The 288,358-nt window shown below is 43.5% G+C and overlaps 1 protein-coding gene across 1 annotated transcript; it reads right to left on the bottom strand.

The window, feature by feature from the left end:
• Nucleotides 1-66,803: 66,803 nt before the first annotated feature.
• SHB (SH2 domain containing adaptor protein B) lies at nt 66,804-266,594 on the bottom strand. Its single transcript, XM_077250601.1, has 6 exons — nt 265,723-266,594; nt 208,656-208,773; nt 157,188-157,400; nt 140,681-140,852; nt 140,091-140,210; nt 66,804-68,424 (listed from the first exon to the last, which is right to left on the bottom strand). The coding sequence occupies exons 1-6, from the start codon at nt 266,356-266,358 to the stop codon at nt 68,241-68,243; spliced, it is 1,443 nt and encodes a 480-aa protein (XP_077106716.1). The 5' UTR covers nt 266,359-266,594; the 3' UTR covers nt 66,804-68,240.
• Between the last annotated feature and the right edge of the window lie 21,764 nt (nt 266,595-288,358).

The raw sequence follows: 288,358 nt of genomic DNA, 5'->3' as shown, positions 1-288,358 counted from the left end.
GGGGCAAGACGAAGCTGAAGTTTTCTGCCAAAAATTCCGTAAATGGTCTGTGCTTACTCAGTGGAATGAGTGCGCCTTGGCGGCAACTTTCAGAGAAGGTCTCTCTGATGCCGTTAAGGATGTTATGGTGGGGTTCCCTGTGCCTGCAGGTCTGAATGAGTCCATGACAATGGCTATTCAGATTGATAGGCGTCTGCGGGAGCGCAAACCGGTGCACCATCTGGCGGTGTCTATGGAAAAGACGCCAGAAAGTATGCAGTGTGATAGAATTCTGTCCAGGAGCGAGCGACAGAATTTTAGACGGAAGAATGGATTGTGTTTCTATTGTGGGGATTCTACTCATGTTATATCAGCATGCTCTAGGCGTACAAAGAAGCTTGATAAGTCTGTTTCCATTGGCACCATTCAGTCTAAGTTTATTTTGTCTGTAACCCTGATTTGCTCTTTGTCATCCATTGCCACGGACGCCTATGTTGACTCTGGCGCCGCTCTGAGTCTTATGGATTGGTCCTTTGCCAATCGTTGTGGTTTTGATTTAGAGCCTTTGGAGACTCTTATTCCTCTGAAGGGGATTGACTCCACCCCATTGGCTAATAATAAACCACAATACTGGACACAAGTAACCATGCGTATCAATCCGGATCACCAGGAGATTATTCGTTTCCTGGTGCTGTATAATTTACATGACGATTTGGTACTGGGATTGCCATGGTTGCAGTCTCACAACCCAGTCTTGGACTGGAGAGCAATGTCTGTATTGAGCTGGGGATGTAAGGGTATTCATGGGGACTTACCTTTGGTTTCTATTTCGTCGTCCATTCCCTCTGAAGTCCCTGAGTTCCTCTCTGATTATCAAGACGTCTTTGACGAACCCAAGCTTGGGTCGTTACCTCCGCACCGTGAGTGCGATTGTGCCATAGATTTGATACCGGGTTGTAAATATCCAAAGGGTCGTTTGTTTAATCTGTCTGTGCCGGAACATGCTGCTATGCGGGAATATATAAAGGAGTCTTTGGAAAAGGGACATATTCGTCCATCTTCTTCTCCCTTGGGAGCTGGGTTTTTCTTTGTCTCAAAAAAAGACGGCTCTTTGAGACCATGTATTGATTATCGGCTTCTGAATAAGATCACTGTTAAGTATCAATACCCATTGCCATTGCTTACTGATTTGTTTGCTCGTATAGAGGGTGCTAAGTGGTTCTCTAAAATTGATCTTCGTGGGGCGTATAATTTGGTGCGGATCAGGCAGGGGGATGAGTGGAAGACCGCATTTAATACGCCCGAGGGCCACTTTGAGTATTTGGTCATGCCTTTTGGTCTTTCTAATGCCCCTTCAGTTTTCCAGTCTTTTATGCATGATATTTTCCGCGATTTTCTGGATAAATTTATGATAATATATCTGGATGATATTCTGATTTTTTCTGATGACTGGGACTCTCATGTCCAGCAGGTCAGGAGAGTTTTTCAGGTTCTGCGGTCTAATTCTTTATGTGTGAAGGGGTCTAAGTGCGTTTTTGGGGTCCAGAAAATTTCCTTTTTGGGGTATATTTTTTCTCCCTCTTCCATTGAGATGGATCCCGTCAAGGTGCAAGCTATTTGTGACTGGACTCAGCCCTCCTCTCTTAAGGGTCTTCAGAGATTTTTGGGCTTTGCCAACTTTTACCGCCGATTTATTGCTGGTTTTTCGGATGTCGTTAAACCACTGACTGATTTGACCAGACAAGGCGCTGATGTTGCTAATTGGTCCCCTCATGCTGTAGAGGCCTTTCAGGAGCTTAAGCGCCGTTTTGCCTCTGCCCCTGTGTTGCGTCAGCCTGATGTGAATCTGCCTTTTCAGGTTGAGGTTGACGCTTCGGAGATCGGAGCTGGGGCAGTGTTGTCGCAGAAAGGTTCCGACTGCTCCGTCATTAGGCCTTGTGCCTTCTTTTCTCGCAAATTTTCGCCCGCAGAGCGGAATTATGATGTTGGGAATCGGGAGCTTTTGGCCATGAAGTGGGCGTTTGAGGAGTGGCGCCATTGGCTCGAGGGGGCTAGGCATCAGGTGGTGGTATTGACTGACCACAAAAATTTGATTTATCTTGAGACTGCCAGACGCCTGAATCCTAGACAGGCGCGCTGGTCTTTATTTTTTTCTCGCTTTGATTTTGTGGTGTCATACCTACCGGGTTCTAAGAATGTTAAGGCAGATGCCCTTTCTAGGAGTTTTGACCCGGACTCTCCTGGTAATTCTGAACCCACAGGTATCCTTAGGGAGGGAGTAATTTTGTCGGCCGTTTCTCCTGATCTGCGGCGGTCCTTGCAAGAGTTTCAGGCGGATAGACCGGATCGTTGTCCGCCTGATAGACTGTTTGTTCCGGATGATTGGACCAGCAGAGTCATCTCTGAGGTACATTCTTCTGCATTGGCAGGTCATCCCGGAATTTTTGGTACCAGGGATTTGGTGGCAAGATCCTTCTGGTGGCCTTCCCTGTCACGAGATGTGCGAGTCTTTGTGCAGTCATGTGACGTTTGTGCTCGGGCCAAGTCTTGTAGTTCTCGGGCTAGCGGATTGCTGTTGCCCTTGCCTATTCCTAAGAGGCCTTGGACACACATCTCGATGGATTTTATTTCAGATCTGCCTGTTTCCCAGAAGATGTCTGTCATCTGGGTGGTCTGTGACCGTTTCTCTAAAATGGTCCATTTGGTTCCTCTGCCCAAGTTGCCTTCTTCTTCTGAGTTGGTTCCTCTGTTTTTTCAGAATGTTGTCCGGTTGCACGGTATTCCTGAAAATATTGTTTCTGACAGAGGTACCCAATTTGTGTCTAGATTTTGGCGGGCATTCTGTGCTAGGATGGGCATAGATTTGTCTTTTTCATCTGCTTTTCACCCTCAGACTAATGGCCAGACCGAGCGGACTAATCAGACCCTGGAGACATATCTGAGGTGTTTTGTCTCTGCTGACCAGGATGATTGGGTTGCTTTTTTGCCATTGGCAGAGTTCGCCCTCAATAATCGGGCCAGCTCTTCCACCTTGGTGTCCCCGTTTTTCTGTAATTCGGGGTTTCACCCTCGATTTTCCTCCGGTCAGGTGGAATCCTCGGATTGTCCTGGAGTGGATGCGGTGGTGGAGAGATTGCATCACATCTGGGGGCAGGTTATGGACAATTTGAAGTTGTCCCAGGAGAAGACTCAGCGTTTTGCCAACCGTCATCGTCGTGTTGGTTCTCGGCTTTGTGTTGGAGATTTGGTGTGGTTGTCTTCTCGTTTTGTCCCTATGAGGGTCTCTTCTCCTAAGTTTAAACCTCGGTTCATCGGCCCTTATAGAATATTGGAGATTCTTAATCCTGTTTCTTTCCGTTTGGACCTCCCTGCGTCCTTTTCCATTCATAACGTTTTTCATCGGTCGTTATTGCGCAGGTATGAGGTACCTGTTGTACCTTCAGTTGAGCCTCCTGCTCCGGTGTTGGTTGAGGGTGAGTTGGAGTACGTTGTGGAGAAAATTTTGGACTCTCGTGTTTCCAGACGGAGACTCCAGTATCTGGTCAACTGGAAGGGTTACGGCCAGGAGGATAATTCTTGGGTCAATGCATCTGATGTTCATGCTTCTGATCTTGTTCGTGCCTTCCATAGGGCTCATCCTGGTCGCCCTGGTGGATCTGGTGAGGGTTCGGTGCCCCCTCCTTGAGGGGGGGGTACTGTTGTGAATTTGGATTCTGGGCTCCCCCGGTGGCCGCTTGTGGAATTGGACTTGTCATCCTCTTTCCTGTTTCACCTGGTTCCATCAGTAGTGGGTGTCGCTATTTAAGCTCATTTCTCTGGTGGTTTCTTGCCGGTCAACAATGTTATCTGATGCCTCTCAGTGCTTGTTCCTGCTTCTAGACAACTACTAGATAAGTTGGACTTTTGTCCATGTTTCGTTTTGCCTATTTGTTCCAGTTCACAGCTGAAGTTTTGTTACTGTGTCTGGAAAGCTCTCGTTGATCAGGGATTGCTACTCTGGCGTTATGAGTTAATGCCAGAGTTTAAGGTAATCTCTGGATGGTGTTTTGTTAGTGTTTTTCTGCTGACCATGAAAGTATACTATCTGTCTTCTGCTATCTAGTAAGCGGACCTCAAATTTGCTAAGACTATTTTCCTGCTGCGTTTGTTGTTTCATCTGAACTCACCGTCATTATATGTGGGGGGCTACTGTCTTCTTTTGAATATTTCTCTAGAGGTGAGCCAGGTCTTATATTTCCCTCTGCTAGCTATTTAGGTCTTAGGCCAGAGCTGGGCATCTAGCGATAAATAGGAAATGCTACCTGGCTATTTCTAGTTGCGCGGCAGGCTTAGTTCATGGTCAGTATAGTTCCATCTTCCGAGAGCTTGTCCCTCTATAGGCTTGCTATGATCTCTGCCTGCAGAGATCATGACAGTTTGACCGGCCAATAAAGTGTTAAAGACCCAGGTTGAGAAAGGAGAGTTATAAGAAGTCTGCTGGAAATTTTTTTTTTTTTCCCTCCAGTCTGCCTTGCTGCAGTCTTTTTTCTCTCTCTCCTCCTAATCTCTGTATGGCTCTGTGTGCACCTGACAATAATGGATCTCCAGAGTGTAACTGCGGGTTTGAATAATCTCATCACGAAAGTACAAAATTTACAAGATTTTGTGGTACATGCTCCGGTATCTGACCCGAGAATTCCTTTGCCGGAGTTCTTCACAGGGAATAGAGCTAGCTTCCAGAATTTCCGAAATAATTGTAAGCTTTATTTGTCCCTGAAGTCTCGTTCAGCTGGAGACCCTGCTCAGCAGGTTAGGATTGTGATTTCCTTGCTCAGGGGTGACCCTCAAGATTGGGCCTTCTCATTGCCAGCAGGGGATCCTGCGTTACGCGATGTGGATGCGTTTTTTCTGGCCTTGGGCTTGCTTTATGAGGAACCTCATTTGGAACTTCAGGCAGAAAAAACTTTGATGGCACTATCTCAGGGGCAAGACGAAGCTGAAGTTTTCTGCCAAAAATTCCGTAAATGGTCTGTGCTTACTCAGTGGAATGAGTGCGCCTTGGCGGCAACTTTCAGAGAAGGTCTCTCTGATGCCGTTAAGGATGTTATGGTGGGGTTCCCTGTGCCTGCAGGTCTGAATGAGTCCATGACAATGGCTATTCAGATTGATAGGCGTCTGCGGGAGCGCAAACCGGTGCACCATCTGGCGGTGTCTATGGAAAAGACGCCAGAAAGTATGCAGTGTGATAGAATTCTGTCCAGGAGCGAGCGACAGAATTTTAGACGGAAGAATGGATTGTGTTTCTATTGTGGGGATTCTACTCATGTTATATCAGCATGCTCTAGGCGTACAAAGAAGCTTGATAAGTCTGTTTCCATTGGCACCATTCAGTCTAAGTTTATTTTGTCTGTAACCCTGATTTGCTCTTTGTCATCCATTGCCACGGACGCCTATGTTGACTCTGGCGCCGCTCTGAGTCTTATGGATTGGTCCTTTGCCAATCGTTGTGGTTTTGATTTAGAGCCTTTGGAGACTCTTATTCCTCTGAAGGGGATTGACTCCACCCCATTGGCTAATAATAAACCACAATACTGGACACAAGTAACCATGCGTATCAATCCGGATCACCAGGAGATTATTCGTTTCCTGGTGCTGTATAATTTACATGACGATTTGGTACTGGGATTGCCATGGTTGCAGTCTCACAACCCAGTCTTGGACTGGAGAGCAATGTCTGTATTGAGCTGGGGATGTAAGGGTATTCATGGGGACTTACCTTTGGTTTCTATTTCGTCGTCCATTCCCTCTGAAGTCCCTGAGTTCCTCTCTGATTATCAAGACGTCTTTGACGAACCCAAGCTTGGGTCGTTACCTCCGCACCGTGAGTGCGATTGTGCCATAGATTTGATACCGGGTTGTAAATATCCAAAGGGTCGTTTGTTTAATCTGTCTGTGCCGGAACATGCTGCTATGCGGGAATATATAAAGGAGTCTTTGGAAAAGGGACATATTCGTCCATCTTCTTCTCCCTTGGGAGCTGGGTTTTTCTTTGTCTCAAAAAAAGACGGCTCTTTGAGACCATGTATTGATTATCGGCTTCTGAATAAGATCACTGTTAAGTATCAATACCCATTGCCATTGCTTACTGATTTGTTTGCTCGTATAGAGGGTGCTAAGTGGTTCTCTAAAATTGATCTTCGTGGGGCGTATAATTTGGTGCGGATCAGGCAGGGGGATGAGTGGAAGACCGCATTTAATACGCCCGAGGGCCACTTTGAGTATTTGGTCATGCCTTTTGGTCTTTCTAATGCCCCTTCAGTTTTCCAGTCTTTTATGCATGATATTTTCCGCGATTTTCTGGATAAATTTATGATAATATATCTGGATGATATTCTGATTTTTTCTGATGACTGGGACTCTCATGTCCAGCAGGTCAGGAGAGTTTTTCAGGTTCTGCGGTCTAATTCTTTATGTGTGAAGGGGTCTAAGTGCGTTTTTGGGGTCCAGAAAATTTCCTTTTTGGGGTATATTTTTTCTCCCTCTTCCATTGAGATGGATCCCGTCAAGGTGCAAGCTATTTGTGACTGGACTCAGCCCTCCTCTCTTAAGGGTCTTCAGAGATTTTTGGGCTTTGCCAACTTTTACCGCCGATTTATTGCTGGTTTTTCGGATGTCGTTAAACCACTGACTGATTTGACCAGACAAGGCGCTGATGTTGCTAATTGGTCCCCTCATGCTGTAGAGGCCTTTCAGGAGCTTAAGCGCCGTTTTGCCTCTGCCCCTGTGTTGCGTCAGCCTGATGTGAATCTGCCTTTTCAGGTTGAGGTTGACGCTTCGGAGATCGGAGCTGGGGCAGTGTTGTCGCAGAAAGGTTCCGACTGCTCCGTCATTAGGCCTTGTGCCTTCTTTTCTCGCAAATTTTCGCCCGCAGAGCGGAATTATGATGTTGGGAATCGGGAGCTTTTGGCCATGAAGTGGGCGTTTGAGGAGTGGCGCCATTGGCTCGAGGGGGCTAGGCATCAGGTGGTGGTATTGACTGACCACAAAAATTTGATTTATCTTGAGACTGCCAGACGCCTGAATCCTAGACAGGCGCGCTGGTCTTTATTTTTTTCTCGCTTTGATTTTGTGGTGTCATACCTACCGGGTTCTAAGAATGTTAAGGCAGATGCCCTTTCTAGGAGTTTTGACCCGGACTCTCCTGGTAATTCTGAACCCACAGGTATCCTTAGGGAGGGAGTAATTTTGTCGGCCGTTTCTCCTGATCTGCGGCGGTCCTTGCAAGAGTTTCAGGCGGATAGACCGGATCGTTGTCCGCCTGATAGACTGTTTGTTCCGGATGATTGGACCAGCAGAGTCATCTCTGAGGTACATTCTTCTGCATTGGCAGGTCATCCCGGAATTTTTGGTACCAGGGATTTGGTGGCAAGATCCTTCTGGTGGCCTTCCCTGTCACGAGATGTGCGAGTCTTTGTGCAGTCATGTGACGTTTGTGCTCGGGCCAAGTCTTGTAGTTCTCGGGCTAGCGGATTGCTGTTGCCCTTGCCTATTCCTAAGAGGCCTTGGACACACATCTCGATGGATTTTATTTCAGATCTGCCTGTTTCCCAGAAGATGTCTGTCATCTGGGTGGTCTGTGACCGTTTCTCTAAAATGGTCCATTTGGTTCCTCTGCCCAAGTTGCCTTCTTCTTCTGAGTTGGTTCCTCTGTTTTTTCAGAATGTTGTCCGGTTGCACGGTATTCCTGAAAATATTGTTTCTGACAGAGGTACCCAATTTGTGTCTAGATTTTGGCGGGCATTCTGTGCTAGGATGGGCATAGATTTGTCTTTTTCATCTGCTTTTCACCCTCAGACTAATGGCCAGACCGAGCGGACTAATCAGACCCTGGAGACATATCTGAGGTGTTTTGTCTCTGCTGACCAGGATGATTGGGTTGCTTTTTTGCCATTGGCAGAGTTCGCCCTCAATAATCGGGCCAGCTCTTCCACCTTGGTGTCCCCGTTTTTCTGTAATTCGGGGTTTCACCCTCGATTTTCCTCCGGTCAGGTGGAATCCTCGGATTGTCCTGGAGTGGATGCGGTGGTGGAGAGATTGCATCACATCTGGGGGCAGGTTATGGACAATTTGAAGTTGTCCCAGGAGAAGACTCAGCGTTTTGCCAACCGTCATCGTCGTGTTGGTTCTCGGCTTTGTGTTGGAGATTTGGTGTGGTTGTCTTCTCGTTTTGTCCCTATGAGGGTCTCTTCTCCTAAGTTTAAACCTCGGTTCATCGGCCCTTATAGAATATTGGAGATTCTTAATCCTGTTTCTTTCCGTTTGGACCTCCCTGCGTCCTTTTCCATTCATAACGTTTTTCATCGGTCGTTATTGCGCAGGTATGAGGTACCTGTTGTACCTTCAGTTGAGCCTCCTGCTCCGGTGTTGGTTGAGGGTGAGTTGGAGTACGTTGTGGAGAAAATTTTGGACTCTCGTGTTTCCAGACGGAGACTCCAGTATCTGGTCAACTGGAAGGGTTACGGCCAGGAGGATAATTCTTGGGTCAATGCATCTGATGTTCATGCTTCTGATCTTGTTCGTGCCTTCCATAGGGCTCATCCTGGTCGCCCTGGTGGATCTGGTGAGGGTTCGGTGCCCCCTCCTTGAGGGGGGGGTACTGTTGTGAATTTGGATTCTGGGCTCCCCCGGTGGCCGCTTGTGGAATTGGACTTGTCATCCTCTTTCCTGTTTCACCTGGTTCCATCAGTAGTGGGTGTCGCTATTTAAGCTCATTTCTCTGGTGGTTTCTTGCCGGTCAACAATGTTATCTGATGCCTCTCAGTGCTTGTTCCTGCTTCTAGACAACTACTAGATAAGTTGGACTTTTGTCCATGTTTCGTTTTGCCTATTTGTTCCAGTTCACAGCTGAAGTTTTGTTACTGTGTCTGGAAAGCTCTCGTTGATCAGGGATTGCTACTCTGGCGTTATGAGTTAATGCCAGAGTTTAAGGTAATCTCTGGATGGTGTTTTGTTAGTGTTTTTCTGCTGACCATGAAAGTATACTATCTGTCTTCTGCTATCTAGTAAGCGGACCTCAAATTTGCTAAGACTATTTTCCTGCTGCGTTTGTTGTTTCATCTGAACTCACCGTCATTATATGTGGGGGGCTACTGTCTTCTTTTGAATATTTCTCTAGAGGTGAGCCAGGTCTTATATTTCCCTCTGCTAGCTATTTAGGTCTTAGGCCAGAGCTGGGCATCTAGCGATAAATAGGAAATGCTACCTGGCTATTTCTAGTTGCGCGGCAGGCTTAGTTCATGGTCAGTATAGTTCCATCTTCCGAGAGCTTGTCCCTCTATAGGCTTGCTATGATCTCTGCCTGCAGAGATCATGACATTACCTATAATTACACAATTTCATGCAGGGCACAAAAAATTTATAAATATAGTTAAAAAATACTGGCCCATTCTTCAATGTGATAAAAGCATTGGAGGCCTAATACCCAATAACCCAAGATTTGTGTATACTAAGGCACAAAATCTGGGCCTTCTCTTGGCACCAACAACAAAACCAATTCTTGCCAGGGAAGCGGCACCTGTACAATCATCAGACCCCTTAAGGTGGGGTTTCAGGCCATGCGGCAGATGTTCATGCTGCATACGCACATCTAGGGACAAGGGGGTTCAAACCACATTCACAGACTCCAGTGGTATTACTCAATTTCATATTAAAAACTCCATTACATGTGAATCAATGGGAGTAATCTATATACTACAGTGCCCGTGCAATATGATTTACGTAGGCCGAACCAAGAGACCTCTTAAGGTCAGGATCAAGGAACATCTTGACAACATTCAGAAGGGCTTTAAAGGTCACCCTTTGTCCCGCCATTTTTTAGAGAAACACAACAAATCTTGTGGAGGGATTCGTTTTTTTGGAATCCAGTTGGTCAAGCAAAACCCAAGAGGCGGCGATTTTCTTAAAGCCATGTCTAGGGTCGAGTCTAAATGGATTTATATGCTGGATAGCTTGGCCCCTAGAGGACTGAATCATGAAATTGAGTTATATGCTTTTTAACCTATCTCAATGTGAACCATCTATACTAAGCTATACCCCTATATTGTTTTAGGGTCCCAGGGACGGTTTTACTTTATCTTGGTATTTATATTATATATTCTATTCATTCTTTGAGCTAGGGCTTCTAATCCACACATTCTTTAGGGTTGTTTTATCCCTCCCTTTTAAAACACGGATCTATACGGAGTGGTCTTACCTATTTTAATTAATTTCTTACTCCACAAAAAATTTTGATTGGAGTTTTTATATGTCGTACTAAGTACGGTCTTATTCCATCTAGGCATTTTTACAAAATAATTCATGTGTATTCTTTTGAGTGAAGGTTTCTAATCCATATATTTATATTTTTATTTATTTCTTGAGCCAATTTTAGGGCTGGTTTTTTGCCTTCCTTTTACAATGCTTATTCATATGGTGTGGTGTCACTTGATTTTATTTTATTTTTTCTACTCCACTAATAAATGCCATTGGAGTTTTTATCTATGTCATAGCATTATATTTTTTAGTGTTGTCCTATTAGTTTCAAACTATCACCCTTACTGCATTAATCCCTGTATTTATAATAGTCCTTCATATATATTCTTATGCAGTTGTACTAATCATACAACACATCATATTATTTTTATTCTAATAAATGGATCTCTTAGCATAGCAATCACGCTGCAACCTCTATTACCCTTTGCGATGAACGGTAATCTGGGACGCTGGGCATTTTTTCTCAAGGGGGTGGTACAGCAGAAGCTTTTTAAGAGGCAGGGCTCTATGGGGAACTCCAGCCCTGACGAAGAAGGATCGTATCCTTCGAAACGCGTTGGATTGGTTAATCCACATACGCGCCCGCCCACTAGCTGTGACGTCACACTGCTGCCACGCCCCTTCTCAACGCCGCCACCGCTTCAGCGTTGCTTCCGGCCGGGGCACGCTAGAAGCTGGCAGCTTCCACCTGACTCCCGCGTCCTCTTACCAGACCTGACTCACGTGGAGTGAGTCTAGCTTCTTTGATCTTGCCATCGTGCAGCGGTGAACCGGACTCTCAGCGATCTCACCACCCTGCAGCGGTAAACTGGACTCCCAGTACATGAAAGATTTGCAGCCACGATACTGCATTGGGATCTAGTAAGTACTCATGTACAACCACTGAAAGCCTTTATTTGCCTAATACTATTCTCGGGGGATGATTTAGCTTTTATATACAAGCGCAGGTGATACACTATCGATTTCCCTTTTTTTTTCTCAAGCTCACAGGGTACGCACAGACCCTGTTTTATCACCAGCAGCTATTCCTTACCCCCCGTTCCTCTTTCTCATCTTCCACTCTCCGAGCGCCAGTGTATTCCCCCTTTTTTCTTTTCACTTTCTATTGGAGGAAATATGCACAGTCCAGGTAATGCTAGACTGACGTATGGACCTCCATGGGTTGGCTCCCAATGCCGACACACTAGTAGTACCTTCACTATAGTAGACAGGACTAGATAGACAAAACTGTTTTTTTACCAGCTCACAGGAAGTGTGCGCACTGACTTGAGAGGCTCCTCCTGGCAGTTTGTATGGCAGCTTGTGAGGAAATGTATCACCTAACTTTCATTCACATACTTTGACCAGCAGATGGCAGCAAAGTACAATTTACAATTAACATTTTTGAATCCTCAGTGTATGGACATACAATGTATAACATCTCCTACCTCACAGTGGCCAAAGTAGTTCTGGCAAATCTACTGCCACACAACAACTGTTTCATTCAGCAGCAGTAGACCAGGTGCTGGAATACCACAGTATAGTGACACTAAATAGGAAGAAGGAGATAATTGTGTACATACAGTTTTAAATAATGTGATGTTTCTCTGAAGATATAACTGTTGGACGTTAGTTTAGGGAAAGTTAGAGAGTTGACAGTGTAAGAGCCTTGCTCCCTTGTTTTTTTTACCTAGAAAAGTGTCAAAGTGAATCACCCACCTTTCTGAATGAAATGTCTGACTTGGGGAGCCTTTGATTCACATAAACCCAGAATGTTTGACTGTCCCAACCTTTCAGATAAAGCCAGGTTATTAAAAAGTAAGAGAGCTACTGTTACAAGATAAACCTAAATGAGCTAAATCCCTGTCCAAGAACTTCAACACCTTGCATGTAAGGCTACTTTCACACTTCCGTCGGTACGGGCCCATCGCAATGCGTCGGGCCGACGTACCGACGGAACCTGTGAAATAACTGCAAGACGTGGGCAGCGGATGCAGTTTTACAACACATCCGCTGCCCATTCTGCAGTCCGGGGAGGGGGGGGCGGAGTTTCGGCTGCGCATGTACGGTCGAAAATGGCGGACGCGACACACAAAAAAACATTACATGGAACGTTTTTGTGCCGACAGTCCGCCAAAACATGACGCATCTGTCGCACGACGGATGCGACGTGTGGCAATCCGTCCCAATGCGTCGCTAATGCAAGTCTATGGAGAAAAAACGCATCCTGCGGGCAACTTTGCAGGATGCGTTTTTTCTCCAAAACAACGCATTGCGACGTACGTCACACAACGCAAGTGTGAAAGTAGCCTAACTGGGAGGGAAAATAGTCTACTAGGGCGGTATAGAAGGGGTCAAACAGAATAGAGAGTCCTGGCTTCCCTGTAAGGCTTCCTTTTCAAGTGTTGCCCAATTGCTTATCTTTTTCGGTTAGTTAAGAATTACAGCATGTCAATAGGGACGTCTTATAATTAGTGTTGAGCATTCCGATACCGCAAGTATCGGGTATCGGCCGATACTTGCGGGTATCGGAATTCCGATACCGAGATCCGATACTTTTGTGGTATCGGGTATCGGTATCGAAACAACATTAATGTAAAAATGTGTAAAAGAGAGAATTAAAATAAAAAATATTGCTATACTCACCTCTCCGACGCAGCCTGCACCTTACCGAGGGAAGCGGCAGCGTTCTTTGTTTAAAATTCGCGCTTTTCTTTCCTTTACGTGAAGTCCCGGCTTGTGATTGGTTGCGTCACAGTCACATGGGCGACGCAACCAATCACAGCAAGCCGTGACGTAATTTCAGGTCCTTAAGGATTTTAAAATTACGTCCCGGCTTTGTGATTGGTTGCGTCGCAGTCACATGGGCGACGCAACCAATCACAAGCCGTGACGTCACGGGAGGCTAAACACGCGCGCATTTTAAAATGCGCGCTTGTCCAGCCTCCCGTGACGTCCCGGCTTGTGATTGGTTGCATCGCGGTCAACCAATCACAAGCCGGGAGGCTGGACACGCGCGCATTTTAAAATGCGCGCTTGTCCAGCCTCCCGTGACGTCCCGGCTTGTGATTGGTTGCGTCGCGGTCAACCAATCACAAGCCGGGAGGCTGGACACGCGCGCATTTTAAAATTTTAAAATGCGCGCGTGTCCAGCCTCCCGGCTTGTGATTGGTTGACCGCGACGCAACCAATCACAAGCCGGGACGTCACGGGAGGCTGGACAAGCGCGCATTTTAAAATGCGCGCGTGTCCAGCCTCCCGTGACGTCACGGCTTGTGATTGGTTGCGTCGCCCATGTGACTGCGACGCAACCAATCACAAAGCCGGGACGTAATTTTAAAATCCTTAAGGGCCTGAAATTACGTCACGGCTTGCTGTGATTGGTTGCGTCGCCCATGTGACTGCGACGCAACCAATCACAAAGCCGGGACTTCACGTAAGGAAAGAAAAGCACGAATTTTAAGCAAACAACGCTGCCGGTTCCCTCGGAGAGGTGAGTATAGCAATATTTTTTATTTTAATTCTTTCTTTTACACATTAATATGGTTAACAGGGCCTGAAGGAAAGTTTCCTCTCCTTCAGACCCTGGGAACCATCAGGAATACCGTCCGATACTTGAGTCCCATTGACTTGTATTGGTATCGGGTATCGGTATCGGATTGGATCCGATACTTTGCCGGTATCGGCCGATACTTTCCGATACCAATACTTTCAAGTATCGGACGGTATCGCTCAACACTACTTATAATATAATCCCATCCCTTCGCTGGCCTTAACTTTAAGTATTTATAACCAAGTTCTAGGTTTAGAGCCCACACAAGCCATAATGATAAAAATAACTCTAGTCTTAACTGTATGAAGCAAAACCTGGGTATGTGGATGGGAAGGGCTTGCATCAGATATAGGGCCCTTGGGAGGATATTCAGTGAATGGATTTTTCCAAACCACGACAAGGGACTTGTATTATAAGAACAAAGTTTAGAGAGTTGTGGTGTTTGTCATTTGGTGAGATCCGGGTTCCCAAATGTGTAATAGCCCAAGAGACTCATTTAAAAGGGTCGCCTTTAAGTTATGAGCTATACACTGTACTACATACTAAATAAACTGGTTTAACTCATTGTTATTATTTGGGAAATCTCTTTAAAAACTATTTTTTTTTTCCATTTTCTAGTAGTATAAATCTGAAGCTCTGATTTCAATTTCTGTTTGATAGAATTTTAATTTTTTTTCATTGACTTTAAATTTCTACAAAACCTTTATACCGTATATGGGAAGAATTAGTGAGTGTTGTGATCCGGTTTATTAATGATTACCTTACCCAAGCTTCAGTTTAATGTTCTCACGTTGTGTTTGACTGCGGTCAATTTATCAGTCCGCTCTCCCCTCTGCACACATACTAAAAATGTCACAATGTTTAGAGAAACTAGCGAAAGTAAAACCAGTAGTGGTGTTTATAACAGTCTTTCCTGTTTTCCATCCTATAACATGGATATGAGTGCATTACCGGAAGTGACAAGCCGATTCTGGAATTTTTAGAGATGGAATCTTGTACACATGGCAATGCTGTTATACGTTTGTTCTGTTTGCCAGAGGTCATTGTATCAGGCTGCAGATGACTTGTTATGAAACCAACATGGACAGAAAACAATGCTGATATATTCAATTATTACAGTTATGGTAAAAGGAAAGGAGCTGCAAATAACACTTCACCTCTTGAGAATGTAGGATAATCCTATCCCTGCAAGTGAAGGTGACAGTACAAGGATCTGTTTCTTACCTACTGCTTTACCTTCGAGTCACATTTGTAAAGGTCAGCACCTACAGCTGGATCATGTGGACACCACATGCATCCGAGCACTAAAGGTGGGTGCCGTCAGCATACCTCAGTATCCAAACAATGACAGAACGTGATAAAATATTCAATGGCAAGAATACGTATAACATTAATCTGGAACATATTCAGTGACTGTGCATGTCTCATCAATTCTTACCTAGCAATGATCTTCTAGTTGCCAAATCACGATTACCAATATCATTTATTGAATTAATACATGATGGAGCTCATAACAATTAAAGGGAAGGTGGCACCAGTTTTCTTGTAGTTTGCTTTTTTTGTAAAATTAAACGTAAAATAGTAATTAAAATGTATTAATGCAGTGTTTGCACTGTTTGAAACATTTCTATATGAAAAATATTATATATGTCTTTACAAATATATTTACCACTAGGGGGAGCATTTTCCGTTTTAGACCTCAAGCAGCTATAGTAAGACTTACCAGCTTTACTGTTAGCAGCAAAATTGTGACAGTAACTGCTGACATCACCATTTCCCTCCCCTTTTGAGTGGTCTAGTATCCCTGGGGCAGAATGAAGAGAAGCATCACAGGGCAGTGCCATTTTGTGGGTGACTGCCCTGTGATCTGCTATCACCAGATGTTACTGTCTCTCTCCCATCAGTCTCTCTCACCCAGATTATATGATTCTCTCACTCCTCTCCACAAAATCTGGCCATTCACTTCAGACCTGCAGCTCCTTCTTATCTTACTGAGGGAGGAGTCACAGTTCCTGCCCAGCAGCTGACAGCTCCTGTTCCAATAATGCTAATGGTACACTGTTCCTCCTTGATGTCTCTGCTGTTCTGCCCATACTTTTTTCCTGCATTTTACTCCTGTCAGTCATCAATCTAGGATCTGTTCTGCTGGAAGCAGTACTGCTTATGTTAGCAGATCCGAGTGCTCCATGAACACAGCAGCAGAACACTCCCACTACTGTGAATTGTGCAGCCCACAGAGGCATGCCCAGTTCACAGCAGTGACAGTTCTATTACAATAGTTCGTCTGTAATCTCCTATGACAATGGGGTGCCGTATGATGACACTGATGGTGTCATTCTGCTACTGTGAAAGCAAGATGTCAGCCTCCAGTACCTTCTTTAAACTCCTATAACAGACAAAATATGTTTCAAATGCAATCAAAACTTGGTTGTAACAGCATGTTATGCTACATTACAGTGATTTATTAATGATCTACAAATGCGGTACCTTCCCTTTAATTTGTTTTTGCTTTCCAAAACTAATCAAGCCATGGTGAAATCAATTGATTTGATTTTGCTTGCAAAATATTCAGCCCTTCAGACTAGTACTGCCTAGAACCCCATTTGCTTTATACACTATCCCCTTCATGATATTTCATGTATCTAAACGTCATGGAAGTGATGGACTTCCTGACCAATTAAGTATATATACGTCATGGCGATCGCGTGGGCACAAGAGCTGTGAGTACGTGATCGCTGCCGAGTGTTCAGCTAACATGATAACTGACACCCGGCTCTCACTGCAACAAGTGGTGCCTGCACTGGCCCCAGCAGTTTAACCCCCTAAATGCTGCTTTCTATATTGATTGTAGCATTTAGAAGGCAGTCAGAGAGGGGGGGCTCCCTTTCACTTCAGATGGGCAGCCACACAATGTCCTCAGGAAGGCCTGAATGTTGCCATGGTGACCTGAGGTCGTCAGGACAAGATCTGGGTCAACAGTCTATGGTTAGCCCCTTACACCATGCGTATGGTCTAAGCAGCTTGTTTCAGCACAGCTCCGACAGTTATAAAGCATTGCAATGCTAATGCATTGCAATGCTTTATAAGAGCAATCAGACTGCTGAAAGTGAAAGTTCCTTATAGAGACTAACTAAAAAAGTGAAAAAAAATTGTAACAATATTTTTGTAATAAAATCACAAAATAATAACAAATTATATCTATATATATATATATATATATATATATATATATATATATATATATATATATATATATATATATACTGCTCAAAAAAATAAAGGGAACACTTAAACAACAGAATATAACTCCAAGTAAATCAAACTTCAGTGAAATCAAAATGTGCACTTAGGAAGCAACACTGTTTGACAATCACTTTCACATGCTGTTGTGCAAAGGGAATAGACAACAGATGGAAATTATTGGCAATTATCAAGACACACTCAAAGGAGTGATTCCGCAGGTGGGGACCACAGAGTACATCTCAGTACCAATGCTTTCTGGCTGATGTTTTGGTCACTTTTGAATGTTGGTTGTGCTTTCACCCTCGTGGTAGCATGAGACAGACTCTACAACCCATACAAGTGGCTCAAGTAGTGCAGCTCATCCAGGATGGCACATGAATGCAAGCTGTGGCAAGAAGGTTTGCTGTATCTGTCATCGTAGTGTCCAGAGGCTGGAGGCATTACCAAGAGACAGGCCAGTACACCAGGAGATGTGGAGGGGGCCGTAGGAGGGCAACAACCCAGCAGCAGAACCGCTACCTTAGCCTTTATGCAAGGAGGAACAAGAGGAGCACTGCCAGAGCCCTGCAAAATGACCTCCAGCAGGCCACAAATGTGTATGTTTCTCTGCAAATGGTTAGAAACCGACTCCATGAGGATGGTCTGAGTGCCCGACGTCCACAGATGGGGGTTGTGCTCACAGCCTAACACCATGAAGGACGCTTGGCAATTGCAACAGAACACCTGGATTGGCAAATTCACCACTTGCGCCCTTGTTCTTCACAAATAAAAGCAGGTTCACATGGAGCACATGTGACAGATGTGACAGAGTCTTGAGATGCTGTGGAGAGCAATCTGCTGCCTGTAACATCCTACAGCATGACCGGTTTGGCAGTGGGTCAGTAATGGTGTGGGGTGGCATTTCTTTGGAGGGCTGCACAGCCCTCCATGTGCTCTCCAGAGGTAGCCTGACTGCCATTAGGTACCGAGATGAGATTCTCAGACCCCTTGTGAGACCATATGCTGGTGTGGTTGTCCCTGAGCTCCTCCTAATGCAGGACAATACAAGATCTCATGTGGATGGAGTGTGTCAGCAGATCCTGCAAGATGAAGGCATTGAAGCTATTGACAGGCCTGCCCATTCCCCAGACCTGAATCCGAATGAACACATCTGGGACATCATGTCTTCTCGCACCATCCACCAATGTCACGTTGCACCACAGACTGTCCAGGAGTTGGCGGATGATTTAGTCCAGGTCTGGGAGGGGGGCCCTCAGAAAACCATCTGCCGCCTCATCAGGAGCATGCCCAGGTGTTGTTGGGAGGTCATACATGTACATGGATGCCACACACACTACTGAGCATCATTTCCTTGTCTTGAGGCATTTACACTGAAGTTGGATCAGCCTGTAACTTCATTTTCCACTTTGATTTTGAGCATCATTCCAACTCCAGATCTTCGTGGGATATTAGTTGTGATTTACGTTGATAATTTTTAGGTTTTATTCTCAACACATTCCACTATGTAATGAATAAAGAATTACAACTGGAATATTTCATTCAGTGATATCTAGGATGTGGAATTTTAGTGTTCCCTTAATTTTTTTGAGCAGCGTATATCCTTTGTTGGCAATAAAAAGGTCAAACGTTTTCTGTAAGTCTTCACAAGGTTTGCACACACTGTTGGTGGTATATTAGCCGAGTTGGGATTTGATAGGCAACCTAGTTATGCCCCTCCAGGGCTCCAGAGGGATAGGGCACAGTGGTTCCACCATCTTGCTCGCTACAGTCTACATCTGCTGGGTTAGCTGTAGGGGAAGAGGTGTCGGTCCCCACTATACTAGTTCTACCCTATTGCAATTGATGCCACTTTGTTGGTGTCTGCCACTAATTTTTGTAAATTTGTAGACTTCTGGTTGGGTCTCCTTCATGCGTGTTGCCTGTAGTAGTAGGTCTCCAAGACCATCTGGTTTCTACTTTATTGGAGTCAACTACCCATAATATTATCCTTAGATTTTTCTGACAATAGTAGTCTACGAAACTGATATTTGTGCCACCTAAGTGTGGCTGAGCATGAAAGCAGGTTAAGCTGTTGCATGTGGTATCAGGACTCCCAGCACAGCAGGTCTACACCGATCCCTCACCCACCTCGTCTTACTTTGATGTTCAATTCAAAGCTGTAACTGCTGGCCCAGACCCCGACACCTCATGCATGGCTGATTTCTGCCGTGCCATGCTACAGTTTGTACTGTGGGTGAATTGAGGAAACTTTCCTGGTGTCTCCCCCTTATTTGATGTGTTTTCGCAGCTTTTGGGGCCATTTGAAGGTGTTGTGCATGCATTTGTTTTTGCCTCCCATTGACTTGAATGGATCTATTTGGTGTATATACGATGAATGAATCGGCAAATATCGCAATTCGGCGATCGTAATCCGAACCTAACATTGAATATTCTCTCATCTCTACTGATGTTCACTAAGGATTCTTAAACAAAGATTCACATGTACAAACAGTTTACCAAACCGACAGGCAGCAGGGGCATCCCCCCGAGCGTAAACAACCTCTTTTTCAAGATCGGAGCATATAGATGTTACAACCACCCCTTTTTATAGAATAGATAACGGTTCACAATTTTTTTGTCCCCCAGGAAAACAACGAGATAAGGCATCTCTGCCTTAATGTTTTTGTTCCCAGGCCTATATATAACAAAAAAGTTAAGCCTGGTGAAGAACAATGCCGATCTTGCCTGTCAAGGCGTTAGACGTTTTGTAGATTCTAAATATTCAAGATTCTTATAATCCGTGATAACCATAACTGGATGAACTGCTTCCTCCAATAAATGAAGCCTCTCTTCAAAAGCACACTTGATTGCCAAGAGTTCCCTGTTACCTGTGTCATACATTTTCTTTTTTTTTAGAAAAATATGCACATGGACGCCATTTACCAGGAGACACACCCTGTGACAACACAGCCCCCACTACCACCTCAGACGCATCAACCTCAACGATAAAAGACTGAGTGATGTCAGGCTCTATGATGATCAGTGCAGAGGCAAAACACCTCTTCAAGGTATTAAAAACCTCCCTGGCCAGACTGGACCACTTGGAAAACTCCGTCCCCTTCCTAGTCATATATGTCAGAGGTTTGGCTACAACCGAAAAGTTTTTGATGAACTTACGGTAGTAGTTGGCGAAACTTAAAACTTTTGTAATGCCTTCAAATCATCAGGACGATCCCAATCCAGTACCACCCTGACTTTCACCAGATCCATGTGAAAACTGGTGGTGCCTTTTTGACATGTATCTGCTGTGACTCAGGTGAATAAATTAAGATGTCATAAATATAGATTACCATAAATCTACCTACCAAGTGACTAAAGATGTCATTAACAAAGTGCTGAAAGACGACGGGCGTGTTCGTCAACCATCAGGTTCTCAAAGTGCCCCTCAAGGGTATTGAAAGCTGTTTTCCACTCAACCCCCTATTTAATGTGAATGGGATTATATGCCCCCTGAGGTCCAGTTTTGAAAAAACATTTTGCTCCTACAATCTAATTAAAGAAGTCCAGGATGAGAGGGAGCAGATATGGATCACGGACCATGATCAGATTGAGGTTACAGAAATTTTGGCATGGACATAACCCCCATCTTTCTTCTTTACAAAGAAGAACCCCACAGTAATGGGGGATGAGGATGGTCTGATATGACCCTTTGCTATACTTTCCACGATATAGTGCTTCATGGCTTGCCTCTCTGGACCAGAGATATTATACAGTCTGCTTTTAAGCATGTTGGCCCCAGGAAGAAGATTGACGGTGCAGTCATAAAGAGGATGGTGAGGAAGTTCTTGGCAACCGTGTTCCGAGAACACTTCCCCAAATTCAGAGAGGTATTTAGGCACAGGCTGGGTATCCTCCCTAGCAAGCCAGGTACCAAAGCAGTGTCCTTAACAATACTCACTCAACTTTACCACTTCCTAAGTCTGCCAATCTACCACAGAATGAGTGCATGAGTGCAGAGTGAGCCAAGGAAGTCCAAGAACCACAGGAGAGGGAAGATCTTCTAGCACATAACAGTCTATTACGTCAGAGTGCATGGCCCCTACCTGAAGATGTAAACCTTGGATGACTTGAGTAAAATACCCATGTTTCAAGAGGGTAGAGTCGATGGCGATTATGGGTATGGGTCTGGACAGTGTATATGGATTGAGCCCCGGACATGGACAAACCTAACTTTGATTAAGTTAAACCCCGCCCCACTGTCCAGAAATGCAGACACAACCACCTTAATTTCATCCAGGTGTATCTCAGCTGGCAGAAAAATGTATCCTACCCACAGAGGTGATATACATTCGGGTTGCTAACCTCCCCGCAACGTGGGCCTCTTAGTTTTCCGGCGGCTGTTTACTGTGAGATCAGGAATGGCCCTTTTTACCACAGTAAAAACACACTTACCATTTGCACCAAACAGACTGTTTTCTAACATGAGATGCTGCACCCACCTGCATAGGTTCCTCAGATGACTCAGATCTCCCTTGACCCCGGATCTCCCACACAATGGGGTGTCTCCCTATGTCTCTTGTGAGGACGGTGATCAAACTGGATAGCCAGAGACATGGCCACCTTAAGGGAGAGTGGAGTCTCATAAAGGGCTAAGGCATCCTTGACCATTACTGATAGCCCCTCACAGAACCGGCTACAGAGTGCAGGATCATTCCATTTAGTGTCTGTGGATCGCCTTCAAAACTCAGAGCAATATTCCTCTGTCGGCTGGTCTCCCTGCTGGAGCTGGTGCTGTGCGGATACAGTTGGGTTTGTCATATATAAGGATCAGTGCCATAAAAAATTCCTCCACCGTCTGTAGCGACTGGGATTCAGATGGGAGAGAAAACACCTATGCTTGGGGGTCTCTTTGAAGGAGCGAAGTTATTATCCCCACACGTTGCTCCTCTGTACCTGAGAAACAAAGACGTAAACAAAATAACAGCTTCCCTGAAAACATTGAACTTGTCACACCCCCCAGAGAACCTGTCAGGCAAAGCGATCTTGAGCTCCACTATGGGTTTGCATGGGAGTCATGATTCCCACACCTGATGTTTTAGGGTGCTGCAAAACAACAGTGAATAGATCTGCCACTTTCAGGCTGAGCTGCTGCAATTGCCCTGTCAGAGCAGTAATAGGATCCATAATGGATCAAAAAATGGTTTTGGTCAGAGCTAATGTCATAACTCGAATGTCGGGTGACTCGGGACCAGGATCTCCTTCCCTGTCCCTATCATTCGGGGGTGCGCTAACTCCCCCTGTTCCCCAGGCTACTTCTGATGGTGAAGATGCTGGAGCCACGTACCTTGCCTTATCTCCTGAATCCGCCCTCTGTCTTTTCTCTTCCCCCACCCAGGGAAAAGAGGAGCAGCTGTACACCACAGTACACCAACCAGACAAACAAGGCAACACGAACAGGGGCAACAGAAAATGTTAATTTGTAAATATGAAATGTAAATATTCACTCACATTTAACAGAGGGATGCACTGGGAAATGGAGGATGGGGAAAAACCAAAGTAGAAGAAGGAAATGAAATTATCACACTTAATAACACAAGCAACAGTCACTGATAAACCCACTAAATGCCTTTTCATACAACTATCCTCCCAGCCATATAGCATAAGCTAGCTCTGACGATGTGTGTCAGTCAGGACCCAGATTATATAGGGGATAGGAGCATCTAATAGTGCTCAGCTGAAAGCCCAACATGGCTGATTAACCCCTGTACTGCCAAAATAAATTCACACCATTTTAAAAAGAAGGTGAAGTGCTTCTTTTCAGCACAGGAGCAATCAGCCGCTGCTGTCTTCTGGCTCCTCTCTGTTGTGGTAACTTCATGACAACACCATAAAAAATGAATCTATCAATGAGTCTATGGGAAAAAGCAGCAGCGCGGCTTAAAATTAATAAGGCAATAATCCCTGACTAAAAGTCTGTCATATGCTATACCTACTCCAACACTTTCCCGTAGACAAATTGCAGACAAGAGAGGTATTATTGCATAACATGGAAGAATATGAACCAGCCCGAAAACATATTTTCTTGTACATGGCAGCAGCAAACTCTGGAGCTATGCAATTAGCATTGGCAGCTTTGATGAATTTCTGAGCATAGATCACCGTAAAAAACATGAATCAGTCAATGAGTCCATGGAGAAAAACAGCTGCAAAGCTTAGAATTTATAAGGCAATAATCCCTGACTAGATGCCTGTCGTACATTATACCGTATTTTTCTGACTATAAGATGCACTTTTTTTCCTCCAAATTTGGGAGGAAAGTGTGGGTGCGTCTTATGGTAGGGATGTAGCATGTGGAGAGGGGGCAGCAGCAAGTGGGATGGCACTGTTATCCCACTTCAGGAGGCAAAAAAATGTCCCCACTGCCGGGAATCAGCGCTGGGTAAACCACATGGTCCCGATGATTAAGTGCAGTGAATATTCATTAGCTACTCCCCGCCCACCTATCAGCTGAGCGGTGAGCGGGGAGCAGCAAATGAATACTGCACTTAAGCAGGGACACACATGGTTTCCTCAGCGCTGATTCCTGCAACAGCTGGGGAAATCCGTGTGTCCGGGGGAGGAGGAGGCAGCAGCAGCAGGGGGAGGAGGAAAGGAGATCGCTGCATACCAGCCTGGGCTGGAGCTGAGTGCTGTGCAGTGTGCACAAGGAGGACCTGTGTGATGTCAGAAGTGGGTGGGCTGGAGCATCACATGGCAGCTCAGAGCCCTCCCTCTTCTTGACATCATCACAGGTCCTTCAGACTCCAACACTAGAATCTGCTGGCTTCCATTACCTATGCTGTGGAGAGGCAACAAGAGGGAGGGCTCTGTGTGTGCAGTCATGGGATGCTTTTACCTCACCACAGAGGCTGGCTGGCTACCACAATTAAGAGGTTAGTCTTTACAAAACACAATAAAGCACTCTGCCACTCCTTTAGTGAACTATAACTCCCAGCATGTCATAGGATCTGCAGGACATGCTGGGAGTTATAGTTCTCCCATGGGATTTTAAAGCAGCACTCCAGTATTATTTTGCAGTGCTGGAGTGGTGCTTTCAATATAAGCCCTGTGCCCCTATTCTTATACTCACCCTCCAGCATCTTCATATAGTATTTCACAGACACCACACTGGTCCCGCAGCTTCCAACATAATAACATACTATTATATATAATAACACCACATATAATAGTATGTTATTTATGTTATTAAATATTTTACCACATTTTTTTGCTTCAAATATTTTTTTCCCTATTTTCCACCTCTAAAACCTGGGTGCGCCTTATAGTCCGGTGCGTCTTATAGTCCGAAAAATACGGTACCTACTGCCACACCTCACCCTACATGAATTGCAGATATGAGGCGGTATTTATTGTAGAATATATAAGGAATTTTAATCAGTCATGAACATTTTGTTTTCTTGTATGTGGCAGTAGCAAAGTTTGGAGTAACGCAAGTAACACTGCCAGCTTTGATTAATTTCTGAGTATAGATCACTGTAAAAAACATGAATCGGTCAATAAGTGAGCCTGATTGAGCCTGACTGAACCAGGGCCTGCAATCCTTGGTGTTGGTATCACATATTCCGTCCCAGGGTCCGACTGGGTCCCGGCTTCCACAATGTTCACCCATTCTGCGTTCGGGAAATGTGGTGTCTCTAGCCACAAGCACTTGCCCACATGTCCATGGTTAAGTGCACCTTACCAGTAACAGCGTTGGTCAGGGAATGGCTGATGTTATGGAATACGTGCTTGTGTAAGGCAGGGACGACACACCCAGAGAAATAGTGGAGGCTGGGTACCGAGTACCAAGGGACGGCTGTCACCGTGGGGTTGTGGAAAGGTTAAATTTCCGCAAACCTAAATGACATTTCCAGGGCAAACAGTATGGAAATGTCCCAGTTTAGTATTGTGGCTGTGAGTGGGAGGCTGTGTATTTACGCTTGTGTTCAAAGGACTTGTGGTAGGGACATTTGAATGCTGGGCTGGGATAAGGACGTGGTTGCTGACGTTGTTGCAAGTGTGCAACAACAAGTGCAGGGACAAATCATAGGCGCAGGCCTAAACCATGGACAGGGGATTGGCGTGCATGTAGAACAGGGAAAGAGGCAGTGGTGTCACCCACAGACCCTGGCATTTGGCCCAAGTAATCGGATGCTTTGCTTGCATGTGCCTCAGCATGCTGGTGGTGGTCTAGCTGGTAGTTGTGATGCCCCTGCTGATGCTGGCATGGCAGATGTTGCAAATGGTCTTTTTGGGGTTAACTGGACTGTCTTTAAAAAAAACACCAGACTTGGAAACACATAACCCTTGGCAACTTCAGCCGTGTTGGTGCTCTGGGGAACGGTTTCACGCCTTGTGTCTCTAGCCAGCCCACTGCCAATTCCTGTCTGTTGTGGTGCTGTGGATCCCACTTCAGATAGCCTTCTTTGACTGCAGTATCAATATAGTGATGCTATTGAGATCCAACAAAGTTTGGCTGTATGCTTTTGACGCACAACTGTGGCAGTAACAATGGTAATATTTCCCTGCTCTGAACAATTTTCAGAATTAAGATAAAAAAGAATATTATTCGCTTTGAGAAGGGTTTTGGTATGAGTTGCAGGCTGCAGCATATAGAATGTGCAATTTACCCTATCCTGTCCTACACTATCCTTTCAACACAATCTCTCACTAAGTGCTAATAACAGAAGTATGTATTACTATTGATTGTCATTAGCCCTAAAAGGGCTGTTGTTGCACTTAAAAGAAATGTTAATATGGTTGAATCCTTGGCTAATACGCAGCTACAATACTGCTCCTCTTTGACCAGAACCTCTCCCTGCTCTGCCTCTTTTTAGAGTACAGTGTGACAATCATAACATGTCTTATGTAGACCTGATGAGGCTGTGCGGCCAGCCAATCATAATAATGCCAAAATCAAGATGGCTAAGAAAGTCAGCGGCACATGTGCCCTGCTATATTGACGTTGCAGTACACTACTTCCTTAAAATTGCACAGGAGTCAGCGTGTGCACATACCGCCATCTCAGGTGCCATTTTATTGAAGTACTGTATTATAATATCCACATAGCAGTGCCTACGCGCTGGACATAGTCATAATGGAGATGGCCAGGGTGTGCGTACTGCTATGTTGACGTTGTAGTAGAATTCTTCAATAAGGTTTTGCCGGAATCAGCATGTGCGAGTACCGTGCTATCAGGCTCCATTTTTGTGAAGCCACTGTGTCTGCAAATATGCATATTCAGAGTCTTCAATAAAATAGTGCTGGAGATCGCGGTCTGCGCACTTGCTGATTCCAGTGCCATTTTATTGAAGTAATGAACTACAATATCAATATAGCAGTATACACGCTCCGCCGGCCACAGGGATAATGGTAAATGCCGTCACGTGCGCCTTGCTAGCTTGACAATGTAGTATAGTACAATTCTTATATAAAATGACGCTGGAGTCAACATCTGCGCATCCCACGATATCTGGCGCCATATTGTTGTAGACACTGTCTCTTCAAATTCGCACACACAGTGTCTTCAATAAAATGGTGCCATAGTCCGGTATGTGCACATTCTGATTCCAGCGCCATGCTGCACAAGCGGTGCCTACTCTGGTTTAGGACAGAATAATGCATCCACCATTATATATAAGGTATTATCTCAGAATTTTGCACATTTCCTGTAACAAAAAGATTATATACAAAATAAATGATGCTCGGTGTTTTGCCTTGCTCAGTGTATTTCTGTAATTAGGCATTTCACTCCAGTTTTTTTCTACAGCATATTCACTTGTGGAAAATCTGCTGCATTCTACAGCTCCAGTAAAAAGCGTAAGATTTTAAGAAACGTCATGCACATGCTGCAAAATATATCTGCAGCAAAGACTGATAGGAGCTGCAGGTTTTAGATCCGCAGCATCTCAATTTATGTTGCAGATGTAGGTGCTAGTTTTATCCTGTACAGCTCAAAGAGTGAAGTGTGTGGCTTCTCCGCACCTCTTTCGCAATGATATTTGCCGTGGTATACACCACTGCTGGTATCACTGCAGGACCTACATTTCGAAAGTATGCAGCAAATAAGTTCTGTGGGAAGGGAAACTTGGTGGGAAGGTTTGTGAGGTTATCCAGCCTTTAAAAATTGATTTCTTATCCTGAGAATAAGCATTCAGATATATTAGATTGGCGCACTTGTTTAAGCACCGCAGCCTCTTCAAACCGATCGGAGTTGGTGCCGATAGTCAGACTCCACTAATCTAGTATTGATGAGTTAGCCTGAGGATAACTCATCAATTTTTAAAGGCAGGGCAACTCGCTTAAAGTAGCAGGGCCCGCATGCAAATATTATTTCTTGTCCCTCCAATGTGCATTGTTAATATTATATTATAAATGTAGCAACTCGTCCAATAGAAATGACTGAATAAAACATTAGAAGAGAAAATCTTTCACCTTTAAGACTAGAAAAGGCCGTTTATCAATCAGCATTCTCAAGATGAAAGGCTATTGACTTCAATAATGTGTCCTTCAGGAGTGTTATCTCACAGCCGAGAACTCATTGGTAAGAACGACTTGCAGAATATTGCAGCACCGGGAGGCATGACGTTGTACGGAATCATCTTCTAAATGCAAACTATCTTCCCTCGGGAAATAGCTAATAAAAATGATAATATTCTAGTTTTTCATCCCATATATTATATTTACAGCATGTAGAAAAAGTAATATTCTCTTATTCAAAAACTGGAGCAAGGGAATTGTCTGAGCAAAAGCACAATATCAATAGACCCCAGCCGATAGTAAAAATAAAGGACCTTTGACAAAAAATAATTTCACAATAATAGCAAATTTTATTTGATGCATAGTTTATAGGGATGTGCGAGCGTGCACGGTGATACTTGGATATCACTCGAATATCTGGGTGCTCGGATGGGCTTGGCACTTGACGAGCATTGTCTGGTGCTTAGATGTAACGCTCAAATCCCTGCTACACATGTTTGGTACCTGTTACACAGCCAATAAACATGCGGGGATTGCCTGCCATTCACTGTAATGCCGTAGCCATCTTGGTAGTGGCATTACGGTGATTGCCTAGCCGTATTACCTCATGAGAGGTTATAAAAGGACAGACACCGCTACGCTCGGCACACTGACGTCATCACACAGGTCAGAGACAGTTCTTATTGGAGGGAGAGAGTGCTTGTCCAGGTCTCTGTGTGCACAGTTGAACTTATCAGAGCCCTCTAGCATTAATACTGGTGCTGATTCTGAACCATCATACTAACAGCCCTTCTAAGGGCTAATCCGGTGCGTTGCTGTTTGTATCAGATACATATTTCATTTACTGAACTTATAGAGAAAGATATGCACAAAAAGTTTTTTAAATATAAAACAAAAAGTTTACTGATAATAAATAATTATTTAAAAAGTGCATATAACAAAGGAATGCGTGGTGAAGACAGTGTTAGGTTAGAGAGCAAGGGCACCACAGATGACAGGATAATAAGATGTAACTAATGCAATAAAGATACACAAAATAGAAAAGAATATATCTTTGAGTACATATGTGTAAGAAACTATATCCAATTTAATACTGGTGAGTATTTACTCAAAATACCAGGGGGAGACTAACACATAAGCGTAAAGAAAGTCGAAAAAAACAATAATGAAGATTGTGCAGAGCTTAGATTACCTGAAAGCTGTGGTGCCACCACCCCAACGAGGGTTTCTGGTACAGTGCCTTCTTCTTATGTTTTATATTTAAATGTTTTTTTGTGCATCTCTTTCTCTATAAGTTCAGCTTTGCTATTTTTGCACTATAACCTTTACTCAGTATCCTCACTTGAGACAGGGTCACTTGACTGTTTATGATTCTCCTGTCCCTCTAGCCTACATATATGTTCACATACGGCATTTAGCCTAGGGACAGTTGCGGGAGAGTGGTAGAATAAAGGCTCTAGGCAAAGCTGAGGGCTTCACAATCAGTTGAAAAATATATAGTAGATTTTTTGGGGGTGGGTGAAAACATTTACTATATTGTCACCTATACAGTATTATGTGATTTGTGGTACATTTCTGTGTTATATCGCACTCCAAAAAAGAATAGAACAATTTGTTTGGATTCAATTACTTATCCATAGAGTATTATGTGCTTTCTGTTACATTTTGGTGGTATATAAAACTTCAAAAAAACTTCAAAAACATTTTATGGATGAAGTGATTCATCCATACATTTTAACGCTGTTCTTTTTACGTTAAGCTGGCATCTAAAACAGAAAAAACCTTCCAAAACTTTTTATGGATTCTATGATTACCACATTTTTGGACTATAAGACACACCGGACCGTAAGACACACCTAGGTTTTAGAAGAGGAAATTAGAAATACAAAATTGAAGCAAAAATGTGGTCAATTCTGTTCTAAAATCCCCTATCCTTATATATATCAACCCCATCCTGATGTGCATGGCCACCTCATCCCTATCCTGGTATGCATGGCCCCCTTAACCCTATACTGGTATGCATGGCTCCCATCCCCATCCTTGTATGCATGGCGACCATCCCCATCCTGGTATGCATGGCCCCCTCATCTCTTCCCTGGTATGCATAGCCTCCTCATCCTTATCCTGGTATGCATGGCCTCCTCATCCTTATCCTGGTATGCATGGCCTCCTCATCCCTATCCTGGTATGCATGGCCTCCTCATCCTTATCCTGGTATGCATGGCCTCCTCATCCTTATCCTGGTATGCATGGCCTCCTCATCCCTACCCTAGTATGCATAGCCTCCTCATCCTTATCCTAGTATGCATGGCCTCCTCATTCCTACCCTGGTATGCATGGCCCCCATCAGAAAAATATAAAAAAACCACATAAACCGCTCCTGGCACATAGTGCCGGATGTCAGCTGCGATAGTCACTGACACCCAGCCGGGATCGCATATGACGTACTATCCCGTCGGTGGTCATATGGGCCCACCCCACCTCGACGGGATAGTTCGTCATATGTCAGAAAGGGGTTAACAAGTGATTAAATACTGTGTTCATCCATCATGGTCTCTTTAAATGCTTCCAATTCTTCCTTCTTTTCGGGATTGTTCCCTATTGTGCAGTGAGAATTTAATTAAGCAAAATCTTCCACCCTTGTAGGATATTTTTGTCCTTTAGAACATCCAGCCATTGGACATTTCCTACCCTTTTTCTGAGTGCATTAAAATCCGCTTTTCTGAAGTCCAACCTTAATGTCTGCGTCCTCGCAGATCTTCCTCCTCTTGTAATTGAAAATTCGAGGACAGCATGATCGCTAAATTCTCGGCCACCTTTATTTCCTCAGCTACTGTATTTCCTCCCTGTTGGTAAGAATTAGGTTCAAGATTGCAGATCATCTTGTTCTCTTTTCTACCTTTTGAATGATAAAGCTGTCAGCAAGGGAACATAAAAAATTTCTGGACCTATTACTTTTGCCTGAGAAAGATTCACAACAAATATCTGGATAGTTAAAATCTCTCATGATCACCGTCATACTTTTTTGAGAACAGAGACATCTAATGAAAAAAATTCATCCATAGCTTCAATCTGTCCAGGTGGCCTATGGTAAACACCTACAATAGTATCCTTTTTGTTCTTCTTTCCTTGCATTCTTACCCAAACAGTTTCTACAGAGCTATCAGCATCTGAAGTTTTGATCTCTGTAGAAATATACATTTTCCTAACATCCAATGCAACACCTACTTCTCTCTTGTTAATCCTGTTTCTAATAAATAAGTTGTAGCCTTCAAGGTTTGCATTCCATGTGTTTCATCCCATCAACTTTTAGTGATGCCTCTTCCTCTGTTAGCAGCTCAAATTCCCCATGTTTGTTTCCCATGCTTTGTGCATTTGTATTGACACATTTTAGTTTGTACTTGGTTTCTCTTGCTCCTCTATTTTCATTCAGAATTTGTTGTTTTTGTTCATTATTTCCACTTTTAATAGCAGGGTTCTCATATTAATGCTTTAGCTGCATATTATTTCCTGGCCGCATATATATTTCCCACCCCATATTGCTCTAATTTAAAACTATCACGGTGAGTGTAGAAAAGCGTCTACCAAATGTGTGCTTTCATAAGATGCAATCCATGTCTAGCAAAGAGTCCATCATACAGGTAATTCATTCCATGGTCAAGAAACCGAAAACATTGCTCACGGAAACATCGACAAAGCCAGTTGTTCACCTGTAGAATTCTGTTCAATCCCCTTAGTCCATGTCCATCCACTGAGAGGATGGATGAGAAGTCGACCTGCGCTCCCAGTTCCTTTACTTTACGGCCTTGGTCTTCAAAATCTCTGCATATAGTTTTCAGGTCCTTTTTTGCTGTGTAATTTGTTCCTATGTGTATTAGTGGATGTGGGTGGTCGACTCTAGCACTGAAGAGTCTTGATACCCTATTCAACACATCTTTGATTTTGGCACCTAGAAGCCAGCACACCACTGAATCCAGAGGGAAGAGAGAAAGAAATAAGTAGTGTTGAGCGATACCGTCTGATACTTGAAAGTATCGGTATCGGAAAGTATCGGCCGATACCGGCAAAGTATCGGATCTAATCCGATACCGATACCCGATACCAATACAAGTCAATGGGACTCAAGTATCGGACGGTATCCCTGATGGTTCCCAGGGTCTGAAGGAGAGGAAACTCTCCTTCAGGCCCTGGGATCCATATTAATGTGTAAAAGAAAGAATTAAAATAAAAAATATTGCTATACTCACCTCTCCGACGCAGCCTGGACCTTACCGAGGGAACCGGCAGCGTTCTTTGCTTAAAATGCGCGCGTTTACTGCCTTCTGTGACGTCACGGCTTGTGATTGGTCGCGTGCCGCCCATGTGGCCACGACGCGACCAATCACAGCAAGCCGTGACGTAATTTTCAGGTCCTGAATGCCTAATTCTAGGCATTCAGGATTTGAAAATTACGTTACGGCTTGTGATTGGTCGCGTCGCGGTCACATGGGCGACGCGACCAATCACAAGCCGTGACGTCACGGGAGGCAGGAAACGCGCGCATTTTAAAATTACATCACGGCTTGTGATTGGTTGCGTGCCGCCCATGTGACCGCGACGCGACCAATCACAGCAAGCCGTGACGTAATTTCAGGTCCTAAATGCCTAATTCTGCATTCAGGACCTGAAAATTACGTCACGGCTTGCTGTGATTGGTCGCGTCGCGGCCACATGGGCGGCACGCGACCAATCACAAGCCGTGACGTCACGGAAGGCAGTAAACGCGCGCATTTTAAGCAAAGAACGCTGCCGGTTCCCTCGGTAAGGTCCAGGCTGCGTCGGAGAGGTGAGTATAGCAATATTTTTTATTTTAATTCTTTCTTTTACACATTAATGTTGTTTCGATACCAATACCCGATACCACAAAAGTATCGGATCTCGGTATCGGAATTCCGATACCCGCAAGTATCGGCCGATACCCGATACTTGCGGTATCGGAATGCTCAACACTAGAAATAAGCCATGCAAACAGAGATCACTTAAAATACACTAATATTTTATTTGGTACTACAAGAAGCTGAAGACACATAAAACATTTAAAAGTCATAAAATAACATGAATATTGTACAGATAGCTCACAATAGAGCCACAGCCCTCAATCAAGTGTCATGACATGAACAATTGGTACCAATTCAGATATACATACAAAAATATATATTTAAACCTGTATGGTCAGCACACCAGGGAAAAGACCGAAGATTCAATATCATACAAAATAAAAAAGACAATTCCTACTGTAAGTATGCAATCATGCAAGGAGGTTTATCCAACAGATAAAAAACCCAACTGGATGGTATTAAGACTACAACCTGATCATGTCCCAACCAGTGTTTATACGGTGTAACAAATGAGCACCCTTAAAGGTGAAATAAGAAAATGTGAGATGAGCAACTGCACAATAAGTGCAAATAATGAAGCACAATGAGGGTATTGAAGAACATACACATCAATGTATGAGACACTGGAAGCACACACTCTAATAGTGTGGCACACACAGATGAAAGGGAATGCAGGGGTAAGAAAAGAGGTGCATCAGAAGTAGGAAACTTCACAAGAAATGTGTAGACACATAGTCCTGCCTGAATAACAAAGTCACGAGATGATGGCTGAGAACGTGCGCTACACATCGCCACTAAGAGTGGCTTCATCAGGGGCCAGTAGTTCAGCTCCAAAGTACCAGTACCCATGTATATGCAAGGATGATTAAAGCAAGTGAAAGCCGCTGCGACGCTAACCAGGAGTCTCGTTGGAGACCAAGGCGGAAGTGCGTGCGTCCAACGTGACAAAACCTTAGAGACATAACAACACATCAGTAGCGCATGCGTGAAGAGCAGTGTTGCAATATGTTCCCACCCGCACAGAACAAATGTATATTCATGCACGGTTTGCTAGAATGGAAGACAGTGTAGATGATTATGCACATGCGCAGGAGTATAGCAGAGAATCACAGAAGAGCATGCGTACATGTTGTTAGCACCGATAGGAGAGACATAATAAAGACACCAATGCAAACGCACTGTAACAAATGCGCAGTTAAAGGAGGTATATGACTGCACCTATAGTGGTAATGTAGGCTCCCATAGAAGCCAAAGGGAATACATATCCAAGAGCGTCAATAAGTACAATATTCCAAGCTACGAACTAGCATTGAATTAAGTAACCATTGTTTGAGCATATTATTAATGACCCTAAAATTATGCAAATTATAAAAGCTCATCCAAGTTGAAAATGATTTGTCAAAAAAGGGGGAGTCAGAGGTCTGGATAAATTCAGAAAATTGTGCAAATATACAACGAGCAATTCTGCCCACAAATAATTCCATATCAGAGCTAGAGACTTAGGCTGGGGTCAAACTTAACGTATGAAAAATCGGTCTGAGTCTCTCTGCCGAGAGTCGCATGAGTGTTCTCCGAATGGTTATCAGTTTGTAATACGTTTGCAATGTGATGATGCGATTTCCTATCTGTATGACATCCATATGACATGCATATGGCTTTACATTTTTCATTGCTTTTCACCATTGAATTTAATGGCTCAATGGGCTGAAATGAGGGAAATGTGTGCGCATTTGTCGCAAGTCACACCGATGGTCCATGTGGTGTCCGAGTTTTTCTCGCACCCATAGGCTTGCATTGGCGAGACTTGGACGATATACGAGTACAATCGAGCATGCTTTGATTTTACACGCAAGTCGAATACGCCTGAGAAAAAATACAGTGATGTGAGCTGTCCCATAGATTAACAGTGGTCTGAGTGCTATGCAATGTATTCTCGCATAGCACTCGTCCGTATTCTACGCTATTGTGACCCTGGCCTTAAGGTAAATCACTTGCATTGAAATATAGTCAACGTACTGTAAGTATTCATGGATATATCCAATTTAGAGGTGCAAATGATGAAGTGAGTGCGGGAGGCCGACTGCACATGATGAAGTGAGTGGGGGGAGGGGGACTGCAAAAGATGTAGTCAGGGAGAGAGAAGTACTGCAAATGATGAAGTGAGGGTGGAGGGACAACCACCACCAAATTGTGAAAACTTTGAAAGTGTCCCCAAGTGCAGTGGCAAAAACCATCAAGCGCTACAAAGAAACTGAGAGAAATAAGATGTGGCACTCACCCTAGATACGCTGAACTCAGTGTCCTTTATTCACCTTCAAGCGCTAACAGACATTAGTGGAGAGGCGGCAGGTATACGTGAGGGTGCGGGGAGCAAAGAGAGGACGACGGCCGTTTTGCGCAAATGGGCTTCTACGGGTCCAGGTGATGAAGAGGTCCTGCGTTGACATTGAAACATGTTGACTCTGTAAACCTGCTAAAATAAAGTTTCAAGGAAAATATTTGTTGGTGAAATTTTATCAGCAACACATCAAGTGACACTTCACCCGAATAAGTTCACACACCAGGTACAGCAGAGGCAGGGGTATATTTTCAAAGGCCTGGACCAATTTCAGGAAATCCTCCCAGTGTCCAGGCCCTGATGACCAGGTATTTTTGACAATGAAAGAAAGGTTTTTAAAGATGGTCAAGTAATACATACCTGCGACCTTCATCTATTGGGTCTCAAAGCTGGACATCTGGCATGAGCTGTCCCTCTATTCCTTGGAGGTGTCGTGCTGCCCTGCCACTAGTGTCTTGTCTGAGCGGGTTTTTAGTGCTGCCAAGGGGGGTCATAACAAACAGGTACTTTCACCCATCAACAGAAAGTGCTGAGGCCCGCCAGTTGTTACCTTCAAGGGTCTATGGATGACTGTATTTAACCTTTCTTATCAATTTATCCTGGCTTTGCATTCAGTTTACCTAAATTGTCATAAAAAAAATTGTAAATTGTAAATTTCTGTAAACTTCAATTTCTCATTGATTTTGAATGTTTTATTGTCAATCCTTAAAGTGGAGTAAAAGTTTTGACACCATTGTTCTCGGCAGTGATCTGGAAGTCAAAGACAATGTTAGGTGTCGAGTTCCCACTGCTGGACAGGGGGAATCTCGTACCATGTCTGCTGCGGTCTCCCATTCTCCTCCAGCCGCAGTTGAACCTGCTCAGCGGAGACATCGGTCCCAGCGTCTGGCTCAGCCTGATACTGTGCATACGGTTACAGCTGCCTTTCCAGGCTCTGCCTTTGTAGCCAGCACTGGTCAGCTGCGAGCAGGCTTTTCTGGGACTAAGTCCTGCTTTTCACGTACTGAGCATGCCCACGAGAGGACCTCTCATTGGAGGTTGGGGGTCACATGCTCAGGTCCTGTAGCAGCTCCCATTGGTCCACCAGGAAGGTCCTGAAGAGCCGCAACTATAAAAGGTTCGCATGGCTGCACGGCCATGCGCTAGTATCAAATGTGTTTGGCTTATACCAGTGGATACTATAACACTCTATTCATATGTGGTGTGAGGCTGTAGCTTTGGGACTGTACACTCAGGCAGGCAGCTAGCGTCAGTGGGGGCAATTAGAATTGGCTTAGCATCTGGTTCCTTCATGTGTGCGGTTAACTCAGAAGAGTTCCAGGGCAAGCACAACCCTAGTTAGGGTAATAGTTTTGTGTACAGCGCGACTCTGTGAGGCAACAGAGATCGCTTCCAGTTCACACGGGGGGAAGCTTAACCCACGTGTGATCTCAGAGTTTATCCGCCGTTACTTAGCAGCAGATATCTCTGCACGGTGGACCCCGGGCTGCGAACGCACCTTGTAGTTACCTATCTATACTCGGTGTGTTCTGCTAGCCCTAACAGACACCTCCAGGGATCTTCCCCATGCTGTTCTCCTTCCATTCAGCACTTTTCCCATCCATTTCAACATTTTCACTGCCCCTCAGACCTCCTCGTAGGGTCTGCCGTAAAAATGCTCAGATTTCCCATTGACTCCCATTATACTCGTTACTCGAAATGAGCACTTGAGTTTTAGGGATTGCTTGGTTCGAGTAATGAGCATCTGAGCATTTTAGTGCTCGCTCATCTCGAATAGTTGACATGAAATCATTAAAAATGGGGATGATGTCATTACAAAAGACAAATAATAGGAAACTGACGAGTGTGCCTGAAATTATAGGACATCAGTAAAGTCCATGTAAAGCCAACTAATAACAAGGGGAAACTAAATGCCTACTAAACCACTTTTGTATTGGTGTTAAAGTATATTTGTGTAGTATGGAATGAGGTAGTTATTTCAGGGTTACTATCTCTTATAAAGTGCTTAATGCAAAGTAGTAAATAAAAGCAGTTACCCCACTTCAAAGCAGCATGAGTGCACATTCATGGATGAGTAAGGCTAGTTTCACACTAGCGTTCGGCAGGGCTGCGGACTTCCTCTGTTAAGCCCCGCCTAATGCTGCCCCTCTTCATTCAGCTCCACCTATGGCTGCATGCAGCGTGCGTACCCTATCTTTAGCATTGGGCACGCAGGCCATACGAATGTATGCGTTTGCCTCCGCATGCGTCATTTTGACGGTGCGGCGACCGCACCAAATTGCAACTCATTGCGTTCGGCGCAGGTCACCGGAACGTCAAAATGACGCATGCCGATGCATCCGCATACATCCGCATGACCTGCATACCCAATGTTAAAGATAGGGTACGCACACCGCATGCAGCCGTAGGCGGAGCTGAATGAAGAGGCTTGGCAGTGGGCAGGGCTTCATGGAGGAAGTCCGCAGCCCTGTGCAACCCTGCCGAACGTTAGTGTGAAACTAGCCTGTGAACAGCATTAGCAAGAATACTTTTTCAAGGCATTGTATTATAAAGTATGTCATTATACAGTGGACCGTGATCTGAACACAGCAATGGTGTCACTATATTTGGTAAGTAGTAAACAGGGAAAAATTATGGGTCGTTTCCCATAGGAAAACGAACAGCAAAAAATTATGTTACCAAGCATTGAACCTTCAATACTTTATGTGCCGGAGCTGCTAGCTAATAGAAATCTGGAGGTCAGGCATGTTTTAGGGGAATAAAACGTCTCTAGACAAATTTGGATCTACGAAATACCTAAAAACATTGTTAAAATCGAACACCATGAAAAATTTCTCCAAAATGAGCTCTTGTAGAGATGAGGCCAATTTTGCTGATATCTACAAGAACTGAGAAAAATCAATGTATCTAATCTTGATGTCTGGTTTCTGCCTAAGTAGTACTATCATCTGTCGAACAGAGACAGATTTTTTTTGTTAGCCTGCATTTCAAATAGCTGAGCCTGTTGCAATGCATACACAGTGTGTGAAGCCAAACTTAAAGTCTTCCCATTAATTTTTTTCCCCCTTAAACATGTGTATATGTGCATGTAATGAAGTGTGAGTGTGTTGATGTACTCCCCTACCGCTGCCTTCTCCGGCATCCAGCGCTGTTCTGCTCCTCTTCACAGTGAAGTCACCGCTCTTTAGACTCTCCGGGTCACACTGTGCTCTATGTGTGAGCTGGAAGTCTCTTTTACAGTGTAAGCCTTGTTCTGACGCTCCATAGGCTTACATTGTAAAAGAGGCTTCCAGGTCATACAGAGCACAGTGTGACCCAGAGAAGCTCAAAAGTGGTGACATCACTGAGAAAAGAAGCAGAACTATCGTTAATATACACACACTCGCTACATTATACAGTGGGAAAAAAGTATTTAGTCAGCCACAAATTGTGCAAGTTCTCCCACTTAAAAAGATGAGAGGCCTGTAATTGACATCATAGGTAGACCACAACTATGAGAGTCAAAATGAGAAAAAAAATCCAGAAAATTACCTTGTCTGATTTAGAAAAATTTATTTTGCAAATTATGGTGGAAAATTAGTATTTGGTCATTAACAAAAGTTCACATCAATATTTTGTTATATATCCTTTTTTGGCAATGACAGAGGTCAAACGTTTTCTATAAGTCTTCACAAGGTTGGCACACACTGTTGGTGGTATGTTGGCCCATTCCTCCAAGCAGATCTCTTCTACACTAGTGATGTTTTGGGCCTGTCACTGGGCAACACAGACTTTCAACTCCATCTAAAGGTTTTCTATGGGGTTGAGATCTGGAGACTGGCTAGGCCACTCCAGGACCTTCATATGCTTCTTCGTTTCCCTGGCGAAACTCCTTCATTTCCCAGGTAGCGTGCTTGGAATCATTATCATGCTGAAAGACCCATCCACGTTTCATCTTCACTGCCCTTGCTGATGGAAGGAGGTTTGCACTCAAAATCTCACAATACTTGGCCCCATTCATTCTTTCATGTACATGGGTCAGTCGTCCTGGTCCCTTTGCAGAGAAGCAGCCCCAAAGCATGATGTTACCATACCCATGCTTCACAGTAGGTATGGAGTTCTTTGGATGCAACTCAGCATTCTGTCTACTCCAAACACGATGAGTTTTGTTTCTACCAAACAGTTCTACTTTGGTTTCATCAGACGATATGACATTCTCCCAATATTCTTTTGGATAATCCAAATGCTCTCTAGCAAACTTCAGACAGGCCCGGACATGTACTGGCTTTAGAAAGCAGGGGGACACATCTGGCACTGCAGGATCTGAGTCCCTGGCGGCATAGTGTGTTACTGATGGTAGCCTTTGTTATGGTGGTCCCAGCTCTATGCAGGTCATTCACTAGGTCCCCCCGTGTGGTTCTGGGATTTTTGATCACCGTTCTTGTGATCATTTCGACCCCACGGGGTGAGATCTTGCGTGGAGCCCCAGCTTGAGGGAGATTATCAGTGGTCTAGTATGTCTTCCATTTTCTCATTATTGCTCCCACAGTTGATTTCATCACACCATGCTGCTTGCCTATTGCAGATTCAGTCTTCCCGGTCTGGTTCAGCGCTACAATCTTGTTTCTGGTGTCCTTCGACAACTCTTTGGTCTTCACAATAGTGGAGTTTGGAGTGTGACTATTTGAGGTTGTGGACAGGTGTGTTTTATACTGATAAGTTCAAATAGGTGTCATTACTGCAGGTAATGAGTAGAGAACAGAGGAGCCTCTTAACCCCTTTCTGACATCGGACGTATTATCCCGTCAAGGTGGGGTGGGCCCGTATGACCACCGACGGGATAGTACGTCCAGCGCGATCGGGGGGAGCGCGGCCGATCGGGGCTGGGTGTCAGCTGACTATCGCAGCTGACATCCGGCACTATGTGCCAGGAGCGTTCACGGACTGCCCCCGGCACATTAACCCCCGGCACACTGTGATCAAACATGATCGCTGTGTTCCGGCGGTATAGGGAAGCATCGCGCAGGGAGGGGGCTCCCTGCGGGCTTCTCTAAGACCCCTGGAGCAACGCGATGTAATCGCGTTGCTCCGAGGGTCTCTTACCTCCTCCTCCCTGCAGCAGGCCCAGATCCAAGATGGCCGCGGCATCCGGGTCCTGCAGGGAGGTGGCTTCACTGCGCCCGCTCAGAGCAGGCGCCGGGAAGCCTCCAGGAGTTGTGCACTTCCGATCGCCGATCTTACACTATAACATCATGCCCCCCCGGGGCAATGTTATAGTGTAAAAAAAAAAAAAAATCACGTGTATAAAAAAAAAAAAAAAAAGCAAAAACTATATATATTGTTCCTATAAATACATTTTATTATCTAAATAAAAAAAAACAATAAAAGTACACATATTTAGTATCGCCGCATCCGTAGCGACCCGACCTATAAAACTGTCCCACTAGCTAACCCCTTCAGTGAACAAAAAAAAAACCGAGGCAAAAAACGCTTTATTATCATACCGCCAAATAAAAAGTGGAATAACACACGATCAAAAAGACGGATATAAATAACCGTGGTACCGCTGAAAACGTCATCTTGTCCCACAAAAAACGAGCTGCCACACAGCGTCATCAAAGAAAAAATAAAAAAGTTATAGTCCTCAGAATAAAGCGATGCAAAAATAATTATTTTTTCTATAAAATAGTTTTTATCGTATGAAAGCATCAAAACATAAAAAAATGATATAAATCAGGTATTGCTGTAATCGTACTGACTGTATAAAACTGCTTTATCCATTTTACCAAACGTGGAACAGTATAAATGCCTCCCCCAAAAGAAATTCATGAATAGCTGGTTTTTGGTCATTCTGCCTCACAAAAATCAGAATAAAAAGCGATCAAATAATATCATGTGCCTGAAAATGTTACAAATAAAAATGTCAACTCGTCCCGCAAAAAACAAGACCTCACAACACTGTGTGGACCAAAATATGGACCAATTATAGCTCTCAAAATGTGGTAACGCAAAAAATATTTTTTGCAATAAAAAGCGTCTTTCAGTGTGTGATGGCTGCCAATCATAAAAATCCGCTAAAAAATCAGCTATAAAAGTAAATCAAACCCCCCTTCATCACCCCCTTAGTTAGCGAAAAATTAAAAAATTTAAAAAATGTATTTATTTCCATTTTCCCATTAGGGTTAGGGTTAGGGCTAGGGTTAGGGCTAGGGTTAGGGATAGGGCTAGGGCTAGGGCTAGGGTTAAGGCTATAGTTAGGGTTGAGGCTAAAGTTAGGGTTAGGGTTGGGGCTAAAGTTACGGTTAGGGTTTGGATTACATTTACGGTTGGGATTAGGGTTGGGATTAGAGTTTGGGGTGTGTCAGGGTTAGGGGTGTGGTTAGGGTTACCTTTGGGATTAGGGTTAGGTATGTGTTTGGATTAGGGTTTCAGTTATAATTTGGGGGTTTTCACTGTTTAGGCACATCAGGGGCTCTCCAAACGAGACATGGCGTCCGATCTCAATTCCAGCCAATTCTGCGTTGAAAAAGTAAAACAGTGCTCCTTCCCTTCCGAGCTCTCCCGTGCGCCCAAACAGGGGTTTACCCCAACATATGGGGTATCAGCGTACTCAGGACAAATTGGAAAACAACTTTTGGGGTATAATTTCAACTGTTACCCTTGGAAAAATACAAAACTTGGGGCTAAAAAACAATTTTTGTGGAAAAAAAGATTTTTTATTTTCACGGCTCTGCGTTATAAACTGTAGTGAAACACTTGGGGGTTCAAAGTTCTCACAACACATCTAGATAAGTTCCTTGGGAGGTCTAGTTTCCAATATGGGGTCACTTGTGGGGGGGTTCTACTGTTTAGGTACATTAGGGCTCTGCAAACGCAATGTGACGCCTGCAGACCAATCCATCTAAGTCTGCATTCCAAATGATGCTCCTTCCCTTCCGAGCTCTGCCATGCGCTCAAACGGTGGTTCCGCCCCACATATGGGGTATCAGCGTACTCAGGACAAATTGGACAACAACTTTTGGGGTCTAATTTCAACTGTCACCCTTGGAAAAATACAAAACTGGGGGCTAAAAAAGAATTTTTGTGGAAAAAAAATAATTTTTATTTTCACGGCTCTGCGTTATGAACTGTAGTGAAACACTTGGGGGTTCAAAGCTCTCACAACACATCTAGATGAGTTCCTTAGGGGGTCTACTTTCCAAAATGGTGTCACTTGTTGGGGGTTTCAATGTTTAGGCACATCAGTGGCTCTCCAAACCCAACATGGCGTCCCATCTGAATACCTGTCAATTTTGCATTGAAACGTCAAACGGCGCTCCTTCCCTTCCGAGCTCTCCCATGCGCCCAAACAGTGGTTTACCCCCACATATGGGGTATCAGCGTACTCAGGACAAATTGTACAACAACTTTTGGGGTCCAATTTCTTCTCTTACCCTTGGGAAAATAAAAAATTGGGGGTGAAAAGATCATTTTTGTGAAAAAATATGATTTTTTATTTTTACGGCTCTGCATTATAAACTTCTGTGAATCACTTAATGGGTCAAAGTGCTCACAACACATCTAGATAAGTTCCTTAGGGGGTCTACTTTCCAAAATGGTGTCACTTGTGGGGGTTTCAATGTTTAGGCACATCAGGGGCTCTCCAAACGCAACATGGCGTCCCATCTCAATTTCAGTCAATTTTGCATTGAAAAGTCAAATGGCGCTCCTTCGCTTCCGAGCTCTACCATGCACCCAAACAGTGGTTTACCCCCACATATGGGGTATCGGCGTACTCAGGACAAATTGTACAACAACTTTTGGGGTCCATTTTCTCCTGTTACCCTTGGGAAAATAAAACAAATTGGAGCTGAAATAAATTTTTTGTGAAAAAAAGTTAAATGTTCATTTTTATTTAAACATTCCAAAAATTCCTGTGAAACACCTGAAGGGTTAATAAACTTCTTGAATGTGGTTTTGAGCACCTTGAGGGGTGCAGTTTTTAGAATGGTGTCACACTTGGTTATTTTCTATCATATAGACCCCTCAAAATGACTTCAAATGAGATGTGGTCCCTAAAAAAAAAAAATGGTGTTGTAAAAATGAGAAATTGCTGGTCAACTTTTAACCCTTATAACTCCCTAACAAAAAAAAGTTGGTTCCAAAATTGTGCTGATGTAAAGAAGACATGTGGGAAATGTTACTTATTAAGTATTTTGTGTGACATATCTCTGATTTTATTGCTTTGAAGCATGCACAGTCCTGCTGAAATAGGAAAGGACTTTCCCTTAAAAATATTTTTAAAAGTCTAGAATAACATTACATAGCCTCATTTGTTAGCTCACCCGACAGCAATGCACTTATAGAGGGGAAAATAAGTATTTGATACACTGCCGGTTTTGTAAGTTTTCGCACCTACAAAGAATGGAGAGGTCTGTAATTTTTATCCTAAGTACACTTCAACTGTGAGAGACAGAATCTAAAATAAAAAACAGAAAATCACATTATATAATTTTGAAATAATTAAATTGCATATTATTGCATTAAATAAGTATTTGATCACCTGCCAACCAGCAAGAATTCTCGCTCTCACAGACCTGTTAGTTTTTCTTTAAGAAGTCCTCCTTCTCTGCACTCAATACCTGTATTAATTGCACCTGTTTGAACTTGTTATCTATATAAAAGACACCTCTCTACGCACTCAATCACACTCCAACCTCTCCACCATGGCCAAGACCAAAGAGCTGTCTAAGGAAACCTGGTACAAAATTGTAGAACTGCACGAGGCTGGGATGGGCTACAGGACAATAGGCAGGCAGCTTATTGAGAATGAGACAACTGTTGGTGCAATTATTAGACTATGGAAGCAACACAAGATGACTGTCATTCTTCCTTGGTCTGGGGCTCCATGCAAGATCTCACCATGTGGGATAATGATGATTCTGAGAAAGGTCAGGAATCAGCCCAGAACTTCATGGGAGGACCTGGTCAATGACCTAAAGAGAGCTGGGATCACAGTCTCAAACATTACCGTTAGTAACACACTACACTGTCAGATTAAAATCCTGAAGGTCACGCAAGATCCCCCTGCTCACACCAGCACCAGCATGTCCAGTCTCATTTGAAGTTTGCCAATGACTATCTGGATGATCCAGAGGAGGCATGGGAGAAGGTCATGTGGTCAGATGAGACCAAAATAGAACTTTTTGGTATCAACTCCACTTGCCTTGTTTGGAGGAAGAAGGATGAGTACAACCCCAAGAACACCGTCCCAGCCATGAAGCATGGAGGGGAACCCTCATACTTTGGGGGTGCTTTTTTGCAAAGGGGACAGGACGACTGCAACATATTCAAGGGAGGCTGAATGGGGGTCTCGTATCGTGAGATTTTAACCAATAACCTCCTTACCTCAGTAAGAGTATAGAAGTTGGGTCATGGCTGGGTCTTCCAGCATGACAATGACCCAAAACACACAGCCAGGGCAACTAAGAGGTGGCTCTATAAGAAGTATTTCAAGGTCCTGAAGTGACCAAGCCAGTCTCCAAACCTGAACCCAGAGGAGTAGCTATTGTTTTGTTTCAGGGGGGAGAAGCTTCTGAGTGGGCCCCTAACCTAACCTAATTACCTAACCTTGATTACAACTCGGTGACACACCCTAATAGTGGAGGAGGACCTCAGCAGATGACTGCGCTGTTGCTGAAAATAATCTCTATATAAAGACCAATATTGATTTTACCGCCATTTGGTCAGTGGTAGATAAAAGTCTTGCAGAACATATAAGAGATCACAGCACAGTACAGATAATGACTTACCGCTGATGTTCTTTCTGATGGAATCGTACATTTTTCCCGTCTTTTCCATCTGGCCCAGACCGACATGACAACTTCTTCCAGCCAGGACTCTTCTGCAGAGATTACAACAAAGACATATTTCACTTCTCATATTCCAGCCCCATCACCATCTATTCCCAACCTGCACAAACTCCTCATCCTACTGGTACCCCAATACTGAGCCGTTGCTGCCATACGTGTCCCTATTACTGCACCTGCTTTGTGGTTCTCTGTGCCTTCTAAATTCTAAAGCAACCCTCTATAATATAGTTATGCCGGGTGCCAGTGCCCTAGAAAACAGTGCCTATATTTTGCCCCCTAGAAAGTAATAATGCCCTCTGTGTGCCCCTTTGATAGTCACAGTAACCTGAGCTCCCCTATAACAATAAGTGCCCACTTTACATTTAATAATGTCCTGAATCTCCCCCCTGTACAGCTCCCCTATACACAGTAGGATGCTCTCTTACACATAACCTGATGCCTCCTCACTTTAATGTACCCCCACACAGTATACTGACCCCTTAGTAGCCCCAAACTGTTTGATGCCCCCAACACTGTGTGATGACCCCTTCACTGTAATCCCCACACTGTATGATGGCCCCCTAGATAGCCTCCATATAATATAATGTACCAGATAGTCCTCAATATAGTGTAATGCACTCCCCATAGGCCTGTATAGTACACTGCTCAAAAAAATAAAGGGAACACTTAAACAACAGAATATAACTCCAAGTAAATCAAGCTTCTGTGAAATCAAACTGCACACTTAGGAAGCAACACTGTTTGACAATCAATTTCACATGCTGTTGTGCAAATGGAATAGACAACAGATGGAAATTATAAAGGAGTGGTTCTGCAGGTGGAGACCACAGACCATATCTCAGTATCAGCTTTCTGCCTGATGTTTTGGTCACGTTTGAATGTTGGTTGTATTTCACACTCGTGGTAGCATGAGACGGACTCTACAACCCACACAAGTGGCTCAGGTAGTGCTGCTCCTCCAGGATGGCACATCAATGCGAGCTGTGGCAAGAAGGTTTGCTGTGTCTGTCAGCGTAGTGTCCAGAAGCTCGAGGCGCTACCAGGAGACAGGCCTGTACACTAGGTGATATGGAGGGGGCCATAGGAGGGCAACAACCCAGCAGCAGGACCACTACCTCAGCCTTTGTGCAAGGAGGAACAGGAGGAGCACTACCAGAGCCCTACAAAATGATCAGCAGCAGGCCACAAATGTGCATGTACATGCACAAACGGTTAGAAACCGACTCCATGAGGATGGTCTGAGGGCCAGACGTCCACCGATGGGGGTTGTGCTCACAGCCCAACACCGTGCAGGATGCTTGGCATTTGCCACAGAACACCAGGATTGGCAAATTTGCCACTGGCGCCCTGTGCTCTGCACAGATGAAAGCAGGCTCACACTGAGCATATGGGACAGATGTGAGCCAGTCTGGAGATGCCTTGGAGAGCGATCTGCTGCCTGCAACATCCTTCAGCATGACCGGTTTGGCAGTGGGTCAGTAATGGTGTGGGATGGCATTTCATTGGAGGGCCGCACAGCCCTCCATGTGCTCGCCAGAGGTAGCCTGAGTGCCATTAGGTACCGAGATCCTCAGACCCCTTGTGAGACCATACGCCAGTGCGGTTGGCCTTGGGTTCCTCCTAATGCAGGACAATGCCAGACCTCATGTGGCTGGAGTGTATCAGCAGTTCTTGGAAGATAAAGGCATTGAAGCTATGGACTGGACCGCCCATTCCCCAGACCTGAATCCGATTGAACACATTTGGGACATCATGTCTCGCACCATCCACCAACGTCACGTTGCACCACAGACTGTCCAGGAGTTGGAGGATGCTTTAGTCCAGGTCTGGGAGGAGATTCCTCAGGAGACCATCCGCCGCCTCATCAGGAGCATGCCCATGTGTTGTAGGGAGGTCATACAGGCATGTGGAGGCCACACACACTACTGAGCATCATTTCCTTGTTTTGAGGCATTTCCCTTGACGTTGGATCAGCCAGTATTTTCATTTTCCACTTTGATTTTGAGCATCATTCCAACTCCAGACCTCCGTGGGATATTAGATCTATAACCCTGTATGTAACCCCTTTTCACATGTACAGCACCATGGAATTAATGGCGCTCTATAAATAATAATAATGATAATAATAATATTAGCTGTGATTTACATTGATCATTTTTAGGTTTTATTGTTCTCAAAACATTCCACTATGTAATGAATAAAGATTTACAACTGGAATATTTCATTCAGTGATATCTAGGATGTGGGATTTTAGTGTTCCATTTATTTTTTTGAGCAGTGTATAATGCACTTTTCATAGGCCTGCATCGTCAAATGCATTCCCCATTGGCCTGTATAGTATAATGCATTCCCCATAGGCCTTTATAGTATAATGCATTCCCCATAGGCCTGTATGGTATAATGCATTCCCCATTGGCCTGTATAGTATAATGCACTCCCCATAGGCCAGTATAGCATAATGCACTCCCCATAGGCCTGTATAGTATAATTCACTCCCCATAGGCCTGTGTAGTATAATGCATTCCCCATAGGCCAGTATAGTATAATGCACCCCCATTAGGCAGCCAGTATAGTATAATGCAGCCCCATTAGGCAGCCAATACAGTATAATGCAACCCCATTAGGCAGCCAGTATAGTATAATGCAAACCTATTAGACAGCCAGTACAGTATAATGCACCCCCATTAAGAAGCCAGTATAGTATAATGCACCTCAATAGGCAGCCAGTATAGTATAATGCAGCCCCATTAGGCAGCCAATACAGTATAATGCAACCCCATTAGGCAGCCAGTATAGTATAATGCAAACCTATTAGACAGCCAGTACAGTATAATGCACCCCCATTAAGCAGCCAGTATAGTATAATGCACCTCAATAGGCAGCCAGTATAGTATAATGCAGCCCCATTAGGCAGCCAATACAGTATAATGCACCCCCTTAGGCAGCCAGTATAGTATAACGCAACCATATTGGGCAGTCAGTACAGTATAATGCACCCCCATTAAGCAGCCAGTATAGTATAATGCACCCCCATTAGGTAGCCAGTAAAGTATAATGCACTCCCTTTAGGCATCCAGTATAGTATTATGCTCCCCCATAGGCAGCCAGTAAAATGCAGCCCCATTAAGCAGCCAGCACAGTAAAATGCAGCCCCATTAGGCAGCCAGTATGGTATAATGCACCCCAATTAGGCAGTCTGTATAGTATAATGCACCAACATTAGGCAGCCAGCACAGTATAATGCACCCCCATTAGGCAGCCAGTACAGTATAATGCAGCCTCCAGTAGGCAGCCAGTATAGAATAATGCAGGAATATAAACCAGCTCACCCTTGATGCATAAGCCAAGTTTCGGGAGCACGGACCCGCCGTGTCCAGGCGTGTAGAATCTAAAAAGAAGAAAATGTCCAGCTTCACCGAATCCATGAAAAAAAGTTTTCTTTATTCACAAACTTAAACATGGAGGATACAAACTTCAGCACAAACCATATGGGTAAGAATCTCAACGCGTTTCTGGAGCCTAAGCTCCCTTAATCATGACATGTCAGGGTGGGCCCCCTCAGAGCACGGGACCTGGGGCCTCTGCCCCCCTTGCAGCTGCGCTACTGCTTGAACCCAATAGAATCTTTTTGGAGGGAGCTGAAACTCAGTGTTGCCCAGCAACAGCCCTGACACCTGACAGATCTGGAGAAGATCCGTATGGAGGAGTGGGCTAAAATCTCTGCTGCAGTGTGTGCAAACCTGGTCAAGAACTACAGGAAATGTCTGACCTCTGTAATTGCAAACAGAGATTTCTGTACCAAATGTTACGTTCTGTTTTTCTATTGTACCAAATTCTTATTTTATGCAATAAAATACAAATTAAGTGTGTAAAGATCACACAATGTGATTTTCTGGTTTTTATTTTTAGATCCTGTCTCTCACCGGTGAAGTGTACCTACGATAAAGATTACAGACCTCTCCATTCTTTGTAGGTGGGAAAATGTGCAAAATACTTTCTGAAGACTGATGCCTATAGGAGCGCAGTCTTGAAGAGCTACCTCCAGTCAGAAATGGGTTAGACATGGGGGCCTAATACACTGTAGGATGTTCAAACAAGGAGAAGGCAAAAGGCGGATGATTACTGGTATATTTCTGGGATACTTTAATGCACTTTGATACCATCAGAGCAGTTTCAGACACAGCCTGTCATCTCTGTGCACATAGCTTTCTGAGAAAGACAATTTCACTAACGGCAGGGGGGTGGGAAGTAATATCTCCTCCATGCAGTGTATCAAGAGTGGCAATCAGCAACATCTCTGACCTAGCCACAAGTTTCCACTAAACATGATCGCGATTCGTGACTCTAATATTGATTTGACTATGTGGGTTTCTGGCCTTACATGGATCAGTTTATACACTGAATATACAATGTAACAATACTCTAAGCTGTCATACAGTGCAGACGATGAGTATAAGTTATCCCTGGTCTATAACATAAAAAACTACAATGTAACTTCCTCTAAACAATATTTTGGGTCTGTACTCAAACTTTATAATACAATAGAAAATGTGGATAGCACAGCAGCCTTGCAGCACTTTGGTCCTGGGCTCAAGTCCCACCAAGGACAACATCTGCAATGGGTCTGTATGTTCTCCCCGTGTTTGTGCGAATTTCCTCTGGGTTCTCCGTGAGCCCCAATGGGGACACTGATGATGATGTCTGTAGAGTGCTGTGGAATTAATGGCGCTATATAAGTCAGTAAAATAAATAAATAAAAATGCTGGCTGAATTTCACATTTACGAAGTCTCTGTGCTACTTTTCAGACGCATCAAAATGAGTCTCTTGGAGGGAAAAAAAAGGAGTCAGTCATGTTTAAAAGGGTGCAAAATAATTTATCAGCTGGGAATCCAAGGATTCCTACTTCATCGGCTATGGTTGGATATGATTATTTTAAAATGTGCATATAACAATTTTTTCAGGCAGATGCCACCTGAACAAGCTACAAAAAAATAAAAAAAATGAACATATGAACAGCAAATTGTTTTGATGTTGCTGTTCCCATCTTCTGCCTTTTGTCACTTCATGTGACTGCTTTGAAAGCTGTGAAGTGGCTAAAAGTAGTGAACTGAACATTCTTCTGGAGGCTTCCACTATTTTATAGATGAATTTTAAAAAAATTCAGAAAAGACGCTTCTGGTAATAAAACACTGCCAGCGGTTTCCTGAAGTTCCTTCCGACAAACCCTTACAAGTGTGGGAGCAAACCTAGGTCTCCTGATTATCCCATTCACTAACAATGCTTGTCCTGGCAGGTTTTGACAAAGGTTTGGGTTCATCTCATACAAAGGTTAGATATGTATTTCACATATGATTTTTAACACCAACAAACTGTGCCATTAAGGCTACTTTCACACTAGCATCGTTTTGCCTACGTCGCAATGCGTCGTTTAGGAGAAAAAACGCGTCCTGCAAAGTTGTCTGCAGGATGTTTTTTTTCCCCATAGACTTACATTAGCGACGCGTTGCGACCTATGGCCACATGTCGCATCCATCGTGCAACGGATGCGTCGTGTTTTGGCGGACCGTCGGCACAAAAAAGTTACATGTAACGTTTTTTTGTGCGTCGTGTCCGCCATTTCCAACCACGCATGCGCGGCTGGAACTCCGCCCCCACCTCCCCAGACATTACAATGGGCAGCGGATGCGTTATAAAACTGCATCCGCTGCCCCTGTTGTGCTTTTATTTCACAGCATGCGTCGGTACGTTGGGCCGACACACTGCGACAGGCCCGTACCGACGCTAGTGTGAAAGTAGCCTTAGCCCCTGGCTGCACAATGGCTCGCATGTCCTTCTCTCAATGGCTCCAGCGTCTTAGAGAAAACAAAAAACCCATGAATGGCCTAGATTAGTGGCACTCCCTTAATTAACAAACCAAAGAAGAATATGGGAAGCATATATTTTTTTTGTGGGGTCCATTAATTTATCTCTTGCTCCAATCCTATGGATTGAATTTATATCAATACCTGTATTTAGTTAAGGTGACTTTCTTATAGCGTTTGCGATTATTTTCAGCGTACTTCCTTATTAAGTGGTTATTTAGCATTTATGTCCCCACTTTATTTTATTTTATGTTTCTATTTTGAATTTCTATTCAATTAACTTTCTATGGTATATGCTGGTATATGCCATATTCTTTTTTGGTTTAGAGAAAACAGTTTAAAGATCTGGTTGGAGACTATAGGCAGAGTTGAGACTAGTCTGTCTTCTCCCCGCAGTGATCCAGGTGATTGACAGGTCCTTCCCATGCGAGTGTGTGCATACATTGTAGAGAAGCCATCTAGGGGCGGTGGAGGAGGAATCAGGTTTCTCTCTATGGCCCCCGCCTCAATCTTAAAACTATGACCCCTTTAAAACACTGAAGCATTTCAGAAAAATACATAAATGGCTGCCAGTTGTTTAGACAGCATGAATCAATTGATAGGTTCCCTTTAATGACGCAGCCAATTTTATTTTTTGTGATTTAATTTTTCATTGGTAAAATCATGCAAGGGCTTATTTTTTGTGGGCTGAGTTGTAGTTTTTAGTGATGAGCGAGTGTACTCGTTGCTCGGGTGATCTCCGAGTATTTATGACTGATCGGAGATTTAGTTTTCATCCCGGCAGCTGAATGATTTACAGCTACTAGACAGCTTGATTACATGTGGGGATTCCCTAGCAACCAGGCAACCCCCACATGTACTCAGCCTGGCTAATAGCTGTAAATCATTCAGCTGCTGGGATGAAAACTAAATCTCCGAGCTTGGAGGTCACCCGAGCGTGCTCAGAAAACCTGAGCAACGAGTACACTCGCTCATCACTAGTAGTTTTAATGCATTTATGTTACAATATAATATCCTGAAGAACTGGAAAAAAATTCAAGTGCGGTAAAATGGTGAAAAAAATGAATCAACAATTGAGTCTCATAAAAATTACCAGGCAACACTATTGTTCAAGTCAGCACAATTACAGTGACATCAAATCTATATAAGTTTTATTAATTAATTGGCTTAAAAAAAGGTCAACTTTGTAAAAAAAAACAAACAAAAACTTGGTTTGGGTACATATATTTTTGATTGCTTTATCCTGCTTTTTTGGGGGAGTGTTGGGGTGCAAAAAGCAATTCCGTTGTTTTGATTTTCTTTCTTTCATTTAGCATTTGGGTTAAATCATTTTATAATTTGATGGACTGAGGAGAGAAAGGTGTAATACCCAGAAGCCCCACTGGGATGACGCCACATAAATGCCGTTGTCAGTCTCTGACGGCAGCATTAAAGTGTTTAAACAGCAGAGATTCTGAAGTCATCAGAAATGGCCTTTGTTCATTCCATATTACACTTCCAAACATGTGAAGATCAGGTTTTCATTTAAAGGGAATCTGTCAGGTCATTTTTGCACACCATACTAATAGTATCCAGAAATAGGTCATGGGCAGCACTTTCAGGATATGTAACTTTAATTGCTGTGCGTTGCCCCTTTAATTGTTGTGTTGCAGCAAGTCCTGGAAAATGTATAGTTGCGCGTCGGCAAGCTGCATAGAAATATGCTCAGGTCAGGGGAGCAGTCGGTCAGCCCGAGCATTGCGATGTAATCCTCAGGTGAGTAATACGGCAGTCTGACTGAATCACTGACGCCAATTCAGAGCGGAAGGCGGGGTTATGGGCAGGGAGGGGTTGAATATTCATTTTGTATTTACATACACTTGACTACAAATTTTCCAGGGCTTACATCAACACAACGGCAATAAAACTTACACATCCTGAAAGGACTGCCCAAGCCCTATTTCAGAATACTAATAGTAGGGAAGGCAAAAATGACCTAAAGGATTCCCTTTAAAGACCAGGGATTAATAATAAAGGTCTCCCACTTGCACTTGATCTCATTGAGTGAAAACACACGACTTTAGGATTAGCAGAGCGTTTGGAGCTAAAATGAAAGGTTCACATACTTTTGCCACTCAGACATGTAATATTGGATAATTTTTCCCATTCAAAAATGTTGTATACAGCGGGTGAAATAAGCTTTGAACACTTCACTATTCTTCTAAGTAAATATGTTTCTAAAGGTGCAATTGGCAGGAAATTCTCCCCACGTCAGTAACAACCCATCCAATCAACCCAGGCAAAGAAATCAAACCATAAATCTCCTTAAATTATGTGTAATAATGAGAAATAACACAGGAAAAAAAGTATTGAACATACGGAATTAGCAGAGGTGCAAAAGTGATGGAAAGTCAGGACACCAGCTGAAATCTATCAGTAATTAGAACGCAATACTGCCACTTAGTGAAAAATAACATCAGCTTGTTCAACTTTTTGTGTTCCTGTGCGGTCGGCGGGCACGTCAAAATGCCGCATCCACACGCATCCGCATAAAACGCATGTCCCTGCGTACCCAATGTTAAAGATAGGTATGCAGGACGGATGCGGAAGTAGGCGGAGCTTAAAGGAGGATGTATGCAGCCATCTGCAGACCAGCCATATGCAAGTGTGAACTTAGCCTTACAGAAGGATTCATAAACTACTAAAGGTTCCAGTGAGCACTGTTGAGTAGGGTTGAGCGAAACGGGTCGGCCATTTTCAGAAGTCGCCGACTTTTGGCAAAGTCGGGTTTCATGAAACCCGACCCGACCCCTGTGTGGGGTCGGCCATGAGATCGGCGATCTTCTGAATCTGGTATCGGAATTCCGATACCGAGTTCCGATATGTTTGCGATATCGGGAATCGGTATCGGAATCCATATTTAAGTGTTAAATAAAGAATCAAAATAAAAAATATTGATATACTCACCCTCGGACGCGCCCTGGTACTAACCGGCAGCCTTCCTTCCTAAGAATGAGCGCGTGAATGACCTGCGGTGACGTCGCGGCTTGTGATTGGTCGCGAGCGGTCACATGGGCGGTCACGAGACCAATCACAAGCCGCGACGTCATCTAAGGTCCTTCACGCGCTCATTCTTAGGAAGGAAGGCTGCCGGAAAGAAGCAGGGTGGTCCGAGGGTGAGTATATACCTAATAGGAATATACTCACCCTCGGACGCGCCCTGCTTCTTTCCGGCAGCCTTCCTTCCTAAGAATGAGCGCGTGAAGGACCTTAGATGACGTCGCGACTTGTGATTAGTCGCGTGACCGCCCATGTGACCGCTCGCGACCAATCACACGCCGCGACGTCACCGCAGGTCATTCACGCGCTCATTCTTAGGAAGGAAGGCTGCCGGTTAGTACCAGGGCGCGTCCGAGGGTGAGTATATCAATATTTTTTATTTTGATTCTTTATTTTACACAGTAATATGGATCCCAGGGCCTGAAGGAGAGTTTCCTCTCCTTCAGACCCTGGGAACCATAGTATCCCATTGCACTGCATTGGGTTTCGTGTTTCGGCCGACCCCAACTTTTTTATAGGATCGGCCGATTTCACTCGACCCGACTTTTGAGAAAGTCGGGTTTCGTGAAACCCGACCCGATCCTATAAAAATAAAAGTCGCTCAACCCTACTGTTGAGGCCATAATCTGGAAGTGGAAAGAACATCATTTCTTCACAAAATGGCCATGACCAGGTGCTCCCCGCAAGACTTTAGACTTTTAGAGGAGTGAAAAGAATTATCAGAAGAGTTGTCCAAGAGCCAAGGACCACCTGTGGAGAGCTACAGAAAGACCTGGAATCAGCAGGTGCAGTTGTTTCAAAGAAAACTATAGTTTTATTAAATAAAATGCATTCAACCTCTATGGTCTGTATGCACGCTCAATGCAATACTCATTTGCTGAAAAAAAGCATGTTCAAGTGCGTTTAACCCCTTCTTGCTGCAACCCATTTTCAATTTTGCCTTTTTTTTTTGCTCCCCTTCTTCCCAGAGCCATAGCTTTTTTATATTTCCATCACTATGCCTTTTGCGGGACAAGTTGTACTTTTGAACGACACCATTGCTTTTACCATATACCGTACAGGATAAAAGAAAAAAATTGCAAGTGCAGTAAAATTGCAAAACAAAAGCGCGATTCCACAATTGATTTTTGTATTTGCTTTATTACCATATTCATTAAATGCTAAAACTGATCTATTATTATGATTCTCCAGGTCATTACGAGTTCACAGACACCGAACAGGTCTAGGTTCTTTATTACTTAAGTGGTGAAAAAAAATCCAAAGTTTGTTTAAAAAAAAAAAAAAAAAAAAAATTTGCTTCATTTTCTGAGATCTGAAGCGTCTCCCTTTTTTTTTGTGATCTGGGGCTGGGTGAGGGCTTATTTTTTGTGTGCCGAGCTGATGTTTTTAGTGATACCATTTTGGTGTAGATACGATCTTTTGATCTCCCGTTATTGCATTTTAATGCAATGTTGCAGCGACGAAAAAGCCCCGAGGGTGGTTTGCACGTTAATGACCGGGCCGATTTTTACAATTCTGACCACTGTCTCTTTTTGAGGTAATAACTCTGGAACGCTTCAACGGATCCCGGTGATTCTGACATGGTTTTCTCGAGACATATTGTACTTCATGATAGTGGTAAAATTTCTTTGACATTACCTGCGTTTATTTGTGAAAAAAAGGGAAATTTGGTGAAAATGTAGAAAATTTTGTAATTTTCCAAATTTGAATTTTTATGCCCTTAAATCACAGAGATATGTTGCACAAAATACTTAATAAGTAACAGTCCCCACATGTATACTTTACATCAGCACAATTTTGGAAACAACATTTTTTTTTGTTAGGGAGTTATAAGGGTTAAAATTTGACCAGCAATTCTCATTTTTACAACACCATTTTTTTTTAGGGACCACATCACATTTGAAGTCATTTTGAGGGGACTATATGATAGAAAATACCCAAGTGTGACACCATTCTAAAAACTGCACCCCTCAAGGTGCTGAAAACCACATTCAAGAAGTTTATTAACCCTTCTGGTGCTTCACGGTAATTTTTGGAATGTTTAAAAAAAAATTTAATTCTTTTTTCGCAAAAAATTTACTTCAGCTCCAATTTGTTTTATTTTACAAAGGGTAACAGGAGAAAATGGACCCCAAAAGTTGTTGCACAATTTGTCCTGTGTACCCAGATACCCCATATGTGGGGGTAAACCACTGTTTGGGCGCATGGCAGAGCTCGGAAGGGAAGGAGCTCCATTTGACTTTTCAATGCAAAATTGGCTGGAATTGAGATGGGACGCCATGTTGCTTTTGAAGAGCCACTAATGTGCCTAAAAAATGAAACCCCCACAATTGACACCATTTTTGGAAAGTAGACCCCCTAGGGATCTTATTTAGATGTGTTGTGAGAGCTTTGAACCCCCAAGTGTTTCACTACAGTTTAAGACGCAGAGCTGTGAAAATAAAACATTTTTTTTTCCACAAAAATTATTTTTTAGCCCCCAGTTTTGTATTTTCCCAAGGGTAACAGGAGAAATTGGCCCCCATAACGTTGTTGTGCAATTTGTCCTGAGTACGCTGCTACCCTATATGTGGGGGGGAACCACCAGCGCACTATGTCCCGGAAGTATTTCGCTGTGATCCGGGACAGTGCGCCGGCGCACTAATGGTTTTCGGCTTTGCCCGCAGTTGGGCAAAGCATACTGCGCGTGCGCAAGGCAAGATTGCTTTGCGCACGCGTTAACTAGGGAGGAAAGCGAATCAACGTCAAGTCAATTTTGCGACCAGCGTGCGGCCAGCGGGAAAAAAAGGGGTTAGTAAAAGACCCCAAAACACCGCCCATATGACCCAAAAAAGGACCCGCCAAATTCAGGTGACAGGTTCCCTTTAACCTTAACCCTAACCCTAGCCCTAACCCTAATGGGAAAATGGAAATAATTAAATTAACATTTTTTTTACTTTTCCCTAACTAAGGGGGTGATGAAGGGGGGTTTGATGTACTTTTATAGCAGTTTTTTTGCGGATTTTTATGTTTGGCAGCTGTCACACACTAAAAGACGCTTTTCATTGCAAAAAATTTTTTTTGCATTACCACATTTTGAGAGCTATAATTTTTCCATATTTTGATCCACAGAGTCATGTGAGGTCTTGTTTTTTGTGGGACGAGTTGAGGTTTTTATTGGTAACATTTTCGGGCACGTGACATTTTTTGATCGCTTTTTATTCCGATTTTTGTGAGGCAGTATGACAAAAAAACAGCTATTCATGAATTTCTTTTGGGGGGCGTTTATACCGTTCCACGTTTGGTAAAATGGATAAAGCAGTTTTATTCTTCGGGTCAATATGATTACAGAGATACCTCATTTAGATTATTTTTTTATGTTTTGGCGCTTTTATACAATAAAAACTATTTTATAGTTACGGACACGGCGATACTAAATGTGTACTTTTATTGTTTTTTTATTTAGATAATGGAATGTATTTATTGTAGGAATGTATTTATTGGAACAATATATATATTTTTTATTTAATTTAGGATTTTTTTTTTTTTTTTTTTTTTTTTTTTTACACATGTAAATTTGTTTTTTTTTTTTTTTTTAACTTTTACTCTGCCCCAGGGGGGGGGGCATCACATTATATTGACAGATCCCTGATCTGACACTTTGCTGTGCACTGTGTCAGATCAGCGATCACACAGGCACAGCAGGTAGGCTTACCAGCACTTGCTCTGAGCAGGCGCTGGTAAGCCACCTCCCTGCAGGACCCGGATGCAGCCCAGCGGCAATTTTGGGTCCGGGCCTGCAGGGAGGAGGAGGTAAGAGACCATCGGTGCAACGCGATCACATCGCGTTGCTCCGACGGTCTCAGGAAAGCACGCAGGGAGCCCCCTCCCTGCGGGATGCTTCCCTATACCGCCGGAACACTGATCATATTTGATCGCAGTGTGCCGGAGGTTAATGTGTCAGGGGCGGTCCGTGACAGCTCCTGGCACATAGTGCCGGATTTCAGCTGCGATAGTCAGCTAACACCCGGCCGCGCTCCCCTCGTGAGCGCGGCTGATCGCACTGGACGTACTATCCCGTCACTGGGAATTAAGTCCCAGGTCACCTTGATGGGATAGTACGTCCAATGGGATTAAGGGGTTAATTATTTTTATATATTGATAGATCGGGCAATTCTGAACTCGACAATACCCAATATGTTTTATTTCTTTTATTTTTTAAATGGGGGGTGATTAAAACTTATTTATATTTACATTTTTTTTTACTTTACACTTTCTTTCATAAACTCCATGGGAGACTAGACGCTGTAATAAAAAAACAGTTATTTGAGGATGAAGCAGCAGAACAGATATACAGATCTGTGTGAAGAAACTGTAAGGGAAGCTAGAAGAGTTAATAATAGTAATCTGTTGCGCTAAAAACTCAAAAAAGAATAAAGCTTTAAATTTAGAACAAACAATATATCAAATGTAGCACATGAATAGATTCAATAGATTATAACTAGAACAGTTTACAGATCTGCAATAGGTATTCATTTTTGTGGTTAGGGAACAGCAACTTTGCTGATGGTGATGGATCTTGTCTTTACTGACAATTGCTGTTACCAGTTATAGTGTAGTTTGTCACTTTAGGCTTTGCAGAAAGAACCAAACAAAAATGATGATAATGATAGTAATAATACTTGCTCTTGCTAGACGTTTTTAATATATTAGGTGTCTTTGGCGTATGATCCTTATATAGCATTAGTGGTGCAGCATATAAATAACAATGGTGTAGTAACTTTAGTTACTGTACCTTTAAGGCCTGTCCCACACGTCCAGATACTTCCGGTACCGGAGTTATCCGTGTGTCCGTGAGCTCACGTGTCACATCAGTGTGGCACACGTGCGGCAGCCGTGTGCCGCCCGTGTGCCGACTGGGTACCACACGGACCGTGCAGGAGACAGCGCTACAGTAATTGCTGTCCCCTGCTTTGGGTGCTGAAGCCGCCATTCATTTCTTCTCTCCAGCAGCGTTCGCTGGAGAGAAGAAATGAAAAATCATTGTATTTTGGTTTTTTTCCAGTAGAAATAAAGATCTTTGTCTCCACCCCCCTCCCACCCCCTGTGCGCCCGACCGCTTGAAAGAAAATACTCACCCGGCTCCCTCGAAGCGTCCTCTCCACGCCGCAGCTTCTCCTGTATGAGCGGTCACGTGGTGCCGCCCATTACAGTGATGAATATGCGGTTCCACCTCCCAATGTGTCTACGTGTGTCAGTGTCTCCGGTACGTGAGAAAACTGACACCTCACGTACCGGAATCACTGATGTGTGAAACCGGCCTAAGGTGCTTCAGGATCGTGCACTTGTTAAGAGCCATTGAGAGGATGGCTGTATTCCGAAGTCTGGGGGAGGTCCATGGGAAGATGCAGCTGGAGGCTAGGCGGTGAAGCAGCAAAAGCTAGGAAGGATGAAAGGCGCCACGTGTGTAGAGCCAGGGGCGCTTTCTGGCCAGTAACATAGTTATTAAGGTTGAAGGAAGACTTTAAGTCCATCTAGTTCAACTCATAGCCTAACCTAACATGCCCTAACATGTTGATCCAGAGGAAGGCAAAAAAAAACCCATGTGGCAAAGAGTAAGCTCCACATTGGGGAAAAAAATTCCTTCCCGACTCCACATACGGCAATCAGACTAGTTCCCTGGATCAGCGCCCTATCAAGGAATCTAGTGTATATACCCTGTAACATTATACTTTTCAAGAAAGGCATCCAGTCCCCTCTTAAATTTAAGTAATGAATCACTCATTACATCATACGGCAGAGAGTTCCATAGTCTCACTGCTCATACAGTAAAGAATCCGCGTCTGTTATTATGCTTAAACCTTCTTTCCTCCAGACGTAGAGGATGCCCCCTTGTCCCTGTCTCAGGTCTATGATTAAAAAGATCATCAGAAAGGTCTTTGTACTGTCCCCTCATATATTTATACATTAACATAAGATCACCCCTTAGCCTCCGTTTTTCCAAACTAAATAGCCCCAAGTGTAATAACCTATCTTGGTATGGCAGACCCCCCAGTCCTCTAATAACCTTGGTCGCTCTTCTCTGCACCCGCTCCAGTTCAGCTATGTCTTTCTTATACACCGGAGACCAGAACTGTGCACAGTATTCTGAGGATATGTGCACACGTTGCGGAAAGGTGTGCGGATTTTTCCGCACTGATTTTGGTAGATCCGCAGGAAATCCACACTGCAGATTTACCACAGTTTTTGTGCGGATTCCACCTGCGGTTTTACACCTGCAGATTCCTATTGAGGAGCAGTTGTAAACCGCTGCAGGATCCGCACAAAGAATTGACATGCTGTGAAATAAACAACGCAGTGTTTCCGCGCGTTTTTTTCCGCAGCATGTGCACTGTGGATTTTGTTTTCCCATAGGTTTACATGGTACTGGAAACTCATGGAAAACTGCTGCGAATCCGCAGCGGCCAATCTGCTGCGGATCCGCAGCGTGTGCACATACCCTTGGGGTGTGTTTCCATATTCAGGAAATGCTGCGTGTTTGACGCTGCGTAGAGCCGCAGCGTCAAACACGCAGCGTCCAGATGTTACAGCATAGTGGAGGGGATTTCATGAAATCCCATCTCTACTATGCATTAAAAGATGCATGCGGCAGACCCGCGGAAACGGACATGCGGCGCGTCTTTTAAGAACGCGGCACGTCTTTTAAGAACGCAGCATGTCCTTCCATTGCTGAAACAACGCAAGGACAACGCAGGTGACCTCCCAGTGACCTCAGGTGCAGATTTGGTCAGGATTTTACACACCAATAGAGAACTATGAAGACTCTGGATCATGGAATAAATATTAAAATCACAACTTTTATTACAAAACATCTAAAAATACATATAAATCAGACAACATAATGGTGAGACGTTATAATAAACAAATGCAAGGTCAAAGACAGAAGCTACAGACTAGTAGGACCCCTCATACCTATCACAAGTCAGATGACAAATAACCATAGCAAAACAGTGGCCATGGCGTATTGCCAGCTCTTTAGTACTACCAAATGTATAATAGATCCACAGTATATCTGTAATCACTACTACACTCTAGCCCAATAAACACAATAGTTAATAGTATAATGACAAGTCCCAGCTAGGAGCGGTAATTACCTGTGGTCATGTTGAAACCAGGGGGAGAGGGGTCGTATAGACTGAGCACACCTCATGAGGTAATTGTATTTTTAGATGTTTTGTAATAAAAGTTGTGATTTTAATATTTATTCCATGATCCAGAGTCTTCATAGTTCTCTATTGGTGTGTAGTATCTATTTGTGAAGGGATCCTATCATTGGATATGAGGGTGTTTTCTTTTGGTCAGGATTTTACCTGCATAAAATCCTGACCAAATCCTGAGGCAATCCTGAACGTGGAAACATACCCTAAGTGTGGTCGCACAAGTGACTTGTATAGAGGTAAAATTATGCTCTCCTCATGAGCATCTATGCTTCTTTTAATGCATCCCATTATTTTATTTGCCTTTGTAGCAGCTGCCTGACACTGGCCACTAAATGTGAGTTTGTCATCCACCCATACACCCAGGTCTTTTTCATTGACGGTTTTGCCCAGAGTTTTAGAAATAAGCGCATAGTTATACATCTTATTACTTCTACCCAAGTGCATGACCTTACATTTATCCCCATTAAAGCTCATTTGCCATTTATCAGCCCAAGCTTCTAGTTTACATAAATCATCCTGTAATATAAAATTGTCCTCCTCTGTATTGATTACCCTGCAGAGTTTAGTGTCATCTGCAAATATTTAAATTCTACTCTGAATGCCTCCTACAAGGTCATTAATAAATATATTAAAAAGAAGAGGGCCCAATACTGACCCCTGTGGTACCCCACTGCTAACCGCGACCCAGTCCAAGTGTGCTCCATTAATTACCACCCTTTGTTTCCTATCCCTGAGCCAGCTCTTAGGGTATGTGTCCACGTTCAGGATTGCATCAGGATTTGGTAAGGATTTTAAACAGGTAAAATCCTGACCAAATCTGCACCCGAGGTCACTGGCAGGTCACCTGCGGTGTTCTTGCGTGTTTTGCTCATTGTAAGGACATGCTGCGCTCTTAAAAGAGGCGCCGCATGTCCTTTTTCGCGGGTGTTCCGCATGCGTCTTTTAATGCACAGTGGAGACGGGATTTCATGAAATCCCCTCCACTATGCTGTAACATCTGGACGCTGCGGCTCAACGCAGCGTCAAACACGCAGTTTCCTGAACGAGGAAACATACCCTTAACCCACTTACACATATTTTCCCCTATCCCCATTATTCTCATTTTATGTATCAACCTTTTGTGTGGCACCGTATCAAATGCTTTTGAAAAGTCCATATACACTACATCCACCTCGTTTCCCTTGGTCCAGTCCGGAACTTACCTCTTCATAGAAACTGATTAAATTAGTCTGACATGATTGGTCCCTAGTAAACCCATGTTGATACTGGGTCATAAGGTTATTCCTCTTCAGATACTCCAGTATAGCGTCCCTTAGAATGCCCTCCAGGATTTTACCCACAGTAGAGGTTAAGCTTACTGGCCTATAATTTCCGAGTTCAGTTTTTGTCCCCTTTTTGAATATTGGCACATTTGCTATACGCCAGTCCTGTGGCATCCCTGGATATCAGGGAAATCCAGTATGGCCGGCAGCTCTGGGAGGCACGTGACGTCACAAGGTATGGATGCCTAGAAATGCCAAAAATCTAATCAACGCATTTCAGGGACGCTCAGTTCCCCTTCTTCAGTGTGATTATCATTACCAGCCGGAGTGTCCCTGGCTCTACACACAAGGCACCTTTTATCATTCCCGGGTAAGAGGACAAAATGCACAGTACAATTTGTTGTGCAATTTCTCCTGAGTATGCAGATACTCCATAAGTGTTGAAAAACTTCTGTTGGGTGCACGGCAGGGAAGGAGTTCCATTTGACATTTGGAACACAAAATTGGCTGGAATAGTTAGTGGACGCCATGTCGCGCTTGCAGAGCCCGATGTGCCGAAAGAGTGGAAACATCGCACAAGTAACCCCATATTGGAAACTAGACCCCTCAAGGAATTTATTTAGATTTGTGGTGAGAACTTTGAACCCACAGGTGCTTCACAGAATTTTACAATGTTGAATTGTGAAAATGAAAAAAAAAATTCTCATGCAAAAATATTGGTTTTGTCTGAAATGTTTCATTTTCACAAGGGAAATGGGAGCAAAATGGACCATATTATTTGTTGTGCAATTTCTCCTGAGTACACAGATACCCCATATGTCGTTGAAAACTACTTTTGAGGCACAGGCCAAACCTCAGAAGGGAAGATGCGCCAAATTGGAGTTCAGATTTTGCTGGAATGGTTATAGGTTGCCATGTCATATTGCCAGAGCCCCTGAGGTGCCAGAACAGCAGAACCCCCACATATATAACCTCATTTTATTCATATAGGGGTGCAGTCAGCATGTTAACACATTTGCCTCACAGAATTTGGGCAATGAGGAAAGAATAATCATATTTTTACCACTAAAATGTTGTTTTAGCCCCAAGCTTAATTTTTACAAGGGCTATTAGACAAAAATAGTTCTCTCACTTCGTTGTGCAATTTCTCCTGAGTGTGTAAGGAGGAAGACCAGGCTGCACGTACCTGTGCTGAGCTGGGTCCGGAACTGTCGAGGCTGCGTCCCACGTTGCCCGGGGGAAAGAATAGAGGACAGTACGCATCACTCTACGGTCATTACAGAGTCGTCCGCAGCTTTTCCCGCTTTGATTGAGCGGGCTTATGGACTAGGAGAATAAAGAGTAAGAATAAATAGTATTGTTATACCGTACTTTTCTGCAATCCCTGTGTACTGCATTTCAGCACCTGCTTACAAGTGCGCCAGTACCCTCCATGTAATCAGGAACTGCTTTTCAGGCACAGTACAAAGCTCAAAAAAGGAGCACTATTATAGTGCCAATTTTACTGTTATGGTTTGCAGGTGCCATCACCACCTCGAAGAGCTCCTGAGGTGCCAGAACAGCAGAACCCCCCAATAAGTGATCCCATTTTACAAACTACACCTCTCAATTAATTCATCTAGGGGTGCAGTGACTCGCTGTGAGCATGGTTTAACAGAGTTTCCGTATCATCATGACCCGGATGTTGGCATGATGACCTCGGGTCACCATGGCAACAATTAGGCTGTAGCGATTACGTCACGCTGATTGCCCCTCCCTCTCCCAGCCTTCTTAATGTTGCAAACAATATCGATTGCGGTGTTTAGAGGGCTTAAACAGCTGGTGGCTGTGCGGGCACTGCGCCAGACTGAGAGCTGGGTGCTAGCTCTCATTTTAGCTAAACTCTGGGCGGTGAACTAGTGGGCACAGCTCCTGTGCCCACACAATTGGCAGGACTTATCCATACATCCAAGATCGTGAACCCCTTGGATCATCATGGTGAGGCCAATCAATTTTAAACACCTTCCCACCCGCTTTTTTTTCCATCTATCTCCACCCCTCGCTGTCTCTATGAAGCCAGAATTGTCATTCAAAGAAGGGTAGGGGGGGTCATTGAAAGAAAACAAGCAGGTGTGAAGGTGTATATAGAGGATTGGCCTCACCGTGAAGCACCGAGCGCCTGTACTTGTTTGGAACGGTCATTCTGTGTTGACAGTCCCTTTAAGTAATTGCCTAGTTGTTAAGAAATCCTTGTAAGGCTATGTACACACAGTGTCTTTTAGACACTGGCACAGATACCGAGTTTTCTCAGGTAAAGCCTCTTCAATAAGCGCTGGCAGTCGTTTTCCTGAAGCACTGCCAGCATTTTTTACTCTATGATATGTGAAGTATATAGAGTCTGCGGTTTGACTTAGGAAGAATGAACATGTAACATTTTTAATCTGCTTCAAGGTTTCTGAGCGCTCAAGTGGTTAAAAAAAAAATGATATACAGACTACATATGTCCACAGTGGCATTGCTTTGCATGTTCTTCAGTTTTGTGGAGGTTTCTAGGCACTTTTTTTTTTAAGAAGGATTCCGTCTGCACATAGTTTATTGACCAACCAATCTTTTGACTTTTTGCCCCATTTTTTGTAATTCCTAATTGCTACACAGCACCATTAAACAGATTGCTGCATGCATCACAAATCATTACATTTACACATTTTCTGGAGCTTGTACACACCACACGTAAAGTGCAGGGTTTCATGAAGTTTTTCAGAATAATGGTCTAGATCTAGCAGTCATTGGATAGTTAACCCTTGCTGTATCGCCAATAATATTGCCTTGTAATTAGTCCGCTCACATAGTTAATATCTCTGCACAATCCAAATAATTTGGCTAGCAATTGCTGTTGGTATCTCCAAGGGCAAGAAGTCTCGAATTGTTAACTGTTAAGGAAACACAAACATTTTTTGACAAGGAGGAAACATCCACAATCAGAGGAAGAACAGGGTGAGGCTTAGAATAATAATTTTTGACGAAAAAACTTTTTAACTTTTAAGACAGGGCTGATTAAAACTTCCTTTTTGTGATAAGCAGTGCTACAGTATGTAATGCAGAACATTGTGGTGGGGTACGTAGCTGAATAAGAGCACAAGGAGAAACCACTCAGTGGACTACGGGTCCAATAAGTGGATAGTACTTAATGATGCAGTGCCATTATTCATTCTCCGGCAGACAGTGGGTGTTAGAGGGATTCGTTCCTTTCTACAGGTGTCACAATAATTAGATAAGCTAACATGATAGTGAGAGACACCTGCGTACAAGCAAAATTGTGCTTGATGGAAAAGCAGGCAGGTGTTTGCTTGCGTGCTTGGAAGTCCAATAAAAATTGCAATTTATAGGTTGTTCATGCTAGAATTAATTTTTCATCATGATTTCATGCAGCTAGCCTCATAAAATAGGAAGAATGGAAGAGCAGTCAATATAATGACGCAGGTGCACCTGAGCACATACAGTAGTTGTAGCGATGGGCATTTTTCCATCATGTAGTCACATTGATGATTCTTCTTAATTGAAGCTGCTTAAAGATAAAACATGTTTGTGTGTGTAAGAAGCACAAAGCTTTGATCTGGAAATAACTGTATATGATTAGTGCCTTTATGGACCTCAAAAAAGGTAGGCGTTTACCAAAATCTGGCTCAGTGGGTGTGGGTTTTTTTTTTTGCTGCAATCATTGATACATTTGTCTAAAAAGGTCTTCTGTCAATGACTGCAACAATTTTTTGGCATAACTCTAGTAATAAATCTACCCCATTATGTTAAAGTATGTTAAAGGGCACCTGTCATGTAAAATAAAACTATTAACTTGTAGATATGGGGTTAATCTGCAGATTATTAGTGCGGTGGATGTACAGTATAAGGATACTGAGAGCTCCGCTGCCAGGAGGAAATTAACTTTATTCCCCCCCGGCAGACTCGCTCTTTCAGTCACAGTTGTGGCACCGGCGCGGTTTCAGTCAGCAGAGAGAATGACAGCTGTAACACTGTCCCCAATACAGACTGACAGCAGCCTGAGCATCAGGGCCTGCTGTCAGTCGGTGATGGGGTGTGGTTACAGGCACAAAAAAGCACGTATTTACCCATCCCTACAGAATGGATAAAAAAACACTGAAAGAATTGACTGGCTGCAGATGTGAACCTGCAAGTATAAAAAAAACAAACCAAACATGCATGAGCTTTCATAAATCTCATCGACTATGCTGAGTGTGAAAAATGCTGAGTTTTTCTTGAGAAAAATGTGGCAAAAATAGGACACGTGAACAAGCCCTGAGGCATTGGTGGTAGAATACCAAATTGTGTTGCCAAATGGTTTTTAATCATTAGAAACGCAAAGTAAAAATCACACTAAAATCACGCATTCAGTTAAGACACCTGCAAAAAAAAAAAAAGCCATCCATAAATTAGGATTTGGAGTGTCATAGTTCCGAGGCTTTATAAATAAATGTAGCTTTTGTTCAAGGCTTGAGATTACTTTTCTTGATGGCCTAAGTCAGCAACGCTGTATGGTCCCTGTCAGTTATGTCTATTGAAATCACTGAAGTGGTATAATTTGGGTGTCTTGCTGGAGAGGCTAGTAATTAAATGTCAGATGTCAGACAGGGCTGCTTTCTCGCAAAGGGATTTCTCATTTTCTCTCATTCACATCAGGACACTTGTAGATTTTTTCAGACCTGACCTCTTAGGCAATGTTCCTTGCAAATCGGAACCCAATTTGCATTAGAATTCAGAGGTAATGAGGTGCAAATCCAGAGGCGTAAGTGAATAGCTTTTGCATTAAAACATGAATAAACCATTGCGCTTCAGATATCAATTAAGAGCCATCTCTCGGTGATGATCGCAGTAGCTTTATCTTTCTTCACAATCACCATTAAAAGTCAGACACATAAAATAGCTTAGAAAGCATAGACTGTATTGCACAATAATATTCAACGAACTGATAACAACAGTTGAGAACAAAAAATTTCCACATGCTGAAGATCAATTTTATTAAAGTGAAGGTTGAAACCCTAATACTGTAACTATTCAGAAAGGAGGAAACAGGCTTCACAAGCTAACAGTCAAAAATAACAATACCCTGATTTTGTCTTTAAACCTAGAACATTCGAATAACGCTTCCTCGCTAAAGGACAGTCACACTGTACAAACACTAAACATGGTCGACGCTGCCTTTTAAGGCCTCGGACTGTAAAAAGGTGCACAAACAACTCTTTGTACCAAAAAATGGGGTCAAAAATATAATTATATATTAAAACGCTATTTTCTTTATTTACATACCCTATTCATAAATAATTACCCAAAACTTAGCTCAACGATGGACCGTAATAACGAATGTAGCAAGTGAGAAAAAGATTATTGCTCCAACAGACAAGTATTACTAGATATATAGTCAGAGCAGGCCAGGGCCTTCCATGCAGACTCTCGCCATCACAGAAAATCTTATGTTTGCGTTCTGAAGATTGTGATGGCACCAAAACCTTTATTGCGTCCCACAGCAAAAGAGTGAGAACTCCACAGGGCATCAGCTTCATATGAAAACCGTCACCGCCAACTTAAAGAAGAGGCCTTCATTGTTAAGGAGTCTGATGTGAAGGCCTCCAAGATCTTTGTGCCACTTCCACATCTTTTCAGAGTGATGCATTCTGCGCCTATACGTCTTGAATTCCCAGCAATTGTTAACTCTGCAGAAAATTGGCTGATATGGTTGGTCTTTTGTGGTTTTATTTCAATAGTTGACTATTTCTGACATCTTATGCTTAATTAACCCATAGCACCATGGCCATGAGGTATGAAAAGTACAAGGCAAACAAGTTAAGGACCTTTCTCCCAATTCTCTATTGTGTTACAGGCACCAAAAGCCTAAAAGAACTAACTAGTATTACGCTTTGAAGGAGGTAAGCAATAAACTCCCTAGATCTTTCTGAGCCTACATACTAGATGTATTGCAGTATGCATTTTTTTCCTTTTGTCTACTCTCAGATAACCATTGGATGAAACCTTTTGCCCTCAACCATGCTTTTTTTTTTCTCCACCCTAGAAAACATACAAACATCTTGCAGTTTCCCCATGGCCCTTCTCAAAACAGAAGCAGTGTCCTTTATGAAAGCCGTAGTGCAACATCGTACATATTGTGAGTTCCCGGAGTTGACTTCACAATGTTAGTGCTTGAACTGTCCCTTGTAGTACCCTGCTGATCTGTAGTGCAGATGTCATACAATACTTCTTCACAGTCCCCTGTCCACAGGAAGGGGGTGGTTAGTCCGTCTGCACTTTAAAGGGTCCGCACTGCTACAGGGTATAGGAGTGATAAATGTTCAGCTCCTTTTATTGGAAGTTTTCTCGTGGTGTAGAAATGGATGACTTCTGGGACGCTGTCAAAAGGAGGACTGTTCTGACCCAATACGTATTTTTCTTTGGCTTTTGACAGTTTCATATGCATAAATCCTTGGCTGCTCCTGTAAATAAAGAAGAAGAATTAATCCAAACATAATCACAACAGTACTAAACACTGTATTCTAAAAGTAAAAAGGGGCTATGGGGAGTGCCTAGTCACACAGTTTGAGTCTCACCAGTCAAACTTTTGTTGAAAAGTCCCTTTACCAAACACGTTTGCATACGTGCATGAGACACACTAATTCTATATATCTATTTTTTCTTTTAATTGTGCTTTTGAGAGAGCTCAAGAAAGGCTTTGTGGAGCAAGCAGAAAAGTTGCCTGTTGAACATCTGGCTCATTAAAATATTTCTATCACACAATGTCTATTTGATACATACAGTTTATATACACACTTTTTTAACAATAATATCATAGGATGCAAAATGTTAAAGGAGGCATCCGGGACTTTACAAAAAAAACAAAACAAAAAATGTATCTAGGCACCAACAGGCAGGTAATTGATATTTACCTGCCCGTTGTGCACATTGCCGTTCTTCCCTGGCACAGAGTGGTCACAAGGATTCAGAAGCCTCTACTGACATCACAAAAAACAAAGACAGCGCCACAATGGATGGTGAAAAAATAGGAGCTTACATTTATTTTGCCTCCTGTAGCGACGATTCGGTCAACAGACCTTCAAACTATATATAAAAGGGTGCGGTTTTGACTTTCTTTTGTTTTGACTCTACTGACATTACGTCTATGGAGGCTTCTTTCCCGCACTGCTCTGTAGACGGGGTGAGAATTCAGACGCCATTCTCATTGACAGCCAGATCCCCGCTGTCTGACTGGGGGAGCTGGGTGTCAGTCAGAATAATGTTAGAAGTCCCGCCCCATTGCGTCAGCTGATGCAGGTGAATACCCGAGCGGAGCGGTCACTGCTCTGTGCCAAGGCAGAACAGGGTTAGACACAACAGGCAGCAAGTGGCAATTGCCTGCCTGTTAGTGCTTAGGTGCTTTTGTTTTTTGCAACCTGGATGCAGCTCGTCTCCATTTGCATCTAGGCTGCCACATTTTTACTAATCTTAGCCACATTCCTATATATTCATATATATATATATATATATATATATATATATATATATATATATATATATATATATATATATATATATATATATATATATATATATATATACACACATATATACACACACTTCAAAACTGTACAAGAGGGTATAAAGACAGAATATCAAATTTAATGTGTAGGCTGATTACACAGGTCTACAATAAAAATTTCTCAGGTGCCAATATTTTTTGTTTTTCCACTGGATTTAGGATATTGTGCAGGTGCTGAATTAAAAAAATCCCATTACTTTTGCTGAATTGCTTATAGTTTTTGAGATCATGCATCCCATGAAAATAATGCATTCCCGCAACGCGACTTGTGTGTTAGAACAAACGCAATAGCTTTTGGTCTTTTGACTCTAACAGTGTCATATGTAAGGAAATAATCCATATAATTATTTTGTATTTCAATTTGTAGGATTACAATGCTATAGAAGCCACTTTTTGATGCCAGAATTCTCCTGTAATTAACCAACTATTAAATATCTCAGAAACTACTAGAACCAATCTTGCAAAACTGAAGTCATATTCTTAATAAACACCATAAACTTAATATAAAACTGATCAAAAACCGTTTGCATCAAAATCACTGTATACTAGTGTTATGTACTCTATTTTTTACCCAATTTACAATAATTGAAAACCTGCATTCTCAAAATGTCAACACTAACGGGGTTGATTAATAAAGTCACTAGTAAGAATAATAAATTAAGTTTGCCATGTGCATGGAGATTAACCAAAGTACCAGGTCATAGCATGAGCACATGGATCCAGATCAATAAGCAATACACTATGGCTTCATAAAGTCTGTAGCTTACAAACAAGAACATGTCTGACATAGGAGATATGTGAGATAGATGAGTGATTGTGGAGGCACACAGTTTTTGTAGACTTCCAGCCATCTGGAATGATTGTCTACTGGCGAGGAACATTAGACCGTATACTTAAAAGTAGCTACACAACTTTAAAAAGGGTTATTCCTTTCACTTGCGAGCCCCGACCCCTGTCCCACTTCTAGGATCTCTAACTATTAAACATTTTTATTAAGAATATAAAAAATAAAAATAAATAAAAAAACCACTACTTGTAGATAAATGGTTTTCATCACAATTAGGGATGCATGGTAGTTAATATTTAAATTCCTTTATAAATGCCTGGCTCTCCGTGTAACCCATGCCTGCGCTATGTTTATCGGTAACCAGCTCTCTTATGTGGAGGTTGTGCTTGAGCGTTAATTCCGGTTACGAAAAGCCACAAAACCTAACAGCATTGCAGAAAAAAACAAGACAATTTATAGGGCACTAAAGAGGATGACTGCTGAAACGGCTGCAGTCCAGAGCCTGTGCAGAGTGGAGCGTAATTCATCAGATGCAGTTACATGCAGAGTGTCACTCTTGCCTCGGGGATTTGTGGGGTGGTTATTCCAGATCCTATTAAATTCAGGAATATGGCTAGCAGATGAATGCAGTATCAGAATCAGAAAACGGACTATAGTTCCGGTTCGGTGTGGAGATGGGCGAACCCGAACAGTAAGCTCAGCGTCCGTAACAAACACCTACAGTACAAGCATGGACACCAAACAGACTCCACCAGGAAGTCAGTGTTACTGTTCGGGTTCGGCCCCCCTTCCTGAACACTGGGTGTTTGTCATGCACATGACAGAGCGGCAAACACAGCTTTTGATTAGCGGAAAAATCATCACCACTGGTCAGATAGCCGTGATTCCCACGCTATCAAATGACAGCGTGAGCCCGTAGCTGTGATCGGAGGTAGAAAGTTTACTTCCAGTCACTGGCATCGGCTGATGGGTCTACTGCTTCCATGAGTTGACGCCTGCTGTCGCTAATAACAGTGAGAGCAGGAGCAGCTGATGGGAGTATTCATCAGCCGGCGCCTGTGCTGTAAATAAATAAATAAAAAAAAAAAGTGTGGGTTCCCCTATATTTTTGATGGCCAGTCAGGCAAAACTCACAGCTGGGGGTTGCAACCCTCAGCTGTCAGCGATAGAAAGGCTGGTTATCAAGAATAGATAAGACTCAGATTTTTTACATTATTTAAACAATTTAAAAAAATGGCATTGGGTCCCCCCATTTTTAACAACCAGCCAGGGGCAGGTATTCTCAGGCTGGTAATGGGCCATAAATATTGCCTCCCTCCCCCAGCCTAAAAAGAGCAGCCCACAACCGCCTAGAAAAGGTGCATCTATTACATGCGCCCATTCTGGCGCTTTGCCGGCTTTTCCCACTTGCTCTGCAGTGGTGGCAAGTGGGGTTCATATTTGTGGGGTTGATGTCACCTACGTATTGTCAGGTGACATCAAGCCCATAAACAAACAACAATATCCCTCAACTGTCTGTCATTCTGTCCCACGCCATAATCTATGTCACCGCTGGTCACTGATGCTGCGCTTGCAGCAGCTCATTCATCTTGGCACCATCCAGATTGAAAACTATTTATCCCCTAGACATGGAATACGGTGTGGGACAGAATGACATGGGTGAGGGATATTTATTTATTTTTGTTTTATTACAGGAGATGAGGGATGCAATGGAATGGGCGTTAGGAAAGTATAATGGTGTTTGTTACTTTTAAATAAAACGGGAAAAGTGTGCTTTGTTTTATTTCAAATAAGATTTTATTCTGGCTGGGTGTTTATTTACAATACAACTATAGGATTAGTAATGGATAGTTGTCTTCTAGACGCCTCTCCATTACTAAGCCGTGGGCTTGATGTCACCTGACAATACAAAGGTGACATCAACCCCACAAATATGAACTCCACTTGCCACTACCACAGGGTGACTGGGGGGGGGGGGGGGCTTGGGGCAATATCCATCCCCTTACTAGCCTGAGAATACCATCCCCAAGCTGTCTGCTTTAGCTAGGTTTTTTTAATTATTTGAATAATTAAAAAAAAATTGGAGCGGGGACACCTCTATTCTTGATAATCAGCCTTGCTGAAGCTGACAGCTGAGTGCTGCAGCCTCTAGCTGTGAGTTTTGCCTGGCTGGTTATCAAAAATACAGGGAAACCCACGCCATTTTTTCTTTAAATTATTTATTCACAGCGCAGATGCTGTCTGATAAATACTCCCATCAGCTGCTCCTGCGCTCACTGTTATTACCGGCAGCAGGTGTCAGCTGATGGGAGCAGCAGTCCCATCAGCTGACACCAGTAGTCGGAAGTAAACTTTATACCTCCGATCACCGATCACAGCTGCGCGCTCACGCTGTTTTTTGACAGCATGGGAACTGTGGCCGTCTGACCGGCGGTGATGATTTTACCGACGATCAAAAGAGGTGTTTGCCACGCTGTCATGCACATGGCAGTGTGGCAAACACTGGATGCTCGGGCCCCCCATTCAAGTGAATGGAGTCTGAGTTTGGGTACTGTTCTAGTACCCGAACCAGAACTTTTTGTAACTATTCGGCCGAACCTGAACATCCAGGTGTCCACCCATCTCTAGTTCTGTGACTATAGCCTTATCTGAAATAGTTAAGATGTAGAATGTTTTTGACTTTCACTCTGAAATCTTAATACCGCAATCATCCCAAAACAGAAATGGTGGCACCCATAACACCTACATTACAAAATATGGACCAAAATCAAATGTACAGAGGGTGAAATAAGTATTGAAAATGTCATCAATTTTCTAAGTAAATATATTTCTAAAGGTGCTATTGACACCTAACTTATGGAGATCTATGGTTTGATTTCTTTGCCTGTGTGGATTGGATGGGATGTTACCAACATCTGGTGAGAATTTCATGCCAATAGCACCTTTAAAAATAGACTTAAGTATTGAACATGTCACCAATTTCCTATTTCACCTGCTGTACATGAAAAGTCTACTGCCAAAAACACAAAGAAACATTATATATTAATTTAGTTCACAGTCGGCATACAGATTAAGAACTGCCATGCGTTGTTGATTAATAGATCAGCAAATTTTGGTGACCGTTAACATACAAGGAACAGTTGATAATATTCAGAGGTTCAGCTAACTGAATAAAAGTACCGTAAGTCTCAAAACTTTGTTGGGAGGAGCAGTATGTCTTTTTGGTTACAAACATTGTAGGCACAGTTCTTCCTTTGGCCATTGGGGAATCATGAGGCAGCCGCTCTCAGGCAATCATACAGCAAATGCCTGCTGCACTTTGAGATTGAAATATGAATATTTCAGAAGGGAAATTGATGTTATTATAAACAAGAAAAGGTGATTGCAGACCAGCATGTAACTGGCCGTTATTGAGGGGGGAATGGAGTTGTAACCTCAGGATGTCTAACAGTAGAATGAAAAATGCTCAGAATTCAGGCAAGCGTCCAGCCTAAAAAGCAGTATGCGAACACTTCCCGCTGAATATTTAGCAGATCTTAAATATAGATATTAATTTTGCAATTTGTCTCTTGACAAAGAGCTGTCATTTTTTACACGTTTCTCAACCGCAGAATGAAACACAAGTACAAAGGAATTAACAAACGTGGGGAAAAAACACTCTTTACGGCTTGATGAGAAGTGTGGTGATGCATCATATGTCACGGCTCGACAGAAATATTAGTCACTGCATCCAATTGGCGGCATAAAACTGATTTGCGGAAAGTGTTCTGCTGCCAGCAGGGATTGTTTGATCAACAGCTAGTTATTATGGAAATGTGTGCATCCCAGCCATTAAACAAGATCATATGCCAGCAGATTACTTACCGTAATAATAAAAAATAGCATAAAAGAAACAACAAATAGCAGTGTAATAGTCTACTCAGCACTGTATGTGCATCTGTGTTACATCGCAAGCCCCTATTCTGGTCCTCTACCTGGGATCATCTTCTACGAAAGGCATTTTATCTCAGCTACTCCAGACGACTTTACTCTCCTTAACTACTAATGAAAACCACTTGTACTTCGACATGTATAATTACTGTGCCATTTAGGGAGCTTTAATTGTGGTGAAGCCATTAAACAAGTGATACAATTTTATTTAATGGCACTGATGATCACATCTAATGGACCACCAAGCTGTCCATAGCAAAAGTTACAATTAACAGTGCTTATATATAGCACAACTAATAACTAAAGCAAAAAAAAGGCTCCTTCTCCTCCTCATCCTGTGAACTGTCAAGGTGTTTATGATGAGAGGATACCTGCATGACGGAGGACAATATATACTATATACTGTAGAACGCAGGACAACATGTGCTTTACCTTCACCTGATCACGTGGAAGAAGTCAAGTTAGGAGACTTGTCCAGTTTATTAAAGGGACTGTCAAGCACAGAAGGACTGTTCAATTCAAGTACAGGCGCTCGGTGCTTCACGGCGAGGCCAAACCTTTACACACACCTTCCCACCTGCTTGTTTTCCATCTCCTCTTTAGTTGACAGCTCTGGCTTGATAGGGCCAGAGAAGGGTGTAGATGGATGGAAACCAAGCAGGTAGGAAGGTGTATATAAATGATTGGCCGTGCTGTGAAGCACCGAGCGGCAGGATTTGTTTTGAACAGTCGTTCTGTGAGGACAGTCTCTTTAAAACTAATGACATACCCTTAGGATTTGACACCAATATTAGTTCAGTTGTGGTCTTTTCAGTTTACACTGTACATTCCAATTCCTTCAATGGAGGCTAGGCTTGGGATTACAGCTCAGTCCCATTAACATGAATATGAAGACGCGGTGATACCAGAGCCTCTTTAACCAAGAGGATCCCCCTTTAAACAACCCCTTTAAACTTTGGACTCTTGGACTAAAACAGTTCAAGAGTGAGCTATTAGTTGCAACATCTCCCAAATCCAAGGTTCCGATACATGATCTCTGGTAGTCCATAGCTCAGATGGTGGTATTAGCTTCCTCCATCTTTCCTGCCAGGAGAGGGATAATCCAGTTATGGTGAACTGAACAGATGAGCAACGTTAGAGAGGCTAAAGCTTGCACATCAATAGGGGACTGACAGCCATCACACAGCTTTACCACTTTCATGCATGCTTAGCTAAGCCAAAGTCGCATGCTGTTCTTCATCCCCTACCTCATTATTCTTATGCAATAAGTAGCTGCCTGAAAAGTCTCTGGATCAGATAGCCTAAGATAGACTTTTATTCTATGTTCTCACTGAGCTTTTGCAGATTTTCTGCACCCCTTTTTTACGCTGAAAAAGCCCCCCTCGGCTTATACTTCTAGGGGGAGAGGCAGCAGCGGAGCAGCAGGTCACAGGAGGCCGGAGACGGCTGCTGCGGCTAACCCCTGTGCCCGCTGCTAAAGAGAAATGAATATTCACGGCGCTTACAGTGAATATACATTAATCTTTAATAGTGGGCACAGTAGTCGCAACCCTGCCAATGCAGCAAGTTAGTGGCTGGGGTTTCTGTGCCCGCTATAAGAAAAATGAATATTCACTGCTCTTCACGCACATAGTCCCGGCGTGGAGAGCAGTGAGTATTCCGGCAGCTGTCCTCTGCTTGTAAGCAGCACATGACTTCATTGCCATGTGCTGCTTACAAGTATAAATTTGCTGCTGGCATCGGAACAAGACGCTGCAAAGGAGAGCAGGAATGTAAAGTAGGATGTGGTTTATTTTTTTATGTTTTTCTGATGGGGCCATGTGTACCAGGATGATGAGGAGGCCATGCATACCAGGCTAGGGATGAGAAGGGCCATGCATACCAGGATGGGGATGAGGAGGCCATGCATACCAGGATGGGGATGAGGGGGCCATGCATACAAGGATGGGGATGAGGAGGCCATGCATACAAGGATGGGGATGAGGAGGCCATGCATACAAGGATGGGGATGAGGAGGCCATGCATACAAGGATGGGTATGGGTATGAGGAGGCGGTGCATACCAGGATAGGTGAGGAGACCATCCATTCCAGGCTTATACTCGAGTCAATTAAGTTTTCCCATTTTTTGTGGTAAAGTAAGGTCAGCTTATACTTGAGTACATACGGTATGTGTTTTACATGGGTGAAAAATGATGCAATAGACACGCTGCAGATCTGAGGAGAAAAAAAAAAAAAAAGAAACCCACCATGCTTTGAAGGTTCAAATCTGCACGGAAAATATAAGCAGCATGTACATGAGATTTCAGAAATCTCATTCATTTTGCTGGTACTGTAAGGCTACTTTCACACACAGCATATTTGCTGCGTATTTTTACGCGCGCGTATTTTGCTGCTGCTTTACCTGCGTTTTTTTACGCAGGCAAAAAACGCAGCTGCTTTCACACACTGCGTTTTTTGCTGCGTTTTTTGCTGCGTTTTTTGCAGCTGCGTTATTTTCAGCATTGTGTACTGAAAATAAAGTTTGTTTGAAAAAAAAAAAAAAGGGGAAAAAAAAGAGTCATTGAGGTCATTTCCTGTCTTTATGACTCGGAATACAATACACACTGGAGTTAACATCATGTCGATTCTGCCAGCTGCAATGGCCTTGAGCCAAAGACGCCTCAGCAAGCGGAACAGACATCAGCTGGGGTTTACTAACCCCACTGTCACTAACCCCAGGTTACTAGGGCAGGCGTCAGTCAGACGCCCCCCCTCGTAACCCTGTACGGTAAGGGTATGTTCACACAATCCTGATTTCAATCCTTTTTTTTTCAGGACAAAAACCGCAGCTCTTAGCAGAAAACGCAGGTGCGTTTTTGGTGCGTTTTTGATGCGGTTTTTGGTGCGGTTTTTAGTGCGTTTTTTTATGCAGTTTTCTCTGCAGATTGTCTGTGTTTGACACAAATAAAGCTTTAACTGCAGTGGGGGAAAAAAAAAAAGAAATGATGTCATTTCCTTGTCCAACCCTTTTCTTCTTCCATCCTCCATTTTGGGACTAAACACCAAAATGAGTGGACGTGTTTTGAATGACAGCGCTCCGCAGAGTGCTGAGCGTAGGCCAGATCACAGCCCGCGGATCCAGCTCTATCCAGCTATTTAAGTCTACGTTCACATTTGCGGTCTGCGCCGCAGCGTCGGGCGCCGCATGCGTCATGCGCCCCTATATTTAACATGGGGGCGCATGGACATGCGTCGCACTTGCGTTTTGCGCCGCATGCGTCACTGCAGCGCACGCATCCGGCCGCAGAGGACGCAGCAAGTTGCATTTTTGCTGCGTCCAAAATCAATCAAAAAAAGGACGCATGCGGCGCACAACGCAAATGTGAACATAGCCTAAGTGCCACGTATTTAAGTGCCACGTATTTCTTTGCCACGTATCACGTATTTCAGTGCCACGTATTTCAGTGCCACGTATTTCAGTGCCACGTATTTCAGTGCCACGTATTTCAGTGCCACGTATTTCAGTGCCACGTATTTCAGTGCCACGTGCCACGTATTTCAGTGCCACGTGCCACGTATTTCAGTGCCACGTGCCACGTATTTCAGTGCCACGTATTTAAGTGCCACGTATCACGTATTTCAGTGCCACGTATTTCAGTGCCACGTATTTCAGTGCCACGTATTTCAGTGCCACGTATTTCAGTGCCACGTATTTCAGTGCCACGTATTTCAGTGCCACGTATTTCAGTGCCACGTATTTCAGTGCCACGTATTTCAGTGCCACGTATTTCAGTGCCACGTATTTCAGTGCCACGTATTTCAGTGCCACGTGCCACGTATTTCAGTGCCACGTGCCACGTATTTCAGTGCCACGTGCCACGTATCAAAGTGCCACGTGCCACGTATCAAAGTGCCACGTATCACGTATTTCAGTGCCACGTATTTAAGTGACACGTATCACGTATAAGTGCCACGTGTCACGTATTTAATTGCCACGTATTTAAGTGCCACGTATCACGTATTTCAGTGCCATGTGCCACGTATCAAAGTGCCACGTATCACGTATTTCAGTGCCACGTATTTAAGTGACACGTATCACGTATAAGTGCCACGTGTCACGTATTTAATTGCCACGTATTTAAGTGCCACGTATCAAGATTTTCCATGGAGAACAGACACATCCAGAGATATGTCTGCTCTCCACGGCTGCAGCAACACACTGACAGGAGCCATAGTTCCTGTCGGTGTGTCACTGCGCATGCGCGAGCGAGTTTACCGGCGGTCATTGACCCCGGCACTCTCGCTTAACGGCAGTGCTGCGTGGGAAAGTTCAACGCAGCTGTACTGCTGTTAACCGAGACGCCGGAGCCATTGAACTCCGGAACAGTACGCGATACACTGCTAGGAGCTTCGCTCCTGGCAGTGTATCGCCGGAGAGCAGGGGATCTGCGTGGGACACTCGTTTTATGGATTCTGCGGACAGGGAGTATGAATTTGGTTTATTATTTTTGGATTTTTTCCTGGAGGATCGAGGGCTTCGCCTACAAGTGTGCTGTTGGTGAGTATATACTCTATGTTATGTGTTGTATGTACTGTACTGTGTGTCATGTATGTGTATTGTGTGTAGGTGTTTTGTGTAACTTTACAATTGTGCTAAGTCGCCGGACACAGGGACAACTCTCCCATCCTAATACCGGATGGGAGTAGTAGTCCCATACGGCGACTTAGCACAATGGTGGACTCCATGCTGCTTCACTGGGGGGGCGGGGGCTTCCCTCTTCCTGTCCGACGTCACGTCCGGTCCTGGGTGTCAACCCCTCCGTACAAAGACGCCGACACCCAGGACAAAGGCGCTGTGTGTGGACGGTAATATGGGGCCCTATGGGGATACGCAGACACGCCGCTGCGTAAAGAATTGACATGTCAATTCTTTTTACGCCGGCGTGTTTGCAGACAAAAGCGCCGCGTTTTTTTGCGGTGTGTCTGAACGGCAAAGTGAATTTCTCATTCACTTTGCCGGCAGACGAAAATGACATTGCGCATTTTTGAAAAGCGCCCGCAAAATAGCGCTCAAAAATGCGCTATGTCTGAAAGTAGCCTTAATGTCGCTTCATTCCGTAATTTATTAGACCTACATATACTATATTGATGAAACACTGATAATATTAGAAGGATATGCAAAAAAAAATAAAAAATGTTAAGTTCTTCTTAAAGGGAACCTGTCACCCCCAAAATCGAAGGTGAGCCAAGCCCACCGGCATCAGGGGCTTATCTACAGCATTCTGTAATGCTGTAGATAAGCCGCCGATGTAACCTGAAAGAGGAGAAAAAGAGGTTAGATTATACTCACCCAGGGGCGGTCTGGTCCGGTCCGATGGGCGGTCCGGGGCCTCCCATCTTCTTACAATGACGTCCTCTTGTCTTCATGCCACAGCTCCTGCGCAGGTGTTCTTAGCCTGCCCTGTTGCCTTCCCCCTGAGGAAGGAGCGGTGAGCTCCGAAACGCGCGTCGGGTGCGCTCTTGGCGTCTAGCTGTGACATCATCAGGTAGTTATATACTGGTCCTTTATTACTATGTTACTATGATGCGGTGTTTGGGGGCATTGACTCTGCATATTATTTATCATGGGCCCCATATTTACTCTATTGGATTGATTTTACTGCACTGATGTCACTGCAGCTAGTTAGCTTTGAGCCTGTGGGCATATGGACCGCCATTTAGTATCTTTTTTTCCCCCTGTTGTCCATTAACCTGTTCTACAGTTTTATGTGCTAATTGTGTATTAATAAAGTTGTATTTTTATGGAAATTTGTGACTAAGTGTGTTTAGTTTTCTGCCCTGTTGAGGGCAGAGCAAAGTACTGCAGTGCGCAGATGACGGGAAAGGTCAGAGAGGCCCAGCGCCTGCGCACTGCAGTACTTTGCTCTACCCTCAACAGGGCACACAAAGTACGCCTGCGCCAGAGCCGCAGCGTGAAGACAAGAAGAGGACGTCATCGTAAGAAGATGGGAGGCCCCGGACCGGATCGCGACGCCAATCGGACCAGACCAGAACAAAACCGAGACCGCCCTTGGGTGACTATAATTTAACCTCTTTTTCTCATCTTTCAGGACACATCGGGGGCTTATCTACAGCATTACAGAATGCTGTAGATAAGCCCCTGATGCCGGTGGGCTTAGCTCACCTTCAATTTTGGGGGTGACAGGTTCCCTTTAAGGCCGGCCATAGATTTTGTCATTTAAAAATATGGGGTTAATCTGCAGGTCAAGTATTTTTTTTACGTGACAGGTAATATAGGACGCAGTTCATAGGTGAAAAATGATTGAAGCACTAGAGAAAAGGGTGCAGTGTTGGTGTGAAATACCCAAGAACGTAAGAGCCAATACTTGATAGAACATATACCTGACATTTCTGTGACAAGATGTGTCCCATTTCTTGAGACTACACCCAGGCACCATAATTACAGCTCTCCTGGATAATGTACCTTTCATTTCTTTAGAGGAATTCTTCCATTCTGCTAGGCATGATTGCAGTCAGTGAAGGTGACATCTTCACATACATAATTATGGTGAAGTAAATACTGCTTGAGTGACTGTTCATTAAACAGTGCCTGCGCCGACTGACACAGGATCCCGACACCAAGATCTTTTCTTAGTGGGGTATGACAGGCAATTAAAGTCATATGATTTTTGGAAAGATTCCATTTGTAAGAGGTTTAAGGCAATAATCTGTATTTACATATATACGGTAAACGGATCAATATGAGAAACCCTTTACTAGCTGTAGAATTTAAAAGGAAAAATTAAAAATTTTTTTATAAGCATCATCTAGAAAATGTACATATTTGGGGACAAAATTATAATTAGGGTATAATACAAAGGGCCAAGGATAAATGTAAATAAATTGACTTTTTATCTCCTTCCCGACTGCGCAATTTTTTCCTCTTGGTCTCCCATTCTTCCACTACTAGGACAACCCCTTCTTGATCAAAATGTTTAACCCCATAAAATAACCTATACTCCCCTCCCGCTGCCATTCTTGTGGTGTCTGCAGTTGCTCTTCTGATGCCCAGTCAGCGCTGGCGGCCCTGTCTTCGCCTTCAGACAAATCGAGCATGAAGTTCAGACTGCAGCTGATCCCGGACTTCCTCTTCCTGCTCAATTTGACAGGAGGTGGAGACAGTGACGCTGGCACTGATTGGGCATCAGCATCATGTGATAACACCACACGAAAACCCTGGGAGGCGGAGTGCTGACACTGCGGGAACGGCGCCAGCGTGGGAGGGGAGCTTTAGTATTTTATGGGGGCCAAGCAAGGGGTATGACGAGAAGTTGTCCAAGTAGTGGACAACTTTTTTATAGTTATTTTTCCATCGACATGAAAAAAAAATCAAGCACTAATGTGGCAGAGTTGTGCTTTTGAATGACACCATCCATTTTACAATGCAATTTACTGGAAAATGAAGAAAAAAAAAAAAATTCCAAGCGCTACGTAATTGCAAAACACAAAACAAAATAAACCTGCAGGTTTCATTGGCCTGGTTTTCATGGCCAGGACACTACGATTACAGCAATTTGCATTCTTTATTTATTTATTTTTTTTACACTGAAGCAGTGAAAAAATATTGGAAATTAAAAAAACAAAAAAAGTTTGTCACCGTTTTTCCGAGACCCGCAATGTTTTCTTTGATTAATGGAGCTGTATGATGGCTTTTTCCACGGTGAGCTGACTTATTGATATCACCTTGGGTACATAGGATATTTTAATAACTTATTTTATTATTTTTTGGCAGTGATGTGGCAGTCAAAAAATGGCGGTTTGATTTTTTTTTTCTCTTAACGGTGTTAATCAGGTTAATTTGATATTTTGCTAGGCAGGACATTTATGGATGTTGTAATACCGCGTGTATATTTTTTCTTATTTCTGAATTTTTAATGAGGGGAAAAGAGCACATTCAAAGTTTTATATATATTTTTTATATTTTTAAAACTTTTACTCTATGTTATGTCCCATTTAGAAACTTGAACCTGTAATCGGACTATATATTGTAATAGAATAATGATGCAGTATATAGTAAAAATCTCTCAAAATTCAGTCATCAAATTAAAAACTGCATAAAAAAATCTGAACGCAGCAGGCTTTTATGGAAAGAATATTAGGCACAAGAAAAGCGTGCAAGGGCCAAGCACAGGACTGACATGGAGGGAGAATTTGGAAATTAAGTCTAGACCATGGCTATGGATAGTAAAATAAAATGTGTTTTTTCCCACTGCTTTAAGATAATGGGTAACTTGCTGATCATTGGGGACTCAAAATCTAGGAAACGCAGAACCTGGCCCCCATGGTCTTAAACAGAGGATGAAGAGGATTTCACACGTGTACCTCTGCTCAGTCCGGCAGGCTCAGATTTCAGCAGAAAGTGAATGGAGTGGAGCTTGAACATGTCCACCTTGGCTCCATTCAAGACGGGTCTCTGCAGAGCCAGCTTCCCAGGACCAGATCTCAGAATTGGTGCAAGAATCTTAAAGAGAATCCACTGCCTGATTTTTTCCACCTAATCCGAGCAGCATAATGTAGACCGTGTGACGCATCGCTGTAATCAGGATCTCTTACTGTAGTTTTTTTAATTAAAATCAGTTTTATCAGCAGGTGATCATCACTAGAGGACTAGTAAAACTGCTATCATGTAGTACTGTATATTCAAGAGCGCTGTATAACCCAATCGCCAGCATGGGTTGTGCATAGGCAGCAAGCTACCAATCAGTGATGTGGGCGGGGTTATACAGAACTCTGCATTCAGGGAACTGCAAGATATGTAGCAGATAAAACAGGGCTTTTAGCAAAGCTGCAGCAAGTAGCCTAGTAAGTGACAAATCGCTAGAATCAGGATCTACATCCCTTTGTCAGATGAGGTAGCAAAAATCTGAAGAATGATTCTTAGAGGGCACTGTGATCTCTTGTAATTTTAGAAGATCCAAACTAGGATTAACTAGTTAAAGCTGGTCTGCAGTAATTCTATGCAGAATCTGTGTAATTAATCAGCACACTTCATCTTTGTGGTGTGGACAAAAATGTCTATGCAAGTTTTCTGTAGGATGTAGGCTGGTTTCATAAGCATGTTTATTTTGGTGATGAATCTGCTGTGAAATGTGTCAAATCAGAGACATGCGAGCAGAGAAAAATTATTCTTTATGAAACTAAAGGGAGCGATACTGAAACGCTAACCCGATACCTATAAAGCAAAAATTCTTAATAAAAGCTGTAACAACGTAACTAACAAAGTCCAGGCTATAGTGCAAAGCACAAAAAAACATTGCTTCTTACTGTCATTATAAAGGTTTAGCCAGGCGATTGAGGAGTTTGGGGAAGGGGGTGTCAAGGCCAAGATCTTCCACAGTCACACGGAACAAGGCACTGGTGGAATAACACAGCAGTACCAAGACTATGCAGTGTAGCCTTGGTGGACAATTACAGCTGCTGGAATAAATTGCACTCGCTTTCCCAATGTCACGAGGGCGATTGTATGACCTAATAATGGAATGCCTCAATCTACGGTCCATGCTAGAGATTGTGTTTCTTTTATATGAGACACAGAGCATTTGCCGAGGATGAGAATCAATAGAGGCAATTAATACTAATCACCCGTCCTGCATTGTAAATGTGCCTCAATGGTATAGATTGCACTGAATATTAAACACTCACATAGCTTCATCAAGCCTTAACCAGCCACCAGTGACATGAATGAGAAGGCCAGAAACATCAGGAGAAGGGGCAGTAACAGAAGCGAAGCTGACTGCCATCACCCCATGGTATTCTGGTTAGAATGAAAGTTCCAATTCTAATTTATTTCCAGCACACAAAGCCGCCTGAAAGCATGGAGGACTAGCACTCATTTTCGCTCTTCGAAAGGATGTTGATTGAATTACCATGGAAACAACAACCCCCTACCATCGAGGAACGCTCTCGGGTTAGACCTAACGTGAGCAAGTAGTTAACAGACTCATGGATGGCTGAATGCTACGGTGCTCAGCTCTCCAACAACACATAATAGAAGCATCCAGACCATGGCTAGGTTGCCGTAGGTCATTGGGTTGGTCATTTAGAAGGTCGTCAAAGTAATGAAGGAAAAAAAACATATCTGGGTATGAAACATACTTGGCAACTACATGAATTCAGTCTTGGGAAAGACATGGGGATTCTAATTAGAAACAATTAACCATTATGATGTAATTAAACTGGTACCCTGCCTGGCAAGTACACTATATCTAAATATTTACTGGGCAGCATCATTTTATTACAATTTGCACATTTTTACACTATAGGGAGGATGCTCTTCTCTACATTACCAGACATGTGCCTCTTGTTTAGGCCGAATATAAGAAGAGTGTACAGCTCCAGGGCCGATATATACAAGCACTAGACCGTAGGAGCCTCTGCGTCTCCACACAGAAGAGTAAGCCCAGTGGGAGACCATTGTAGATCTTTCAGAGACAGTAGTGCACCGTGCCCATCAGGAATAGCTCGTTATATTAACAAAGAAGGTCCTTTCTGATTGAGGATTTCCAACTGCGTTACATCTGATAGAGACGATCCCAAGTCGTTGCACTTAGCTAATCATTGGAGTAATAACACATCACAGATTTCGGCAGATGTTTGGGCGCAGAGCCCGAAGCTGCATGGATTCCGCTACCTCTGACTTTTTCCAGTAATTGCACAGTGAATAATTCATGAGCTTGACATGGTAACGTTTATGTCAAATTAGCTGCCACAATGAAACAGCAATCTAACATGCCAGGCGTGGACATTGGCACCTGTAAAATACATTTACAAGCAAGTTGTAATTCGGTGCCATACCACGCCACACCAGGCCAAAGATAAAGCAAGAGATAATAGAGTAAGCATTAGCTGGGTTGTAAAGGGACAGGGTAATAAATAACTAAACCCAATAATGGCAGTAGACTGTAGAAAGAAAATCCGTACTGGCCGGCCGGCATATTAAGACAGACAGGAAAGATGTTCTGTAGATGTGCAATAGGCAAGCTTCAAATTATTCAAGGAAAAACCAAAAAACACAAGAAACCCCCCACAAAAAAGGTGCTTTAGTATTAAATCTGAGGCATTCAAAAACATTAAGATATCTATCGGTAATCTATTATTATAGATGTAAATGGGCCCTAGGTAAAGCTGCTGTACTCCATCCATGCTTGGTTACTGGTCTAAAAATCAGCGTGTGTTCTGAACAATTCAGGGACATGGTGACAGACTGATTTCTGGTATTATACAGTTACTCATTTCTAGGTTTAATGTTCCTCTACTGTAAGCAAATGGTTAATTATCTCTGGCCATAAAATTAACATTAAGGAAAGACACAGTCTGGAACAATGTAGCCATTTCCTGCAGATTGCAACAAATTAGATGTTAAGCTCATCCAGTATCTCCTTACTGGAGTCCTGGTACTAGAGAGCCAGCAGGGAGGCTTCTGGTGCAGCCAGTTGTCTCACACCAGTGCTCCCCAACCGTTCTTGCTTTGAGGACCACATTAAGCTCTGAGAGAAGGATACGGAGCACATCCAGCTCCCCACCACCCCACAATAGTGACATCCAGAGCCCCCCCCATTATTAATATAATGACAAAGCTTTCCCACAGAAAGCACACCAAAACCTTCTGTTCCTGACCCTTATGGACAGTGTACTTGCGCCCAAAGACTCCTACTCTACCGCCATTTTGTATTCTCACATAAAACATACTGCCGTCACACAATCACATCCAGCTTCAAACACCCCTGTAACTGGCAGTTTCATACTACAGCTTGAAGATATATTTATTTCTTCATATTTTTCTATTCCATTAAGGAATTTACTCAAAAGTCCCCATCTGGAGACCGTCTCTACATAACAGCTCTATAGACCTGGTGCAAATGCACCAAACTGGTAGACCACCAAGAGCCACAGAGCATGGTCTAGGAGCCACATGTGGCACCTGAGCTGCAGGTTGGGGACCACCAACATTACAGGAACACACAACACAATGGAGAGGACAAAGCTGATCTTCTAAGACTCAAAAGATTTATATCTTTCTCAGTTTTAATTGTAATACGAGACTAAATAGGAACAAAGAAAAGTGGGAAATTATGGGCAGAATGACTGATATTTTTTTTTGCATATTTTCTGTATTTAGTGTTCCAAGAGCTGATCCAGTCAGAACAGGGCTCCTATGCAACAATATATGGGCCATCTGCAGTTCACTATCTCATCAAAATGCATAATTTATTTATTTATTTTACTCACTTATATAGCGCCCATTAATTCCACAGCGTTTTACAGACATTATCATCCCTGTCCCCATTGGGGCACACAATCAGTATGTCTTTGGAATGTGGGAGGAAACCTGAGAACCCAGAAGAAACCCACGCAAACAAAAGGAGGACATATAATTCCACCTATGTTGGAGGTGGTATTGGACCCCCCACCTCTTGGGCCCCTGTGTGGCGGCATCAACTTTATGTTTGCTCCTATAGTGTTCCTGTAAGGCTATGTTCACACTTTGCGGCGTGCTCTGCGGGTTCTCCCGCAGCGGATTTGATAAATCTGCAGGGCAAAACCGCTGCGGTTATCCCTGCAGATTTATCGCGGTTTGTTCTGCGGTTTCCGCTGCGGGTTTCCGCCTATACTATTGATGCTACATACGCAGCAATATGCAGCATCAATAGTAATGTTAAAATAAAAAAAAAAGTTTATATACTCACCCTCTGACGTCTCGATCTCCTCGGCGCTGCACCCGGCGCTCCGGTTCCAAAGATGATGTGCGAGAAGGACCCTTCGTGACGTCACGGTCATGTGACCCGGGCGTCATCACGGTCATGTGACCGCGATGTCACCGCAGGTCCTGCTCGCACAGCAACTCTGACCGGCCGGCCGCGTGCAGCGCTGAGAGGTGAGTATAACATGATTTTTTATTTTCATTCTTTTTTTTACCCCAAATATGGTTCCCAGGGCCTGGAGGAGAGTCTCCTCTCCTCCACCCCGGGTACCACCCGCACATTATCCGCTTACTTCCCGCAACGTGGGCACAGCCCCATGCGGGAAGTAAGCGGTTCAATGCATTCCTATGGGTGCAGAATCGCAGCGATTCTGCACAAAGAAGTGAAATGCTGCGGAATGTAAACCACTGCGTTTCTGCGCGGTTTTTCCCGCAGCATGTGCACTGCGGTTTCCATAGGGTTTACATGTTAATGTAAACGCAATGGAAACTGCTGCATCAAAATCGCCGCGGATCCGCGGGAAAAAACGCAAAGTGTGAACATGGCCTAAGTCTACTTCATACAGAACCTTTGTTTGTACCTAGTAGCTCACAGCTACCATAGCACAGAAAAGAAATATATCACACCTCAACATAGTCTTCGTAATTCATACTTGACAAGTTTTCACACTGACAGCACTTGGTCAAGGTTGCAATTAGTTGGCTTCGGCTTTCGACTCGAGATTTTAATTTCACAGACCAGTGGTTTAATCATACACAAACCGATTCATGTTACAAGCAATGAGAAGTTGGTGGCACTCAGCACAGACTAATAAGTATACTTCATGATTTCATGATTTGTGCCATCGCCTACACCTCTGTGGTTGATATGCTATGGCCTTGAGAGTAAGCAAAGGTTTGCATTTTATGGTACGATTGTACATAATAGTCAACCATGGTGTCAGGTAAAGCAAAAAGGTAGTTTGGAAGCAAAAAACATTGCCTACATTTCAATTGACTTATACATATGCCAATAGAGATAATAATATTGTATAGTACACGATGGCGGGTTTCTTTGATCTGGATTGGTCAGGTAATACATGGCAACTATATCTGAAAAAAAAAAAAAAAAAGGAAAAAAGAAATTGCGCAAAAAAGGATGCTTTCCAGAATTGTCTGCACCAAATACCTTATAGTAATTTGCTTTCATTACTGCATTTACGTGCAAATTTGATGCATGTTTTAATGCGTTTTAAGTGCAGAGATACTGGTGTTATGCATTTAAATGCAATTGTGCTTCTTACATACATTTTTCAGGCTCCTCAAAAAAGCCTATAGACAAAATGCACAATTCAATAGTGTTTTTAACTTATTCCAGCAGCCATTTTAAGTTTTGGCACTCATTTTTTTTCCACCTGGTTTTCCAAGGGTCATATCTTTTTTTTTTTCTGCCAATATAGCGATATGAAGGTGTCCGAAGATTGAATTAAAAACTTAAAAAAATAAATAAATAAAAATTCTATAACCATTCTGACATAGATCTAATTATTAATTTATTAAGTTTATTTTCAAATCTGGTGTGCTTTAAAGAAAATTATATAGTTTAGTTTTCCCATACAAGCACTTGAGAGTTTTAATTAAAAACAAAAAAAATGTGTGGTTTGCTTCATTCTGAAATGTGTATCACTCTACATAAGATACGAATGATGGATAACTAAGACTTCAAGATTCACCAATCTTCACACACAGGTTCCTTTATTGATTCTTCACGGCTCGGGGGTGTATAGTTACATAGAACATGGCAGCCGAACGACGGCCGTTTCGCGTCCTCCTGGCGCATCAACGGGAACCCGTTGAAGCGCCAGGAGGGCGCGAAACGGCCGTCGTTCGGCTGCCACGTTCTATGTAACTATACACCCCCGAGCCGTGAAGAATCAATAAAGGAACCTGTGTGTGAAGATTGGTGAGTGTTGCCGTTATTTCTCTTCCTCCAACTATGCAAGATTGTTGTCTCTGCGGCTTTAGCACCCGACATCTGAGGGTTAATTGCGGTTTGATGGACTGAAGGATTCACGGTCTGTGACAGCGGTAGTGCGGTCAGCTGTTTCCTACTATTAACATCATTAAGACTTCAAGATTACATCCAGTGCTGAAAGAGGCTGCGGGAACGGTCTCTTGGTTATCAAGCCATCGCGTTTCACACTGCTCCGTGACCATCACAGCCAACCATGACCCCAGTTGTGCCTTTATATCCATCTGTCTGAGGCTGTATATTACTATACACATACAGATTTTCTCTACACTAATTAGTCTCAGTTGATGCCTGAGATTATCCTGTGTCGTATAGTGGATCGTAACGTTTATGCACATTCGTGAGCTCTACATAACCTGTGATGACTGGGCCGCTGATGCACGATAGTTTGCATTTCAATTGGAGACCTTTAAACTATAGGCTGGAGTAAAGGTCTAGGACAACTGCTTCTCTGCCTGACAAAAGGTTAAGTTACCAGAGAACTTGGGAAAATCTTCAGCTGCTAGACAGAGTAGAAGTGAGAAACAGAAGATTCCCATTGGGAAGACCCCCACTGACTATATCAGATACACAGTAAGGGTGGAAAATCTGAACATTCCTGAGCTCTTAATCACTCTACTCCAAGTCTGTGGGGCACACAACTTGGCATTGTATTCCAGCTATACTTGCCAATATACCATGGGTAGAGCACATTTAAATGAAGTTGGCAAAAATGAGAAAATTGGGGCCTCTCCTTTTGACCAAATCTGTCATTAAATACCACATCAAAGCTGTGATTTCTTCAAGCTGAAAAATCTATGTCTCCGGCTGCATTTAGATGTAATATTTATTATAGGGAATATAAACAAACAAAAAAAAATAGAATCAGCACTCAAAAAATAGTGCAAATTATAAGAAAATGCCACATCCTAGATATCAATGAATGAAATATTCCAGTTGCAAATCTTTATTCGTTACAGAGTGGAATGCGTTGAACAAAAAAAAAAACAAACAAAAATGATCAATGTAAATGAAAACTAGTATCCCATGGAAGTCCGTATTTGGAATCAAGAACAAAGTGGAAAATCAAATTACGGGCTGATCCAACGTCAGTGGAAATGCATCAAGACAAGGAAATGATGCTCAGTAGTGTGTGTGGCCGCCACATGCCTGTATGATCTCCCTACAACACCTGGACATGGTCCTGATGAGGCGGTGGATGTTCTCCTGAGGGAGCTCCTCCCAGACCTAGATTAAAGTATCAGTCAATTCCTGGACAGTCTGTGGTGCAATGTGGCACTAGTGAATGGAAAAATATATGATGGGTTATTGCCCTCCTTTGGCCCCTCCACATCTCCTGATATCTGCACCATACCTTAGACCCTGTGCTGACAGACACAGCTACCCTTCTTGCCACAGCTCGCTCTGATATGCCATCTTGGATGAGCTGCACTACCTGAGCAACCTGTGGATTGTAGACTCCGCCTCAAGGGTGAGAGCAATGACAAGATGCAAAAGTGACCGAAACAGTCAAAAAGGATGAGAACAGAGAAATGGTCTGTGGTCATCCCCTGCAGAACCACTCCTTTAAAGTGTTTGTCTTGCTAACTGCCTATAATTACTACCTGTTGTCTGGTCTGTTTGCTTTAAAACTGGATAGGTTGATTTCACAGAAGTGTAATGGACTTGGAGTTACATTTTGTTGTTTAAGTGCTCCCTTTATTTTTTGAGCAGTGTCTATAGAGCTAATGTTTATGGTCTTTACTTTTGCCACAGCTCACACTGATGTGCCTTCCTGGATGAGCTGCACTACCTGAACAACTTCTGTGGGTTGTAAACACCGCTACTGTACCCCTAGGGGTGAGAGCATTTACACTACTGAGCATCATTTTATTGTCTTAAGGCACTTCCACTGAAGTTGGATCAGCTTATAATTTGACTTCCCACTTTAATTTTGAGTGTCATTCCAAATCCTGACCTCCATGGAATATTAGTTTTGATTCACATTGACCATTTTTTAGGTTTTATTATTCTAAACACATTCCACAAGTTTTGCAATGTGTGTGTAAACACACATTACACATACGCACACCTCAAAAAAATAAAGGGAACACAAAAATACCTACCTACACACAACCTCCGATCCTCTCAAGACCTCCTTCTCTACTCCCCTCTCATCTCTTCTTCCCACAACCGCATCCAAAACTTCTCCTGTGCTTCCCCCATACTATGGAACTCTCTACCCAAACACATCAGACTCTCGCCTACCATAGAAACATTCAAAAAGAACCTGAAGACTCACCTCTTCCAACAAGCCTACAGCCTGCTGTGATCCTCAACATACTGAACCGCCGCACAGCCAGATCTACCCTCTCCTAGTGTATCCACACCCATCCCCTGCAGACTGGGAGCCCTCGCGGGCAGGGTCCTCCCTCCTTATGTACCTGTGTGCCTTGTTTTTTGCTCATGTTTTAATATTTTTGTCTATATTTGCCCCGTATTCACATGAAAAGCGCCATGGAATAAATGGCGCTATAAAAAAGCTATAACAATAAAAAAATAAAAAAAAACATCCTAGATATCACTGAAATATTCCAGCTGTAAATCTTTATTCATTACATAGTAGAATGTGTTGATATCAATAAAACCTAAAAATGATCAACTTAAATCACAACTAATATCCCACGGAGGTCTGGAGTTGGAATGATGCTAAAAATCTAAGTGCAAAATGAAGTTACAGGCTGATCCAACTTCAGGGGAAATGCTTCAAGAAAAGGAAATGATGCTCAGTAGTGTGTGGCCTCCACGTGCCTGTATGACCTCCCTACAACGCCTGGGCATTCTCCTGATGAGGCGGTGGATGGTCTCCTGAGGGATCTCCTCCCAGACCTGGACTAAAGAATCCGCAAACTCCTGGACAGTCTGTGGTGCAACATGACGTTGGTGGATGGTGCGAGACATGATGTCTCATGTGCCCAGTGTGAACCTGCTTTCATCTGTGAAGAGCACAGGGCGCCAGTGGCGAATTTGCCAATCCTGGTGTTCTGTGGCAAATGCCAAGCGTCCTCCACGGTGTTGGGCTGTGAGCACAACCCCCATCTGTGGAAATTGGGCACTCAGACCATCCTCATGGAGTCGGTTTCTAACCGTTTGTACAGACACATGCACATTTGTGGCCTGCTGGAGGTCATTTTGCAGGGCTCTGGCAGTGTTCCTCCTTGCACAAAGGCTGAGGTAGCGGTTCTGCTGCTAGGTTGTTGCCCTCCTACGGCCCCCTCCACATCTCCTGTGTACTGGCCTGTCTGCTGGTAGCGCCTCCAGCCTCTGGACACTACGCTGACAGACACAGCAAACCTTCTTGCCACAGCTAGCATTGATGTTCTATCCTGGATGAGCTGCACTACCTGAGCCACTTGTGTGGGTTGTAGAGTCAGTCTCATGCTACCACGAGTGTGAAAGCACAGCCAACATTCAAAAGTGACCAAAACATCAGCCAGAAAGCATTGGTATGGAGATGTGGTCTGTGGTCCCCACCTGCAGAACCACTCCTTTATTGAGGGTGTCTTGATAGTTGCCAATAATTTCCATCTGTTGTCCATTCCATTTGCACAACAGCATGTGAAATTGATTGTCAAACAGAGTTGCTTCCTAAGTGGACAGTTTGATTTCACAGAAGTTTGATTTACTTGGAGTTATAGTCTGCTTAAATGTTCCCTTTATTTTTTTGAGCAGTATATATATTTTACACACACACACATATACGTACAGGTGAACTTTAGTTTTGCCCTTTTAGTTACAGTAGGGTGTTGTAGATGTAGTGCAGTTTCTTAGGAAACGACAAGGTGATTGATTGGCCTGCTATGGCAAATGTTAAATCAGAAGTGTACTACAAATTCCCCACCCAAGTATGGACTTTCTGGACGACGCCTACGTAATGCTTAGACATGGGAAGAAGAAAAAATGTGACACTCACCTGTCAGGTCCCATGTATTGGTTAGGTATTGTGCAGAAGTATCACTACATCCTGGCTTTATTCGTATACCTAATTTTTTTTAAAGGATCTATTTAAAAAGTTTTAAGTGGCTGTTACATAAACCATGTGCATTATAATAACTCCTTCCTGAATATAATGCTAACTCCAAATTGGAACTTCGACTTTAAATATAGCATGAAAAATAGTCAATTTAAGGGCTTATACCAATCACCGTAAAAAAAAAACAAAAAAAACAGATATTTGTCTAGGAAAGTGACAAGAGTGTCATGCGATTTTCTTGTGCGTACAATGCGATTTTTATCACTCAAAATCCAAATGACATCCGACTTGGGTGCGAATGCGATCCGACTGCAAGGAAATATATATTATAGATCGATATACAGATAGATCGAAATATGTGATCTACATAATCGGTGCTTTGTCTGTATAGCTTACTGTACATGTATTTTATTTAATTATTTTCTGGAAAAAATTATCCCATTTTAATAATCAATAAAAGCTAAGTATACAGCTGTTAGCTGATATTAATAGCCTGGGAAGGTCCATGGGTATCACCCCCTTCCCAGGCTATAAACATCTGCCCACAGTAGTCAGCATCCCCTCTGCTGGTTAATAAAATTTCAGTGGACCCCATGCCTTTTTTTTTTCTACAGAAAGAATGTATTCAGTAATAAAGTACATGTACAAGCACTGTACTAATTATAGATGACTATGAGCCCTAATGCAGAGTTTGGCTGTGTTCATACCTGGTGAAATTGTCGTAAAACCAAGACTATTATGTAGTGCGTTTCTGAACTTAAGGAAGAAATTGTGCGGTTTTACAGTGATGCAGTATGTGAACCTATCCATAGGGCTTACACATGCAAAAAGGAATACCTGTGTCCTCAAGGTTGTGAACCTGACATGGGATCGCAGGCTGTGTGACCCTAGGCTGCAGCTTGTATACGAATCCAATCTTTATGTGTGGATTACTTTATTATTGAAACCAGATGTGTGAATCAGGGTCAAACATAAAAAGGGGATATGGCCATCTACCTTTAACTGTAGGAACACTGTGTGGATGTACTAAATCTCTATTACTGGATAGTCCAGAAAAATATATGCATTATTTTTGCCAAATGATCAAGGATCCTTTTCTCTAGTTTTTGAGACTTGCAAGACTATTATCTATCTGCCCACTCCGCGGTCACTGATTGTACATGTCCAGCATCTCAATGTAATGCCTTGATATGAGCTGTCGTTATTTCATCAGTCACACCAGAGATGGTGGAAGATATGAACAGAACCTTACAGAGATGCTAGCCAGACAACCCATCGCAAAACTGTCATCACATCCAATGCTACAGTTGGATGGAGAAAATATTAGAAAAACATATCTATTGTGATCAAGTTCCCCTTTAGTCAATATGAGAAAGATTGACAGTGCTGGTATTTGCAGCCTAAGCTGGATGACATGGAGTATGGCAAAAGCAGACACTTGAGATGGACCACACCTGTCCACTTAAAGTGGATGCTCATTTTCTGCTTAATGTGTTTGTTCAGCGCATGGAGGGAAAGGAAGGAGCACATATCCGTTTTCAATAAAAACACCACAATGTTTTCATTAAAAGTGAATGATCTGTAAAATTATATCAAGACATGATCCATCTGATTTCCTTTTACAGCTGAAACAAAACACATAAAAGCCACTCGCACATTCTCCATACCGGTCATGGCATTTTAAAGATTTAGAATTTGCATTCTTCACTATCCCTGATTGTGTAGTACTGAGTGTACACATTCCTGGATCCCATGGATCGCTTACTCATGGAAAGTTGTATGTAATTCAGTGGCTTTACCAGCGACTGAAGTGATTAATTAGTAGTCATTATATATGATTATATCTATGGGGGCTCCTTTGATTTAGCTGTCATGACATTTTCAGGTATTATACCTGTTGTTTAACTGAGTCCGTGGCATGACATCTGTGATACAGTTACTTGGGGTCTTTCCTCCTATTTGATCTATATAACCATATGTGGGTGATGTATATCAGATACTGTGTGCTTTTAATGTTTTAACTCCTGTGTTTTGGTGTTTTGAATAAACAGTCTTTGTATTTTCATAATATATATGGTTGTGCGAGCCGCTTTGTAGTCCATTCCTTTTCTCTTTTCAAGTTCTAATTAGTAGTCATGGCATAATCAAACCCTTCAACTTGACCTTTATATCGCAGACAATTAACATAAAACCCCTTTATTATTTTACTGGGGACAAATAGAATTTAAACCCTTATATTCACCTCCGATGTCTGTTATTCCAGCAGTGTTGGCACTGGCATTCCCGGGGCTCTCATGATATGTCACGCGATCACTGCGGCCAGACAGCGCTGGCTTAATTCTCCCCGCATTTGAGCAAATCAAGACATCTGAAGAAAATGACCGCAGCCACAGCTCAGATTTCTTCCGGATGTCACTTACATCCATAGAAGAGAAGAGTGGAGCAAGTGCTGATTGGCCGCAGTGACATTATGTCATGCAAGCACTGGGATAGCCAGTGCCGACACTGCTGTAATGGCACTGGCACCGGACGGGAGCTTAGGCGCTATTTTAGTGGGGGGAAACAGGGATTCAGAAAAGGTTGTCTAACTGTATATTGGATTTTGATATATGTTCCAAAAAAAAAAAAAAAAAGCAGCCACAAACCACCCCTCTGTTTAAAATGGGATATTCTCATTGCTGTTCATAAAGCAAAGTCCATTTTCAGGTGGATTCCACCTAGAAAGTGTAGTGTGCAGTCGCATGACTATCGCCGAATGGGCAACCCTTTTACGAACCAGTGGCAGACTAAGGTGCAGAAGCCTAAGGGTCGATTGAATTTTTGTCGCAGTGCAGTGGTTAGGAGCCAGAATAGAGACAGTGCCGATAACTTATGTGGAATTAATGGCGCTGTATAAGCGAGTAAAATGAATAATAAAGTGCTGTGACAAATACTTTACAAAGCCTCCACCATAAACGTGGATCTCAGGGATTCTCTTTACTGAAATGTTCATAGTCATATGCAGCAAAACAAAAACATTTAGGTGTGAATTTATTATGGTTAAGCCATCAAAAAGAAAACTAGGGTATCTGTGCAATAATGTTGAAATTTTGCGCCACCTCGTCACTTTTCTAGACAGTGGATTTAGCAAACGAGGGCAAGACAAACAGTTGCACAACATAAAACAATGTAATCCTGAAAATTGGTGTACGTTGTAGCTGAAATCTAAGCTAGCTCATTCCTGGGATAGATTTCATTTTTTTTCTGGTGCAGAGAGGGCCAAAAATGTCTCTTAATACAGTTGGTATACTTGATTCCAGCGGACTTTTCCTTCAAGACTTGCAGTCAATGAGGCAAACAATTTCCTAGCCGCTCTATAAAGAATTCTGCTGATATTAGAGTAAAGGTGAGGAATTACTTAGCCTAGCAGTAAATAAAAACCATGTACTTATATATAAGCGGAGTGGCAAAAATATGACCACTTCTGACAACTCAAAGCTCTCTTTGTTCTCCGGTTTATGTTGGGTTTCTAGGTTGGCCAGATTTGTAGCTTATCTGTAGATCTGCAGCCTGAGCAGTAGTTTAGTCAATTTTATAAAGTACTTTAACCTCCAGTTCATAATCCATGGCATCAGCAAAAATGTTCCGGTGACGGCTGCAGTCACTAAGCTCTGCATTGAGCAGCACATAAAGGCAATGTGGACTACAGATCATAGACATCTGATATCAAACAACTGTAAGCACCCACAGCAGAACATCCAGCCTTTCAGGAGACTTCTATGTCATATGTACAGAGAAGAGTGGCGCTATAAGCTGAAAAGGCCAGGCTGTCCTTGTAATTAGGTCTTTGGAGAGAAGATACATGCTGGTCCGACAGCGATCTGCGTCTTGACAGCCTATTTTCAGTTATCTGGATCATGTTATTCAAATGCATACATAGGTCTTCACTGTATGAATTTGTAAGGAAGGAAGTAATATGGCTCACTGTTAGAGCATTTCAGCTTTATATTATTCCACAAATAAAACCACATTGTACACAAAAAATAAAAATTGAAAAAGAAAAATCTCAAAAAATACTCATGGGTCTAGTCAACTATTTAAAGTAGGTATTGTTTATTTATTCAGATTAAAAAGAATTGCAGAAATGACTCCTTTAATACAACATCTGCCAGTAAACCATGCTGGGAAAAACCCCCAGAATTGACGACCCTTTTTAGCAGAGCGGATCCTCTGTGGCTAACTGATCAGCTGTTATTGGTTGGGGAGCCACACTACAGTAGTAATTGTTGGGCACACAGCTCTTCTAAAAAGAAAAAAAAAAAAACACAAACTAAAACAAGTACTCCTCCAAAAGGAGACCCCAATTTACGGTCGTCTTGTCCCTTATTGGTAAAACAGACAGCCTCTTGTTGTCACCCCTTTTCCATTTTTGGCACACTAGGGGACCTGAGATTAGCATTCGTCTTTGGTTTCGTGTAGTGAAATCATGGGTTTTCATTTCACATGACGTAGCCAAGACCATAGCATTCAATATCAGATTTCAGCGCATTTTCATGCAATGAACAGGATTTCGCTCTGAATATACTGACGACTGGACTTACTGTTCTAGAACAAGCTCCCGGACAATGAATTTGCCGAACACAAATAAATAAGACAGAAACAAGTATTGCTTGTACTGGCAACGGCCCAACAAAGGCTTATTGGAGATCAAAGTTCCTGCATCAAAGCTCCGCTCCATCTATTGTGTCAGGCTTAACCCCTACTATGCTGGAAAGGCTTAACTGGTATTATGGACTGAATGAATTGCAGACGCTTCACTCCGACATCGTTGTCAGCAGTCGCCAATACGGTGAGCAGAACTCAGCTGTTAGCTGTATTGGAAGCCAGCAGATCTTTGCACCATAACCATCCAGAAATAATCGAGTTCACAAATCTACAGCTGCAGCCAAGCTAAAACACAGTGGTGTCTGAAGGCTTTCCATGACAGCACTTCCATTAGCCAATAATGTTTATTTGTGCATCTATGGCTAGCTGATCTGGATCTCGTGTGTCAGTTTGTTGAGAAAGGCAAGAGCAAAGAATCCCCCAGCAACTGCTCGAATCTTTCCCTAATGAGAAAGTGAGAGACCACAGGCAGCAGTGAAGTCTGCTCCTTGACCAGATGTGACATGTCACGGAATCATCCGCATCACATGCCAGAGCCTCCGTTTCCTCTGTGGACTTGTACTAATGGAGGCTTCCAGTAAGCACAAGACCGGAGCATTCAAACTTTCAATATACAATCGACTAGTCTGCATTACTAACCATGTTTTGTTCCTCAAATGTCCCGAAACACTACATTACCACACAAACCCAGGCTAAAGACATTATGAGGCTCCATCATTAGTGAAAATTAAAACAGCAACACCAAGCTTTGAGGCCCGTATTAAAAATCTGTAATGGGATCCCGATATATACCATATTCCAGTTATAAAACTGGTGTCTTAGGTGGCAGATGGGTCTACAGACACAAGGGTCCAAGGGCGACTTCTACTTATGATCCCATTATAGCAACGTCCCGATGAGAAACAAAAGTACAGTTACTACCCATTTTTGAGATGTGTGACAGTAAATCTTCGGCACCTGGGCTTGGATCAGACTACTGACTGCAGCCTTTATAGCTATAGATCCCGGTTTAAATATTCCTCAAATATATTTGACAGTTTTGACAGTACCTTCACATTAAGGAAATTGGTTCAGAATGGTGGATTAGTACCTAGCCTTTATAACAGGGGTCCCCAACCCATACCTCGAGAGTCACATGTGGCTCATGGGCCTGTGATGTGTGGCTCGCGGCTGTCTGCCAGCCTGGTGCATTAGTGGCAGGTGTAGCCAACAGCTATTAACAGTAGATCTCTAGATGGTGGTTTGTGTGTGTAGCCACAGAAGTGCAGATCTGGATGTGGTAAGATAGGAAACTCTGGAGCTCTGCGCACTGCCTTGGTGCGATTTCAGTGGAAATTGTTTTCTGTCATTATACTGGTATTAGGGGGCTCTGGGTGTCACTACTGTGAATGAGGCAAGAGCTGGATGTGGCCCTCAAGGCCAGAAAAGTTGGGGATCACTATTGTATAGCATTAGACCCGGAATTCTAATTAACCAGTGAAGGATAGGCACAAGATCAGATCCTTAAAAAGTGTGGAATTTTACAATTTAGAGCATCAGATTTACCAACATTTGCTATGGACCATGTGACAACAAAAAAAAGTTACCGAAATGGTTTAAATAATCATCTCTTCCCTAATGTTTAATAACAAATGGCAGGCAACGCATCATGTGGTATGTATAGGAATTGATTGTTCCACAATTATCACTGCAGGGTGTAGAGTAGGACGTTTCTTACTCACGTCAAATACTCTAGAAAGAGACTGGAAGAATAGAGCTTCCTAGATCTGGGATACCATCGTGTAATCATGATCATGCTCTCGTAGAGAGCTTAGATGAAACAAAAACACAAAACTGATTGCTAGAAGCTACGGTATATTCTTCATGTGCCCGGCACAGTCCTCCTACTGTGCACACATTCCAAATGTTATCCAAAACAAGAGACGATAACTTGAGATGTAATAGCGGCACATCTCGGCTCTGCTCATATGCCGCAGGCAGGACTAATAAGAAGCTCAAGTCAATGAAAGCGGGGTATGAAAATGCTTTCCAGAGTGTGAAAACGGGGTCTTCACATTTCAAGACCGTAATGGGATTCTCAGCTGTTCAGTTGTAGGAATACATAGCCAACAGAAACAAAAGAGGATCCAGGGGAATATAGATCACCCTGAACGGTACCCTTCACTGTAATATATACCTATCAGAATACATATCACAATATTTAAGAAAAATATAAATTAAAATAGCAATCTTGCAATATTCACACTGGTCACTGGGACTTCCGGTCCTTTCAGGAAGAGCTTTCACACGGCTCCATATTATCAGAGGCAGTTACAATGATAGCGGTAACAGCTCTTTATACATGTGATAAGCAGGGCTGTGGAGTCGGAGCCCATTTTGGTGGAGTCGGTGTCATGGAAATTGAGGAGTCGGAGGTTTGGCCCTGCTGATAAGACAGGATCCACTATTCACAACAGATTATAGCCACAGCTCACCTCCGATTGTGATTGGTGGATCCGTTATTACAGCTTACCCTGCTCTCCATCCCAACAATGACCTATGCACACGCTCATTAGAGGTTTTAAAACAAGTAATAGAATAGGTGTTCATTATGGCTAATGCTGATGTTTTCTGAAAACCTAAAAAGCCCCAGTGGTCAGTGTAAAAACGACAACATTTCCTATTTTTATTGCTGAATAAAATCTATGGTATGTAATAAAAAACAAACCACACTGGCAAAAATTAAAAATATTTAGGCTGTGTGCAAACATTGCAGATTTGGTGCATTTTTGTTGTTTTTTTTCTGCAACAGATTTGTGACGAAAGCAGATGCCAGCAATGTGAAACCTGATGCGTTATGCACACGTTGAGTATTTTTGAGTTGCAGGTTTGGTGCAGAAAATAATCTGCAGCGTGACAATTCTCTGTGTGTTTTTCACCACTGACTTCACTCAAATCAATCAAAAACATAGGGCAAAAACATGCGTTTTTTTTCAGGTGCACTTTCCTGCCGAGACCTGCAGAAATTTTAGCCAATGTGTGCATATAGGCATAAACACAAATATCTTACTTTCTGATGTCACGCTTCTTTTAGGTCAGAGCTCTAGATTTGGTGCGGATTGATAAAGCGTAAGCATTGAATCCTGCTCTCCCACACATATACAAAGTAGAGTTGGGTCTCCTCCTATACAGAAATTTAGAATGCCCACTTTTAGTAGTTATAAACCTTGGAGTTATTGTGGAACCATTAGAAATAGCCCATAGTAGCAAATGACTGGCCCCAAATTCCGATTCAAATGAGACGGTTTACTCCAGAACCTTTGGGCCCTGAACATTAATGTCTCACACTTCAAATTATGCATTATAGTTCAACAATACTTTGTGTTCCAAGAAAAAGTAAATAAAGTTGATTTCTCCAAGTAAAGTTAAAATACATATTTTTTTCTTTATCTTTCAGACAAAACATCAAGATCACAAATGTAATATTTCAGCGACAAGTAACGCGATCGAAAAGTGGAAGCTAATAAATCAAACCCAGCAGTTTCACAAAAGGGACATAGCGTTTTGAGTTGTTACAAGTGTAAAGAATAAAAGCACAAAATGTCAGAATATATATATATATATATATATATATATATATATATATATATATATATATATATATATATATATATATATATATATATATACACACTAGATGGCAGCCCGATTCTAAAGAATCAGGAGTCTAGAATCCATATATACTTTATTTATTCAAATGTAAGAATAATACAATTAATAAATAGTAGTAAGAAAGAACAAAAAATGGCTGCACTCACCAGCTCTTGACAATTCTTGACAGTACGGCACATTTCTGATTGGTCGCTCGCGGCAGGCGGCAACCAATCAGAAAAGTGCCGCGCACCACGAAGGCATATATCTTTGTCCACCCTGAGCAGGTGTAGGACGCTGGTGACGTCACTTATCTCCGGACATTATCTCCGGACAAAGCCACGGAAGTTGGCACAAATTGCCGGAAGTAGTATTCTAGGCAATTATATATTAGATTTTAATGTTATCAGTGTTTACCTTTGAACGTTTATATTGTATTGTCCTGTCACCAGCCATGTGTACGATTATCGGCCGAAAGCCTCTCTGGAACCAATAATCACCCCATGTAAAGGTATCTTTATAAGTTAAAGATTCAGAATACTATGACTTTTATCATATCCTGAACAGTCAAGTTTTTTATGAACCGTTAAAGTTTTCTGGTTGAAGTAAAAAAAACTCTGAGTGTTTACAGTTTGAAACCATAAAATGTTGAAAAATTATGTCATTCTTGAGTATATCACTCAATGGTGCTCATAAACGTGTCAAATTTGATCTATAATATACTTTAATATACGTTACTTTAATCTTTAATATACTTAAGAACAGGGCCCCAGACATCACACAGGGGGTCTGAAACACCGCACAGTGGTCCAAAATATCGCTGTGCTCTGCCTGGGGCCCCATATGCTGCCTGGGGCCCCTGTGCTCTGCCTGGGGCCCCATATGCTGCCTGGGGCCCCTGTGCTCTGCCTGGGGCCCCATGTTCTGCCTGGGGCCACTGTGCTCTGCCTGGGGCCCCTGTGCTCTGCCTGGGGCCCCTGTGCTCTGCCTGGGGCCCCATAGGCTGCCTGGGGCCCCTGTGCTCTGCCTGGGGCCCCATAGGCTGCCTGGGGCCCCTGTGCTCTACCTGGGACCACTGTGCTCTGCCTGGGGCCCCATATGCAGCCTGGGGCCCCTGTGCTCTGCCTGGGGCCACTGTGCTCTGCCTGGGGCCCCATGTTCTGCCTGGGGCCACTGTGCTCTGCCTGGGGCCCCATAAGCTGCCTGGGGCCCCTGTGCTCTGCCTGGGACCACTGTGCTCTGCCTGGGGCCCCATATGCTGCCTGGGGCCCCTGTGCTCTGCCTGGGGCCACTGTGCTCTGCCTGGGGCCCCATATGCTGCCTGGGGCCCCTGTGCTCTGCCTGGGGCCCCATATGCTGCCTGGGGCCCCTGTGCTCTGCCTGGGGCCCCATGTTCTGCCTGGGGCCCCTGTGCTCTGCCTGGGGCCCCATATGCTGCCTGGGGCCCCTGTGCTCTGCCTGGGGCCCCATATGCTGCCTGGGGCCCCTGTGCTCTGCCTAGGGCCCCTGTGCTCTGGCTAGGGCCCCATATGCTGCCTGGGGCCCCTGTGTTCTGCCTGGGGCCCCTGTGTTCTGCCTGGGGCCCCATGTTCTGCCTGGGGCCCCTGTGCTCTGCCTGGGGCCCCTGTGCTCTGCCTGGGGCCCCATATGCTGCCTGGGGCCCCATATGCTGCCTGGGGCCCCTGTGCTCTGCCTGGGGCCCCTGTGCTCTGCCTGGGTGTAGGACACTGGTGACGTCACTTAGCTCCGGACATTAGCTCCGGACATTAGCTCCGGACAAAGCCACGGAAGTTGGCACAAATTGCAGGAAGTAGTATTCTAGGCAATTATATATTAGATGGGCATTTCCTGAAGGAAATACATGGTGCTTGAACAGCGCTGCCAGCTTTACAGCAGCACTTTTCACACACGGGACTGGGGGGCGCGCTTACTTTTGCACCCGGGGGCGCACTTACTTTTGGGGCCGCACTTACTTTTAGGGGCGCACTTACTTTTGGTGGGCGGGGCTCCTCGGCCTCCGATTTGGTGGGTGGGGCCCCTCGGCCTCCGATTTGGTGGGCGGGGCCCCTCGGCCTCCGATTTGGTGGGCGGGGCCCCTCGGCCTCCGATTTGGTGGGCGGGGCCCCTCGGCCTCCGATTTGGTGGGCGGGGCCCCTCGGCCTCCGATTTGGTGGGCGGGGCCCCTCGGCCTCCGATTTGGTGGGCGGGGCCCCTCGGCCTCCGATTTGGTGGGCGGGGCCCCTCGGCCTCCGATTTGGTGGGCGGGGCCCCTCGGCCTCCGATTTGGTGGGCGGGGCCCCTCGGCCTCCGATTTGGTGGGCGGGGCCCCTCGGCCTCCGATTTGGTGGGCGGGGCCCCTCGGCCTCCGATTTGGTGGGCGGGGCCCCTCGGCCTCCGATTTGGTGGGCGGGGCCCCTCGGCCTCCGCTTTGGTGGGCGGGGCCGCTTGGCCTTCTATTTGGTGGGCGGGGCCCCTCGGCCTCCGATTTGGTGTGTGCTCTGCCTGGGGCCCCATATGCTGCCTGGGGCCCCATATGCTGCCTGGGGCCCCTGTGCTCTGCCTGGGGCCCCTGTGCTCTGCCTGGGGCCCCGTGTTCTGCCTGGGTGTAGGACACTGGTGACGTCACTTATCTCCGGACATTAGCTCCGGACAATAGCTCCGGAAGTTGGCACAAATTGCAGGAAGTAGTATTCTAGGCAAATATATATATATATATATATATATATATATATATATTTTTTTTTTAACATTGGGACAAGACAAGAAAGATGGTGACATCATAGGGGGCAGCGGGTTCTTGCTCCACTTGGAAAAGGCTTTCATTAGGTCATCAGTTCTAAATTAATAGCAAAATTTTCATTAAAATCGATTGTACTAAATTCAATAAAATAATAAATAAAATACATACAGGTTATTGTTCAGTCATTGCATTGGAAATGTGGTGCAAACTGAGTGCAATACTTCACAGTAGCCTATAGATGTGGTTATAGAAAATGGTCCCTCGCACAACAAACGAGAGGGTAATGTGTCACTCCGTCACGGGATGCTGGCGGAAGTCGGATAGTCTTTCCCAGGAAAAGAGGAAATCGCTCACTTTCTCCCAGGGAAAACTACATGGATTTGATTATATAGCAAATTACAGAGCAGATCCAGCCATCTCTCCAAGTAGGACCGTTGTTTCATAGATTTGCTGAATGCCGCGGACAGTGGAAGAGCGTAGCGTGTATCTTTGGTATAGATGTGTAACTGGAATTAGGTGGGTAGAAAATAGTGCTACATGCTGTGAGTGTAAGAGGATTGTTTTTATAGCGTCACCGTCTACAGAAAGTAACAAGTGAATGGGGATAGGCTTCAACACCAGCCCATGTAGAACAGGGGAGCACTTTCAGGATTTCCACACTCTTAGGGTATGTGCACATGTTGCAGATTTGCCTGTGGAATTTTCTGCACAGATGGTGGATCTCTTGGCAGAAAATGCAGGTAAAAATCTGTGCGGATTTGATGCCTTTTTGATGCGGATTTTCATGCGCTTTTGTATGCCAAATAAAGATCTATTTAACAACAACAAAAAAAAAAAAAAGAATTGTGATGTAATTTCTTGTCCAACCTCTTCATTTACATACTCCATTGAAGAATGTTTACACACACAGATAGATAAATACCAAGCCCGATGTTTAGTAATAAACCTAATAAAATGGTATATAAAGAGTTAAATAAAGACACACACACATACACAAAATGTGCGTTAGGCTGGGGTCACACTTGAGAGACACTAACACGAGTCTCGCACCTCAATACCAGGTAGTGCCGCCGGCACTAGGACCGTAGCGTTCAGATGCATAGAAATACATGGAGCCAAATGCTCTGGTCCCGAGTGCTGGTGGCAGTGCCAGGTATTGAGGAGCGAGACTTTTGTGAGTTTCTCGCAAGTGTGACTCTGGCATTAAACGCAATATTTAAATTTTTTTTTTAAAATGGCGCAATTTTCTATGCCAGAGAGGGAAAGCCAGCGACTGGGGGCCGATGTTTATAGCCTAGGAAGGAGTTAATACCCATGGATCTTCCCAGGCTATGAATATCAGCCCGCAGCTGTATAATTAGCCTTTGCTGGCTATTAAAATAGGGGGACCCCCCCAAAAAAAAATGACGTGGGGTCTCCCTATAATTAACCCCTTAAGCCCCAAGGGTGGTTTGCACGTTAATGACCGGGCCAATTTTTACAATTCTGACCACTGTCTCTTTATGAGGTTATAACTCTGGAACGCTTCAACGGATCTTGGCGATTCTGACATTGTTTTCTCGTGACATATTGTACTTCATGATAGTGGTAAAATTTATTCGATATAACTTGCGTTTATTTGTGAATAAAATGGAAATTTGGCAAAAATTTTGAAAATTTCGCAATTTTCCAACTTTGAATTTTCATGCCCTTAAATCACAGAGATATGTCACGCAAAATACTTAATAAGTAACATTTCCCACATTGTCTACTTTACATCAGCACAATTTTGGAACCAACTTTTTTTTTTGCTAGGGAGTTATAAGGGTTAAAAGTTGACCAGAAATTTCTCATTTTTACAACACCATTTTTTTTTAGGGACCACATCTCATTTGAAGTCATTTTGAGGGGTCTATATGATAGAAAATACCCAAGTGTGACACCATTCTAAAAACTGCACCCCTCAAGGTGCTCAAAACCACATTCAAGAAGTTTATTAACCCTTCAGGTGTTTCACAGGAATTTTTGGAATGTTTAAATAAAAATGAACATTTAACTTTTTTTCACACAAAATTTATTTCAGCTCCAATTTGTTTTATTTTACCAAGGGTAACAGGAGAAAATGGACCCCAAAAGTTGTTGTACAATTGTCCTGAGTACCCCGATACCCCATATGTGAATGAAATCACTGTTTGGGCGCATGGCAGAACTCGGAAGGAAAGGAGCGCCATTTTACTTTTCAATGCAAAATTGACTGGAATTGAGATGGGACGCCATGTTGCGTTTGGAGAGCCCCTGATGTGCGTAAACATTGAAACCCCCCACAAGTGACACCATTTTGGAAAGTAGACCCCCTAAGGAACTTTCTATAGATGTGTGGTGAGCACTTTGACCAACAAAGTGCTTCACAGAAGTTTATAATGCAGAGCCGTAAAAATAAAAAATCATATTTTTTCACAAAAATGATCTTTTCGCCCCAAATTTTTTATTTTCCCAAGGGTAAGAGAAGAAATTGGACCCCAAAAGTTGTTGCGCAATTTGTCCTGAGTACACTGATACCCGATATGTGGGGGTAAACGACTGTTTGGGCGCATGACAGAGCTCGAAAGGGAAGGAGCACTGCTTGACTTTTCAATGCAAAATTGATTGGAATTGAGATGGGACACCATGTCGCGTTTGGAGAGCCCTTGATGTGCCTAAACATTAAAACCCCACACAAGTGACACCATTTTGGAAAGTAGACCCCCTAAGGAACTTATCTAGATGTGTTTTGAGAGCTTTGAACCCCCAAGTGTTTCACTACAGTTTATAACGCAGAGCAGTGAAAATAAAAAAATAATTTTTGTGAAAAAAAAAAATAATAATATTAGCCCCGAGTTTTGTATTTTCCCAAGGGTAACAGTTGAAATTGGACCCCAAAAGTTGTTGTCCAATTTGTCCTGAGTACGCTGATACCCCATATGTGGGAGGGAACCACTGTTTGGGCGCATGGCAGAGCTCGGAAGGGAAGGAGCGCCATTTGGAATGCAGATTTAGATGGATTGGTCTGCAGGCGTCACGTTGCATTTGCAGAGCCCCTGATGTACCCAAACAGTAGAAACCCCCCACAAGTGACCCCATATTGGAAACTAGACCTCCCAAGGAACTTATCTAGATGTGTTGTGAGAACTTTGAACCCCCATGTGTTTCACTACAGTTTACAACGCAGAGCCGTGAAAATAAAAATCCTTTTTTTTCCCACAAAAATGATTTTTAGCCCCCCAAATTTTTATTTTCCCAAGGATAACAAGAGAACTTGGACCCCAAAAGTTGTTGTCCAATTTGTCCAGAGTACACTGATACCCCATATGTTGGGGTAAACCCGTTTGGGCGCATGGGAGAGCTCGGAAGGGAAGGAGCACTATTTTACTTTTTCAACGCAGAATTGGCTGGAATTGAGATCGGACGCCATGTCGCGTTTGGAGAGCCCCTGATGTGCCTGAACAGTGGAAACTCCCCAATTCTACCTGAAACACTAATCAAAATACACCCCTGACCCTAATCCCAACGGTAACCCTAACCACACCTCTAACCCTAATCCCAACCATAAATGTAATCCAAACCCTAACTTTAGCCCCAACCCTAACTTTAGCTCCAACCCTAGCCCCAACCCTAACCCTAACCCTAACGGGAAAATGGAAATAAATACATTTTTTTAATTTTATTATTTTTCCCTAACTAAGGGGGTGATGAAGGGGGGTTTGATTTACTTTTATAGCGTTTTTTATATCGGATTTTTATGATTGGCAGCTGTCATACACTAAAAGACGCTTTTTATAGCAAAAAAGTTTTTGCGTCTCCACATTTTGGGACCTATAATTTTTCCATATTTTGGTGCACAGAGTCATGTGAGGTCTTGTTTTTTGCGGGACGAGTTGACGTTTTTATTGGTAACATTTTCGGGCACATGACATTTTTTGATCGCTTTTTATTCTGATTTTTGTGAGGCAGAATGACCAAAAACCAGCTATTCATGAATTTCTTTTGGGGGAGGCGTTTATACCGTTTCACGTTTGGTAAAATTGATAAAGCAGTTTTATTCGTCGGGTCAGTACGATTACAGCGATCTCATTTATATCACTTTTTTATGTTTTGGCGCTTTTATACGATAAAAGCTATTTTATAGAAAAAAATAATTATTTTGGCATCGCTTTATTCTGAGGACTATAACTTTTTTTATTTTTTTATTATGATGCTGTATGGCGGCTTGTTTTTTGCGGGACAAGATGACGTTTTCAGCGGTACCATGGTTATTTATATCCATCTTTTTGATCGCGTGTTTACCACTTTTTGTTGAGCGGCATGATAATAAAGCGTTGTTTTTTGGCTCGTTTTTTTTTTTTTCTTACGGTGTTTACTGAAGGGGTTAACTAGTGGGATAGTTTTATAGGTCGGGTCTTTACGGACGCGGCGATACTAAATGTGTACTTTTATTGTTTTTTATTTAGATAAAGAAATGTATTTATGGGAGTAATATTTTTTTTTTCTTTATTTAGGAATTTTTTTTTTTTTTTTACTTTGTCCCAGGGGGGGACATCACAGATCGCTGATCTGACAGTTTGCACAGCACTCTGTCAGATCAGCGATTTGACTGACAGCGCTGCAGGCTTACCAGCGCCTGCACTGGACCCGGAAGTAATCCCTGCAGGACCCGGATGCAGCCCCGCGGCCATTTTGGATCTGGGGCCTGCAGGGATAGGAGGTAAGAGACGCTCGGAGCAACGCGATCACATCACCCTGCGCGATGCTTCCCTATACCGCCGACACACTGCGATCATGTTTGATCGCAGTGTGCCGGGGGTTAATGTGCCGGGGGCGGTCCGTGACCGCTCCTTGCACATAGTGCCAGATGTCAGCTGACACCCGGCCGCGATTGGCCGCGCTCCCCCCCGTGAGTGCGTCCTATCGCATATGATGTACTATCCCGTCACTGGGAATTAAGTCCCAGGTCGCCTCGAAGGGATAGTACGTCATATGGGATTAAGGGGTTAATAGCCAGAAAAGGCTATGTAGAAAGTTGCGGGCTGATATTCATAGCCTAGGAAGGGGCCATGGATATTGCGCCAATTCCGGCATTTAGCCTCTCTCTTCCCACTGACCTGTAGAGGTGGGATATAGGGTAATAGGGGGGATTAATGTCACCTTTGTATTCTAAGGTGACATCAAGCCTGCTTAGTAATGGAGAGGTGTCAATAAGACACCTATTCATTACTAATCCTATGTATGTTAAAGGGTTAAATAAACACAGCCAGAATAAAGTATTTAAATGAAATAAAACACTACACACATTTTTCCCATTTTATTGTTCTGCCAATCCATGTGACGCCCATGAACTCCTGCAAAAAAAATAAATAAACCAACACAAATACTCCCTGGTCCGATGTAGTCCATTTAATAACGAGTGTCCCATGACGATCTCCCCTATAGAGCGGTCACATCAGGAGATGTGAACTCTCTACAGGGCCTCCAGTGACACACTGACTGGAGATAATGGCTCCTGCAGTGTCATCACTGAGGGTTCAATGAGTTCATGTTCTCACTTTATGGCACTGATGTGTGAGAATTTTCCCACGCAGCAGTGCCATAAGTGACAGTATGAACTCTGCTGAAGTCACGGAGGGGGAGGGATACAGTGCGAAGGATTACCTCCAGTCACTGTATCACCGGAACCCTAAAGAGCGGTCACATCTATTTTTTTTTTTTTTTTAACAGTAGCCAGATGATGGGACTACACTGTGTTCCAAATTATTATGCACAAAGAGTTTAGGAGTGATAAGGTTAGAATTTTAAACCTATTGATTGTGATGTGTGTCAGGGCTCTTTATATCACTGAAAGCAATTGCAGATACCTGTGCAAATTAGTTTGGCAGGTGTGTCCAAATAAAGGCAAGACTACTTAAGAAGGCTGTTCCACATTATTAAGCAGCCTACATTTTTTTTGCCAAAATGGGAAAGAAAAAGGATGTGTCGGCTGCTGAGAAGCAACAAATTGTGGAGTATTTAGGTAAAGGCATGACTACAATCAACATTGCCAAGACACTTCATCGTGATCATCTCACAATCAAGAAGTATGTAGCTGATTCCCAGCACACACGTGTGCGTGCTGATAAGGAAAAATTGAGGACTCCTTCCAACAGGCAATTGCGTAAGGTTAAAAGAGCAGCTGCAAAAATGCCTTGTCATAGCAGAACACGTTTTTGAAGCTGCTGGTGCCTCCAACATCCCCAAAACAACAAGATGCAGGGTCCTTCAGAGGTTTGCAGCTGTGCATAAGCCATCCTGTCGACCACCTCTTTCCACTGCACACAAGCAGAAACGGCTCCAGTGGGCCAAACGATACATGAAGACTGACTTCCAAACTGTTTTGTTCACCGATGAGTGCCGTGCAACGCTCGATGGTCCAGATAAATGGAGTGGAGGATGGCTGGTTGATGGACACCCCATGAAAACACGGCTAAGGCGCCAACAAGGAGGAGGCAGAGTAATGTTTTGGGCTGGAATCATGGGGAGAGAGATTTTCGGCCCCTTTATGATCCCAGAAGGGGTAAAGATGAACTCCATAATCTATGTGGAGTTTCTAAAACAACACTTCCTGCCATGGTTCAAGGGGAAGAACCGTGCTTTCCGCAGCAAGATCATTTTCATGCATGATAATGCACCGTCTCATGCTGCAAAAAACACATCTGCATCTCTGGCTGCTATGGGCATAAAAGCGGACAAACTTATGGTGTGGCCACCATCTTCCCCTGACCTCAACCCCATTGAGAACCTATGGAGCATCATCAAAAGGAGTGTCTATGATGGCGGGAGGCAGTTCACATCTAAGCAACAGCTCTGGGAGGGGATTCTGTCCACATGCAAAACAATTGAAGTAGAAACCATCCAAAAACTGACAAATTCAATGGATGAGAGCGTTCAGAAGCTTCTTTCGAACAAGGGGTCCTATATGCAAATGTAACATCACCTAGAATAAAGTATTCACTTTTAAACTGTTTGATTTCATTTTGTAATAAGCTGATGATGCTTATAACTTCACAATTGACCATCTTTTTGTTCAAAATAATAAAAAAAAGGTTGAAAACTCTCAGGGCTGTGGAGTCAGAGTCGGAGCCGTGGAGTCGGAGTTAGTTTTGGTTGGAGTCGGAAGAAATGTACCGACTCCAGCATAAAAAAAAAGAATTAATATTTCATAATTGAACTTTCATATGAATTTTATAAATGTTACTCAAATATATATGTTCTATCAAACTATGAACAACAGTGATAAGCAGTTCTGCTGGAGATAGAGACATTTCTTACTTCTTGTGTGTCACTGTTCTCCACTGCCCTTATCTAATCTTATACTTGGTTAACCTCATGCTGCCCCAACCCCCTTACTTACAATGTATGAAACTGAAAGTGAAAATGTGTTGCAAATTCTTAGTAGTAAAGCTCCTCCTCTAGACTAGATGTTTACTAGGTGTGCGTCTTCCAAGCATCTCACAGCTGCTACTCAGAAGAGGAAGACTGTAAGAAGTATTATCCTTTCAACAAACTTTGCATCAGTTTACTGAGTACATGAGGAATAACAGTATTACTAACCACTATATCAGTTGTACGACCTGGCAATTTTGTACAATTGTTTTTAGGAAAAACAATTGTCATTTGGATTGTGAATGCAGAATTAAAAACCTGAGAATGTCAAAGAAGCATCACATTAAATCAGCTGTATTTGAACATTTCACCATCACTCAAGATAGAAAACATTGTGTCTGTCAGTGTATGACAAATGATCCAGACGAAAACAAATGCTGTGAAGCCAAGATCAGTGCATATTCAGGCAAATATAAAAATGCTCCTACCAGAGCTTCTAATCTAAAGAGACATTTACAGCGCTTTCATCCAGAAGTACTGAAAGCAGTGGATGAGAAAGACTGCATCCAAACCAATGAACCAGTGCCCAGCTCTTCCAGCCAAACAAAGGAGCAGAGAACTTTGTAGCCATCAGTTGCAAGATATTTTGTCAGTGACAAAGTTACTGTGACAATGACAGTAGATACATTTTAAAAACAGATCATAGAGCTTGTTGTAAAGGATAGTGTGCCTATTTCATTATTTTCACGACCAGCTTTTGTGTGTCTGAATGGGGAAATGGCCCGCAAGCTTGGTGTTTTTCTGGAGAGAGAGAGTATTAGAAAATTAGTAATCGAAGAAGCTTTTAAACAAAAGTAAGAGCTTAAAAAAAACCTCTCAAGGGACGCTTTCTGTTTCTTAAAATGGATGCCTGCACACGTCACAGTGAACTATTTTTGCCATCAATGTCCGATTTGTTTGTGACAAAAATGAAATAGTTACCAAGACACTGGCAGTAAAAGACACCAAAGCGCATCACACCAGTGAGTTTCTCCAGGTCTTGGTGGAAAAGGTTCTGCAAGACTATGAACTTAAAAAAGAGCAAGTTCTTTCTGTCTTAACTGGCAATGCTTCAAATGTAAGTACTATTAAGCTAATGAATGAGAGTAATGATGATGACCAGCAGCTAGAAGAACATTCTGGGTCCACAGACACAGAAATGTTTGAAATAGAGGAACACAGTATTGTAACTGAGGAGCAAACTGAAGTTGCTTCAGATGAACAGCAACATGATAGTTTAGATGATCTTGTTGAAACTGTGTCAATACGTTCTTTCATTCATCACATGCGCTGTGTTGTGCATACGCTACAGCTGGCTATAAGACAATCTGCAAGAAGGACATGCTGCTGCACTGATTGGGAAGGTGAGAAAATTGGCTACTGTTGCCAGAATCCCTAAAGTTGACTCAATTTTGAAGAGACGTGCTGGAAAAGGGGCAATTATTGATCAAGCCACACGATGGGGCAGTACTTACTTAATGATTCAGCGCTTGGTTGAACTGAAAACCTTTCTTGTAGACATGGCTAACCCTCAACTGACGCTAAATGAAAGTCAGTGGAATCAGGTGACTGGGCTGGAAAAATTGCTAGAGCACCCATTTAGGCTACGTTCACATTAGCGTTGTGCGGCGCAGCGTCGGGCGCAGCTGCGGCGATGCATGCGTCATGTGCCCATATATTTAACATGGGGGGCGCATGGACATGCGTTGTCTTGCGTTTTGTGACGCATGCGTCATTTTGGCGCAACTGTCAGGGCGCAGAGGACGCTGCATGATGCAGTTTTTTCTGCGCCAAAAATCATGCAAAAAATGAACGCATGCGTCACAAAACGCTGCGTTGTGCATGCGTTGCGTCGCCGACGCTGCGCCGCACAACGCAAATGTGAACGTAGCCTTACAGTGACTAAAAAATTACAAGCAGAGGACTTAACTCCAGGTATTTTCTTAAAGGAGTGGAAGAACCTGATGTTTCGCCTGTCCCAAAGAGGAGGGTTAATTGCAAGTGGCATTGCTACATCAATGAAACGGAGAGAGGAGCTACTATTACAAAATAACATTCTTTTGGCAGCTGTTTATGTAGACCCAATGCATCGGATTCTTCTAGATGATCAACAGCTAACTAAAGGAAAAGAAGCTATGTTTGAAATAGCAGTAAGGATGAAAGGGTTGCAGAACAGTCAGGAGGAACAAGAAGAATTTGGTCGTCCTGACACATCTTCACCCTCATCAACTGATGAAGAATTTAACTTCGAAAAATATTTGGGTGTAGTGTAGAGAGGTTGTTCTCTGCTCTCAAAATAATTAGATCAGATTTGAGGGCATCCATGAAGGAGGATCTGACAGAGGCAATACTTTTTCGGAGGACAAATTTATAGATTTCTTCTTATTAACTGCATAACAGTGTTTATTGCATATTTACTTACAAGAGTTTATAAAAGTTTATAAAAGTTATTTGCTATATTCTAATTGTATTCTAATAAATATAGTTTTTGCTCTAAGTGGTCTGATTACTTATATGATGGTGAGAAACTGAATAAGCACGATGTTAATATTTTACAACAGTAAATTTATTGTTACGAATTGGCCATTTATGAAGCAGTCGGAGTCGGAATCTGATAAAATCCAGGAGTCGGAGTCGCAACTGTGGCTTACCGACTCCACAGCCCTGAACTCTGCTGTGCATAATAATTTGGAACATGCATTTTGAGTGTTTATTTTTTTTTTTTAAAGATACTGTTTTCATAGGCAGTTTGTTCCAAAACATTGCAATTATACTAGAATAGTAGATGACTGTAAAATAACAATGACTGCAATTCAGATAGGTAATTTAGAGAAAATTTGAGGAAATATTATTTGCATAATAATTTGGAACACAGTGTACTGCTGTCCCATCAATGGCTAGCTGTCACTGTAGCAGGCATAGCTGGATGGGACTAGTAGTCCCATGGGACGATGCGTGCCTACACAAGACACACACACACCCGCACATCTTCTCCACCCACACAGTCTTCCTCCTCCCTATCTGCAGCGTTTCTTGCACCCAACTCCGCAGCAAAACCGCAGATCTTTTTACACCTGCGGTTTTGCTGCGGATTTGACTGAATCAATGGAAGTCAATGGGTGCATAAACGCTGCAGATCTGCAAAAAGAATTGACATGCTGCGGAAAATAAAACGTTGCAAATCCATGTTTTTTTTCCCACAGCATATGTACAACAATTCTAGATTTCCCAATGACTAACATTGCTTGTGTACTACACTGCGGATTTGATGAAATTCCGCGCATCCAAAAACGCTGCGGAAACGCATCAAAATCCTCAACGTGTGCACATAGCCTTACAACTTTTTTAATGTGTTTGTTTGCCTTCATGATTATTACTGGTTGCAATATTTGGGGCCTGACAAAGGCTATAATCTATGAAGATAGGAGGGTCAAGGTGTCCTCTTGACAGGCACTTCATCCAGGTAAAGTTGGTATACCCATATTTATAATGATGCTTATCATATTATCCTTTTGTTCACTAAATCAATGTCCGCTCAATGCCAAACTATTACAGTAAAGCATAAGCGTCATTTTACTTATCTCCTAAATCAATAGTACACATGAACATAAGCAACTTTATAATATATCTTAAATCAGAGAAATCTGCTTTCTCTGCTAAAATTGGTCAAAATTTTCAATTCTGAGGTCAAATCTGTATTCGGTGAAGACTAATTTTCCCATTATTGTGAGAGGAGATGAATGTTACTGATAGGAGATGAAGGATACTGATACAATTCTATCACAGTAATGGGAAAATCTGTCTTCACTAAATACAGATTTGACCTCAGAATTTAAAATTTTGACAAATTTTAGCAGGGAAAGAACCAGATTTCTCTGATTAAGATATATTATAAAGTTGCTTATGTTCATGTGTACTATTTAGGAAATCAAAATTAAAAACCATGGTTCAGTATAAGTAATAATAGTCAATCTATGCGGAGCTAAAAAGGGAGATCAAAAACTTTACACAATTTTGGTCAAAACAAAAATGTAGAAATACCAAGTCTCCCCCCCCCCCCCCCACAATATTGTAAATTAAATGTACAATCATTGCAATCAAGCTGCAGCTTGGTATTAAACAAACAACCATATGAAACCGTTTATTCATTGTGCGATTATTTAGGTACATTGTAAACTGCCTGTAGACAGCGTTTCCTCCGTTCACCACATTAATCATTTCCACAACGCTATTTTATGTAGCGGCACGAAAGTAAACACAACAATTTGGAAGAAATTAAGCATTCTCAATTTAGCATTAGCTGGAAATGGATTATCTTTAACATTTCCACAGTGTTCAGAAAAATGTTTAAAAACATTGAATTCCTGAATGACGAAATCTAGAGGTACGGTCTGATGAAGACAACCCTGTCCACATAGCTTATTATGGCATGGAAGTCATTGGTGAATACTCCGCTTATTAGCACCCTTTTTTCCCCGAATTAACCAAAATTGAGTCAGTTTTTAAAAGTAACTCATTATGGCAGATTTATGCAATTATTTTATTATTTGAAACTAAGTTTGACCAGCAGAATCTGTTGCCCAGACATTTTTTTGGCACTTGCATTCTGAAAGATAGGTTGAAGGGGTTGTGGCCTCAAAAGCAGAGTTTCCCACCGGTTGAAGGTTTAGTGTCACTATTCTAGATGGGTGGTGGTGGGGGGGGTACTATTGCCTGGTACATTCCATTTGCATACTCCATGGTTCAGTACACAGACTGATTATGATACACGCGCATGCACACGAATTCAACTCTCAAAAGACAAATACACGCCAAATGAACTCAAAGTGTTCATAGTTTGGGTAGAAACCAGAGTACTCAGAAGGATTAGTATTTTTATCTGAACTCTAAAATGGGAACTTATAACGTAGGATAGGGAATAACTTAACACGTTGTTGGTCCATCCATTGAGAACCTTCCCCCACTCCGAGAATTGGAGACCCATCCGAATAAGTGGAGGATGAGCATGTACACTAAAGCTCCATTCTATGGAAAAGCTCAACAGAGCACTTCAATCAGCCATCTCCACAACCGCTGGGGTCCCACCACGGCAAAGTTATTTCCCCAACATAGGTATGGGGTAACTTACCAACTTAGTACAAACTCCTTAGTTGCACTCTGTACAATCTTTATGCTTCCACATTGTAATAGGTTGTGGAAGGCATCTCTGACAATTTATTGTGCCACCCTTTCCAACTGTGGCTCTGGACAGGTGTAGAACTCCCAAATGACTGTACACCTGACAATTTAAGATCCATTTACGTGGACCAACCGGTGGCACAATGACCTATGATTGGTAAACTATACAACTCTGCGTTTGAATGTCTGTGCACACTGGCAGACCAAAGCAAACGACATGCACAGGCTGCCATTATTCTCAGCAGCGAGTATTTACATGGGACAATGCACTGACAAGAACAATTACCTTTTATGCTGCATATAAAATTATTTCACCTGATGAATGAACGTTTTCAACACTCGTTAACGATTACCTTTCAATGTAAATGCCCCTTTAAAATGCATGATGTGAACAAGAGATTGTTCAAATGCCCTATCTATACAGATCTGTGGTGCTGAATTCTGTGCTTATATGCAGATATTTTACTATACAAAGAATGCAGGGGTTAGAAGCCTGATTTTTTTGCAGGTCACATACTGTACATGTTGAACAGTTACATGTAGCAATCATTTATGCACTGTATCAAGCTATGAGCTTAGGGTCTGCGAAGTGACCAAAGGACAGTCAGTGGATGGAAAGCAGTCCAATCTTGGGAATGATCATCAGACCCCTGGAAGTGGAGCCAGTTCTCAGAGGCCATGCATCTCATAACAAATCTATAAACTGCATTGAGTCTGCCTGGCATATTAATGTTACTTCCCAAACGGCTGGCTTATAAAATTAAAAACACTAGCAATAAAACTGCTCTAATCTCTGCTTTGGTGTAAAATAAAAACCTATTTGACAGCGTTAATTGTGTAAGTTTGATGAAAAATAAAACTATGAAAGGACTTTTAGGTCATTTTGTTTATTTCGGACACTGATGTAACACAAATGGTTATTAGAACTTTTGATGGAAAGTATTTCATGGGAGCATGTTATGCAGTAAAACAGGACCTGGCTATTTTGATCAAGCCCCCGAAAATAAATATCAATTTGACTATGGAAGCCATGTACAAAAAAAACAAACAAACAAGTATATCCATGATAAGTGATCATTTTCAGAGGAGTGTCAGACTTTTGGTACCTGGCTGGAGGAGAATGTAGCACGAGCCCATACTAGAATGGGGTGCTACACTGATGGGAATCTTCTGTAAGCTGTTGGTGAGGACACCTGGGCCAGTCACACATCATGCCAGGTTTCCATGTGTGGGCATGGTGGATGGGCAGAACAATATAGTACCATCTGCCACTTGGATTGCCAACATTAGGAACCTCATTGTAGCACATCGCATGTTAATATAAAGGTTGTCCTAAATGTTCTTGACAGACTGGTATCCATTCTGGGTTGTTTTTTGGAAACTTGCCTCAAAAACACTGTGTGGGTCTGGTGTAAATAAGCTTCCCGGCATAGGGAAAGAAATGGCACAACTTAACTGGTCCACATGTGATTAATATTGGAAATAAAATGGCTAAGTAAATACCTGGAAGCCACAGATGGTAAATAATGTGTGCCTGGGGTCTTCAGATCTTTAAATCCACCAAGATCTTTAGGGTAAGAGCAATTTCTACAGAATCTCGTGAAGAACCTTACTTGTAATAATAAAGCATTCCTTAAATAATTCAACTAAAGTAATGTGCTGACTGGAAGTTTATGCAGGGAACGTCTGTTCTCTTAAAAGGCATTATACTTGCATAGGCAGGCACAAATTAGGTTTCATGGAAATGGTATACATTTCTCAACCCGATTATTTTTCCCTGCAGTTATGAATCAACAAATTTCAGCACGGTCCCTTTCTATATAATGTGATAATAATGAAATTTTTGTTAACAGGGGTAACATTTCAAGAGCCAAACCAAACTCCAATAAGTTTCTCCTGTAGAACGTGCAGATTATTTAGGGCAGGGCAAGACAAGTCATAATGAAAGCAGCGCTCGGAATTCTACAACTCTACTTCGCTCTTTTAAAATGCATACACTGCTCAGCATTGAAATTCCAACACCAAGAAGGTGCTGGAGTTATGGAAATCAAAGGATGGAGAGACATGTTAATGATATGCTAAGGATGACAAAATGGAAAAAACATTTTCAAAATCTCTCAATTTTGGAGTATGAACGCCACACACAGAAATAGACACGTTGGCATGATAGCATGGAGGCCATTAATGGTTGCCTGAGGACTGTGCTGCCACACAATGCACTTGGGCAAACAAATCAAGATCTGCTGCTGGCAGCTGCCTTTGCAATTGGTGACCATTGATGTCCCAGATGTTCTCAATGGGAGAAAAGTCCAGAAATGCTGTAGGCCATGGTAGCAAATTTAGGCCACCCAGGCTACTCACAAAAGTATGAGCAACATGAAGACCGAAGTTGTAGTGTTGAAAAAGGGCTCCTAAGACAGTACAGAGAAATGGCCATATCACTGGTTCCGAAATTAATGTAAAGCATAGCTGCTAGAGAACCTAAACTAAAGAAAGCAGGTCTGGCTACCTTACATTATGGCACCGCACACCATAATCCTGGGAGTAGGATCGGTGTGATGTTTTCTCATGAAGGCCTCTTCATGGTGTTGCCCACATGGTCTTGTCAGATTTAAAGAATGGAAAGTAATTATTCCGTACTGCAAGTGAAATTTGACATCACATACCAAGCCTAAGGCATCAAACAGTGTCCAAGTAAACCACCACATGGACAGCATGTTCGTGAAAAACAAGACATTTTTCAAACCAACAATGCCAGCCTGCATGTTGCTTGTGTGACTGCGCAGCATGCGTTGCTTAAATGTTCTATCATGACCGGCAGCATGACTGGACTCGTTTCCCACTGAGCAAATCTGGGATGTCATTGGTCAGCAGATCTGGATTTCAGTAGAACAAAGAGCTCAACGTTCCTCAGATAATCATTCATAACCTTGCTGATGGCATGCCAGGGTGTGCAAGTGCGTGTTTTTCTGTGGGTGGTGTTAATATTTTATATTGAATAAATCGAGATCTTGAAAAAAGTTTTGATTTCTTAGTTATCTGCATATAATTAAGAGGTCTTGTTATCATGGGATTTCCATCACTCTGACTCTTCCATCTTGGTGTTACAAGTTCAATGTTGAGTGTATAAGGCTACGTTCACATTTGCGGTCGGCGCCGCAGCGTCGCCGCATGCGTCATGCGCCCCTATATTTAACATGGGGGTGCATGGACATGCGTCGCACTTGCGTTTTGCGCCACATGCGTCCCTGCGGTGCCCGTGTCCGGGCGCAGAGGACGCAGCAAGTTGCATTTTTGCTGCGTCCAAAATCAATCAAAAAAAGGACACATGCGGCGCAAAACGCAGCGTTGTGCATGCGTTTTGCTGCGTTTTTGTTTGCGTTGTGCGTTGCGGCGCCGACGCTGCGGCGCACAACGCAAATGTGAACGTAGCCTAAGTGAGTACCAGCCGTTGGTTAGAAGATGTTGTCTAAAAAAGATCTTATTGCATGTCAAAAAGCATCTTTATGTGGTGGGCAGGACTACGAGAACTTTGCTTAAAGAAACAGCACTACACCTGTCAATGCGTCATATCGGGAATTGTAGTTCAGCTCCAATTAATTAAATACTACTAAAGTATCAATAATGCTGTGGACCGGCTTGTCACTTTTTTTTTTTTTTTAACAGAAAGAAGCCACATTTTTCTTTATTCATACAACACTTTTAAGGCTAGTTCACACAGCTGGAATACTTGTCAAACTGTAGCTCTACAAAAACTCTGTTTCTGGCTACTTTGTGGCATCTCCAGCCAATAGTCCTGGCGAAAAACTAAAATTGGATCGCAATTTTGGACTTAAACGTTAACCCCTTAATGACCGGAGCTTTTTCGGTTCTGTTTTTTTGTCTGTCGCTCCCCTCCTTCCCAGAGCCATAACTTTTTTAGTCTTCCATCACTATGGCCATGTAAGGGCTTGTTTTTTGTGGGACAAGTTGTACTTTTGAACGACACCATTGGTTTAACCGTTTCGTGTACTAGAAAATGGGAAAAAAATTCCAAGTGCGATGAAATTGCTAACAAAGTGCAATCTCACGCTTGCTTTTTGTAAAAAGAAAAAAAGAAAAAGAAATGTCCGCACAATCAGCTCAATATGTCCCAGCACAACCACCTCACAGCTGGAATAGCATTACAATGCCACAGCAGAAACCGAGTGCTCATTCAGAAAAAAGTGAGTTCAAACAAATATAACAACTGTAAAGGAGAAGAGCACTCACCAACCGCATAAAGTTCAGTCTTTATTATGACATCAAGTCAATAGCAGGGTCTTACGTGGGGGGGAACAGTGGTTCCAAGAGACGACGGCCGTTTCGCGCTGCCGCGCTTCTACGGGTCTGGTCAGGAGACCCTGCTATTGACTTGATGTCATAATAAAGACTGAACTTTATGCGGTTGGTGAGTGCTCTTTCTCCTTTACAGTTGTCATGCTTGCTTTTTGTTTGGCTTTTTTGCTAGGTTCACTAAATGCTAAAACTGACCTGCTATTATGATTCTCGGGTTCATAGACACCAAACATGTCTAGGTTCGTTTTTATCTAAGTGGTGAAAAAAATTCCAAACTTTGCTTTAAAAAAAAAAAAAAAATTAAAAAAAATTGCACAATATTCCGTTACCCGTAGTGTCTCCATTTTTCGTGATCTGGGGTTGTGTGAGGGCTTATTTTTTGCGCACCGTTCTGACGTTTTTAATTATACCATTTCGGCTCAAATATGTTCTTTTGATCACCCATTATTGCATTTTAATGCAATGTTGCGGCGACAAAAAAAACGTAATTCTGGCGTTTTGAATTTTTTTTTTTTAATCGCCCTGTCGTTTAGTGATCAGGTTAATCCTTTTCTTTTTAGTGATAGATTGGGCAATTCTGAATGCGGCGATACCAAATATGTAGGTTTGAATTTTTTTTTTATTGTTTTATTTTGAATGGGGTGAGAGGGGGTGCTTTGAACTTTTTTTATTTTTTTCATATTTAAAAAAAAAAATAAAAAATTATATATATATATATATATATATATATATATATATATATATATATATATATATATATATATATATATATATATATATATATATATATATATATATATATTTTTTTTTTTTTTTTTCACTTTTGTCATGCTTTCTAGAAGCTGGCATAGCCTAGTCAGCTCTGCTACATAGGGGTGATCTGAGCATCACCTCTATGTAGCATTTGAGAGAGGAGTAATTACTAAAAAACTACGAGATGGCCTTACTGTAGAATTTCCGTGTGTGCCCACGTTCTATCTTCTCCCCAAGGTCCACAAGGATGCTCGGAATCCTCCTGGACATCCGATTGTCTCTGGCATTGGAGGGCTTAACGAACCATTGTGTAAATACATCGATTTCTACCTTAGAACACAGGTAGAGACGTTGCCCTCCTATGTCAGGGACACTACGGACGTCCTTAGACGCCTGGATGGCTTACATATTGAGCCTGACATGCTCCTCGTGACGGTGGACGTGGAAACACTGTACACGTGCATCGATCACGAGGATGGCATGAGGGCGGCGGCCTTTTTTCTGGAGTCGAGCAATATAGATCCGGATGTCAGAGATCTGGTGTTGGATTTGTTGCGGTTCATCCTGGAACACAATTTTTTTACGTTTAAAGACCGATTCTTCCTGCAGAAGCGGGGTACAGCGATGGGGGCGGCATGTGCGCCTTCGTATGCAAATTTATTTTTGGGATTTTGGGAGAGAAAATTTTTTCAAGATGACGCACATGCCGCCCCCCAAATCCTTGGATGGTACCGCTTCATAGATGACATCTTTTTCATATGGCAGGGATCGGTCAGTGATTTAGATTTATTTATATCCGGGTTGAACCGCAACGACTTCAACATCAGACTCACGTACTCTTGGCATCCTAGGGATATATCTTTTCTCGACCTCAGAATACAGGTACATTGGGTATGGATGTGCACAGGAAGGAGACCTCAGTGAATGCTCTACTTCACGCATCCTCTGCACATATGAGCTCAACCGTCAGAGCTGTGCCTGTGAGCCAATTTCTCCGGATGAGGAGAATTTGTACCTCTGATGAGGCTTTTGAGCGTCAGGCTGTGGACCTTGGGGAGAGATTTAGTGAACGTGGCTACAGTAAGAGATGTATCAAAAAAGGTTACAGGAGGGCCAAGTGTACCAACAGGACCTCCTTACTATCCCAGGATCATTGCCATTTCGTGTCTGAAAACAAAAAGATGGGTAAAAACACACAACAAGGAGGTACTAGATTCATTACTACTTCCAATGTGAATTGGGAAGATATACGGAGAATATTGTCTAAACATTGGCCTGTTCTAAAAAACAGACCCAGTTCTGAATCAGCATCTATCAAAATACCCACTGATGACGGCTAGGCGTAGTCACAATCTGCGCGATATACTTGTCAGGAGCCACTATGTGGCAAGACCCCTCGAGATTATAGGTGGTAGTAAACCAAGGATTGTTTTTTTCCCGTGTATGGATTGCATGGCGTGCAGAAACCATCAGCGTGCCACCTCATTTACATCCTCAAATGGGGTACGGGAGTTTAAAATTAAGGAGTTTCTCTCATGTAAGAGCACATATGTTATATATTATGCCAGATGTACGTGTGACCTTATTTATATAGGGCTCACATCCAGGGAGCTACGTGTACGCACACGGGAGCACGAGAGAAATCATAGCCGCAAAGGACGAGACTGAGATTAAAAATCTAAAAACAATCCCCAGACACTTTAGGGAAAAACACAAATGCAACCCTAATGAGTTAAAAGTGCGGGGTATTGATAAGATTCACGCCGGCATTAGAGGTGGGGACACAAAACGCCTGTTATGCCAGCGAGAATGCAGATGGATTAATGTCCTGAATACAATGGCTCCCTTTGGACTTAACGAGCAGAATAGCTTTGCCTCTTTCCTGTAATATCATAGCATTGAATATCTGGACCTAGATTTTAATGTCCTCGTGTGTTTTTCTATTTTACTTATTGTTCTTGTTATTTTATTTCATTTCTAGTTATATATGATGAAAATACCACTGTTATTGACATTCACCGCACCATAACAGGAGAGACCGAAAGTGGGATTCACATTCTCCTATATTCACATCCTGAATGAATACTACAAGAATTATTCTCTTTTATATTCACATTGTAAAATCTATTATATATGGATTTTCTTTATCACTTTTGATGCTATTAATTATTTTTGCCTTATGTATTAGTTTATGCCTGTATGATCTGTATATTCGATAGGTAATTGTCACATATGTACTTATATATCCTTATACCTTGCACAGCACTTTGCACTTTAGATTCTTCACAGTACGCTGTCTTCACTGTGTACTATAGTTACTTACACCCGCTCTTAGGTTCCTCCTCGCTGGGACTTGTGCGCATGACCGTGACGCCGTAGTGACGGTGAATCGCTGCCGGGGTCCATTGGGTCGGGCGTGAGAGTCAGGGTTGCCATGGTTATGGCTCCCTGGCTTCTCGCCCTGCTCGGACGGCCGAGCGGTGATGCTTGTTTCCGGCGCCGACGTCACTGGCGCATGCGCCGCTCATTAAGTCCGGCGATCTATCTCAGGTGCGATGGCCTTATAAAATCCCTGTCAATGACACACGCAGTACAGCCCCCCGAAGAAGCCTACGCGAAACGCGCGTAGGGGCTGGCGCTGCTGCATACACACCACGACTGACTATGGGTGAGGTCCAGTCCTTTATATGACTATAGACTTATCGCTGGTAGAGGGTCCATAGTAGGACTAGCTGTATATACATGCTCTTAATTCACTTGATATGCTGAACTTGTGACCTCCAGTCATTTACCTTAGGTGTGCTATGTGGTGCCTGTTACCTGTATCGGTCTTTCATATAGTTACTTGAATATTATCCTTTCTGTGATTAATTATTATGTACCCTATTTGTATTTTATGATGGTAACCAAATAAATGTTAATACTTTTTATACTTTAAATGGCAGTTGTGTAAACTCCTCTGTCGGATTACCGTATATATATATTCAGATCACCCCTATGTAGCAAAATTAGAGCATTGCTATGAGCGCTGACCACAGGGTGGCGCTCATAGCAATCTGGCATCAACCACCATAGAGGTCTGCTGGAGACCTCTGGCTGTTATGCTGACCCACCGATGACCCCCGATCATGTGACGGGGGTCAGCAGTGCACGCATTTCCGGCCGGATATGCTTGTTAAATGCCGCTGTCAGAGTTTGACAGCGGCATTTAACTAGTAAATAGGAGCGGGTGGATCGCGATTCAGCCTGCACCTATTGTGGGCACATGGCAGCTGTTCAAAACAGCTGACATGTCCTGGCTTCGATGCGGGCTCACCGCCGGAGCCCGAATCAAAGCGGGGTTCTGCCATCAGATGTACTATTCCGTCCGATGGCAGAAAGGGGTTGCCCAGTCATAATCATTAAGTCTGCATTCACTCTGTGTGACAGCAGACTTCTGAATGCCCCCATCACACGCACTGTGAGCTGCGGGGATTTGCCGGTTTCTGACCCAGGACCGGAGGGTATCTATGTGTTATACATACCCCCAACTAGGGCCCGTGTAGTGCATGTGGCCGCGCTTCATACACTTGTATTGAGCAAGGCCGTGCCTTGCCCGTGGCTGTCCAGTGGGTGTGGCTGAATAAAGGGCATGACCTCGCTCCATACAAGTATATGGAAGAGAGGCCGCGCCCAATGTCAGTGAGTAGGTATAATTCATACATACCCTCTGGTCCCTGCTCAGAAACTGGCGAATCCCTGAAGCACACAGTGCACGCGCTGGGGGATTCATAAGTCTGCTGTCACACAGTGGCTGCAGACATATTGAATTGGACCAGACAACCCCTTTTTGTACTCCAAAAATGTTCATAAGATCCTTGGATGATTCTTTTGAAACCACCGATAGTTTGGACTAAATGACCCTTCAGAGGAGACAAGGATCGATAAAGTGATACCACCACAACCAACATAAGACTAAGCAGTTTAAAGTTTAATATAAAGCTGAAACAAACCAAAGTAAAATTACATTTTTATCAGATTTTCCTAAATGGTCAGTGCAAATGACAGTCAGTCTAATAAAAGTCATCACCTGTTAGATTATACATCGAATTTTATTGAAGAAACCTCCCAATGATAACAGTATAATCTCTAAAATGAATAAAAACTCAAAATGCACTGTTCCAAATTATTATGCACAGTAGAATTTCTAAACATTTGATATGTTTTAAAGAACTGAAAAGGCTCATTTGTGGAATTTGCAGCATTAGGAGGTCACATTCACTGAACAAAAAAGCTGTTTAACGCCAAAACATCCCAACAGGCCAAGTTACATGTTAACATAGGAACCCTTCTTTGATGTCACCTTCACAATTCTTGCATCCATTGAACTTGTGAGTTTTTGGAGAGTTTCTGCTTGTATTTCTTTGCATGAAGTTGGAATAGCCTCCCAGAGCTGCTGTTTGGATGTGAACTGCCTCCCACCCTCATAGATCTTTTACTTGATGATCCTCTAAAGGTTCTCTATAGGGTTGAGGTCAGGGGAAGATGGTGGCCACACCATGAGTTTATCTCCTTTAATGCCCATAGCAGCCAATGACTCAGAGGTATTCTTTGCAGCATGAGATGGTGCATTGTCAGCATGAAGATGATTTTGCTCCTGAAGGCACGTTTCTTCTTTTTAAACCATGGAAGAAAGTTGTCAGTCAGAAACTCTATATACTTTACAGAGGTCATTTTCACACCTTCAGGAACCTTAAAGGGCCTTATCAGCTGTTTCCCATGATTCTGGCCCAAAACATGACTCCTCCACCTCCTCGCTGACGTTGCAGCCTTGTTGGGACATGGTGGCCATCCACCAACCATCCACTACTCCATCCATCTGGACCATCCAGGGTTGCTCAACACTTATCAGTAAACAAGACAGTTTGGAAATTAGTCTTCATGTATGTGTGGGCCCAATACAAACATCTCTGCTTGTGAACACTGTTTAAGGGTGGCCGAATAGTAGGTTTATGCACCACAGCAAGCCCTTGAAGGAGCCTACACCTTGAGGTTCGAGGGACTCCAGAGGCACCAGCAGCTTCAAATATCTGTTTGCTGCTTTGTAATGGCTTTTTAGCAGCTGCTCTCTTAATCCGATGAACTTGCCTGGCAGAAATCTTCCTCATTATGCCTTTATCAGCACAAACACATTTGTGCTCAGATACAGCCACAAATCACTTAACAGTACGATGATCACGCTTATGTTTTTGGAAAAAAATTTTTTCATCCCTTCACCAAGGCTTTGCACTATTTGATGCTTTTCAGCAGCAGAGAGATCCTTTTTCTTTCCCATGTTACTTGAAAACTGACCTGCTTAATAATGTGGAACATCATTTTTAAGTAGTTTTCCTTTAATTAGAATCATCTGGAAAACCAATTATCACATGTTTAAGATTGATTTCAGTGATCCATTGAGCCCTGAGACACAATGCCATCCACGAGTTTATTTGAGACACAAAACAATGAAATCTTTTTGACACTTAAATCCAATTTGCATAATAATTTGGAACACAGTACATATATATATATATATATATATATATATATATATATATATATATATATATATATATATATATATATATATATATATATATATATATACACATATACACACACAGCATAGCATATCTATATATAATTGTCTAAGGGGTACTTCCGTCTGTCTGTCGGCAACTTTCGTCACGGTTATTCTTTCGCTGATTGGTCTCGCCAGCTGCCTGTCATGGCTGCCGTGACCAATCAGCGACGGGCACAGTCCGATTAGTCCCTCCCTACTCCCCTGCAGTCACTGCCCGGCGCCCGCTCCATACTCCCCGCAGTCACGGCTCACACAGGGTTAATGCCAGCAGTAACGGACCACATTATGCCGCGGGTAACTCACTCCGTTACCGCCGCTATTAACCCTGTGTGACCAAGTTTTTACTATTGAGGCTGCCTATGCAGCCTCATTAGTAAAAACATCTAATGTGAAAAATAATAATAAAAAAAAACCCAACAAATTATATACTCACCTTCCGCCGCCTTTCCGACGCTCCGGTGACCGGTCCATGCAAGCGGCAGGTTCCGGTGCTAAGTTTGGTGTGCGACAAGGACCTGCCATGACGTCACGGTCATGTGACCGCGACGTCACCACAGGCCCTGCGCGAAGAAGCTGTGGTACCATGAGACAGGCAGGGACAGCGTCAGGAGCAGGTGAGTATTTCATATTCACCTGTCCACGTTCCATCCGCCGGGCGCCGCTCCGTCTTCCCATCCTCTTGCTGTGACTGTGCAGGTCAGAGGGCGCGATGACGTATTAGTGTGCGCGCTACCCACTGCCTGAACAGTCAGTGCGGAGAGACGGGACGCTGAGGAGCAGCGACGAGAGGTGAGTATGTGATTTTTTTTTTTTTTTATTGCAGCAGCATTACATGTGGCACAATGCTGTATGCAGCGTCTATGGGGCCATAAAGAACTGCATGGAGCATTATATGGGGCATCTATGGGGCCATAACTGCATGGAGCATTATACTAATTGACTGGCCAAAATACTACGTGACTGGGCAACATAGTACGTGGACATGCATATTCTAGAATACCTGATGCGTTAGAATCGGGCCACCATCTAGTATATACTGTACATATATACATATATTATATATATATATATACACACACAGTATATATATATATATATATATATATATATATATATATATATATATATATATATATATATATATATATATATATATATATATATATATATATATATATATATATATATATATATATATATATATATATTTTACATATTTGTCTTCCAGGTCTATGCTTCCACCAGAGTTAACTTCTCTTCAAGTGCCACCATGTAGACAGATGTCCTCATTATGACCTGAGTTTGCCTGTTTTATTGCACTCCGCCGTTCACATTTTCAGTTCAGTCCCCGCTAATTATGAGCGGGATGATTTACTCTTATGACTTCTGGAAATAGCAAACTCAATATGTGGCTGGAAATGTACCTGGGACAATTATTTACAAGAACATGCTTATTTGTACTAAGGTTAATTAAATGAAATGGAAGGAACAGCAAGGACTGCTGATGTAGGAGAAATTACAATACAATGTTAATGTTTTCCTGTATACCGGCATTCCAGAACATTTATACCACAGGCTCCATCATGCGCAGCAGATTTTGGTAGAGGTTCCGCACCCAAGTCAGTGCAAACGTTGAAATATCTGTATCCTATGCATGTGAATAGGATTTCCCCAATCCTACTGGGTATGCAATGTAAACTTTATGGAGATATGTAACGTAGCAATAGGGTGTAGCCTAATGGGGACATTCTGCACACCTGCAGCAACCATACATACAAGGGTATAGCCTCAGAGCAGTGTCGTGGAAACACTGGATGTTAATCAGACATGTGAACACACCCCAATGCTTTATTTTCTACAAGAAATTACAGTGCAACCTTGGCAGTTATTTCTATAAAAGGAATAGGATTTTTGTAATATTACACTAAAGTATATGCAATAAGAAGCAAGTGTGCCAACTAGTGATGAGAGCACGTGCTGGGATAAGGTGTTATCCGAGTATGCTCGAGTGCTAACCGAGTGACTTCGGCTTGCTCGAAAAATATGTTCGGGCTCCCGCTGCTGCATGTCACGCGACTGTTCCAACAGCCACAACTCATGTACATTGTCCGCGAGACATCCAGGCATGGGGATGTGAATATTTTTTGAGCACACTGAAGACACTCTTCGCACCAGTGCATGCTCAGATAACACCTTATCCAAGCAGGTTTGCTCATCACTAGTATCAACACAATTCATGATTTGGGTCCAGGGTCTTTTGATGGGTCAGCCACAAAATGATTCACCATAATTAATAGTTTTGTCTATGGAACCTAAAAAACTGTTAAACCTATGAAGACCTTCCCCAGTGGGCATGGCATTTTTAGGTATTCGTATACCAACATTTTTCTTTTGGTTAATGGCTGTGATCTTAGGAAAACCAGTCTAAGAAAAGATGTGGTGGAGAGACGGCTTAAAGTGCTGCTGATCTACATTACAGGGGTTGTTCCTAACTAGGAAAAAAAAAAAGGTAATTGTGTTCTCAGAAGTTGCATTCGTCTTGTGCTTGGTATTATAACTGCTCTCCCTACAGATAAATGGGTCTGGGTTGCAAGACCAGGCAGCCATTGACAAGAGTGGTGCAGTTTAAAAAAAACAAGCAAGGCATTTTTTTCATGAACAGTAGTCTCAAAAGTTAAAATACATAGTAAGTCATATATTTAAAAAAAAAATAAAAAAAATCATTTTAATTTAAGTTTTTATTGATACCATTTTGAGGTACATAACATTTTGTATCGCTTTTAAGGTTACGGTAAAATGTATTTTGGGGCACAGTCACACGTTCAGTATTTGGTCAGTATCTTACCTCAGTATTCATAAGGCTGTGTTTCCATGGTCAGTAAACGCTGCTGGTTTGACGCTGTGTACATCCGCAGAGTCAAACCCCCAGCGTCCAGATGTTACAGCATAGTGGAGGGGATTTCATGAAATCCCATCTCCACTATGCGTTCGGAGACGCAGGCGGTAGACCTGCAGATTTTACTGGCGGAATTACCGCAGATTTCCTATTTGAGGAACAGGTAAATGCTGCGGAATCCGCATAAAGAATTGACATGCTGCAGAAAATACAACGCAGCTTTTCCACGCGGTATTTTCCGCACCATGGGCACAGCGGATTTGGTTTTCCATAGGTTTACATGGTACAGTAATCGTGATGGGAAACTGCCACGAATCCGCAGCGGCCAATCCGCACCGTGTGCACATGGCCCAATCTTAACCCTAATTCTAACCCCAATTGCACCCCTAACCCTAATTGCACCCCTAACCCTAATTGCAACCCTAACCCTAATTGCAACCCAAACCCTAATTGCAACCCAAACCCTAATTGCAACCCTAACCCTAGTTCTAACCCTAATGGTAACCTAGTGGAAAAATAAAAATAAATATATTTTCTTTATTTCATTATTTTCTCTACCTATGGGGGTGATTTACCATTTTTTTTTTTTTGATCACTGTGGTAGAACCTATCAGTGATCAAAATGTACCTGGAATGAATCTGCCAGCCGATTCGGCGGGCGCACTGCGCATGCGTCCGCTATTTTGGAAGATGGCGGTGCCCATGGAGAAGACGGACGGACACCGGGAGGGACACCAGGACTCGGTAGGTAAGGGGGGCAAGGTCGGAGCACAGGGGGGTTTGAGGCCGGAGGGGAGAGAAGGGCAGCAGAAGACACTACGGAGGGGAGGAAAGACTGACTGCGGCGGCAGATCGTCGCTGTCAGTCGGTGGCAGGGGCAGATTGGGGTCTCCAGCTGTGGCTGCTGATATTGCAGTATCGGCCATGGCTGGATTGTAATATTTCACCAATTTTCATTGGTGAAATACTATGATTGCTCCGATTGGCTGTTGAAAGTGAAACAGCTAATCAGAGTGATCGTAGCCAAAGCCACCCCCCTGGGCTCAAGTACAACTCCTCCTGTACCTGCAGGTCAGGTGAAATTTCAGTTAACCCTTTCACCCTATCTGCAGGAACGCGATCCTGCCATGACGCCACATTTGCATCACAGGTCGGATTGGCACTGACTTTCATGATGCCTACGTGGCGTCACAGGTCGGGAAGGGGTTACAGGACTTTATTCTGGCTGTGTGTTTATTGACCATATAACTATAGGATTAGTAATGGAAAGGTGTCTTATTGACACCTCTCCATTACTGAGTCGGCTTAATGTCTCCTTACAATACAAAGGTGACATTAACCCCTTATTACCCCATATGCCACCACTAGAGGGCAGTGGAAAGACGCTAAGAGCCGGAATTGGCGCAACTTAGAGATGCGCCACTTCTGGGGCAGCTGCGGGCTGGCGTTTGTAGCCAGGGGGCGGAAAATAGTCATGGCACCTTCCTAGGCTATAAATATCAGCCCACAGCTGTCTGCATAGCCTTTTCTGGCTATTAATTATAGGGGGACCCCATGTCATTTTTTTCATTGGGGGGGGGGGGTCCCCCTATTTTATTAGCCAGTAAAGGCTAAGTATACAGCTGCGGGCTGATAGATGTTCATAGCCTGGGAAGATCCATGGGTATTACCAGCTTCTCAGGCTATAAACATCGGCCCCCAGTCGCTGGCTTTCCCTGTGTGGTGCAGAAAATTGCGCTGGAGCCCATGTCATTTAAAAAAAAAAAAAATTAAACATATTGCATTTAAGGCCGGGATCACACTTGCAAGAAACTTGCACAAGTCTTGCACTTCAGTACCCGGCACTGCCGCCGGCACCGGACCGGAGTGTTCAGCGGCATAGAAACACATGCAGCCGCACACTCCGGTCCTGAGTGCCGGCGGCAGTGCAGAGTATTGAGTTGCGAGACATGCGAGTTTCTTGCAAGTGTTACCCAGGCCTAACGCAGATTTCGTGTGTGTGTGTGTGTGTGTGTGTGTGTGTGTGTGTGTGTGTGTGTGTGTGTGTGTGTGTGTGTGTTTATTTTCACTCTCTATGTACCATTTTATTATGTTTATTACTAAAAATCGGGCTTGGTATTATCTATAGATATATCTATAGAGCTAGCTATCCATCGATATATCTATCTTTTATCTATCATCTATCTGTGTGTAAACATTATTCTTCAATGGAGTATGTAAAAGAAGAGGTTGGACAAGGAAATTACATCACAATTCTTTTTTTTTGCATATCTTTATTTTAGCTTACAAAACACATACAAATTCGCATGAAAAAAAAAAAGCATGAAAATTTGCATAAAAAATGCAGGTGAACTGCCAGTGACCTCAGATGCAGATTTTACCTGCGTCAAATCCTGTGCAAATACTGAGCCATTCATGACCGTGGAAACATTCCCCAAGTCAAAACCAGGAGTGGGTGATAAATCCAGAAGTGGTGATGTGTTTCTATAATTACTTTTCCTCCGAATCGTCCACTTCTGGTTTTATCTTACAGATACGGAGGTAAAATACTCACCAAATACTGATAGTGTGACCATGGCCTGCATGCGTAATTCACGCAGGCGCAGTAAATCAGACCGCTGCCATCTTTGTACAGACAGATAGCGGCGGTCACATTAAAACTGCGCATGCACTCCTCCTGTACAAAGATGGCGGCAGTCACTGAATTATTCGGCTGATCCCAGTGGCGGCGTGTTCGCGACGGTGTTCTGCTGGTGGTACCACGCACGAGGCTGCGTGAGTGTGTGATGCGACAGTGTTCTGCTGGTGGTACCGCGCAATAGGTTGGTATCAGCAGCAGTTTCAATATCGAGACACCCATCACTAGGGTGTCCCAATATGGCAGTTGGTGAACTTCCTCCGCTTGGAATTCTGGGATACGGTGACATCTGGACAGAACAGGAAATGAAAACATTACAAGGCAATTATATAGATTCTGTCAGGGGTCATGTCTAAATTCGGTTTTGTTTTTCTTTAAAATTTAGATGGAAACTTCGACGTAACTACTCAGCACAGAATAAATGTGAAGCGAGCCATGTGCTTTTTTTTTTAGAAGGCAGAATGAACAAAATGAGTAGCAGTTCAAGAAACCTTTTTAGGTTTTCTTTAGACAGCTCATGGTTTGGTGTTTGTGTTTTATGTTGGTCTAATACCCTGCAATAGACGCGTGTTGCTGGGTATTAGACGTATCAGCCCCCGAATACGGCAGGGCCTATCTGGCCACCATACCTGGTGGTCATTATGTGTCATGGCAAATGAAGGTCATCTATCTGCTCTCTGTGTGGCGTACACTCATTGTCTAGAAAACTGGCCACCTCTGAGCCTAAAAAGCAGGAAACTATAGAATTAAAATCCCTCCGTTCTAGAGAATGGAAAAGATTTTTCGTAAGTAGGTTTTAACAAGCATGGGGCAATTTTAATCATTAATGAACATGAGGCAACCCCTAGAAGTTGCTGTACTTACGGTAACTGTCCACATTCATACAAAGTTATCAGTTTGATAAACTTCGAGTAATCTGTGCAGCTTTGTTCCAAATCAAAAGGCAACAATGGATTTTACGTTTGGACTAATCTCTGGAAAACGTAGGTACCTGCCAGTTTCAGGCTAGCGGACAATACTTTAAACACAGAGGTGACATTTCTACACTACACTTTACAAGTTAGGAGTTAAAAAAAAAAAATCCAGGTTTATGACTCTTTGGGGGTCGATTGGGAGATCGCACAGCAACATCCCTATTCCTACTTTGTAAAGAATAATTCCAGGGTTTTTTTTTCCAGATAAATTAAGAGGTCGCACAGCAATGGTGGCCTACAACACAAGGGAGCAATGCAATTAACCTGGGCCTCAGTTGTACTCCAGGTGTCAGCACTACTTCCAATGACTTACTAGAACTGCCTGAGGATTTACATCTATATTTCACTTTACTAATTAAAACATTTAGAAAGGTGACCTACAAAGGCTGACACTAATTATCCAGATAGTCCGTGATGGCATTAACGGCAAGTAATGGAATGTAGGCTTATTATACCTGTAACTCACAATGTCCTGGAGAAGCTCTGCAGGGTCTTTGCCCAGAGTCCTTTTTCCCAAATAAGACTATAGCTGGACCACAAAGAAACCAAGTGTCTTTCTAACTGTGTATCCACAAGATACAAGCAGAACTAACATTTCCCCTACTGGTGCATGCCAGTAAGCACACCGACACTGCTGATGGCGTGCCAAAGCCGTACAAGCACAGCAGGGCGCAGCGGAGCTGCTTAGTGGCGCAAGTCCCCATGAGGAATAATGTGTCCTCAGCTCTAGCTTCATGTATTGATTGCCTTAAAAGATTGCAGACTACGTTATACAAACAAATGTACTGTGGTTGGTAAAAAGAATATATCCATTGAAAATATACTGGTTTTGCACTTTCCCTGCCATGGACACATCTTGCATATCAAAGAGCATACAGTGTCTTGCGAAAGTCACGCCTCTTTGGCATTTTTTGTGTTTTGCTACCTCACAACCTGGAATTTCAGTTTTTTTTTTTTTTTTTTTTTTAACAGAGTTTGCATCAGTTCATGTAAAGAACATGTCTACAACTGAACATTTGAGGTTTTATTTCATAAGAAAAAGAAACAAGACATAATAACTGAAAAAGTCAGTGTGCATAACTGTTCACTCCCCTAAAGTCAGCACTTTGTAGAGCCTCCTTTTGCGACAATTACAGCTGCAAGCCACTTTGGATAAATCTATGAGCATCGTGTTACTGGGATTTTTGCCCATTCCGCAAGGAAAACCTGTTCCAGCTCCTTCAAGTTAGATGGTTTCCTCTGGTGAACAGCAATCTTCAAGTCTGATCACAGATTCTCAATTGAATAAAGATCTGGGCGTTGACTAGGCCAACACAAGACATTCACACATTTCCCCATAAACCACCCGAGTGTTGCTTTAGCAATGTGCTTTGGGTGATTGTCTTGTTGCAAAATGAACCTCAAATCACTGACAGACCGAAATAGGTTTTGCTCTAAAATAGCCCTATATTTAACGCCATTTTCCCTGTCCCTGCTGCTGAAAAACACGGTGTTCTTGGAATAATGAGCTCTGTTGGTTTGGCGCGAGACAGTGTTTACCTGGATGGTCAAAAAGCTCAATTTTGGTCTTTCTTCTGCCCACTCTTCCATAAAGGCCACCTCTATGGAGTGTATGGCTTATTGTGGTCCTATGGACAGATACTGCAGTCTCTGCTTGGGAACTCTCAGCTCCTTCAGAGTTACCTTTGGTCTATGTGCTGCCTCTCTGATTAATGTCATCTTTGTGAGTCACCCCACGGGCTAGGGGTACTCGGTACCGGGTCCTGCGGTTCACAGGGGGATGTCACAGTGGCTGTGAGCCGGTCCGTGGCCCTGGGTGCCCATGTAAAAGGGAAAGGTCTTTAAAGGGATAAAGTTTGTGTTCGTGACGCCACCTGTGGTATTCGGTCAGGGTGACCGATGCTGCTTTAAGGGGTCCGCTGGGGTGATGTTATGGCAGCTAGATGGTATACCTTCCCACAGGTGAAGTATATCCCCAGGGCTCCCAGTGTGTAGATAGTAGAATGGTGAGAGGTGCAGTGAAGAACGAGGATATAGGTTTGCAGTCTCTTTACCTGGTTTACTGAAGTCTTCAGCAGCCACAGTCCAGGGCACCAGACCACAGGGCAGGCAGAGTCCGGCTGGTTCGGAGGCAAGTCCAGAGTCCCCTTGTCCAGCCTTACCTTGCGCTGTAGTGATGTAGTCCCTTACTGCTAAGCCTCTCGTAAGAGCTTCACAGACGTGGTGTTTCTCTCTCTCTGTCCCCCATATAGGATAGGACAAAACCCGTACGACTGGTGACTTGAGCCTGTTTATAGGGTCTCCTAGATAACCAGGCCCTGCGGGGTGTCACCATGCCTCCTGGGTGTGGGTGCGGACAGGTAACGTGCAATTAGCTGTCCTGCTGGTCTCTTGAAGTAAGGCGTAGAGGTCCTTACTACCTTGGTGTTTCGGCTACCGGCGTTCTGCGCCTCAGAAGGAGGCAGCCTGCTCGGGGCTGGTCCCCTTCTGGTATCCTGTCCCATGCATTGCTTTCCTGCACGCTCACTGCAACCAATTCTGCCTTCAAACTGTCTTTCTGGGAGCTGCAGCTCTTAGGGCATGCACAGCTCAGTTGACGGATGTCTGGAACTTTCTGTGTCAGGAACTGACTAACTTTCCCTCCAAACTAATATTAGTATATATACAGGTCCTTCTCAAAAAATTAGCATATAGTGTTACATTTCATTATTTACCATAATGTAATGATTACAATTAAACTTTCATAGACTATAGATTCATTATCCACCAACTGAAATTTGTCAGGTCTTTTATTGTTTTAATACTGATGATTTTGGCCTACAACTCCTGATAACCCAAAAAACCTGTCTCAATAAATTAGCATATCAAGAAAAGGTTCTCTAAATGACCTAATACCCTAATCTTCTGAATCAACTAATTAACTCTAAACACATGCAAAAGATACCTGAGGCTTTTAAAAACTCCCTGCCTGGTTCATTACTCAAAACCCCCATCATGGGTAAGACTAGCGACCTGACAGATGTCAAGAAGGCCATCATTGACACCCTCAATCAAGAGGGTAAGACCCAGAAAGAAATTTCTCAACAAATAGGCTGTTCCCAGAGTGCTGTATCAAGGCACCTCAATGGTAAGTCTGTTGGAAGGAAACAATGTGGCAGAAAACGCTGTACAACGAGAAGAGGTGACCGGACCCTGAGGAAGATTGTGGAGAAGGACCGATTCCAGACCTTGGGGAACCTGAGGAAGCAGTGGACTGAGTCTGGTGTGGAAAGGCGTGTGCAGGAAATGGGCTACAGGTGCCGCATTCCCCAGGTAAAGCCACTTTTGAACCATAAACAGCGGCAGAAGCGCCTGACCTGGGCTACAGAGAAGCAGCACTGGACTGTTGCTAAGTGGTCCCAAGTACTTTTTTCTGATGAAAGCAAATTTTGCATGTCATTCGGAAATCAAGGTGCCAGAGTCTGGAGGAAGACTGGGGAGAAGGAAATGCCAAAATGCCTGAAGTCCAGTGTCAAGTACCCACAGTCAGTGATGGTGTGGGGTGCCATGTCAGCTGCTGGTGTTGGTCCACTGTGTTTCATCAAGGGCAGGGTCAATGCAGCTAGCTATCAGGAGATTTTGGAGCACTTCATGCTTCCATCGGCTGAAATGCTTTATGGAGATGAAGATTTCATTTTTCAGCACGACCTGGCACCTGCTCACAGTGCCAAAACCACTGGTAAATGGTTTACTGACCATGGTATTACTGTGCTCAATTGGCCAGCCAACTCTCCTGACCTGAACCCCATAGAGAATCTGTGGGATATTGTGAAGAGAAAGTTGAGAGACGCAAGACCCAACACTCTGGATGAGCTTAAGGCCGCTACTGAAGCATCCTGGGCCTCCATAACATCTCAGCAGTGTCACAGGCTGATTGCCTCCATGCCACGCCGCATTGAAGCAGTCATTTCTGCCAAAGGATTCCCGACCAAGTATTGAGTGCATAACTGAACATTATTATTTGATGGTTTTTTTGTTTGTTATTAAAAAACACTTTTATTTGATTGGACGGGTGAAATATGCTAATTTATTGAGACAGGTTTTTTGGGTTATCAGGAGTTGTAGGCCAAAATCATCAGTATTAAAACAATAAAAGACCTGACAAATTTCAGTTGGTGGATAATGAATCTATAATATATGAAAGTTTAATTGTAATCATTACATTATGGTAAATAATGAAATTTAACACTATATGCTAATTTTTTGAGAAGGACCTGTATATACACACACACACACACACACACACACACTAGATGGTGGCCCGATGCTAACGCATCGGGTATTCTGGAATATAGATGTCCACGTAGTATATTGCCCAGTCACGTAGTATACTGCTCCATGCAGTTATGGCCCCATGGATGCCCCATATAATGCTCCATGCAGTTCTTTATGGCCCCATAGACGCTCCATTCAGCACTGTGCCACATGTAAGGCTGCTGCAATAAAAAAAAAAAAAAAATCACATACTCACCTCTCGTCGCTGCTCCTCAGCGTCCCGTCTGACTGTTCAGGCAGAGGGCGGCGCGCACACTAATACGTCATCGCGCCCTCTGACCTGAACAGTCACTGCAAGAGGACGGGAAGACGGAGCAGTGCCCGGCGGATGGAACGCGGACAGGTGAATATGAAATACTCACCTGCCCCTGGCGCTCCTGACGCTGTCCCTGCCTGTCCCATGGTACCGCAGCTTCTTCGCGCCTGCGCGAGAAGGACCTGCCATGACGTAACGGTCACATGACCGTGACGTCATGCCAGGTCCTTCTCACTCAGGGCCTGTGATGACGTTGCGGTCACATGACTGACGTCATGGCAGGTCCTTCTCATGCAGGCGCGCAGGGCCTGTGATGACGTTGCGGTCACATGGCCGTGACGTCATGGCAGGTCCTTCGCGCATACCATCCTTGCCACCGAAAACTGCCGGCGGAAGGTGAGTATATAATGATTTTTTTTATTATTATTTTTAACATTAGATGTTTTTACTATTGAGGCTGCATAGGCAGCGTCAATAGTAAAAACTTGGTCACACAGGGTTAATAGCGGCAGTAACGGAGTGAGTTACCCGCGGCATAACGCGGTCCGTTACCGCCGGCATTAACCCTGTGCGAGCGGTGACTGCGGGGAGTATGGAGCGGGCGTCAGGCACTGACTGCAGGGGAGTAGGGAGGGACTAATCGGACTGTGGCCGTCGCTGATTGGTCGTGGCAGCCATGACAGGCAGCTGGCGAGACCAATCAGCGACATGGATTCCATGACAGACAGAGGGCGCGACCAATGAATATCTGTGACAGACAGACGGAAGTGACCCTTAGACAATTATATAGTAGATTATATATATATATATATATATATATATATATATATATATATATATATATATATATATATATATATATATATATATCACCTAGGAAATAGGATCAAAAGCATCCCCCTGGTGGCCTGAAGTATGAATGTGTTGCATGTTTGTGGCACCTGGATGCAGTTATCCTTTCTTGCCTCCGAACGTAGCATCACTCTCACCTAGAGGAAAGCAATACCACTGTAACGACCAGGACTCTGGGGCGCCACACTTGGCTGAGCTGACAGCTTTGGTGGGCAGCCCTCTCTTGGCAGATTTGTTGTGGCATCACATTCTTTCCATTTATTGATAATGGATTTGATGGTGCTCCGGGGGATCATCAGCTATTTGAGATAGATAGAATATTTTTTTGCTGTTAATAACCCATCCCTGACTTGTACTTCTCAACAACCTTGTCCCTGACTTGTCTGGAGATCTCCTTGGTCTTCATGGTGTTTGGTTAGTGGTGCCTCTTGCCTAATGGTGCTGCAGCCTCTGTAGCCTTACAGGAAGGGTAAAATATATATACTGACCGACATGTGACACTTAGATTGTACACAGGTGGGCTTCCTGTCACTAAGCAGGTGACTTATGAAAAGAATTACTTGCACCAGAAATATTAATTCGCTTCATCGCAAAGGGGGTGAATACATATGTACGTGCCAATTTTTAGTTTTTTGATCTCGTAAGTTTATGTTATGTCTATATTTTGTTCACGCCATAAACTTATACTATTTAAGAAGGGGTTGGGGGTGGGGTGAAATCCTATTGACTGATAACCTTTGCCTTTAAAAAGGTACTGCAATAAGTAATGTCCCAGCCAAAAAACTCAACAGTATTTATTTCCTGCACAAATCCTTGCAGTTTTGCATAGGAATTTTCTTCATTTACTGAATGCTTCCAATAAAGCAAATAGAAAGGACTTACTTCAGTGACAAGGAATAGTCGTGCTTGCTTGTCTGACTGTTCCGTACAAGGTAACTGCATTCTTTGCACAACCGTAACAAGTTCTCAGCATCTATCCGGCTGACAGCTCCATGATACCAACTAAAACACAAAAGTTAGTTATTAAATTAATTAAATAAATAAAAACGAATTACAAAAACATTAAAACATATCAAGAAGGTTTATGAAAATTCCAATAAAATGGAGCTTTACACTGTTGATCTGAATGTATGAAAGATTATTAACCAATGGGGCCACTCAAACAAAAAAACCCAAAAAAATTATTTTTAATTTTAGTTGTTCTCCTGCCTTCAGAGTTCACATAGACACATTTGCATTTGACCAGTGTTCCATTTGTGTTCTCCTTTATGATGCGGCCGGCTGTGCACCTATGGCAGGTCAATGGCCACATGATTGTGAAACAAAATTGTGTAGCAAATGGCATCAGCCACATGCAGCCAGCCACCTAGTGTAGTCTCACCCTCACTGTTTACCAGGCATCAAAATTCCTTAAAATAATCACCATGTCAACAACTTAAAATAAAAAACCCTTTCCCCCCACAAAAACTCACATTTGTTTCTCCAGTGCAATGTTTGGGTCCACTCTTTCTCCCAGGATAGCACAAAGTTCGGGACTTCCATGTTTTATAGGCTTGAAGCCACCTCCAGGGGCTCGAAGCTGTCTACGTCTGTCACTTGACGGGGAAGGCGATGACTGTCTTATCTCACCTCCATTAAACTGAGCTGCAAAAGATTAAAGGGATGACTGAATCCAATTACTAATGTCAACCAATAACCCCCCTGGCACAGATACTGTAGAACATTGCTGCCAGAGACCGGACACCCAATTAGGACCAATGGAAAAAAAGACTGGGGAAACCGTTTCCTGCCACAGATTAGAACTAAACCGCTCTGGTCCGAGAAGGAAACCGTATCTCCCACTTACTGACAATCAGCATTAGATCAGTGTAAAAGCTTCAGAAAGTCTGGAGCCTAGAAGCTGGCAGTATGCCACAGCTCAAAAGTTCAGCGAAAACAGCGCTCTTGGGTAATAATGATTAGTCTGAACTTCTACTGAACACAAGAACTTTGTTTAGCAATGAAGGCTGGCAAACAAATCACTGACAGTTTTGACAACCATTTCATCACCATATACAGATATCTAAATAGGGCCAAAGGCATGGTCAGCGCCATAATACAAGAACATGGGGGACTAATACACAAACTAAAGCAACAAACATGATCTTAATAAAAGGAACAGCGTTTTATTGCTTGAACCGTGACATTAGAATAGTTTGGCTTTGGGATCGGTTCATCCTACCAGTCCAATAAGCCTGTTCCGCTTGTACAATGGCCACCTGGAGTCAGGCTGGCACCACCTTCACTAGGTGTGCCATACTCCGATGTAGAACTGAGACACCAAACTTCTTCAAGGGCAGCGAGATACAATTTAACCTGTCTGCCACACGCAGGCCCAAAGAGGAACCGTCACCAATGAAAGCTTTTTATATTCAAAGTGAAAAAACAACAACAAAGGAGCAGAAAAAGTGGTGCTTCAGGCTCCTTATTCACGAGGCATCAGTAAACCAGCCTTGTGCTCGGAAAAGTGTTTTTAGGAAAGCCATCTTTAAATAATACATAATTTAGAAGGATACAACAAGGCGTGGGGGACAGACAAAGCTCAGAACGGGAGGATTTTAACAGCTTCTATATTACAAAGAACCAAAATTGTGAAATGGTTAATATTTAATGAAATGTGAGAAGTAGACTTCTATAAAAGCCATTTGGCAGCTGCTAAGCAGGCTCCGATGGCCGCACATGAGCGTAGTCAATTGGTATGGGATCAAAAGGGAATCTGTCAGCAGGTTTAACATGTAATCTGAGAGCAGAACGATGTATGGGCAGAGAGCCTGATTCCAGTGATGTCTCAATTTGCTCAGCAGCTTGCTATAGTTTCAATACAATCAGTATGAGCAGGAGATTATTACTAGAGAACTGGCAGTCACGTGCTATGCAGTCCAGCTACTTTGGGAAACCCAGCCTCCAGCACTGATTGGCAGGTCACTGACAATGTACTGTGTGCTCAGGAAGCTGACAATCAGGGGTGTGAACTGACCAGACAACGGCTTTATCTACAAGAGAAAAAAAAAAAAGGGCGGTGATGTATGCGATATGCGTACTCTTGGGCAGAAGACCTCTAGTGAGCGCGGTCTACTCCATCCAAGTGTATAGGGCAAGGCCATACCCACTAGAAGTGCGCTGGAGGGATTCAGACTTTTCATTTTAGCCCGGACAACCCCTTTAAGAGGTTTTTCAGCTTGCCAATAAAGATGAAGATTCTGTGTGAAGCTGGACTCTCCTTCACTCTCTTGTGGATTCACAAAACTACAACAAGCAGCCCAGTAAGTGGCATGAATAGAATCGGGGTCTCTCCCCCAAAACCATGCTGCTCTCAGATTCCAAAGCAAAAACCTGCAACAGATTCCCTTTAATCCACTTATAAGAACACTTCGCGTGGACAACAAAGTGATCTCATTACAACAGGATAGGAGTTAAATGCTACTACAATGGAAGATGCTCATGGCATGTGCGAGTGGTTGGGAATGGTGCCTAAATTGGCTCGGATCTGCTTACCCCAGTTTTTTTGCGACTGATGGAAAGAACCTGTACAAGTGTCACCTTCTCAGGAGGAGGTGCAAGACTAGCAAATGAGAAGGTAAGAAGTTGGTCTGAGGGTCATGGAAAAGGTTTGAAAAAAGAAACACCAAGCACTTTGGGCGCGGTCTATCTGTAAAACCTAGTTAAAAGGCCACCAATAATGCCAATACTAGCTGGCACCAAAGCTGGGAGATCTGAACATAGAATATACTGTAAACAGTATTAAGGGAAAATTGTAATATAACTGCGACATACAAAACGGACATCGCATTTTTAATTGGGCACGTTGTATGTACTTTGCGTTTATTTTTGCATGGATTTAATATATCTGCCAAGCCAGCTTATTCCTGTAACACTATGTATACCATTACAAATATGGACTATGTAATGAGCCATGGCCTCCTGGGAGAGGTATGGCATATTAGTCAGTGCTGGCTTTGTACGCTGATTACACAATTAGTAAGAAAACTGGGATATTACGAATTCATACATAGACTCTAAATGCTTTTCATGTTCTACAGTAAATGTCCAAAAGGCTGCACCCTGAAAAAAACGTACCATCGCTGGGAGAATATTAATATTTTATGCACCATTTCTTTGAGAAGTTGAACGTATTAGTCATCAAATAGAATAAAAAAAAAAATAAGAGTTTTTCCATATTCATTCTCAATTACATAGACATTCCGGGGATGCCGAACTGAAATACTCAGTGTAGTGATGACCAAACGTGCTCGGATTGCATGATATCATCGCATGCTCGGGTGTTATCCCAGTATCTTCAGTGTGCGCGTACAGTACAGACCAAAAGTTTTGACACACCTTCTCATTTAAAGATTTTTCTGTATTTTCATGACTATGAAAATTGTACATCAAAACTATGAATTAACACATGTGGAATTATATACTTAACAAAAAAGTGTGAAACAGCTGAAAATATATCTAATATTTTAGGTTCTTCAAAGTAGCCACCTTTTGCTTTGATAACTGCTTTGCACACTCTTGGCATTCTCTTGATGAGCTTCAAGAGGTAGTCACCGGGAATGGTTTTCACTTCACAGGTGTGCCCTATCAGGTTTAATAAGTGGGATTTCTTGCCTTATAAATGGGGTTGGGACCATCAGTTGTGTTGAGCGGAAGTCAGGTGGATACACAGCTGACAGTCCTACTGAATAGACTGTTAGTTGCTTTTTTCTTGCCATAATACAAATTCTAAGTAAAGAAAAACGAGTGGCATCATTACTTTAAGAAATGAAGTTCAGTCAGTCCAAAAAATTGGGAAAACTTTGAAAGTGTCCCCAAGTGCAGTGGCAAAAACCATCAAGCGCTACTAAGAAACTGGCTCACATGAGGACCGCCCCAGGAAAGGAAGACCAAGAGTCACCTCTGCTTCTGAGGTTAAGTTTATCGGAGTCACCAGCCTCAGAATTCGCAGGTTAACAGCAGCTCAGATTAGAGACCAGGTCAATGCCACACAGAGTTCTAGCAGCAGACACATCTATACAACAGCTGTTAAGAGGAGACTTTGTGCAGCAGGCCTTCATGGTAAAACCACTGCTAAGAACAGGCAACAAGCAGAAGAGACTTGTTTGGTATAAAGAACACAAGGAATGGACATTAGACCAGTGGAAATCTGTGCTTTGGTCTGATGAGTCCAAATTTGAGATCTTTGGTTCCAACCACAGTGTCTTTGTGTGACGCAGAAAAGGTGAAAGAATGGACTCTACATGCCTGGTTCCCACCGTGAAGCATGGAGGAGGAGGTGTGATGGTGTGGGGGTGCTTTTCTGGCGACACTGTTGGGGATTTATTCAAAATTGAAGGCATACTGAACAAGCATGGCTACCACAGCATCTTGCAGCGGCATGCTATTCCATCCAGTTTGCGTTTAGTTGGACCATCATTTAATTTTCAACAGGACAATGACCCCCAAACACACCTCCAGGCTGTGTAAGGGCTATTTGACCAAGAAGGAGAGTGATGGGGCGCTACGGCAGATGACGTGGCCTCCACAGTCACCAGACCTGAACCCAATCGAGATGGTTTGGGGTGAGCTGGACCGCAGAGTGAAGGCAAAAGGGCCAACAAGTGCTAAGCATCTCTGGGAACTCCTTCAAGATTGTTAGTAGACCATTTCCGGTGACTACCTCTTGAAGCTCATCAAGAGAATGCCAAGAGTGTGCAAAGCAGTCATCAAAGCAAAAGGTGGCTACTATGAAGAAGCTAGAATATAAGACATATTTTCAGTTTCACACTTTTTTGTTAAGTATATAATTCCACATGTGTTAATTCATAGTTTTGATGCCTTCAGTGTGAATTTACGATTTTCATAGTCATGAAAATACAGAAAAATCTTTAAATGAAAAGGTGTGTCCAAACTTTTTGTCTGTACTGTATATTGTGTTTGAGTCCCTGCGGCTGCATTATTTAGGGCGGTAGCCATAACACATGTGGGGTGACTAACAGCGGCGAATCATGCATACACAGGGACTCGAACACATTATTCGAGCACGTTTGGTCATCACTAACAGAGGGCCAAAATTAAAAACCCAGATTATAAAGGGGATGGGAGTGGCTAACTGAGCTCAGCTGAGAGCTCAGAGTTTCCAACATGGCAGATTAACCCCTGCCCTGCCAAAGGAAATAAACTCTATTAAAAAGAAGTAGTGCTTCTTCTCAGCACAGGAATAGGAGCAATCAGACGCTGCGGTCTTCTGGCTCCTCTCTGTTGCAGTACCCCTTGACACCACTAGCTAGGTGTGGCGGAAACAATGATGGAGCACATTTGCGTTCCACCAGCCAGGAGCGGCGGAAGGGACGTCACAGAAGGCGCACATTCTCGCAGAGGAAGTGATGGATTGAATGCACGTGTCAGCTGAGGTGGAACACAATATGCACCTCGTTCCCTCCGGTAAGCTGGGCGCCATTTTTTTTTTTTTAAAGGTATTCTCTCTATAAAGAAGATGATGTGCAAATTAACCAGCACAGACATCTGGGTTGAATGGCACCCCAAATCTGCACATTGAGGTCTTGACCTGACATGGTCCTCTGATGTACCCCAGAAAAAAGAGGAGAGGAAGGGGCGACGCATCGGGACAAAGGTATCTTATGCAATAACTACGATAAGTCGCCTTCTAGGGCTTTATACAAATTGTTGTAGGTTATAGGATTGATTTAACTCTGAATAGGATTCAGACAAGTCGGCTGCTAAGCAGGACCGGCAGCAGCGGCAAAACAACCGGCAGGCCGGATAAATGTCCTCAGCGTGCCGCATTTGGTAATCGGGACTTAGTTTGAGGACCCCTGGTCTAGTTGGTTCCTTTTTCATTCTTGACTATTCACTATCAATGGATATGTTTTTCTCGATTAATAGTCTCGAGGACATTTCATATGTATTCTGGTGATTTTTCTTTATGGTTTGGCCTGAAAAAGGCCATTTATGACTGAAATGTGTCCATTTTGTCAGGTTTTGATTTTATAGTGAAGATGTAATAAAGGAAGTTTTCTGGATCGGTCTGGTGCCTAGGAAAACCATTTTACTCTTGTACACATTCTACTAATGAAAACAATGAGTACTAATGTGAACTGGAGAGAAAAGCAAAAGTGTTTATTCCATAGGGATGCACATGGGAAATGTCTAATTGGACAGCATAAGGGAATGTTGGAAAGAGGTACTAAATTATTCAATGCAAATATTAAGCAGTGATAACTAAATAATCATTATTATACATTCAGCTTCAGTATAATAATGTTGCATTGGTCACGTCCTTCAAGTATGTAATTGTTAACGTGCATTACATGCAAGGCAGTAGACTGCATATTTTAAGGCTGTTGCTTAGCAACTGGAACTACAGTAGATGGGTGACACCACAGGAACTCCATGCCCCTGTGGATGCAGACAGTGGTACCATTCTGTAGAAGAACTGCTAGAACGTAGTGATGCATTACCAACATCCTGTACACTCCATCCAAGGTAGGAAGCTTGTGTATTATTAGATGTAAGCTGGCCATACCGCAGATATTTCAGATGACCAAGACGATTCGTTCGTGGTCATTTTGAGAAAGCGAAAGCTGTTGTTGGGGGGGGGGGGGGGGGAAGTAGTGGGGTTGTGGGTGGAGCCATTAAGTTCAGTGGAAACCCGATACTATGCCAAGACGCATGGCAGAATAGTCATCTTATCGGATGCAGGTCAGTTGTTCAGTGCAAAGGGAATAATGAATTCCTCAAAAGGATGTGCTAAAAAAAAAGTTCTTGTGCCAAGATAGCAGGAGCACATTTATTATTATTATTACATTGGCAGTGTCCCACCATGCAGAGACGCTCCAGTTCATAGTCTGCACATACAAGAGCACCTGACCAGGGGAAGAAGTACAAGTCACTTATGATAAGCGAGTATACAGAACAGCAGGGGCTCACAGCTGCTATTTTCTCAAGTAACACATTTCTCTATTTGTTTTATCACAGGAGTGAGCATTTCTGCCTAGTCTCCAGCCCTCTGAGCTTATCATAAATCAAGTCAGTGATGTAGGAGCTCCAGGGTTGCTGATCATATAGGGTACCGACATATTTTAGGAAAAGGTCATAGGACTGGTGAAGTGGCTGAAATACTCCTGTGATAAAACAAGCAGTGAAATGTGTTAGCTCAGAAAGCAGGAGCTGCTATGTGGTCTGTATACTTATCAAATGATTTATGCTTCCTCTCCTCAATAGGAGCTGTGATACGTGCCAGCCATGAACTGGAGCAACTCTGCAAGTTTGGTCACAACAAATGATAGTATATAGCAGAGAACATTACTAAAAACTCAGTATACAGTTGTGGAACTTAATAGTCAAATATCTATTGATTAAAATGTACTTTGTTAGTCTCTGTAGTTGTGAAAGGGAGTGCCCCACGAACAATGACTGAAAAAGATCTAACCAGGCAGTTCAACATTAAAAGATATCTGCCATCACTCAACTGTCACACCCATCTGTCATAAAAGTACACTAACATGTCCACACAAAAAATCTAAATTGGCCATACGACCATCCCAAATCTCTGTAACATGGCCAATTATACCTTCTTCAATAAGAAAATGGCTTATCTTTACAAATGGAGGCCAATGGTTCACACACTCCTTGGTTATTGCACCAAAACTGCACGTTCGTGTCCTACATGCCAGATGAGGACATCAGATCTATAGCCATCAGTTCAGACAATGTGGTGATCTAATCCTCCAGGACTTGTAGAAAAGGCTGATGTTTTATGGTATATGGGAAAACAACGGGGAGCATTTTCTATTTTGTTACTGCACAAAGTGAAGGGTGTAAAGTAGTGCATGGTTAAAATTGCTAATAGCATAAAAACACTTGGATTTAATGTGGTCATAAGAGACTCGGCAATTTAAAGCTTTCAGCAATGGAGAGGTTTAACACACAAACACACGGGCTCCTCAAGAGAATGATGGTGGAGTCTGTGGAAGGCTTGTACGAGAGGATTAGATTTAATTATATCTGTTTCCAACTGCATGGAAAGGTTATTAAAAGCCAATTACCTCTTTTGAATGCAATGAAGCAAGCAGAGGCCATCCCAACGTCCTCTTTGCACTACTTAATACTGAAATTAACAGCATTTTAATTCTTCGTGATAACGTCCCCTCATGAGAGACAATCAGGAGGAGGTAAAATACAGAGCAATTTTCTGAGCAACTAGGGAGTAAAAGATATCAGGGCATATTGGTGCGATTCGCTAAACCACAAAAATACACATGGCTTACCGTCAAACAATAATCTACATTCCCTGACAACAATGAACATTTGTTAGCTTACGTAAGGTACTTTCTGCACAGAGGCAAATAAACAAAGATAAAACCTATGGCAAGGTGTCCACTCACACAACATGATTGTCCCAAGGATGGAAAGTCAACACTTTGTCCACATTACACATTCGTATGTCACAGGCGAAGTACGGCCCACGAGAATCACCCAACTGGACCTTGACAGCCTGGCATATACCTAGGTAGCGGTCATGTTCAGATCAGGAGACCTGCAGCCGGTCTACGAAATCGGCATGGATGTGTGAATGCGGCCAACCAGCGAGTGCTCATCAACAGTAGATTGCTGGCAGACTATGGGATTTTGCAATGGACTGGTTGCCCAGTCTTAAAAGTTAAAAGGGCTGATCACTTTTTCTTTCCCCCAAGGATACTTTCACACTAGTCCGTCGGTACGGGCCGTCGCAAACCGTCGGCCCGACGTACCGATGGACAGTGTGCTAATTAATCACAACGTGGGCAGCGGATGCAGTCTTACGACGCAACCGCTGCCCAGTGTGATGAGCGGGGAGGAGGGGGCGGAGTTTCGGCCACACGATGGATGCGACGTGTGGCCATATGCTGCAATGCGTCGCTAATGTAAGTCTATGGGGGAAAAAGCGCATCCTGCACACAACTTTGCAGGACGCGTTTTTTCTCCTAAACGACGCATTGCAACGTATTCCAAACGACGCTAGTGTGAAAGTAGCCTAAAATGGCCTGTGCTGGAGAATTGCAGTGACTTATTCAGTCTTCCTCCACAGTTATGACTTGTATGTGTACAGACGTGTAAAAAACTAAGTACACACTCTTTGAATTCTATGGTCTTACTTATCAGGACAAAATTGAAAAAAAACTAAATGGTCCTTATATCTTAAAATTAGGAAAATGCTTCAAATGAATAAAACCACAAACTTACACCGGATGTCTTAAAAACAAGGCCAAAATGCAGAAGCAGTGTGTGAATAATTAAGTGCACCCCATGAGTCAATATATCTTCTAGAACCAGCTTTAGCAGCAATAACGAAGTCATTGTTTTCTGCATAAATTTATCAGTCTCTTACTGTTCTTGTAGATATTTGGACCCCTCTTTACAAGCTGCTTAAGGTCACTGAGGTTTGTGGGCTTTCAATATGCACAGCTCTCAAAGGGAATTGGTCAGCAAGTTTTTGCCATGTCTGAGTAGGAGTTGTCTAACCACACCCCCTCATGTGATAAGCAGCTCACTGTCAATACACAATGTACACAGAGCTGTGGTGTGAGCGGGCTATAACTCACCATGAGTAAGGCTATAGGCCAAAACACATACACTTACCATGACTAAGGCTATACGCCGAAATGCGTGGATGTGGCTTGTATGTCCAGCTATACAGCTTTTTTAGTAAACGCGAAGTTTTCTATTTACTCCTCATCTTTGGAGGACTCAATGATTGTCTTGCTACAGCCCTGGGTGGCTCCATGCAATGTCTCCCTGTAAGTAAAAGCTTTTACTGCTGGTGAGCCGACTCTCCCATTCCTTCCCTGGTTTGGTTGATCATTGGAATCAGGGTTTCTTCCTAAATTTTGCTGCTCTCAGACGAGGTAAGACAATCCTGATGACAGATTCCTTTAAGGTCCGCTATTGTATTTCAGTTGGGTTGGGGTTGTAATACAAATCATCTTTACTGTATTATTTACAATCGGATGTCAAACTCAAATTCACAGTGGACCAAGATTAAAAACTTGGACAAAGTTGTGGGCCAACCTTCATATTCATAACAATGGTGACAAAAAAAGGGGGGGGGGGGGTAATAGGCTGGGGAAATCTGCCTAGGGTAATCTTAAAACCATTTAAAGGAAATCTTAAAGTTGGATCAACCCTCCTAAGCCATCAAAAATGGACATATAGGTCAGATAAAGTCGAATAAAAGGACACCTTGATACCTGTGAACCGATGTCTTATTCCAGAGAAATTCACTTTTTACTTATATGTAAATGAGCTGATAAGATCTATGGGTGGGATACTGATCTGCATGAGAATCTGTCTCCAGAAATTATTAGAAATGACGGGGTGATACCAGTGTGAGATAAAGGCTGATAAGTCTGCTCTCCTGATCTTCACGTCTCACACTGGTAACACCAATTCATCTAAGAGAGGCAGATTTTCAGGGAGCTCGGAGTCTTGCCCATAGATCTTTACAGCTCACTTACATATAAGAATAACATGGATTTCTCTGGAATAAGACATTGGAAGAGATACCAAGGTGTCATTTTATCAATCTTTTTATGACCCATATGCCCATGTATGCAGCTTATTAGGGTTGAGCCCACTGACAGATATCCTTTACTGGAGCAGATTTTGCTTTTATGCCAGCATACTTAAAACCATAGCATTTAAAGAAGGTGTACTTTGTTTTCCGTATGACTATGTATAGGGGTGAAACATCTTGGCTAAATTACTAGAAGCTGGCAGTTATATAATGTACACAGCCGGTTTAAGCAGCCGGTGATCAGATTGTAATACGTATGGCCGCTTGCCATGCTTTATTGGCATTAGAGTACCCATTGTGTTTGGATTTTCTTCCCAACCATACTTGTTTAAACAAGTTGTAGCCAAGGGACATTTATCTAAACACACAGGGTAGAAGAATGGTTACCACACAGGAAAAAAAAAAAATATATAAAAGGTTTGCTTTACTTGTCACAATGCCATTAAGTGTGAGGCACAAATACTCGATAGGTTTGTGATCCAGAAGGTGCAAAAGATGGTAGATGGATCTTGGTCCTGGTGCCACCCTTACTATCTATAGGCAACCAGCTTCAGCCTGCCACATGGTCGGCGGGGGCAGAAGCTGTGAGAAGTTTTAGGTTACACCTCAGCATGTAACCGATATTATTTCTAAATAATGCTCAGGGACAGCTCCCAACACATGAGAAATGGGCGAGTACAAAAGCTTAGAAATGCTAGACACCAGTACATTGTTTGGTCATTCTCCGGGATCTCCAGAGTGGTGGTATAAATAAGATGTCCTCTAAGGCTACGTTCACACTAGCGTTGTGCGCCGTTGCGTCGGCGACGCAACGCACAACGCACGCAAAAACGCGTCAAAACGCACGCAAAAACGCTGCGTTTTGCGACGCATGCGTCGGTTTTTGCCGAAAATCGGACGCAAGAAAAATGCAACTTGTTGCGTTTTCTTGGTCCGACGCTTGCGGCAAAAAAGACGCATGTGTCGCACAACGCAACAAAAAAAAAAACGCATGCGTCCCCCATGTTAAGTATAGGGGCGCATGACGCATGTGTCGCCGCTGCGTCGCCGACGCAAACCCGACGCACATTAGCTTAACGCTAATGTGAACGTAGCCTAAGCGACAACGACCTAGTATACGGGGCAGAACACACTGCACAGACTGACTTCAGCAGTGATATTCATTGTTGGATTTCGGAGGCTTATAAAATATAGAAAACACGCAGGTTGTAGACAAAATGCTCCACGTGTAAAGCTCAGCTCTCATCATAGGTAACTTTGTACAGTAAAAGGGCCAAGCAGCAGTGGAAACCCTACATATATCCGCCCTTCCCAAACCCGGAGATGGCAGGTGTTCTACATACAAATAGCAGCAAGTTCAGTGTCAGCCCCAGGCATTTTAGTATATCATCATATAAAAGCTTTTGCATGTCACTTTGCTTCCTGCAACTGCGGGCAAGGAATTGGCCCTTAGCTGCAGCTCAACAGCAGACACCATGAAACAAATACAAACACAGAAGACAATCAAAACCTCAACGTGTGTGCCAATAAGTGGCTTCACAATAATCTGATGTGTGGTTACAGGGAAGAAAAAAAATTTACTAAAAAATAGTAAAAGGGTATGTGTCTACACACCGGATTACATCCGGAAAAGCTGCGGATTGAATGCTGCGTAGAGCCACAGCGTTCACCCCGCAGCATCCAGATGTTACAGCATAGAGGAGGGGATTTTATGACATCCCGCCTCCACTATGCGTGTGAACACGCATCCGGCGGCCCTGTGTTTCCGGACATGCGGCGTGTCTCTTTAGATCGCAGCATGTCCATTTACCTTGCGGCGACGCGCTGTCACCGCAAGGTAAAACACAGGGCCCTCTGTATGGGGTGCGATGATTCCGGATGTGTGCAATGAACACATCCGGAATCACCGCAAGTACAGAAGGGGGCGGCGCTTTGGGCGGAGCGGGTTTTCTGCTCCGTCCAAAGGGCCGGCAATCCGGATAGTGGAAACATACCCCTAGAAATGGTACCTGTGGAACAACGCTGCTCATATGATTGACAACTAATCCATATACCAGGATTAGTACAAATTTGCTTCCACATGAGCCAAGCAGCTGTCAGTTGCCCATTCAACTATCTAATTTCCCTCTATTATATGCATTTAATTTATACATCTCTCTCCCTATCCATGCAATCCCTCTTCCCATCCATCAGTGAAGGGAGTTGGAGATGATCTTTATTGCCAGGGCTGGTGTTCTGGTGCTTTGTGTATTGCTTCTATTCCTCCATCAGCATTTTGTACAGGACATTGTACTAGAGCTCTGTGTGATGCTGGGGGAGGAGTTTAGGTGGAGGTACAGGTCTGTGCTCACTGCTGGCTTGCAGCCCAGCACATGGGCTAATTGGAAATGTAGTCAGAATGGAGCAGTGGTTCTTGAGCAGGAAGTGATCGCTAGACCAACAGAGCTAATCCCATTGGTCAGGAAGTGAATTACAAAAACATGAAACATGGCAGAAAAGTTACATGGGGAAGCATTTAGCAAAAACAGTAGCTGAGTTAGGGTAGTGGACAACCACTAACAGTAAATTTATGATTCCCTTCCCTTTGGTAGATTTTATCAGAACTGAAAAAACCTCTAATGACCAGTCAAGCATGTATTCAGCTCTGTGATGCGCTTTTGTAGAGCATTTATCATGAGTTACCACAGTGGAGATAAACCGTGTAGAAATATTGGGTCTTTTTACTGTGGCTCCCGACTATACTCCCATGACTGCTGATGGTCCAGAAATGCAGGCACTGTAAGGATATAAAAACAGTTCATCAGCTCATTGTCACTGGTATAGAAGATTTACTGAAGTGGGTCACGGTGCACAAAGGGATCCGGCTGTCTCCTGAGCAGAAACCATGGAAAAAATAGTGGAAATATCCAGCAATAATCCAAAAATGTTTTTCATATACAAAATAAGACATTTATTTGGATATGGCTAAAAACAAAGGAAAAAAGAAGATAATATAAAATAACAAAGTGGACACTGGGGTCTATGCGTTTCAAGCTTCACAGGCTCCTAGTCTTGCGTTTCTGTCAAGACTAAGCCTGTGAGGCTCCAAATGCATAGACCCCAGTGTCCACCATGTTTTTTTATATTAACTTCAATTTTTCTTTGTTTTTAGCCATATCCAAAGAAATGTGATGAATATACATACACACACACACACACACACACACATACACATACACATATATATATATACATATATATCTATATTTATTATTATTATTTTTTTTTGCGGTTGCTGGATTTTTCCACTATTTCTTCCACTGTCCCGACATACCTTGCAACTGCCCTTATAAAAAGACCAACACCTGACAACATTTGTGGGGCTGACAATTGGCATTGTGGGCAGTCTCCATCTACACCTCCTGAAAGTCAGTTATACTTTGGGTGCCTGGCTATCATTTATTCGGCAGGTTTTTTGTGTTTTTTTACATTTATCTGTTCTTAAAGGGAATCGATCATGTGAAACAATTTTAACCTGCAGATATGGGGTTAATCAGCGTTGTGAAGCTGCCCCGCTGCATACAGATGCCTGGCTACAAGAAGAAAATTAATTTGTTCAAAATATTTTTTTATGCTCAATTTTTTTTTTTTGAGGATTTGTCTATGAAATGGCCACAGTGTGAACATGTGCAAGCGTTGTATGTATGCCAGTTTATAGTCCAGCGCAGGTTCTTGGTTTTGCTACATTAAAAGAGTACGTAACTGACTGAGTACAGCAATCTGTTTCCATCAGTCCCGTAGACTTTGAATAGAGTAGTATGATGCATAATTAATGGTGTATTTATTCAAGTGCAGGAATCTCTGCACAACTCATTTAATGGAATACTTTAACGGAATTTATGAACTGCCTATTGCAGCTCCCATTAACATGTGGCATGAAAAGGCTTGCTACTATTGTCATAACTGTAGTTGAACAATAGGAATATTTTGTATTCTGACTCTTCCTCATAAAAATATATACGGCAATACGCAAACTCATTGTTAAAGAGGAGTTTCTAAGAAATGATCATAAACTCACAAAAATATTGGGAACTGGACAAAGTGCATGCTCCGTTCAACCAACACTATAGTTATTAATGTTCTCAACACCTTTAGTATTTCTCACATTTTGTATAAGCAAAACCACACAAAAAATAGAAAAAGTGCAGAAACCAGCATGTGTGAACACACAATACACTCAGTCTGTATACATTCTAGTTAACTCGTGTTCTGCCAGCGAGCGAATTATATTTGCTTAGGTAGACAATTTGCACCATTATGCAAAATTATGGGATTACCATGCTTTTCCCTGGTGTCACCTCTGCTTGTTCCGGTGTAAGAATTAGAATATCAGATATTTGAGCTTGTTCACGTAAAATCCAGACTGCAGCAAATGGAGCAGGAAATAATCAATTGATTGTGTGCGTGTTGTCAAAAAAAGGGGGTGGCATCTGTTTCAGAAATCACCTAATCATGCAGATGATGGGGTGGCAAGTGTCATTTCTTCCTCCAGAAGCAGGCATGATTAGAGAAGCAGATGCTGAGCTAGCTGAAGTGTGAGGGCCCCCGTTGACTGGATCCTGGGTGGTCTGGTAGACTAATTAAACATACAATATCATTCTTGTATGATTGGGAAGTGAAGATTGTGTGACATTCACAACCAGGCGGGGCAAAATCAGACCCAAAAGACTTCTGGCCTTCATCAAAGAATGCTTATATTTTCAGCAACTGGGGAAATTAAACATTTACTTTGAACTTCCCTCAACGCCACAACATAGGATTACACAGATTCTAACGAACACTCAGAAAATAAATACTAACTACTAATTACCAACACTACAGACATCCATGTGAAGCATTGGAGTGCTACTCGATTCATTGAGATGTCCTATGTTGATCTTCAAAATCTGATTAGAATAGGACATTGTGAGGAGCTGGCCACAAAGGAGCACCGGTACGTCGATCTTGTTGCCTTTATTAGAGATCTCCCTGCTCGTCAGTTTAAGTGCACCTGAAAGTGTTCAGCTTCAGGAATCACTTTCTATTCAGAGACAGAAAGCAGAGGAAGACATGTGGGCTGGCTCTCATGTGTACATGTATACATAAGGCCTACATTAGTATTTCTGTCCTGCATCTGGTGGGGCATGGGTGTGTTACCTTTGCAGGGGGCATCCCTAATACACAACCCTGCAGAAAGGCTGGAGACTCAGCTTCTTTAAAAGTCTTCATTATTTGAGGTAAAAGCAAATGTTTAAATCGGGAAGGGTGTGAACACTTCTCCCCATCCAGGAGGCAGATCCCAGGAGAATAATAAGCCACATGTTTAGTGAGGCAGTTGGTGCAGTAACGCCGAGGGGTGAGGATCTGTTGGTGAAGTCCTGGTGCCCTGTATGGATGGCCTATGGAGATTGGTTGCTGGCTGGAGCTGTGCTACAGTTGTGATATTTATCGTCTGCATGTGAGGAACTGTCTTAAGGACTGTTGTTGCCAGCTGGAGCAGGAGTCCTGTGCTACGGTCATGGTATGGAGCACGGACTGGCTACAGACTATACTGGGGGAGATACAAAAGCTGTGGGCAAACAAAGTTGGGAGACAGTGGGTACCGCCTGGTATGGGGGCAGTGGAACTATTGGCTCCAGGATGAGATCTGTTGGACTGGAGACATTGCATTGTGACCATCTGCCAGGAACTGCTGTAAGACCATGGTTGTAAGGAATAAAAAAAAAATATTATAGAAAGAAAAATCCAGTGCTGCAAGTCCATAAAATCCATTTTCTTTTATTCCATAACTTCAAAAAGCATAATAACAATTAAGTCATAGTCCAGACATTAAAAACAAACACGTTTCAACGCAAAAATTGATTCAATGATTAAGATGCACGTTTTTGCATTGAAACGCATTTGTTTTTAATGTCTGGACTAGGACTTAATTGTTTTTATGCTTTTTGAAGTTATGGAATAAAAGAAAATTGATTTTATGGACTTGCAGCGCTGAATTTATTTTTTTTCTAAGTTCTGAAAACTTGCCACACAGCAGGATCCGCGCTCTAGGAGGTGGTGAGCAGACATTAAACTTTGTAGTATATTTTGAATTGAAAAAAAAATAGTTGCATTGTTAACCAGCTAGGTGATTATTACAACCCACAACCTCAGATCTTCACAGCACTTTTCGGAGTCTCAAGGTTCTCACACTCTGACCCGTGATTTTCTTGAATCTGTGAGTAGATCCATGAAACTTTGGCTCAGCATACTGTCCCATTGGGCAACACCTGGACACTTCACATGGATGTGTGAACCTACCCTTACCTACCATTAGAGTAATACAATTCTCAGAGAGGATATATTAATAGAGAGGAATCAGTTACCTGCTAAAGCTGGCAATGCTTTGTTCCACTCCCATGGTTGGTCATATTCATCTGCAGGCCGGTCGTCGTCTTGGGGCAGCTTGCTTTCTCGCATTCGCAAGCCAACAAGGCTTTCAGAATCCGACTCTACTCCATTACACTCTGGCTCATATGGCGTGTCGTACAACTGAATGTTTTTCTGGGGTGGTTTTTGACTCTCTTGTTTTTGAATATCTATGCAAAGAAGAGAACAATTGCCTGTTAGTTATATAGTAAACTGATTGTGCAGAATATAGTGTCCTGTGATATTGGCACAGTTGTAGAAAGCTTAGTAGCAGTGTAATGCACAATATGTCATGGAAAATCTGACTCCTCTTCTGTCACATTGCTAAATATTGACCCATTACTACTACAGTGGCTTGCAAAAGTATTCAACACCCCCATCCTCTGGCATTGCTTTGAGTTTTGCTACCTCATAATTCATTTGTGAGGGTTTGCATCAGTTCATGCACAAAAACATGCCTACAACTGTGAACATTTGGTTTTCATTTTTTCGTGACGCAAACAACAAGTAGGACAAAACAACTGAAACTGTCAGTGTGCATAACAATTCTCCCGCCCCTAAAGTCAGTACTTTGTAGAGCCTCCTTTTGTGACAGTTACAGCCGCAAATCACTTTGGATAACTATCTATAAGCTTTCTACATACAGTACATCTTGCCAGAGATTTTTGCCCATTCCACAATGTATAACTGCTCCAGCTTCTTCTTCTTCTTCGGAGGAGTCGGAGGAGGAGGAGTCGGAGGGTGTGTGTGTAGGAGTGTGTGTGTGTGTGTGTGTGTGTGTGTGTGTGAGGAGGAGTGTGTGTGTGTGAGAGAGGAGGAGTGTGTGTGTGTGTGTGTGTGTGTGTATGAGAGAGAGAGAGGAGGAGTGTGTGTGTGTGTGTGTGTGTGTGTGAGAGAGAGAGGAGGAGTGTGTGTGTGTGTGTGCGCGTGTGTGTGTGTGTGTGTGAGGAGGAGTGTGTGTGTGTGAGAGAGGAGGAGTGTGTGTGTGTGTGTGTGTGAGAGAGAGAGGAGGAGTGTGTGTGTGTGTGTGTGAGAGAGAGGAGGAGTGTGTGTGTGTGTGTGTGTGTGTGTGTGTGTGTGAGAGAGAGGAGGAGTGTGTGTGTGTGTGTGTGTGTGTGTGTGTGTGTGTGTGTGTGTGAGAGAGAGGAGGAGTGTGTGTGTGTGTGTGTGTGTGTGTGTGTGTGTGTGTGTGTGTGTGTGTGTGTGTGTGTGTGTGTGTGTGTGAGAGGAGGAGTGTGTGTGTGTGAGAGAGGAGGTGTGCGTGTGTGTGTGTGTGTGTAAAGGCTTTTTTCTACCCACTCTTCCACTCTTGTTCCCAAGCAAAGACTGAATTATTTTTTCATACAAGTAAGCTCCTTCAGGGTTACCTTTGGACTCTGTGCTGCCTCTCTGATGCCCTCTTGGCCTGGGTTGAGGGCTTTGGTGCATGCCCTCTCTTGGCAGGTTTGTTGTGGTACCATGTTCTTTCTGTTTGATGATAATGCATTTGATAGTGCTCCGCTGGATTACCCGAGATTAGGATTTATTTTTTTTTTAAATAAGTCAACCCGACTTGTACTTCAAATACGTCAGGGACAAAGTTGTTGAGGAGATCTCCTTGGTCTTCATGGTGTTTGGTTAGTGGTTCCTCTTGCTTAATGGTGTTGCAGCCTCTGTGGCTTTTCAGAAAAGGTAAAGGCCATGTGACACTTAGATTGCACACAAGTGGGCTTCCTGTCACTAAGCATGTGACTTATGAAGGTAATTGCTTGTACCAGAAATGTTTAGGGGCTTCATAGAAAAAGAGGTAAATACATATGCATATGGCAATTAGTTATTTAATCCCATAAATTTAATTTATGCATATATTTTTCACACTTCACCAACTTGAACTATTTAGTGCTGATGCATCACACACACAAATCTGATTACAAAAATATTTAAACATACATTACAACCTAACAAGATAGGTAAAAAGACAAGAGGAGGAGGGCGGGGGGACTGGATACTTCCACAAACCACTGTATACATCTAGACACTATATGAAGGCTGGAAGATGATCCACATTGAATCTAATAGCAGAATAGGATTTTTCGATCATAGGAAGCAATAAGTTTTAACAGTGGGGTATGAATGAATTCAGTTCATACCATTGAGTAGCACTGAAGTGACCTACACAATGAAGAACTCATTACACTACAGGAACTAATGGTAGAGGCACATCCAGCAAATTGCTCTTTCTGCTGGTTTAGTAATGGCTCGGTCTCTATATTCTCTGGTTATATATAGAAAGTAATAATAATAATAATAATAATAATAATAATTTTATTTATATAGCGCCAACATATTCCGCAGCGCTTTACAAATTATAGAGGGGACTTGTACAGACAATAGACATTACAGCGTAACAGAAATCACAGTTCAAAACAGATACCAGGAGGAATGAGGGCCCTGCTCGCAAGCTTACAACCTATGAGGAAAAGGGGAGACACGAGAGGTTGATGGTAACAATTGCTTTAGTTATTCGGACCAGCCATAGTGTAAGGCTCGGGTGTTCATGTAAAGCTGCATGAACCAGTTAACTGCCTAAGTATGTAGCAGTACAGACACAGAGGGCTATTAACTGTATGAGAACATGATGCGAGGAACCTGATTATGTTTTATTTTATATTTATTTATTTAATTATTTTTTTTTAATAGGCCACACAGGGATAGTTAGGTTAATGCGTTGAGGTGGTAGGCCAGTCTGAACAAATGAGTTTTTAGGGCGCGCTTAAAACTGTGGGGATTTGGGATTAATCGTATTAACCTAGGTACTGCATTCCAAAGAATCGGCGCAGCACGTGTAAAGTCTTGGAGACAGGAGTGGGAGGTTCTGATTATTGAGGATGCTAACCTCAGGCTATTAGCAGAGCGGAGGGCACGGGTAGGGTGGTAGACTGAGACCAGAGAGGAGATGTAGGGTGGTGCTGAGCCATGGAGTGCTTTGTGGATGAGGGTAGTAGTTTTGTACTGGATTCTGGAGTGGATGGGTAGCCAGTGTAATGACTGGCACAACGTAGAGGCATCGGTGTAACGGTTGGTGAGGAATATGATCCTGGCTGCAGCATTCAGGACATATTGGAGCAGGGAGAGTTTGGTAAGAGGGAGGCCGATTAGTAGAGTGTTACAATAGTCCAGACGAGAATGAATAAGTGAAACAGTAAGAGTTTTTGCAGAGTCGAAAGTAAGAAAAGGGCGAATTCTAGAAATGTTTTTGAGATGCAGATAAGAAGAGCGAGCCAGTGATCGGATGTGGGGGGTGAATGAAAACTCGGAATCAAGGATGACCCCAAGGCAGCGGGCATGTTGCTTTGGAGTAATGGTGGAACCGCACACGGAGATGGCAATGTCAGGCAAAGGTAGGTTAGTAGAGGGAGAGAACACGAGGAGTTCAGTTTTTGACAGGTTCAGTTTCAGATAGAGGGAGGACATGATGTTAGAGACAGCGGTAACACAATCACTGGTGTTTTCTAAGAAGGTCGTAGTGAAAGCAGGAGAAGTGTATAATTGGGTGTCGTCAGCATAGAGATGGTACTGGAAACCAAATCTACTGATTGTTTGTCCAATAGGGGCAGTATACAAGGAGAAGAGGAGGGGGCCTAGGACTGATCCTTGAGGAACCCCAACAGTAAGGGGAAGGTGAGAGGAGGAGGAGGAACCAGCAAAACATACAGTGAAGGATCGGTCAGAGAGATAGGAGGAGTACCAGGAGAGAACGGTGTCCTTGAGGCCGATGGAGAGGAGCATAGTGAGGAGGAGCTGATGATCCACAGTATCGAATGCTGCGGAAAGATCCAAGAGAATTAGCATGGAGTAGTGACCATTAGATTTAGCTGTTAGTAGGTCATTAGAGACTTTAGTGAGGGCAGTTTCAGTAGAGTGTAAAGCACAGAAACCAGACTGAAGAGGGTCGAGAGGAGAGTTATCTGAGAGATAGCGGGTAAGACGGGAGTGGACCAGGCGTTCGAGGAGTTTGGAGATGAAGGGAAGGTTAGAGACAGGTCTATAATTAGTGGCACAGTTTTGGTCGAGGCTATAGTATAAGTATAAGGCTAAAGGAGACTGGGTAACAGCGGTGACTAAAGGTACCTTCACACGAAACGACTTTGTAATGATATCGCTAGCGATCCGTGACGTTGCAGCGTCCTCGCTAGCGATATCGTTTAGTTTGACACGCAGCAGCGATCAGGATCCTGCTGTGATGTCGCTGGTCGCTGAATAAAGTCCAGAACTTTATTTGGTCGTCCGATCGCCGTGTATCGTTGTGTTTGAAAGCAAAAGCAACGATACCAGCGATGTTTTACACTGGTAACCAGGGTAAACATCGGGTTACCAAGCGCAGGGCCGCGCTTAGTAACCCGATGTTTACCCTGGTTACCAGCGTAAAAGTAAAAAAAACAAACAGTACATACTCACCTGCGCGTCCCCCAGCGTCTGCTTCCTGACACTTACTGAGCGCCGGCCCTAAAGTGAAAGTGAAAGCACAGCGGTGACGTCACCGCTGTGCTGTTAGGGCCGGAGCTCAGTCAGTGTCAGGAAGCGGACGGCGAGGGACGTGAATGTGAGTATGTACTGTTTGTTTTTTTTACTTTTACGCTGGTAACCAGGGTAAACATCGGGTTACTAAGCGCGGCCCTGCGCTTAGCAACCCGATGTTTACCCTGGTTACCCGGGGACCTCGGCATCGTTGGTCGCTGGAGAGCTGTCTGTGTGACAGCTCTCCAGCGATCAAACAGCGACGCTGCAGCGATCGGCATCGTTGTCGCTATCGCTGCAGCGTCGCTTCGTGTGAAGGTACCTTAACAAGCAGCCTGAATGCACACTTTATAACTCATTCATTGCTTGCATACAATGAAGCTTGTTGTCATATACTAGAAATGATTAAGAACTCTAGAAAGTAGGGCTTCATTAACTGGAATACATACAATGACTAAGAAACTTTTTAGGGACTATTATAATTAAAGGGTTATCCATCTTTGTAGATGGATAGTGCAGGAAGTTTATACAACATGCAGGTGCTTCACAGGAATTAAAGCAATGTGAAAGGACAAAAAAAAAATGAACATTTAACTTTTTTTCACTAAAATTTTAGACCCAATTTTTTATTTTCACAAGGGTAACAGGAGAAATTGGACCCCCAAAGTTGCTGCGCAATTTGAGTACATCGATACCCCATATGTGGGGAAAACTACTGTTTGAGCGCACGGCAGAGCTCAGAAGGGAAGGATCTGTTTTAGCAATTGGGTAGGAAATAAGAATTAATACGACAGCAGAACAGAGTACGACAGTGTGTAAAGTACAGCAATTGACTAATTGAATGCTAAAATTTCCTGGAATCAATAGCGGAAGCCATGCCCGTTTGAAGAGCCCCTGATGTGCCTAAACAGTGGAAATCTGTACAAGTGACTATTTTGGAAACTAGACTCCTGAAGGAACTTATCTATATGTGTGGTGAGCACTTTGAACCCCCCAGGTGCTTCACAGAAGTTTATAACGTTAAGTCATGAAAATAAAAAAAAATCCACAAAAATGATAGTTTTTTTTAAATTTATTTTCAGAAGGGTAACATGAGAAAATGGACCCAAACATTTTTTGTGCAAGTTCACTGATATCTTATTTGTGGAAGAAAACCACGTCAGGGCTCGGAAGTGAAGTAGTGACGTTTTGAAATTCAAACTTTGATGGTCTGCGAGCGTCACGTCGCATTTGCAGAGCCCCCGATGTGCCTAAACAATAGAAACACCGCACAAGTGATATCATATTGGAATTCACCTGGTATGTGAATTTTATAATGTGGCTATGCAAATTGTCTCTTCAGAAAGGAAAAGAACTAGAACTCTAGTGCCACCTATTGGAAAGTAGTAATCCTACAAGTTAATGTTGACCCTTTAACGAGCCTTGTCACATGACTTAGGATAATAGCCAAACTAGAATCTCAATTTGCAGACACTGTTTCGGGGTACTGCCCCTCATCAGTGCAAAGCGGAGATCTGGTTTGGCTTTGTGAGAGGCGTCCGACCGATATCCAAGAAGTATCGTTTCTCCTTGCGGAGATTGACATATTAAGCATGCCGAGATGAGCCGTAATGCTCCTCTGGGAAATATGCTAATTATGCAAATTGTCTCTTCAGAAAGGAAAAAGTGCCACCTATTGGAAAGTAGCAATCCTACAAGTTAATGTTGACCCTTTAACGAGCCTTGTCACATGACATAGGATAATAGCCAAACACTGTTTCGGGGTACTGCCCCTCGTCAGTCCAAAGTGGAGATCTGGTGTGGTATATATGTAAATTGTGTAGAGTGCATCAGGCTGGTATGGCAGCTATGTACAGCTGGAGGACTTCATCAGAGAAGTACAGCCAATCACAGCGATCGTAGTTGCAGTGACATCCCCCAGGATGCCGCCGCTATGTGTCTTGCTCCAAGATGGAAGTGGCAGATAAATGCAATCACCACGACAATGATGGCGGTGCCGCATTTTAGCCATGATTTACCCAGTATGTCTCAGGTTGTTAAGTATCAGCCGACCATGACGCACTCTGCACGTCTAAGGTTGGAAAGGGGTAAAAAGTTAAAGGGGTGTCTCCTCTGCAAGATCCTATCTCAGTATGTAGTAGGTTTAATAATATTAGGAAATACTTCCAATTAGAAATGTAGTTTAGTTCTTCTGTTGAACCATGTCGCTTACCCCATGTGCAGGGCATTGCAATAGCTTAAGTATCCATGGTTACAAACACTCAGTGGTCGTAACCATGGACAGCTAAGCTAATACAAAGCCCTGCACATTGGGTAACCAACATAGCTTATCAAAAGAACTATACTACATTTCTAATTGAAGGTTCTAGAAAACAATGATACCACACACAAAATGGCCATCTAGCCATGAGTGATATCAGTGTTGATTTGAAAATTGAGGCCCCCCAATACCAGGGTGGCTGCTCATGTGAACATATAGTTCGCATGTTCGCCATCTGTTTTAGCAATTGGGTAGGAAATAAGAATTAATACGACAGCAGAACAGAGTCCGACAGTGTGTAAAGTACAGCAATTGACTAATGGCGGTCCTCTCCTGGTGAAGGCGGGGGACTCCTCTCTCTGCTGATCTTTAAAACAGCTTTATGGACAAGACAATGAGGGTTTTTAAAAAGCGCTTAAATCACTTGATGTTGAAGGCTGTCTATAAGGATTAGACATCCCTGCTCCTTTCATGGCAAGCAGAAGAAAAGTGAAAAGCTTTACCAACACTATGCTTCACAAAAGACAATTGAAGGTTTTCTGGAGCATTTACAGGGTCAATGAAAGATTGCTGAGCGCCTGCAGCTTACAAAGTCAAGATGGGCCTGAGAGTGTCCCTGCTGTGTTCTCTAATGGATCTCGGCAGCCATTAACTGAAAAGTCTTAAATTAACACCTTGCCGGCTCAGAATGAATGGAAAGAACAGCCATGGAGTGCACATAGGCTTTAATCTTCCGGGACCCTTGCATTTATCTCATGTAATAGGCAGAGCAGGGCATTTACATCCGCCAGGCCATGTGCTTTAGCGTCACTTATTTGTAAAGACACCGTTTTCAGCATGTTCTCCTTGCCCCCTGCACCGGCTTTATTTTCTTAACGGATTGTCTTCACTGACAGACGGGAGAGCTCAATATAGCTTATACAAACCCCTGGCTGTGGGCCACGGCTATCCAGATAAGAACAATTAACTAAGCGGCCGCTCTAATTCTGGCTTACCGTCACCGAATCCTGCTCCCAGATCCTGTCACTAGGCCTCCACATCATCACGCCTGCTCACAGCTCAGAACTGAGAAGGAAAAGCCTCATTGTCAATGAATGACAGACTAACCTAAGAAGCACTACTGTAGAATCAGAAAGCAGAAGAAAGACCTCACTAAAAAAGAAAAAAAAATCACAAGGTCTTGTGTAGCAGCATCTGTCAGATTACATGAGCACGGTAAGTAGGTAGACTGAACTTTTTTTTTCCCATTGACACTTAAAACGGTTATTCCAAGATCCTATCAAAATAAATAACCACCACTATTAATAATAATAATAAAAATAATATTAACAAATGCCTTCAATTAGGAATGTGTATAGTTCTTCTAATAAGCTATGTCGCTTACCCAATGTGCAGGGCAACGCAGTATCTTAGGTATCCATGATTACAACCACTCAGCGACACTTGGATATCCATGGTTACGACTACAATCAACTAAGCTACAGCAATGCCCTGCACATGGGGTAAGTGACATAGCGAATTAGAAGAACTATACTACACTTATAATTGGAGCTATTTGTACAATTACACTGACTATATACTGGGGTAAGATCTTGGAGATGGGTATACACCTTTAATGTATCAGTTAAAAATAGATGGAACACTGAAGTACACAACGTAGGCCTGATTGATGCTTTAAGACTAGTATTCTGGAGTAAAAAGCTTTGAAAAAGTTGGAACATTTTTTCGCAACTCAAGGATTCACTACAATTTTGCAAATTGGCATTCACGTGCCATTGTCGCCCGGCTCCGACAAAATAAGGTGGTGAGCTTGGGCAGGAAGGGGACGCTTAAACCGCTGCTTGTCAATTTCATGACGAGCCGAGGTCTTCACAATGCCAGAAATCCTACTCCAGCAGGGGAGATCTGTGGAGAGTCGCATGTCACTTATCTGACGCTTTACGCACTGGGGCCAAGGGTCCAACTCTGACCAACGGAAATCTTTGCATGAGTTTTGTATGTTCCTCTCACGCCAAAAAACAGTGCTTGGTATGGGAGTTTAGTGTCAGCCCCAATGGGAACAGCTACAGATGTGATCGAACACAATCTCTGCACAACGCTGTGGAGTATGCTGCCACTATAAAATGAATCAAATTAAATAAAAAGTTATAATTCAGCTAGTCAGAGTGAAACCAGAATACAAAATATTCGGCAGAGAGAAACAGGAAGCATTGCCCATTTACTGCACACGAGGAGAGCTGCGTCTGTGTTGGGCACAAGCTGGACTCACATCATTCTTGATCACCTAAGTAAAAAAATTAAATATGAGATGCTGGTGCAAAAAAAAAAAAAATAAAAAAAAAAATAAAACGGGTTGCCACAGTTTCACAGAAAATAAAGGCAGTTTCACCTGCAAAAAAAGAATAGCACACTGAGCTCCGCCTAAGGAAGCGGCAGGTATGGGCAACATCTGGACCTTCTACATGTGGTTTCTTAATAATCTAGGGTAGTCAGGGAAAAAGGAAAGTCATTTACTAAAAACAAAAAATTAAAGAGAAAAAAGTCATTAAAAAAAGGTTTCGTACTTTATTAGAATCATTAAAATATTTTATGCAATGAGATCATGGCTATAAAGGCAATACGGCCGCACAGAACTGTGACTTGCAATTTCCTGTCTCTGCAGAAGTTTAATAAACGGCAACGCGGTGTCAAATAACCCAGAATTTACGTTTCATCAGTTCAATTCTCTACGGGCAGTTATTTACTAGAACATCCCAGGCCTTTGGAATAGTCTATGGTATTTGTAGTGTGCAAGTTATTCTTGGGCGTAAACGCAAGAAACAAAAAGACACTGCACTATTCCAAGGCTACCTTTGGGCAGGGTTTAAGAACATACATATATACACATCTACTATATAATGGTCTAAGGTCCACTTCCGTCTTTCTGTCTGTCCTTCTGTCTGCCTGTCTGTCTTTCTTTCTGTCACGGAAATCCCAAGTCACTGATTGGTTGCGGCAAAAAGGCCACGACCAATCAGCGACGGGCACAGTCCGGCGGCAAAATGGCCGCTCCTTACTCCCCGCAGTCAGTGCCACCTCCATACTCCCTCCAGTCAGCACTCACACAGGGATAATGGCAGCGTTAACGGACAGAGTTATGCTGCGGTGTAACGCAGTCCGTTAACGCTGCTATTAACCCTGTGTGACCAACTTTTTACTATTGATGCTGCCTATGAGGCATCAATAGTAAAAAGATCTAATGTTAAAAATAATTTAAAAAAAATAAAAAATCATTATATACTCGCCTTCCGTGGGCCCCCGGATCCAGCCGAGAACTTTCCCGCTCCTCGCGACTTCCGGTGACCGGTCCATGCATTGCGGTCTCGCGAGATGATGACGTAGCGGTTATCATCTCGCGAGACCGCAATGCACTCTTGGGACCGGAGCGTCGCGAAGAGCATCAGTAAACGCCTCGGCTGGATCCGGGGGACCGACGGAGGGTGAGTATATAACTATTTTTTATTTTAATTTTTTCATTTTTTTTTTTTATTTTTTTTTACAGGGATATGGTGCCCACATTGCTAGATACTACGTGGGCTGTGTTACATACTGCGTGGGCTGTGGTATATACTACATTTCTGTGCTATATACTATATGGGCTGTGCTATATACTACGTGGCTGTGGTATATATTATGTGGCTGGGCAATATACTACATCGCTGTGCTCTATACTACGTGGCCTGGGTTATATACTACGCCTCTGTGCTATATACTACGTGCCTGTGCTATATACGTGGGCAGTGTTATATACTAAGTGTCTGTGCTATATACTACGTGGCTGGGCAATATATATTCTAGAACACCCGATGCGATAGAATTGGGCCACCATCACATACTGTATATATACAATATACATACACACACACATACATACACAGAGAAACCGGTCACATTAAGGGCTTGTTCACACGCTGCGTTTTGACCGCACGTTTCTGAACCAGAAAAGTGAAATATTACAGACATCTCATGCACATGCTGCTTATTTTTCACTTGCAGAATTGAACCAAAGTGTTTTGTTTTTTTTTGTTTTTTTTATCTGTTGCATCAATTCTGTGTGTTTTTGAGGCATTTTTCACCCAAGTAAATATGAAAAAAAAAATATGAAATTTATGCTGTGGTTTTCCGGCAAACGAGTATGTGAAGCAGATTTTTCTGCACCAAAAGCCAAAACAGATGCACCCTCTTTAAGGGTACGTTCACATGGGACTTAGATTACATTACTAGTGTAATTTCCAACCAGAAACACAAGACTTTGTTTTTTCTTAAAATCTGCCATACACTTTCCCCAACAGAGTCAGACGAACCTGTCTATATCGGTGGATACGGCCATCATTAGTCTAATGTGTATGGTTGGGCTTACCGGATCGGATTATTCCCACCTGTAATAGTGTCGCCATAAAGTCAGTGCTCTCTACTAAGCTCTTGCCTGGATCTAGTTAGGATTCCTGTACCATAGAACAGGTTTTTTTAGGATTTTAGCCACAATTTTTTGGTGCGATTGGCAATTTGTTTTAAAATCCCAAATAGCTGGCAGTCTTGGTATGGAATGTAGATATGGCATCTTGGCACACAAAAGGAGAAAAAACAAAAAGACAAAATTCTAAGTGACATTCCGTGGTGATATATACCTTCATTGTAGAACAATTCCACTTTAGAAATGTGTACATTGGATTGAAAGCAAAGACTGTTAGTTTAGGGATCCCACTTAAACACCTCTATCAAAACTGTTGAACATTTGTCTTAAGGGACAAAAAAAAAAAAAGTTATAATTACAGCCAAATTGGCATCACTTGGCACTCCTGACACAAAAGACTGCATGGAGCAGATGGCATCAAAGGGTAAACGCTTAAATCTTTACTCTGATTCCACAAGGAGAAAGGATCCAGACTTCCTGGAGCCCCGAGCTTAGATTGAATTAAAGGTAAAATTAATAGGGGAGAAAACAAAACAAAACAAAAAAAACACTAGGGGCTCTTGATTAGGCATCTGAGGGTCGAACCTCTTTATGCATCTTCTCATTTCCAAGCATTTTCATCTAGGAAACTTTCAAGTGACTTATAGGGTAGCTGATAAGCCTACTTGAGGGCAGCCCCAATATTCTTCACATCACTCTGTACAGCATGTACACACAGAACATTTAATTAGTAAAAGAAAAATTAGGTAAATTAGTTATTCATAATGCGGGCAAATAAGAGTGCAGGCACTCATTACGGGTGGAAGAAAGGCGATTCTGGCAGCTAAACAGGAAAGGGTTCTTTACAGTTAGAGCAGTCAGACTGTGGAATGCCGACCACAGGAGGTAGTAATGGCAGACACTTAAAAAAGGGCTGGGCGATTTCCTCCATGCACATAGCATTGTGGGTTATCGTTCGTTTACTGACAAAATCTACAATTGGTGGAGAAAGGTTGAACTTGATGGACGTAGGTCTTTTTCCATCCCATATACCCATGTAAAGTGTTGGAATTCAGGGCTTCTTTCCAACACAAAACTAAATCTGTCTCACTGAAAAGTCAACCTGATCTGCAGGGAGTGGGTTGTGGAGCTGGAGGCACTAAACAGATTAATATATAGTTTGTGGGAAAAGATTTAGAATTCATTTTATTTTTTTTATCTAAAGGCTGTGCTTGTCTGATGCTTAGGAGTCAGGTGGGTGGTCTGATTGGACTATTAAGCTCACAACCAGCATAGCTGTAAATCAAATGGTGGTTCACACTGAATCTTTAGCTTTTCACTTCAAGGGAATCTGCGGGGCGCAGGTGTCGGGAAAGGTCCGAGAAGCTCAGCGCCACGAAAGGAAGCAAGGAAGAGGACATCACATGAAGATGGGAGGCGCCGGATCCGGATCGCAACACCCATCGGACCGCACCGCACCTGGGGGAGTATAATATAACCTTTATTTCTCATCTTTCAGGTTACATCAGGGGCTTATCTACAGCATTATAGAATACTGTAGATATAAGCCCCTGATGGCGGTGGCCAAAGCTTATATACAAAAAAGTAGATGACAGATTCCCTTTAATCAGCTCAGCTCTTCTAGCTTCCTAGAACATCAAGCGGGAAGTGAGAGCACCAGCAGCCCTGGCTTCCTCTTGATGTTAGACCCGGGAACGCAAGTGCCGACACCGCTGGAACGTCGCTGGCATGGGAGGAGTATAAGCTTTTTAATCTTAATTGGGGCCAAGTGTGGGGTATGAGAAGGGGTTGTCCAAGTAGTGGACAACTTCTTTAGTTAATCCTCTGCACACTCTGGGGTTATCAGTCCAGTGGGCGGTCCTATCAGTGATTGACAGCTTTCTATGTTTTTTGTGCATACAGGGGTAGCCACTGGACCAAAAATCCCAGAACGAGCCAAGATATAAATTATTAAAATAAGTTATACTGAACATTTCCTCACAAAACTATATATCCACCTGCTCAGTGGTTAGCACTGAAGTCGTGCAGCACTAGAGTCCTGTGTTAAAATCCCATCAAGGAGTTTGTATGCATTTCCTCCGAACAGTGCTGTTTACTCCTATACCCCAAAGACCTACCGATAGGGAATTTAGATTGAGAGCCCCAATAGGGACAGTGATGTCTGTATAGTGCTGTGAAATTAATGGCGCTATATAAAAAAAGCATCTCAACTGAAGACTTTGCCTCATTCTTCAAGCATAAGATTGATAGCATCAGAAAAAGCTTCAAGCCTACAGTCCCCGCAGCCCCTCTTAACCACTCAGCCCTCCTTCTCCAAAACCAATTTCTCTGCCCTTACGGGAAGATCACCTTTCCTCTCTACTCTGCAGATCACATCTCACCACCTATACACCTGACCCGATCCTGTCCCACCTCATCCCAAACCTTACCACAGTCTTCATCCCAACCCTAACCCATCTCTTCAACCCATCACCAACAAACGAAGCATGTTTGAAGCAAGAATGGAAGACCCCAATCACACCCATCCTCAAAAAGCCCTCCTTCCACCCATCCTCTGTGTCTAGCCAACACCCTACATTACTTTTCCCCTATGCCTCAAAACTACTGGCACAACACGTCCATCTTGAATGGTCGTCCCATCTCTCTAGACCCAATATCGCCTCCTTACTAACCAAAATCCCACAATGTCTGGCCGCTATTTTATCTTTCCTCTTTCCTAGATTTCTAAAATATAACGTGGATAAAACATTCATCATTTCTACCCCATCTCACTCAACACCCCCAACAGACGTATCCATCAAATGCAATGGCCGCTCACTCCAGTTCCGCAAGGTAGCTGCCTCGGGGTAACCTTTGACTCTGTTCTCTCTTTCCAACCACATATCCAAGCCCTTTCCACTTCCTGCCAACTAAGATTGAAAAATATTTCCCGAATCCGCACATTCCTTAACCAAGAATATGCAAAAACACTAGCATATGCCCTCATCATCTCCCACATAGACTACTGCAACCTCACAATTTGTGGCCTCCACTTTAACACTCACATCCGTCCAATCTATCCTAAACTATTCTGCCCAACGAATCCACCTGTCACCCCACTATTCCCCATCCTCTCTGTCAATCCTTTCACTGGCTGCGCATTGTTTAGAGACTCCAGTTCAAAACCAACCATGACATACAAAGCCATCCCCAAACATGTCCCCATAAGGCCTATAACTATAAATATAATATAAAATAAAACACAAGACACCTTTAATGCTTGGAATAAATGGCCGTGTGGTTTTATTTTGGGTTACAAAATCCAATTAAATGAATAAATAACCAATAAATAATATCCATAAGTTCATAAGTCCAAAATGTCCATAAACTTCCATAAACCAAATCCACTCAAAATTGAGTGATTTTTACCCACAAATAAAACCAAACGACAGGTGAATGATAACATAAGGGGAGGGAGGGCGGGATCTTCTTTTCTTCAAGCACCGGCGAACTGAGCATCTAACGCCGGTGCACAGGTATATATAATCATAAAATCTGCCCAGCAACTGATTGACAACCAATCAACTTGTCAAAATTTTAAGCGGGCAAAAAGCCAGCCAGAACCAGATCTGGCTGCTTTTACATAGAAGAAATGTAAACTGTGTTGACCTCAACTTGACCCTGAAATCATGGCTAAAAATGAATGTATTAGGCCTATGTGGACATGGGACCCCCGCCATATTTTTAATGTTTGAGCGGGGGGGCTTACATGTCCCCATAAGGCCTATAACTATAAATATAATATAAAATAAAACACAAGACACCTTTAATGCTTGGAATAAATGGCCGTGTGGTTTTATTTTGGGTTACAAAATCCAATTAAATGAATAAATAACCAATAAATAATATCCATAAGTTCATAAGTCCAAAATGTCCATAAACTTCCATAAACCAAATCCACTCAAAATTGAGTGATTTTTACCCAAAAGGCCAAGGTTCAAAGAGCCGAGGCCCCCCCCAAACCACACAGCCATTTTTCGATTATATTGCCCATATTAAGATTAAATATATCAAGTCCGATTTCAGACAAATGAATCAAATCATCTCTGAACATCCCTGGTAAAAAACCTTCTAAATCTGTATGTCTAAATGAAAACCCAGAGATAAGAGGCAAAAACTTCTTCATGGAAAAATTAACCCTCTTCCTGATCTTATCCAAAAATGAAAGTTGATGACAGTTCCAAGCACGCCTGGGGATGACTTCAGAAAAAACAACACCAGATAATGGAAAAGTTTGTCTTAAATAAGTAAAATCTGACCGCATAATAGCCAGCAAATTCAACGTGTTGATTCTTCCCAAGTCATTCCCAGCGAGGTGAACTACAATTAGATCCGGATAAGGAAAATTCTCTAAACAACTCTTTACTTCAGAAACTAAAGAAGGCCAAGTCAGGCCGCGAATACCGTGCCAAAACACTTGTACTTTAGAAGAATGGAACGATAGATTCTCAGAATATGATCGAAGGCTGGCCCTCTTCTGAGCCCAGAAGACAAATGAATGCCCAACGATCCATATAACTGCAGGATATAAGAGAAATAACAATTAATCAGGATATAAATCCGGACGAACATAAATTTTGAATCTATTCGACTCCCATCTTCCCAGTCTTTTTATTCTATTGTCAGATAGGCCAGCCCTGGATGCTTCTGTAGCCGCACCTATTCTGAAAGAATGGGAAGTAATTTTGAGATGACTTTTTCCCAAAAATGCCAAGCACTTTTTTAAAATAAAATTAAATTGAAAAACCGTCACCGGGGAAGAATCTCTATGAACAAATAGGGAGCCTTCAACAGAAGGCCTGAACAAAATCCACTTAGACAGGTTAGTCACAGGGCAAATCTTAGACTCAGGGAATGAATTCAAACGTAGCTCAGATCCTCGCCCTAGTTGATCTGTTTTAGACTTCCTAATAAACAAGAGAAGAAAATGTTGAAAAATTCTGACGTCTGAGAGCATAATCCCGGATGAAACAGTCTTCTTGGCTGAAACCACCTCACTGACCCGTAGCGCCCCAAAGAAAGAGATAGAAAATATTGAATTAAACAGAAGCGCTTCCTCCATATTCCTACAAACATGCCCGAGAGCAGAACAAATATCAATTAACAAAGAAATAGAAATAGGGCATCTCAAATCTGGACAAAACCTCTCCCTCTTCAGGCCCTTCAAAAATTGTTTAACTAAAAAGAAATCTGTTAATGCATTACCGCCGTGCATTTTCAAAAAGAAAGATATACCCGCAAAACTTTTTGCTATCGTAGAGAAAGATAATCCCTGTCTGACCAAAGACTCAGCGAATCTCAAAGCTGAATTTGGGTCAGGAACATAGGGGTTAAAACCGAAAAGCACAGAAAAATCGACCCATTTCTTCCATGCGACTGAGTAATCAGTCCATGATCTTAATGATAAAGAATTCTGAATAAAATAAGGAATTATATTGGAATCAGGTCCTGAATTGAAAGGGGGGAATCGTACGCTTCTTTGTCTGCCATTGGGACCTGTAGATAAAAATCAAACCACCGACGATGTAATATGAGATCAGTTAAATGACTAATTTTACCATCTCCCAAAGCTGCTTTTAACCAAATATTGCAGTTCAAGCACTCCAAAACCAATTTTCTCAGAATTTTTGCAGCTATCGCATTCTTAGAAGATAGAGTATTGATCGAAAAATTCACTGCTGGGTTCATGGTATGTAATACGACCCTGAAATTTCTCAACTCATGACCCCATAGGCAAATACACAGAAGGATTGATAACAGCTCAGCAATAAACGGGTTTTTGTTTAAATTTCTAGCAACCCAATTAGCAGGCCATTCCCGGGATACCCAGTGATTTTGGAATAAACAAGCCAAACCCATATTGGAATCTACCGAAAAAACGAGGGGAATAGAATCAGAGGAAATAAAAGGGGATTGGATTATTGATTTACCATTAAAGCCCTCTAAAAATGCTAGCCAGATTCTGGCGTCCTCCTTCACTTCAGAACATAGTCTGATGTGGGAATTGGGAGAGGAATGCCCTTTAGTGGCTTCATAAAGTGACCTGGAAAAAACCCTGCCAATCGGAATTACTCTTAGAGAAAAATTCAGTAGGCCCAGTAGGGACTGAAGCTCCTTCAAAGTGATTTTGTCCTTTGCTAATAAGTTTTCCAGCGAACCACGAAGTTTGTCAATTTTCTCACGAGGTAACAGAGTTTCCATTTTAACTGAATCAATCGTGATACCCAAAAATTCAATACAACTACAAGGGGGTACCGTTTTCTCGTGGGCAATTGGGATTCCAAAATACGCGCACAATTCCAAAAACTTAGAAAGAGTATTCTCACAAGCCTTAGATTGGGAAGGGCCAACAAAAAGGAAATCATCTAAATAATGTAAAATACCCGCCTCACAACCACTATATTCTAAAACCCAATGTAAAAAACGAGAAAAATTCTCAAAATAAAAACAGGACAGGGAAAAACCCATAGGAAGGCATTTGTCAAAAAAGAAGCAGTTATCAAAATGGAAACCCAAAGAATTAAACCCATCCGGGTGCACAGGGAGAAGTCTGAAGGCAGACTTGATGTCTGATTTGGACATAAGGGAGTTAGGGCCGAATTTCCTAAGCATATCCAGAGCGATATCAAAGGATGAGTAGGTGACAGAACACAATGATTTGTCCACCTCATCATTCAGTGATTGACCAACTGGATAAGATAGGTGATGAATCATACGGAAAGAACCCGACTCCTTCTTGGGAACGATACCCAAGGGGGATAACCGAAAATTTAAAAACGGGGGAGACAAAAAAGGGCCCGCGACCCTGCCTAGATCTATTTCCGAAAAAATTTTTTCCCTAGCAACATCGGGGAAGTCGGCAATGGATGGGAGATTTTTAACTAAAACACACCCAGAGCCTTTAAATCGAGGAACATGAAAACCTAGAGAAAAGCCATTATATAATAAACTACTGATCTCCCTGTCTGGGTATTTGTTTAGCCAGTGGACCATTCTTTCCAGCCTCACTGGCGATTGAGCCCTTAGAAATTGCTTCTTTAGAGGATTGCTGGGCAGCCTGCTTTTTAAAGCATTTGGACATTGGGTGAGGGTTCCCACAAAAAGAACATTCGTGCCGAAAACGGCAGCTATTGTTCCACTTACAAGATGAATCATTATAAGCGAAACAAACACCTTTTTTGGTAGCAGAAAAAGAAGGCTGCCTAGCAACAGTAGTCCTCATAGGAAGCATGAGATTGATCCACAAACCAATGTCTTTGGATCCCCATTTAAGTTCGGGATGAACTGACAGCTTGTGTCTAAAAGCCTCATCATAACTGAGCCAAGCGGAGCCACCAAAATTTCTATAAGCTTCCAAAATGATATCAACATGTTGGAAGAGACTACTACAAAGGTTAGGAGATTTCTCTCCCAACACGGAAGCATAGATGGCGAACGCTTGGACCCAGTTATGAAATGACCTAATATTACGCTTAGTGTCATCATTATCAGATTTGTCATCTTTCTTATCAGTTTTAGGGGGATGATCCCTACTGGGTAACAATGAAAATAGATCGACAAATTGATTATTCCAAATGAGCTCCTTAACAGAGGGGCTCAAATGGAATCCCAGCGGGGAAAGCTCACAAGTTAGAGCCTCCTTGAAAGGATTCAAAGGAGGCACAACAAGGGCAGCAGCCTCTGAGCGAAACAAGGCAGGAGAAGCTGCTGCCCGAGAAGAATTGCTAGCCTCGCATAATGCTTCGGCTACCACAGATTTAATTAAATCTCTTAATTGGTTCTGAGGGACAGACAAGGGGGTATTATAAATCTCACCCCTCGCTGATCGGTCGTCCGGTCCTCCTCCTCCTTCACAGCCTGCGCTCCAGCCCGCAGGAAGGGGCGAGCGCAGCTGCCTGGCAGCTCCTGTATCGCGGTCCTCTTCTTCATCAGATGATATGGGGGGTGGAGCGGACCTCGAGCTCCGTACGGCCGTTGCAGGAGCTGACCGGGCGCCAGCCGAGAGGGGCACCGCGGCGCTTTTACGGCCGGTGCCCTTTCTGGCTCTTCCGGCCGCTCCCGATGACGTGGACGGCTCACTCTGATGACGGCTTCCGAAGTCTCGCTGAGGGCTGCGCGACTTTGACGCGCAGCGGCGACCGAACTTCCTGTTCACCGCTGACACGCCAGGCCTGGATGCCGCAGGAGACGGAGCAGCTGAAGAAACCGTCTTCTGTCTTCTGTTCCTTGATGGAGAGCTCACAGCGGCCGGAGCTCCCATTTCCTGCCCCGCATCTGGCGTCGGATGTTCTGGAACAGACGGAGGAGCGATGGCTTCGGAGGCTGCTAGCGGAGGTTTTATAGCCAAGCAGCTCCTCAGCCAATCCTCCCCATCCTTCTCGCCGGCTCTTGATAGAAGTTCTTGCAGGAGCTTCTCCATCTCTCTAGGAGGTATCTTCTTTTCTTCAAGCACCGGCGAACTGAGCATCTAACGCCGGTGCACAGGTATATATAATCATAAAATCTGCCCAGCAACTGATTGACAACCAATCAACTTGTCAAAATTTTAAGCGGGCAAAAAGCCAGCCAGAACCAGATCTGGCTGCTTTTACATAGAAGAAATGTAAACTGTGTTGACCTCAACTTGACCCTGAAATCATGGCTAAAAATGAATGTATTAGGCCTATGTGGACATGGGACCCCCGCCATATTTTTAATGTTTGAGCGGGGGGGCTTACAGTCTCCTACATACATCCCTGACCTAATCTCCCAGTATTTATATGCACGCAATCTCCGATCCTCACAAGAACTTTTCTACTCCCATCTTAAATCCTTCCTCTTCCCAAAATCGCTCACAAGCTTTCTCCCATTCATCCTCCCTATTCTGGAACGCTCTACCCCAACATATAAGACTCTTGCCTACCGTGGAAACCTTCAAAAGGAACCTCAAGACCACCTACCTCTTCCGACAAGCCTACAACCTATAGTAACCCTCGTTCCACCATACTGCTGCACGACCAGCTCTGTCCTCACCCATCCCTTGTACACTGTACTCCTGTACCAGTCTGTGACTCATTTTGTTCAAGATTAGTGTACTTTTTTTTTTATTATTATTTTGTATACCCCTTTTCACATGTAAAGTGCATAATAAATCCATCTGCTCAGCTTCCCCTGCCCTTTTGACATGGAAATGCATTCCAATCTGCAGGTATCATGCCAACAGGCTCCCTTTAAAACACAACTCCATTTTTTATTTGTAAATGGAGATATATATATATATATATATATATATATATGGATAGATAGATATAGATAGATATAGATAGATATATATTTTAGGGAGGGTACACATAGCATGCTTTAAATTTCCCTTCTAGGTTTGCAGTGCATTCAGATAGCGACCCTCAGATAATGGAAGTGATCTTGATAATAAAATTAGAGTTGCTAATGAGAAAAGTAAAGATACCGTCACATTAAGCGACGCTGCAGCGATAGCGACAACGATGCTGATCGCTGCAGCGTCGCTGTTTGATCGCTGGGGAGCTGTCACACAGACCGCTCTCCAGCGACCAACTATGCCGAGGTCCCCGGGTAACCAGGGTAAGCATCGGGTTGCTAAGCGCAGGGCCGCGCTTAGTAACCCGATGTTTACCCTGGTTACCAGCGTAAAAGTTAAAAAAACAAACAGCACATACTCACCAGCGCGTCCCCCAGCCTCTGCTTCCTGACACTGACTGAGCTCCGGCCCTAACAGCACAGCGGTGACGTCACCGCTGTGCTTTCACTTTCAGTTTAGGGCCGGCGCTCAGTCAGTGTCAGGAAGCAGAGGCTGGGGGACGCGCTGGTGAGTATGTGCTGTTTGTTTTTTTAACTTTTACGCTGGTAACCAGGGTAAACATCGGGTTACTAAGCGCGGCCCTGCGCTTAGTAACCCGATGTTTACCCTGGTTACCAGTGTAAAATATCGCTGGTATCCTTGCTTTTGCTGTCAAACACGGCGATACACGGCGACCTAGCGACCAAATAAAGTGCAGACCTTCTAGCAGCGACCAGCAATTTCACAGCGGGATCCAGATCGCTGCTGCGTGTCAAATACAGCGATATCGCTATCCAGGTCGCTGCAACGTCACGGATCGCTGGCGATATCGCCTAGTGTGACGGTACCTTAAGGCTGGACTGGGGCTCTGTATCGATGCACCGCACAGATACGTGCTGTATACATTACCAGAGCACGTGTCAGTGACCTATCTGTGTACATATGATCTAATCCTAGAGGTAGAGGAAGTCGGGAATATAAAGGATATCAGACTTCGCCCTCACACTTACTGCACATCAACTGTCATTAGCTCAATTTCTAGCAACTAGGACTCCACTATAGAACATATCTGTGGGCAGAATCCGGCCTCGCATATTTTATTATGTCCAGACATCCAAACTCTAGGTTTTGTTTTAATGCTGTTCTACTTGGACAAGGACACCAGACAGATGAGTCCCAGGCTGAGGAGCTTGCTGCAGCGCTGGCCAAAAAGCTGTGTTTTGCTGTAAGCACTTACAGCCTGAAGCCGGCAGATCATTAGACTTTTATCAGTTCCTGGTGCTTCTGCCCAAGGACAAAAACTGCAGTTCACACGGGATGTTAGCCACACAGATGGATACTACAGTAGCCAAAAACGAGACTGTGTAAATCATGCTGCGGGTGCATGAGGCAGGGATTCCAATTATGATGACCGAACCATCTGCCTCCACTTTTATTCAGAGCCAGTGAAGAAACATAGCAGCTGAAATGTATCTCTAAAATGAAGCAGACAGATAGTGACTGCTACCCAAGCATATGGATGGAGGGAGATAAGGAGCTATCCATCACTGGTGCCTGGCCACAACAATGGGCAAGGCTGGAACTCCATTGTCCTCCATGATATCATACATTTCTACAGGAGCGGACCGACAGCTTGGGCCCCTGTGCAAGAAATATAACTGCCCCCCCCCCCCTCTGCCCAGCATGTCACTTATGATGAGGACAATCTGGCCATGGGACCCCTGGAGCCACGGGCTCTGAGCAACAGGCCAGATTCCCCTCACTATCACCGCCCTGCAGGCATACATAGCGTTCACAGGGCTCCAGAGCAAAAGTTCTATTTGGCCCCCACATCTCTAGAATACATATATATTTATTTTTTTTACTGAGATGCACATACACATCTCCATTAGGATTCGGTTCTGCTGAGCCCAGCCATGTAAATATTATATGTCTGGTATCTGTACCATCTAGTATCTGATAAAGGGCTATTCCCCAAATAAATCAAGCTATCCCCAATCCAGATGATAAGAGCAGGACTCTGCAGCTCAGCCATGAATGGATTGGAGGGGTGCATGCTTGACTTCTGCTCTATTCATTGTCTATGGAACTGATGGAAATAGCCAAGCACAGCAGCTCTATAGACAATGAAGAGAGCAGAGGCCGAGCATCCGCAACTCTGCTCCATTCAGGACAAGTTTGCAGACCCCGCTCTTAGAATCCCGGAGGGGGGGGGGGGGGGGGGGGGGCAGTGGATGCATCCTATGGATCAGTAATAAATTGATTAAATCGGTTAATAACCCTTTAAACAGCCAGGTTGATTTTCCTATTCTTTACAATTACAGTATCCTACATGAACCAAAAGCAAATGCACACACATGTATGCATACCGACTTTTGTGGGCCCCTTTAACACATACCACAATTCATGATGCACAGATATGTAGATATAGTATAATGCCAAAGGTTTCACTTCTTACATTACATGAGTGCCATCTATTGTAAATTCTACAATACCATACAGCAGAGGGGATTCAGACGATCGAGGGTCTACAGGTTTCAGTACCTGTAGTATTAGATTTTAAAGGGATATTGATAACTGTATCCAACTATAGAAACTGTCCTCAACAATGTAAGCATTACAAAAATCTATTTCCTTCCATATAGTGCTCCATACAGTATAATGGGCCCCATATAGTGCTCCGTATAGTATAATGGGCCCCATATAATGCTCCCTACAGAATAATGGGCCCCATATACACTATGTTCCAAATTATTATGCAAATTACATTTTTATCGGATTTTCCTAAATGGTTGGTGCAAATGACAGTCAGTCTAATAAAAGTAATCACCCATTAGAGTATACATCGAATTTTATTGAAGAAACCTCCCAATGATAACAGTATAATCTCCAAAATGAATAAAAACTTAAAATGCACTATTCCAAATTATTAGGCACAGTAGAATTTCTAAACATTTGATATGGTTTAAACTAAGAACTGAAAATGCTCATTTGTGGAATTTGCAGCATTAGGAGGTCACATTCACTGAACAAAAAAGCTATTTAACGCCAAAACATCCTAACAGGCCCAGTTACATGTTAACATAGGAACCCTGTGATATCACTTTCACAGTTCTTCCATCCATTGAACTTGTGAGTTTTTGGAGAGTTTCTGCTTGTATTTCTTTGCATGAAGTCAGACTAGCCTCCCAGAGCTGCTGGTTTGATGTGAACTGCCTCCCACCCTCATAGATCTTTTGCTTGATGATACTCCAAAGGTTCTCTATAGGGTTGTGGTCAGAGGAAGATGGTGGCCACACCATGAGTTTATCTCCTTTTATGCCCATAGCAGCCAATGACTCAGAGGTATTCTTTGCAGCATCAGATGGTGCATTGTCATGCATGAAGATGATTTTGCTCCTGAAGGCACGTTTCTGCTTTTTATACCATGGAGGAAAGTGGTTAGTCAGAAACTCTATATACTTTGCAGAGGTCATTTTCACACCTTCGGGAACATTAAAGGGCCCTACCAGCTGTTTCCCCATGATTCCGGCCCAAAACATGACTCCTCCACCTCCTTGCTGACGTTGCAGCCTTGTTGGGACATGGTGGCTATCCACCAACCATCCACTACTCCATCCATTTGGACCATCCAGGGTTGCTCAACATTTATCAGTAAACAAGACTGTTTGGAAATTAGTCTTCATGTATGTGTGGGCGCAATATAACCATTTCTGCTTGTGAACACGGTTTAAGGGTGGCCGAATAGTAGGTTTATGCACCACAGCATGCCTTTGAAGGATCCTACACCTTGAGGTTCGAGGGACTCCAGAGGCACCAGCAGCTTCAAATATCTGTTTGCTGCTTTGTAATGGCATTTTAGCAGTTGCTCTCTTAATCCGATGAACTTGCCTGGCAGAAATCTTCCTCATTATGCCTTTATCAGCACAAACATTTGTGCTCAGATTCAGCCACAAATCTCTTAACAGTACGATGATCACGCTTAAGTTTTCGGGAAATTTCTAATGTTTTCATCCCTTCACCAAGGCATTGCACTATTTGATGCTTTTCAGCAGCAGAGAGATCCTTTTTCTTTCCCATATTACTTGAAAACTGTGACCTGCTTAATAATGTGGAACATCATTTTTAAGTAGTTTTCCTTTAATTAGAATCACTGGGCAAACCAATTATCACATGTGTTTAAGATTGATTTCAGTGATCCATTGAGCCCTGAGACACAATACCATCCACAAGTTTATTTGAAAAACAAAACAATTAAATCTTTATGACACTTAAATCCAGTTTGCATAATAATTTGGAACACAGTGTAATGCTCCATACAGAATAATGGGCCCCATACAATGCTCCATACAAAATAATGGGCCCCATATAATGCTCCATACGGAATAATGGGCCCCATATAATGCTCCATACAAAATAATGGGCCCCATATAATGCTCCATACAAAATAATGGGCCCCATATAATGCTCCATACAGAATAATGGGCCCCATATAATGCTCCATACAGAATAATGGGCCACATATAATGCTCCATACATAAATGAGCCCCATATATTATTTTGTTTTAATCAAATACTTACCTCCCCCTTCCCGACGCAGGGCCTGTCTCCTCAGCATCTTCTGACTCCCTGTACTGCTCAGCACAGAGAGCACGCTGTACTAACGTTATTGTGCCCTCTGCCCTGAGACGTCAGAGTCACTAGACGCGGAAGAGATCGGACCTGCTGGGCCCCCTCCACCTCCAGGCCCTGGTAAGCACCGGCGGCATGTCTGCCCCTAAATTTCTAGAGAAAACTGACAAAAATCGAAAACTAAATGGCTATTTATACAATATTCACAAGGACTGTTAATGTACTGTCACACTAAACGATATCGCTAGCGATCCATGACGTTGCAGCGTCCTGGCTAGCGATATCGTTGTGTTTGACACGCAGCAGCGATCAGGATCCTGCTGTGATATCGCTGGTCGTTGATTAAAGTTCAGAACTTTATTTGGTCGTCAGATCGGCGTGTATCGTTGTGTTTGACAGCAAAAGCAACGATACCAGCGATGTTTTACAATGGTAACCAGGGTAAATATCGGGTTACTAAGCGCAGGGCCGCGCTTAGTAACCCGATGTTTACCCTGGTTACCAGTGTAAAATGTAAAAAAACAAACAGTACATACTCACCTTCGCGTCCCCCGCCGTCCGCTTCCTGCACTGACTGAGCGCCGGCCGTAAAGTGAAAGTACAGCACAGCGGTGAAGTCACCGCTCTGCTGTTAGGGCCGGCGCTCAGTCAGTGCAGGAAGCGGACGCCAAGGGACGCGAATGTAAAGGTACCGTCACACTAGGCGATATCGCCAGCAATCCGTGACGTTGCAGCGACCTGGATGGCGATATCGCTGTATTTGACACGCAGCAGCGATCTGGATCCCGCTGTGAAATTGCTGGTCGCTGCTAGAAGGTCTGCACATTATTTGGTCGCTAGGTCGCCGTGTATCGCCGTGTTTGACAGCAAAAGCGACGATACCAGCGATATTTTACACTGGTAACCAGGGTAAACATCGGGTTACTAAGCGCAGGGCCGCGCTTAGTAACCCGATGTTTACCCTGGTTACCAGCGTAAAAGTTAAAAAAACAAACAGCACATACTCACCAGCGCGTCCCCCAGCCTCTGCTTCCTGACACTAAAGCGCCGGCCCTAAACTGAAAGTGAAAGCAACAGCGGTGACGTCACCGCTCTGCTGTTAGGGCCGGAGCTCAGTCAGCGTCAGGATGCAGAGGCTGGGGGACGCGCAGGTGAGCATGTACTGTTTGTTTTTTTAACTTTTACGCTGGTAACCAGGGTAAACATCGGGTTACTAAGCGCGGCCCTGCGCTTAGCAACCCGATGTTTACCCTGGTTACCCGGGGACCTCGGCATCGCTGGTCGCTGGAGAGCGGTCTGTGTGGCAGCTCTCCAGCGACCACACAGCGACGCTGCAGCGATCGGCATTGCTGTCGCTATCGCTGCAGCGTCGCTTAGTGTGACGGTACCTTAAGTATGTACTGTTTGTTTTTTTACATTTTACACTGGTAACCAGGGTAAACATCGGGTATATTCTGTTGGAGAAATATCTACTGTGCGGGCTCTTATCAATGTTACCGTACCATGTGAATACGCCCCAACATGAAATGACAGATTCTGCCATGCTTTGTACTCACAAGGTAATATACTTTGATCAGTTTCTATAGAGCAGCACGGATATGCCGCCCTCCATGGTGCTCACAGCAGGATCACATACTGTCCTCTATGCTGTGTAAAAGCAGAATCTGCTAAGTATTTAGTAAAGTGATTATTGAGCACACTTCTGTATTAGTGGCTCTAATAAGGAGACATACCTTGAAACTTCAAACTACAATAATATCAATAAAAAACAAACAAAATTCATCTTCTGTATTAAAACTGGTGCCAACTGCAAAGCTTCTACCATAGAAAGCTTCATATGTGACTACACCCTGATGAGGCACGCTGGATACATACATTAAATGTATATGTGTACAGTCATATACAATACTATGAAGCATACTTACAGTGTAATAAATAATGCTACATGTCACACGAGACTTCCTGCAAGTAGAAAAGTCTTGTGAGAACTTGCCTGCCATGGTCAGCTGTCACTTGAAGAATGACTGACTTGTCTGATAACATCCACTACTGATCTCTAGGCCAGTGTAAATCCCATAATCCAATTATGCACTGAAAGAAGCACTCCAGCAGGTTGGGTTTTTTTTTGGCCCCCTCCATTAGCCATCAATAATGTGTTACAAAATGTGCACTAAAATACTTAAAAAAAAAAATAAATAAAAAAATATTGCTTTAGTGGTGCTTTGTAAAGAGATCACTTATGAGTGTCATTGCGGTCTTCTGCCCTGTCCAACGCTGCCCCAGTCCTCTCCTGCATCATCTTCCTCCGCTCTTTCTGCTGGCTCACAAAGTGGACCGTGACCTTGCTCTGAGTCTCATGGACTTAAGGCCCCGTCTCACATAGCGAGATCGCTAGCGAGATCGCTGCTGAGTCACAAGTTTTGTGACGCAACAGCGACCTCAGTAGCGATCTCGCTATGTGTGACACGTACCAGCGATCAGGCCCCTGCTGCGAGATCGCTGGTCGTGTCGGAATGGCCTGGACCTTTTTTTGGTAGTTGAGGTCCCGCTGACAGCGCTGAATCGGTGTGTGTGACACCGATCCAGCGATGTCTTCACTGGTAACCAGGGTAAACATCGGGTTACTAAGCGCAGGGCCGCGCTTAGTAACCCGATGTTTACCCTGGTTACCAGCGTAAATGTAAAAAAAACCAAACAGTACATACTCACAATCTGTTGCCCGTCAGGTCCCCCGGCGTCTGCTTCCTGCTCTGACTGAGCCACCGTAAAGTGAGAGCACAGCAGTGACGTCACCGCTGCGCTCTGCTCTCACTGTACGGCTGCACTCAGAGCAGGAAGCAGACGGCAAGGGACCTGAAGGACACCGACGGGTGAGTATGTACTGTTTGTTTTTTTACGTTTACGCTGGTAACCAGGGTAAACATCGGGTTACTAAGCGCGGCCCTGCGCTTAGTTACCCGATGTTTACCCTGGTTACCCGGGGACTTCGGCATCGCTCCAGCGCCGTGATTGCAACGTGTGACCGCAGTCTACGACGCTGGAGCGATGATTATACGACGCTGCGACGTCACGAATCGTGCCGTCGCAGCGATGAAAATTTCAATGTGTGACGGTACCCTTAGATAGAGAGTGACTTCTGGTGCACACAGAAGATGCGGTGTAAGCTGGCTGGTCACAACTTGGATCACATGATACAGAAGAGGACTGGCGCAGCGATGCGAAAGTATATTTATGAGCCCACACATTAATGCTGGCTAACGGAGGAGGATCTGCTGGAAATGGTACTTTAAATCATGTAGACTCTCCTTTGATCACCCCCTAAAGGCTCATTTACACTGCATGATTATCATTAATGCTGGTTTTATGGTAACCCACCATACCTCTGCCCTCACCTACTGTATCCTCACCCATCCCTTGTAGACTGAGCCCTCGCGGGCAGGGTCCTCTCCTTCTGTATCAGTAGCTGACTTGTATTGTTCAGGATTATGGGCCTTGTTTTTTGTTATGTATACCACGCCTCATGTAAAGTGCCATGGAATAAATGGCGCTATAATAAAAATAAATAATAATTAAGCTATCTAAGCGGGCTGGCTATGACCCGACGCTGAAGCAGAAAGCTTGTCCATTTGAAGAAATGATCTCTGGATTTGCAGAAAAGATGGTTCTTAACAGCACAGGTACTAGTTACACATGACAATGTGCCCTGAACGATCCCATTACAGATCATTACGTGCACATCTGACCCGTGTAAACAGGCTATTAAACCACCACTGACTGGCAAACTGGCTACACTTCCCATCATGCACTGTAAATGGGCTTTTTTTAATCATTTTAAGGTCCATTTACATGGGCTTGTTTCCATTCATTGTCCCGTGTAAATATTCCACCAATCACATGACAAACTAATGAAATACTAGTACATAGGGCAATTTGATAGCTTATCCCAGAATAAAAAAAAATTAAAAAACTTAATGTCTGCAGCAAACCACCGTGTAACCAGGTGACGTGCTGACAACAATATGCATGCTTTATGGGGACGGAGCACTTGAATTCTGCCTCATACCGTTTTGTATCGACCAGCATTAACAGACCTTAAAATGATGAATGGGCAGAAATCTCCCTGCCTGAACGCACCATTAGGCTGCATATACATTGTTCAGAAGACAAGGTTATTGCCATAGGGATACTCGCCTCATGAAGAGCACCGTACGGTGGCACAAGTAGTGGAGAGCGGCAGGGACCATGTGCTTGTTATCCAACATGAAATTACTAGAAATTAATTAAAAATGTTGTGGAATTATTATTTATTCGTTTTTACGCCCAACGGCCCGAGAGTTCATCTACTGAAAAGACCAGCCTACAGGAAGTGTGGATAGGAAGGCAGTACAAACAGTCAGTTTGGGAAACTCACATTTTGGCCTCGCCACATTAACGTTCTGATGAGAAGAATGAAGATGAACAAGTGCCATTGGAGCACCTCCGGCACGGAGCACCTCACATTCACACGGGAAATAAAACAGCAGACATTATCCATCATATTTCATAAGGACTTGACTTGATGTGGGATGACAGCATCAACAATATCTTCAGGACAACTCACTGTAACTGAGGGAGAAGCAGCTGTCAGATCATGGAGGACATCAAAGAGAAAACCGTGCCGTTCGAACGTCCCTCATTCTTCACTGAGAAGGTGAAAAGCCTCAGCTCGAAAACCACAGGCTAGACCTGGCACCTTCCACAAGGTGGATTTGTAGCACAACACTTCCACAACAGGCTTCAGGCTCATTTTGTCAGGCGAGCTCGCCCTCACAGCCACATGGGCAACGTGTGATGTGTGCCCTGCAGAACTTACATGCTGCCTTGTTCTGACTGTAGATTAAGTCATGACCTAAACTTTCCCCAAACTCCAGCTGCTTTAAGGTAGGAGCCGAATCTTCAAGCAGACAAGTACAAGGCTTATGGGCTTACAAAGTTTTCACAAGGTGATGCAAAGGTTAGAGGAATAAAACAAGTCTGTAGGGAAAAGCTGACTAGACGCAATGCAGACAAGTGTATTGTACTCGTGCCCTTTCTACTGAAGGGGCTATGCAATAGTTTCTCCTAGCCTCTGTTCACATCTGTTTATCTGTCCCAAGCAAGCACAGGGGCCCATAAATTTATATGAAGTATGGCAGGGTTTCTGCTTTATTTTTAGAGCTGAAGGGAACTAAAAAATCTGCATGCAGCCCCTCATACAAAAAAAGCACAAGAACCGAGGTCCAGGACAACATCTGCAAGGAGTCTATGTTCTCCCCGTGTTTGCGTGGGTTTCCACCAGGTTCTCAGGTTTCCTCCCACACTCCAAAGCCATACTGATTATGAATTTAGATTGTGAGCCCCAATGGGCACTGTGATGTCATTATAGCACTGCGGAAATAAAAATAATATAAAAGAGCTCGCTCTGCTGCCAGACATCTCTGGCAGCGGTTTAGCCTTAAAGAACAAAAGGATAGTCTGAAATCGGACTTGCTGGATCCTCACCTTCCCAGACATCATCCTTTAGGAAACACCGAGAACCCCATGTACAAAACTTTTGATCAAATGCATTGATATTTGACCGCTGTTAGTCGTGTGTGGGGGGGGCATAAAGCTACAGTTTATAACAAAGAATGTTAGGAGACTTTTTTGCACCCTGTTGAAAAGGGACCATACTTTTTTCCAAGATTCAGAAAACTGTACCTTTAAAAACAGTATGCAGCAGGATGCCTATTGGAGTAAGGAGAATAGGGAAACTGCAGATTAGGCAATATTTGCAGCAAATTACAATGCCATGCTAATGTTACCAATCTGCTCCCCGTGCTGTGGGCATACTCTGTTGAAGTCCAACATGCAAGTGTGACTAACAAGTGCAGATCTGACTATAGTGTACAGGTATTGAGCCCCATTTAGGGCACGGACATTCACACAGTTTCCATATGAAAAATGAATCTTCATCCAGACAGTCGTCCCATGACATCTATGTGCCCTGAGAATATGCCCACAGGTTGTCCTTATGGGACCAGTTCTCTAATGGAGCGCACATAATGCAGTTTATCATCCGAACCAAGAGATGTCATGAATTCCAGCTGAGGTCTACAAAAAACTGGTTGATGACCATTTGCTAATTACGGTAGTATAGTCTCTTTTCTATATGCTTGTCTAAACTGCTAAAGATGAAAATGCCCATCTAGTCCCAAAATATATTGCTACAAATCATCATTAAAAAAGGGTGATGCACAACTACAATTTAGCTCAATTCTAAATGTCTCCAAATGGAAAGGTCAGTGTTCCACAACCTAGCCCTCAAGTAGACAATATTTCATGTCTTGAGGATCTTTTATGCAAAAAAACAAACACATTATTGACTCAGTTTTTGCAAAGGTGATTTTTGTTTTACTAAGGAAATCCTCAATATATGAACTGTTGGGTTTACAGTACTTCATCTTGACATCAGCGTTAAATCTATTTCCAAGCATGGATATCTCCCGGAAAATGGTTACAAATGGGTTAAACCAGCGGGGAAAGCCTTTACTGTAAATGGAGCACAGGGTTTTTCACATGGGTGAATGAGTAATGAGCCTGTCAAATCAATCTGCATTCACCACATCGCTTCTGATATTTAATGCAACACTTTGTGGTTTACCAAGTAGTATCCAAATGGAATCTGAGCAAATGTTGTCTACGGTCACACCAGCGCAAGAGCACAGTGACTCCGCTAAAACTGATGCATGTCTGCCATCGAAGACCTGGAATGGGTGGACTACTACAGTGGAACTTGGCAAGTGAGAAGTTTAGAAACTATCCGAAATTAATATATCCTGCCTTCCTCATTATTTTCTCCTGGTATTTGTAGGAAGTTTGTTGTACAGTGGCCCCTCAAGTTACTTCTTTTCAGGATGACCTCCAAGCAGAAAGCTTTGCATGTAAAGATCGTCGCTATGGAAAACTAGTCATTGGTTCTGAAGTTACCAAAAGGTCTTCTCAAAATCTAGAGGCCAAGAGCTTCTTCAGGGTCCAGTCTAGTATCTACCAGGATAATTATATGCAATTGTCCCATTATCTGGCCCAAAGAAGCAGCTGGTCCTGGCACAGAGCAGTACTATCTACTGTACTGTGTGAGGCGCTACCAGTCAGTCAGTGCATGCAATTCAGTAGTACAGCAGCTTCAACAGAGAATCGCCCATGCCAATTGGTGGCATAGTACCAAATTGCAATGTTCAAGGTCAGACCATAATGCAGAGGATTTACTGTATCTGGAGGCTTCGTAGATCTCCCCATTTTGGCCTGAAAATCAGGTGTGGGCAAACACTGCAGACTTTAGAAGCTAGCCATGACCGCTTTCATATACTTCAGAAAAAAAAAAAAAAAAAAAAGCTAGTCATATATTGCTTGGAGAATTTGCAACCAGATTCCAACAAATGCGATTAGAAATCTACTGGAGCTCAACTTTGTGTGTTGTCTGATGTCTATGAGCGATTTCATTGTTGGCTACTAACTTAAAATCCAAACAAGAGTTGTTCAACAGGCTCCTAAATAGTGTCCGCCCCGTGATAAGGCATCCATTGTAAAAGTCACTGACATGTGGTTACTCGTATTATGAAGGTATAAGCGGCGCTACCAGAAATACAAGCAGGTCCATTTCAATCTGGTTTTCAAGTCAGGACACAGTTACCCAGCATGGAGACACTTTCTCCAATACATTCAATGCAACAATTAGACAACAGGCTGGGCCAGGTATGGAAATGAGTCAGCCGGCCAGCCTTCTTCATACAGAGCACGGATGACGTTTTGACATGGAAATCTATACAGTGTGGAACCAAAGCCGGAAGTTGAGCTACCTCTTGGAACCTGGGACTCAGGCTGGTATCATGAGACAGACGCTCTAAACATGTGCAAACAATTTTACTGTTAGATTAATAACCCCCTTTAATTATCCAAATCACAAAGTAGCAGAATTTTTATTTTTTTATTTTTAAATGTTCTTAATGCAATGAGTGGCTATGTAATACCTCAACAAGAAAAGTCCTGATCAGGGGATCGATGGATGTGCTGTAGTAAAAAACTGCAAATTGCCTCTTCAGAGAGGAAGAGGACTAGAACTCTAGTGCCACCTACTGGAAGTAGCGATCCTAAAAGTCAATACCGACCCTCTAACGAGCCTAGTCACATCACTTAGGATGAAAGCCAAAATTTTGGTTTGGCTGATATTGACTTTTAAGGATTGCTACTTCCAATATGTGGCACTAGAGTTCTAGTCCTCTTCCTCTCTGAAGAGGCAATTTGTATATACAGAGTAGCACTGCAAGGCTTAAAAGTCTCCTCGCCTTGGCATATCAGTCTCTGCAAGGGCAACGTTACCCCTTGGGTCATAGTAAAATACTAAAATACTAAACAGATAAAACACTAAAAAGAGAAAAAGATAACTGATAAACACATTCCGAAAAGATGTATGATCAGATCCATACTCAAAGACAAAAATCGTCAAATAAATTTGTCTTTACGCCACTTACTCATCTGTAAGCATGCAGACTACCACAAGAGAGCCTTCTGTGGTGTATGACTATTAGACAGACGTATGTACTCATCTGCTCTGTACAGGTGCTCCAATGTAATCACCCACTAGCGCTGAAAGCAAACACGCTGTCACAGCACCAGGGAAGAAAAGCTTCATTGTCAGCCGCAGCAAGATAACCATTAGAGTGAAGGTCAAAAGTAAAGACTAGCTTCATACCGCAGTACAAACTACAGCGCAAGTTATTTAGATAGGAACTCTTCATTACAGCATATAAAATATGCCAAAGAAAGAAACTATTGAGTCTCTAAAGGTCACGTACTGCAAACATGATACGACTGCAATACAATGCACTTAATAAAGCACAGCACCCATGACCAAGACAAGAGCTGTGAGAGCATAACCCTTTCACAGCCTAACCAGTCTGTATTTACAGGCCAGACATGGCCGATTCCACATTAATATGATGATGATGGCCAAATGTCCAAAATGGCCTGGGTCACATAGGGTTGTCTTGTACTTCATGCTTACGGAGACTTTTCACCTCCCTATGGCAATGACTGCACTTTTTTTCTTTCTCCATAGAAAATCCTATATAGAATTGGCGCAATGTCACAATGTGTCCTAGAAATTTCAAAAAGAAGTGGAGGTTTTAAAGAAACTGCAGAACAATGTGGCCATCTTGTCTCATGTATATACCCCCGGATGAATAGATCTGTTCTCCACTACTCAGACAAGCTCTTCTCAATTGCCTACATTCTCCCCATGTAAAATAACACCTTATACTCGCCTAAACTACCAGGTCTCTAATGGGTGGCTTCACTCTCACTTCCTTTGGACATAACTGACGGAACAAGTGAGAGCTGATGATGCGCCAACTTACTCCGAGTGTCAGTTACGTCCAAAAGAAGCAAAAATGAAGTGGCAGCAGATTGGATTCAAGGAACATGCGAACCCCGGCGCCGCTCCAACAGCACTGGTAGGGAGTATAAGGGGTTTATGTTTTACACGGGGGAATGCAGCAATTGTTAAGGGGTTGTCCCACTAGTTGGTTTTTCCCAACTTAACTCCAATGTGGATGGAAAACCTTTAAGTGAATTGACACTGAAACAGGACCTCTCGAGAGAGAGCGCTCGGTTATGATCACCTTTCAGTGTAAACAGGTTACCAATCATCCGATAAATGAGCGAAACACTCACGGTCTGGTGAAGCGATTTTTAACAAACTTAAAAATCAGCTATTGGATAGAGGCATGCGGTCTGGTATGTTAATCGAATTCACTGAATGGCCTCGATTTATCAAAACTGGTATTTTTTACGCCAGTGTTGTTGACGAGTGAGCTGGAGTAAAATGTGCAAAAAACAATTAAAAGGTGCGCGAATTGTTGTACACAGATGTGCGGGACCCCTGGATGCTCGGGTATGGCAGAAAAAAAAAAAAAGAAACACAAATTGGGTTAGGGTACCAGAACAGTACCTGGACCCGACAAACACTGCCTCTGATCAGGATTAAAATCATTACCGCAGATCAGACAGCCGCAGTTCCCACAGCGTGAGTCCGCAGCTGTGATCTGAGGTAAAAAGTTTAACTCCAGTCACTGGCGTCGAGTTGACTACTGCTTCCATCAGCCGACACCTGCTGCTGCTTATAACAGCAAGAGCAGGCGCTGCTGATGGGAGTAATCATCAGCCGGAGCCTGCGCTCTAAATAAACAAAAAAAAAAACGGTGTGGGATCCATGTATTTTTGATAACCAGCCAAGCAAAACTGACAGCTGTAGGCTGCAACCCTCAGCTGTCAGCTTTAGCAAGGTTGGTTTATTAAGCATAGAGGGGTCCCAACGGAATTTTTAAATTATTGAAAAAAAAAAAAACGGTATAGGGTCCCGCCATTTTTGACAGCCAGCCAAGCTAAAGACAACAACTGGAGGCTGGTATTCTCAGGCTGGGGCCACGGATATTAGCCCTTGCCAGCCTAAAAATAGCAGCCTGCAGCTGCCCAGAAAATGCACATCTATTAGATGTGCCAATTCTGGTGCTTTGCCCGGCACTTGCCCTGTGGCGATGGCAATTGGTGTTCTAGAAGACGCCTATCCAGTACTAATCCTATTGTTATATTGTAAATAAACCCACAGCACGAACAAAGTATCTTATTTGAAAATAAAAAAAAACAAAAAACACACACACACACACACACACACACACACAAAACCACACCACACTTTCCTTTTTACTCAAAAATAAAAACAGTTATACTCACCCAACGCCCATTCCATTGAAGCATTCGTCTCCTGTAAATGAACAAAAATAAAAAACAACCATATCCATTACCTGTCCGTCGTTCTGTCCCACGCCGTAATCCATGTCTGGTGTTTAAACCGTTTTCAACCTGGATGGTGTCAAGATGCGATCATCCAGGCTGAGAACCACTAATGAATGAGCTGCTGCGAGCGTATTGTCAGTGACCTCATTGAGATTACTGCCAGTCACTGAGGCTGAATTCCCAGCCAGGTCCCTCAACTGTGGTGACCTCAGTGAGATCACCGCTAGCAAAGGAAAAGTCTCACGGTGCAGTGCTGAGCTCAGGTACAGTACTTCACCGGGAGAAGTGAAAAATTCAGTCTGCATTATGAGTATCTAAGCAGAGCGCCACATGAAGACCCCCACACAAGCCGCCCTGGGCAAGGGCATGTCATTACCTAAAAACTGAAAATAAAGACAACAACCACAAGACGGATTTCATCAACCAAGGTATCATTTTATTCAGTATAACAGCTCCAACCTGACACTGTCTGTAGGTTACTGTGCATAATCTTGCTGACAGCTTCTCTAAGATTTTTTTTCTAGTCACTTATTGCTGCGGCTTAGCCTCGAGGGTTTGTGTGTTTTTTTTTTTCAAACACATTATGTACTCCATAGTTAGTAGCTTGAAGATTGATTAAGTCACTTAATAGCTTTGTGGCTTTAAAAGTCTGAAATGGTTAAAAGAAACACAAGGAAGCTGATCATCATATACATTATGTCAAAACTACTTGCTGTGTATATGTTCATTTTTTTAGCATAGTAGTTTTTTTTTGGGGGGGGGGGGTTTAAAGCGCTTTTCCAGAGTGAACCCTCAAAAAATAAATAAAACAAAGGGTGGTTGCTCAAGGTCACCTTCAAAAACTCTTGGCGCATGATTCCAATGGGATATCTACTTTGCGGTTCATCTGAGGAGTTTTTCATAGCTTTTTTATATATATATTATTTTTTTCCTCTGAAGAAAAATTGAAAAATGGTTGGCTGGAAAAAGAAAGTGTATGTTACAACTTTGAAGAGGATCCCGTAGGATACCTTTCCCAATTAGGCACTGTCAAAGCAAAAGTCTGCAAAAAAAACTCTTCCAAATGCTTCAAAACAACCACCTCTGGAAGCCCAACAAGAAAAGAAAGATTCCCCCAAGCTCCTGAAAAAAGGTTTTATGAAGCAGACTTTTTAACATAAAAAAATCTCAGTGTGAACACAGCCTTATTCTAGTGCCACAGTTAAAATGTCTTCTAGTTGCACCCATGTACTGTATAAAGTGGTGATCTGTCATGTCACAGCCAATTCCTGATGATTACAACATGAGCAATGCAGCCGACTTAGATTTTCCCTAACACATTGCTTACAATGAGTCCCAATGTTTTTTTCCCACAAGGTAACCAACAAGCAAGACACTAAATTAACCAGATAAGTAGAAGGATTGCTGGGCCTTTGGCTCCTAATACACTTTAATTAATAGATCCTTCATTCCGCAGCTCATCCTACACGCCCGGCTCATAGAATATGGACGGGATTTGTCATTCTGCATGCCATTTGTCTCAAGCCCATCATTTCCTAGTTGTATTCAGTTGTTTTAATAACTTCCTGTTTAGCCATTGAATACCATAAATACCTTGCTTTCAGTAAATTACATTTGAATCAACAGTAACACAATAAGTTAAATCCTCAGCGGAACACAATTAGCATGAATTATTGGAGGACATGCGGTGAATGCCGAGCAGCAAGCACCAGTCATTCACAGTGACGTCCAAAGGTGTTTGGCGGCATAAGGTGTCAGATCTGTACCTGCCAAACAATAGGAACCCAAGAGATTATCTGGCTTCCAATCCCAATTATTGAGGTTTGAATTATGGCCTGTGATTTTTGGAGCTTAATAAATAGATTAATAATAATAAAAAAAACAAGTTATCCAGTCTAGGTGAAAACTAGCAGATTGGTGAGAGTCCAATCACAGAGAATCTCCAAAATAGGCCACCCAAAATGTCTATTTAAAAATACACAGGTATGTGCTGCTGCTCCATCTTTACCGGTGATAGCTCCGCCATCTCTGGCAGTCCTATAGAGAACTAATTCCTTCTTTCTACCTATAGTGGGGTTGACTGTTTGACTTGCCGATATAATGGTAATTACCCATCTTGTGAACAAGCAGGATTGTAAGCCAAACCTTTAACTTCTCAATTTCCCAACCCCACAGCTCTGGTCATTAAGGAGCATGTACATAAAGTGCAGCACAGATTCATCTCCATTAACAGACGAGATCAGGAACAGAACAGACATTTATAGTAGTTTTCAGAACTTTCCCAAATTACTGTGAAAAATTTACATCACATCCTGCAAAATATATATATATATATATATATATATATATATATACGCAGCGCCCCAGAGTCCTGGTCGTTGCAGTGCTGTGGCTCCGCCACTAAGGGGAGCTATGGTGCGTCTGATGGCACTGAAGGAGTTCATCTGATCAGGTATCACAGACACCAATACATTTCACAGTCAGGCCTCCGGGGGGAGCTAAGGGTTCTATTCACTAGGCCACTCCCCACCATAATGGGTAAACTGGGGGTCAGGCAGGAAGTTAGATCAGAAAGCTGACTGGGTTGGAACCAGGCAACACCTTGTGGCAGAGGGTGTTGTGGGGGAAGATACAGTAGGGTCTCTGTCAGGGGTGGGATCCTGACAGAGGCTTGGCAACTAGAGCGAACGTAACGGGACCGTGCCTGCTCAGCATAGCGGCGGTGCCCAAGGAAGGACTGGAAGCGAGATAGATTGTGCTGAGTGAGAAACGAGATCACGCAAAAGGAGAAATACCAGTAGGGGTCGTGCTGTAAGACCGGAGCAACATCCTACTGAGGCGCACTACCGGTGGCCGGAACGCCGAGGGAGAATTATAACACTCAGCTTCAAGCAATACTTCAAACAGCGGCAGGACAGTCAGTCTAAGGCGGGCTGTCTAACTTAAATCACCTATGCAGTCTTGGGGGGCAACTTGTGGAGAGGGGCGACTCTAGGGTCCCGGAAGAGCTCCGAGCCTACCCGTCAAATGGGTGCCGTCCCAACCAGAACACCAGGGAGGGACGGAGGATTAGCAGAACATCATCTAATTGAGTTGTGAGGGAACTTAAGAAACAGACACAACAGTTGTGGGGACTTTCCGTAAGCACAGCAGGGAAGGACCGCAACACCTAGCGCTAGAAGGAAGGCACCGATTTCCACCTGTGAAGAGAACTCTGGAGGTGCCATTGGACCGGCCGGACTTGCGCAGCCTGGTGAACCGTATTCTGGACTGAGGACCCAGAGATCTTCAGTAAAGAGGTAAAGAGACTGCAACCTGGTGTCCTCGTTATTTACTGCACTGCACCACTACAGCCTCATCACCATCATCCGTTGTACCTATTCCTCTGTGCGCCCCACGGCAGGGTCACGGACCGGGGCCTAGCCGCCGTGACAACCCCAGAGCAGAGACTCAGAGGCCCGGTACCGGGTACCCCTCGGCCCTGCGGCAGTGGGGGCGCTACATATATATACACACACATATATACACATACATACATACATACATACAGGTCCTTCTCAAAAAATTAGCATATAGTGTTAAATTTCATTATTTACCATAATGTAATGATTACAATTAAACTTTCATAGACTATAGATTCATTATCCACCAACTGAAATTTGTCAGGTCTTTTATTGTTTGAATACTGATGATTTTGGCATACAACTCCTGATAACCCAAAAAACCTGTCTCAATAAATTAGCATATCAAGAAAAGGTTCTCTAAATGACCTAATACCCTAATCTTCTGAATCAACTAATTAACTCTAAACACATGCAAAAGATACCCGAGGCTTTTAAAAACTCCCTGCCTGGTTCATTACTCAAAACCCCCATCATGGGTAAGACTAGCGACCTGACAGATGTCAAGAAGGCCATCATTGACACCCTCAAGCAAGAGGGTAAGACCCAGAAAGAAATTTCTCAACAAATAGGCTGTTCCCAGAGTGCTGTATCAAGGCACCTCAATGGTAAGTCTGTTGGAAGGAAACAATGTGGCAGAAAACGCTGTACAACGAGAAGAGGTGACCGGAACCTGAGGAAGCAGTGGACTGAGTCTGGTGTGGAAACATCCAGAGCCACCGTGCACAGGCGTGTGCAGGAAATGGGCTACAGGTGCCGCATTCCCCAGGTAAAGCCACTTTTGAACCATAAACAGCGGCAGAAGCGCCTGACCTGGGCTACAGAGAAGCAGCACTGGACTGTTGCTAAGTGGTCCCAAGTACTTTTTTCTGATGAAAGCAAATTTTGCATGTCATTCGGAAATCAAGGTGCCAGAGTCTGGAGGAAGACTGGGGAGAAGGAAATGCCAAAATGCCTGAAGTCCAGTGTCAAGTACCCACAGTCAGTGATGGTGTGGGGTGCCATGTCAGCTGCTGGTGTTGGTCCACTGTGTTTCATCAAGGGCAGGGTCAATGCAGCTAGCTATCAGGAGATTTTGGAGCACTTCATGCTTCCATCGGCTGAAATGCTTTATGGAGATGAAGATTTCATTTTTCAGCACGACCTGGCACCTGCTCACAGTGCCAAAACCACTGGTAAATGGTTTACTGACCATGGTATTACTGTGCTCAATTGGCCTGCCAACTCTCCTGACCTGAACCCCATAGAGAATCTGTGGGATATTGTGAAGAGAAAGTTGAGAGACGCAAGACCCAACACTCTGGATGAGCTTAAGGCCGCTATTGAAGCATCCTGGGCCTCCATAACATCTCAGCAGTGTCACAGGCTGATTGCCTCCATGCCACGCCGCATTGAAGCAGTCATTTCTGCCAAAGGATTCCCGACCAAGTATTGAGTGCATAACTGAACATTATTATTTGATCGTTTTTTTGTTTGGTATTAAAAAACACTTTTATTTGATTGGTCGGGTGAAATATGCTAATTTATTGAGACAGGTTTTTTGGGTTATCAGGAGTTGTATGCCAAAATCATCAGTATTAAAACAATAAAAGACCTGACAAATTTCAGTTGGTGGATAATGAATCTATAGTATATGAAAGTTTAATTGTAATCATTACATTATGGTAAATAATGAAATTTAACACTATATGCTAATTTTTTGAGAAGGACCTGTACATACATACATACACACACACACACACACACACGCACGCATATACACACATGCATATACACACATGCATATATACACACTAAATGGTGGCCCGATTGTAACGCACCGGGTATTCTAGATTATGTATGTATGTATGTAGCAGCCGCATAGTATATAAAACAGGCCACGTAGTATGTAGGAGCCATGTAGTATATAGAAGACAAATACTACGTGGACTGTGCTATACACAATGTGGCCGCTATGTACATACATACATATTGTAGAATACCCGATGCGTTAATACAGGCCACGCAGTATATAACAGTGGCCACGCAGTATATAACACAGCCCACGTACTATATAACACAGGCCACGCAGTATATAACACTGGCCAGGCAGTATACACACATTATACAGTACAGACCAAAAGTTTGGACACACCTTCTCATTTAAAGATTTTTCTGTATTTTCATTACTATGAAAATTGAAAATTCACACTGAAGGCATCAAAACTATGAATTAACACATGTGGAATTATATACTTAACAAAAAAGAGTGAAACAACTGAAATTATGTCTTACATTCTAGGTTCTTCAAAGTAGCCACCTTTTGCTTTGATGACTGCTTTGCACACTCTTGGCATTCTCTTGATGAGCTTCAAGAGGTAGTCACCAAAAATGGTTTTCACTTCACAGGTGTGCCCTGTCAGGTTTAATAAGTGGGATTTCTTGCCTTAAAAATGGTTTGGGACCATCAATTTTGTAGAGCAGAAGTCTGGTGGATACACAGCTGATAGTCCTACTGAATAGACTGTTAGAATTTGTATTATGGCAAGAAAATAGCAGCTAAGTAAAGAAAAACGAGTGGAAAACATTACTTTAAGAAGTGAAGGTCAGTCAGTCTGAAAAATTGGGAAAAGTTTGAAAGTGTCCCCAAGTACAGTTGCAAAAACCATCAAGCGCTACCAACAAACTGACTCACATGAGGACCGCCCCAAGGAAAGGAAGACCAAGAGTCACCTCTGCTTCTGAGGATAAGTTTATCCAAGTCACCAGCCTCAGAAATCGCAGGTTAACAGCAGCTCACATTAGAGACCAGGTCAATGCCACACAGAGTTCTAGCAGCAGACACATCTCTACAACAACTGTTAAGAGGAGACTTCGTGCAGCAGGCCTTCATGGTAAAATAGCTGCTGAGAAACCACTGCAAAGGACAGGCAACAAGCAGAAGAGACTTGTTTGGGCTAAAGAACACAAGGAATGGACATTAGACCAGTAGAAATCTGTGCTTTAGTCTGATTAGTCCAAATTTGAGATCTTTGGTTCCAACCACCGTGTCTTTGTGCGACGCAGAAAAGGTGAACGGATGGACTCTACATGCCTGGTTCCCACCGTGAAGCATGGAGGAGGAGGTGTGATGGTGTCGGGGTGCTTTGCTGGTGACACTGTTGGGGATTTATTCAAAATTAAAAGGCATACAGAACCAGCATGGCTACCATAGCATCTTGCAGCGGCATGCTATTCTATCCGGTTTTGGGTTTAGTTGGACAATCATTTATTTTTCAACAGGACAATGGCCCCAAACACACCTCCAGGCTGTGAAAGGCTATTTGACCAAGAAGGAGAGTAATGGGGTGCTACGCCAGATGACCTGGCCTCCACAGTCACCAGACCTGAACCCAATCGAAATGGTTTGGGGTGAGCTGGACCACAGAGTGAAGGAAAAATGGCCAACAAGTGCTAAGCATCTCTGGGAACTCCTTCAAGATTATTGGAAGACCATTTCCGGTGACTACCTCTTGAAGCTTATCAAGAGAATGCCAAGAGTGTGCAAAGCAGTCATCAAAGCAAAAAGGTGGCTACTTTGAAGAACCTAGAATGTAAGACATATTTTTAGTTGTTTTACACTTTTATTGTTAAGTATATAATTCCACATGTGCTAATTCATAGTTTTGATGCCGTCAGTGTGAATTTACAATGTTCATAGCCATGAAAATACAGAAAAAATCTTTAAATGAGAAGGTGTCTCCAAACTTTTGGTCCGTAGTGTGTGTATGTATATATGTATATATATATATATATATATATATATATATATATATATATATATATATATATATATATATATATATATATATATATATATACACATACATACATACTCACCGGCCACTTTATTAGGTACACCATGCTAGTAACGGGTTGGACCCCCTTTTGCCTTCAGAACTGCCTCAATTCTTCGTGGCATAGATTCAACAAGGTGCTGGAAGCATTCCTCAGAGATTTTGGTCCATATTGACATGATGGCATCACACAGTTGCCGCAGATTTGTCGGCTGCACATCCCAAAGATGCTCCATACAAGGCAGGATGGATCCATGCTTTCATGTTGTTTATGCCAAATTCTGACCCTACCATCCGAATGTCGCAGCAGAAATCGAGACTCATCAGACCAAGCAACGTTTTTCCAATCTTCTACTGTCCAATTTCGATGAGCTTGTACAAATTGTAGCCTCAGTTTCCTGTTCTTAGCTGAAAGGAGTGGTACCCGGTGTGGTCTTCTGCTGCTGTAGCCCATCTGCCTCAAAGTTCGACGCACTGTGCGTTCAGAGATGCTCTTAGGCCTACCTTGGTTGTAACGGGTGGCGATTTGAGTCACTGTTGCCTTTCTATCAGCTCGAACCAGTCTGCCCATTCTCCTCTGACCTCTGGCATCAACAAGGCATTTCCGCCCACAGAACTGCCGCTCACTGGATTTTTTTTCTTTTTCGGAACATTCTCTGTAAACCCTAGAGATGGTTGTGCGTGAAAATCCCAGTAGATCAGCAGTTTCTGAAATACTCAGACCAGCCCTTCTGGCACCAACAACCATGCCACGTTCAAAGGCACTCAAATCACCTTTCTTCCCCATACTGATGCTCGGTTTGAACTGCAGGAGATTGTCTTGACCATGTCTACATGCCTAAATGCACTGAGTTGCTGCCATGTGATTGGCTGATTAGAAATTAAGTGTTAACAAGAAGTTGGACAGGTGTACCTAATAAAGTGGCCAGTGAGTGTATGTATGTATGTATATATATATATATATATAGGAATGTGGCTAAGATTAGTAAAAATGTGGCAGCCTAGATGCAAATGGAGACGAGCTGCATCCAGGTTACAAAAAACAAAAGCACCTAAGCACTAACAGGCAGGCAATTGCCTGCAATTTACCTAATAAAGTGGCCGGTGAGTGTATATATATACACACATATACGTGTGTGTGTGTGTGTGTGTGTGTGTGTGTGTGTGTGTGTGTGTGTGTGTGTGTGTGTGTGTGTGTGTGTGTATATATATATACACACACACACACACACACATATACACACACACACACACACACACACACACACACACACACACACACACACACACACACACACACACACACACACACATACATACATACATACATACATACATACATATATATATATACACACACATTTTTTTTTTTTTTTCAGTTCATTTGAATACCCCCCTCTGACAATTGTTTCCTATCTCACCGTGAGCTTACAGAGAGTCCATATAAAAATGAGAGGCCAAGGCCTCCATCAGATGCCAGTGACGTTTCACATACACGAACGGTCCAAGTTTCATCTGTCAGTGTTTACCAACATTAATTTTCACTGATTAAAAACAATCTGAAAATTACTATTGCAAAACACAGACTCATGGATCGAAGGATTAACCCCTTCATGCCGCGGCCCTTTTTCGTTTTTGTTTTTCGCTCCCCTCCTTCCCAGAGCCATAACTTTTTTATTTTTCCGTCAATTTGGCCATGTGAGGGCTTATTTTTTGCGGGACAAGTTGTACTTTTGAACGACACCATTGGTTTTACCATGTCTTGTACTACAAAATGGGAAAAAAATTCCAAGAGTGGTGAAATTGCAAAAAAAGGGCAATCCCACACTTGTTTTTTGTTTGGCTTTTTTGCTAGGTTCACTAAATGCTAAAACTGACCTGCCATTGTGATTCTCCAGGTCATTACGAGTTCATAGACACCTAACATGTCTAGGTTGTTTTTTATCTAAGTGGTGAAAAAAAATTCAAAACTTCGCTAAAAAAAAAACAAACAAAAAAAAAAATTAGTGCAATTTTCCGATACCCATAGCGTCTCCATTTTTTGTGATCTGGGGTTGGATGCGGGCTTATTTTTTGTGTACCGAGCTGACGTTTTTAATGATACGACTTTTGTGCATATACGTTCCTTTTGATTGCCCGTTATTGCATTTTAATGCAATGTCATGGCGAGAAAAAAAACGTAATTCTGGCGTTTCTAATTTTTTTCTCGCTACGCTGTTTAGTGATCAGGTTAATGCTTTTTTTTATTGATAGATCGGGCAATTATGAACGCGGCGATACCAAATATGTGTAGGTTTTTTTTTATGGTTTTATTTTGGATGGGGCGAAAGGGAGGGCGATTTAAACTTTTATATTTTTTTTATTTTTTTCATATTTTTAAAAACATTTTTTTTTTTTTTTTTTTACTTTTGCCATGCTTCAATAGCCTCCATGGGAGGCTAGAAGCTGGCACAACTGGATCGGCTCAGCTACATAGCAGCGATCATCAGATCGCTGTTATGTAGCTGAAATGCAGGCTTGCTATGAGCGCCGTCCACAGGGTGGCACTCACAGCTAGTCGGCATTAGTAACCATAGAGGTGTCAGGGACCTCTTTGGTTACTATCCTGACCGATCATGTGACGGGGGTCAGTGATGCACTCATTTCCGGCCGCGCGGCCGGAAGGGGTAGTTAAATGCCGCTGTCAGCATTTGACAGCAGTATTTAACAGGTTAATAGCAGTGGGTGGATCGCGATTCCACCTGCCGTTATTGCGCGCACATGTCAGCTGTACATAACTGACATGCTGCGACTTTGATGTGGGCTCACCGCCGGAGCCCACATCAAAGGGGGAGACACGACATGCGCCGTACTAGTACACATGTCGTGAAGGGGTTAATGTTTAATTAATGCTCTGATCAAAAACGGACTGTTCTTGTTTTTTTTTTTTTTTATTGCGAACACATGGTCGGCAAAAAAAGCCCAGACACTGGAATAGCACCATAGACTGGTGTTCTCGCTGTGATTTTCATGGATGGAACATGCTCCGCAAAAGGATTAGCCACAATATCTATTTTATTTCGTCCACTGAATCTGTAAAGTCAACAGGATGGTGGGCACGTGACCATAGCCTTACTGATCAGACTCGTAGTGCCAGATGCAATGGCATTACATATGCACATAGCCATGAGTGTATGTGGCTATCGTAATTTATTTTTTATTACTGTGCCTGTGACAACCTGACAAATCTACCTAGTGTTTCTTGGCTCTAACATTTACATGGTCATATGGCATGAATTGCGTCAGGCTGCTGGATCTTACCTAGTGGAGTCATGCCTCATGCTTGTATAGGGTGGGCCACCTGCTGCTGCCCTACACGGGAAAGGCCTGACCTGTCTACACAACTTTTTATTGCCTCTTCACAGTAAGTTCCCATCCAGAAGAACCAGAGCAAATACCGTTCTTCTGAATAAGAGGAAGCAGTTTATCACAGACATCTCAGGCATGGAACAAAACTGTAGTGTTCCCCGAGGGAGAATTCAGTGAGAAGTAGTACTGGCCTGAAGAAGGCCGACTAGGGTGATGTTATCGCTCCTCCCAGTCAGCACTGAGGTAATAAATGTAATATCCTTACTATGCAGGTTCGGTGTAGTATTAGAGGAGGATAATAAGTACACCTCAGGGTCATTGTCCCATCAGAGACTACAGGGAACATGGTGAGAGACTCGGGCAGAGAGCTCACATCTCTACACTGGTCCTGACCAAGTCAAGAATTATGAATTCCATTACAAAGCAATGCAGAATGTAAACATTCATGGTTACTTACCATCTCCTCCAAATTTCCAAATATTCTGCCACATGACTAATGGCATTAAAGCACATTTACGAGGGACCGCAAACACCAGATGTTTAATACATCAGAATCATGTTTTCCAAGGTAACATTAGCCCACTGCATCGCAATGTAATTAAACACTGGCATGTATGGTTCTTCCCAGAAGACCTTCGCCTGATGATTCCCGACAATTTTCCTATAGTCATATTGAAGGCAGCAAGAAGGACCTTTAATATTTGGCATGGATTTCAGTCTATATTAACCCCTTAATGACCGCCAATATGTCTTTTTACTGACCTGAGATATAAGAGAATAGCCTCCCCATACAGGTGACAATCCAGCAGCTTTCGGCTGTGCACTATAGCTGACATCTTGCCGCATCAGCCACGATCAGTGTTTGCACCGTCCAAATCTGTTTAACCCCTTAGATGCTGCGGTCAATGACTATCATATAAATGGTTAACAGAGTGTGGGGGCTTCCTCTTTATCCCAATTGGTGCTGTGAGATCATGATTGTGTGGTCCTGATGTTTACTATGGCAATTCATGACCAAATAGTGGCCTTAGAGTCTGACGGCTGTAGTAATCTGTTCAGAAGTTAGCGGCATTTAGGTGGTAAAAATACACATTATCATTTCTGTCATGCCACTTTGCATTAATTCCTGTAAAGCACCTGAAGGGTTCATAAACTACCTGACTGCAGTTTTCAATATGTCAGGTGGTGCGGTTTTTAAAATGGTATCACTTTTGGGGGTTTCCCAATATATGTAACCCCTAACCCATTCAAACCTGGCTAAGTCCCTAAAAAAATAAATTTTGTAAATTTCCTTGAAAAAATGAAAAATTGCTGCTACATGTTTAAGCATCCTAAAATGCTAACAAAATAAAATAACATTTTACAAATTGTGCTCATGTAAAGCCGACATGTGGGAAATGCTATTTATTATGGTTTTGCTGTGGTATGACTATCTGGATTAAAGGGATAATCATTCAAAGTTTGAAAATTGCAAATTTGTTTACATTTTTCTCAAATTTCTGATATTTCTTATAAATAAACACAAAACATATCAACTTAAATTTATCATTATCATAAAGTATAATGTGTCACGAAAAAACAATCTCAAAATAGCTGGGATTTGTTAAAAGCGTTCCAGAGTTATTACCACATAAAGGGACACTGGTCAGATTTTAAAAATTTGGCTCTGTCATTAAGGGGTTAAACACACAAATATATGGAACAAGTAATTCATTCTGATCCCCATTTAGAAGCCAGGAAAGAATCTAAAACCAGTTAAATATGTATTTTGGACCCCTCTCACATTCATTATATATCGTCACCGGATACAGGCGGCCAGCAGTGACATGTGCTGGCACATACGGACTGTTGCCAATAATGGCCTCGTTGGACACATGATGCACTTACAGCCATCATCACCTAGCGGTAGCCCATCCTAGGTGGAAGTGCTCGTTAACAGACTGGCAGGTACACAAATCAACTAATTGCCACGGGGCAGGATCTGGAGACTCGCCACAAATAGCTGGTTCTTCAGAGAAAAATATAGGCACTGAGGTAGTCTTATGTCATAAATTAAGTTGATCCTTATCTTTTGCATTCTTCTACATTTGCCAAAGATTTGTAAGAAAAAGGAAAAATAAAATAAAAAAAGCTAAAAATCAGTAATAAGAATATACAAACACTTGACTACCAAGAGTTAAATCGGGCAATATTATGTACAAGCAGTGTATGCACAACGGTTTGTACTCTATATAGAGTTGACAGTCTTGTATTTCCAGGGAGAAACAAGCTGCCAAGTTGGGCTTTGTGCACAACAGCCAAAGGATCTGTCTGTCAGTCTGTTCGGGCCAAGGACAAAACACAATCTGGAAGGTCTGAATTAGGCTGGAGCATTAATTTATGGCAATCCATAGTGACAAAACCTGCTACTTACACGGAAATGAATGGCCTTGTCATAAGCGGAAATCCACAATATGGCCTTGAAAATTGACAGCTCTCATTTTCTATTTCAACTGTTTCCCTGTTAATTGTAGGAAAGTATACTCTGATGTTTGATTTACAAAAAAACAACTACAGAAAACCAGACAACAGTAACAAATTCAATCTGTACTGAGGGAGATTCTTCAATGCACATGTCAGTAATCCGGGGCAGCATGGTGGCTCAGTGGTCAGCAGCAGTGCTGAATCAACATGCTCTGATAAAGGTCTAACGGTATGTGTCCACGGGCCGGATGACATCTGGATTAGCTGCGGATTGAACGCTGTGTACAACCGCAGCGTTCAACCCACAGCGTCCAGATGTTACAGCATAGTGGAGGGGATTTTATGAAATCCCATCTCCACTATGCGTGCGAACACGCACCCGGCGGCCCTGTGTTTCCGGACATGCGGAGCGTCCTTTTAGAACGCAGCATGAATGTTTACCTTGCGGCGACGCGCTGTCACCGCAAGGTAAATCACAGGGCCCTATGTATGGGGTGCAGAGATTCCAGATGTGTGCAATGAACACATCCGGAATCACCGCGCGTTCAGAAGGGGGCGGCGCTTTGGGCGGAGTGGGTTTTCCTCTACGTCCAAAGCGCAGTAAATCCCGACAGTGGACACATACCCTTAGCCGACAGAGCATGCTCGGCGGCTGAGTGTCTTCATCGTGTTTGAAAATATGTTCGGGTCCCCGCGGCTGCATATCTCGTAGCTGTACGACACAGCAGGACATGCAGGGATTGCCTGTTTATTAGGCAATTCCAGCATATGTTGCAGATGTCAAACAGCCGGGAGACATGCAGCCGCGGGGACTTATTATCGAACACACCAAAGACACTCAATAAGTACCCGAGCATGCTCGGATAGCACCTTATCCGAACACATTTGCTCATCACTAGTCAGGAGTGTTATCTTGCAGTGCTGGGGTCCTGGGTTCAAATCCCACCCAAGCATAAGGTAAGTTGTATGTTCTTCCCATGTTTGCGTGGGTTTCCTCCGGGTTCTCCGGGTTTCCTCCCACACTCCAAAGACTTTCTGATAGGGAATTTAGTTTGTGAGCCCCATTGGGGACAGCGATGATGAGGTCTTTCAAGTGCTTTGGAAATTAATGGCGCTTTGTAAGTGAGTAAAAATAATCTGCTGGAATTGTATAGAAAAAAAATACAATGATGCAAGCTAACTAATTTAAAACACTGGAACTGCTGTGTAAAAAATTATGTAAAGATTTTCCATATCGCACATACAAAATGTAATGCATGGCAAACGTTTTCAAAAGATTGTCTATTCTCTGACTTTTTCCTCCTTCTAAAAGCAAAGACGTATCATGAAATTAGTATTTCTGGTCTGGGCTGCATTTAGGGAATTTTGATGTCAAACATGTTTTCCCAAAAATTAGACAGACATGCCATATTACTTAATAAACGTCTCCTTTCTTTGGTTTTGCAGTGAGAAGGAACTGGGGGCTTGAGATGCACGTACCAGTGATTAGTTGTGGCCCAACTCACTTTAAAAATTACCCTTGACCAATACAGAACATGCCACCAATGCCAAGAATCTTAACAGACGTGGAATTAAGCCTTGAAATGACCAAATAGATTTATTTTGCTCATCTATTCTGAATGGGAAAACCTGGAACACCATAGCTCCATATACAGATAGTAATTGAGCTGCAATAACCGCGAGCAGCCAGTAGACAAAGAAATCGAAAGCGGAGCTGCAGGACTTGTGATAGAAATATAAAAAGCCCATTGGCCACGGATTGGATACTGATAACATAAACCCTGGACAATCCCTTTAAACTTTAGTTTATCAGTACCGTGCTCCTGTTGGAAGGTTACATCTAGAATACAGATTGATAAACTTGGGAATAATGTGCCTGTCTAAATGTAGCCAAATACTAATTGACCTCATCGAAACTAGCACCAAAACTTGATTAATTTGCTGTAAGTACAACCATTTGGACACACGAGTTTGTCTACCTCGAGTGGGTTAATGAGTAATAATGTAGCCATCTGTTTTTTGCCCATTGTGATCATTGATCACCGGCTCAGTATGTTCTGTAGAGAACCAGGTGCTAAGCCTGCTAGTCCCTACCCTCGTAGTGCAGGATAACTCCATCCACATGGTTCTCAAAGATGGCTGCTCTTCCAGAAAGCGTTCCTATGCACAGCGCAAATAAAGTTTTTACTTGATTCATATTTTGAGTTCAAATTAAACTACTGTGAATGACGCGTGATCACTATGAACCAAAAAAAAACAGAGAAAAGGTAAGTGAATGTCAACCAGTAATAAGGCTTAGAACAAACTGTAAGAAATAAAACGACATGACGGCAAAAGTCCGTGGCCACATCAGGCCTCTATCTCCTCTTACCAGTCATCAGTCTCTGGGCCTCATAAGGTTCCATGTAGCCATTCTCCGTTTTCACTCCTTTGTTCTTCTGTTCATTCTTGGCATCGAAGGGATCAGAGTAGTCATCAGCAATTACAACCTGGAAGAAGAGGTGAGAAAATGACACTTATTACACTAGGTCTCCCCATCTCTACTCTTTGAAGCAGACTGACACAGTTTTTTATAGTAACACAAGGATTGAGCTAGGAAATGAATAAAAGATAGGACCTTACAACCAGACCATGGGTGTCTACATCCACTGAGGACCACTGGGGAAGCCATATCACACAACTAACCACCATAATAACCAAAGGAGGTCATCCACAGTATTAACACAATTCTGTAGCTCTGGAAGTACTGGTTCTCACGGTAGAGTGACCTGGTGTATAGAGTCTTCTGCAGGACAGCATGAAGGACTTTTAGGTGGCACGAGACAAAAAGTCTTCTTCTGCACAATTATATAAAATTTAGGGATGTAAAAAAAGCCCTCTGCTAGAGATGAGAGATGGTCTATAAGAAAAACTGAGAGAAGACAAAATTCTTCATATGTCGTCTACGCACAATCCATGATACAATCATAGTCTCTTCCTACTTAATTAGACAAATATTCGTCATGTTCAGCAAACAATACACACCCACACATAACTGGTAAGAATTCAAGGAAGTCATTTTAATGACAGTTTATTAACGTATTACTATCACTCACATAAAAAAAAACAAGTTCTTTGCTCATTTCTGCTAAATGTTTCCTGAAGGCATTAGCCCAACTTTAATACTGTATCACTAAGGGTACTGTCACACAGTGGCACTTTGATCGCTACGACGGTACGATTCGTGACGTTCCAGCGATATCCATACGATATCGCAGTGTCTGACACGCAGCAGCGATCAGGGATCCTGCTGAGAATCGTACGTCGTAGCAGATCGTATGAAACTTTCTTTCGTCGCTTTATCACCCGCTGACATCGCTGGATCGTTGTGTGTGACAGCGATCCAGCGATGCGTTCGCTTGTAACCAGGGTAAACATCGGGTAACTAAGCGCAGGGCCGCGCTTAGTAACCCGATGTTTACCGTGGTTACCAGCGTAAATGTAAAAAAAACAAACAGTACATACTTACATTCCGGTGTCTGTCCCCCGGCGTCTCAGCTTCTCTGCACTGTGAGCGCCGGCCAGCCAGAAAGCGAGCACAGCGGTGACGTCTGACGTCACCGCTGTGCTTTCCGGCCGCTGTGCTTACACAGTGCAGAGAAGCTGAGACGCCGGGGGACAGACACCGGAATGTGAGTATGTACTGTTTGTTTTTTTACATTTACGCTGGTAACCACGGTAAACATCGGGTTACTAAGCGCGGCCCTGCGCTTAGTAACCCGATGTTTACCCTGGTTACCCGGGGACTTCGGCATCGCTCCAGCGCCGGGATTGCAACGTGTGACCGCAGTCTACGATGCTGGAGCGATAATCATACGATCGCTGCGACGTCACGGATCGTGCCGTCGTAGCGATCAAAATGGCACTGTGTGACGGTACCCTAAGACAGACGTTTAGTTTCTCGACGTTCGCCTCACACCTTCTGCAGTTCACTATTTGTTGGCTCATTTATCAAAGAACAAAGCCCAAAATTATATATAACAAAGACGCTATTCAGTGGATTACTTAAAACTCATTTTGTCACTGGCCAATCAACAATCCAGAGAAATGTAAATAAGAGGGAACCTGTCACATTGTATGACTCTATGCTGATGACACACAGATCTACATCTCTGGACCAGATATCACCTCCCTACTAACCAGAATCCCTCAATGTCTGTCCACTATTTCATCCTTCTTCTCCGCTAGATTTCTGAAACTTAACATGGACAAAACAGAATTCATCATCTTTCCCCTATCTCACGCGACCCCCCCAACGAACCTAACCATTACAGTTAATGGCTGCCCACTCTCCCCAGTCCCACAAGCTCGCTGCCTCGGGGTAATCCTTGACGCGGATCTCTCCTTCAAACCACATATCCAAGCCCTTTCCACTTCCTGCCGACTTCAACTCAAAAATATTTCACGAATCCGTTCATTCCTCAACCAAGAATCTGCAAAAACCCTAGTCCATGCCCTCATCATCTCTCGCCTTGACTACTGCAACCTCCTGCTCTGTGGCCTCCCCTCGAACACTCTCGCACCCCTCCAATCTATTCTAAACTCTGCGGCCCGACTAATCCACCTGTCCCCCCGCTATTCCCCTGCCTCTCCCCTCTGTCAATCCCTTCACTGGCTCCCCATTGCCCAGAGACTCCAGTACAAAACCCTAACCATGACATACAAAGCCATCCACAACCTGTCTCCTCCATACATCTGTGACCTTGTCTCCCGGTACTTACCTACACGCAACCTCCGATCCTCACAAGATCTCCTCTTCCCACAATCGTATACAAGATTTCTCTCGCGTATCTCCCCTACTCTGGAACCCTCTACCACAACACATCAGACTCTCGCCTACCATCGAAATCTTCAAAAAGAACCTGAAGACCTACCTCTTCCGACAAGCCTACAACCTGCAGTAACCACCGATCAACCAAACCGCTGCATAACCAGCTCTATCCTCACCTACTGTATTCTCACCCATCCCTTGTAGATTGTGAGCCTTCGCGGGCAGGGTCCTCTCTCCTGTACCAGTTATGACTTGTATTGTTTAAGATTATTGTACTTGTTTTTATTATGTATACCCCTCCTCACATGTAAAGCGCCATGGAATAAATGGCGCTATAACAATAAATAATAATAATAATAATAATAACATTGTACATGCAGTCCGGTCTGTGGACAGAAGGGTACAGAGGAGAAGCTGAGCAGAAGGATATATAGGTTTGGCTGAAATTACTTAGTTTAACTTGTATTTTATTTATTAAAATCCTTGATGATTGAATACACAAGTCCAGTGGGCGGTCCTATTAGTGATAGGCAGAGACCGCTATCAATCACTGAATAAGACCGCCTACTGGACTTTATTTAAATGGCAAACTGCTGAGGAATATGCTGGCGCTCTATAAATAAAGTTATTACTAAAAGTGTTTTTTCCAGGACTCCTAAACTGGTCTATCAGTAGAATTGGCCAATAATATTAAATCAGCTTCCAGCAACCCCAGCGATCAGCTGATTATAGGGGAGGTGTGTGGCTACAGAGAATTCCATATCCCCTTTATAGTTTAACATACTGTAGGCATTCCCCAAGGTAGACAACAGGTAGCATTCACATAGGCAATGCAGATTGGTCCAAACACGTGCAGTTTTATTGCTTTCATGAAACTCCAAGGGATTCAAAACCAAGAAAACGTCTTCTGGGCACAAAAGCCATCACAGCAATTAAACCGTTCATTTAGCAGGCACATATGTCAGTGCGGCCTCACCCGAACAGATTACAATCCTCCTTCCTCAAAGCAAAAAACACAGAAGCCCTACCAGTCTCCGTATCCCCTTCAGCCATAGCTTCAGCAGCTTCCAGCACCAAAACGGTGTTCAACGCCATGCATATTTCACACAGAGCTTCCACACGTTGCTCTAAAGCTCAGACAGCTCCACTTTCCTAGCGGACATGTGCAGTCTCCATTCAGAAAGAGGCTCTAGTATGTCTTTCTCCCAGCTACAGCTCACATTTTGGCTGGTCACTCACCAGCAACACACTGACTGCTTCATTCAGCGGACTGACACACCTAGTGAACACAGGCCCTGGTTCTTAATTAAAGCAAGTCAGGTGCATCAAAATAAGATTTGCAGTGCTAGAATTTAACTGAACCCTACTTGGCTTGGCTACGATACACAGTTATACATTTTGTACTACCTCATATTATCACGGTTCTAGTTTAAGGGGTAGTTCCTCCTTCAGAAAACTTTGGGCTATAAGCTACAATAGCAAAAACAAAAAATCACAATATTACTTCCCCTATTAAAGACCATTTGGCCGCCCATCATGGAGCACAATGGTACGAGCTGCTCTGCTCAAAAGATCGGCTGCAGCGGAAACAGACTAAGAAAACAGCACAGAGCTAGTGCTGGACCCAGGTAGGGTAAGCAATACTTTTTTTTTAGCAAGTCCATTTTAACCAAGTTAAGCTACTTTCACACTAGCGTCGTACGACGCACATCGAATGCGACGTTTTGGAGAAAAAACGCATCCTGCAAAATTGCTTGCAGGATGCGTTTTTCTCCATAGACTAACATTAGCGACGCATTGCCACACGTCGCAACCGTCGTGCGACGGTTGCGTCAGACCGTCGGCACAAAAAAAGTTGCATGTAACGTTTTTTGGTGCGTCGTGTCCAGCATTTCCGACTGCGCATGCGCGGCCAGAACTCCGCCCCCTCCTCCCCGGAGCTCACAATGGGGCAGCGGATGCGTTGAAAAACTGCATCCGCTGCCCCCGTTGTGTGGCGCTTGCACAGTATGCGTCGGTACGTCGCAACGTCGCATTGTGACGTGCGTCATACGACGCTAGTGTGAAAGTAGCCTTAATGGGATTGAGGTGTAAGGCTATGTGCACACGATGCGGATTTGCTGCGGATCCGCAGTGTTTTTTTCCGCGCAGAAACGCTGCAGATCTGCACTGTGATGTACAGTACAATGTTATTCAATGGGAAAAAAAAAAGCTGTGCAGATGGTGCGGAAAAATCAGTGCGGAATTGCTGCAGATTTCAAAATAGTGCATGTCACTTCTTTTGTGCGGATCTGCAGTGTTTCTGCACCCCTCCATGATAGAAATCCGCAGTGGCAAAAACCGCAGAAAATCCGCCGCAATTCCGCATAAAAAGCACGGCTGCGGATTCTGCCAGGAGATGCGGATTTTGTGCAGAAAATTCTGCACCTCTTTTCTTACATGTGCACATAGCCTAATACCAGGAAAAAAACCTACATGTGCATTATGTCGCTGTGCACACTAAGCAACAAAGGACGCGACCCTCGCAACACAGTTGCCCCTTCAATCAGCTACTCAGTGGGGGACGACTGAGTGTCACGCCCCCAATGACCTGATAATACTGAAGTCTTGGAAAACCCCTTTAAATTACCTGCAGAGCATAATCAAGTTATATCAACTAGAACAAATCATTATTTATGCATGCGTGTGTGTGTGTGTGTGTGTGTGTGTGTGTGTGTGTGTGTGTGTGTGTGTGTGTGTGTGTGTGTGTGTGTGTGTGTGTGTGTGTGTGTGTGTGTGTGTGTGTGTGTGTATATATATATATATATATATATATATATATATATATATATATATATATATATATATATATATATATATATATACACATACATACATACACACACACACACACATACCTAAGATGGTGGCCCGATTCTAACGCATCGGGTATTCTAGAATATGTATGCATATAGCAGCCACATAGGATATAGCACAGGCCACATACCATACAGTATATAACACAGCCCACGTACTATATAACATTGCCCACGTACTATATAACACAGTCCACATAGTATATAACACAGCCCACGCAGTATCTAACACTGACCACGTAGTATATAGCAGCCACGCAGTATATAAAACAGCCCATATAGCAGTGTTGGCACCATATCCATGTTAAAAAAAAAAAATTAAATAAATAGTTATATACTCACCCTCCGGCGTCCAGCGAGCTTGATGCGCGCACGGCTGACGCCAGCTTCCGTTCCCAGGATGCATTGCGAAATTACACAGATGACTTAGCGGTCTCGCGAGAACGCTATGTCTTCTGGGTAATTTCGCAATGCATCTCAGGGAACGGAAGCTGGAGGCAGCCGAGTGCGCATCTGCGGACGACGGAAGGCGATAATAGCAGTTTTTTTGCTTTTTTTATTATTTTTAAACATTAGATCTTTTTACTATTGATGCTGCATAGGCAGCATCAATAGTAAAAAGTTGGTCACACAGGGTTAATAGCAGCGTTAACGGAGTGCGTTACACGCGGCATAACGTGGTCCGTTAACGCTATCATTAACCCTGTGAGAGCGCTGACTGGAGGGGAGTATGGAGAGGGCGCCGGGCACTGACTGGACGGAAGTAGGGAGGGACTAATTCTCGCAGGACTGTGGCCGTCGCTGATTGGTCGCGGCAGCCAGGATAGGCAGCTGGCAAGACCAATCAGCGACACTATAGTGACCAATAGTGAATTATATTTTAAATGACCTAAGAGGCATATACAGTGCCTTGCGAACTTATCGACCTTTTCCCACATATGCTTCAAGCATAAAAGATACCAAATGTAAATTTTTGGTGAAGAATCAACAACAAGTGGAACACAATTGTAAAGTTGAACGAAATTTATTGGTTATTTTAAAGGGCCACTGTCACCCCCTCCAGCTGTTATAAACTAAAAGAGCCACCTTGTGCAGCAGTAATGCTGCAGTCTAACAAGGTGGCTCTTTTAGTTTTTGATTCAGTTATTCCCTCAATAAAGCATTTTAAAATTTGTACAAAATAACCTGTCCTTAGACCTGGAGGCGGTCCGAAGCCTCCTCTGTGAATCTCCCAACGGCCGTCACTCTTCTCTTCTGGGGATGTGGTCGCCGCCCCCCTGAGCGCTGTTTCTTCTTAAATCCGGCGCCTGCGCTGTGCGTGCCTGCCTGGGACAGGCGCAGTCTTCATTGTCCGTCATAGGTCAGATGCAGAGTGCCTGACTGCGCCTGTGCGGGCAGTGTGGCCACCCTGTTGCTGAATCCCCACCCCGCACTGTGTTATTTATTATGCACAGTGCGGGGCTGGGGTTCCTGGGCATGCGACAATCAGTCATACACTGCACAAATCTGGCCTTTATGGAAGAGTGGCAAGAAGAAAGCCATTTCTCAAAGATAGCCATAAAAAGTGTTGTTTAAAGTTTGCAACAAGCCACCTGGGAGACACACCAAACATGTGGAATTAGGTGCTCTGGTCAGATGAAACCAAAATCGAACTTTTTGGCACCAATGCCAAACGATATGTTTGGCGTAAAGGCAACACAGCTCATCACCCTGAACACACCATCCTCACTGTCAAACATGGTGGTGGCAGCATCATGGTTTGGGCCTGCTTTTCTTCAGCAGGGAAGGGAAAGATGGTTAAAATTGATGGGAAGATGGATGGAGCCAAATACAGGACCATTCTTGAATAAAACTTGTTTGAGTCTGCAAAAGACCTGAGACTTGGGATGGAGATTTGTCTTCCAACAAGAGAATGATCCCAAACAAAGCAAAATCTACAAAGGAATGGTTCACAAATAAATGTATCCAGGTGTTAGAATGACCAAGTCAAAGTCCAGACCTCAATCCAATCGAGAATCTGTGGAAAGAGCTGAAAACTGCTGTTCACAAATGATCTCCATCAAACCTCACTGAGCTCGAGCTGTTTGCCAAGGAAGAATGGGCAAGAATTTCAGTCTCTCGATGTACAAAACTGATAGAGACATACCCCAAGCGACCTGCAGCTGTAATTGCAGCAAAAGGTGGCGCAACAAGATGAAAGTTTTCGTAAGGCATTACTGGAAACGGGAGCATCACGACAAGTGGAAACGCTGCGAGGGATGCTGGAAGGTGATAATATCATGATTTTTTATTTTCACTCTTTTTTTTTTTTTTTTTTTTTTTTTTAAACAATTATATGGTTCCCAGGGCCTGGAGGAGAGTCTCCTCTCCTCCACCCTGGGTACCAACCGCACATGATCAGCTTATTTCCCGCATGGTGGGTATAGCCACATGCGAAAAGTAACTGGATCAATGCATTCCTATGTGTGCGGAATCCCCGCGATTCCGCACAAAGAATGAACATGCTGAGTTTTTTTCCAGAATGTGATTCGGCCGAGGAAAACAACGAAACATGAGCACAAAAATTGCGGATTGCATTCTAATAGGATGCTTAATGTATGCGGGGGGGGGGGGTTTCGCGGTTTTATCGCGTTTTTATAGTGATAAAAATGTGAAAAATCCTGAACGTGTGCACACAGCCTAAAGCTAACACTGGTATGATTAAGTCTGGTAATGGCAGTGTGCCTGTGGCCTCTTGTAGAGCGGGGTCTACAGAGGGAGCCCACTAGTCCCAATACTGCACATTGTGCTGTATAGGGATAAAACCACATCCTCAGAGGGCAGTGCTAGTTCCCATCAGAGCTGGAAACTTCAAAGCGTGGCGTGCAATAACCTTATTTGCACATGATAGCTGCTCCTTGGCACTTAGCACCATTACTTTAGAGCCCAGAATAGCAACAAAATGTCACCTTTTGTGCTCCTTAGTAAGCCAAGATGACAGCCAGGACACTTTCCTCAAGCCCTGTTTGCCTGGTTTTAGTGTCTTTGCTCAGTAAATAAAAACCACACAAAAGAAAAGTAAAAAAAAAAAAAACAAACTAGGAGATTACAGAGTAAATAAAGGGCCTCACGTGTCTTCTATGGGTTTGGAGTGCAGAGAAGTACCAGAGGAAACAGGCCTTTGTTAGGCTCAATGACCCATGAGCTGCCTCATAAATGTTTATTTCCCCCAAAGATACACACTATGAATGGGAACCTGGACCATTCCAGGAGACAGTACAGGCAATATAATAGCAGACCAACTAGTTTATACCGGCATTGTACACGGCAATATAGGCAGTCAGATCTGGACATTTGAAGGGAGCATGCTTTGGCCATGTTCACACTCACACAGTGATTTTACTGCCACAAAAACGCATTGGGTATGGAAATCGCATAGTATTAGCTTGTACTATAAAAAGCAGATTTTAGTTTCAATTAAAAAAACAAACAAAATACTGTTTAAAAACTCTGCATGTGAACATGGACTTAATGAGTTCCAGTCACCAAGCCAAAAGTGAACAGTTTTTTCTCTAGTATTCATACTTTTTTTTTTTTTTTTTTTTTTTTTTTATTAAATCCTCCATAAGGTTCCAGTGATGAGGGTCTATTTATTTAGGGCTTATTTTTATGGTCTGTAGCAAGGGGGCATGCTCACTGGGTAACATTACACAGCAGCCTAAATCCATGCCCCAGAGGATCATGTGAGCAATGCCACCTTGTAAAAAGCATAAAACCATAGAAATTATCAGCAAATAAAAAGGCACATATCGCTAGAAGTGTATCGCAGATTTAGAAGAAAAAAAAAAAACACAAACATGGAATACTAAAGGTGAGCAGTGGGACTAAAATAGGAGCAAGCACTGGACACTTGCCTAGGCGATAGGTCATCTCTAAAGCACCCCTCCAGTGTTTTTTATTTTTGGAGTGGTGCTTCTAATTAAGATCACTGAACCTAGTCTTTTGCCGTATATACTCGTGTATAAGCTGAGATTTTCAGCACATTGTTTGTGCTGAAAAGACACCCCCTCGGATTATACACGAGTCATTTTCCAGAAAGCCGGTGGGGGAGGGGGAGAGGCGGAGCAGCAGCAGGAGCCTGCTAACAGAAGACATCATACTCACCCTCCGCGCGCTGTCGCTGCATCTCAGTCCTGGGGGCTCTTCCTGTGCTGAGCGGTCACGTGGTACCGCTCATTAATGTAATGAATATGCACGCGTCTCCACTCCCATAGGCTACAATTTTGACATACACAGTCACCACAGTGTACAGAGTTGTGCCTACTAAATAATTAAGGGGATGCGGGGCTCCATGCATCAGCTTATTATGGAGGTGTCCAAAGTTGGACCACCGCTCAATCCGAAGGACTAATATCAAAGTACCAGAAAACCCCTGTAAGCAATGACCTGAAACTATATGAAACGTTTCAGTAGATAATAAAATGACTGTGACGTACAATTAGAAGGATCTCGGCCTCTTTTCTCAATTTCCCATTGGACCATTCTTACCAAACAAACTTGGTCACGGTTCTTATTAATCTCTTCTAAAAAGGTAAGTCATACAGTAAGACCATCTATAGCAACCATTTGGACATGAGCACCAAGCCGGCTGGCGGTAATGAACAGTACTAAGGATTACCGCACCATCATTGCCACCACAATGTGTGATGAGGCCATGACGCCAATATGGCAGGCTATTGGTATAACACCCGCCGTGCCGACACTAAGCAGAGCACTCGGAGGGGAACATGCTTCTCGTTCTCCGGGCATGGCGTGTCTTATGTACAGAATCATATTAAGGCTTCTTATTCAGATACATGTTACCGACTTAGGAAAACTTGTTCCATAGTTTCTATAACAAAAATGTGACTTGCAAACCCAGTCATAGCAAATTAGAAGGGATCCATGTAAATAATGCAGCAGTGCGGGCCTCCATCCCTTACACAGCAGGCGAGGGCGCTTTGCGAATGGCGTTCACAGAGGGGAAGAGAAGCGGCATTTTGTGACAGTGAGCACAGGGATGGATTGGCGCTGCTTAGCACTCAGTGATGTAGACACAAGCTGGAGTCTAAAGAGCTGTCACCGGAATCGCACACCGTACACAGACAACAATGTGCGGCAGCCAGCAGTAATTCCTCGGCAGAGAAAAGGCTAGGTTTATCTGTGAAAGCCCTGCAGCTGAACTACCATCCCTTCCCTTTGTGATGCCGGCTTGTCACCAGCAGATGGATGGTGTCTCAGACTCCCTGCTGAGTCCACAAACTCCACATGCTTACACTGTAATAGACAGATTTCCAATTAACTGCCCTTAAAGGGATAGCTTCTCATCAGCAGGGAGTCAAATTACCAAAAGAAAAGAAAAGTACAAATATAGAGGGTCAGAAATATGTAGCATAAATTTAGTCCAGATCATCTGTTTCATACTCAAAACGAGTCAGTCAGGACGTTTTTGCAATGTAATCTGAAAGTAGCATAGAAAGGTAGGGACAGAGACCCTGATTGCAGTGATGTATCACTTAATATACTGGGTGCAGAAGTTCTGATAGAATCACAGTTTTCTCTGGGCAGATCTAGCGGTGCTTGCAATATTGAGCCCAGTATAACCCCACTCCCACCACTGCTTAGCAGTTTTCTGACACTATACAAAGTACAGAAAAAAAACCCAAAAGGAATGAACTGCGATATAAACTGGTATGAATATGTACATTCACACTAGCCACTGAACAGAAAAACCCAAAGACAGAAACATAATGATTGAACACTCTGCAGTAAATAAACAGCATAGTGCATGAAAATATGCAGTATTTAACATTTTTGGATTTAAAAAAAAAAAAAAAATGCAAAAGCCATCTTGCCACTCCACGGTGACCGTAATTGGGACAGTCTTAACTCCAATATTAAAAACTTTCCCGTTTGTCAAGTGACATGCATGTGGATAAGGGCTGAGGACTGAGCCCAACTAGTGGACACAGCCAAGGGGAGACCACATCAATATAATGCCCAGCTCAAATGAAAGGCAGGCAACATTGGTGCAAACAGACAAAAAAAAAAACAAAAAGTGTGAACTGGGATATAAACTGGCGTGCAAGCAGCATGTAAGCGCACGTTCACACTAGCCACTGAACAGCAAAAAAACAAAGAAACTATGATTAAATACCCTGCAGTAAATAATAGCATAGTGCATGAAAATAATATATGGTACTTACATTTTTTGATAAAAAAAAAAATGCAAAAGCCATCCTATCACTACACTTGACAAACAGAAAGGTTTTTAATGTTGGAGTTAAGACTGTCCCAATTATGGTCACCGTGGATTGGTAAGATGGCTTTGCTTTTTTTTTTTCTTAAATTCAAAAACGTGAACCAAGTATCATTCTTTTGTTGTTGTTGTGGTTCTTTTTTGCTAGATCTCACACCAGTCCCTGCCTGAAATAAAATTCTAGGGATATTTATGATGTCGTAATTGAGGACTAAGTGCGTCATTTTATTTGAAAAAAAATAAAGGTAAATATGACTTTTTTTTACACTAAAAAGTCTATCATTCTTTTTTTCTTGCTTTTAAGTCATGAACTTAATTCACCAATTTGATGAATTTGGCAAAAAAAAAAAAAATTGGTGAACATTGGAATTTAAAAAAGGGAAAATGGGAAAATGTGAGTTTGAAATAAAAAAACCATGCTGATGAATTGAGCTCCAAGGTTCAGAAACAGTACTGAAACCCCATTTATGTGGTTGTGCACCCATATACCGTATTTCTTACTCCACAAACTGAAATGAAAGTGCCTTCTCCAGAATCGGCTTTTGGGAGGCAAACTGCTGCAGAAGATATTACAAGAGAGTACGTCGTATGCTCCATTAAGTCTAACTAGATGCACCAAGTTGAAGAGTCCCTTCAAAATCACAGAGCAGATTTTAATGTGTACACCAAGGAACACCAAGTAACTATGCCTCATTTCCCACACGGTCAAAAACAAACTATTGAAGTGCAAACATTTGAGCGGAGGCCAGTCATACGGAAAAGTCTGAAAATTAAAGGGCTGTTGTATGTGCACATCATTGTTTGTCTGATGTGAATAGTAATCTCAGGACGGTAATAACAGGTCTTAAAACACATTTTAAGCGTAGGTGTTTTACTAAGTAACAGATGAGCAGCTAAACAATTCACATTTTCATACTCGACCCACATAGGATCCAGTATTAAAATCTGTAATAAAAAATAATTCCTTTGAGGACCAGTATGGGCAAGTGAGTTACCATCAAGAAATTGCAGTACTTTTATAGAAATCGGAGTATCGGGATCTCTAAAGGAGGACTAAACCACATTTTTTACACTATTTTGCCCAATAACTCAGGCTGGAGCAAACCGTAGTCATCACAAAAGGCTTCCGGCGGCTTTATACCCCGTCAATCCAGGATTTAGAGGTAATAAGTGGTGACAGATACAGTTGTACTGCTACACAAGCAAGACCCCTGTGCCACTTCCACCATGTTACCTCATTTCGAGAGATCTGCTATAGAAGGTAACAATACTGATGAGAAAAGACCCTTATGTTACTAAACATTAAGGTGGTGGTCTTGTTTCAGGTCACCAATGCCCAATCAGTGGTGGTGCAGCTGCTGGCGAGTATGCCAGGCGCTTGTCACCGACAGGGGAGGACCATACTGCTTTCTGCTAACAAGCTGGCCATAGGTGGGTGACTTTCCCCCAGATTCTGAACAAGGAGCAGGCAATTATTTATTTCAAAAATTGACCCTGAGCAGCAAATGTTCATTGACCACATCTTTACTTTATTCTTTTCTGGGCAACAGCAGCTGCAAATCACATTATGTAAGCATCAGCGCCTGCTGCTAATTTTACATGCTAAAGCCTATGGCCATTTTAAAAGGTCTGAGTTTAACACTGTGGATATGAGGCTGTTGGTCGTTTCCAACTATTAATAAGAATGTACCAACGCTCCTATTCAGGACACTTCTGACTGTCATTTGATGTTGGCTTATGACGTTGTCCAAACTCCATCATTCTAGGCAGTGACCCTGTCGGCGCATATGCCCAAATTCCGTTTTGTAGGGGCCACTGAATGCAGGAACGAGGTTCTGTGATTGGAACGGAAAAGAGAATATAGATGCAAATCCCACTCCATTTGGTTTCTTTAGGCTGTAACAGCTGGAGAGACGTGCGGAGAGGTCGGGATTTTTCTCAGGTGAGTTACAGGAGCAAAGCTGGCGGCAATCCGCTCCTCCTCAATAACATCTAGACATCAAGTTTCCAGCCCTATCCTCAGGGCATCCTAGTCAGATTTAGGGGATCACCAGCGTACAATGCACCACATGAGCCTTATGTATTTACTGATCCCAGACCGGGGGGGGGGGGGGGGGGGGTTAACCAGATACACTCGAGTTTTGTGACAGACTACAGAGAACAGGATGCAAACGGAAAACATTAGTATACAGTATACACAAGGATAAACTGCATATAAAAGACATCACTGTGCTAAGGTAACAGCACAAGTCATGGCCTTGATCTATGAAACCCCCAGTGTTGCCCAGAGAAACCAGTCAGATGTCCAGGGAATCTGTCAGCAGGATTTTGCTATGGAATCGGACCCAGATTCCAGTGATGTGTCTCTTAGCGTACTATGTGCAGCAGTTATGATAGAGTCACAGATTTGTCTGCTGCAGATTCAGCAGAGCTTAGCTGCTGCTCCCTGTACATCTTCGCCCACACCACAGCTTTCTGTGTACATTATACAGCGACAGGACAGCCAATCGGTGCTGGTGATGTGATTGGACTAAGCTGCACGTGCCATGTTGTCCTGTAATGATAATCTCCTGCTGATAAAACACTGGTTGTATTGAAACAGCAAAACACAGCCCAGTAAGTGACACATCCCTGTAATCAGGGACTCTGCTCCTATATTATGGTGCTAGCAGATTCCCTTTCAGTGGTCATTTCCCTCCGGGCAGGGTCTATACCACCATCTCACATCTGTCACGTGAAGAGTTTTTACACGACACCCAACTTTTTGCCCAACTCCTTTGTATCATCCATGACACAAAGGATGGAAATCTATAAAAGAAAAAAAAAAGAGACAACTATATTTTCCACACAAAAGTGGGACACACCGTAGTGGATACATTTACATTTTAGGTAAAGTTTTAATGAAAAAAGGTTATTTTTTTTCACACTGCTCTTTATTCTCCTTATGGCACTGGGAGTGCACGTTCCCCAAACATTTCTGGACCCCCCCAGGAGGAGCGTACAATCCATTTATTGAATTCCTAAGATATTAGCAACTTTCTTTTCTAGTCAGACAACCATAGGACGCTCACTAACAGTACGAGTATGTGCTCTTACTCACATAAAAGATTTAGAGTGGGTGTTCTGCATGGACGGGGGCGAAAACTGCAGAAAATGGTTTGCTCTTATTACAAAACAGTTAAAGTTAATCCGTGACTAATGTGTAGAATTAGCAGGTAAGGCTTGTAAAGGAACATCCATCCACCCGCCTGCTACAGGCGCACAATCCCCAAACATGGACTCCACATACCAGTACCTGCACTGTTCCTACAGTCTGGTGTTGTCACCGCTTCTCCAGATCAGACGTAAACCAGCTCCCCTAACAGGACAGAGAAATGCACAAATGACACTGACAAACCCAGCACATAATCCGTTTTCATCAGGAGGATAATTGGAGTGCTGAAAGACAGATTTGTGATGGCAAGCGCACCAAATCCTTATGTCAAAATAACATACCCACCCAGTAGCTACATGCCTGCGCCCTACGCACAATGCTGCCTTAGTCACTGCCGGGACGCCTGTGTGACTATACTCCTAGGCCTAGTCTCCTGGTAGGCTACCAAATACTACTATGCTAAAAACCATACATTATTGCTTACTGGATCCCAATACTGCACAGAAATTATCCAATAATGCCCCGTAAACCTGCACGCCTTATAAGCATTTATCTCCAACTGTTGGAAGGTCCCATCAAAACTTGCGAGTCTGACATCTATGGGGATCGTCAGTGACTGCAAATAGAGACTATCAGCCTTTAATTTCATTAAATCCAAACTTATGCCTAGAAAATCCACAAATCCATGACCGAAGAACTCACAAAAAAGGGTTCAAGATGTGCTCAAAGTAAAAGAACCAACACATTTGATGGCACATTTCCACCAAGTATCCTACATAGAGTTCTGAACTAGCAGCAATGCTCTGAGACACTGATCTACGAAACGATGGCCATCTAAAATAATATGCTGGGGTGAAACTCAGACACTCAACATGTGCCTGTGGCCTTAAGGATGGGATTGATGATAAATGTATGGGGAGGGTCCTCTGTCCACCAAGTAAACTTATTTTACTTATATAGCACCACCATTTTCCATAGCACTTTACAGACATTATCAGCACTGTCCCCATTTGGGTTCACAATCTAAATTCGCTATCCACAGGTCTTTGGAGTGTGGAAAGAAACGAGAGCACCCGGACAAAACCCTTGTGGATATGGGGAGAACATACAAACTCCTTGAAGATGTTGTCCTTGGTGGGATTTGAACCCAGGACCCCAGCCACCATGCTCAGTGGCTAGGTAGTAGTATGTGTGACAACAGCTTCATTTATGGTCCACGATGCAGCATTGCCTGTAGGAAACCACCGCAGCCACAGACCGTGAATAGAATGGTGGTTCATAAGCTAAACTATGCCAAAATTGTTCATAATCCAATTTAAAAAAAAAAGTTTTTAGCCAAAAATTAATGTATTAGGGGAAACAAAAAACCACCCACTAAAAGTTACACGGTGGAGCTGCCAGTAAAACATTGTGTAAATCTAGGAAAAGAAAGACTAAACCGTTTCACGTGAGCACCTAACAGTTACTGCTGTGCACACCATGCTTCTGTACAATGCTGGAGACTGGCGGCCATGTCCCAGACGTGAACACTTATGATCACTGTGTTGGACTAGGTTTGTCTTCTCCAGAGTTACGCCGATCTTAGAAAACAAATGCCAAAACGTCTAGCCAGCGCCAGTCTCAGAAACTGGCCTCCAAGAGTAAAGATGAATGCGCTCTTACTTTTAACTAACGATTATATGGAAGTAAGCTGATACCCTGCAGTCTTCAGGAAACACTGGATGACAGTGGAGGATTAGTGAGGACATTTTTGTTCCTAAGATGGGCTAAAGGTTTTCCAAGGTTATCAGCAGCCTCTCTAATGACTGGCTAGGATTGAGGAGTGCAGTGCGTCTGCCGGTACACAGGGAAAGCATTCTGGTGGGTTATTTTCTCCCCACCAGCTGCTCGCACTGTGCCTGTGTATATCAGTGGTGTCTGCCATGCCTAACTCTCAGCTGCCACCATGTATAAACAGTCTGTGCATGCAGTATGGCGTCTCGGGAAGGGATTTCCTATATGCAAAGTTTGGGAATATCTGCTCTCTAGCTTCTGCCTTTCTAGAGAAGCACTTAGGCTTATTCCCAAAGTTTTACTAAGCCATCATGAAGAATGCATTGTCCAACATGGATAGACTGTGCTTTGTGTAACAGTGTCACCTCATCTCACACTCCTGAGATGAGGGGCTTGTTAGAAATACTGTGGTAAAATTGTGAATATGTCTGCGGGCAGTAATGGTAAACAAATTGGTGTGACACCTTTCCAAAAAGTGAGGGGAAATAAAATAAAAGTACCAATTGGTAGAAAAAGGCTAAAGCAAATACTCAGATTGGGAAGAATATTTAATTTTAGTGAGGACATAACGGCTGGGGCAGCACAGACATTTTGTGAAACTGAGCAACTTGCCTGTGTCTTATAAATGAAAAAGCCAAAATCAAAAGACAAGTTACATGCCGTGTGCGACTTGCATTGAGGTCTCTGGCAAACACGGTTGTACTGGCCCACCAGAGAACAGGAGAATCCTCCAGCGGGCCCTGGCTTCTCCTGCAGGGAAGTCTATAATGCAAGACATTGCAGATGTTATGGGGCTCCTGAGTAGGGGAGAACCAGATGTCAACTGGATTTCACCAGTATCTGAGCAACCATGTGAGAACTAGAAATGGTGAACACGAACAGTAAAAGTTCGGCGTCCATACCGAGTACCTACTGTTCGGGCACAGACACGGCAAGCACCGCTTCTTATCAACGGTAAAATCATTACCGGTGGTCAGACAGCCACGGTTCCCACACTGTCAAATTACACCATGAGCCCACAGCTGTGATCAGAGGTATAACTTCCACACACTGTTGTGGGATCTCATGTATTTTTGATAACCAGCCAGGCAAAACTGACAGTTGGGGGATGCAACCCTCTGCTATCAGCATTAGCAAGGCTGGTTATCCAGAATAGAGGGGTCACCACACAGGTTTTTTAATTTTTTAAATAAAAATTTAAAAGACGGTGTAGGTCCCCCCCCCATTTTTTGACAACCAGCCTTGCTAAAGCAGACAGCTGGGAGCTGGTATTCTCAGGCTGATAAGGGGTCATGTATATTGCTCCCCAGCCTAAAAATTGCAGCCTGCAGACACCCAGAAAAGGTGCATCCATTAGATGCACCAATTCTGGAGCTTTGCCCGGCTCATCCCACTTTCCCCATAGCGGTGGTAAATGGTGTTCATATTTGTGGGGTTGATGTCACCTTTGTTAATTTCACCTACGGATTAGTAATGTAAGGGCATCTATAAGACCTAAATGCAAGGGTGTCTATAAGACCTATCCATTACTAATCCTATAGTTGTATTGTAAAAAAGCACAGCAAGAATATTATTTGAAATAAAAAACTCACTTTTCCTTTTTTTATTTAAAAATAACAAACACAATTATACTTCCCTAATGCCCAGCACACGGAGGCTGATGGGAGCAGTAGTCCCATCAGCTGATGCCAGTGACCGGAGATAAAATTTATACCTCCAGTCACAGCTGCTGGCTCATGCGGTCATTTGACAGCGTGGGAACCGCAGCTCTCTTTCCAGCAGTAATAATTTTACCACCCATCAGAAGTAGAGTTTGGCGCAATGTCAAGCACATGACACACACTGGATGTTCGGGCCCCCTATTCAAGTGAATGGGGTCTGGGTTCTGTTCTGGTACCTGAACTTTTTAACTGTTCCGCTGAACCCACCGGGCCCAAACATCTAGGGGTCCGCCCATCTCTAGTGATAACCGATCGAGTCCACAAGCAGTGCACAATCCTAACATCGTGTATGTTATGGTTTTACCACTTTATATAGTGCCTGATGAAAATTAGCCAAGGTTCGAAAAACCCCATTTATGACAATGCATTGGTTTTCTATAGGTGAAAGGTGGACCCTCAGAATAAAGTCCTCTGGTGGGCCAAATGTTCCTCAGTCTGCCACCGACGGCAAGTGTAACTTACCACTAGCGACAGAAAAGCCAACACATTTGGAAACACATGTGACTGTCGCAGGTCACCATGCGAAACGATAAGAAATTGATACATCCAACGTTCTAACGCGTCTCTGCAAATTCAGTGTGGTGGGAGACATCGCCTTACCCTAAAAAGTAAAGTTACATGGCATGGTTTTCGCATGACGAGAGGATCTGCAGCTATCACAAGACCAGTGGTATCCAGCCCCCACTCCCAATGAGGTGGACATGCAATCACTTCGCATTGTGGTCTGGGAGTATAGATTATAACTGGTGTCTCAGCAGTTACAACTAAACAATTACACATTTATGGCAACTTGCCACACATGCTCATAATGGGAAAACTACTTTATGTCTCATTTTATCTAGCACGTTGCAGTCATCTTATAATAAAGCAGTCGTCTCCTTTCTTCTGAATCAGCACCTTTATGATTAATAACAGGCTGGGCTTGATGGTCCTTGTCTTTTTTGTTGAACCCTAGAAATTATGTAAAAATGCTCAGGGTTCTTAAAATGCTCTGAGCAAAATCATTTTAGGTTTTGTAAACATTTATGATTTTTCGGAGATAAATTATGTACCACGTTGGCAGCGGAAGCAGCTGCTGTGTCTCTGTAGGGCTTAGCGCAAAACTTCAATTACTGTAGGATTCCTATAGAGACCAATTATTTAGAAAATAAAGGAAATTTATGCTAAGGCGGCAAATCTGGGCAATAAACTATTTTTATTTAAACTTTTCAACAGCGCAAATTGTTAAAAATATACATACGGTAAATGAGAAAACACGGACTAATGTACAGGAGGCATCTGTGCACAGAGGCTGTAGGGTGGTGGAAAACATGGCTACATCAGGACAGTAGGCAGAACAGCACAGCGCCGTGCACTTCTTACATCCCACAGGAGCTGGCAACACCTGATCGGTGGAGGTGCCGAATGCTGGACCCCCAATATCTGATATCTGATATCGGTCTCCTATCCTTATAATAGGCAGAGTCTGCAAAACCCCTTTAAAAGGGTTTAAATAATAAATCTGCTGTACTAGAGAACCATTCTCAAACTTCTAAGGAAAATCATTTCATCATAGTGTAATTTTGGGGGGGGGGGGGGGGGGGGGATTTTGGAGAAATGGCCAAGGAAACTCTCCAATACCCTATGCATCCAAGTCCATGAAGACAGTTTTTGGCCTTTTTTGGAGTTTATTGCATATGCATTCTGCTGGGTTTTTTAGTTCTACATTCTTGCAGTAGTTTAGGTTTCCAGAGATTTTTGCTCGACATTTGTGACTTGAGTATATAATAATTAAAAAAACAAAAAAAACAACAAGATCTACTTTAGTCCCCACAGGATGGTTTTTTTATGTACGCTAGAATTAGTGATTTTTAGCAACATTTAAAAAAAAAAAATGAATTTTTCTGCTCTAAAAAGTCACAAAAATGGCTACAAACATTTTTTATTTTAAGCAAAATTCAATCTGCGTGCAACATTTTGCTGCATTAGATCAGCGAATCCTACAAGATAAAGAAAGCTTGCAAACATGCTCTGCCTCTTGGTTTGTGTATAAAAGGGCATCTGTCAGCAGGTTTTGCTATGTAAATCTGAGAGAAGCATGATGTGTGGGCGGAGACCCCGATTCCAGCAATGTGAGGAGCTTTCAACAAATTTTTAAAGTTGATTTGGATACATCAAATAGTCGTGGTAAAAAAGTGGAATAACGTTTTAATTAATGTAACAATCGCCTTTGTTGCAGAGATATTAGTGCTCAACCTATTGGCAAAGTGAAGTTCAAGTGGGTGTTATACAAGATAGAAACTCATACAGAGAAAAGAAGTACAGCAGCCCCCCACCCCCAGCGAGAAGGATCTGGTAACACCCACTTGGATTTAAAGGGGTTGTCCACTATTAGGACAACACTTTCTTGAACTAAATGTTCAGCCCCGATAAAGTTAATAAACCTATACTCACCTCCTATGCCGGCTCCGTTCTAGCAGGGTCGGCATCTGTCAAAATGAACATTAAGCGTTAGTCCGAGATCAGCTGCAGCCCAGACTTCCTCTTCATGAACAGTTCCTAGGAAGGCGGAGACAGTGAGGCCAGCACTGACTAGGCGCCAGGCATCACGTGTCATTCTAGCACATCAGTGTCTCGGGACTGCGAGTGCCGACACCGCTGGAACAGTGAGTATAGGTTTGTTTCTTTTATCAGGGCAGAATATTTCATTTAAGAAGGAGTTCTTAGTTGTGGACAACCCCTATAACTAAAGTTAAGTCATTTGGTGCCACTTTGATTGCTAATATCTCCGCAACACAGCGGTGAATTAAAAAGCAAACATTTTATTCCGCTCTGCAACCACCATTACATCACGTGTCCAGTTCAACATGAAACATTTGGTGAAAGGTACTCTAATTGTTGGCTGCCGTATCAATAAAATCAGTGGTTTGCCAGCAATCGTCTGGGGAAACTTTATGGCTACTGGCTCCTTCCCAGAATATTAACATCAGCCCTCAGCTTTTCCTCTGCTGGCTATTAAAATTACGCCGGAGCCCACGCAATTTCTTTTCATTTTTTTCTCTAAAAATTAATAGTTGCCGTTTTGTAACGGCCTATGAACGTTCGTTCTGTTAACACTCCTACATAGGCTGGGGACAATGTGTGTGTGTGTGCTTGTGTTTACTTAACAGCTTAGTGATGAGGGTGTCGGGCTGACACCTTTTCATTGCTAAAGGTACCTTCATACGAAACGACTTTGTAACGATATCGCTAGCAATCCGTGACGTTGCAGCGTCCTGGCTAGCGATATCGTTTAGTTTGACACGCAGCAGCGATCAGGATCCTGCTGTGATGTCGCTGAATAAAGTTCAGAACTTTATTTGGTCGTCCGATCGCCGTGTATCGTTGTGTTTGACAGCAAAAGCAACGATACCAGCGATATTTTACACTGGTAACCAGGGTAAACATTGGGTTACTAAGCGCAGGGCCGCGCTTAGTAACCCGATGTTTACCCTGGTTACCAGTGTAAAATGTAAAAAAAACAAACACTACATACTTACATTCGCATCCCCCGCCGTCTGCTTCCCACACTGACTGAGCGCCGCAAAGTGAAAGTGAAAGCACCACTGTGCCCTGCTACTGCCGGCGCTCAGTCAGTCAGTCAGTGCAGGAAGCGGACGCCGGGGGACGCGAATGTAAGTATGTACTGTTTGTTTTTTTTACATTTTACGCTGGTAACCAGGGTAAACATCGGGTTACTAAGCGCGGCCCTGCGCTTAGCAACCCGATGTTTACCCTGGTTACCCGGGGACCTCGGCATCGTTGGTCGCTGGAGAGCGGTCTGTGTGACAGCTCTCCAGCGATCAAACAGCGACGCTGCAGCGATCGGCATCGTTGTCGCTATCGCTGCAGCGTCGTTTCGTGTGAAGGTACCTTAAGCCTGCTGTTCTGTTTAGATTTCACATAAAAAAATTGTACCAAATAAAGTAAACAAAAATTAAAAAAAAAAAAAAATTCCCACAGAGAGTACCCCCCTAATGACGAAAAGTCAGGGACCCTCAAGTCTCAGAATCACACGCTGAATTTTTATAACATTATAGAATTTCAAAAACGGTCATTTTTGACCAACAGAACAGCAGGGTTAAGCCTAGGGCTTGGTGTCAATGACAGCTGCCCATTACCCTGATGCCACTGCATCAGCATGGAAAAGGTGGTGTTTAACCATGAAATTACATCACAAAACTTTTTTTTTTTTTCAATATCTTTGAGCTCAAAAAAAGCCTTCATTGCTGTACAAAAACACATGCAGAAAACACACTTTTTTGCCGCAGCGTTTTCTTGCCAAGAGATGCAGAAACCTTGCAGAGATTTCTGCAAGCAAATACTCAACGTGCGCACATAGCCTCAGATTACAATCTGTTATTAATAGTGATGAGCGAACAAGCTCGGATAAGGTGTTGTCAGAGCATGCTTGGATGCCAACAGTGTCTTCGGCGTGCTCCAATAGAATGTACAAGCCCCCGCGCCTGCATGTCTCACAGCTGTTCGACAGCCGCAATATATACAGGGATTACCTGTTTGTTCGGCAACCCCCGCATTTTTTTGCAGCTATCAAAAAGCAGGCACAGGGGCTCGTACATATTTTTTAAGCACGCCAAAGACACTCTTAGCATCCAAGCATGCTTTGATAACACCTAATCCGAGCACATTTGCTCCTCACTAGTTATCAGGATTAAGTATTCAGAACGAAAAACAATGTAGAAACACTGCCAACCACGAGTTGACTAGTGCCACAATGGGTAGTTTGTCAGCACAGATAATGAACAGCAGCCAGTTTTATCCCTTCAGAGCGATTGCACTTTCCATTCACATCTCTGTAGAAAGGAAGAGGAAAATCTCATAGAAAAGGTAGGAGCTTGGAGTAAAAAAAATAAAAAAAAGAAAGAAAAGTATAATAAAAAAAATAAACAAAAGAACATCATTACAAACAGATGACGCAACTGCCGCACGTCTTGTTTGAATGCTTTTCCCGTAACAAGTATAAACTTCACAAACAATGTAAAAGCACAATGCAGCTCAAAATCTACCAACAATCAACATACCGTACCTAAAATGTATGAAAAGCTGGAAGTCCATACAGACTTACCCTAGTAACTATACTTTTATATGCAGGATAACTAGAAATCACTATGGAGAACAAATGGGTATAATTACGCGCTGACATCCTTAAAATTGAGCATATTTATCGGCACATTTCTTGTCTGCTAAGTGAAGTTGCAGAATTACGGTGTCATTCTGAAAAGTAACACATTTTACTGAGTGTGAATACATTTCATTTCTGAATAATAATTCCTCCATGCTGCCAATGTTTAGAGAATACTCGGGGAGAAAGGAGACAGACACACGGCAATGCAATCTCCCCAGATTATTTATTTTCCTTCATGACGACTAAAGCAGATGGGATTTTTTACCCCTTGTCTCCGACAACACCAAGAAAGCTCATAGAATTCCCAACGTAATGACTAATCAATAGGCTTCCATCTTCGGACTCCCAACTAAATGATCGTTGACAGTGGGAAGCGATAAATCAACACAAGCAGGGAGTTTATGTCGAGTTCACTGGGAAATTTAATTTTTATGGCAGGAGCAAAATAGAAAACATTTCCCAGAAAATCTTACATCATCATGGAAATGCAAGTCCCCAGGTAGCCCCTAAGAAAGCCTGTGGCAGTCAGGGCATGATGAGAGTTACAGGTTCGAGACCAACCATCTACCACCACCACGGTCAGCCTCCCGGAATTCTATGTAGACAGCTTTATGAAACTTAGACTTCGATTCTTTGTAACTGCCTGTCACATCTTGTGATAAACCAGACAGAGGGGATCATGTAGAACATTGCCTTTACATAAATAGAACCTGACTTTTACATTTTCCAGTTGTAGGTTACAGTAACTGACGGCTGGGTCACGTAGTGATGATGAAGCACAAAAGAGAACTGTTCTCGCCGGCGCATCGTCTTGTGTAAACAGGACCTGGACTGCGGAGAAAAATGGCAGCCTACGCTGAACGGCCGCTTAGGACGCAACTCAAGTGGGGCCGGCCTGTGTAAACAGGATATTTAATGACTGCAAGGGCAAACGTGTTATTTGTCAGTGGTCGTCCAATGACGCGCATTGCACAAAGGAAATGTATCTGTCCAGCTGACAATAGCGTGGGGGAACTGAAGGCTATGTACATCTGTGCATAGAATTTTCATTGTCCATTTACTTCCTAAATGCAAAAGTTTCAGTAGCTTTCTATATAGTCTTCATTAAATGTTTTTCTACCATTTTGCTGCTGCAGAACCTCACTAAATCCCTAGTTCAGTGCTCTGTAAAAAAAATGTTAAAAACTCAGAGCTTCTTCCTCTACTCCTGTTTTGGGGAAAGCAGTAGACAAGGGATGGCACACAGATCTGCAGTGGAGAGGGTAGAAAGTATCTAAGTGCTTGTGAGAGCTTGGTCAGAGAAGGCAGGTCACTGAAACGAGTGATCTAAGAGTGACACAAGAAGTAAGGTGGAGCAGGAGAGCTGCAAGTGCACTGTCCCACCCTCAAAGCACTTGTGGCTCATTTGCATAAGATTTCAATGCTGGATTATTAAGATGTCAAGACAGATTTCTACAATCAAGGTACACATTTAATTAGCCTGAAAGTGCCTGCAACATACATGTCATTAGATTGAAGGCACAACATCCGTGTGATAGTTAGGATTATTAAAGGGAACGCATCACAAGAATAGTGTACTACTAACGCCCAGAGAAAACATTTTCATCTGCATTCCCATTGACCAAATACTAAGCATTTTCATCCGTGCCACGTTAATCAGTAACCAATGCGTCAGTCTGGGGTGACTACACTGTATTTCCTAGAAAATACCTGGAAATGGTTAATATATAACATTCACAATGCTAAACAAGAAGCTTTTAGTAATCTCCATTCTACCACGCGTTTCACAGTCAGCAGGTACCTGCTGATTACCTGCCTCACCGCTTACCAGGAAACACTACGGAATGGCTCCGGTCATATGGTATGTAATCATAAGCAGTCAGAAGAAAGCCAGGTTTCATTAGTAAAGTCATTTCTGACACTGGGAGCACTGTACGTGAAGCTAATTCACCGGTAAGCCCTCTAACACACCAGGCTAGATCCGATTTAATCAGAAGCCAAATGTTTTGCAAGAGCGCTAGAAAAGACGCATTTGTCTGTTCTGGGGAAGCAGAAATCAGAGGGATTAGAATCAGAATTAAAACGGGCAATCTCATGAATGGAATAAACAACGGATCAGACTTTCATTAGCTTTGGCCAATCTCCTGTATGGCTTATAGGCCGTAGATCAGACTTTCACAGTGGGGGGATCTCATGCATGGGAATCATGCAGCTGCCAAAAAAGGACCTGTCTTTAGCTTCTCCAATGAAAACAATTTTTCTGTGCTTCGTAAAAGTACACGGACTAATCCAAAAGTGTGGACAAGTGTGTGCACAGTAGCCCTTTAAATCTCACTACCAAAAATCAAATTAAAACACACAACACCATTACAACAACTGTTCACCTTGGTTTTGTAGGGTCATATTGACCAAGTCTACAACAGAGCCAATAAAAAGGTTATACTGAAGATGTCACAATGCTGTTGGAACTTCCCTTGGCACATCTGCTTTGCATTGAGGAAAACTTGTAAAAACACTAGTTATTACCAAGTAAAGCAATGTCGTTATCGTGTGATAAGACCTAGCCTGGCCCTTAAACTAGAGAAGTAAAACAGATTATCCTCGAGAAATCCAAGAGGATCCTTCAATCTACATCTGGATGTGTTCAAACTGCTGACTCACAAATGACTAACTCAGAGCATTCACCCGGCCAAAAAGTCTAGTGACTAAAGAGGTGTTTAACGGTATCTCTTAACTAAGCAGATGAGGTTTGGTCTTAAAATTATCGGTTTGGCAACAGCTTTCTCTCTCCCAACTCTCATACACAGGAGCGTTCATCTAAGCCCTCCCGTGTGCTCTATGAAAAAGCCACTGCCCGACAAATTGAGTGAAGGGGAGGGGAAAAAAAAAGAAAAAAAAGAGGGACGTGTTGTAAAGTGCGTTTATACAGCGCACACAACCCAAAGTGCATCTATACCATAACTTAATTTAAAAAAAAAAAAAAAAAAAAAGAATGAGACAAGGGGCCCCCACTATTTTTGATAACCAGCCCAGGTAAAGCAGACAGTTTCAGGCTTATATTATTGTCAGACTTGGAAGGTCCACAGTTATTTGGCTGTTTCCAGCCTAAAAATACCAGCCCGCTGCCTCCCCAGAATTGGTGCATCTCATCAGATGAACTGATGTTTTGTTTTTGTTTTTTAAAGTAATAATTTATTCGGTTAAGTACAGCAAACTACATACACAAGGCACTAATTAATCTCACAGATATCAATCTACCCCATTCTCTATCTAGCCGTAAAAAAATGAATGAGTCAAAAACGCAAGTGAGCAGAGGTGCATTAATTTAGCTGCGTGAAAACCTGAACAAAAAACACTGACAGTGGGAACATACCCCAACATGTCAGATTCTTCTTACCCAACATCAGCTGTTGGTGGGAGAGATACACATTGGCACTGTCGGCCAATCCCACGGGCATTGATGCGTTTGGCTGACTTCCCTTCGGTCTATGGCAGCCTTATGTTTATAGCAAGTATAAACGGTTGTTCTCGTCTTTGATCTTTGCACCACACTACAGCATCATGATTGACAAGTTTAGACAACCAGCATGGTTTCACCACTGCACCAAATTGTGCACTGACGCACTTAAAGGCAGCTTTGGACTTACAGCAAGAGAGTAAAGCAGAGGTTGTGAAGCCATAGGATTCAGCTTCCAAAGCAGCCTATACAAGGTCTTCATCAAAGAGTTTGTAAGCACTGCGCTCGTTGCTTAGCAGACCGAGCACTGCTGATGTACTGTGTCTGTAGCAGTGGCTGGCAATATAAGCAGCCGTCAATAGAAGTAAAAATTCTTCTAGTCTGGAGAACAGAGGATATTTAATAAGAAGCATATTGCAAAGATGCTTGTTTTATCAAGCACTTTTGAATTTTCTCCATTTATAATTAGGCTGCCGTCACACTAGCAGTATTTGGTCAGTATTTTACCTCAGGATTTGTAAGCCAAAACCAGGAGTGGAACAATTAGAGGAAAAGTATAACAGAAACATATGCACCACTTCTGCATTTATCACCCACTCCTGGTTTTGGCTTACAAATACTGATGGAAAATACTGACCAAATACTGATAGTGTGACGGCAGCCTTAATGAGAAAAATCTTTAAAGGGAACTGGTCATGTGAAAAAAAAGCCAATATCCATCAGAAAATGGGTTAATCTGCAGGTTAATAGCGTTCCGACACTGCGCAGCACCTGAACTAAATTTTCTCCCAGCAGCAGGAGGGGTCTAACTTCTCTTATACGGGTGGTGCCAGTGTGTTTCAGTTACGGCTCGCTGTATAGAGAGTGGCGGCTGTAACTGCAACCCCCGCACTGACTGACTGACAGCCGGCCCTAGTGTTGAGCTGCTGTCAGTCAGTGCCGGGGCACTGTTACAGCTGCAGATCCTCGTGCTAGTGCAATCAGAGAGACTAAAACCGGAACGCTAGCTGGAAGAATAAAGTTCACTTCTTCCCGGCAGCGCGGTGGTCCAAATGCAGGTGCCACACAGTGTCAGAACACTAAACCTGCAGATTAACAGTGGTTTTTTTTTTTTTCACGTGACAGGTTCCCTTTAAAAGATAGTTAGTGACCCATGATGCAAGCCATTGCACACCAAACTTATTTATTTTACTTACCGTAATTATATAGCACCATTAAATTCGCTGTCCCCATTAGGGTAATTAGATGGTGAGCCCCATCAGCAGGATCTTAGAGTGTGGGGGGAAAGTGGAGTACCCAGCGGAAACCCATAAACTCCTTCCAGATGTTGACCTGGAAGCGATTTGAATCCAGGACCCCAATATTGCAAAGAAAGTGCCAACCACTGACCCACCATGCTTCATGGGCTGGCACAACAGTCTCTGGTGGTATCGGAACCCAGCAAACCAGTGCCAATTAATGAGCCACCATGCAGCATGGGCTGGAACAACACGTGAAAGCCATTCTTTGTGATGTATTCGTCCAAACCGTGGAGTTTCTGAGAACATTGAACTTCCCATGGTCATCTTGGCAAACAAAGGTCTACTTAAAGTCTCAATCTAGTTCCTTGCTTGGTCAGCTCATTTACTTATGGGAATACAAATGACAACTACACAAACATGAAACATCACAAATCAGATAAAGACGCTTTTGTTTACCACAATTTCAATACAATTCATTTGGTAAGTGATATTGTAACCATCACTCTTCTTTTAACAAGACACTTGCCATAAAACCAAACAATCTGAATAATAAACTACACATTTTAGATGGTTTTTCCCCTCGTCATTCCAAACATCATGTCAGTGCCATCTTTAATAAAATAGCACCAGTTCTAGTTTTCACAATTTTACATATATAGTATTTGCTCAGTATAGAGCCTCATTTGGGGGTCCACTGACTGCAATCATTATAGTGATCGTTCAGATTTGGGTGAAGCTTAAAATACAAGGTTAAACAAACTGACATTTGGGAAGTCTCAAAATTAGGAAAATCTGCAATTCTGCACCACTTTAAGCCCAGATGGCTTAAAAATTAAAATGATCTTTGTGCATTAGAAGCAAACTGCAATTAACCAAGCCCAATATGCAAGAGACAGAACTAAAAACAAATGATATGATATTAATAAAGCATCTGGCAATCTGGGAAGCCAAGGGCCCAGGCATGACATTTTATCATGTTAGGCTGATAAATTCCTGCTGTGTGGTCACACTAAACCTTTAAAAAACAGCTGCTCAGGAGAAAGAATTTAAGTGGCATGTTTTATAGGGTTAAAGGGTCAGTTCTACTAGAAGGAAACTTGGCTATTAAATTGCATGCCTGTTCCCTCTGGATGACCACCTCTCTAGAGCCAGCCTATTACCCTCCATTGACATGTTCAGCATTCCTCTTACAAGAGTCACCCTGCAGCTAAACAATACAAATACACAAGCAAGTATCTGATCACGCAAAGAAAAATATAGGAAAAACTAATCATGACCACCATATTTCACTAGTTAGAGACGTTGCTCATTTCTTTTCTTGATGGCCTCTCTTTGGGACAGACCAATATCTGATCAGTGGAGGTGCGACCAGGGCTGTGGAGTCAGAGCCCATTTTGGTGGAGTTGGAGTCATGGAAATTGAGGAGTCGGAGGTTTGGCTTACCGACTCCACAGCCCTGGGTGCGACACCTCCACCGATCAGCTGTTAATGGAGGGAAGTTCTTGGATGATGCTGGAGCAGCTTCATCAAAGAAAAGACAGAGCTGATGTGTTCTTGACAGCACCGGTACCCTCACTGATCAGATACTGGTGGACTATCTGCCAATGTTGACAGCACAAGCCACTGAGCTCAGTCACTGACTTTAGCATTGTTGAGGTCTCGCCAGACACAGGGTCAGCAAGGCAGGCTTTTAACGCTCATCTGTGACTGAGCCCAAGACTATCCAGAAAGACAAAAACCCCTTTAAAATGGAACGTGTAACCAAATACACCTTTCCTAAAGTTCCAGCACTCGCATAATCTGGAATAAAATTATTTTTAATCAGTCTAAGAAATTTCATAGGATGCGTTTCAGTCCATGCCAGGCTTTAGCCAGGTTGATGAAAGCCTGGGATGGGCTGAATTGCGTTTTATGAAATTTGTTAATAGATTAAAAATAATTTACTCCAGATTTCATGACTGCAGAGACTTTTTGAAATTTGTCATGATATTTTTCCACGAGCAACAACTGGACATATACATTTTGGAATCACACTATCAAAAAGTGTCCCTCTGAGAAAAATAATAATAATAATAATAATTATTATTATTATTATTATGCATAAAGTAGTGTAGAGGGTATATTTGATGACCGTTGCTCTATAAAGAACAATTTTTGCCTGTACATGTGCTGTGAAATATGCTGGCAATATCCAAAGAAAGATAACATGTTCCCTTTAATAAACCGGATACCCATTTAATACACAAAAGCGGTTTTCCTGTATGAAAGCAGCGTTCACCCATTGCGCCAATTTTTCGCCACTTAGATCAGCACAAGCACTCATCAACAGAAAAGGACAGAAACTGCATAACTAATGTATACACATGGATGCGGGAGGTGTGAAGTTTGGGCTAGTCAATCAGTCACCGGCTCATCAATCACTGGCCAACAAAACGCTTGCTAAATGTGACCTGGTATATTATTGTTTTGGCCTGCCTAAGTAATCTTCTTGGCTTTTAACTTCTCAGGTTAAACATTATTCCAGCGTTGTTACATTCCTGGACATTGGCATCATTCCACATTGTAATAATATGTCAGGAGAGGCTGAAACAATGGCAGTACATAGTTATTGTTTCCCAGAAGTGAGTCAGCAGAGCTCCAGTCACAAACCACAAGCTGCCATACTCTTCCAGGCAGTGTCGGACTGGAGGATCAGAGGTCCACACAGGTACAAATGGGGGCCCACTATTCGGCTATGTTCACAAATGCACCTATGTCTTTATGTAATAATACATAGGAAAGGTCATTAAATGAATGAGGAGATGCTGCCTCTGTTTGTAAATACTGCCCATGCGGGGGGCCCGCCAGGTAATTCACCCGCTTACCTATGGGCCAGTCTGAGCCACATATTAGGTCTCAGGTTCTTGCACTGCAAGAAATGTGGAAAGTTACATAAAACGTGCCAATATGTATTTAATGCAGGTGGAAGATTTTAAAGAATTTTTATTTGTTTTATTTTATTTAGTTTTTTTCTTTATTTTTAAAATCGACCAATAGTCATTGTAAAAATAAAGAAATTGGAATTAATATAACCAGAGAAGGCCAAGCAGCTGTTCCAGGACAACCAGCTCCTACCTTAGGTGGTGATAGACACTACATGCTACATTTTTAAGCAGATTTGAGAGGCTAGGATTATCTGTGCTTGTTCATTTATGGGCTACTTAGGTCCGCAAATTGTGGACACAAGGTGTGTGGTATCCAGCCAGGGCCGGACTGGGACCAAAAGGCAGCCGTGGCACACAATCTCCACCAGCCCACAATATACAATATTACCCTCCTCCATGATGCACAAAGCTAGTAACATCTAAAACAATAAATTGTTCTTTTGTTAATTCCAGTCCTAAAATATGAAAAACTACAGAAAAAGAAGAGTGGAGCACCTAACCGCGTGGTGAAAGGCAGGAGGCCACTTGTATTGTCAGTAAGGGACAAGCACATACTACCACTATACAAGCACCAATATAAACAATATCGCCAAGCGTGGTCTGCACATCAGAAAAGAATAACAGTGATCTCATACAGAATAATTCGAGAAGAGCGAATGGATTCACAGGACCTGGGCCAGCAGCCATCTGCAAGCACGACCTACCTGCTGGAATCCATGGCACAACGTCATTCGTGGTGCATCACTCCACAAGAATGGCACAGCACCAGGCCTACAAACCAGAAGAGGCACCGAGGACTCCGGCAGGTAAGGCAGGGTTCCCCTCCGTCAGCTACAGAGTACCAAAATGGTCACAAGATTAGGGTCAGAAGAACAACAACCATACTCTGTTATACCCCCCTGGCATGTCTGTTCCAGTAACACTCCTCCTGGAAACAAGACAACTTGGTATTATCATTATTGTAAAAGCTCATTGTCCCAACACAATGCCAGTGTCAGGTCATTGCCGATAGTGTGTGAAGGGAAACCATTGACTGACCAGAATGGTAACACCTAGATGCCAATTAAGCCTAGGTTACAGTACGTGACCAATTATTTCTCACGGCTATGTAGACGGTACTCTAACCTTATACTACAAAGCAGAATACATAAAAGAGGTCTTCCAAAGCTAGCTATTTATGGTCATCAACATCACTTCCGCTGGGGTCTAACAGCCAGCACCCCCACCAATCTGGCCATTCTTAGCTCGGCTCCTAGTGATCAGAGGGTGGCCAATACACTGCGAGGGGAGATGAACCGTTCTGTAACTGTGTATATAAGGCCACCGGAGCTCAGAACAGTTGAATAGCGGGGGTACTGGGTGTGAGACCACCAAGCTGACATTGCTGATCAATTCTGAGGAAAATTCAGTAATTCCATTTACTGAAAGCCACTTGTATGAAATGCCATGGTCTGATGATTTCATGCATCCAAAACAGCTAAAATCCCCAATACACACCTCCCTTGGTCTACACTTTCATATGGAATGGTTATACTTTTCTGCTAGAAGGCTTAGGCTTTGTAGCATATATTTTCTACTGAATGTATAACTTTATACTCTCTCGGGCAGGCGTGGTGCACAGTCTGTCTCATGAGCCGAGCACCTCTTAGGGTAATTTATGATCAATCGATCATGGTGTAAGCAAAGCAGGCCCCCATCAATCTGATGTACTTAAAAAAAAAAAAAAAGTTATAAAAAGGTTTAATACCCCGTTAGAAAATTTTGGAAGCGATAAATGGTATTACGGTATTTTTTTTCCCCCCCACACTTATTTCTAAGTTCGACAGGCCAGCAGCATTACAGAACCCATCATATTTTGCCAGCTGGAAAAACCATAAGCCCCATGAGGACGAGGATTTTGATAGATCGGACATTTACGAACACAGACATACCAAATATTAGCATTTTTATTTTTTTTTAAATGTTATAATTTTCAAATGGGATAAAAGGGAGCCGATTTGAACTTGTGCTTTTTTTTTTTTTCAGTCTTTTTTACTTTATTTAAGTCTTCTAAGGAGACCTGAAGCTGCGACCATCTGATTGCCAGTGCTATACATTATATTGCTGCAGCACTGCTTTATATAGCAGAAATCACAATTTCCTATAAAAGCCAGCCACAAGCTGTCGTTTACATGAGTACAGTAAAGACAGGCATGGGGGTCTTCTGCAGACCCCTGGCTGTCATGACAACCCATCGGCGTCCTGTGATCACATGACGGGGTGCCAATAGGCAGCCAGAATTACGCGTTTTGGCTGGCCCTTGTTCAATCTCGTCAGAGGTTAACAGCCACGGGAGGTGCTCCGATCCAGCTGTTAAAGGCACATGACATCTAATGACATCAGTCATGTCTCAGTGTCTGGGACACGACATATGGCGTAAATATAAGTCATCTGTCATGAAGGGGTTACCTTGCCCAGACAGTAGTTGAAAATTACAGACCTTCCCCAGTTTTTATCTGTAAAAGCATATCAGGGCCTTAAAGGGAATCTGTCAGCAGGTTTTTGCCATCTCATCTGATAGTAGCATAATGTAGGCAATGATAAGCTGAATCCAATGATGTATCACTTAGATTACTGGGTGCAGCCGTTCTAACACAATCAGGGCTTTTAGGTTTAGAATGAAGCAGAGCTGAGAAAGCTAACCCCGCCCCACCAGGCTGTGTATATACAATGTCTATAGACAGTGAGCTGTCTATAACAGGAGGGGGGCAGAGTGGGATCAGGGCTTAATGACCAGCTAGTCCCAGCAATGATAAGCTCTTGGTGTGAAATCAATCACGACAGGTAAACAAAACATGGAGCTTCATAAGATGCATCCTGAAACCTGTGTTTTATCCCCTACAGCATGCAGTCTTCAGATTGCATAGCAAAAATCTGCTGACAGATTCCCTTTAAGTCAGCGAAACTTTTGGACAAAATTCCAGAATATGAACTCCTTGTCTGTAATACAAGATTGAGGCATCTTTGGTTTTTCTAGAAGCTGGTGGAGCAATAGCAGGTTATGGTCACACAATGTGATCACTGCGCATTTTAGGAAAATTGCAGTGGAGAAAAAGAATTGCGACAGCTATGGGTGAATGCATCCTTAGGCTCTGCTCACATGTCCAGTTGTCATCCACTTGTAAAAGATTCAACAAGGGTGTTGCATCCACACAGGCGCGACACCGCCGCCTCCACACAGGCGCGACACCGCCGCCTCCACACAGGCGCGACACCGCCGCCTCCACACAGGCGCGACACCGCCGCCTCCACACAGGCGCGACACCGCCGCCTCCACACAGGCGCGACACCGCCGCCTCCACACAGGCGCGACACCGCCGCCTCCACACAGGCGCGACACCGCCGCATCCACACAGGCGCGACACCGCCGCATCCACACAGGCGCGACACCGCTGCATCCACACAGGCGCGACACCGCTGCATCCACACAGGCGCGACACCGCTGCTCTGTATATGTGGGGATAGAATTCCTTACACTAAATTTGTGACTAAAATCTCATTTGGTTTAAAGTATGGCAACAGAAACCAAACAAAAGCTTTGCTTCAACCTTAGAGAATGCATGACCAATGAGTGGCATTTACCATGGGTACATGACATATAAAGGACACGATTTTGTAGCACAAGGACAAATGTGTTACAGAGGTATGCCAAAATATTTAATACACATGCCCTAAATGTTAACCGGGGAACATAAAAAGGAGAACATTAGTGATGAGTGAATGTGCTGGGATAAGGTGTTATCTGAGCATGCTTGTGTGCCAAGAGTGTCTTCGGCGTGCTCGAATAATATGTTCAAGTGCTCGCAGCTGCATGTCTCGCGGGCAATCCCTGCATGGGTTGTGGCTGTCGAACAGCTGTGAGACATACAGCAGCGGGGGCCTGAACATACTATTAGAGCACACCGAAGACACTCCGTTAGCACCCAAGCATGCTCAGATAACACCTTATCCCAGCACGTTCGCTCATCAGTAAATATAAGTGGGAAATTCTGGATGGGAAAATCCTATTCTACCTTGAGTTCGCTGGCGCAAGTCCATGCCTGCGTTCATCTCTACATACCAGCACAGCCTCCTCCCAGGTTCCTAACACGCTTTACGTGACCTCGCGGGTGCGATATGTTGGGAATGCCTTCATTATGTACTTTCCAACACATTGTATGCGAGTTCTTACTACTGGGAGTAGGACATACTCAGTCATCACCACATTGTCACAATTTACAGCGCAATACACAGCCTAAAGCTCGCTTTAACCCATGACAGACACTCCTGAACTGTTTAGGCTGTGCTCACATCACTTACAGCATCCATTAAACCGATACATAGGTAAAGGTATGCTAAACTGATGCCTCAGATGTCATACATAGGATTCCAATGGAAAGTATGGAATAGCATAGCCTTCTATATTGTTCCAAAAATGTTTAGCCTTTATAAAGACACAGATATAGACTTCACTTCTAAAAGCATCTTTGCTAAACCCTGCAGCTCAGTGTATGATGTGCCCATCCCCCAGTGTCTATTTCTCAGTTAGACAGCATCTGATCAACTGCAATGTGACTGCTGCAGGCAATGATTGGCTGCAGGACACATGAAATTACACAACATGATCTCAGCTGTGGGAAACTAGAGACCGAAAAGGGGCCAGAAGTGTTGGAATCCGAGGGGCGAGGGGGATTGGTAGGGGAGTATGGCTTCAGTTTTAGCTTTTCATGGCTGGATACCCCCTTTCATCGATAAAAAGGGTCACATGACCAGATTCCGTAATTGGTCTTCGAATTTATTCTAAAATCCATACGAGAGCTAAAGAATCATGGGATAATTACAAGGCTATTAAATACATTTCTGTTTAAAATGGCCTCAATCACGGCACTATTACATTTGCTAAAGGAAACATTGGAAAACAAAGATACTAAAAGATTGTTTCTTTGTGAGGAGGTTTCCCATTATATTAGTGGACTTCATCTTCACTAAATTGGTTCCATGAGAAAGAAAAAAAAAACCTGATCAAACGAAGCCAATGTGAACAGGTGCGAGCTGCTGGGATGGCAGCGTATACAAAGAGTGCGCCAAGATTTATGCAGACATTGAATATACAAAATGTACACTGCATTACTGCTTTAGAGAAAAGAATTGGGAAATTGAAGGACTTTGTTCAGAAATGGACCCATCTCTGGCAAAAAAAAACCAAAAAAAAACAAAAAACACACCTTTCTGAAGGGACCTTCTTTCAAAAACTGAAGCAAATGAACTATTTTCTCCAACTGTTAGCAATGCACCAGTTAAAAATGGAGGTGGCACATCAATATTACTTCCAAGAAAGTCATCCGATTTCCATCCATTTTTAACTGATCCTTTATGGTTGATCCACAAAATGGATGACAATAGGACAATCTCAGAGTCTCACTTATCCATGTGTTTGATCGTTTTTTTTTTTATTTAAAAAAGGATGCATGTATGGATCAATTAAACTATGGATCAGTGTGCTGCCCATTAAACCATGGACGTGTCCAATAGATGCCCAAGACTGATTGGGGGAGAGCTCAGCCAACTATGGAAGCAGTCATCACCACCTCCACCAATACACTACAAAGAAACAGAAACCTGAGCGGCACCTCCTAACAGAATGAGGCCAGTGTGAGCAGGTGCAGGCTGCCATGTACAAACAGGAGCAGACAGCAGCACTCTAAGATGTATGCAAGCATTGCTGAGAACATGAAGCTACGTGGCACATATATTGGACGATACATGACAGCCCACCAGTCCGGAATGCAGTTTACAGTCTATATATTCACAGACCGCACACATCTTGGCACACAGTGTGCTGCTTCACTTTTTGATCGTTTAGATTTAGACCACATTCAGCAGAGTGCCAAGTGTATGGATACACAGAAACGGTCTATACCTATATAGTTTCCCCATATTTCAATTCTAGGTATAGTAAAATATTCTGCTCATCTATTACTTATTATAGCACTGTCCTCATCGGGGAACAGCACACATCCCCCCTAATCAGAGCGGTGGCCAGCCTTGCAACGTGTTGATCTGCCATCAGTGACAGCACTGGTTTTAGGAACCACATGTTATCATTAGGATTTCCTGAGAAATGTCAGCATATGGCTTCAGTTACCATAGCAGAGGCAATACTAGAAGGACAAGTCAGGACCCAACACTCAATGGCTACATGTAAATGCTTTGGGGTATGCAAGGATGCTTTTTTAGGTATTTAAATTATAGAGGTCCATAAACAGCAAATTTTATGGCAGCAGACGAGCAGTACAATAAAAAAAAGCCCGAGCTGAGCAGCGAGGCACGGCACACGGAAATCACAAGGTCAAAATGATATGTTTGCTGTGTTACCATGTAATTATTCTCTAAATCAGCAATATACGACTATAGTAAATTGGATAATGAAATGTTTGGCGCTGCTGTGAGGCTCAGAAGCGTGCAAGCGTGAATTAACGTTATCAGACTAGATCATGGGCTGTAATGGTGTATTGTATCTCTTCTATCTACAGAACACCGCTCTAAAGCCAGCCGAGAAAGCCATTAGAAAACTCAACCTGGTTGTGCAGCGTGAAAACCTACCCATTATAGGCCAGCAAGTAACGCGGAGCACAAAAATACGGGGTGCCATGTGTGCTGTGCGCCTTCACAATCAAGGCACTGGCCCTACAGTGGACACTGGGAAAAGCAAACACAATTATTTGTTACATTTCATTAAAGAAGCACTCCTCACTAGTTTTTTGCCTCTAAGGCTACGTTCACACTAGCGTTGTGCGCCGTTGCGTCGGCGACGCAACGCACAACGCACGCAAAAACGCGTCAAAACGCACGCAAAAACGCTGCGTTTTGCGACGCATGCGTCGGTTTTTGCCGAAAATCGGACGCAAGAAAAATGCAACTTGTTGCGTTTTCTTGGTCCGACGCTTGCGGCAAAAAAGACGCATGTGTCGCACAACGCAACAAAAAAAACGCATGCGTCCCCCATGTTAAGTATAGGGGCGCATGACGCATGCGTCGCCGCTGCGTCGCCGACGCAAACCCGACGCACATTAGCTTAACGCTAATGTGAACGTAGCCTTACATCTTGCAATCATCATATTATACAGAACTGTGTACTTACTATTGCTCATTCTGCCTTTCTACCCAGGTCATACTTCTCTTTTCTCCTGTCTAGAAAGATAACAGGAAGTCTCTTGTCCCTGCATTTATCATCACCTCCTCATCTTCTATCTGACCCAGCTGCTCTTCTCTTTTCCCTGCCAGGGACTTTTGCAGGGACTCATAACTCATACAGGGAAAATTGACCTCCTGTTTCTACATAGAGCTTAGAAGGATTCAGTTAGTTGGTATTTAATCATGTGATGTCATAGACCTTATGGAAAAAAGAAGAATTTACTGGTTAGAAAGGCCAGATGAGCAACTAAGTACACAGTGCTATATGATGACAGCAATGTATTATGAGGATAACATTTTTTATGTGGGTGCTTCTTTAAGTAAAGATATAACACCAAGCTCCATCTACAAACATTCCTGTGCTGTGTGGACAGCGGCACACATTTACAAGCACTATGAACCTAGCAAACTGCGCTACCAAAATAGAATTGTGGTCCACTAGTGTTGGACACAAGAAACAGACCTAAGGCCGGCTGGGTTTTCATCAAGAAATACCGGACGATGTTATCTGACCACCTACTGAAATGTAGGGACGGGTGTAATCCAAAAGAAGGAATTAGACTACCGGTAATTAATCTTTGGCTCATGTGGAATTCTGATCATGTAAACTAGCCACAATGGTTCAAGAGAATCTGAAGCAAGTTTTTCTCTAAGCTATCGGAGGGCAAAATGATGTAGGGAAAGATCCAGATTCCAGCAATGTGTCACTTACTGGGCTGTGTTTTGCTGTTTCAATACTATCAGTGTTTTATCAGCAGGAGATTATCACTACATGACAAGCTGCCTCATTCCTACTGGTCCAAACAAGACCAAGCATTGACTAGATGTTTCTCTGTACATTGCATATGACCAGAAAGCTGCTAATCAGGGATGTGGGTTATACGGGGTTCAATATCTCAGCTCTGCTACATCTACAGCAGAGAAAACGGATTTTATCACAACTGCTGCCCCATGTAAAAGTGTTACATCCCAGGAATCAAGGTCTCTGTCCCTGCAGCATGCCGTTGTCAGATTACATATTAAAGACTTCAAAATGAGTATTTTCAGGCCGAGCATATTTGACGTGAGCAGAAATAGGCTTGGTGCAATTAATGGTCAGTTTGTCCCTTTCTTTCTAGTTTAAAGAGGTCAATGCCATACTGGTGAGGGCACACTGCACATACGCTATGTAATACATATTGCCTTCACAATCACACGTTATACTGCCCATCATGCCCACGCATACCAAGTGACAATGTGTGAGGGAGCAGGCTGCCCAGCAGATGTGAACAGGGCACACGTTATAATGGCTTTGCACAATCCTATAGGATACTAATGACAGCAGGGGAAACAAGTCCTTCAGTATAGATACAGTTGCTTGCATAAGTATTCACCCCCTTGGATTTTTACCTATTTTGTTACTTTACAACTTATGTTTAAATATTTTTGGAATCCGATTTGGGTGTGAAGCATCAGCACTGAATAGTCGATTGGTAAAGTGAGAAAATATAAACATAAATCATATTTACGGAATCAAGTAACTAATAATTGACTTGTGCATATGTATTCACCCCTTTTGTGATGAAGCCCCTAAAAATTTCTGGTGCAAGCAATTAACTTCATAAGTCACCTGCTTAGTGACAGGAAGCCCACCTGTGTACAATCTAAGTGTCACATGTCGGTCAGTATATATACTTTACCCTTCCTGTAAGGCTACAGAGGCTGCAGCACCATTAGGCAAGAGGCACCACTAACCAAACGCCATGAAGACCAAGGAGATCTCCAGACAAGTCAGGGACAAGGTTGTTGAGAAGTGCAAATTGAAATTGTGAGATAGCAAAACACAGTGCCAGGGGGGGTGAATGCCGTTAAGTCCAGGTAACCCTATGTTTCCAAGCAATATTCCAGCATGAAATTGTAGACTATAGAGAGCATATCTGAGTCCCCATGACAGGTGCACAGGTAAATTACTAAATAAATGACCAATTACATCAGTAGTAATAAAAGCATAAAAAATACACATGCTCTGTGTTTGGGGCTGGGGATTTTTGCAGGTTCCGGTCTCATTCGATCAGTTGCACATTCTCCAGAACCACTAGTGTTCCAGCGCAGAGGTGCTAACATTGCAGTGTACATGAGCCTTCCTGAAAGGAGGGCTGGTGATGGCGCCAACTGGAGGAAGAATTATGACTCCCAGCTTTGACAGCTAACTGTTCAACATACGCCAAGAGCATTAGTCGACTCCATAACTCACACCCCCGTCCCTGACCAGCTGACAGAAATACCTGCCTGTGTCAGCTGCCAGCACAACGTATTTGTTATACCACACGGAAATGTTCGAGCTGCCCGATAAGACCGGGAGCCCGCTGTCCGCACCCACAGAGAAATGGCAGCATTCCATGGCACATTTCACAAACCTTATGGATTAAGTGTGTCAGATGTCTGTCAAGATTCAACATGTCAAATCAGAAAGAAAGCGCTGCTCCCTGAAAAATGCAAGGGCTTGTCATTATCAATAATTGTGCAATAATTCCTGACAGGCCAAGGGTGGAAGAGCAACAGTCTATGCTAGGCTTTATTCACAGTTTTGATCAGTATTTGTAGGCCAAAACCAGGAGTGGCCCCAAAACACAGAACAGGAGTCAGTCTTTCAATTATAATTTTTCTCTGTAAGTGCCACTCCAGGTTTTGGCCTACAAACACTAATGCAAAATACTGACGTGCGAACGAGGCCTTAAGGAACTATCCATGTAATGTAGTGCAATCAGTACTTTACCCAGAGAGGGCAACTATGCAAGATTAGGCGCTCCTCCAAATTCTCATCATAGTGTGGTCCCTATAAGTCTCTAACAAGTCATTAGTAGTGATAAGCAAGCATGCTCGGATACGGTGTTATCTAAGCATGCTCGAGTGCTAATAGAGTATCTTCAGCGGGCTCTAATACTATGTTCGAGTCCCTGCGGCTGCATGTCTCGTGGCTTTTCGACAGCCTCAACACATGCAAATATTGCCTAACAAATGGATAATCCCTGTATGTGTTATGGCTGTCGAACAGCCATGAGAAATGCAGTATTAGAGAACACCGAAGATACTCTATTAGCACTTGAGCATGCTTAGATAACACCTTATCCGGGCACACTCGCTCATCACTACTAATGACTTGTTAGAGAGACTTGTAAGGACTAGTGATGAGCAAATATACTCGTTACTCGAGATTTCCCGAGCATATTTTTCAGTGCTCGGAGTTTTAGTTTTTCTTGCCGCAGCTGAATGATTTACATCTGTTACCCAGCATATAAGTACATGTGTGCGTTGCCTGGTTGCTAGGGAATCCCCACATGTACTTATGCTGGCTAACAGATGTAAATCATTCAGCTGCGGCGATGAAAACGAAATCTGCGAGCACTAAAAAAATACTCTGAGGACACCCGAGCATGCTCGAGAAATCTCAAATACCGAGAATATTCACTCATCACTAGTAGGGACCACACTATGATGAGAATTTGGAGGAGCTCCTAATCTAGCATAGGTGCCCTCTCTAGTGCGTAGTTTGATTAGTTGGGGGGTTTCATCGCAGAGACCCCCACTGATCCTATAAATAAGTGATCAATGCTATTGGTGGGATAGGATAGCCTCTTTATAATCAAAGTTAGTATAGAAAGACAAAAACTCTAGCTACAACAGATAAGGGGGCAATAAAAGTTTTGTGAACTTCAAAATGAAAGCTGCATGACCTAAATAAATTGATTTCTGAGCTTGTAGCAGAGCAGAACAGTTCTCCAAAAGTAATGTGTTCACGAACAACTGAGCATCAGGTGGGGACTGACATCCTGTGAAGATGTTAGCTATAATGCCAACACATGGTGCAGTGATCAGATGGCACACAAGCAGTGGTGAGTAAGCACATGCATATTATAGGGCCACACAAAGTGCTCGGTTAATGACTAGGCTACTTACTACAGACATTCCAATGTCCCATGCAAGTAAGGAGAAACCTTGGCAGACATTGACCTCGGAAAAGAAAAGCTACACCTTGAAATGGGCTGTCCGTAAGACGTGGGCACACTTGTACATGTCACATAACTAGCGGGACACAACAATCTAAAGAAAATCAAATAGCTCTCTAATCCCTGCACATGTAATGTACGGCAACATGCACCTCGCCTTCATATTCAACCAGCCCGGCCATGGTGACTGAGCCTGCTGTCCAAGTAGTGGGCACTCCTCATTCATCACAGTGGCTCTTTGAAAATGGTTACCGTATTTGGGCTACTCTAATCACCGCCTTGTGAGTAATTAACTAATTAACCTAATGAGTAATTAGCACACGCTACAGACGACCCCATTCAGACGTCTGTTTTAATTTGTACAGACCAATTTTTATCATAGTAGATGGATCAGCCTGTTGGCACTACTTCAACAATGTGCCACTTTCTAAAATACAATGATTGACTCCGCTGACATCCCTATGGTCGGAACGTGCGCATTGTTATATTACAAGTATACTTCCGGGCCACAGAACACCATGGCGTACGCGCAATAATGATTCTATGCTTTGCCCGCAGTTGGGCAAAGCATACTGCCCACGGGCGAGAGGCCATTTGAATGCGCACACGCCAAGACTATGCAAATGCAGAAATTCCCCGAAAGAAATGCGTATAGCAAGCCAGGAAAGGGGAAGAGATGGACAATAAGACCCGCTCATCGGACCGGACTAAGCATATTTACATACAGCGCGGGAGGAATACAAACAGTATTTATGGATCATACGTGGGGAGTCAAGGGGTGTGAAAAGTACTTGTGTAATGCATAGGGGACACTAAATTAAATGATATTTTTACCTGGTAACCCAAAAAACTGGTGACAGATTCCCTTTAAGGGAAGACCTAGGCAAATTAAAAAATAAATTAAAAAACACACATGTAACGAGCTATAAGTTTTTGTTGGTATTTTGAGATACATGAAACTACCGTATATACTCGAGTATAAGCTGAGATTTTCAGCCCAAATTTTTGGGCTGAAAGTGCCCCTCTCGGCTTATACTCGAGTCATGATCGGTGGTGGGGTCGGCGGGTGAGCACTGTCATATAACTTACCTGCTTCCGGGGCTCCTGGCGCTCCCCCTGCCCGTCCCACGGTCTTCGGTGCCGCAGCCTCTTCCCCTGAGCGGTCACGTGGGACCGCTCATTAGAGAAATGAATAGGCGGCTCCACCTCCCATAGGGGCGGAGCCGCCTATTCATTTCTCTAATGAAGCGGTGCCGGTGACCGCTGATAGAGAAAGAGGCTGCGGCACCGAAGACAGGCAGGGGGAAGGAGCGGGACGCCGGGAGCAGGTAAGTATCGCATATTCACCTGTCCTCGTTCCACACGCCGGGCGTCGCGCCATCTTCCCGGCGTCTCTCCGCTCTGACTGTTCAGGCAGAGGGCGCGATGACGCATATAGTGTGCGCGCCACCCTCTGCCTGATCAGTCAGTGCGGAGAGACGCCGGGAAGATGGCGCCGAGGAGCTGCAAGCAAGACAGGTGAGTATGTTTTTTTTTTTTTTTATTGCAGCAGCAGCAACAGCTATGGGGCAATAATGGACGGTGCAGAGCACTATATGGCACAGCTATGGGGCAATGGTGCAGAGCACTATATGGCACAGCTATGGGGCAATGGTGCAGAGCACTATATGGCACAGCTATGGGGCAATGGTGCAGAGCACTATATGGCACAGCTATGGGGCAATGGTGCAGAGCACTATATGGCACAGCTATGGGGCAATGGTGCAGAGCACTATATGGCACAGCTATGGGGCAATGGTGCAGAGCACTATATGGCACAGCTATGGGGCAATGGTGCAGAGCACTATATGGCACAGCTATGGGGCAATGGTGCAGAGCACTATATGGCACAGCTATGGGGCAATGGTGCAGAGCACTATATGGCACAGCTATGGGGCAACGGTGCAGAGCATTATATATATGGCACAGCTATGGGGCAACGGTGCAGAGCACTATATGGCACAGCTATGGGGCAATGGTGCAGAGCACTATATGGCACAGCTATGGGGCAATGGTGCAGAGCACTATATGGCACAGCTATGGGGCAACGGTGCAGAGCACTATATGGCACAGCTATGGGGCAATGGTGCAGAGCACTATATGGCACAGCTATGGGGCAATAATGGACGGTGCAGAGCACTATATGGCACAGCTATGGGGCAACGGTGCAGAGCATTATATATATGGCACAGCTATGGGGCAACGGTGCAGAGCATTATATATATGGCACAGCTATGGGGCAACGGTGCAGAGCATTGTATATATGGCACAGCTTTATGTGGAGTATCTATGGGGCAATGGTGCAGAGCACTATATGGCACAGCTATGGGGCAATGGTGCAGAGCACTATATGGCACAGCTATGGGGCAACGGTGCAGAGCACTATATGGCACAGCTATGGGGCAACGGTGCAGAGCACTATATGGCACAGCTATCTATGGGGCAATGGTGCAGAGCACTATATGGCACAGCTATGGGGCAACGGTGCAGAGCACTATATGGCACAGCTATGGGGCAACGGTGCAGAGCACTATATGGCACAGCTATGGGGCAACGGTGCAGAGCACTATATGGCACAGCTATGGGGCAATGGTGCAGAGCACTATATGGCACAGCTATGGGGCAATAATGGACGGTGCAGAGAACTATATGGCACTGCTATGGGGCAACGGTGCAGAGCATTATATATATGGCACAGCTATGGGGCAACGGTGCAGAGCATTGTATATATGGCACAGCTTTATGTGGAGTATCTATGGGGCAATGGTGCAGAGCACTATATGGCACAGCTTTATGTGGAGCATCTATGGGGCCATAATGAACGGTGCAGAGCATTATATATGGCACAGCTTTATGTGGAGCATCTATGGGGCCATAATGAATGGTATGGAGTATCTATTTTTAATTTTGAAATTCACCGGTACCTGCTGCATTTTCCACCCTAGGCTTATACTCGAGTCAATAAGTTTTCCCAGTTTTTTGTGGCAAAATTAGGGGGGTCGGCTTTTACTCGGGTCGGCTTATACTCGAGTATATACGGTAATTTGTAATTTATTTCACTTTACGTGAGGAGAGATGAGCAAATGGAAATTCTGTCCTAACTTTTTGTATTTTATTTTGGCTGCGTTCAATGAGCGAGATAAATAATTTTATCATTTCTCATTGTACAGATCATTATGGACAATATTAACAAGTGTTTTTTGGGCATTTCAAAATTACCGTAGATAAAACTACCATACTTTTTATTCTGAAAAGGTTTTATTTGTTTTTTTTAAACAGTACGGTAATTTCATTCAGAAAACTCAAGACTATTTTCATCCATATTGTCATGTGCATGCTGCTGTAATTTTTTTTTTTTTTTTTTTTTTTTTTTTAATTTAAGCAGGTCATGGTGTCGGATTGCGGCAGTGCACGTAATGATACTGTATTGCAGCTTGCAACTTCCTGCAGCGGTTTCCAAATGTGAATATTTTCTCTCTCTGACCACAGGTCCATCACAAATCACTTGCCAAAAGACTTCAATCTGATGGGTTTTGTCCGAGAATTCCTGTTGTGCGACATGTCTACATGTAGCCCCAGCCTTTGGCCTTATTCACACTATTATTTGGTCTGTATTTTACCTCAGTATCTGGAAGCCATAACCAGAAGTGGAACAATTAGAGGAAAAGTATAATAGAAACACGTCACCACTTACTGTGTTTATCACCCACTCCTGGTTTTGTCTTACAAATACTGAGGTAAAAAAACTCACCAAATACAGAATGCGGCCTTAATGGACTGTGGTTTGTCAGTATAAGGCCATATTCAGTATTTGGTCATTATTTTACCTCAGTATTTGTAAGCCAAAACCAGGAGAGGAGCAATCAGCGGAAAGTATAATAGAAACATGTCACCACTTTTGTATTTATCACCCACTCCTGGTTTTGACTTACAAATACTGAGAGAAAAAAACTCACCAAATACTGTGGCCTTTATACTGACACACCACAGTCCATTAGATTTTGATCTCTGGCAGATTCGGAGGCCATTTATAGCACCCCGTAACTGCACTGTTGGAAGTTGATGGAACGACAAAGTGATATCCCTCTGCCATACTCCTGACCACGTTATGTAAGGAGGTAATGGAGCCACTGCAAACACAGACAGCGCTAATTCACTCCGCTACATCTTTGCTCGCAGGGGGAACTGAATGCGGTTAGCCTAAGGATCATGATAAAAAAATGGCAGCTCTGATCCTATTTAGCACACAAAAAAAAAAAAAAAAAAGCTTGGGCCCAATACAAGCAGGAAAAGCCTTATTACAGCTTTGTGAGACTACTACCTTAGGGTACCGTCACACAGTACCATTTACATCGTTACGACGGCACGATCCGTGACGTCGCAGCGATCGTATGATTATCGCTCCAGCGTCGTAGACTGCGGTCACACTGTGCAATCACGGCGCTGGAGCGATGCCGAAGTCCCCGGGTAACCAGGGTAAACATCGGGTAACTAAGCGCAGGGCCGCGCTTAGTAACCCGATGTTTACCGTGGTTACCAGTGTAAAAGTAAAAAAAAAAAAAACGTACATACTCACTATCTGATGCCCGTCAGGTCCCTTGCCGTCTGCTTTCCTCTCTGACTGTCTGCCGGCCGGAAAGTGAGAGCAGATCACAGCGGTGACGTCGCCGCTGTGATCTGCTCTCACTGTACGGCCGGATTCAGTCAGAGCAGGAAGCAGACGGCAAGGGACCTGACGGGCATCAGATGGTGAGTATGTACGGTTTGTTTTTTTTTACTTTTACGCTGGTAACCACGGTAAACATCGGGTTACTAAGCGCGGCCCTGCGCTTAGTTACCCGATGTTTACCCTGGTTACCAGCGAACACATCGCTGGATCGCTGTCACACACAACGATCCAGCGATGTCAGCGGGTGATCAAGCGACGAAAGAAAGTTTGAAACGATGTGCTACGACGTACGATTCTCAGCAGGGTGCCTGATCGCAGTAGCGTGTCAGACACTGCGAGATCGTAACGATATCGCTACAACGTCATGAATCGTGCCGTCGTAGTGATAAAAATGCCACTGTGTGACGGTACCCTTAGGAGTATCTACCAATAAACAATGAGTGCAGTTGTGACAGAGGTGAAAACAATGCATCAGCAGGCAGATACCTGCAGGAACTCTCCTACAAGGTGGATGCATGCCCTTCATTTACATAGTACCATTAAGGGTACCGTCACACATTGAAATTTCCATCGCTACGACGGTACGATTCGTGACGTTCTAGCGATATCGTTACGATATCGCTGTGTCTGACACGCTACTGCGATCAGACACCCTGCTGAGAATCGTACGTCGTAGCAGATCGTTTGGAACTTTCTTTCGTCGCTTGATCACCCGCTGACATCGCTGGATCGTTGTGTGTGACAGCGATCCAGCGATGTCTTCGCTTGTAACCAGGGTAAACATCGGGTAACTAAGCGCAGGGCCGCGCTTAGTAACCCGATGTTTACCCTGGTTACAAGCGTAAACGTAAAAAAACAAACCGTACATGCTCACCCGTCGGTGTCCTTCAGGTCCCTTGCAGTCTGCTTCCTGCTCTGAGTGCCGGCCGGAAAGTGAGAGCAGAGCGCAGCGGTGCTGCGCTCTGCGCCTCTCACTGTACGGCTGCAGTCTACGACGCTGGAGCGATGATCATACGACGCTGCGACGTCACGAATCGTGCCGTCGCAGCGATGAAAATTTCAATGTGTGACGGTACCCTAACACCCACATCTATGTACCAAGCATCTGGTCACCAACAGGGACAGACAGACAGAAGAGTGACCTGTGCAGGGATATGGGCCCTTAGCAGTCCAATAATCCTTTTTTTCCTCATAGACTTGTATCAGCAACGGACTGTGACCGATGGCCTTCTATTTCATCCGTCGTACATTTTGTGTCCGTCGGGCGGAGACACCGCACATAGAAACGTTTTTTGTGTACGTCGTAAAAATCGCCCAGCGACGGATCCAGTCGTGTCTGTCGTTGGCTATAATATAAGCCAATGGACGCAGGATCCGTCCCTGACCGTCAAAAAACAGAATCCAGCAAAGGACCATGTTTTTTCAAACTGAGCATGCCTGGAAGGATTTCCATTCAGGGGAAAATCTCTCTAGAATTATGTTTCTTAACCTCTTTCTGACCTCGGACGGGATAGTACGTTCGAGGTCAGATCCCCCACTTTGATGCAGGGCTCCGGCGGTGAGCCCGCATCAAAGCCGGGTCATTTCAGCTGTTTTGAACAGCTGACATGTGCCCGCAATAGCGGCAGGTGAAATCGCGATTCACCCGCCGCTATTAACTAGTTAAATGCCGCTGTCAAACGCTGACAGCGGCATTTAACCGATGCTTCCGGCTGGGCGGCCAGAAATGAGCGCATCGCCGACCCCCATCACATGATCGTCAGAATGGTAACCATAGAGGTCCCTGAGACCTCTATGGTTACTGATGCAGGCCTGCTGTGAGGGCCCCCCTGTGGTTGGTGCTGATAGCACACCTACATTTCTGCTGCATAGCAGCGATCTGATGATCGCTGCTATGTAGCAGAGCCGATCGAGTGGTGCCAGCTTCTAGCCTCCCATGGACGCTATTGAAGCATGGCAAAAGTAAAAAAAAAAAAAAAAGTTAAAAAAAAATGTGAAAAAAATACAAAAAATATGAAAGTTTAAATTACCCCCCTTTCACCCCATTCAAAGTAAATCAATAAGAAAAAAAAATTAAACCTACTCATATTTGGTATCGCCGCGTTCAGAATCGCCCGATCAATAAAAAAAAAAAAAAAAGGATTAACCTGATCGCTAAACGGCGTAGCAAAAAAAAAAATCGAAACGCCAGAATTACGTTTTTTTGGGTCGCCGTGACATTGCATTAAAATGCAATAACGGGCGTTCAAAAGAACGTGTCTGCACCAAAATGCTATCATTAAAAACGCCAGCTCAGCACCCAAAAAATAAGCCCTCACTCGGGCTCGACCCCAGATCATGAAAAATGGAGACGCTACGGGTATCGGAAAATGGTGCAATTTTTTTTAGCAAAGTTTGGAATTTTTTTCACCACTTAGATAACAGAGAACCTGTTTGAGACATGTTTGGTGTCTATGAACTCGTAATGACCTGGAGAATCATAATGGCAGGTCAGTTTTAGCATTTAGTGAACCTAGTAAAAAAGCCAATCAAAAAACAAGTGTGGGATTGCACCTTTTTTGCAATTTCACCGCACTTGGAATTTTTTTCCCGTTTTCTAGTACACGACATGCTAAAACCAATGATGTCGTTCAACAGTACAACTTGTTTCGCAAAAAATAAGCCCTTACATGACCGTATTGACGGAAAAATAAAAAAGTTATGGCTCTGGGAAGGAGGGGAGCGATAAACGAACACGGAAAAACGGAAAATCCCAAGGTCACAAAGGGGTTAAAATTCCGGCTTTAACTACCTACTTCAACGGATCTGTCAAAAAAACGGATCCAGTGCATCGGCACAGGTTCCGTCTTTTCAAGACTTTGACGGATTGTGACTGATTTAAAAAAAAAAAGGATGTGTGAAAGAGGCCTAAGAAGGTTCCCACCACCGACATTGATGGCCCAAGTACAGACAGCGGGTCTTCTGTCCCAAATTCCACTACAAAAGCATGTATGAGGCTGGTCTGGACATTGCATGTCATATGTGAAACTGCCCCTAGATGAGGCATTCAGCTATCATCACTCTGGGAAAAACATAGTATTAATAGACATCTGTAGTGAATGTATGAGCCAAGTTGGCCAGAACAAAAGCCACTCTTACATGAATGGGGATCTCCTCTCCGACCTCCAAGCCCTAACTGGGCATGTGTAAAGGCTGGTAGTTTAACAACAGCCCCAGTTATTGCTTAATGTAAAGCAAATACATTTTGCAAGACCTCCGCTTGCAGCCACTGAATAGCATCTTGAGGATGACGCTGTGTAAGCCCCTGGAAGTAAACACTCATGTTTCCAAGAAATGACCACAAGAAGAGATTCTGAATCTGTAAGACTGATTGAACGCTGCATAACTTTCAATGTGGATTGGACTACTAGTATGGTGAGATTAAGGTCCCCAGCCTAGCGTAGGTCACCCGGGATGGGACTGCAGGAAACCTGTTTGATGCTCGTCGTCTTCCTTTCCAACCTGTTCCTGGCAACAACATGCAAACAACAAATTCCTTGCACCGTCTGAGGTCACTTTTCCTTTTCGGCTGACACCACTCATGTCAAGCCGCATCACTTGCAAAGCCGCAGTTGTAGACACCATTTAATTGGTTGCTATTCATTAAGTCAGGATGTCTATTTCAGCTTACATTACAATCCTGATGTCAGGGGAGGGAAAAAAAAAAACGCAACGTCATGCAATTGTTTTGACATGAGTGATCAATCGTAACCATCACCTAAGTGGGTTAGTATTGAAATGGTTTAGCATTGCCAGAGGCAGGGACAGTGAAAGGCACATTATCTCCTAGCCAATGAACAAAAAGAATACAGTCTCCAATAAATCAACTCTGATCGATTTGTCTGGATAACGGCAGCCAAGTGTTCTAATAAGGCAAATATTGGGGGGGGGGGGGGGGCATTCATAGAGATTGCTAGGTACTGTACAATCCAGTAATCTGACACTTGCTTCATGGCCAGAGCTGCAATCATGAGACTCGAAATAAGCTGCAGATTTGTATATAATCTAGAATACTTTTACAATCCTGCAATTTTCAGCAGAACGTCACTTTATAATCTAGATAATCCAAACATTCCCTGAATGATTGGCCGGGGGGGCACTTCTGGGGCATTTCTGGTCTTTTATAGGTCATAAACCAATGCAGTACATTAGCAACTAGATGCCACTTTCCTTTTCCAACATTTAGGGAAGTGGCTGAATGGCCTTGTAATCAGAGACAATGATACTCCATTCTTCCTATACATCACAACGCTTTGCACCGGGCTCCGCACATCTCCCCAGGTACGAGAAGCTGGAACTGTCAGTCCGTGCTGCTTATGTACACAGGCATCATCCCAATATTCTGTCTTCTCAAGCCGTATAGACACGAGTGTAATTAAAGAGTATAATGAACAGAACCATGCGGACTGGTAAATTTACCCCCAGATTGGGAGCATAGCGGAATTCACAAGAAGCCCCCCGCCCTATGATATTTTGGTTTGCCGGCGCAGTGGTGCTGTGACTTTGTGCACACAAGACAATAGCTGTATACAAAGTCCCAAGAGCACAGCCAATACAGGAACCTAGCAGAATAGAAGATAAAGAGCTTCAGGAGGAAGCAAGACATTCCTGCCGTGAAATAAACCACAAGGATCGAACTGCGCTGGGGGCACCTCATTCTTCCAGACTATGGCCATGGATGAGCCCACCACCAACAGTAATTGGCATGTCCATCACTTCTGCCTGCAGAACATCTTACTGGCTTTGCCACATATTTTCATGGTCATTAGAAATAAGTACTAAAGATGGACACTTATCAGAGTTTCTGTAATGAACATGTCTTGGCATCACAATTTTCCAAGGACTGTACCCATCAAGTACTCCAAAAATCCAACATATATGTGTTTTTACTTGGTGTCTGAAATGGTCTTCTCAATCAAAAAAAGTAGGTAAAAATTCTTGACATCATAAGGCCAGCCTAGAATCTAAATCAACGTTGGCCAATGTTTAAGAATAATAGTCAATGGTAGGACTAAAGCATCTGAAAACAGGGTTTCCAGGCCTCAGGATGGACAACATATTCATGGGTTCCCGAGTACCAAAATGGTCCAGATACAAGAACCTCGAACAGTCAGACTTTTGGAAGGAGCCATAATTGGGCATCCTACTGTACCTCCTTGGAGAACACAGCATTACATTGAGCTCCAAATAGGAGATGCTCTAATGCCATGAACACTGCTCTATGCCACCATATGGCCTGCCAGTGTATGACATTTACCACTTTATGTAGCTGAATTCGGAGCTGCCCAGTTTTCTGCAAATAAGACAGAGATAGAATCCAAATAGTGCCGCTTCAGAGGAAAATTGCATCACAGCCTCACAAGTAAAAACTAGAGGAGATCTGTCTGATGGGGGAGTCAGGAATTTATAGTGTAATCCCAGCCCTCAGGTACAGAAACTGAAAGGAGTATAGATCCAGGCTGTGTGTACGGCATCTCCTTCCTCCTCTATAATGCTCTGACTGCAGTGCATATAAGCCTCAGTCATTGCCAGCATAGAGCAAATTCTGGGGCTGCCCTTTTCTCCCTAGCTCTCATGAGCCTCAATGTTGTAGCAACCATACAATGGTCAACCAGAAACTACAATGACAGCAGAACTTCTCATTTACCAGAACTCTGACCATTGTGGGGGTTTATCCTATAATCTACAGGTCAAAACAAACTGACCATTGTGTAGCATTCTCCTATAGACTACTCTAATGGGTCAAGACTCACTGGCCATTGTTTGGATGTGTCCTACAGATCACGACTCACAAATAGATGTGATCATATATATTTGATCAATCTGACTAGTAAGTAGCTGTGAGTGATAATCCATACGTATCGGGTGACAAATCAATGGATTAGAAAATCTGAGAAGATTATTCGCAGTCATTAGTGGTTAGTGCTAGGATATCAACAGTTAGCAGCTGTCAGTCTAGAACCTCCTAATAGGGGCAAAGTCTTTGCCTCAGGTAGTAAACAGTTTTCATTCAATGTCTCATAGACCCAGTATAAAAACGTTGAACTATATAAACCCTTTCCCTGCTGCATTAGAATAGATGCACATACAGACGACATCCTTGTAATCATTGCTACCCAAGGAGGACAAGTGCCGGAACTAGGCACACAATACTGCTGCCCAACTTTAGGGCTACGTTCACACGATCAGGATTTCCATCCTTTTTTTTTCCTGCCCGTTTTTGGAAAACGGCAGCTAAATTCCGCAGTGAATTTGAGCTGCGTTTTCTGATCCTTTTTCTTCAGCGTTTTCCACTGCGGGTTTCCAATAGCAGTTTCCTATTGGAGCTGCTGGAAAACCGGTGCGGAATCCGCTGAAAGAATTGACATGCTACTTCTTTTTTCCGCTGGAAAATCCGCGCGGATTTTCCAGCGGAAAAACGGATCGTTAGCACAGCGGTTTGGGTTTTCCATTGGGTTACATTGTACTGTAACCAACATGGAAAACTGATCCGGATCCGCAGCTGAAAATCCGCTACGGATCCGGATCAAAATCCGGATCGTGTGAACGTAGCCTAAGATTGGGAAATCCTAAACCGAAAACATTGTCATGCAATTACAAGTCCAAACGGCTAGTAAAGGCCACACAACTTGTGTCCAGCCCCAGCACAGATTGGAAGAGCGTCACTTTTTACCGCCTCAACATACAGATCTAGGGACAATGCTCTGCAGACTATGACAATGGCACAGAAATAATCACTTGTGTCCTTTTATTTAAGGATCTAACTGGAGGGAACCAACATTTGTTGCCATAGGGCACCAACAGCAGCTGTTCTAGGATAAATGGGTACAGCCGCACCTCAAATCACCAACCATAAATTCAGTCCACAGGTTTGTAGGAGAAAAGCTGACACCATGAAAGAATTTACTCGTATGCAACAAATTACAAGAATCTGGATTTTCAGGTTACATAGGTCACTACCACATGCCATATTTCTCCTAAATGCCACAGGACATGGGGACTGACTTTAATAGTTCTGATTGTGCACTTTCAGATTCCACCCCACTGCTGCCCCTTCTGCACAGATGCCAGCGGGCACCCTCTTATTCTGCATGTGTCACCTCCATATACCATTAGGGCAGACCAGCTGCAGGCAGTCAGATATCACCCACTCACCATATACCTGTGCAGCAAACAAGAGCAGGCAGCCACTTACACATCACGGCGGCTTACAATGGGTTAACAATGCCGAAAAATCACTGTTCAGCATGTGACAACAGCAGAGCAATAAAATAGTCACTGCCATGTGCGATTATAGGGATACAAAGGAGGTCTACAGATGGGCGGACCAGACACCCCCTACCAGCTATGGTCTTCAGGGGGGAAATCCACAGTGTCTCCCACCTGTGTACTGGGCGACACACCGTCATCATAGTGATCTTAATGCCCCAGAATAGTCTGGGAGCTTCAGTGTCCCGAAAAAGCCACCTGTCTGCTCAGGCACAACCATGGAAAGCCATAGCAATCTGCATACAGGGGACACGTAGTATGTACACGTGCACTATACATGGTACACACAGGTAGCAGGCTCTGAGCGCATGTCACACACACGCAGTGACCTGTACCTAAGGGTCTATGCGCATTTACACATGTGCTAGCATACATCGTATAAAGGGATAGGTTAGTGTATATTCTGTATATGTAGATCACATACATTGTACACACATGTATATTCAGTATGCAGGTTATATACACACACACACACACACACACATTACTGTACACACACAGACATGGCACACAATATATACATGGCACACACGTAGCTGGCTGGCAGCACAGTGCAACCGTGAAACTCCAGAACACATCAATGGATCATAACCGTCCTCTGCCAAGTGATCAGTTTGGAGCAAGATGGTAATCTGAGGGTTGGCACAGACCGTACATACGTGACATCCAGAACCGTGCATAAGTTTTAGGCAGGTATAAAAAAAATGCTGCACAGTAAGAATGCTTTCAACATTAGAAGTGTTATTAATTTATTGTTATCAATTAAAATGCAAAATGAGCAAAGGAGAAATCTAAATCACATCAGCATTTGGTGTGACCGCCTTTTTGTATACTGGCACAAGGTCAGGGATCTTGTGGGATTATTGACAGCAGTAACCAGTTATACCAAACAAATGCTGTTGACGATCATCGCCACATATTCCACACCTGCCTAAAATGTGTATACAATATACCGTACTGTGCAAACGTCACACACATGGCACAGACTGGACACACAGGTCACACATGGGGCCGACATTGATGGCATAGACTGTACACACATCTCTGGCAGTGATAGCATACACTGTTTCCATTTACATACATGTCGCTGGCACTGATGGCACAGACTACACACGTGACACGGAGCTGGCACCTACTGTACACAGGTCACATGTGGCTGACATTGATGGCACAGACCGTACACACAGGTCACACATGTGGCTGGCACCGATGGCACAGACCGTACACACAGGTCACACATGTGGCTTGCACAGACCGTACACACAGGTCACACATGTGGCTGGCACCGATGGCACAGACTGTACACACAGGTCACACATGTGGCTGGCACCGATGGCACAGACCGTACACACAGGTCACACATGTGGCTGGCACCGATGGCACAGACCGTACACACAGGTCACACATGTGGCTGTCACAGATGGCACAGACTGTACACACAGGTCACACATGTGGCTGGCACAGACCGTACACACAGGTCACACATGTGGCTGGCACAGACCGTACACACAGGTCACACATGTGGCTTGCACAGACTGTACACACAGGTCACACATGTGGCTGGCACCGATGGCACAGACTGTACACACAGGTCACACATGTGGCTGGCACCGATGGCACAGACTGTACACACAGGTCACACATGTGGCTGGCACCGATGGCACAGACTGTACACACAGGTCACACATGTGGCTGTCACCGATGGCACAGACTGTACACACAGGTCACACATGTGGCTGGCACAGACCGTACACACAGGTCACACATGTGGCTGGCACAGACCGTACACACAGGTCACACATGTGGCTTGCACAGACTGTACACACAGGTCACACATGTGGCTGGCACCGATGGCACAGACTGTACACACAGGTCACACATGTGGCTGGCACCGATGGCACAGACTGTACACACAGGTCACACATGTGGCTGGCACCGATGGCACAGACTGTACACACAGGTCACACATGTGGCTGGCACCGATGGCACAGACTGTACACACAGGTCACACATGTGGCTGGCACCGATGGCACAGACTGTACACACAGGTCACACATGTGGCTGGCACCGATGGCACAGACTGTACACACAGGTCACACATGTGGCTGTCACAGATGGCACAGACTGTACACACAGGTCACACATGTGGCTGGCACCGATGGCACAGACTGTACACACAGGTCACACATGTGGCTGTCACAGATGGCACAGACCGTACACACAGGTCACACATGTGGCTGTCACAGATGGCACAGACCGTACACACAGGTCACACATGTGGCTGGCACCGATGGCACAGACTGTACACACAGGTGACACATGTGGCTGGCACAGATGGCACAGACTGTACACACAGGTCACACATGTGGCTGGCACCGATGGCACAGACTGTACACACAGGTCACACATGTGGCTGTCACAGATGGCACAGACCGTACACACAGGTCACACATGTGGCTGGCACCGATGGCACAGACCGTACACACAGGTGACACATGTGGCTGGCACCGATGGCACAGACCGTACACACAGGTGACACATGTGGCTGGCACTGATGGCACAGACCGTACACACAGGTCACACATGTGGCTGTCACCGATGGCACAGACTGTACACACAGGTCACACATGTGGCTGGCACCGATGGCACAGACTGTACACACAGGTCACACATGTGGCTGGCACCGATGGCACAGACTGTACACACAGGTCACACATGTGGCTGGCACCGATGGCACAGACTGTACACACAGGTCACACATGTGGCTGTCACAGATGGCACAGTGCCTGGCACATGACATGGGGGAGGCAGGCCACAGTGGCTGTCAGCAGGGTGCCCGGCATCTTACCTTGTCCTTCTTGGCACAGGTGCCCAGCTCCTCGCCCTTGCTCATGCCTGCAGTGACAGCCGGGCTCCAGGAGATGCCGGCCGAGCCGGTGCCCGCGGTGTCGCCCCAGCTGCAGCCGTCGATCTTGATGAGCCGGTGCTTGGGTGACACGATGTACTTGAGCTCGGCGGCCCCGGGCAGCGGCTGGTGGCGGGCTCCGGGCGGCCTCCGCTCGCTGTTGCTGCGGTACAGGTGCGGGGAGGAGGACGAGGAGGAGGACGAGGACGTGGTGTTGGTGCTGGAGCCGGGGTAGGGCTCCTGGAAGAGGCTGCTGCTGCTGCTGCACCCTGGCGCTCTGCCCCTCCTGCCGTCCGCCTGCTCCTCCCCGCACATGGCCCGCAGCTTGCGGAGGGACGAGCCGGGGCCGTTGTACGGGTCCTCGAAGTCGCGCTCCTTCTGTGCCCGGTAGGCTTTGATGAGGTCGCTCTCGTCCCGGGCCGGCAGCGGGGACGTGTGGTGGTGATACTGCTGCTGCAGGTGCACGGAGCGCTCGCTGCCGCCGCCGTTCCGCTTGTAGTCGGGTCTGGGGGGCTGCGGGGGGCTCTTGTTGTTATTGTTGTTGCCCAGGCTGAAGTACTTATTGAGCCATTTGGCCATGGCCGGCGCCGTGCAGGGTGCGATCTCCCCGTACACCGCTCACATGGGACAAGTTTGGAGGTGTGCACATGGGCTCAGTGCCGGGACAGCGGGCACCGGTGGCTGCTCGGGCTCCTTGCCATGCACCCGGGCACGGACATGAGTGCAGGGACTTGCCACTTGTTGCGCTGCTGCGCCACTACTGGGGCTCCTGCTGCTGACAGCTCCTCCGGCTTGTGCGGCCGCCGGATCACAGCTCACCTCTTGCTTCGCTGGTGGGCGTGGCTAAGCTTCAAGTCCCCGCCTCTCCCGTGTCCACCCCACTCCCCTCAGTCCGCCTCCGCCAGCCGTGGTCACCCGGGGACACCCACCTATCGCCGGCAGCCCTGGTCACAAGCCATCATCCACCCTGTATACATACCCGGGGATGCACCACAGCCGAGGTCACAGCGCGCCCCTGCTGGAGAGGACTGCACACGGGCTGGGGTCACGGCCAGGGTCAGAGGTCGGTCATCCCCTGTGGGCTAGAGGCGCGCACAGCCGGGGAGGACACTGTGAGCCGGGGAGGACACTGTGAGCCCGGGACTCGGCTGTCATGCCTGCACAGTGCATCCTACCCTCCGTACACAGCAGAGGGTGAGACCGAGGGGTCCGACTGCTGCACGGGTGAGACCACCGTCCCTGGGAGTGGTGGTCACTTACACATCCCACTCTCACAGAAGCGACTAACCTCTTCACCCCTGGGCCATTAGCCAGTTTTCGTTTTCGTTTTCCGCTCCCCTCCTTCCCAGAGCCATAACTTTTTAATTTTCCCTCAATATGGCCATGTGAGGGCTTGTTTTTTGCGGGACGAGCTATCAGAGATTCCACCCGCGGCTGTTAGAGACATACGTCAACTGATGAAATCAGCTGTCATGTTCCAGAAAAGATGAGGTCTCAGCGCCAGACCCCGCATCAAAGGGGGAGACACGCCATATGAAGTATATATACACGACGTATGTTGTGAACGGGCTAGGGTGGGGGACACATCCAGTGCAGCTCAAATGGTTTAGGCTGGGTGCCAAAATGCTGCAAAGTAGAATTCTTTCAGAAATAGAAGAGTTAATCGTTTATTTTTATCAATTAATAAAATGCAAAGTAAAGTCCTTATGTACCTATGTGCCTTGTTTTTTGCTCATGTTTAATTGTATTTGTCTATATTTGCCCCCTTTTCACATGTAAAGCGCCATGGAATAAATGGCGCTATAAACATGTATAATGATAATAATAATACCAAGAGAGAAATCTTAGTCACATCAATATTTAATGTGATCATCCTTTTGCCTTCAAAACATCAATTCTTCTAGGTTTTTCCAAACACCTTGGAGAGCTAACCACCGATCTGCTGTGTATGTAGACTTGTGCAAATCCTATCATGTAATCGCAGACAATGTTGTTGAGATCAGGGCTCTGGGGGCCATATCTTCACTTCCAGGACTCCTTGTAGCCCCAAACTTGCAAGGAACCCCCACCACGCTTTACTTTTGCCTGCAGACACTCATTATTGTACTACTTATTTTGAGAAGTAAGCATGATGTGACTTTCATCTGCCACACTGTTTCCTTGGCTGACAACTCAACCTTGTCTACAGTCCTCAACATGGCCCATTTCTCAGTATCCTCAATGCTGAGTAATATGGGCAGATAATGTAATGGAGATATTGCTGCTCTGATTAGTCTTACATTAGACAGATTTGACATATATATGTTTTTGATACAGCATTCTGAGCAGTTTTTATGTGACACCACCAAAATGGCCGCTTATACTGAAGCTTATGGCGACCTTATGTACTGTATATGGACTGCACCCTTAGCCATGTATAGTGTGCCTGAGTATGTTGATACCCCGTATATGGGGGAAACCCACTGTTTCGGTGCATGGCAGGGCTCAGAAAAGAGGGAGCACTATTTGACTTTTTGAACGCAAAATTGTCTGGAATCAAAGACGGGCGTTTGGAGACCCCTGATGTACTTACACAGTGGAAACCCCCCAATTCTAAGTCCAACCCTAACACAGCCCTAACCCTGACCCTAATCACAACCCTAACCCCAACTGCAACACCACCTTAACCCCAACACCCCAACTGTAACCCCAACACAACCGTAACACCAACATAACCGTATCCCCAACACAACCGTATCCCAAACACAACCCTAGCCCTGACACAACTCCAACCCTAACCCCAACATCACAACTGTAACCCCAACACAATCCTAACCCTAGCTCTAACCCCATTCCTAACCCTAGCTCCAACCCTAACTCTAACCCTAGCCCCAACTTTAACCTTAGCCCCAACCCTAACCCTAATTGCAAAGAATGTAAAACATATATATATTCACAAGACTGGGGATGGTAAAAACTGACTTGAATCATATTCTCTGGGGTCTCAGCTACCCCTTTGAAGATTTTCTGACGCTGTGGGAGGTGCTATAACCTTATTCCTCAGCGCCGTTAAAAAGCGGCGCTGAGGAATAAGCACCCATAACTGCCGCCATTAAAAGGTGTATTGGCGGTCGTTAAGGGGTTAAATCCCTGTGCACCAATCGTAGTTAATAGATTATCTATATCCATCTAATGAATTATTGATTACCTGTGCCTGCCTGTAGCTTCTCAGTTAGAAGGAGACATGGTAAAAGTCACCCCCAATATGGCTGTGCGTTCCAGTGATGCTGTGCATTCCATTGAACCACTATATCCATCTAATGAATTATCGATTAGCAGTACCTGCCCGTAACTCATTGGTACAGTAGGAGACATGGTAAAAGTCACTCCCAAAATGGCCATACCTTCCACTGAAACACTAGGTCCGTACACACCATTATGTGACCGTAAATGATGTCACCGGAGAGTTTACAACCAGAAGTGAATATCATGTAGTCCACCGTGGCCGGCCGAAGCTCCATGTGACATGCGCGCTAAGGCATATGGATCGCACACTACAGGATATATATTTCTCTAAACTGGGTCAGAGCAGCGCCAATAAGAGAATGGCATCTTGGTCTTATAAATATTGGCGCATACCATAGAACTAAATGAAACTCCTCACCTGTCCTTGATGTTAATCTGACTCACCACAACATTTATACTCTGCACCCCCCATTATTCCACAGCTTTCTGAGAGATACTGAAAAAAAAAGTAGTTCTTATGTAGAGCACTATAGCACAGTTTCCCATGATACCATGCACATAGGTCCCCTGATGACTCCTGTGGAAGAACCGTGTCCGGACACGAGAGACATGGAGGGAGAGTACAGGGCCATTTGTTGTAGCTTTTAGCTGTAGACTGCCCTTTGTTAGGGTCGGGAGCAAAGGGAAGTTAGGTCAGTGCAGTCCCTATAGGGAAACAGAGGGGCAGAATCAAATGTCTTCCCTGGGCAACCACTGAAAATTAACTAGGACCTCCCAGATGCCAGACCACTGATAACTCATCAATGGGAGAGGACTCTCCTTTTCCTTCCACGCTATTGCTTTTGTATTTCTGATCCACCACTGGGGTGGTTGGCTACAAGGATAAAAAACACCAAGAAAAAGGCAAAGACGCTTACCTGCCCAGGCCTCAAAACAAATGCAGTGGACCCAATTAAAGATGGTGGCTACACAGGTGCAGTAATACCGATGAGACAGCCAGCCTACAATCAGGGATTGGCCGTTTGGAACACCAGTGCACAAAAAGATACAGTCTGTATGCGGCAATGTTCACACACAGGAGATGCAGAGCATCTGGCGCACAGCCAATTAATGACGCCCATACTCTTAGATCAGGCGGGCTGCCCAGTGCTAACGACAAGGATAAGAAGGACGACCTCCATGGTGCTGTTAGGATGGACTCCTGAAAATACAATTACTAATTGATCTAATTACCGTTATTTTATTTTTTTTATGCCATTCCTTGTACAGTATAAGTGATTAGGCGACTTTATTCTTCGGGTCGGTGCGATTACAGTGATGCCAGATTTATATTGGGTTTTCATGTTTGGCTGCTGTCACACACTAATAGATGCTTTGTATTGCAAAAGCTGTTTTTTGCATCCCCATATTTAGACAGCCATAATTTTTTCATATTTCACCAACAGAGTCATGTTATGGCTTGTTTTTTGTGGGACAAGTTGTCGTTTTTACTGGTACCATTTTCGGGCACATGAAATTTTATAATCACTTTCTATTCCAATTTTTGGGAGATAGAATGAACAAAAAACAGCAATTCTGGAATTGTTTTTTTTTTTAATACGATTTCGCGTGTGGTAAAATTGAAAAAGCAGCTTTCTTCTTTGGGTCAGTATGATTACAGCAATGTCACATTTATATAATATTTTTATGTTTTGGAACTTTTACACAATAAAAACTATTTTATAGAAGCATAATTACTTTTTTCCACTGATGGAGTTGTATGGTGGCTTGTTTATTGCAGAGCAAGATGACGTTTACTGTCATGCGCTGCTTACAAGCTGAAATCAGAACAGGACGCAAGGGAGCACAGGGAAGGCAAGTAGAATGTTTTTTTGTTTTTTTTTAAAATGTTTTTCTGATGTGGGCCATGCATACCAGGATGGGGACGGGGGCCATGCATACCAGGATGGGGACGGGGGCCATGCATACCAGGATGGGGACGGGGGCCATGCATAACAGGATGGAGATGAGGGGACAATGCATACCAGGATAGGGATGGGGCCCTGCACACCAGGATAGAGATGAGAGAACTATGCATACCAGGATAGGGATGAGGGGTGCATTCATAAGAGGATGGGGATGAGGGGGCCATGCATACCACGATGGGAATGAAGGGATAATGTATACCAGGATGGAGATGAAGGGACAATGTATACCAGGATGGGGATGGGGGCCATGCATATCGGGATGGGAATGAAGGTGTCATACCATAATAGGGATGAGCGGGGCATGCGTACCATAATAGGGATGAGCGGGGCATGCATACCATAATAGGGATGAGCGGGGCATGCATACCATAATAGGGATGAGCGGGGCATGCATACCATAATAGGGATGAGGCGGCCATGCATACCAGGATAGGGATGAGGGAACCATGCATACCAGGATAGGGATGAGGGGACCATGCATACCAGGATAGGGATGAGGGGACCATGCATACCAGGATAGGGATGAGGGGTGCATTCATACGAGGATAGAGATGAGGGGGCCATGCATACCACGATGGGAATGAAGGGATAATGTATACCAGGATGGAGATGAGGGGACAATGTATGCAGGATGGGGATGGGGGTCATGCATATCGGGATGGGGATGAAGGGGTCATACCATAATAGGGATGAGCGGGGCATGCATACCATAATAGGGATGAGGGGGGCATGCATACCATGATGGGGATGAGGGAACCATGCATACCAGGATAGGGATAAGGGAACCATGCATACCAGGATAGGGATGAGGGGACCATGCATACCAGGATAGGGATGAGGGGACCATGCATACCAGGATAGGGATGAGGGGTGCATTCATACGAGGATAGGGATGAGGGGGCCATGCATACCACGATGGGAATGAAGGGATAATGTATACCAGGATGGAGATGAGGGGACAATGTATGCAGAATGGGGATGGGGGTCATGCATATCGGGATGGGGATGAAGGGGTCATACCATAATAGGGATGAGCGGGGCATGCATACCATAATAGGGATGAGGGGGGCATGCATACCATGATGGGGATGAGGAGACCATGTATACCAGGATGATGAGGAGGGGACTATGTACACTACCGTTCAAAAGTTTAGGGTCACTTAGAATTTTCCTTATTTTTGAAAGAAAAGCACAGTTTTTTTCCAATGAAGCTAACATTAAGGTAATGTGCACACGTTGCGGATTTGCCTCTGAAATTTTTTGTGCGGATTCTGCATCTCTTGGCAGAAAACGCAGGTACGGATTTGATGCATTTTTTATGCAGATTTAGGCCGGCGTCACACTCAGCGTAAGACAATATGGTCCGTTTTTTACAGCCGTAATACGGAGAAATGTTCCCGAAATAGTGATCCGTATGTCATCCGTAGACAGGGTGTGGCAGCGTATTTTGCGCATGGCATCCTCCGTATGTAATCCGTATGGCATCCGTACTGCGATATTTTCTCGCAGGCTTGCAAAACCGACATCTAATGGATTTATGGCCTCAAATGTTCGTTAAAACATATATACAGTATATATATATATATATATATATATATATATACAGTGCCTACAAGTAGTATTCAACCCCCTGCAGATTTAGCAGGTTTACACATTTGGAATTAACTTGGCATTGTGACATTTGGACTGTAGATCAGCCTGGAAGTGTGAAATGCACTGCAGCAAAAAAGAATGTTATTTCTTTGTTTATTTTTTTTTAAATTGTGAAAAGTTTTATCAGAGGGTCATTTATTATTCAACCCCTCAACCCCCCAGAGTTCTGTTTGGTTCCCCTAAAGTATTAAGAAGTAGTTCAGGCACAAAGAACAATGAGCTTCACATGTTTGAATTAATTATCTTTTTCCAGCCTTTTCTGACTATTTAAGACCCTCCCCAAACTTGTGAACAGCACTCAAACATGGTCAACATGGGAAAGACAAAGGAGCATTCCAAGGCCATCAGAGACAAGATCGTGGAGGGTCACAAGGCTGGCAAGGGGTACAAAACCCTTTCCAAGGAGTTGGGCCTACCTGTCTCCACTGTTGGGAGCATCATCCTGAAGTGGAAGGCTTATGGAACTACTGTTAGCCTTCCACGGCCTGGACAGCCTTTGAAAGTTTCCTCCTGTGCCAAGGCCAGGCTTGTCCGAAGAGTCAAGGCTAACCCAAGGACAACAAGGAAGGAGCTCCGGGAAGATCTCATGGCAGTGGGGACATTGGTTTCAGTCAATACCATAAGTAACGTACTCCACCGCAATGGTCTCCGTTCCAGACGAGCCCGTAAGGTACCTTTACTTTCAAAGCGTCATGTCAAGGCTCGTCTACAGTTTGCTCATGATCACTTGGAGGACTCTGAGACTGACTGGTTCAAGGTTCTCTGGTCTGATGAGACCAAGATCGAGATCTTTGGTGCCAACCACACACGTGACGTTTGGAGACTGGATGGCACTGCATACGACCCCAAGAATACCATCCCTACAGTCAAGCATGGTGGTGGCAGCATCATGCTGTGGGGCTGTTTCTCAGCCAAGGGGCCTGGCCATCTGGTCCGCATCCATGGAAAGATGGATAGCACGGCCTACCTGGAGATTTTGGCCAAGAACCTCCGCTCCTCCATCAAGGATCTTAAGATGGGTCGTCATTTCATCTTCCAACAAGACAACGACCCAAAGCACACAGCCAAGAAAACCAAGGCCTGGTTCAAGAGGCAAAAAATCAAGGTGTTGCAGTGGCCTAGTCAGTCTCCTGACCTTAACCCAATTGAAAACTTGTGGAAGGAGCTCAAGATTAAAGTCCACATGAGACACCCAAAGAACCTAGATAACTTGGAGAAGATCTGCATGGAGGAGTGGGCCAAGATAACTCCAGAGACCTGTGCCGGCCTGATCAGGTCTTATAAAAGACGATTATTAGCTGTAATTGCAAACAAAGGTTATTCCACAAAATATTAAACCTAGGGGTTGAATAATAATTGCCCCACACTTTTATGTTTAAAATTTATAAAAATGTAACTGAGCAACAAAACTTTTTGGTTTGTAAGATTTATGCACCTGTTAATAAATCCTGCTCTTGTTTGAAGTTTGAAGGCTCTAACTTATTTGCATCTTATTAAACCTGCTAAATCTGCAGGGGGTTGAATACTACTTTTAGGCACTGTATATATATATATATGTCATTGAGACACATATATATATATATATATATATATATATATATATATATATATATATATATATATATATTTATATTCAGCGCGATATAGCATTAAAGCCGGTAATTCAATTGCCGGCTTCTCATTTCTCCTTCCCAAACCCGACTTGATATGAGACAAGGTTTACATACAGTAAACCATCTCATATCCCTTATTTTTTTGCATATTCCACACTACTAATGTTAGTAGTGTGTATGTGCAAAGTTTTGGCGCTGTAGCTGCTAAAATAAAGGGTTAAATGGCGGAAAAAATTGGCGTGGGCTCCCGAGCAATTTTCTCCGCCAGAGTGGTAAAGCCAGTGACTGAGGGCAGATATTAATAGCCTAGAGAGGGTCCATGGTTATTGGCCCCCCTGGCTACAAACATCTGCCCCCAGCCACCCCAGAAAAGGCACATCTGGAAGATGCGCCTATTCTGGCACTTGGCCACTCTCTTCCCACTCCCTGTAGCAGTGGGATATGGGGTAATGAAGGGTTAATGTCACTTTGCTATTGTAAGGTGACATTAAGCCAGATTAATAATGGAGAGGCGTCAATTAGGACACCTATCCATTATTAATCCAATACTACGAAATGGTTAATAAAACACACACACATAATTACAAAGTCCTTTAATGAAATAAAGACACATGTTGTAATATTTTATTAGACTCTTAATCCACCTGAAGACCCTTGTCACCTGGAACAAAGTTACAAAATAAAAACAACAATATTCCATACCTTCCGTCGTTCTGTCCAACGTTGTAAATCCATCTGAAAGGGTTAACTAATTTTACAAGCAGAAGCCTGTTAATGCAGCCGCCCCTGCCTGTAAAAACCCGGGGAATGAATGGATTGCAGGGGAATGACCTAGTTACCTTGAGTTGCGGTGAGGCGCCCTCTGCTGGATGTCCTCATATGAACTCTAGCGTGGGAACTTTTCCAAGGCTCCAGTTCATGAGGACATCCAGCAGAGGGCGCCTCACCGCGACTCAAGGTAAGTACAGGTCAGTCCCGTGCAATCCAATCATTCCCCGGGTTTTTACAGCCAGGGGCGGCTGCATTACAGGCTTCTGCTTGTAAAATTAGTTAACCCTTTCAGATGGATTTACAACGTGGGACAGAACGATGGAAGGTATGGAATATTGTTGTTTGTTTTTTTGTAACTTTGTTCCAGGTGACAAGGGTCTTCAGGTGGATTAAGAGTCTAATAAAATATTACAATAACATGTGTCTTTATTTCATTAACCCCTTAACGACCGCCGATACGCCTTTTAACGGCGGCCGCTAAGGGTACTTAAACCACAGCGCCGTTAATTAACGGCGCTGTGGAAAAAGTGAATAGCGCCCCCCAGAGTCGGATTTTCTCTGGGGTCTCGGTTGCCGAGGGTAGCCGAGACCCCAGAGAACATGATTCGGGGGGTTTTTACCGACCCCCGAGTTGCGATCGCCGGTAATTAACCGTTTACCGGCGGTCGCAACAAAAAAAAAAAACGCAATTTGCCGTTTAATTTCTCTGTCCTCCGATGTGATCGCACATCGGAGGACAGAGAAATGTGGTCCCCGATGGCCCCCAATAGCCCCCCAATACTTACCTACCTCCCCCGGTGCTCCTCGTGTCTCCCCATGGGCGCCGCCATCTTTTTTCCGGGAAAAAATGGCGGGCGCACGCGCAGTGCGCCCGCCGCCCGGCACCCGGATGTTCTTTGGGGTCTCGGCTGCCGGGGGTAGCCGAGACCCCAAAGAACATGATCGGGGTCGGTTGGCACCGACCCCTGCTTTGCGATCGCCGGTAATTAACAGTTTACCGGCGACCGCAAAAAAAAAAAAAAAAAAAAAAGCGATCAGTTATTTCTCTGTCCTCTGATGTGATCGCACATCAGAGGACAGAGAAATAGGGGGATTCGGGGACCCTATCATACTCACCCGGGGTCCCTGGGTCCTCTTCTGTCTTCTCCTGCCAGCCGGCTTTTTCATCATGGCGGGCGCATGCGCAGTGCGCCCGCCATCTGCTGCCATCTGCCGGCCGGCAGGAGAAGACAAGTTGGGGCTAAAATTAGGGTTAGGGTTAGGGTTAGAGTTAGGGTTAGGGTTAGAGTTAGGGTTAGGGTTGGGGCTAAATTTAGGGTTAGGGTTAGGGCTAGGGTTAGGGTTAGGCTACTTTCACACTAGCGTTGTTTGGCTTCCGTCGCAATGCGTCGTTGGAGAAAAAACGCATCCTGCAAAAGTGCTTGCAGGATGCGTTTTTTCTCCATTGGCTTGCATTAGCGACGCATTGCGACGGATTGCCACATGTCGCATCCGTCGTGCGACGGATGCGTCGTGCTTCGGCGGACCGTCGACACAAAAAAAACTACATGTAACTTTTTTGTGCGACGTGTCCCACATATTTCAGTGCCACGTGCCACGTATTTAAGTGACACGTGCCACGTATCAAAGTGCCACGTGCCACATATTTCAGTGCCACGTATCAAAGTGCCACGTGCCACGTATCAAAGTGCCACGTGCCACGTATCAAAGTGCCACGTGCCACGTATCAAAGTGCCACGTGCCACATATTTCAGTGCCACGTGCCACGTATCAAAGTGCCACGTGCCACGTATCAAAGTGCCACGTGCCACATCTTTCAGTGCCACGTGCCACGTATTTAAGAGACACGTGCCACGTATCAAAGTGCCACGTGCCACATATTTCAGTGCCACGTATTTAAGTGACACGTGCCACGTATCAAAGTGCCACGTGCCACATATTTCAGTGCCACGTGTCACGTATTTAAGTGACACGTGCCACGTATCAAAGTGCCACGTGCCACATATTTCAGTGCCACGTATCAAAGTGCCACGTGCCACGTATCAAAGTGCCACGTGCCACGTATCAAAGTGCCACGTGCCACATATTTCAGTGCCACGTGCCACGTATCAAAGTGCCACGTGACACGTATCAAAGTGCCACGTGCCACATCTTTCAGTGCCACGTGCCACGTATTTAAGAGACACGTGCCACGTATCAAAGTGCCACGTGCCACATATTTCAGTGCCACGTGCCACGTATTTAAGTGACACGTGCCACGTATCAAAGTGCCACATATCACGTATTTCAGTGCCACGTATTTAAGTGACACGTATCACGTATAAGTGCCACGTGTCACGTATTTAATTGCCACATATTTAAGTGCCACGTATCAAGATTTTCCATGGAGAACAGACACATCCAGAGATATGTCTGCTCTCCACGGCTGCAGCAACACACTGACAGGAGCCATAGTTCCTGTCGGTGTGTCACTGCGCATGCGCGAGCGAGTTTACCGGCGGTCATTGACCCCGGCACTCTCGCTTAACGGCAGTGCTGCGTGGGAAAGTTCAATGCAGCTGTACTGCTGTTAACCGAGACGCCGGAGTCATTGAACTCCGGAACAGTACGCGATACACTGCTAGGAGCTTCGCTCCTGGCAGTGTATCGCCGGAGAGCAGCCGATCAGCGTGGGACACTCGTTTTATGGATTCTGCGGACAGGGAGTATGAATTTGGTTTATTATTTTTGGATTTTTTCCTGGAGGATCGAGGGCTTCGCCTACAAGTGTGCTGTTGGTGAGTATATACTCTGTGTTATATGTTGTATGTACTGTGTGTCATGTATGTGTATTGTGTGTAGGTGTTTTGTGTAACTTTACAATTGTGCTAAGTCGCCGGACACAGGGACAACTCTCCCATCCTAATACCGGATGGGAGTAGTAGTCCCATACGGCGACTTAGCACAATGGTGGCACTAGCGTCGCATGGGGACACACACACGCACACACACGCACACACACACACACAGAAGGACTCCATGCTGCTTCACTGGGGGGCGGGGGCTTCCCTCTTCCTGTCCGACGTCACGGTCGGTCCTGGGTGTCAACCCCTCCGTACAAAGACGCCGACACCCAGGACAAAGGCGCTGTGTGTGGAAGGTAATATGGGGCCCTAGGGGGATACGCAGACACGCCGCTGCGTAAAGAATTGACATGTCAATTCTTTTTACGCCGGCGTGTTTGCAGACAAAAGCGCCGCGTTTTTTTGCGGTGTGTCTGAACGGCAAAGTGAATTTCTCATTCACTTTGCCGGCAGACGAAAATGACATTGCGCATTTTTGAAAAGCGCCCGCAAAATAGCGCTCAAAAATGCGCTATGTCTGAAAGTAGCCTAAGGCTTCTTTCACACTTGCGTCGGTACGGGGCGGTCGCAATGCGTCGGCCCGATGTACCGACGCACGTTGTGAAAATTGTGCACAATGTGGGCAGCGGATGCAGTTTTTCAACGCATCCGCTGCCCAATCTATGTCCTGGGGAGGAGGGGGCAGAGTTACGGCCACGCATCCGCGGAAATGGCGGACGCGACGTACAAAAAAAAGGTTACATTGAACTTTTTTTGTGACGACGGGGGCTAAAGTTATGGTTAGGGTTGGGGCTAAAGTTAGGGTTGGGGCTAAAGTTAGGGTTAGAGTTGGGATTAGGGTTAGGGTTTGGATTAGGGTTGGGATTAGTGTTACGTTTGGGATTAGGGTTGGGATTAGGGTTAGGGTTGGGATTAGGGTTAGGGGTGTGTTGGATTTAGGGTTTTGATTAGGGTTATGGTTAGGGTTGAGATTAGGGCTGTTTTGGGGTTAGGGTTGTGATTATCGTTAGGGTTGTGATTAGGATTATGGATCGGGTTGAGATTAGGGTTAGGGCTGTGTTGGGGTTAGGGTTGGAGTTAGAATTGGGGGGTTTCCACTGTTTAGGTACATCAGGGGGTCTCCAAACACGACAGCCAATTTTGCGCTAAAAAAGTCAAATGGTACTCCCTCCCTTCTGAGCTCTGCCGTGCGCCCAAACAGTGGTTTACCCCCACATATGGGGCATCAGCGTACTCGGGATAAATTGGACAACAACTTTTGGGGTCCAATTTCTCCTGTTACCCTTGTGAAAATAAAAACTTGGGGGCTAAAAATCTTTTTTGTTGGAAAAAAAAATATTTTTTTATTTTCACTACTCTGCATTATAAATTTCTGTGAAGCACTTGAGCTTTCAAAGTTCTCACCACATATCTAGATAAGTTCCTTAGGGGGTCTAGTTTCCAAAATTTGGTCACTTGTGGGGGTTTCTACTGTTTAGGTACATTAGGGGTCTGCAAACGCAACATAACGCCCGCAGACAATTCTATCAAAGTCTGCATTGCAAAATGGCACTCCTTCCCTTCCGAGCTCTGCCGTGCGCCCAAACAGTGGTTTACCCCCACATATGGGGTACCAGCATACTCAGGACAAATTGGACAACAACTTTTGGGGTCCAATTTCTCTTGTTACCCTTGTGAAAATAAAAATTTGGGGGCTAAAAAAATCTTTTTTGTGGGAAAAAAATATTTTTTATTTTCACTACTCTGCATTATAAACTTCTGTGAAGCACTTGGGCATTCAAAGTTCTCACCACATATCTAGATAAGTTCCTTGGGGGGTCTATTTTCCAAAATGGGGTCACTTGTTGGGGGTTTCTACTGTTTAGGTACATTAGGGGTCTGCAAAGGCAACATAACGCCCGCAGACAATTCTATCAAAGTCTGCATTCCAAAATGGCACTCCTTCCCTTCCGAGCTCTGCCATGCGCCCAAACAGTGGTTTACCCCCACATATGGGGTACCAGCATACTCAGGACAAATTGGACAACAACTTTTGGGGTCCAATTTCTCTTGTTACCCTTGTGAAAATAAAAACTTGGGGGCTAAAAAATCTTTATTGTTAAAAAATATATATTTTTTATTTTCACGACTCTGCATTATAAACTTCTGTGATGCACTTGGGCATTCAAAGTTCTCACTACACATCTAGATAAGTTCCATGGGGGGTCTAGTTTCCAAAATGGGGTCACTTTTGGGGGGTTTCTGCTGTTTAGGCACATCAGGGGCTCTCCAAACGCGACATGGCGTCCGATCTCAATTCCAGTCAATTTTGCATTGAAAAGTCAAATGGCGCTCCTTTGCTTCCGAGCTCAGCCATGCGCCCAAACAGTGGTTTACCCCCACATATGGGGTGTCGGCGTACTCAAGACAAATTGTACAACAGCTTCTGGGGTCCATTTTCTCCTGTTACCCTTGGTAAAATAAAAATTTGGAGGCAAAAAGATCATTTTTGTAGAAAAAATGCGATTTTTTTATTTTCACGGCTCTACGTTATAAACTTCTGTGAAGCACCTGGGGGTTTAAAGTGCTCACCACACATCTAGATAAGTTCCTTAAGGGGTCTAGTTTCCAAAATGGTGTCATATGTGGGGGGTCTCTACTGTTTAGGCACATCAGCGGCTCTCCAAACGTGACATGGCGTCCGATCTCAATTCCAGCCAATTCTACATTGAAAAAGTAAAACGACACTCCTTCTCTTCCAAGCTCTGCGGTGCGCCCAAACAGTGGTTTACCCCCATATATGGGGTATCGACGTACTCAGGAGAAATTGCACAACAACTTTTGTGGTCTAATTTCTCCTGTTACCCTTGTGAAAATAAAAATTTGGGGGCAAAAAGATCATTTTTGTAGAAAAAATGAGATTTTTTATTTTCACGGCTCTACGTTATAAACTTCTGTGAAGCACTTGGGGGTTCAAAGTGCTCACCACACATCTAGATAAGTTCCTTGGGGGGTCTAGTTTCCAAAATGGTATCACTTGTGGGGGGTTTCCACTGTTTAGGCACATCAGGGACTCTCCAAACGCGACATGGCATCCGATCTCAATTCCAGCCAATTCTGCATTGAAAAAGTCAAACGGTGCTCCTTCACTTCCAAGCTCTGCGGTGCGCCCAAACAGTGGTTTACCTCCACATATGGGGTATCGACGTACTCAGGAGAAATTGCACAACAACTTTTGTGGTCTAATTTCTCCTGTTACCCTTGTGAAAATAAAAATTTGGGGGCAAAAAGATCATTTTTGTAGAAAAAATGAGATTTTTTATTTTCACGGCTCTACGTTATAAACTTCTGTGAAGCACTTGGGGGTTCAAAGTGCTCACCACACATCTAGATAAGTTCCTTGGGGGGTCTAGTTTCCAAAATGGTATCACTTGTGGGGGGTTTCCACTGTTTAGGCACATCAGGGACTCTCCAAACGCGACATGGCATCCGATCTCAATTCCAGCCAATTCTGCATTGAAAAAGTCAAACGGTGCTCCTTCACTTCCAAGCTCTGCGGTGCGCCCAAACAGTGGTTTACCTCCACATATGGGGTATCGACGTACTCAGGAGAAATTGCACAACAACTTTTGTGGTCTAATTTCTCCTGTTACCCTTGTGAAAATAAAAATTTGGGGGCAAAAAGATCATTTTTGTAGAAAAAATAAGATTTTTTATTTTCACGGCTCTACGTTATAAACTTCTGTGAAGCACTTGGGGGTTCAAAGTGCTCACCACACATCTAGATAAGTTCCTTGGGGGGTCTAGTTTCCAAAATGGTATCACTTGTGGGGGGTTTCCACTGTTTAGGCACATCAGGGACTCTCCAAACGCGACATGGCATCCGATCTCAATTCCAGCCAATTCTGCATTGAAAAAGTCAAACGGTGCTCCTTCACTTCCAAGCTCTGCGGTGCGCCCAAACAGTGGTTTACCTCCACATATGGGGTATCGACGTACTCAGGAGAAATTGCACAACAACTTTTGTGGTCTAATTTCTCCTGTTACCCTTGTGAAAATAAGAATTTGTGGGCGAAAAAATCATTTTTGTGAAAACAAATGCGATTTTTTATTTTCACGGCTCTACGTTATAAACTTCTGTGAAGCACTTGGGGGTTCAAAGTGCTCACCACACATCTAGATAAGTTCCTTGGGGGGTCTAGTTTCCAAAATGGTGTCACTTGTGGGGGGTTTCCACTGTTTAGGCACATTAGGGGCTCTCCAAACGCGACATGGCGTCCGATCTCAATTCCAGCCAATTCTGCATTGAAACAGTCAAACGGTGCTCCTTCACTTCCAAGCTCTGCGGTGCGCCCAAACAGTGGTTTACCTCCACATATGGGGTATCGGCGTACTCAGGAAAAATTGCACAACAAAATTTGTCGTTAAATTTCTGTTTTTACACTTGTGAAAATTAAAAAAAATGGTTCTGAAGTAAAATGTTTGCAAAAAAAAGTAAAATGTTAATTTTTTTCTTCCACATTGTTTCAGTTCCTGGGAAGCACGTAAAGGGTTAATAAACTTCTTGAATGTGGTTTTGAGCACGTTGAGGGGTGCAGTTTTTAGAATGGTGTCACACTTGGTTATTTTCTATCATATAGAACCCTCAAAATCACTTCAAAGGTGATGTGGTCCCTAAAAAAAACATGGTGTTGTAAAAATGAGAAATTGCTGGTCAACTTTTAACCCTTATAACTCCCTAACAAAAAAAAAATTGTTTCCAAAATTGTGCTGATGTAAAGTAGACATGTGAGAAATGTTATTTATTAACTATTTTTTGTGACATATCTCTCTGATTTAAGGGCATAAAAATACAAAGTTTGAAAATTGCAAAATTTTAAAAATTTTCGCCATATTTCCATTTTTTTCATAAATAATCGCAAGTAATATCGAAGAAATGTTACCACTAACTTGAAGTACAACATGTCACGAAAAAACAATCTCAGAATCAGCGGGATCCGATAAAGCGTTCCAGAGTTATAACCTCATAAAGTGACACTGGTCAGAATTGTAAAAATTGGCTCGGTCATTAAGTACCAAATTGGCTCTGTCACTAAGGGGTTAAAGGACTTTATAATTATGTGTGTGTTTTCTTAACCATTTCGTACTATTGGATTAATAATGGATAGGTTTCCTAATTGACACCTCTCCATTATTAATCTGGCTTAATGTCACCTTACAATAGCAAGGTGACATTAACCCTTCATTACCCCATATCCCACCGCTATACGGGAGTGGGAAGAGAGTGGCCAAGTGCCAGAATAGGCGCAATTTTGCACATACACACTACTAACATTAGTAGTGTGGAATATGCAAAAAAAAAGGGATATGAGATGGTTTACTGTATGTAAACCATGTCTCATATCATGTCGGGTTTGGGAAGGAGAAATGAAAAGCCGGCAATTGAATTACTGACTTCTCACTAACACCGCTGCGTATTTCTCGCAAGTCACACTGCAGGTCCGTGTGGAATCCGTATTTTTCTCGCCCCCATAGACTTTCATTGGCGATTTTTTTGCGCAATACGGTGACAAACGCAGCATGCTGCGATTTTGTACGGCTGTAGAAGACCGTATAATACGGATCCGTAAAGTATGGCTGATAGGAGCTGGGACATAGAGAATCATTGGGCTGTGTGTTATGCGTATTTTGCGGGTGTATTTTCTGCGCTCATACGTCCGTAAAACTCGCCAGTGTGACGCCGGCCTAACTGCGGATTTTGTGCGGATTCCATGCGTTTTTACCCCTGCGAATTTCTATCATGGAATGGGTACAAAAACGCTGCAGATCCGCACAAATAAATGAGATGCTCCTTCTTTTGATCCGCAGCGTTTTCCGTGTGGAATTTTCCACACCATTAGCACAGCATTTAATTCCACACGGAAAACGCAGCGGATTAAAAGAAGGACCATGTCAATTCTTTGTGCGGATCTGCAACCTTTCTGCACTCATTCCATAATAGAAATCCGTAGGGGAAAAAACGCATGAAATCCGCAGTAAATCCGCAGCAAAAACGCACAAAATCCGCATAAAAAATGCGCTGATTTTGACCTGTTTTTTGGCTTCTGAAAGCAAGGGGTGAAATTTCTTTACATTACCTCAGCAAATCAACTGCTAGAATGCCAAAGATCTGCAATGCTGTAATTGCTGCTAAGGTAGCATTCTTTGACGAAAGCAAAGTTTGAAGGAGAAAATTATTTCAAATAAAAATCTTTTTTTCGAACCTTGTCAATGTCTGGACTAGATTTTCAATTCATTTGGCATCTCATTTGATTAATAAAAGTACGAGTTTTCATGGAAAACACAAAATTGTCTGGGTGACCCTAAACTCTTGAACGGTATTGTATACCGGTATTGGTGACATACAGTATATATCAGGATGGGGGATATTAACCCCTTCACCCGAAGCCTGTTTTCAACTCCCTGACCAGGCCATTTTTTTCAATTCTGACCACTGTCATTTTATGAGGTCATAACTCTGAAACGCTTCAACAGATCCTGGTGATTCTGAGATTGTTTTTTCATGACATATTGTACTTTATGACAGTGGTAAAATTTCTTCAATATGACTTGCATTTATTTGTGAAAAAAAATGGAAATTTGGCGAAAATGTTGCAATTTTTAACTTTTAGTTTTTATGCCCTTAAATTAGAGAGTCATATCATACAAAATAGTTAATAAATAACATTACCCACATGTCTGCTTTACATTAGCACAATTTTGGAAATATAATTTTTTTTTTTTAGGAAGTTATAAGGGCTAAAATTTGACCAGCGATTTCTCATTTTTACAACAAAATTTGCAAAACCATTATTTTATTGACCACCTCACACTTGAAGTGATTTTGAGGGGCCTATATGACAGAAAATGCCCAAAAGTGACACCATTCTAAAAACTGCACCCCTCAAGGTACTCAAAACCACATTCAAGAAGCTTATTAACCCTTCGGGTGCTTCACAGGAATTTTTTAAAAAAATTGAACATTGAACTTTTTTTACAAAATTTTTACTTCAGATCCAATTTGTTTTATTTTACCAAGAGAAATTGGACCACAAAAGTCATTGTACAATTTGTCCTGAGTACGCCGATACCCCATATGTGGGGGTAAACCACTGTTTGGGCACATGGCAGAGCTCGGAACCCTAACACACCCCTAACCCTAATACCAGCCCTAATCTCAACCCTAATCCCAACCCTAACCCCAACCGTAAACATAATCCAAACCCTAACTTTAGCCCCAACCCTAACTTTAGCCCCAACCCTTAACCCTAACTTTAGCCCCAACCCTAACGTTACCCCAACCCTAACCCTAACGCTAATGGGAAAATGGAAATAAATACATTTTTTTTTTAATTTTATTATTTTTCCCTAACTAAGAGGGTGATAAAGCGGGTTTGATTTACTATTTATAGCGGGTATTTATAGCGGGTTTTTTTTTAGCAGCTGTCACACGCTAAGAGACCCTTTTTATTGCAAAAAATTGTTTTTTGCATCACCACATTTTGAGAGCTATAATTTATCCATATTTAGGCCCACAGAGTCATGTGAGGTCTTCTTTTTTGCGGGACGAGGTGATGTTTTTATTGGTACCATTTTCAGGCACATGACATTTTTTGATAGTTTTTTATTCCGATTTTTTGGGAGGCAGAATGAACAAAAACCAGCAATTCCTGAATTTCTTTTGGGGGGCTTTTATACCGTTCCTCGTTTGGTAAAATTGATAAAGCTTTATTCTTTGGGTTAGTATGATTACAGCGATACCTCATTTATATCCTTTTTTATGTTTTGGCGCTTTTACACAATAAAAACTATTTTATATAAAAAATAATTGTTTTTGCATCGCTTTATTCTGAGAGATATAACTTTTTTATTTTTCTGCTGATGACGCTGTGTGGTGGCTTTTTTTTTTGCGGGACAAGATGTCGTTTTCAGCGGTACCATGTTTATTTATATCCGTCTTTTTGATCACATTTTATTGCTCTTTTTGTTTGGCAGTATGATGATAAAGCATTGTTTTTTGCCTCGTTTTTTATTTATTTTTTTGCTGTCTTCACTAAAGGGGTTCACTAGTAGGATAGTTTTATAGAGAGGGTCGTTACAGACGCGGTGATACCAAATATGTGTACTTTTATTGTTTTTTTTTAAAACATAAATAAATGGATTTATTGGAAAATATTTATTTATTTATTTTTTTATTTGGGGATTTTTTTTTTATACATTCTATTTTTTACTTTTTTTTACTTTATAACATTGTCCCAGGGTGGGACATCACTATTATATTACATCAGATCGCTGATCTGACACTTTGCATAGCACTGTGTCAGATCAGCGATCTGACAGGCAGTGCAGGAGGCTTTCCAGCGCCTGCTCTCAGCAGGCGCCGGCAAGCCACCTCAGCGAAGGATCCGGAAGGAGCCCCGCGGCCATTTTGGATCCGGGGACTCCTTCGCGAACACCGGAACAACGCGATTGCATCGTGTTGTTCCGGTGGGAGAGAGCAGGGAGCCTCCGTCCCTGCGCGATGCCCCTCTATGTCGCTGTCACTACTGATAGCGGCATTAGAGGGGTTAAATGCCCACAATCGGTGCTAGCGCTGATCGTGGGCATTGCTGCGGGGTGTCAGCTGTCACAGCTGACACCTGCACGCGATCGGCGCGGTGCTCACTGTGAGACCGTGCGATCGTGCCGCTGTACTAGTACTGCGGTTTGCAGTTCCCGCAGAGCAGTACTAGAATTTGCCACATTTTTTTCTTCAATTTTTTTTACATTTTCCTCCTCTACAACCTAGGTGCATCTTATGGTCCGGGCATCTTATAGTCTGAAAAATGCGGTAATACATTTGTGATCTACTATAGTAATAGCACCCTAATAGCTGCATTTCTTACAGTGCAATATCGGCACCTTAATAACAGCCTTTTCACTGCAATCAAATGTGTGAAGAATAAAAAAAGCCCTCTCACTCCTGCAATTGATGGCTTTTTCATATTGCAATTTGTTCATTCATCATTGACGTTATGTTAATTTGGGGGTAAAATTTGGCAAACCTGATTAACTAAAATTTCAAAAGATCTGCTCATCTGTAACTCACAGTGCTCATGGCATAATAGGAAGGCACTGGGTATTTTAACTTTCAATTAAACATTTTGTGACATTTTTATGGAGAACCAGTCACTTTAAAGTCAATTTAAATGTTTTTTAATTGATGATCTAGACTTATTTCTCTCCTTTACCTATCAAAGAGGTGTAACTATAGAGATCATAGCTTTAGGGGCTAAAGTGACAGTTGTAAATCATCTCTTACCTTTGGCCATACCTATCCAGCAGAGCAAGCTATTGACAAACCTAAAAGATTACCCATTGGCATTTTTTGGACAGAGATTTCTTTATTCTTTACAGCCTTAGTCAGTCTTGTGCCTGAGACTTTTTATGCAAGCCTTTGAAAAGAGAAACTAGAAACACCTCCAGTAGGGACCATGTAAATTGCCCATATAGCCCAGGCAGAACGCCTTACCTGTGGTCTTATCTCCAGCTGAGAAAGGAGCTTACCAATCTAAAGAATGACCAAGGGAACCATTCATTCCTATGTTCTGGACAGATAGCACCAATTGTGCCCTAGAAACTCAGAGTCCACTAATATAAAAATAACTGACTATACAATAAAACATAGCTTTTATTACTTACTACATGTACAGTGGGTACGGAAAGTTTTCATACCCATGTAAATTTTTCACTCTTTGTTTCATTGCAGCCATTTGGTAAATTAAAAAAAAAAAGTTCATCTTTTTTCTCATTAATGTACACTCTGCACCTCATCTTGACTGAACAAAAAACGGAAATGTAGTAATTTTTGCAAATTTATTAAAAAAGAAAAACTGAAATATCACATGGTCATAAGTATTCAGACCCTTTGCTCAGTATTGAGTAGAAGCACCCTTTTGAGTTAGTACAGCCATGAGTCTTCTTGGGAATGATGCAGTAAGTTTTTTACACCTGGATTTGGGGATCCCCTGTCATTCTTCCTTGCAAATCCTGTCCAGTTCTGTCAGTTTGGATGGTGAACGTTGGTGGACAGCCATTTTCAGGTCTCCCCAGAGACGCTCAATTGGCTGAGCCAGTCAAGAATGGTCACAGAGTTGTTCTGAAGCCACTCCTTTGTTATTTTAGCTGTGTGCTTAGGGTCATTGTCTTGTTTGAAGGTGAACCTTTGGCCAAGTCTGAGATCCAGAGCACTGTGGAAGAGGTTTTCATCCAGGATATCTATGTTCTTGGCCGCATTCATGTTTCCTTCAATGACAACCAGTCATCCTATCCCTACAGCTGAAAAACACCCCCATAGCATGATTCTGCCACCACCATGTTTCACTGTTGATAATGTATTGGGCAGGTGATGAGCAATGACTGGTTTTCTCAACACATACCACTTAGAATTATCACCAAAAAGGACTATCTTCATCTCATCAGACCAGAGAATCTTATTTCTCAAAGTCTG

The sequence above is a fragment of the Ranitomeya variabilis genome, chromosome 1 (assembly GCF_051348905.1).
Source record: "Ranitomeya variabilis isolate aRanVar5 chromosome 1, aRanVar5.hap1, whole genome shotgun sequence".
NCBI classification, from domain to species: domain Eukaryota; kingdom Metazoa; phylum Chordata; class Amphibia; order Anura; family Dendrobatidae; genus Ranitomeya; species Ranitomeya variabilis.
Note: the sequence above shows the minus strand (reverse complement) of the source record. Positions and strands in the feature narration are given on the sequence as shown.

Coding starts and splice junctions, on each gene's coding strand:
- SHB (XM_077250601.1), bottom strand. CDS start 266,358: ATGGCCAAATGGCTCAATAAGTACTTCAGCCTGGGCAACAACAATAAC. Junction 157,401..208,655: donor GGCCCAGAGACTGATGACTG/GTAAGAGGAGAT, acceptor TTCTTTGCATAG/ATATTCAAAAACAAGAGAGT. Junction 140,853..157,187: donor AGCATTGCCAGCTTTAGCAG/GTAACTGATTCC, acceptor AATCTTTTGCAG/CTCAGTTTAATGGAGGTGAG.